The 265,557-nt window shown below is 49.6% G+C and overlaps 8 protein-coding genes and 1 long non-coding RNA gene across 35 annotated transcripts; 6 read left to right on the plus strand and 3 right to left on the minus strand.

The window, feature by feature from the left end:
• Nucleotides 1-1,370: 1,370 nt before the first annotated feature.
• EFCAB14 (EF-hand calcium binding domain 14) lies at nucleotides 1,371-42,697 on the plus strand. 2 transcript variants are annotated; one of them, XM_008534457.2, is made up of 12 exons: nucleotides 1,371-1,559; nucleotides 1,899-1,965; nucleotides 5,720-7,117; nucleotides 8,618-8,766; nucleotides 13,887-14,032; nucleotides 23,448-23,546; nucleotides 27,401-27,511; nucleotides 29,940-30,038; nucleotides 32,768-32,854; nucleotides 35,043-35,154; nucleotides 36,200-36,325; nucleotides 39,217-42,697. In XM_008534457.2, the coding sequence occupies exons 3-12, from the start codon at nucleotides 6,936-6,938 to the stop codon at nucleotides 39,390-39,392; spliced, it is 1,287 nt and encodes a 428-aa protein (XP_008532679.1). In that variant the 5' UTR covers nucleotides 1,371-1,559; nucleotides 1,899-1,965; nucleotides 5,720-6,935; the 3' UTR covers nucleotides 39,393-42,697. The 2 variants fall into 2 exon arrangements, with proteins under 2 accessions (XP_008532679.1, XP_008532680.1); XM_008534458.2 differs by lacking the exons at nucleotides 1,371-1,559; nucleotides 1,899-1,965 and having other exon boundaries at nucleotides 5,868-7,117; nucleotides 29,943-30,038.
• Nucleotides 42,698-44,166: 1,469 nt separating this feature from the next.
• Nucleotides 44,167-48,601, minus strand: TEX38 (testis expressed 38). Of its 2 annotated transcripts, none has more exons than XM_008534460.2 (2): nucleotides 45,552-45,710; nucleotides 44,167-44,910 (listed from the first exon to the last, which is right to left on the minus strand). In XM_008534460.2, the coding sequence occupies exons 1-2, from the start codon at nucleotides 45,586-45,588 to the stop codon at nucleotides 44,303-44,305; spliced, it is 645 nt and encodes a 214-aa protein (XP_008532682.1). In that variant the 5' UTR covers nucleotides 45,589-45,710; the 3' UTR covers nucleotides 44,167-44,302. The 2 variants fall into 2 exon arrangements, with proteins under 2 accessions (XP_008532682.1, XP_070449079.1); XM_070592978.1 differs by lacking the exon at nucleotides 45,552-45,710 and adding an exon at nucleotides 48,484-48,601 and having other exon boundaries at nucleotides 44,173-44,910.
• Nucleotides 48,602-49,402: 801 nt separating this feature from the next.
• Nucleotides 49,403-80,234, plus strand: ATPAF1 (ATP synthase mitochondrial F1 complex assembly factor 1). Its single transcript, XM_070592963.1, has 9 exons — nucleotides 49,403-49,802; nucleotides 53,303-53,411; nucleotides 56,748-56,798; nucleotides 57,387-57,449; nucleotides 60,154-60,204; nucleotides 61,423-61,470; nucleotides 67,561-67,656; nucleotides 70,353-70,460; nucleotides 77,388-80,234. The coding sequence occupies exons 1-9, from the start codon at nucleotides 49,465-49,467 to the stop codon at nucleotides 77,580-77,582; spliced, it is 1,059 nt and encodes a 352-aa protein (XP_070449064.1). The 5' UTR covers nucleotides 49,403-49,464; the 3' UTR covers nucleotides 77,583-80,234.
• Nucleotides 80,235-94,239: 14,005 nt separating this feature from the next.
• On the plus strand, nucleotides 94,240-103,098 carry MOB3C (MOB kinase activator 3C). Of its 4 annotated transcripts, none has more exons than XM_008534453.2 (4): nucleotides 94,240-94,414; nucleotides 97,782-98,250; nucleotides 100,582-100,784; nucleotides 101,096-103,098. In XM_008534453.2, exons 2-4 carry the CDS (start codon nucleotides 97,833-97,835, stop codon nucleotides 101,123-101,125), a joined length of 651 nt encoding a protein of 216 aa, XP_008532675.1. In that variant the 5' UTR covers nucleotides 94,240-94,414; nucleotides 97,782-97,832; the 3' UTR covers nucleotides 101,126-103,098. The 4 variants fall into 4 exon arrangements, with proteins under 4 accessions (XP_008532675.1, XP_008532677.1, XP_008532676.1 ...); XM_008534455.2 differs by having other exon boundaries at nucleotides 94,252-94,414; nucleotides 97,779-98,250; XM_008534454.2 differs by having other exon boundaries at nucleotides 94,255-94,410.
• Nucleotides 103,099-104,034: 936 nt separating this feature from the next.
• On the plus strand, nucleotides 104,035-147,031 carry MKNK1 (MAPK interacting serine/threonine kinase 1). Of its 15 annotated transcripts, XM_070593007.1 has the most exons (15): nucleotides 106,132-106,247; nucleotides 113,911-114,193; nucleotides 115,644-115,825; nucleotides 122,323-122,429; nucleotides 124,581-124,685; nucleotides 126,836-126,933; nucleotides 129,947-130,026; nucleotides 131,589-131,662; nucleotides 133,829-133,933; nucleotides 136,979-137,034; nucleotides 140,346-140,441; nucleotides 142,019-142,213; nucleotides 142,894-143,058; nucleotides 144,277-144,320; nucleotides 145,661-147,031. In XM_070593007.1, exons 4-15 carry the CDS (start codon nucleotides 122,414-122,416, stop codon nucleotides 145,893-145,895), a joined length of 1,269 nt encoding a protein of 422 aa, XP_070449108.1. In that variant the 5' UTR covers nucleotides 106,132-106,247; nucleotides 113,911-114,193; nucleotides 115,644-115,825; nucleotides 122,323-122,413; the 3' UTR covers nucleotides 145,896-147,031. The 15 variants fall into 15 exon arrangements, with proteins under 15 accessions (XP_070449114.1, XP_008532669.1, XP_070449099.1 ...); XM_070592998.1 differs by lacking the exon at nucleotides 113,911-114,193 and having other exon boundaries at nucleotides 106,121-106,247; XM_070593012.1 differs by lacking the exon at nucleotides 122,323-122,429 and having other exon boundaries at nucleotides 106,135-106,247.
• Nucleotide 147,032: 1 nt separating this feature from the next.
• On the plus strand, nucleotides 147,033-157,067 carry KNCN (kinocilin). 4 transcript variants are annotated; one of them, XM_070593087.1, is made up of 6 exons: nucleotides 147,054-147,184; nucleotides 148,702-148,885; nucleotides 152,895-153,145; nucleotides 154,254-154,322; nucleotides 155,021-155,095; nucleotides 155,936-157,067. In XM_070593087.1, the coding sequence occupies exons 3-6, from the start codon at nucleotides 152,995-152,997 to the stop codon at nucleotides 156,013-156,015; spliced, it is 375 nt and encodes a 124-aa protein (XP_070449188.1). In that variant the 5' UTR covers nucleotides 147,054-147,184; nucleotides 148,702-148,885; nucleotides 152,895-152,994; the 3' UTR covers nucleotides 156,016-157,067. The 4 variants fall into 4 exon arrangements, with proteins under 4 accessions (XP_070449198.1, XP_070449188.1, XP_070449171.1 ...); XM_070593070.1 differs by having other exon boundaries at nucleotides 147,079-147,216; XM_070593097.1 differs by lacking the exon at nucleotides 148,702-148,885 and having other exon boundaries at nucleotides 147,033-147,184.
• A 2,267-nt stretch (nucleotides 157,068-159,334) lies between these two features.
• On the plus strand, nucleotides 159,335-170,473 carry TMEM275 (transmembrane protein 275). 3 transcript variants are annotated; one of them, XM_070593110.1, is made up of 2 exons: nucleotides 159,335-159,722; nucleotides 169,124-170,473. In XM_070593110.1, exon 2 carries the CDS (start codon nucleotides 169,212-169,214, stop codon nucleotides 169,752-169,754), a length of 543 nt encoding a protein of 180 aa, XP_070449211.1. In that variant the 5' UTR covers nucleotides 159,335-159,722; nucleotides 169,124-169,211; the 3' UTR covers nucleotides 169,755-170,473. The 3 variants fall into 3 exon arrangements, with proteins under 3 accessions (XP_070449211.1, XP_070449207.1, XP_070449203.1); XM_070593106.1 differs by having other exon boundaries at nucleotides 159,336-159,890; XM_070593102.1 differs by having other exon boundaries at nucleotides 159,340-159,883.
• A 13,782-nt stretch (nucleotides 170,474-184,255) lies between these two features.
• On the minus strand, nucleotides 184,256-206,579 carry DMBX1 (diencephalon/mesencephalon homeobox 1). Of its 2 annotated transcripts, XR_011532745.1 has the most exons (6): nucleotides 206,544-206,579; nucleotides 192,523-192,688; nucleotides 189,392-189,570; nucleotides 188,764-189,112; nucleotides 184,982-187,988; nucleotides 184,256-184,572 (listed from the first exon to the last, which is right to left on the minus strand). XR_011532745.1 is itself a non-coding variant. In XM_070593123.1 (5 exons), exons 2-5 carry the CDS (start codon nucleotides 192,674-192,676, stop codon nucleotides 187,537-187,539), a joined length of 1,134 nt encoding a protein of 377 aa, XP_070449224.1. In that variant the 5' UTR covers nucleotides 192,677-192,688; nucleotides 206,544-206,579; the 3' UTR covers nucleotides 184,256-187,536. The 2 variants fall into 2 exon arrangements, 1 of the variants encoding a protein (XP_070449224.1); XM_070593123.1 differs by having other exon boundaries at nucleotides 184,256-187,988.
• A 34,918-nt stretch (nucleotides 206,580-241,497) lies between these two features.
• Nucleotides 241,498-244,121, minus strand: LOC139079279 (uncharacterized). Of its 2 annotated transcripts, none has more exons than XR_011532748.1 (3): nucleotides 243,903-244,121; nucleotides 242,717-242,839; nucleotides 241,498-241,972 (listed from the first exon to the last, which is right to left on the minus strand). It is a non-coding gene; the product is annotated as an uncharacterized lncRNA (long non-coding RNA). The 2 variants fall into 2 exon arrangements; XR_011532751.1 differs by lacking the exon at nucleotides 243,903-244,121 and adding an exon at nucleotides 243,241-243,366 and having other exon boundaries at nucleotides 241,501-241,972.
• Nucleotides 244,122-265,557: the final 21,436 nt, after the last annotated feature.

A 265,557-nucleotide genomic window follows, 5' to 3' on the forward strand; every position in this document is an offset into this window, starting at 1 on the left:
ACTCCAGGAGTTCTTAAACAGCAGGAATATGATCTTGTCTACCTGTGTATCCCCACCTCCCAACATAGGACTGGACACAGGAGAGTTATCAATTGCATGAATGAGAATTGTCCCACTACAAAGTGCAGTTGTCCAGGAGACCGGCAGAGGGCAGCACAAGGCCGTGCATGTCTTTATTGTCTCCCTAGTCTCAGTCTCAGGTGAGTATGGGCTGCTACCAGATGGAGCCGGAGCTGGAGACTTAGGCTGACTTAGACACACAGAGCTAGTGCTATTCCCTCAGAAAAGGACTCAGGAGAGCCCGGGAAGCCTCCCCTAGGTTTTTCCCCACATGGCCTTGCTGATGTAGCATCTCCTGCAGTGTACTCCTTCACCCACAAACACTCAGCCTTGGTGGAGGGAGCAGAGAGAAAGAGACACACAGCCTTTCTTCAATTAGAAGAGCCCACCCTTCACGATCCTATCACCTTCTCTCCCAGCCTGTGCTGTTTACATTTCCTGGTTCACATGAGATTGCTGAGAGGTCTGTTTCCTGGCCTCCCTATCCACTCGATGAACTTGGCGATTCCTTGAAGCCCTTTAATTCCCACCTTTTAAGTTTAATCCCTACCACAGGCACTACCAAGAAGTGAGCATTCTTAGTTCCAATTTACAGACAAGGAAACAGGCTCAGAGAGGAAAAGGAATTTGTCTAAAGTCACAGAGCTAGTGAGTAGAGAGGCTGAGCTCCAACCCAGATGTGCTGGTCCAGGGCTCCTTCTGTGGCCAGTTGCAGCCCCCTCTCCAGCTCAAGCCCCAGCGGAAGAGAGCAGGAGCAGGACAGGTGGGCTGGAGGCTATAGTGAAGGTTCTTTCCTCCCAGGGTTATTGTTCTCGTCCTAAAATAAACCCAGTCACTCCAGACTCGCCTTCTGTTTGTTTGTGTGTTTTCCAGTATAAACCTATTGTGTGGCATTGACCCAGGGGCCATTACCTGCTTCCTGGGAAATCTCGCAGGGCAGAACCTGGTTATTATTGGTATATTCCAGGGCCTCACACAGGACCTTTCCAAGATAGGGGCTCCCTCAGGGCAGGATTGTTGGATGGATGGATGGGGTCACCAAGATGAAGGACAATACCTGGAAACTCTTTAGAGTCTCCTCTACTCATCTAATAATTTCATTCAGTGAATGGTCCCTGAGGTCCCTCTAGCACTGGACCCTGTTCTGGGTGCTAAAGACACGGTTGATAGATGGAGAAAATGAGACTTCCCCGAGGCACACAAAGCTTGCAGCAACTCAGAGGAGGCTGTGTCTGGACTAGAAGGAGAATCCCAGGGGGGGCAACCGTCTCCCCGGCCCACAATAATGCTGGGAACGAGTTGCTGCTTCCGGCTGCCTGCGACCCATCCAGAGAGAAACCATTGTTTAGCTTGGAGCTTGGCCCCTTTCCTACCACCTAATCCTTCCCCTTCCCATTGTCCTTAGGCCTCTTGTCAGGGTACAGGATGCAGCTGCCGGCACAGCAGCAAAAAGGATGGGGAAGGGGCTGGGGGAAGCAGATGAGGCCATCCCAGGAGAGGTAAGGTGCTTCAGCTGGTGTTCCCTTCCCAGATGAGCTACAGACAAAGGCCCCAGGCAGCAGGCTCCACCAGCAGAGCGCTGGCACCGGGTGCAGAACTCAGGCTTCCGAGGTAGACAGATCCAGATTCAAGCCCCAGCATCTGCCACTGATGTGTTGTGTGTCCCTGGGCAAGCCTCTTTCAATCTCTGAGCATCCATTTCCTTCTCAGTTAGAGTAGGGATAAGATGCTTGCCTAGTGAAGATTACCTTACTGCAGTGAGGGTTAACACAAAAATGCCTGATGCTTAAGTATTCTTAAATGTTCATTTCTGTTCCTTCCCTCAACTTTAACCATAGCAAAACACCAAGAAAGATGATGGCAAAGAAGGTTCTTGGAGCAGATGGAAGCAGCATTTTCTATTAGGTAAGTGAAGATGTATTATCACAACTGGGTCATCAAAATCACATTTAATAATTAATAATCACATTAATGGACCACTGACCTTTATTGAGAACTTACTATGGGTCAGGCACATTACTTCTTCATAGCTACTCTGTGAGCTAGGCATTATCAGGGCAGATCCACGGGCGTGTGCCCAGTACAGCTGCACAGAGCCCCTAATCAGAAGGGTGCCCCACGATGGGGGTTTGATGTTCTGCTATCACTATATTGGAATTCTTAATAATTTTATTTTTGAATTTGTGTTTTGTAATGAAGTCTGAATGAACCATGGAGGCTGCGCTAAGGACTTCGGAGCCTCAGCTCCCACGTAGTCCAGCCTCTGGTCCCCTTCCCACTTCCCTTTCCCCAGGATGGGTTCTCCGCTGCCTGTCTCCCACCCCACCTCGTCCCAGGCAGGGGCCTGGATGCAGGCACAGGAAGGGGCAGGTTCGGAGTGTATGCCAAGTCAAGAGGCAGGGCCCATGCCCCTGTGAGTATCTTCATGCCCAAGGGAGCACAACATAAAATAGTGAACAATAAACATGACAGCTTGAGCAGGAAATCACGGAAGAAAGGAAAAGGTTTTTTCCTGCTTTTTGAACAAGGGGCCCTACATTTTCATTTGTGCTGGGCCCCACAAATTGTGTAGCTATTATTAGCACTGTTTCACAAAAGTAGAAACTGAAGCTCAGAGAGGCTCAGTAATTTGCCCAAGATCATACAGCTGCCAAGTGGCAGAGTTCAGACATGGACTTAGGTCCCAGAGGAAAGAGGACTCTGAGATCTTAAAAAGCTTCAGCCCAGGAATTAGAAGCCCTGGATCTGACTTCCCATCACGATCCTGGGCAAGTTTACCCTCACTCTATAGCTCAGTTTTCCCAAGTGAAAGTGCTGTGTAGAGTCTTCCAAGGTAGCACAGGGTGTCAAGATTTGGCTTTGCCACTTACACAGGCTGGGACTTTGAGCACAGGAAAACCATCTTTGCTCACCTTCCCCACAAGAACTGCTAGGAGGATTCAACAGGCTTCTTCCACCCTGCATGACCCTTCATGGCATATAAAGCACTTTCATGCTGCTTCCTCCCATAAAAAGCACTCGGCAGAAAGCTGGGCAAGGAATATTCTTATTCTTACTTTAAAGACAGGAAAGTTGAAGCATCAGAACTGTAAAGCGATAAGCTTTGATAGGGTAATATGGCTTCACAGACTCAGAGTCATAACATAGACATCCCCAAATGAAAAGATGGGTCACTACCTTGGGCAGTCCTAGTGTGGAAGGGCAACATGGGTTTCTCAGTGTAGGAGCCCTTGCTCTGAGAGGGTTGACTTAATCTCCAGCCTTGAGGGTCCCAGGTCTGAGGGAGGAGGCCAGAGAAGTACCCAAGAGCTCCTGAGAGAAGAGAAACACGAGGCCAGCAGCTTTCAAAGGGTGACTCAGCAGCCAATGGGATGTTTACCCAACACAGGAGGGGTGTTATCTATAGACCAATAGACATACAGGCAGACAGAGGGACTGAATGACAGATCCAACAGAAGCATCCCCTTAGCTCTCACCTCTACTCCTCCAGCCTGCCCACCCATGACCAGCCCACTGGTCAGTCCTAGGGGAGGTCTTGACCTGCAGAGAGGGTAGGGTCTGGCTGACCAGAAGTCACTGCAACTGGGTGATGCATCCTTGGCCCTGCCTCACTCCCCTGGGTTCCTCAGTCCCTGGTTTCCTTGGTGAGGATGTGACACCTACAACACAGGAGGGCCATGAGATGGGCTGTCCTGGGCCAGGGCCCTCTCTTCCCAAGGCTTCTCATGATCACGGGATATGTTTGTGAAATGGTTCCTGAAATCAGGACCCTTTCCTGTCCATGCCAGACCTACAGGGAGGTGCTAGTGCAAAGTTGTCCAATAAAACTTTCTATAATGATGGAAATGTTCTGTTCTGTGCTGCCCAATGGCCACTAGCCACAAATGGCTATGAAGCACAGTGGCCAGTGAAACTGAGGAACTAATTTAAACTTTTATTTAATATTAATTAAGTTAAATGTAAGTTTAAATTGCCATTCGTGGCTAGTGGCTACTGTATTGGGCAGTACAGCCCTAGAAACAAAAGGAGACAATAAAAACAGAATAACTATACCATGCTTTCGGACTTCAAAAGCACTTTCACAAGCATCTTCTCACTTGTCTGCCCTGTGAAATAGATGTTTATCCCCATTTTACAGAAGGGAAAACTGAAACTCAGAGAATTTAAATGGCTACCATGCTGACAAAGATAATAAGTATTAAAAGATGATTTAATCCTGGATCTCTTGATTCCAAAACTCCGCCATACAACTCTGCCCACTTATGCAAACATCGCATAGTTATCAGATCATTATTTTTAAGTGCCTACCTCTGGGACAGACACACAAAGACAAATAAGAGACAGGACCTGGGTGGGTATCCCTAGACAGTGTGATTGCCACAATGAGAATGTAGGTATAAAAACTACTTTGTGACTTTCTTGCAAGTAGCTCAAAACACTTTGCTTATAATACCGTCTACATCTGATGACTCTTAAATTTATATTCCAGACCCCAAACTCTACCCATAACTCCGAATGCATACACCAAACAGTCCATGTGACTATTGAATTGGCTTCTCAACTTTGCTCCAAACCTGCTCTTCCCCATCTCAGTAAACGGCAATTTCCTTCTGCTAGTTGTTCCACCCTAAAAGCCTCACTCCTCTTTTATTCCCACCTTTCATCTAATCCGTCAGCAGGTATTGCTAGCACTATCTTCACAAAGTATCCAGAATGCTCACCGTCTCCACTCTTGCCACCCTGGTCTATCATCATCATCATGTCTACCTGGACTGACACAAACTGCTCTCCTTCGTCCCTCACCCTCTCCTCATTCTCTTTTCACACAGTAGCCAGAGTGATCTTTTTAAAATCCAAGCCATAGAATGTCTCCTCTCAACTTAAAGTACCAATGGTTTCCCCAAGTCCTTACTGTGGTCCACAAGGCCCTTCACTGTCTGGCCCATGATGCTTGGCTGACCTCATTTCCTACAGCTCGCCTCCTTCTTGCTCTTCAGGTCCAGCCACACCAGGTCTTCCAGGTCACTCCTTCCTGAAGACCATTGCACAACTCACTCCCTCACTTCCTCCCAGTCTCTAACCAAAAGTCCCTTTATCTCAGAGGCACTCCCCATCCCCTTATCTGGTTTTAATTTTCCTGATAGCACTTATCACCTCAGAACATTTGAAATGCTTGCCTGTCGTTGCTCTCACTAGAATATAAGCTGTAGGAATAGGGTTGGCAGATAAAATACACCACACCCAGTTAAGTTTGAATTTCAGATAAAAAAAAAAAGAATTGATTTTTTCAGTATGAAGAGGTCCCAGATGCTGCATGGGATATACTTATACTGAAAAAATATTCGTTGTTGATCTGAAATGCAAACTTTACTGGGTAGCCCGTATTTTTATTTGTTAAATCCGGCAAGCCTACGCAAGAACGCAGGGACGGTAGTTATTTTGTTCCTTGCCGTATCCCCAGCGGTGGAACTGCTCCTGACACGGAGTAAGCTCTCAGTAAATATTTATGGAATGAATGAATGTGCTCAACTGAATCATTAATCTGTAACACGCCTAAAGTTTTAATAAACAGCATGTGACTCAGAGGGGCGGAACACCCAGGCTGGCTAAGTCCAGGTCACAACTGGGGACCCGGACGCTTAACAAACTTTCCAAGTAGGTCGAGCAGCTGACCGCTTCGCCCACTCCGCCTCCCCGCTCGTCGGAAACGAAACCCTCGTCCTCCTCAGGCGAGCGGCGCGGCTCAGGTGGCCTTCTGGGGGCGGAGCCTCCCCAACCGCCTCCCCGCCGCCACCCTCTTCCCGGGTGTGACGTCACTCGCCAGGTGACCAATGGGAGCGCGGCTTACTGGCAGGCGGCGCCGGCGGCCGCTGCCAAAGGGGAAGTGAGCTGGGGCTGGAGCAATGGCCCGGGTCCGGAGCCCGCGGCCGCCGCCGCCGCAGCCGCCAGCGCGTCAGGAGCAGCCGCGGCCGCAGCCGGAGCGGGGGCCGGAGTCGCGGCTGGAGTGGAGGCGGCGCATGTGAGTTGCCGAGAGTCGCCGGTGCCGGAACACCTCAGACTCTAGGTGGGAGCGCTTCAGGTGGCTGAGCCGCCGTCGCCCCTCCGCACCTCACCCCCAGGCCCAGACAGCAGGGCTGGGGTCTCCCCGGGCGCAGGACTGGCTCCTCTCAGCCCGTGCCCTCCGAGCCGGGCTCTGGGTCTTCCTCGGTCTCAGGCTCCCTTCAAACTCAGGACGGAGGACGGCGATCACTCCAGACCCGGGCATCTTCTCGGCGTCCAGGCTGTGTCGGGGTTGTAGCGACTGGGAGCCCCCTCCTGCTGCCACCTGTCCAGCTAGGGAGGGACTAGCGCGTTCCTTGTCTCGCTGTGCACCTCCCCCTCTCCTCCCGTTCAAGAACAAGTTTCTTTTCCCTATCGATTGGGAATCCTGCCCCGGAACTCCAAAACACTCATCTGTGTGTCCTTCCCCAATTCCTGGAGCACGCTTAGAAATATTATCTACTTATCAGGGCTGAGAATTTCTCGTTCTTGACTTGGCTTCTTATCCCCTTTGGGAGACAAAGGTTGCCCCCCCCCCCTTAACACCCTCTTAACTAACTGACACTCCATGCTCAGGGCCTTATCCGTTTGGATCACCAGCTTCTTGGCCATCTCTATGTGACTTCCCCCACCCATCTGAGTTCCAGTTTCCTCTGGGCTCCAATCTCCAGCCCTCAGCGGATCTGGTCGGTCCCACCCCTGGGTGGGAGTGACCGGTGGGCTCTGGCCCAGGATCCCTCACCCTGGAAGGCAGCTCCAAGGCAGCGAGAGAATTGGGCTTCGGGTACGAACCTGGCAGCTCCGGAGTGGGTGCTCCACTCACCCCACACAAGAAGATGAAAAAGCGCAAGGAGCTCAATGCATTGATTGGCTTGGCTGGGGACAGCCGAAGAAAGAAGCCCAAGAAGGGCTCAGGCCACCGCCTGCTTCGCACTGAGCCTCCTGACTCAGCCTCTGAGTCCAGCTCAGAGGAGGAAGAAGAATTCGGTGTAGGTGGAAATCGCTCCCGCTTTGTCAAGTAAGTGATGTGAGGAGCGGGATGGGGAAAAGGCATCTCCTTGCACCACCAGGGGCACAAATGGAACGGAAGAAGGGGGTTCTTGGGAAGAAAAAAGGTGTAGACCTTGGAAGGCAAAGAGGGAGAAAAGATGTTAAGGAGAAGATGAGTTCAGATTCTGAATGAAGGATAAGTAGAGTTCTGTCTCCAGCCGTACAAAGAAGAGCTCTGAATCTAGGGTGGTAGTGTGCGCTTGGGGAATGTGCCAAGAGCCCAGAGAGACCAATCTGGGAGGAGCAAAGAAGCTAAGAATAGGGACATAGGAGCAGAAAAGCTTTTAGAACCAGCCTTTTTTTTTTTTTTTAAGTAGAAGAGAAACAGGGACCTTAGGACCTGCACATTATTTACTTTTTGCACTCTTGATGAGTCTGAATCTTGGTGATGGGAGAATGTGGTGAGGGACATATTGTAGAAAGTATGAACCTTGAGAGTCATGAAGGGTGGGGGACAAAAAGAAGAGACAGCTTTTCTCCAAACCACTTGTAGGTGGTGCAGCCACTAGACAAATGCAGTAGTGAGCACTGAGGACATTGGGAATTGGGGCTCAGGGTGGGAAAGGGCTGAAGGGACCTTGAAGGTGCCCTTGGACCCTATCAGGGAGTAGATTAAAAGAAAAGAGTATTCTGCTGAGGATGTGGAAGCAAGGTTGGAAGCAGAAGTTTGGAGTGCTGAAGAGATTGAATGCTTTGTTTGAGGTTTGTTTATTTAGAGTGTCTGTGTCCCTTATTTTGTTAAAGCAAGAGTTTAGCTTCTAATGAGCTTTGCCAGATAGGTAGTTAAGGGCAATCCTAGTTGTGAAGATTTGATGAAGTAGAATAGTTCCACTGGAATAGTTGTCCTGTTGGGTTAGATAAGACCCCGAGTGCTGGTTGAAGTTTGCTGTGAAATCTAACCCCTTTCTGTGTTTCCTTCCTTCTGAGCCGATAAGCTAGAGTGCACAGGTGTCCACTTAAACCTGCAATTCCTGTTTCTTTCATTCCATTTGCAGTAAAACTTGCTCAAGTTTATGAAGTTTCTATAAACTGAAACAAGGTCCCCTGGAGTGAGTATGTATCTGAGAGAGAGAAATAGATAGGTAAATCCCAGTACCCTGATGGAACTGCAGAGAAGCTGTGGTCTTGACACTTTCCTAACCTGAGCTTGTTTCCAAAGACCTGAATTGATGATGGTGGCAGTGAACTGCGGTGCCCACAGGTGCCTCCTGTGGCCTGCAGGAGCTGCCTCTGTTTCACCTAAGGTTTGAAACCTTTGTACCCAATAGATGAACACTTCATAGGTCATATTACTTAGTCATTTTCAACTTGCTGTTCGGATGTAAGCGTGTTACCCTGTCTTTCCTGGAAAATCAGCTGGTTATTCATCAGAGAAGATAATTGCATGGCAACACATGTGTGCTATTTCTGATAAAGCTGTACTCATAATCACGTTTGTATTCCTGGTTGAATTTGTTCTTATGACCAGGGGAGACTATTTACGATGCTGCAAGATCTGTTATCCCCTCTGTGCTTTTGTCATCCTTGCCGCCTGTGTCGTGGCCTGCGTTGGCTTGGTGTGGATGCAGGTTGCTCTGAAGGAGGATCTGGATGCCCTCAAAGAAAAATTTAGAACAAGTAAGTGGTTGCCCATTTCAGAGTATAATCTTGGATTCTTTTCCAGGTTCTAGGACAAAGTAGATTGTGCTGAATGAAGTTGCCTGCTGATGAAGCAATTATACATTTTTCCAGCATTTGTATGCTCTTTCTTAGCCATCAGTTTCAATGGGGTAACAGTTATTTGTTTTTAAACGCGCAAAGAAAAAAACGGTGCTTATGCACCGTCAGGACAAATAGTGTCTGAAATAATGGCACTATTGTCAATGCTTGAGGTCCAGAAGGGAAGCGCTAAGCTCCAGGAGTTTAGAACCTTGGTTAACCTCCACCTGTTGTCACTTCCCCTAGTATAAAGTAGCAATAGGAACACTGGACTCTTTCCTTCCTCCCCACAGGGTCATTTGAGAAAGAATGTGGGAGTGTGTCAAACAGTTTCCTCCTTGAAAACCATATAAGACCATAGGAATGGGCAATAATAATAATGACATTTATGGAAGGTATACCGTGTGCCACATCACAAATAAATATTTGTCTCATGAGTGAGTTTTAAAGTTTGAGACTTTTCTTGAGCTGAAGAATTTTATATGTTCTAAATTAAAAAGTTATATTTTCACATCCAAAGTACTTTTTCTGAAAAATGTGTCTGCATACTAACTTCTGCCAGATTTAACCTAACCATCTTCCTTTAGCAACACTGAGATCTTTGGTTCTAGGTCTCAGTGAGCTAAGGAACCAGTTTCAAGTTAATCACAAATACTCTAACCTTTAGCAGTATTAGCACACCAGGAAACTGACCACTAGGCTTTCTCAAGGTCATAAGGAAGTCTGGCCCCAGAACTGAAATTAGAGTTGTTTACTTCTCATCTTAAGCCTTAGGAGATCACAACATCTTAGCTTCTCTTCACTCCAGCTTCTCTTTGCTGCCTGCAGTTATTCAAGTTCCGAACTGACCTGGAGACAGCTAATCCTCCTTAGTGTCTTAATGACATTCCTAGTGATGTTGCTTGAAAAGAAATGTTGAAACACTAACTTTGGTTTTCTTCTGAGCTTCTGATTCAGGTAATAACATTGGATAAGCCATAATTCTCTGACAGAATCATCCTGACCTATACGTTTTATCAACTGATGAATCAGAGTACAGTATAAGAAAGCATGGGATTTATATTCTAGTTATTTTCCCTCTAATGGTTGTCCTTAGCAGTATTGCCAGGTGTTTTTAAGGTTAATATTTTCTTTGTAAGTAGTGAGCATGACTTGGAAATGAGGTTCTCAGAAACAATGTTTAATTGTAACTAACCTCTGAAGACACCCATCTGTGCCATCATCTCTCTGTAATTAGTTGGGCTTTCTAGGTTTGCGTTACAGCTTGTTTTGATCACATATAGCAATTATTTGTTTATACATTTCAAAACATTTCTTAATTCTACCCTCCAGGGATTCCTGTCTCTGACTGCTCTGTGCCTATGTTTGCAGGACACTCATGTAATTTATACCTCAGCTGAGCTTTTCAGGGAATTTGTTTAGAAATGCATATTTAAAATGTATACATGTAATAGACCTGGTAATTAATCAGTCAACAAATATTTATTGAGCACTTGTTAATACCAGTCCCTGGAAATACTATATTCAAGAGATGCCAGGAATCATACCCAGGACTGTGAGACCTGCTTTCTATCAGTGAGCAGCATTCTCCTGAGACCCTGACTGCATTTGTCAACCAGCTGAATGAAGCGGATTTAGAATTGTTAGTCCAGCTGATTTTTGGCTTTAGTCTGCTACAATAGAAATTCCAGCACCTGTAATGTGTAAAGCGGAACTTCCTGAGGGAGATGGGAGTGGGGCCTGGGGCATAGTCAGTCCATAGGCTGAACCATTTTGGACTACTTGCTCAAGAGATTTTAGTGAAAACCATTATGTTGACTAAATGAGGTCAGTCTTATTAAGCTTAAATAATCTTTCTTTGAATTATGCTTCTGCTTTAAATATATTTCAACAAGTTAATTTTTATTTCTTGTTTTTCAAGAGGACACTGGAAGTCCTCTTATTGGATCACTCCAATAAGACCATCTGCTGATCTGGCTGTAATTCCTTTTTAAGAAATTCAGATCCCCTTGTTCTTATTGCAATAAATTTTCTGAGACACTTGTGAGGAAAAGCAGGCAAGATTGCTGAAATATGTGAAATAGGAAACAAAGCAGATAGGCTTGATATTTTGCCTTGTGGTCAAGAGTAACCTGATTCTTAAGCTAAAAGTACTGGCTGGCCTTGAAACTCTTAGCTCAGTATTCTTTTTCCAGAACCAGGTACTTCAAAACACCTCCACAGTTATTCTGAGGAAGATTCTATTTCCAACCATCTATCTCTGTCACTCAACTATGAAATTCTAGAGTGAAGGAAAAGAATTTGGAAAAGAAGGAAAGTATTACTAAATCAGGCATCTCCTTTTCTGGTCGTACAGGCAGAGTATCAGGTGGGTCATTTAGTACAGAACTTAAAAATGGTCTTCTGCTAATGAGGACATTAGGATGTACATGTCTGTGACAGCTGGAGCATGCTACAAAGAGTGCTGGTCCTAGAAGCAGAAGATTTGACTGTTAAATCCTGGCTTTCTCATTACTAGCTGTAAAACTTGGACAAGTCGCTTCTTCTTTCTGCACCTTCATTTTCCCATCCATGAAACATAAAGATGTATTTGTGCTACCAAAGCACGTAGAACATTCCTCTGTCGTAACATCTGTCACACTGTATAGTAATTGTGTCACAAGGCCTTGCTTCCCTCTAGACTGAGCGCTTCAGGGTCTTCTGTATGCACTAGTGCCAGATACAGGGCCGGGCACATGGTAGAGGCTCCATAACAAGTGGAATAATTACGTAAAAGTTTATTGCAAACTATAAAGACGTATAAATATGAAATCTTGCTGTCAGCATCGTATGTTCTGTCTGAGGGATGTATGCAGAAATCTCCATTTCCTTATCTTGAAGATCAGGAAAAGAGTTAAGTAAGTTCTTTTAAATGAGTTGCTTTCCATGTTGAAAGAACATGAATTAGTAATTGTAAGTTGTTTGTTTGCTGTACTTCCTCCCGTTTATGTAATCAAAGTGTCTTTACTGGGCTTATCTGTCCTAAAAAGCCCCAAATCAGATAATGACTATGATCCCCTCTTGGCTCATACAATCCTCAGGATCCAGAATGTTTTCAGGGCTTATCAGCTTTATATGTTTATTAGTTAATAATTGTAACCTAAGTTGTTTATGTATTTCTTACTTCGTCTTCCAATTCTACCTTCTATTAATTCATATACACTGCAGGAAAGAGAGAGGCTCTCCCTTGGGATGTTTGACCACCTGAGAATGGCAGACATGTGTGGGATAAGTTTTTCTGTACAACCTAACTGAAGATGTATAGGAAATTCAGTGAAATGCTAAGTGTAGCGTTAATTTAGACTGACGTAAAATGTTCTTACTGAATGAGATAGATATACTCCTGCAAACCATGTGTAAATCAAATGTTACATTAGAAGCACTTAGAGAAGTCTACTATTTATAAAGAAATCCTTTAGCATGTATTTTTGAAAAGTGAAAATATCAAATTTCTTTTAACGCTGAGTTTTCAGATAGTGAGTTTGCTTGCAGTAAGGATACCACTACCACCCCCAATTCTCGTGGGGATTTTTTTTGTTGTTGAGTTTATTTATTTATTTGTTGAGTTTTCTTTGTTTGACTTAATAGGTTAACATTAACTCCATTTCATACCCTGCAGTCATTTCACTGGACAAGCATTTGAGTGCTTCTGTGTACCTGGCACTGTGCTGGGCCCTGGGAATGCATAACCAAATAAGACCTGGTCCTAGTCCTCAAGCAGCTGTTAGTCTGGTGACGACTAACACCTAATTACAGCACAGTGTTAAATGATTGGTAGAGTTAGGAGTGATAAAGAGGCGGTAATGGTCCAAGGTAGGCTCAGCTATTTGTGCTGAATCTTGAAAGGAATTAACTAGGCTACGGTGGCAGAAATGAAGAAGGGGCAAACCAAGGGCATCTAGGGAGAAAAAATAGAATGTGCAGGGTCACTGAGGCTTAAAGAGGCTGGTGTGTCAGGAAAATCCACTTGGCTGAAAAGTAGATTGAAGAGGTAGGTAGAGTGATGAGAAACAGGTTTGAGAGGTAAGCAAGGGCCAGGATTATTCAGTCAGTAATACTTACTGAGTGTGTAAAATGTGCCAGGTATATTCTAAGTGCTGACCATACAGAAATGGACAAAAAACTCTTGGAGCTTACATTTTAGTAAATTGTTTTATATCTGTCCTTTATGCTAATTTTTGGTTTTAAAGAAAGCATATATAACTAATCAGGCAGTCTGTGGCTTTCAGAAAAATTATGTAGGTTTTATTCTGGAGGACCAGCCATTATCAATATTTTATTTTCCATGAAAAAGAAAAATAGTCTTTAAAGAAAGAAGAGGAAGCCCTCTTTCAGGCCTCTGCCTTCAAGCTATCAAATCTCCAAACCATTCAGGAGATATTATTTCCCAAAGGAAAGGCCAGATATCACTCTATACCTCACCCAACGTGTTCCTTTATCTTCTATTTCACTTTGAGCTTTTGGGTTGATTTAAGATTTAAGAAAAGATTGTTTGCTGTTTATGAAAAAGATTAAAATCTTAGTTTTCATAACAGTATTTGAAAGGTAGTAAGAACCCACCTTGATTTAACCAATTTGAGATAGAAAAAAATTGATGTCAGCATTTAGAAATAGAACTTATGCTATCACCTTGAGCATCAATAGAGTGAGATTCATAAATCTTCATTGACTAATCAAAAAGCTCCTTAATTGAGTTGGTCAATACTTAAATTTGTTTGTCACTTATTATATGCCTGGCCTGTGTATTTAGAACTTTACAGCCGGTCTTTCACTTAATTCTAAAAGTCCTGTAAAGTATAGTTAACTCTGTATTACAGATGAGGAAACTGAGCTTACACAAATAAAAGAACAGTGTAGTTGATTGATATGTATTCACTTACTGTCCTCCCAGAATTAACTTTTATTAATCTATCTTTTTCCTACTACATGATCATTTTTTCTTCTTGGAGCCATGAGGGAACTTTATGGCTATTTATGATTATTCTTGTTTTTGCCTCTAGTGGAATCTAATCAGAAAAGCTCATTCCAAGAAATTCCCAAACTTAATGAAGAACTACTCGGCAAACAAAAACAGCTTGAGAAGATTGAATCTGGAGAGCTGGGCTTGAACAGAGTCTGGATAAACATCACAGAAATGAATAAGCAGGTAGCAAAAGTGTGATTTTATTGCTATGTAAGCTATGAATAGTTTTGTTTGTTTAGTATGAATTTGTAGGTATAGGGAACTCACTTCAGATTGTTTTACTTTTTGAAATGGTGTTTTGCATATTATGATCCCAACACGTTAAAGTCAGGTAAAATTAAGGTAATAGTTGTGCATTTACCAAATATTTAAAACATTAGCCCTTTCTGCAAAGGAACAATTGTACCACGTAGAGTTGTTTAGAGGGAGCTGGAAATTCTTGAGTAAACTCGTCCTAAGGAGCAGTATTAGTATCAAATAAAAAGAGAGTGTCATCTAACTCCCAAGAAAAGTAAGTAGCCTGTTTTTATTAGGTAATGAGAATTATTTTGTTTAATAGAGTTTATAAACATACAGATTCAGCCTTGCGGTATAGTGCTATACAATATACTAAAACAAATCTGGAAACCATCAACAGCTAATCATAGTTATTCTAGAATAGGATAGGAGGAGGTGACAGAGTTTGTTAAATACCTTGGCCAGGCAAGCAAGCCTAGAGCAAAAACTTTTCCAGTCCCTAAATTGGCCAGATCTCAGTAGGTATTGATTCCTCTGACTCTGCCAGAGGAAAAGGGCTTATTTAAAGGATGTTAACTGAGCATCTTGTATGTATAAGGTACGGTGTTGCTGCTGGGTAACTATAGTCCCTGTCCTCAGTTATTTCAGTTTAGTTAGGAAAGATGTGCATTGCAAAGAAAACTCAAGTACCAAATGGGTGGTATACTTGCAAAGGGCTTAAAAATAGACATGCCATCCTTGTTGGGGCTAGGAGGATATTCTCTTCTTCAGAATGGAGTAACAAAGTTCAGAATCAGTCAGTGGCAGGGAGCACTGTGCTAAAATCAAGTGCTTACAGATATTTCCAAAGCTACCCTCCACCTTCCAGTGGTAGTGCAGGAGTAGAGTAGCTCTTAAGATCAGAGGTCAATGGCTGGGTACAGTGGCTTTCAGATTTTTGCCTGGAACTCACAGTAAGAAATGTTTTACATCATTACCCAATAAACACATCCATATATATGTGTATCTGAAATAAAAGTTTCTGAAAACAATTGCTTACCCTTAGTCTTATGATGCCTTATGATATTTTCTATTCAGTTCTATTCATTGTTTTAAATTATTCATGAAATAATTGATGGGTTATACCACCTAGTATTTACTCATTATCATTTATCTTTGGGCTCTCAGTAATGAGGGAAAATCAGATATTCACTCCTTTTTCAAAAAGAATAGGATAAACTGTGGCCTTTCTTGTATTCACAGAGCAAATGAGCAGTTTGGCCAGAGATTACATCAAGTGAAAATAGACCGCAGTGAAGCAATGAGACATAATTAGCATCTTTGACTGGGGCAAACCATGGATTCCATTTCAATAGTCAGTCATGGAGTTTACTGTTCTGAGGCGAGGATGAGACCTTTCAGGGTGAAGAGGGAAAGTCAGCTATTTCCCATCTGCTTGTAAATCAGCATTATGGGAAGAGTCAAAGGGTAAATTGCTATTTGGTGTGACAGGACACACAGGTTTTCAAATCTTTGCTACATATTTTGGTTCACGTTCGCCTTGACCAGGAATCTGGAAATGAAAGAATCATTTTTTTCTTGGCCTGGCTGTTATTTTTAATGCAAGAAGTACCTGGTAAAATAAGTATACATGAAAGTTTACTTCAATTCTAGGGTTTCATCTATAAACTGGGAGAGATTAAACTGAAACCCTTTCCATTTTAGCTTCAGTAGATCTTTAGAGATGATGGAACTGATTGATGAAACCAACCTGATGCAGAGGAAGTCTCTGCTGGCGTGGGTGCAAAAGGAGAGGTGGTGATGAAGTAGAACTTTGTGTTGGTCCAAAGGGAGCTCATCACTCTCTGTTTGAGTGATTCTCTAAAATTGACATTACACATCTCTGATGGTCTATTCAAGTAAGAGGCATTTGTCCAAACCAAAATAGGTATAAAAATAAAATTAATATTTAACCGTGTTTCTATATCTAAGGGAAACTCTGTCAATTAAGATGCTTTTAGTGGCAAATTTTTTTTTGAAAAAGCAATTCAAAGTGGCTTAAACAAGAAAATGTATTATATCACTTAACAAGAACTATCCTTATCACTTAACGAGAACTGTCCTTATCACAGTGTGAGTTGAAGTTAATGCAGCCTGGAAAAAAAGCCGTTAGTTTGAAATAAGTTAAATCAAATTTTGCATTGAAAATCTTTAAACTAATAGTTAAAATCTCATTTCCTTCTCTGTTTTTTTCATGAAGCCTCTGATTTCATACCCATACCCATTCTCAACCATTGTAGGGAGTCTCATCTCCCTTCTTTGAAGACCGTTAATTCAACAAATTTTTAATGAGCTGCTTTTATGGAGATAGGCCTTGGATTCAAAACCAAAAAAAAAATGTGATTCCTGCCCTCAAAGCTCTTACAGTCAAATGGAGGAGATGGAAAAGTAAACAATTGTAAAACAGACTGATGAGCATTGAGAAGCAGGCCCATGTGAGGACCATGGGGGCATTTATAGGTGTGTATCTGACCCAGACAAGGCTTTTCAGATATCTTGAGCTGAGTCCTGAAGAGCAAACAGGATTGGCCAGGTGAATTCTGCAGAAAGAGAGAAGGGCGTTCTAGGTAAAACAGTACAGTTGATGCTCATCATTTGCAGATGCTGTATTTGTGAATTTACCTACTTGCTAAAATTTGTTTGTAACCCAAAAATCTATACTTGTGGCACTTTCAAAGTCATTCACTGACAGTCATACAGTAGCAAAAAATTTGAGTCACCCAACAGGAACATTTCCAGTTGAGGTCAAACAATGCAACACCCTGCCTTGTTTCAGCTCTCGTACTGTAAACAAGTTTCCTTTTCACCGTATATTTAGTGCCACATTTTTCGCAATTTTGTGCTTTTTGTTGGTGATTCCACTGTGTAAAATGTCCCCTTAGCATAGTGCTGAATGACGTACTATCTGGTATTTGGAAGTGCAAGAAGGCTATGATATGCCTTACAGAAAAAATACATGTGTTAGATAAACTTTATTCAGGCATGAGTTCAGCAATAGATATTAAATAAGATATCTTTAAACAGAGACAGATGTAAAACAAGGTTATATATTAACTGATCAGTTGACGAAAATGTTGTGACCAGAGGGCTCTCAGGAACCTAACCCTGTACTTCCCTTAGGAGCAATGGTTCAGTATTCACTAATGCAATGTTTGCTGCAGCTTTCTAGAACGTAACTACTGTGAATAACAAGAGTTGACAGTATGTGCAAAAGCATAGACAAATGAAAAACACAGCATGTTCAGGGAATTTTAGTAGTTTATTTGTGATAGCTATAGTTTGGTAGAAAGAGGCCAGAAGTAAGGCTGTGTCAGCAAGAGCCATATCAAGAAGGACCTTGAGTGCCCTTCTACAGTCTGCTCTGTATCTCTTTTTTGGCATTTGTCCAGATACCTTATGTGATAGTTATTTGTGTATGCATCCTATTACACTAAAAGCTTGTACACTGTACTCTGAGCTTTGAGCTTGATGATGGCAACAATGATAATGGTAATTAAGATGATAACTACCATTCATTAAATGCAGGCCATTCTTTGCGCAGGCCACTGTTAGATGCACTACATATAAGATCTCCTATTTTGCTTCTATAGTCCTATGAAGTAGGAGATGGTGTCCCATTTTACAGATAGGAAAACTGAGGCTCAAAGAAGTTAAGTAGGGGCTGGCGCAGTGGTGTAAGTGGTTAAGTCCACGCACTCTACTTTGGCAGCCCAGGGTTTGGATCCCGGGTTCGGACCTACACACTACTCATGAAGCCATGCAGTGGCAGTGTCCTACATACAAAATAAGGGAAGACTGGCACAGATGTTAGCTCAGGGACAATCTTCCTCACTAAAAATAAAGACGTTAAGTAGTTTGCCCAAGGTTACACAGCTGTGTAGTCATGCTAGTATTAAAATATTCAAGTCCTGGGAGCCTGTTTTCTTTCCAGTTTTCCATGCTGCCTTCCATCTTTATATCCTCTATAGGATGCAGTATGTGCTTAGTAGATAAGGTTGAAAGGATGTGATGTCAGGTTTCTAGTAGGGCTCATAATCATTCGTCATTGATGAGTGTCTGTTTTAGTAACTTTTTTACTTACTTACTATTTAAAGAACACTTAATTTTAACCCAAAAGCAAAAACGCAGCATCTCAGACTTTATAGTATAAAACAGTCTAATAAGCAAATGGTCTACAGGAGCTATTTTTAATTTTGCTAATGAAAAGTCATGTAATATGCATAAAAGTCATGACTCATCTTTTGGATGGAATGTGGGGTTTTTTCATAATGTCTTCTCCTTAATTCAAATTTTTAGACTCTTTGAGATGCAGTGTGTAACTTTTAAAGATAAGTTCTGTAATGCTTGAATCCAATCTGACATTCTACAATGTGTCTATCGTAGACCAGAGCAGTCCCAGAGATAGTAATGGGGGAGTGCCCCTTGTCTCTCCGTTGTAGTTACACATGTAGCTTTGCTGTACTTTTCCATAGATTTTGGCATTATTCCATTGCTAAGAGAAGCATGCTAAAAGATGGAATCCAGCTTTGTGGTTTATGGGAATGTAACTGAGTCCTAGTGACGAGTGTGTGGTCCATGTCTTATAAGTGACTAAGAAGTGCTGAGCAATGTTTGGTAATTAGGGAGTTAATGGTCAGCTCTTCAGGGTGTACTCTTTCAGTGAGGCAGCTGTTACCCTAGGTGTGGAGTGTTGGGGATGGGGAGAAGTGAAGCAGACCTCACCTTACCCTGTATGCATTGGCTCTCAACTACTCCTCTGATTTGGGGTGAAATGGTATCTGCCAACCAACTACACTGGCCATTTGTGAAACCATTACTAGTCTTGAGATACTTCTGATTAGTATCCGGCTCTGCCGTAGCCTCAGGATATTGCAGTGCCTGGGAGAATAGTTTCTACCCAGATCGTTCCACCTAGAACAGTTTGTTCCTTTAAGGATCTGGCCAGTTATCAGTGAAAGGAATTTATTCCCTCAGATGGCCAAGAGGTAACCACACAATTGATAGGGCATTTGGAATAACCATATTCTTGCCCATCAAGTTGGTCTAGAGCCAACTATGTACATACTTGAGGCCACTGAGTAAAACATACCTGGGGCAGGAACCCCTTCCTAGCACTTTATCATTGAGCATGTTAACGTAGTCTTAGGAAACCCAGTAGAGGGCATGGAAGAAAAGGCCAGACAAGGAAATCTGTCAGCCCTTTTTAAAGTTTTGTGATATGTTTTACTTATGTGTATGTTCCTCTCCCATCTTTTTCTTTAAAATTTCATGAGTGATATGTGAATGTATTCTTATATAAGATTTAAATAATAAAATACACATAGAGCTTTATGAAAATTCCCCCTTTACCCTCTATATCTCTGTATGTGCCACCATCTCTCACACATATACATACACATACATACACATTCCCTGTCCCCGTAGGTATCCTCTGTCAGTAGTCTGGGCTGCATTCTTTTGGTCACCTTTCTCTGCATTTACAAAATCATAGTAGCTTTTAATATGAATTAGCTAATGGGTTAGTGTGTGTAAGTGTAACTAAATGGAGTCGTTCTGTATATATTATTCTACCGCTTGTTTTGTTCACTGAATATTTCTACATCCTTAGTGGTAAACGTTTAGATTGTTGCTAGTGTTTTGTTGTCACAGATAAGGATGCAATGAATAGTCTTGTGCATATGTCTTTGTGTACACGAGCAAGTAATCTTTAGGATAAATTTCTAGAAATGAAATTGCTGAATTAAAATATATAAATATTTCAAATTTTGACAGATACTCCTAGATAACCTTCTAACAAGTCTTCTCCAATTTACATTCCCACGATCTATGTATGAGAATGCCTATTTCCTTATGTCCTTTACAAACCTTGATAGGCATATCTTTTTAAAGTTAAAAAGAGGTTAAAACCTTGATGTAATCGCTACTCTTAAGAGGCTTATAGTTTGCTGAGAGTATCTCTCTGTGGGCAGAGGTTTCTCACCCATTTTGTTTTTAAGTGGGTAGAGTTGGAATGTTGAAGATGAGTCTGAATATTTTGGAGCACTTATGGAGAACTGCATGTTTAAGTGCTTATTAAATTTCACTGTTAAAGAGCTAACACCTATTTGATATTTTGTTTATACCAGGTACTGTGCTAAGAGCTTTAGTTATATATCTCATTTAATCCTCATAGCCTGTTTTAGTCATCTGTTGCTGTGTTACATTTTTCCCAAAACTTAATCACTTAAAACAGCAAACATTTATTATCTGATAGTTTCTGTGCGTTAGAAATTTGGGAGCAGCTTAATTGAGCAGTTCTGGCCAGGATCTCTCTAAAGTTGCCTACGATATAGGCCAAGGCTGCGTAATCTGACGGCTAGACTGAGACTGGAGGATCCTCACTCACATGGCTGTCGGCAGGAGGTCTCAGTTTCTCCCAATGTATGCTTTTCCATGGGGCTGCTTGAATGTTCTCACAACATGGCAGATGGCTTTCCTGGAGCAGTGATCCCAGAGAGAGACAAAGAGGAAGCCATAGTGTTTTTTTATGACCTGGTTTCCAAAGTTGCCCATTGTCACTTCCATTCTGTTCTGTGGACTAAAAAAAAGTCACTAAATGCAGGCCACACTCAAGAGAAAGGGAATGAGGTTCTACCTCTTGAAGGGAGGACTATCAAAGAATCTGTAGGCATATTTTAAAGATTTTATTTTTTTTCCTTTTTCTCCCCAAAGCCCCCCGGTACATAGTTGTATATTCTTCGTTGTGAGTCCTTCTAGTTCTGGCATGTGGGACACTGCCTCAGCGTGGTTTGATGAGCAGTGCCATGTCCGCACCCAGGATTTGAACCAACGAAACACTGGGCCGCCTGCAGCCGAGCACACGAACTTAACCACTCGGCCACGGGGCCAGCCCTTGTAGGCATACTTTAAAATCATCACACATTCCTACGAGATGGCTGTTGTTAAACAGTTGTTATTATTCTATCCATTTTACTGGTGAGAAAAATGAGTTCACTACTTATCTAGCCTTATCACCTACTTCCTGGCCTCTACCCTCTGCTCTGCTTGGATTGGCCTTCGCAATGTCCATCCCAGACACAGAGTGTTCATTCTCGGCCATTCATTCATTCAGTAAATATTTATTGAATGCCTGTCTTTGTGGCAGGCATATTATGGAAAATAAAACAGATATAGTCCTTGATGACATGGAACATACAGTCTAGTGGAAGAGAGAAACCTTATTAATCACACAAATAAACAAATCATTGTCACTTTGAGAAATACCTTGAAGAAAAACTATTCCTGGGCCTGTTCATGCTGTTGCTCCCTACCTGTTCCCCCATGCCACACTCACCCTTCTAACCTAGAAAGAATACCTGCTTTATTTTTATATCTAGAACTCTGTCTTCTCCATCGGAGTCTAATTTGAGTCCTGCTCCGGTGAAGCCTGTCCCTTTCAGCCTGCACTAATATTCTTTTCTGGGAGCTTTATTCAGTATCACATTTAGTACTCAATTGTTTCTCTACAGTTACCCACCTACCTCTACCCTCTCCCTCCCCATCCTCGCCCCTCTGCCTCTCCGTTCTCACTCACATTATATGCTCTTGCCACCAGGCCTTCTTTCTATTCTTCAGATATGCCAAGCTCTTCCCTGCGCTGGGGCCTTTGCCCTAGCAATTCCCTCTGCCCTGAAATGTACTTTCATTCAATCATTGTTTGATTATTTCCTTCCTATTATTAAGATCTCAGTTTAAATTTCATCTCGTTATAGAGGCCTTCTCTGACCATCCAATCTAAAGTAGCTACCCAGTCACTTATCAAATCACCTTATTTTCGTTTTCTTCTAACATAGCACACTGTCTGATATTTTTCTTATATAAAATTGTCGGTCTCCTTGCAATAAAATGTAACCATCACAAGATCACTGACATCTGTGTTGTTCGCCACTGGTATAAAATAGGGCTCAGTAAACATTTGTTGCTGGAATGGAATGAATGAATGAATGAATGAATGAAAAATGGTCTTCATCCCTCCTAAAAGGAAAGAAGGAGAAGAGAACCTGAGTCCCTGAGTTCCTGGCCTCCTCACTGGACTCCCTTTTTCAGAACACACTGCGGCTGCTCTAGGAGCTCAATTTAAATTCTTTGTGTAGTACTGATTACTACCCGATACTTTACTTCCTTTTTTTTCTGTCACCTTCTGCTAGGGTGTAAGCTCCATGAGAGTAAAACCTCATGGTTTTGTTTGCCACTGTCTCCTCAATCCCTGCACAGTGCCTGGCGCAGGGAAGAAGCCAAGCGTTTGCTGAAGGAAAGAGCAGGGATCGAATTGACTTTGTCTTATATCTGTCTGGTGCCTACAGCAGTGTTCAACATGTAACAACTGCCCAGAAACTTCAGTGGTTACTCTGTGAGGTCACCTTGAATACAATTGCTGTTGGCAGATTTGTGTCCTCATCCTAGAATTTGGGACAGGAAAGCAGTTTGGAACTAAGACTCTTTTAGGCATGTTTTGAACCAAACTGCAAGGTTGTTAGAATATGATCTGCAGCCTGAAAGTGCGTATTATAAAGGTTCCCTCAGTCCCCGTTCAGGAGAGAAGTCCAGCTATTTAGAATTCTACCCCTAAATAGCAGAAGAGAAGACACATTTTATTTTGATTCAATTCCTATTTTAATACAGTCAGTGCATCAGTCAGCAAGTCAGTGGGTATTTATTGAGCCCCTTCAGGGTACAAAGTAGTGCTTTGGTTGAGCTATAGAGTTTGAAATATTAATCACATTGTTAAACCAAAACTAAATCTCCAAGTAGTTGAAAGTGCTGCTCAGGTTGTCAGGGTGCAGTTCCTGTAGACTGTATTTTGTGGTGATGGGCTTTTACTTTCTAATATATGTTCCCACTTGGGCAGGAACAAAAGTTCAGTAAATAACTGAGGGGTTATTTTTTACTAAAATGAAATCTTTCAGGGGTCCTTGATCATTAGTTTTCTTCCTGTCAATTGTTGAAGGATTGTGTTGTAATCACTGCATCTTTTGGGTAATTTAAGATTTTTGGATCTTGTAACTGCCAGGAGTAAAATAAAGAATAATCCTTGCCTTTCCCTCTTTGGCACTAGTGTTTAAATCGGGCAGGGAAAGAAAGGGTATTATTGCTGCCTCCCAGATCTCAAGTCTATCCAAGGTACTGTAGTTCCTCTGCTGCTGTGAGCTAACGGGTATAATGTCTGGATCACAGAAACACGTAAAAGCCAAGGGTGCTTTGACATCATCAACTGTAGAGTTTGTGAAGGAAGCATTCACTCTACAAATTCTATTTTCATTCTTTGTTACTCTTTTCCTTTCAGATTTCTCTGTTGACTTCTGCAGTAAATCACCTCAAAGCCAATGTTAAGTCAGCTGCAGACTTAATTAGCCTGCCTGCCACTGTGGAGGGACTTCAGAAGGTAAGTGATATGTGTGGGCGGTGAGATTAACCTACTGTGGTAATTCTAGATTCTTACAAGTTTTCTTTGACAGCCTGGCATTTGAAATCAACTGTTCCACTAGGGTAGTACTAGAGCATATCACTGTGTTCTGGAGAGTTCATCTGTTTTGTTCTGGTTAGTTGGGCCTTTCATTTGTAACAGGTGACTTTAGCTGTGGTTTGAGATGGACTCAGACCTTTTTATTTGGCTCTGCAAGTTCCAGGATTGCTCTGCTGGGACTCTGTCTTAACATATACGGGTTTGCTTTTCATCACTCGCTTTTTCAGTTCATCATCCACAGTATCTTCATGAAAACAGACCAGTTGTACATGAGAGTTGCTCTAAATTGCTTTTCTTTTCCATGATTGAGAAAGAGGTTTTTTAAGAAAAAATTAAAAGGATAATTTGAGGAAATGCAAAAATTAAAAATTCAGGATATAAGTATTGGCAAGGATGTGGAGCAAAGGAAACCTTCAAACACTCCTACTGGAGTATAAATTGGTAAAAAGCATTTTAGAAAACAATATATATTATTTTATGAAGGTAAAAGTGCACATCCTCTAAGCAAGTCACTCCTACGTTACATACCCTACAATCTAGGGCCTAGGCAAACAATAATTTGGAATTTCTGTTTGATCCCTAGAATTCAGGCCTAGAGCAAGAGGCAGTGACCAACCAGATGAATAATACGTAGAGCCGGGTGGGGTGAGTGGATAAGGTAGGAAGGAGAAGGTGCCTAATTGGAGCATAAGCAACACCAGCCCCTACAGCAGGAAATGGAAGAAGGGATTCTGGAGCAAGGGAACCCCAAACAATGGGTATCAAATCTAGGATCTTTGACTTTTAAAAGATAGTGTGTGTTAAGTTTGATTTGACTATATGCCAGGCTCTCTAAACATATAAATTGTTTCCACAAGGGAGTGAGAAATTCCTAAGGCACAATCAGAAACAAAACTTGCTATTTTTATAGCCACACCTAGCTGTGTGTTCTCAGTCTCCATAGTTTGCTATTTGTCCAATATGGTCATCTGCTTACAGCTTAAAAAAAAAAGTAGGGACAACTTTGATGAGGCCAAATTCTCCTTGCCATTGTTCCCAAGGGCCTAGTGGGAAAAGGTAGGCCTGTGTAGCCTTTAATACAGAAACAATCCTGGTGGTCTTGCATTAGAAAAGGAAATGGGTTTATTCTTGCATTCTTTCATTCAGTAAACATTTGTGGAGGTTCCTCCACTATGTGCCAGGCACGTTGCAGTTGGTGAGAGTACTAGTTTCAGGATTTGCTCTAAAGTTCACATGGCTCTGTCAGCTGCTTCCTTAAAAAAATCTTAAACAAGAGCTTACTATCTTCTTGCATCCCAGTTGGCTCATACATCCAGCTAGTGAGGCTTCTCTAACAGTAGGTGTCTTTGAATGCCTGTAGCTTCTGTAACAACAGAGCTGGCATAGATAACATCCCAGCTTAGAGCCTTCTACCCAGTGTGTTGTCTCTTTGCAAATCTGTGCATTTATAGTGTCAGGCACTACTTTTATTACAAGTGGCTCAGTTTTGAAGTGGTAAGTCATCTCAAATACTACCTAACTTCACTGTTGTTTGTTGTTAGTGCCATTGAGTTGATTGTAACTCCTAGCAGCCCTGTGTACAGCAGAGCTGAACCCTGCCTGGTATTTTTGCACCATCCTCTCATCTTCTGGCACTATATCAGACAATGCTCTGCTGCTATTTGTAGGACTTTCTTGGCCAATTTTTTCTTAAATGGGTGGCCAGGTCCTTCTTCCTAATCTGGAAACTCCACTGAAACCTGTCCACCATCAATGACCCTACTAGTATTTGAAATACCAGTGGCACTGCTTTCACTGTCACGGCAACACCCAGCCACTACAGTATGACAACTGACAGATGGGTAGTATGGTTCCCTGACCTGGAAACGAACCCAAGCCACGCAGTGAGAGCACTGAATCTTAACCACTAGATCACCAGGTCTGGCTAACTTCAATGTATCTCATGTAATTTTTTTTAAATGTTGAAAATGTCATCTCTTATTCTCTTGGAATCTTGACTATCAGTAGAATAAAAAGGACATTGGTTAAAAATACTGAGTGACACTATAAAATTGTCAGTATATCTTAATAAAAGGCCAACACCCACCAAATAGTAACACTCTTTAGAATATTCCCTTAGGACAGGTCTTTGTTTTTGAGGAAGATCAGCCCTGGGCTAAGTACTGCCAATCTTCCTCTTTTTGCTGAGGAAGACTGGCCCTGAGCTAACATCCATGTCCATCTTCCTCTACTTTATGCGTGGATTGCCTACCACAGCATGGCTTTTGCTAAGTTATGCCATGTCCACACCTGGGATCCAAACCAGTGAACCCTGGGCCACCAAGAAGCAGAACGTACGAACTTAACTGCTCCGCCACCAGGCCGGCCCCAAAGGACAGGCCTTTTTTAAGAGATGGTCTCTGAATCATATTCCCAAGTCCCCAGTCCGCTTGAGCTCCTTGGGCCTAATAAAAGCAAAGTAAGCTATCACCCATGTTTAACTCTGCTCAGTAGTTACTGATGGAATTCTAAAGTAGAAGAACAAAAAATGCTGCCAGGTGGAATTTTTCCTTTTTCTCTGCAATGCTAGATTTCCCAGAGCCAAAAATGGTTCCACCCATTTTCACTCAAAAGTCATCATTTGCTCCTGGCATAGTGGCAGTCTTCATCGTTAGCTCTGGCCATCTGCCTGCCTACAGCAGGGGTAGTAGAGGCAGTCTGGGAGAACCTTATCTGTGGGTCTCAAATTTATAAATTAGTATCTTTGTTTTTTTTAAGGAAAGATTTGGTTTTCCTCTAGGGAAAGTCTTTTAAATTGGGAAAATGGCTTGTGATTTATTGACTGATTGATAGGTAAACTGTGTGTGTGAGTGTATATATGTATATACACATATATGTAGTTTCCTGTTAATTGTGTCAGTATAAGCTATATGAAATTCATAGTTTGAAGATAGTTGAAATAATTAGGAACACTGACCTCCATTAGATCAATGTTTAATGTAAAGTAAAATCATGGTGCAATACCACTACACTCCTGCTGCAACGGCTAAAACTGAGAAGACTGAGAGTACTAGTATTGATGAGAGTATGGAGTAACTGGACCCTCATATGCTGCTAATGGTAATTTAAAGTAGTATAACCATTTTAGAACATGGTTTGGCAGTTTTTTTCTTAAAGTTAAGCATATATCTACCACATGATGAGTCATTCACCTCATAGGTATTATGATGATGAGAAAGCTTATAATGAAGAGAAATGAAAGCATATGCCCACATAAAGACTTGTACATGAATGTTTATAACAGCTTTATTTGTGATAATCAAATACTGAAAACAACCTGAATGTCCATCAGCAGGTGAATAAACAAACTGTGATTTATCCGTATAAAAGAATGCTACTCAGCTACATGCCAAGTAGGTACGGCATGGATAAATCTCCAAACAATTAGGCTGAGTGAAAGAAGCCATACCAAAAAGAAAAGTACCTGCTCACTCACCAGTTCTATTTATATAAAATTCTAGAAAATGTAAATTGATACATAGTGACAGAAAGCAGATCAGTGCTTGCCTGGGGACAGGGAGGGAAAAATTACAAAGGGGCATGAGGAAACTTAGGGGTGATGGATGTTTATTATCTTGATTGTGGTAATGATTTCACAGGTGTATACATGTCAAAACTTATAAAGTCACGCATTTGAATATGTGCAGCTTGTTGTATATCACTTATATCTTAATAAAGCTATTAAGAATTTTTAAAAAGAAGGAACACTCACCTTACTACATGTTTCCGTTCAGAGTGTAGCTTCCATTGGAAATACTCTAAACAGTGTGCACCTTGCTGTGGAGGCAATACAGAAAACCATGGATGAGCACAAGACAACCATGGAGTTGCTGCAGAGTGATATGGTGAGGAAATGTACAAGTGCTACTAGAGTCCACGTTCTCCTGCCCACCGTTTTCGCTGTAACAGTACTGATGCCAACTTTCCAATTATCCACACAGACCCAACTATGCCCCTTTTTAAAAGACATAATAAGCAAAAGTTTATTGATTTTTCTACAGTCTGTAAATTAAGCAGCTAAGGTGGATAGAATTAAAAGCTGAGTCCTTCGCAAACATGCTGGAAGAGATGCGGCATTGGGACACAGTTCCTGAGGGTGGAATGGGTAGGAAGAAAAATGGAAAAGAAGGAAAGGAAAGTAGAGAAGTGTCTCAGTTATTTATTGCTAAAGAACAAATCATCCCAAAACTTAGTGGCTTAAAACAACACATGATTTCTCACTATAATTTCTTGTCTGTGGGCCAGGAATTTGGGCAGGGCCCTTAGGCTGTAGAATGATGAGAGGCCAGATGAAGAGGAGGTCTAGAGGAGGAAAGGCCATCTTGGATATTCTGGTTCTACCGAGCTCCCAATTGAATGCAGCCAGATGTGTGACCTCAGCCTACACCATGTGGAACACAAGCACGCCCACACCCCCCTGAGCCAGGTCAACCCACAGAATCATGAGAAATAATAAATTGTCGTTTTAAGCCACAAAGTTTGGGGATGATTTGTTATGTAGCAACAGATAACTGAGACAGGAGCCAACCCCTGTAGTGCCCAGGAATTGTTTTCAAGTGTTTCTCAATGCTGTGCAGATGTAAGCTGTCTGCAGTCAATCAGAGGCCTTAATTAATCACCTAATGAGTACTCAGCTCCATGAAGGTTTTATGAAGAGTAAAAATGGATGGCACAGCCCTCGCTGTCTTGCTGGGGAGATGAGTTACATGTACGTGAAATCAGGACTCTTCAAGGCACATGGAAGTTCCCTAGCTTCTCCACTAATTTCTAGATCATGCTCTTTTTAAGCTTTGGAGTTTCAAGTTTAAACTGGGTAAATTGTACCAGAGATACCTGGGCTATGTTAGAGCTCTGGAAGGGAGGGGTTTTTATTTTCTTCAAAACCAGTACTGCTCACTCTTATTTAGTGGGGCTCACCCAGAGGAAAAAGCATTGATCTAGGTGTCCAGACACCCTGGATTGTAGTTCCAACTCTGCTGTTGAGTAACTATGTGATCCATAAGAATAAAGACCTCTCTAACTCAGCAATTCTTTTATTATTATTTTTTTAATATCTGGAGCATTTGCTCAAGTAATTAAATATTTTCTAAAATACATTATTTCCTAAATCAAAAATTAAACTTTATAAATTTAAGCTTAAAAAACCATGGGTTTTTTCCCCTCTACTCCTCCTTTTCTCTTTATTGTTGCCTTTTGTTTCTTATAAAGGCAGGATTGGTGAATGTCTAGGATTTCAGATTTCAAGGAAAACAATTTCTTTTCACCAATTGCGTTCTTTTTTTTTTTTTTTAAGATTTTTTTTTTTTCCTTTTTCTCCCAAAGCCCCCTGGTATATAATTGTCTTTTTTAGTTGTAGGTCCTTCTAGTTGTGACATGTGGGAAGCCACCTCAGCGTGGCCTGATGAGTGGTGCCATGTCCGCGCCCTGAATCTGAACCAGTGAAACCCTGGGCTGCTGCAGCGGAGCACACAAACTTAACCACTCGGCCACAGGGCCAGCCCCAATTGCATTCTAATTAAATCTACCACTTTTAGACTTCCATGGCTACCAGAGTTAATCCTCCTACTGGCACAATTTATACCAAATAAGTTGTAGTTATGGGCTCTGAAAGATTAAGCCATACAAAATTTTTTTCACTAAAGGGAAAAAGTGTATAGAAACATGTTATTCTTCAGTCTCATTAAAGAGAGACTTGAGCAGTGAGGAGGGAATGGGAAGGGAAGGATGACTCTCAAACATAAATCATGGCACGTGCTGTTAAAACTGAAAAGCTAATAATATGCATGAGTGGTGGTTGTGCTCAGTGCCCAAAGCCAGTGATTACATGACTGGCTACTCCTTGAATGTTCAAACCTCTTTAGTCTTGGGGACATGATGACACTAGCCAGGTTTAGACTGAGTTGGTTCCTGGGAAGTTATAGTGACTCTACAGTTTCTGTGGGAGTCCAGGTAATGGGGGAGAGGAGGACTGGTTTCTGGGGAGTTCATTCCATTCGGAGGCTGAGAAACAGACCAGGAAGATCCCAGTTTCCCAAGGTCATCTAGGTATGCTGTCCAGCCCATGCTTCATGCTGGGCATCCCCAGAGGTATCTGGTGCCCTCAGGGCCTAGCACAGAACTGGTCACACTGTAGGTTCCCAGGAAATCATTGTTGATAAATCTGTGGATGCTCCCTGGAAGAGGCTGCAGTGTTCTGAGACCGTCCCAGATGGTTAAGTAGAACTAGTAATTACTTATTGCCTATACTAACTTCCATTCCTGTTAACAAATCAGCAGTTCTTGAAGGAGACCAGTGGAAGCAACCAGATCATTCCATCACCTTCAGCTACATCAGAACTTGACAATAAAACTCACAGCGAAAATTTGAAACAGGTACTTTTTGTCTCTGGCTTAACTCCCTGTGACCACAGTGGACTCTGGAGGCCACTTGAGTAGTTTGGGCTTAGTGTTGTGGTGCCTTGGCAGGCTTCTCTACATATATTTGCCTGCCTAAGAACTGAGCAGAAAGGGATATGTGTTACTATCTTAGGAAACAAGATGCTGTCCTCTCTCTTCTTTGGCACTCTGCTTTTTTTCCCTGCATGTTGATCAGTGGAGTAAATTCCTTCTCACCTCTTGAAAGACATAGAACAACCAGATTATCCTGAAACTCTTTATGAAAAATAGCAATCTGAGCAAGTTAAAGGTGTCTGGATAGCAGATTAATTCAGAGTGATGGCTAGTTTGAGCCATAGTAAATTCTAAGAATATTAGAAAGCATACCCTTGAAAATCAGGATTTTCTAAAGACTAAAGACAAGAGGGAGGAAAAGGATATTGAATTCAAAGTCACATTAAAGAGAATAAAGGAAATCTTCACTAAGAATTCCTGTCCTGAGTTTAATGTCCTTTAAAACCTATAGTCATCATTCCTTTTTAAGTAGCAATCAATACTAGAGGATGTCAATAAAAAGAATTGAATCTTGTACTAAATAATGCACTACTTGTTATGGTTTTGCCACACAAGCCAATTCAGTAATTGGTATTGCTCCTAAGGTAGTTTTGTTCTGACAAATTAGGTTGATGAGCATTTCAGTTAATAACCCAGCCAGCTCTCCCGCCAGCAGGTGAGGTAAGCATTGGGAAATCAATTCCCACGCTCTCAGCTTTCTGGGACCAGAGAGTGAATCATGTAGGTAGTCCTCTTCCCTCTTTCCCCCTCCTGTCTAGCTGAGGTCAAACAATTCCAGAGGGAGTAAACTGGGAGCAATTTAGAGTGGAGGGACAAAGCAGAGACAGACAATCAATGGTCTAAACTAGGAAAAAGACTTCACTTCAGGAACTTGACATAATTATGGTTGTTCAGTGCTGCTGGCCTGCTTGTCTAGTATACATCTTTAGCTGGATTCCACAACTTGATTTATTTCTGCTCCAGGATAGCCTGTACCTTAACAACTCTTTAGAGGAGGGAAACAGTGCCCTAGTAGGATACCAGAGACAGAGTGATCTTAAACTCGAGGGGATGAATGAGACAGTCAGTAATCTTTCCCAGAGAATCAACTTGATAGAAAGAGATCTGGTTGCTATGGGCAAGGTAGAAAAGCAAGTGAACCTGTCCTCTCACTTTCACTAGAAAGCATGGTGAGCCTTTTCCCATCTTCTGTGACATGTTCTGTGTTACAGTGTGTTCTGTGTGTATCTAGGTGACATGCCACAACCTTTTCAGACGCAGTCTTCTGGCATATTTGAGAGGCTGCACATTTGTGTCATACTTAATCCTTGTCTCCTTTAATCCCTACACTAGCTCTGTGATGTGAATGGCACAGGCGGTGTTAGTCCTGATTTGAAAGGGAGATGTAGAGAGATTCATTTGCTTGCCAAGACCTCACCACAAGTTGTTGGCAGAGATGACAAGCCTCATATTATGTTACCAGTGCCCCATCTGGTAGGGAAGCTCTGGCGTGTATTTCCAAGTGAGATCTTGATCTTTTCTTTTTTAAGTTGTTATGGGTGGGAGCAATGATAGTGACAATAACTAAAGAATCTTTTGTTATTTCTTGAAGCCTGAACTTGGCTTTCAGATTTATCCTGATTCATCTGCATATTAGGGGGATCCTATTGCATATAATGTCAGGAAAGCCATTTAAAACTGATCAGATCAGACCAGCTCCTGAACTTGAGACTCTCCATTGAGTCCAGCCTCTCATTTTACATGAGGAAACTGAATGACCCAGTAAGTCACTAACACTGGCAGACCATAAAATATACTGGTTTTCATGTTGTTGTGAAAAAAATGTGGCGTTTTCTTATCAACATTCACATATACGTTGTGCTGAAATCCATATGGATTATTTTTTAATAGTTGCAAGCCTTACGCTTAAAGATTTCATACAACAAAGACACAGGCATATATAGAGAAATACAAATACAGGAAAATTGTACTATAAATTCAAGTAACCACCAAAGCTGGAAGCAAGCCCACAAATAAAGTCAGACTCTGGCACATGGAAAGCAGCGTTTGAACTGGCTGTGCCGCAGTGGAGCCTTGGCAAGTTGCCTCGACTTGGCTTTGAGGATGGAGTAAGAAGACCTGTTCCTCCTCCTGCTATGCAGGGTGTGTAATTTACTACAAAGCTGTGAAGATTAAAGGAGCCTTATTGTAAAAAGCCCTTTTGAACTCAGCTGAACTAAGTAGAGGCTAGGAATTTGGGATGATTTGATGAGTAGGAGGCCTTGAAGGTTTTAAGGCTTATTGTGAAAACTTGCCACCCCCAAACTCCCTGTACTGTCCTGCCCCTCCTCACTTATTCTCCAGAAGAGGAAATTGTTAATAGTACCATCTGTCCTACTCTTTCTTTCCAACAGCATCATACCCAGCATGTTTCTTGGTAAAAGTTCTCTCGCCTTTTATACTTCAAGTTCTAAAGTTTGTGACTGAAACCACTGGAAGCGCTAGTTTCAGCTTTGTGTCTCAGTGGCCTCCCTCCCTCCCGCCTACTGATATTTCTGTTGAAAGTGTTCTGAGACCCTTTAAATAAGTTTGACCAGTTTATTTCAAAAGTGCGAGATGTTCAAGTTTTAATATTTGCCTTTAATCTTCTCTTGTTCTTTTTTCTCTTTAAGATGGGTGATGGAGCTGCCACTCTCAAAAGAGAGTCTTTGCATCAAGTAACCAATGGAACTGAAACAGTAAAAACCCAAAGCATAAAGGTAAATAACAGGAGACTCACTCTGAAGTAAAAATAGATGCGTCAGCATCTTTGTGCTTTTAAGCTATTGCGTCTTTCTCAAAAGGAGCACTTTGGTCTCATTTGCTGAAGCTTCAAAACAAAGTAATTACTAAATTAGTATATTAGTGAAAACTTTATCAGGCACCTCCCCTGTGCCAAGCACTTTGCTGGGAGCTTGGGTGACCACAGTGAGCAGGATAGACATGTGACCCCTGTTCTGGTGGAGCTCAAAGTTCATCAGTCAGAAAACCATTAACACATAATTGAACACATAATGACAAGTATGATAAGTGCTACAGGGAAAAGTGTAGGGCTCAATGAGGGCATTAACAAAGATCAGGAATGCTTCCCTAAGGAAGTGACTTTTAATCTAAGTAAGTTATCTGTACTAATGATGAGGAACGGAAGCATAGATGATCTAAAAATGGTGTCTAACCTAAAAGTGATTTATTTTTAAGATTGCAGTCTCTTGGGTGATGGCGGGGGGATAACAGGATTGTAGTCTCAGTACATACATTGTCCCCTTATGCCTCAGCCAGTTCCCATCACCTTGTACTTTCCTATTTTTTTGTTCTTCCCAGATATATTGTCAAGATAAGACAAGCAATCTGTGATATACTTTGATATCCCAGGAAAGAGAGTTCATTTGCAACTTCTCTGTGATCAGAGTGTTGTTTAATATTATAAGACCTGGGCTAAGATAAAGGAAAAGCCAGGAAGACTGTGACTGAGTGGCTAAAACATCATCTCAGATGCACATTGCATTTGAGAAGTTCAAGGATATGAGGTTCAGAGGAAATGAACTTGGAAATGAACCATAGTAGAGGCAGTTTTCAATGTAATGTTTTCCATCTATATTTGTTCTTCCCTAACAATTTTATATTGTCTAGATAAAAATCATATATATTAAGATTTAATGCTTTATAAGCTAGGCTTTTGTTGAGTTTTCTAACTGCTTCTGCAAAGAAGAGTTTTTTTGAAAAAAAAGCTCACCTAGAGAATGACAAAAAAAATTTAAGATCCAGGTATAAATGTTGAGCCCAAAAAAAGTAACAGGTGGTTACTATTGGGAAGTACTAGTGATTTCAGGAACAAGTCAGATTTTGACAGTAAATATCAAAATAAAATACAGCTAGTACACAGAAAGCCTGAATTTCTTGGCTTTACCTTCAGACTCTGTGTTTTTAACTGTCATCCCAATGTATTAGTCCCTTTATCCTACCTCATTGAAGCATCCTAACCAGATGTAATTTCTCCTTACCATACATTCTTGAAGCATTTAGTACCTAGTTTTAGTTACATATGTTTGTATTTTACCTTCCTAAATAAACCAAAAGCAATCTACTATGCAGTAACTGTTAGGGTAGAAATAAAGATAGGAGAGCAATAAGTAAATATACGTTAAATAAAAGAAATGTGTAATGAGTTATGTTCTACTTAAACATAGGATCAGGTCTTTCACCCTAGCCTAAGTAGTTAGAAACTGGCCTCATAGAAACCAGACTTCTTTCATTTTATAATTAAATGTATTTTTATATGCCACTCTACATCATCCCAGGAGTGAGGCAGGATATAGGGAAAAAACTTTTTAAGAAGACTTATGTAAGTAAGACTTTGAATTAGAACTATTCCAGCTCCTTCATGTTCCTACCACCAGTTGCGTCATCCCCATGGAGGCAGAGAAGGAGGATCAGGGAACACTTCTGGTTTGATTGGGTTTTTTTTAAGATGATAAGAGCGTAAAACTTTACCTAAACTAGTCCCAGGTGAAGTAAGATATTCAGGAACATTAGTTAGTGTGAAATAGTTCCTAGAAAACAACATCCTACTCCTTTAGGAAATGGGCGTCGCATAGGCACTTGAGCATGGGTACATTTTCTTTACTGCTGACACATGCATGCCTTCCCCATCAGCCAAATGTTCACGGTGAATCAGATCATCTGAAGCATAATGTTCCCTTAATGGTCAAGCCTCAAATCCAGCTAGGCCCTCATCAGCACTGATACCAAAGATCTCTCTAGTATTTGTTGGGTCATGCCTTCATTGCATTTATAGGGAACCTACTGGGGGCCAAGCACCACGTGCTAAATAGGCTCTGGAAATATAATGAAGAATCAAATGAGGTCTGACTTCCACCTTAAACCTTCTGTGATCTTTGTTTTGAGCAGAAAGAAGATAGTTCAGATTCTCAGGTATCCAAGCTAAGAGAGAAACTACAGCTGATCAGTGCTTTCACAAACAAACCTGAGAGCAACAGGCCTCCAGAGACCGCCAATGAAGGTGAGATATTCAGGGCTGGCTTCTGAATATTTCACGCAGGCTTGGGCAGCTTGCCTCCCACACTGGGAGTGGGGAAAGGTGTTCCAGCAGGACTGATCGAACTGAGTGATGCCTGAGCGCACTGAGATGAAGCTGATACACTTTGCTTTCATTTAGAAAAAGCCCATTTTGTACATGATTTGTACTCCAGTCTATTAAGGGAAGAATGGGTAATGTTTGGCTGGAAATAGACTTCTCCATGCTGTCTGCATCCAATTATAGGCAAAAATGTTACTCTCATATTGTATATTAAACCAGCCCTAAATGTTGTTTATGGGCATCTTTTCATTTCTGTAAGTGCATAAAATTTACTTAAAAATAAATATTAGTTCTTGTGAAAAACCATTAACAAATAATCATGGTATTATTGGGTTGGAAGGGCCCTTGGCTTTAGATAGGGACACCTAACCAATATTAGCAGATGCATCAACCTCCACTGGTTTAAGCTCTGTGAAGACGTAACCAAGGCATAACCACGGCACTGGACTGCATTGGCTTTGACCCCTGCCCCCTACAAGTATTTTTCATTTGGGGAAAACAATACAACCTTTCTTATTCTTTTTTGGGTGGGAGACAGACTACAACAGGAGGCCTTATAGTACATAATCGTGTGGTAGCACTCTTTCAGCACCAGCTGGTCAAAGAGCACTTACCCCCACATCAGGCTTATAGCATGGCTCCTAGGATGTCAGATATCCAATGCTGTCCTCACTTGCGACTTAAACTCTTACCAGCTAAACAGGTAAAATGCTAACTTATACATAAGATCTTCCAGTGGGACCACAGCTTCAAACCTTAATGTTATCTACTACTGATTGATCTTCCCTTACCCGCAAAACATATCTCAATCCAAGCCTTTAACCTCACATTAGTCACTCTGTTACTTAATTCTCAGCTGTTTCTCTTAAATTAAGTATGTATACAATTGCCCTAAAAGGTGACCTTCAATACTGGTTTAGTTTGGTGTCAGATTTGATAATACTAAAATTGTATGTGTTTGTTACAGAGCAAGTACAGAGTTTCACATCAAAGCCATCAGCATTGCCAAAATTTCCACGATCTTTTGGAGACCAGGTTGAGAAAGCTGTCCAGCTAAGACCTGTCTCCCTGCCAGGAATTTCAAGCATCAAAGGTAAAGTTTTATACCATGAGGTAATTGGGGAAATGTTCAGAGTTACAACTTTTTAATATTTTTTAACTTTTAAGAAAAAGAGTTGTATCTAACATTTATTGAGCTCTTCCTATGGGCCAGATACTTGATATGCATTTTATCATGTAATCCTGAGAACATCAATATTCATGTATTATACCCATTTTACTGAGAGGGAAACTGCCTAAGTCCACACAGCACATAATTGGTTGAGGTAAAATTCATACCAAGGCAGTATGACACCAAAGTTTGCACTCTTAACCAATGTACTGTGTTATCTCTCTATTAATGTTTTTTAGAGTCTTTGTTCATTCACTGTGTGCCTAATTAGACCCAGTGCTAAGCAATGAGAAAACCGTATAAGATCCAATCTCACTTTCCTCGTGGATGTCACAGTCTAGTGGAGAAGGCACACTAGTGGAGATTAGCAACATAAAGTAAAAAGTTGATTGTATTTGTCAGGGGCCTCCAAAAATGAGAGGTCCTTTGGCTGAAAATCAGCAAGATAAACATTGGTAGGAAAGATATGATTCACAGAAAAATGTTTGCCTCGCTTCCAACAATGTGTCTTCTCGCCCTCCTTGTGATGTTTAGAGACTCTTGATATTGCCTGGAAAGTCACCCCATTCCTGGCCACCTACCTCTGCCTGACTCTCTACCTCAGCTTAGGTATCATTCCACCAGGAAACATTTCCTTACCTCCTGGGTCTGGATTAGATTCCTCCTGAGTCTGTACTCTTACAGTATTTCGTGTTTGCCCTTGTTTAGCATGTGTCACTCTCTTCTAATTTCCTGGGGAGATAGAAAATTTAACTTCACTCCCAGCCTCTAGCAAGTGCCCGGTACATGTGAATATTTGTTAAGTGAATGAGTTATCTGCAGGCTGTAGAAGATTTAAATTTATATTGCCATTTAAATGCATTTACTGTTTTTCCCTATCCTCAATTTTTTCTTTCTATTTTCTGGAGGAAGCGACAGAGTATTGGGTTGTGTTTATTGGCAACACAGTTGCCTCCTCTGACTCTCCATTGTCACATCAAGAATTGATGAGAAAGAATGGAAGACAGACTGTGAGAGAAGATTAAGAAATAGCCATGTTAACATTTGTAGTTCAGTCCCCAACATGGGCCTTATACACTTTTGAATGATTACACTTTGAAATTACCTGAAACAGCAATCAGATTTTTATTCAAATACTGCTGCCAAGTGCATTTAGCACATTTTATAAATTCATGCCCCATATACACACAAAAAACATTTTCCAGCTAGCCACTTGGTGGCAGCCTTTGGGAACAAGCCTCCCACCTGCTTTTCTGGCTCTCAGAGAACTCTTGAGACTTATTGGCTGCTTTGGCCAGGGCTGTCTTAGGAGTAAAAGTAGGGCGCTATTCAGAGGCTTGTCTACAAAACTTCTGGCTGGACTGTACCTTGTACTCTATGCCCTCTTACCTTCAGCCATTTCCATTCTTCCTAAGTAGCAAACAGCAGGAGGCCTTTGAATCTAGGTGTGGAGTTGAATAAATGAAGAAAGGAAAGGAATTTAGGAAGATTTTTAAAGAAACATGTCTCATTGACCATATTCTGGTATTAGAGACTAAATCTACTAAGTCGTTCTGTGGGGACACAATTAAGTCCTTTTTAAATGTTATGTAAATAATTAGCTCTCCTAAGTATTTATTATGGGGCCCTTGAGAAAATACCAGGAGAGACTGTTGGTAGAAATTCTCCAATCCTATTGGCTTAAATAATATCTTAGAAATAAAAAAGAAGATACAGAACAGCTGGTGGTATTGCTCTCTCTCTTAGCTGAGGAAAAAGATAGCTAGCTAGCCTGGCTGCCTCCCTCTATATTTATATAGCTTTGAAGAGATACAGTCCTCTGGTTCTTTTTTTTTTTTTAAGTTAAGATATAATTCACCTACGATAATAGTCACGCTTTTAAAATGTATAATTCAGTGGTTTTTAGTATATTCACAAGGTTGTGCAACCATTACCACTATCTAATTCCAGAACATTTTTATCATCCCCAAAAGAAACCCTGTATCCATTAAGCAGTCACTCCCTATTTCCCCTTCCCCTATTCCCCGGCAACCACTAATCTCTCAACCACTGTCTCTTTGGATTTGCCTATTCTGGGTGTTTCATATAAATGGAATCATGCAACACGTGGCCTCATGTGTGCTGCTTTCTTTCAGTATGCTTTCATTTAGCATAATGTTTTCAAGATCCACCCTTGTCGTAGCGTGTAGCAGGATTTCATTCCTTTTATAGCTGAATAATATTCTGTTGTATGGATATACTACATTTTGTTTATTTCTTCATCAGTTGATGGATATTTGGCTTGTTTTGGCTGTTTGGCTATTAGGAATAATACAGCTATGAGTCTTCGTGTATAAGTTTTTGTGTGGATATATGTTTTCATTTTTCTTGAGTATATACTTAGGAATGGAATTGCTGGGTCATATGATAGCTCTGTTTAACTGACAATATGCCGTAGTCAGTTTTATAGGCTCAGCTCCTATCAAGCGGTTCTTTAGGCCTCTACAATCCTTTTCACCCCTTCAACATAAGAATACAGTCTGGAAAATTTAAAAGGTAGGCCCTGGGCAAACAGAAAGCCAGTCCATTAATTTCTCTTGTGATTCTCTGTCACTGCTTCTGTTTTGGAAGGATAGTGCCATACGTTATTCCTCTCATTCTTAAAGGATTAAGAATTAGTCTTTCTTATTTAGTGAGATCCTAAACTTTACCTTTTGGAAACAAAGTTTACAAAAGTAGCTTTTTAAAATTCAGTTGAGACTAGTTTTTTAACTGTTAACTAAATTTAGCTATATGTATAGACATATATATTTTTTGTAATTCCTTCTTAACAGATCTCCAGGATTTATTCCACAAGAATGACCAGGACGTGGATGGGAAGCTGACCTACCAAGAAATCTCTAACTCCTTAAGTTCTGCTGTGCCAGAACCAGAGAGCTTGAGAGCATATGATTCCGATGGAGATGGAAGATACTCATTCCTGGAGCTAAGAGTAGCTTTAGGTGTCTAGCTTCATCAGGCATATTTTAGAAATTGATATATACCCTGGACTACCTAATATCTACTCACCTAACGAAAACAACCCTTTTACTTACCCATCAGTTCTCCAGACTACTATAGCAGACACATTGCCACCTTTTAACTTGTTTGAAAAAGCTATATAAAAGTTATTTTTTTAAAAAAGAAGACCATTTTATGTAGAATATGATATTCAGAAATCTCTAATTTCCTGACACCAAGAAGATCTTAATTTTAAAATTGCCGGAAAAAAAGTCAAGCCCTCTTTTTTTCTCTTTTCCTTTTTTTGAGGGGAGGAGACCTTATCTTTTAAAACTGGAAAATGTGTATATAGAGAGAATAAGCCACCTTTTATATTTCACATAAATTTGCCTTAAATTAGCTGCACTTTATACAGAGTCAGAAAATGTGTTTCCTTTAAAAGTTAGACCTTTTCTGTTTGTAAATATTTAAAATGAAAGAAACAATTGTGCATAATTGTGGGAAATAGAATGGTTTGAAACAGGATGTGAACAAATGACTTGTTATTAAAAATCACTAATCTGAGGTGGTAGCAGCTGAAACTCTGTCCACTCCTCCCTAAGGCATCTCCTTTAGGTGCTGCCAGGGGGTTTGGCCTGGTGGCTGGGGGAATAGATTTAGAGAGTGGACCCAGTGGGGACAGTGTCCTCTCCAGGCTCAGGAAAGTAAAATTCTGGCTCTTTGTCCCTTCTCCTTAGCTAATCCCAACCTGTGAACCAGAGAAGTCTTGTCGGGGATTTTTTTCTCGTTTTTAATCCTATTTTAGGGTTTATGAGCATACAAAGTTACCTAGCAGGGAGCTATATTTCCCCCCTGAGTGAGCTACGTTATCTTCCCCGCCCACCCACTCAAGTCTATCTTAAAGCTGTAGCTGATTTCCACCTCTGATACTGTCTTCATTCTGAATGACAGAGCTGAAGACCCTCGGTCACTGTTAGCCTGGCTACCTAGGAGCTTTAGAGGAGAGCTATGCCTCTAACTTTGACCCAGGAAACTCCTTGAGACTTTACCTGGAGGCTAACCAAGAATCTAATGTATCCCTCTTTTGGCTAAGGCCAGAAAGGTTGGGAAATGAAACACAGGAAACCATATTAGGTTTCCTTACAATTACTAGCCCAGGAGTAGCTAGAGGCTTTCTGTCCAGAGGATGCCAGACGATAGCGGGCAGGCTTGGAGCCGGGGGCTTCATGTGATGGTAGGAAGTTTTTTCAAATCTCATATAAGCAAGTGCAATACTTCTTCCTTTAAACACTTCTGTAGGCCTGGTACTAAAGGTCCCTGGACTGGAAGGAATTATACCTCCATGTCACCTATGTGTGTGCTGTGTTGCTGTTAGAAGCAGTGTTGGGGCATCACAAAAGGAAAAAACTTTGCAAGACTTAACTGTGCTGGAGGCCAAGTCAGGGAGAAACCAGAGAAGCTTTCATGGCACAGACTTCTTTAGTAGAGCTCATTTACATTTTAACTTTTCCCAAGTTGTCCTGTTAGCCACAAATGCAGTTGAGCACCCTTAAATATTTAAGGGCTGGTGTTTTTCTTTATATCATGTTCAGCTTGGTGTTGGCTAAGCTTTTAGAAGCTTTTTTTCCTAGAAGTATTAAAATTTAATTAAAGCAAGATGAAGTCTTTTCCCATGAATGTGTCTGCTTACCTCATTATGGCTTATGCTTCTCTTTCTTTTAAAAAGAAAATTTCCCAGCCCACCTGAGCTTTCTCTTTCTTGGAAAGGTTAACATATAGTGTAAAATTAACCTGGCACTTTAGGTAACTTGAAGATAACTCTTACTCTTCTGGCTGCCTTCCATGCCCCTCCTTTTTTTAATATATATGCCCTTACAGATTTTGTAACAACCAAATAAAATTCTAGCAATAAATTGAATTATACTGCTATATTTGTATATACTGTACCATAAATAGTATGTCTGTACCTGGAAGGTATTTTTTTGAGAACTGATTTATATGAAATATACTTGAGGGTAATGTAGCTTGTCCTTTTTACTTTCAAATTCTTATTCATAGGCAGATACTTTGAGAACACCTTAACTCTTTGTTGTATGTACTTTTCTTTTGCTTCAGACATCTACACATGGAGAAGGCAGTTTTGTTCTTTGTTATCTGTTCTTCCCACCTCGAGCTTGTCTGGCTAGCCTCATCCCTGAGCCAGCTGTATTAGCACCATCCTTTCCCCTTCCCAAATTTGGCAGAGGTGTTCATGCTACACTCTTAGACTGGTGAATACCTTGTCATACTGCCTAAGAAAGTATCCCATGTCCCAGGCAGAGCAAGGGCATCTTGAACTCCTTGGTTCTAAGTTGAGCAGACTCGTTGGCTTAAGAAAAGAACTCCATAAGCCTATTATCCAGTGTTAATTTGGGATCTTTATTTGTATGTGGCTTGACTTACCCAACCTGTGACTTGAGCTGTAGTCAAGCCTCACCTGCCACATCTCAGCTCTAAGAGGGAGGTTGAGTCGTGGCGGTGAGTTTGATTTTGGTTTTCATTTCAGATACTTTTACTTTTTCACTTTGGCAGCTCCTGCTGCTGCTTTCCTAAGTTATCCCAATCACTGCTTCTGGGTCCTTTTTTCTTTTGCCTTGTACTGTTATACTGTTTACTTAAAGAGCCTCTTCATAAATCAGAGAAGCAAAAAGGAGAAGAACCAAAAGAAGAGAGAACCTGGTTTAGGGATGACTAGTGTCATCTTAAGGGCAGAGAAGGGCCTGGCACTTAGGAATATGTCTGATACAGCAACACCGAAGAGTGGACGCCCTTCATCTGCTACCGGTTACCGTCTCTTCCATTGGCGCTTCCTCACTTTACGTGGCTGGACTTAACCCAGTCAGCCCCCCTCATTGGTCTTGCTGGTCACAGTTGAAGATTTTGACTGTGATGGGCTCACACTCCTAATGACCTGCTGTTGAGTTGTTTTTAGTGACAGCTTTTGTTTGCTACACACCTCATTGGCTTGCTTGCCAACACCAGCTAGATGTGGTTTCTCCTCTCATATCCAAACCAGAACACATTTGGGTATTCCTGAGATTTTACAGAGCGTGTATTGTTTGTTATACGAACCTAAGCTACCTTGTTGTTTTCTCATATTAAGAAATGTAAATCTACTTTGCTTTAGTGGAGCTATTTTGGTAATGTATAAGCAATTTTGGTTCTATTTAGGGAGTGAATTCAAGGTTTCCATGACTTGATTTGAGCTTTGCTTAGTTCATATCAGTAATACAGACATTTTAATTTATCTAAATAAAACATTTTCTTTTTCTCCCACTGTGTCTGTGACTAAGAGCTCCCCGCCCCCACCATTACTAAGGAAAAAAAACTTATCTGCTTTGATCCATATTTTTATGGATTCCTTCCTCCTTTTGAAAGCAGGGACTAACAGGTGGTGGGCACAAAGCAATGTTGAAGAATGTGCCTGAAGAACCACGGGCTTTGGCCTGAAGAAGTGAAGGCCGTTTCTCTGGCATCTGCAGGGTGGGAGGGGGCAGGCTGAGGGAAGAGTGAGCCCCTGCCCCTTATCAGTCAAGCTCCACTTAGGCATGCTATGTATTTTGAGATTCAGTATAAGAGCATGTTTACAAGAAATGTTCCACTGCATTTTAAAAAACAAAAAAGCTTGAAGTCCATTGCAAGAGGAGTCCTTTGGGTGCTGGGGCTTAGCTCTACCTGTTTGCTAGATTCTGGGATTACACACACACACAATTTGGGTGGCCTTTCCTTTCAGGGACGACTATACATAAAGCTTACTCATCTACCTATGGTAAGATGATTTCCTCATTCCTCACATTTCCAAAGTAAAAGAGAAAAATTTATATCCTGGGGCAGACCTGGACTTTATCTTTAAACTAGAACCAAATAGCCACTATTATCTTTGTCTTTCCTTTTAGGATTGTTTCCAGAAGGTACAAAAATTAATACTCCCATATAGTGTATCTTAACTTGGAGGGGCCATGAATCCCTTTGGTGAAGATTTTAAAAACTGGATCTATTTCGGAGTAATTAAAGGGTGTTCACTGACCATCCCTTCCCCAAAGCCAATCTGTGGAGCAAGTTAATTACACCCTACACACACACACACACACACACAATCTTGCCAAGCGTTTCCTAGCAAGACTTATCATTAGGGAAGGGACACCATGGTGTATGGTGGGGAGATCAGGAACTTTGAAGCCAGGCAGACATAAATTTGAGAACTAGCTCTGTAAAATAAAAACAATATGGCAAATGCCCTTGGAACCTTGTCTCATCGTCTGTAAGAGGGGGATGGTGATAGCCATTTGGCAACTTTCTTGTTAGTGTTAGGAGTAATGTACAGAGACAACCACGTAAGAACTCAATACGTCAACAAAGATGTTAACAAAGAACGTGATTCAGCCAGCAGTGCAGCGTGGCTCATGGGTCTCATGATGACTTGTTTTGCCTGCAACATGGCCACTATGAATCGCCATAGTTCATGCACCCTCAGCAGCTATCACTCTTGTAGCAGCTGTGCTCAACATCCCACAGAAGGGCAGTGCCTTTGGGTACCTAGCCCAGGGTCTGGCACATGTTTTTGGTCTTAAACTCTAGACAGAGAGATGTTGAGCCCATCACGAGTACTGGTTCAGTGTGTCTCCCCACAGCCAACCCTCCAGTTCTCACTTGTGACTCGGCAACCTTCAGCTTCGTTTGGAAAGTGCCCCCATCAAATGGGAGGAACATTTGCCCTGCTAACAACAAATGAGACACAAGGAAACCTTGAACTTTTTTAATCTTTAATGATGTGACATCCAGATGGGCCCTGGCCTCTGTATCAATACCACCATCCTGAGGTTAACTCCATTTCCTGTTCTGCCCCTGATACCTCCAGCTCCCACCTTCAGTGAGAGGAGGCTACAATTCTGAAGCAAAAGGCTTGGCATTGAAGCAGTGGTCCCCAAGGGCCAGTGTGGGAAGGGAATAGAAGTAGGCGTTGCCTTCAGGACAGGTGGCCAAAGGGTAGGAGGCCGAGTGATTCAGCATTGGGGGTATATGGCACAGAGAAAAGTCAAAGGGAAGCTCCTGAAAGATGAGAATTGGGAATGGAGAGCTGGCCTGGGGCTGCAGCATTGGGGAAGGTAGGAGCTGCTGTGGGCCCACCTGCAATTCAGGTTGCAGGGGAACACGGGCCTCCACCTTGGGGCTGCTGCCTTGAGCTGCATAGCTCCCACTCTCGGAGATGTCCAACTCCCACAGAGGAGCTGAATTCTGGACCTCAGTCTCAGTCTTGATGACAGCAGGGGGAGGGCCTGTGTTAATGGCTGCATTCATGCCATAGTGCCGTCTCTTGTTGATCCAGTACAACAGCGGGCTGTAGGTGAACGCAGTGGTTCTCATCACCTCCACCCACTCCTGGGCACGTTCTTCCCGCCGCAAGTTCTTCCTCCAGTGCAGAAGGAGAATGAAGCCGCCGGTTGCCACAGAACACAGTCCCAGGAATCCAAAGTACAATGAAAGCCACACTAAGGCAATAAGAAAGAAAAAGAGGCAAACTGGCTGATAGCCCTAGCTTGAGGCCTGAGCTGTTTCTCATTCCTCTCCTTAACCCATTCATCAATCATTCCATCCACTTAACCACTCTCTCCATTCCTTCCTTCCCTCCTCGTTGACTTGCCTTGTCATTCTCTTATTCAGTCAAAGCTAGATTTCCAGGGAGCTTAAGAGGCCACCTTTTGCCCTTTGCAGATAAGGAAAGCAAGGTCTAGAGAGGGGATGACCTGCCCCGGCTTAGTCAGGCCTCTGGTTCCCAACCCTGGACACATCCAATCTATCAGATTGAGAAGCCTCACTCAAGGCAAGATCCATCAAGGAAGTAAAAGTTTACCAGTTGACAGGGACACCAATGTCCCATCCCATTCCACTACAACCCCTAACCATCCAGCTGTGATGGTCCTGAGGTATTCATAGTGCCCCTTTGGTTGGGCAGAAAGACATGGTCTCTGCCCGCAAGGAATCCTTAGTTTTCTAGAGGAAACCATATCCTAACTGCTTAGCAACCTCTATGCGAGCAGCCACCACCCCATCCAGGTAAAAGCTCTTCCCTGAGTATCTGCCCCCTACCTAAGGGCGCAAAGCAATGGGCAGGGATTGGTGGGACATTTACCTCCAGGGAGGCTCATGTCCTCCTGTTGGGAATCCATAAGGCTGAGCTTCGGTACCCAACTGATGGCTCTGGGGAGAGGGAGCTCAATTATCTATCTGTCCAGCCAATAGGAGTCCCCAGAATGCCCAGGCCCATTGTTCCCTAAAGGCAAAGTCACTGGGTTCTGAGCCTTGAGTATTCCAGGGGCAGTGATTGTGAAGTCTTAGGTTAATGGAAGGAAGGGACTCCATCCAATGGTGTCTCATGGGCATAGTGTATCTCTACTGCTTCTATCAGGGACTGACCCACCCACTGAATTGTCTGCCCCTACCCCGTCATGGTGAACCCACAGAAAAGCCCCAAGGAAAGGGCTCTAGGTCCCTCAGGGCTTATTTCTGTTGCTGAACTTTAAGGAATGGTTGATGGATACCTGGCCCCAGTGGCGAGTGGGAGCACACACAGCTTTGGGCAGCCCTGCCCTCAAGACATCTATGACCAAGTTGTCAGGAGAAAACCTGCTCAAGAGAACTAAGTGATCAACCCCAACTCCCTCGGCTCTTACAATCTCCCTTTTGTTTCATTACCTTCCTTCAGCAAGTGCTGGCAAGTGTATCCTGGGCATCAAGTCCTGTAGGAGCTCCCTACCATCTGGCCCTACATCTCTTTCCAGCCTCACCTTCCTCCCCATCCTTCACACACTTTCCCTTCTGACCAGGCCAGACTCCTTAACAGACCCTGCTTGTTCACATCTCTGGAGTTTTGCTCACACTACTTTTCCACCTAGGAGTGCCCCTCCCACTTTTCCCCCCAGGGAACACCTGCTTATTCTTCAAGGTTCAGCTCAACCTCCTACTCTGTGACAGTTGTTTCAACCTGTCAACTTGTCAAACAAGCAGTTGTTTCAGTTGGCTTCCCAGAATCACATCATCTCCAGTTTGAAGGGACTTTGAGCGTTGTCCAGTCCAACTCCCATGAGATGCTTGAACCCTGGAGGTAGATCTCCCCTACCTGGCAACCAATCCCTGGGATGCGACTGGGTCAGGGACTGCTCACACCTCCTGAGGCAGCTCCATCCATTTATGGGCAGCTCAGTGAGAAAGCCCATCCTTAATTAAGCCCAAGTCAGCCTCCCTGTAGGTTGCACCCCCGGGGCTAGCCCAGCTTCTTGGCATCATTTAATTACTTCCCTCTTTGTGGTCCCCCAGCATGTGACTTGGGGCCCTATTTAGTACAGATTTTTCTCCTGATTCTACTTACCCTTAGCTCTCCTCCCACCTCTCTGGCTCCTGCTTTCCAGTCTGCTTTGCTGGTTTCTCCTATTTTCCCCCATCTCTAAATGTTTGTTTTGGTTTTGGTTTTTTTTTTAACATTGGCACCTGAGCTAACAACTGTTGCCAATCTTATTTTTTTTTGTTTTGTTTTGTTTTGTTTGTTCTTCTCCCCAAAGCCCCCCAGTACATAGTTGTAGATTCTAGTTGTGAGTGCCTCTGGTTGTGCTATATGGGACGCCGCCTCAGCGTGGCCTGATAAGTGGTGCCATGTCCACACTCAGGATCAGAACTGGTGAAACCCTGGGCCGCAAAAGCGGAGCGCCTGAAGTTAATAACTATTCAGCCATGGGTCCGGCCCCTCTAAATGTTAATAATGTGCCCTAGAGCTCGGACCTCAGCCCTCTATCTACAGTCATCCCCTCAGTGATCTCATCCAGACTCATAGCTTTAAATATCATATATATACTAACAACTCACAACTTTTTATCTCTGTCCCAGACTACTCCTAAGAACTTTAGACTCATTCACCCAACAGCCTGGCTGACATCCCTACTTGCCAGTCTATTAGCTCAAACTAACACATCCAAAACCAAACTCCTGATCATCCATCCTCCGAAAGCTTCTCCAGCCTTCCTCCTCTCAGAAAATGGCAACTCTATCCTTCCAGTTGTTCAGGCCAAAAGCCTGTAAGTCATCCCTGACTCCTTTCATTCCCTCTCACACCCACATTCACTCCATTAGCAGAATCTTTAGGCTTTGCTTTCAAAACATACCCAGAATCTGACCACTTTCCGATCACTCTCACTTTATTCTAAGCACCACCATCCCTCACTTGGATTATTGGTCTCACTGTAGAGTGGCAAACCATCCCAGTTTGCCTGGAACTGAGAAGGTTTCCAGGACATAGGACCTTCAGTGCTAAAACCAAGAAAGTCCCAGGTAAACCAGGACAAATTGGTCACCTTGGGAGAGCTTCCATCCTTGCCCCTCATGCCCTATATTCCACCAGCGGCCAGAATGATCCTTTTTAAAAGTAGATCATGTTACTTCTCTGCTCAAAACTTACAGCGACGTCTCATCTCACTCAGATTTAAAACCCAACTCCTTAACCAAGACCTACAAAACCCTGAGTGATGTAACTGCGCCTCTCCATACCTCCCTCACACCATAACCTCCTTGCCGTTCCACTAGCGGGGCCAGCATGCTCCCGCATCAGGGCTTTAGCACTTGCTGTTCCCTCTATCTGGAAGGCTCTTCCCCCAGATATCCATACAGATCACTCCCTCACTTCCTGCAGGTCTCTGCTCAAGTGCCTCCTTACTTCTGTCTGTCTTAGCCTCCTTTGTTTTTTCTTCATAGCACATACCATCACCTAACATTATATATTTATTTATTGTCTGTCTCACTCCACTAGAATGTAAGCTCCATGAATTAATGTCAACAAGGAAATAAATACCTAAGAATTTCAGACAGTCATAACTGATATGGAGAGAATAAAATAAGGTAATGGGATAAAGGATATAAAGGGATGTGAGGTACATCAAGAAAAGTCCCTTTGAGGTGCCGACTTGTAAAGTGAGCCCTAAATGAGGAGGAGGCAGCCACATGCAGGTCCAAGCGAGAGGATCAGCCAGTGCAAGGATCCTGAGGTAAGTACAGGCCAGCACCCTCAAAGGACTTACTAATTTCAGCGTCCACCACACTACTGCCAGCACAGTCCAGGGCTCCGGGCCCATCTCCATGATGGTAGGTTGGACTGAGCAGAGTTGAAGGCTCTGTCCCTGCCCCTGAGGGGTCCACTATTCAGGAGGGGTTTCTATCAGGTAAGATGCATACAGGAAGGATTTCCACGAAGGCAAACTGATCAGTCCCAGGCAGAGGGCATGCTCCAGGCCTGGCCCTGTCCTAGGAGCAGGTGAGACACAGAGATGTTGATGTCACTGTCCCTGACCCCAGGAGCTCACACCCTTTTCAGGGGATTGAAGAAGATGGCGGCATCGGGTGGAGAGAGAGGAAGGACAGAGCATTGCGGGGATCAAGAATAAAGACTTGTCAAGGACAAATCGAGGTGTCCCTTTGGGGAGGAGAGTAGTTCAGTTCAGCTGGAGCTAAAGGTGGATGTCAGGAAGCAGAGAGAGACAAGGCTTTAGAGGGAGCCGGCATCTTAAAAGAGTTCAGCCCTCGGGCAGAACTAGGACAGGTCTCTTCATGACTCTCAGCCTCAGTTTCCTAATCTGTAAAATGAGGGGAAAAAACCTGCCTCACAGGGTGTGAAGCCGATAGTGTCCCGCACCGAGAAACGCTCAGTAAAGAAAGGCTGCTACTGTGAACATAGCTGATGAAAGGGCCTTCGATGCTGAAAGACGAGCGCAGAGTGTGCAGAGTTTAAAAGGGAGCAAGCCCCGCGAGGACCAGTAGGTCCGAGAGGCTTTCAAGAGGCCACTTGGAGCGCAGAGGCTGCTGGTCCCGAGTAGGAGGGCGTGAACCTGGGCAGGCTCGGGGAGGAGGCGGGCAGCGGCACACCCAGCGGCGGAGCGCGCGGGGGCGGGGCCGGGGCCGGCGCAGCAGCCCCCTCCTCCCCGCCCCACCTTTCCCCGGCGCCCGGAACCTTGGGGGCGCGGAACCTCGGTGCCGGAGCGCGGGCGCGGCGGAGCCGGAGCGTGATGCAGCGGGCGCGCGGGCTGCGGGCCGAGGCCGACGCGCCCGAGGAGGAAGCGGAGGAGGCGGCGGAGGAGGAGGAGGCCATGGCGGCCGTGGCGGCGGCGGCGGGCGGCGCGGGCGCGGCCGTCCTGCAGGTGGCCGGCCTCTACTGGGGGCTGTGCGCCGTGCGCAGCCGCGCCCTGGGCCTGGGGCTCGTGTGCCCCGCGCAGCTGCGCGTGTTCCCGGTGCGCCGCGGCTCGGGCGGGCCCGCGGGGGGCGCCGACGGCAGCCGGGCCGGGGCCGAGCTCGAGGCCAACCCCTTCTACGACCGCTACCGCGACAAGATCCAGCAGCTGCGCAGGTGCGGCCCGGCTGGCGGCGGGCGGGAGCGGGCGGCGCGCCTTGTGGTGTCTCGGGCGCTTTCCGTGCTGCCCACTGTCCGGCGAGGCGGGCGCCGTTTGTGTCCCCGCGCTGCAGGTGATGTCTGTAGGCCCAGAGAGGCAGGCCCCTTGGCTAAGATCACACAGCTAGTGTCCGAGCTGAGAGTCTCTGCAGAGCTCTGGCGCTTTCCCGGCTGTCTGTCTTTGTGCTTTAGTTCTCCAAACGCTGAGGTGGACCCTCAGGACAGCCCTTATGAAGCAGGCAGCTCCAAGAGACCTGGGCTTGTTATACAAATGGGAAAATGGAGCCTTCCAGAGAAGGGACTTCACTTGCTCACGGTCAAATATTGAGTCAGCCGAGGCCTGGCCTGGAACTCGGGTACCCAGGCTCCTAGCTACAGTCGTGACTGCAAGGAAAGGAGATTGGGGTGGGAGCAGGGCATCAAAGACTGACAGTGTCAAAGCTGGATCGTCAGTTGCATCCTTGATTTAAGATGAGGAAACTGAGGGTCAGAGAGAGTAAAAGACCTGCCAAAGGTCACACTGCTGGTTGGGATCCATCCGACTTGGAATCCGAGTTCCTAACACCACCCCTCAGCTTCCAGAGGGAAGGACCTGGAGATTAGAGGGAGTTGAGGTGGATGTAAGGGACCATGGGAATGTCTGAAGAGTTCAAGTGGAAAGAGCTGAAGGAGACCAAAGGTGAAAATTAAAGGGCTTGGGTGAGAATTTGGCAGGGTAGGCAGGCAGTTGTCTTATGAAAGGAAACCAGAAGTGCGTACTGTAACTTCTTTTCGAGTTCTGTCTCTTCGCTACTTCCACACCTTAATTTACTCCTCCATCAGCTTTGCCTGGACTCCTGTGGTCCTCCAGCTAGTCTTCCCACTTCCGGTCTTGGACCCCTCCACCCACAATCATCCCACTGCTACTATAGTGATCTTTCGTCTCTTTCTGAAAGAATAACAGAATAAATGAATGACTATTTTTGCTCTCCTTCCAACTGCATTCAGATATACTTGAGTATTTGTCATCTTAAAAACCTTTCCTTGGCCTTCATCCCTCTTCAGGCTTTTCTCGTTGATCCCTTTCACAGACAAGCATCTCAGAGTTGTCTACTCATCTTCTGAATACTTGACAGCTGCCATTCATCCTTACTCATGAGCAAATGAGTGACTGGTTTTACTCTCCTTCCCTTCTAGATCATTCCTATCAGCATTTACACATGCTGCTACCTCCTGAAGAGTGAGCTTTCCAAGGCACCCCACTGACCTCTGGATAATGTCCATATTCCATAGTGTTCCACACAGGCGTTGAGTCTTGCTTCTCTAGCTTTGCCTATTACCAGAACTTTCTTGGGTTGAGGGAGGATGTTCCAGATAGGGGCAGCAGCAGCAGCAGCAGCCAAGGTACAGAGGCATGAAACCACCTCAACCATTTGGGAATGTTTGAGCAAATTTTCATGATCATCCCTGTAGCCCTTTAATGTACTTATTTACATGTCTGTCCCTCCCACTAGATAGTAAGCTCCTTGAGGTAGGCCCTCTGGCTTGTTTACTTTTGTATCCCCAGAGTCCAGCAAGGTAGCCATCAGGCAGGAGACAGCAAGAAAAGTTTGCTAAATGAATGAAAAGGAGAAGGGAAAGGGTAAGTCCTAGAAGAAGCTGAGTGAGAGAAGAGTTGGGGAGGTGAGAGGGAAAGCTGTGTGGATACAAAAAAAGAAAAGAGCATGAGGTTGAGGTAGATGAAAAGGGAGATTCGAAAGCAGGACCAAAAAAGGGTCAGTTAGGGGAAGATGCAAAACAGGGCCTGGACTTCGGGCCCAGGACCAAACAGGTAGGTTATCATGAGATATTTTTAAAGGCATTACAGTCCTGATTGGTTCCTGCTGGGGCATACGCACTAAAAGCTGAGCTCTTGAGCACCGGCAGCAAGTTCGGTGTGAACCAACAGCAGGACAAGGCTCTGTCCGCTGCTGACCCCATTCCAGTCCAGTGTCTGGGGTTTTGCATCACCTCTCATCACCAAGGAGCTGGAGTCCCTGTATAATGTCTTCACCAAAGTGTACATTGTGTTGGTGGGTTGGGAGGATTTGAGCTAGTTTCAGGCCCACTCTATCTAGAGTGTGGACAAACGAGAGTGTGCAGAGAGCAGGTGCGCAGTGAGGAAAGAGTCACCAATCACATATATGGAAAGGAGCCAAGAAAACTAAGGAAATTTAACCTAGAGAAGAGAAATCTAGGGGGTGACTTAATAATGATTTTCAGGTGCTCGTATAAAAGGAATTAGACATTTTCTCTTGTTCCTGAGGGTGAAAGATACAAAGGGATAAATTTAAGCTCAGAGAATTTTAATAATAAAAGATGTCCAAGGTGAGAATGCACAGACTCCACTGCCCAGGCCGCCCCTCGCTCTCTCTGTCCAGTCTCCATGACAGGCCCAGGTGTGGCTGTAAACATTGGCAGCACTGACCCTGGTCCTGGCGCTAGCAGCCCTGGCTGGGCAGGTGCCACACTCCACCAAGCAGGACTCCTGGAGCAACTCTGTACTGAGGAGCTGGCCTGCTATGGAGGGGAAGAAAAGATCTGTTCACATATGTGGCAGTGAAGGGAGTAGTGTTTGATGTCACCTCCGGAAAGGAGTTTTATGGAAAAGGGGCCCCTACAGAGCCTTGACCAGAAAGGACTCAAGCAGAGAGGTGACCAAGATGTCCTTGGATCCTGCACACCTCACTTGTGACACAACAGGCTTCTTCGCTGAGGAGCTGGAGTCCCTGTATAATGTCTTCACCAAAGTGTACAGAGACAAATATTGCATTGCCAGCTACACAGCCGGAAGAATTCTTAACAAGGGCAGCAGCCCCAACCTGGACTTCAGGCCCGAAGACCAGCCCATTTTGACATAAAGGACAAGTTCTGATGTTCCATCTGCAGGAGCAGATTCTTTGGAGAGAGGGTTAGGGAGCTATTCAGGTGCTAAATCTTCTACAAAATAAGCTGCCTGAAGCCTCTGAATCACCTGCATCTGAATAAACACATGTTCTGCCTGGGTCCGGGGAGAAGAAGATGTCCAAGAATTAGATGTGTTCAAGTAAAAGCTTAATACCTAGTAGGAATGCTGTTGGATTCCTGCCAGAGGAAGTGACTCAGGAAGATGACCTCAAAGTCCCCTTCCCATCTTGAGGATTTGAATTCCAAGTACCCAGAGTGTAAGTGCCTGAGGGACCAAGCTCTTTGTCACCTCTAAGGAATGTCCTGCAGGAGAAAGATACTACACAGGCCCTTGAGGTTTAACAATAGTGGAATAACTGAATTTCTTTTTCCACTTTCTTGATTTCTAGGCCTGTGCTCAGGCCTGATGAACTAAGCGAATCCTTCAGCCTCTAAATGCCTGTGTCCTCTCTCTCGAAGTGAAACATGATGCTTTGTTATTTCCAAATCCAAAAATTCCCAGGTGGTTTAATTTCTGGTTTACCTTTGAGCAGGTCTGACCCAGCTGTTTTTGAGTCCCGACTGGAGAAGCGCATTGAGTTTCGAAAGCAGCCAGTGGGGCACTCCAGGCAAGGTGACTTTATCAAATGTGTGGAACAGAAGGTAAGACCTGCCCCTTGGCTCACCAGTGCTCTAGAGCCCCTCAACTAACCCTTATCCTGGGAGTGGGCTGATTGATGGGTCAGCTGGATGAACTGAGCATAGCCTCTCTCTGTTCAGTTCAGTCTCCACCCATTAATGGTATCCTGCTCCGTCTGGCAAGGTACTGTGGTCATAGTGGAGATAGAGAGGGATGAAAAGAGTAGTACCTGCTCCCAGGAGGTGCAGTCAGGTGGTCAGAGCAAGACACACATGGCGGTGGGCTGTAGAGATCAGGGGGCCAGAAAAGTGCTCAATAGCTATTACTATCCTTAAACAAGAATCAAAGCTGGGGAGAAGCATGTTGAAAGCTGCATATAGGAAAACTTATCTAATGCAGTGCTTTTCAAACTTTGTGACAATGGCCCACATTAAGAAATAGATTTTACATTGCAGTTTAGTTCATACATATGTGTATGATTTAACCGAAACAAAATTTTTGCAAAACAATGCTTATTTTTACTACATGCAGTGCACACTTACTATTTTTCGTCTTTTAAAAAACCTCAGCCACAATCCACTAAATTGATTTCATAACCTATGATTTTAGAAATACTAATCTAGGGTGGTACACAGAACAAATTGGAGTGGGAGAGGCTGAAATCAGGGAGAATATGCAGTAATCCACGTGTGGGCTGCATGGTCCTGAAATAAGGTAGTTACAGTGGAAAATTGGCATTCTACATTGTGTTTTAAAATGAGAGATGTTTATTTTATACTTGGGAAATAATTTTTTTTGCCCTGAGTATCCTAAATTTTAAGAGAATCCACTCAGTCTTTTCATAACTGGTTGAGTTAATTAGAACAAGACCAATAGTCAATGCACTGATCGTCACAAGGTTGGGGAGCAAATTCAACCTCCTGTGACAAACATAGTTTACAACTTTATGTGACCAAACAGCTCTCTACTACAAATATTTTAACAAATGCAATTTCCTATAATAAACATTTATAGTGTCAAGGTTACAAGTCAATAGCTTTTCGAAATATTACTGTATTGTAAACTTTCAGTATTACATGGGAAATCTCTTTGCCCCTTTTTGTAAACAGACTTAGAAATTCAACTTTATGATGACAAGATGCAGAATAAGTGAAGATTTAATTTAAATTATGGCAACACTTGTGTAAATATTCACTTACTGTCTGTCTTGTGTAGCTAGATAGAGGAAGGCTAATGGCTAATGACTCCATTCCCAAAGCCTTCTCTTTTCTTTGAGTCATTGGTTCCCTACCGCATGAGACCCGACGTGCCCTTTTTATAATAAATTTTAATTACACCTTTTCTACCCTGAAATGAAATGTAGACAGTATAACCCACCTACACACATAATTTCAGGAGGAAAAAAGTCAATATAATGCCCTAATGTAATATAGAGGAAAGTATTTTTTTATAAAATACGTATTTTAGTATGTAAATTCTAGGGCACACTATGCTGTGAGACCTTATACAGTCTCAGATGCTTTCCCCTACCTGTGAAATCACCATGAATACAAAAGCAGCAGATGCTGCCTGGTACACAGGTGTCGTGTTGATAGTTGTAAAAACTCCCAAACCATCAGCAGTGTTGTTATCAGTGACCCTCGTGAGACTCCGCAACGTACAGTCTTCTCTCAAGTCATGTTGTAGTTACATTTCTGAAAAATTCAGTGTTTATTAAAACTCTGTTGAAAAAGAAAGAAAGAAAAACAGTTAGTTTCTAGGCCCAAGTAATTATAAAAAGGTTTTTCACCTATAAGGATGTCTGGCTAGACATTGAAAAGTTGTGCAGGATGAAGGAAAATTCTTCATTATATGGAACACATCTGCAAAATTGCAGCTCATTTGGCACCACTGCTACTCCCATAAATGGAGGTGTCACCATCCAATTATTGTGATAACAAAAAAGTCTTCCCCGCAGATTTCCAACGCATCTGTAGGAGAGTAGTGAAGTACCCATTTAAATTTTTTATGAAATGCTCTTGAGACTTGGCACATAGTTTCAACTATAATTTTAATTACTTTATTTCATTGGTTCTAAAGCCCACATTTTTTTTTTTTTACATTTTAACATCTCCAAAATTGTCGTAAAATTGATGTGATAGGAAAGTATTATGTTATTAATTGGCATCATTTTCTGATACATAAAATAATGGTATTTCTTAAGATCAGTAGTGTCTTAAATTAGATTAAATGCAATAAGCTTTTATTTAGAGCTTAAATTTTTTATTTCTCTGAGTGAAAACAGAAACAAAGAATGGATTGGAGGGACATTGTGGGAAAAGAATACACTGGGCTTAGTGATTGAAAGGTGAAGGCAGCTGCATGAATGGAGGATTTTGTTTGTTTTATTTTCACAATACATCTGAAGGTGAGTGGTATGAAAATGAAATCAAGTTTTTCTTTTCTGGACTGTTTATATATGAAGGAAAGACTGCGTTAGGATGCGCCCAATGTGTAGGAGTATGACCAAGAAGACCAGAGTGTATCCAGTAGGTTTTTCTACACCAGGCTTTTGTCTAACTTGTGGGTATGAATTCTAGGGGCATCATTTATGAAAGATTTGGATACATTAAAGCACAGAATAACAAAAGGCAGAGTTTTATACAGAAAGTGTTTTCAGCTTCAGAATCCCAGATGTCGATTGTACTCCTTCTCTCTGAAAGGCTTGGTCTTGAGCTAAGAAATTGAGTGGAAGACTCAGAACAACCCTTCCCTATTATCAGAAACAACTCGAAACAGGATTTCCTGACTGTGGCCTTTATGAGAGATAGTGTGCTAGGAGAGAAAATAATCACTTTCACTTATTCTTGACCTTTTTTGAAGAGGAGTCTAATTTGATGGAGGGAATGTTAAGACCAAGTATTTGAAAAGACTCTGTGGTCTGTTGAGGATGTCTGCCATCACAAGTGCTGTCACAGATAAGAAGCAGCCTGGGGAAATACGTCTTTCCATTTCTCACCTCCCCTGTGGCTTACTGTGGAGCAGCTCAGAGGGAAGAGCACAGGAAGCCCAAGCAGGCCTCATTCTGGGAAGGAGCCCCTCATATCCATAGTGTCAGGTATAGAATGGACTCAGGACTAGTAATTGGTGATTGCTAACAAAGAAGTCCTTTCTTATCTCCGTATCTCAGAATCTTAGTCAAAGAAAGGTCTCACAAACAATAACTCTTAACAGTGTGTATAGTTACTATAAAGAGTAGCGAGAAGTGAATTCTCAGTTACAAAATTACTAAATGAGACATTGGGCATCGCACCTAGCTTGGTGGTCTTTTTCTTATGAGTAAAGTGTAGATTAATATCTTGTCTTATCATGTATTCCAGACAGACACCTTGGGGAAACAGCCTCTGAGAAGAGGATTCACTAAGGACAAGGTAGGTTTCCGTTCAACATACAAGTCTGAAGTCATATGGAACATCTATAACAAGAAGCTGCAAATTTGAACATATTTACTGTGGTTCAGTGATTCTGTGATTTTCCAACTGTGGAGATAAGAAATAGTTCTATGAATTTTTGTGTCCTTGATATGACCCCTAGCATAGAATGGGTCCTGGCAGGGCTAGAGGAAATACGAAGGAAATATAGTGATACCCTTCCTTTCTATAGGAAGAAGTGTTCAAAAAATCAAATAAAAACATGTTTACTTTGCAAATAAGAAGCCACCCCTGGTAGAATAGCAGTTAAATTAAAGGTAACAACCCAACTTTCTCCTCTTACCAGTGCTCATTAATGAGGATGAAGCATTTGGGAAGTCCCTTAGATACTCCCTGGGAATAGGATGGTGAAACCCTGCCTGGGCTTGGCAGCTGCCTTCTCTGAGCATTTGGGTTTTTTTATACTTGTTCTCTGCTTATTAAAGATATGCTTCACTGTCCTGACATATTCCTTCCCACAAGGCTTAGAGATAGAGTTAAGCTGTTTTATTTTTGTGGGTGTTAATTGCCTGTTATTTTCTCTTTCAGACTCTCAGTTCAATCTTTAACATTGAGATGGTGAAAGACAAAACTGCAGAAGAAATAAAACAGGTAATGAATGAAAACAGATTGGCATACTTCATGAAAGCGTGTGCCCTGTGAACCAAATCTGAAAATAGAAAGGAGCATACATTTTCCTGATGCCTCTTTCTAGAAAGAGAAAGCAAAAGTGATGAATTATGTGAAAAACAGTGGCATAAGAAAACTTGTCTTTCTTGGTCTCACTCCTGTATGTCTCATCAACTCAAATGTCCCCTTTTTTTTTCATTCCTATTGCCCATACCTTATTTGAAATTGTCACTACTCTATACCTGGATTACTGCACTACCTTTCTAGATAGGGTTCCCTGCTCTCATTTCTCCCACTCCCCCTATCATAGCCTCACCAGTTGAGTTCTCTTAAAGTTCTCTTTTCATTATGGAGAGGCATAGTGTGTTGGTTAAGAACACAAACTCCAGAACCAAGCTGCCTGCTTTAAGTCCTAGCTCTGCCACTTATGAGCTGTATGACTTTGATAAGTTAGTTAACCTCTCTGGGCCTTAGTTTCCACATCTATAACGTGGAGATAATAGTACTTACCTCATAGAGTTATTTGGGGAATTAAACAATATTTGTAAAGTACTTAGAACAGTGCCTGGCACAGAGTAAGTGCTATATTTGTGTTTTTAAATAAATGAATAAAAATAAATATTATGTAAGTAACCTGCTCACAAATGTTCATTGACTTCCCATATTCCTTTACCGGGCATTCAGAGTCCTCCATTATTATAGGACCTCCTGCAGGAAGCTTCCTGGACACCTTCCTTCAGAGCATTCATGATCTATCCTGCCTGTTTGGTCATTCCATGTGCCTTGCTTTGCATTGCTATTTAAATTTTCATGTCTATGAATCTTTTCTCTAATTATGCTATAGAAAGCTATTTATTGGCATCCCTTATAGATCCATGAATTACATTTTAGGTAGATTGAGAGAATCAGAATATAATAAAAGCAGTGTACTGTGTGTTAGGAACTGACTTAGTTCTTCATATGCACTATTTCATTAAATTCTAATAGTCATCTTGTAAAGTAAGTGCTGTTATTCCCAATTTACAACTGAGGAAACTGTAACTTAAAGAGATTAAGTAACTTAGTCAGTGGTAGAGCTGGGACTCAACCTCTATCTGTTTGACTCTGCGTCATACTCCCTTACGAGAAGTTGTGCCAGTTGCCATGGGTTTCCTTTGGGTGCTTTATCATTCATTTCATTTCAGCAAGCATTTGTTGAATACCTATTAAATGTCAGGCTCTGTGCCAGACATGGAAACAAGTGAGAGAACTCCCTACTCTCAAGGGGTTTTTAGCCCAGTGGAAGGACAGACACAAAGACAAATAAGGACAACACAGGGTTCTAACTTCTGTTAATAGAGGTTCATGCAAAGTCTCGGGGAGACCTCAACTGTGCCTTTGGGAAGAGTTGCCAGTGGAAAGTAGACACCAAGCATGTCCTTTAGGGGAGGGGGAAGCCAGCCCAGGAGGGCTGATCACATGACAGATACCATTCAGACCTATAATTTTAATAAAAATTTGTTCGTTAAAATAATTTTGAGTAACCAAGGTCAACTATGTTAGGAAACATCCATGAGTCTCATATTCATTGTTGATTCATAAACTATCTACTAATATAAATTAAATAAAAATAAGCAGGATATGCTCTCCTTAAAATGAGAGGACAGTGTTTTAACATGCGGGAAAAAAAAAAGCAGCCTCAGGCTGCATTGGTAGAGTGATTTGCCCGGGTCTTAGGAGATAACAGTCCTTCTGTGTTCTGTGTTGGTTAGATCACACTTTGATTAATGTCTCCAGTTAGGGCCCCCCATTTTAATGGGGATGTTGACAAAGCAGAGCAACTCTAAAGGAGGGTGACCCGTTGTTTAACACCAGCTCACTCAGGTGTTGCCTTGGCTATGATGCCTGTCCCAACTTCTGTGTCTCTGCTAATGCTGTTCTCTGCTTAGAATACATCTCTTATCTTCTATCTGTTTATCTCCCCAGCATCCCCATTCACCTGTTTGACTCTTGATCATTCTTTAGGATATAGCTCCAGTGTCCCTTCCTCTGGCACTTGTTCCCTTACTTGGGTTAAGTGCCTCTTTGTTGCCCTCAGAACACCTGGGCTCTGGTTTGCATTGTAATTCTGTTGTGCTAAGCACAAACCTACATTATTTCACCTAGTCTTCACAGCAGTCCTGTGAGGTTGATATTATTGCTATTTTATTGATGATTATATTGATGTTATTTAGTGATTTTCAGTAATTTGCCCAAAGTAGCATAGCCAGCAAATGATTAGACCTGGGATTTGCATCTAGGTCCCCCTGACTCCACACCCTGGGTTCTGAATGACTGATATCCTGGCTCTCTGAGAATGCCCACATGTGCTGGGGAGTATGAGTTTTGGGAGGGAAGAGAGAAGATATGAAAAAAAGAGCTTGTCTGTTACACCCAAGGCACTTCTTAAGAGAAATGATTAATAAGGTCATAGAGTCCATTTCTCTGACAGGAATTTGTTATTAAGAGTTACAGTTTAATCATCTAGAAGAGTAGATGGTATTAAATCTTTTTTGTAATCATGTACCAGTAATAAAAGCATTACATTGGGTTTTCCTCCCTGTTATCAAATAGCATATTACTCTGAGCAATGAAAGCTGTCACCATTTCGTGGCGCAGATTGAAAAGATTACCCACATGTCACAGACACTCTCTCTTTTTTGTACAGATTTGGCAGCAGTATTTTGCAGCAAAAGATACAGTCTACGCAGTTATTCCTGTAAGTAGTTTGGAGGGAAAAATGAAAGTGTTATAGCATGAAGGTCAGGTCTCTAACCTTAGCAGGCAGTTGCCTTTACTTTTCCTACATTTATTGCCTCTTGAGAACTTGCCTTTATAGCTCTGAGGTTTTTTATTATGCCCTAAACACCAAAGATTGGGAGCTCCATATGGTATATTTATAGCTCTTGTTTTTCCTTTCTCTGGTTTAGAAATGTCTCTTTGAGTCAAGTCTCTGACAAGGGAGCCTGGTGTAAGTTCATGTTGAGCAATTTCCAAGCTTCCAATTTCCAAGTCTTTTATTTCTTTTTGCTGTTTTCCAACCGAGCTATTGGAATTTAAGACAGGACCTCTAGCATGGCTTTCTTCCCTTCTTGTCTTAAGTGACCTATACCTGAGCTTACTTGGAACCTCCTCCTAGTCTTTTTCTGGCATTTCCCTTTAGCAAGTGGCATTTTCTTAGTTTTTTTCCCTTTCTCGAAATTGCTGTCTTGGAAATAGTTACTGGCCACTGCTTGACCATTGAGATCTGTGACTAGGAACGGGTGTTGCTGTCTTCTTTTGGTTTAATGTCCTATTGGCTTTTATCATAAGAAAGCATTTGAAGTACTGTACTGGGTTATCAGCTAGTTCTTTAATTGTTCTTCTTCTTCCCTGAAGAGGAAGGAGCTTAGGTTAAGTTTTTATCAAGCAAATAGATAAATATATACATATTATACTGAGCTTACATGTGTAAGTGTAAGATTAAGGGGGAAAACTTACAGACAGAAAAATAAAGCCAGGCCCTTTGGTTGTTGTGAGAGTTGGGTTTTCTGCCTCTTATACGTATATGCCCTTGCCCTGCAGGAGTTCAACAGCCAAAAGGATCTGCACTTTTCTTGATATTTTAGCTCTCTCATACTGATTCATTGTTTAGACAGGCCTTGTTAGCTCTTCCTCAGACAGACTTAGTGACCTGACATCTCTGACATTTGTCAGAATCCCCTGGAGAGTTTGGAATATTTGGACTATCCACTCTTGAGATGTAATTCTGACATTGAACAGCAAAGCATACATCTTGGTTTTTCCTCTCTGTCGTAAGAGCGATTTGTAAATGATGGAACTTAAGAGATTGTTTTAGTGGTATTTTAGTTCTAGAGTGCAGTACTGGTGAATTTAAATGTGACTCTGGCCTTTTATGTTTTCCTGTTTGTGAATTTTATTCTTTTCCAACCTACAGGAAGAGAAGTTTGATTTGATCTGGAACCGGGCTCAGTCCTGTCCAACAGTAAGTTTCTGTTGACCATGAGGATTGCTTATCAATGCTGCCAAACAAGGATGTTTTCTAACCAACCTCTTCATGCTTCATACTGTCTCACATGTTATAGTGCTCTGTTTATTTAACAAAGATGCTCATATGTTGATTGTATTGATACGTGAGACTTTCAGCCTTATGAAATCACATGGGTTTGGCCCAGTATGTCTCTGCCTTTTTGGCTCTCTGACCCATCTCAGCCCTTTCTGATCTGGATCTTAATCTATCAATATAAGTGAACGTTGGATGCAGCACCTGAGACCTTAATATTTTCAACCTTCTTTAAGTTTCTGTCTTATTGTCAGTTTTCTTTACAGTTTTGGCCGTGCTATCCTGATTGTATGTGCTTAAAAGGAATTATGAGATTGTCACTAGAGTAATAAGTTGCCAGAAGACCTGAAGAAAAGGGAATAGGTGAGGTAGACCAGCTGACTTGATGTCAGTAATAATTTCTAGAATTCTCAAAAACAATTTACAAACATTACTGAGAGAAAATAAAAGTAAATGGAGGGATATATCATGTTCATGGATTGGATGACTCAATATTATTGTCATTTCTCCCCGGTTGATCTCCGTATTGAATATAATCCCAATAAATAATTTTTTAAAGAAATGACAAGCTGATTATACAAATTTATTTGGACATCCAAAGGACCTAGAATGACAAAACAATTTTGAAAAAGAACCAAGTTAGAAAACTTACGTGACCTGATTTCAAGACTTATCATAAAGCTACAGTGATGAAGACACTGTGGTATTGGCATAAGGATAAACATATAGATCAATGGAACAGAATAGAGAATCCAGAAATAGACCAACATATGTGTGGTCAGTTGTTTTTCAGCAAAGATGATGAGGTAATTAAATGGGAAAAGGATAATCTTTCTAACAAATAGTGCAAAACAATTGGATATCTATAAGGAAAAAGATGAACCTCTATTCTTACTCACCCTAGATCCAAAAGTTAACTCAAAACAGATCATAGATGTAAATATAACTTCTAGAAAAAACAATCTTAGATTGAATCTTAGTGATCTTGGGCTTGGCAAAGATTTAAGTATGTCACAAACAGCACAAACTATAAAAGAAAAAAATCAATAAATTAGATTTCATTAAAGTTTAATTTTTCTATTTGTATACCCATGTTCATAGTACTATTAGCCACAATAGCCAAAAGTTGGAACCAATCCAAGTGTCCATTGATAGATTAATGGATAAACAAAAGGGGGTATAAATAAATACACAGAATATTACTCAGCCTTAAAAAGGAAGGAAATTCTGACACATGCTACAGCATGGATGAACCTTGTAGACATTAGGCTAAATGGAATATAAATATACACAAAACAAAAATATATCACAAAAAGACAAATACTGTATGATTCCATTTATATGAAGTACTAGAGTAGTCAAATTTATAGACAGAAAGTAGAATGGTGGTTGCTAGGGGCTGGGAGGAAGGGGGGCAGGGAGTTACTGTTTAATGGGTATGGAGTTTCAGTTTGGGAAGATGAAAAAAATTCTGGAGATGGAAGGCATTAATGTACTTAATGCCACTGAATTGTACACTTAATAGTTAAATTGGTAACTTTTATGTTATGTATATTTTACCACGATAAAAAAAATTAAAATGTTCTACTTTTCAAAAGACATTGTTATGAAAATGAAAAAACAAGGCACAGAGTGGGCAAAGATATTTGCAAGACATATATTGACAACTGACTTGTATCTGGAAGACATTAAAAGCTCTTACAACTTAATAGTGAGAGGACAAGCTACCTGGGCAAAACCTCTCTCACCACTCTTATTCAGCATAGTACTGGAAGTTTTGGCCAGAGCAATTAAGCAAGAAAAAGAAGAGGTATCCACATTGGCAAGGAGGAAGTGAAACTCTCACTGTTTGCAGACGATATGATTTTATATATAGAAAACCCTAAAGAATTCATGAGAAAACTATTAGAAATAATCAACAACTACAGCAAAGTTGCAGGGTACAAAATCAACTTAGAAAAATCAGTTGCATATCTATACTTTAATAATGAACTAACAGACAACTCAAGAATACAATCCCATTTACAGTTGTAACAAAAGGAATAAAATATCTTGGGGCCGGCCTGGTGGTGCAGCGGTCAAGTGCACATGTTCCGCTTTGGTGGCCTGGGATTTGCCGGTTCGGATCCCGGGTGCGGACATGGCACCGCTTGGCATGCCATGCTGGGGTAGGCGTGCCACATATAAAGTAGAGGAAGATGGGCATGGATGTTAGCTCAGGGCCAGTCTTCCTCAGCAAAAAGAGGAGGATTGGCAGATGTTAGCTCAGGGCTAATCTTCCTAAAGAAAAAAAAAAAAGGAATAAAATATCTAGGAATAAATTTAACCAAGGAGGTGAAAGACCTATACAATGAAAACTATATTATTGAAAGAAATCGACGATGACCTAAAGAAATGGAAAGATATTCCATGCACATGGATTGGAAGAATAAACATAGTTAAAATGTCCATACTACCTAAAGCAATCTACAGATTCATTGCACTCCCAATCAGAATCTCAATGACATTCTCCACGGAAATAGAACAAAGAATCCTAAGATTCACATGGGGTAACAAAATACCCTAAATAGCTGAAGCAATCCTGAGAAAAAGAAACAAAGCTTGAGGCATCATAATCCCTGACTTCAAAATATACTAAAAAGCTATAGTAATCAAAACAGCATGGTACTGCTACAAAAACAGACACACAGGTCAATGGAACAGAATTGAAAGCCCAGAAATAAAACCACACATATACAGACAGCTAATCTTCGACAGGGAGCTAAGAACATACAACGGAGAAAGGAAAGTCTCTTCAATAAATGGCGTTGGGAAAACTGGACAGCCACATGCAAACGAATGAAAGTAGACCATTGTCTTATGCCATACACAAAAATAAACGCAAAATGGATCAAGGACTTGAAGGTAAGACGTGAAACCATGAAACTTCTAGAAGAAAATATAGGCAATACACTCTGACATCAATCTTAAAAGGGTCTTTTCAAATATCATATCTGCTCAGGCAAGGGAAACAAAAGAAAAAATAAACAAACGAGACTTCATCAGACTAAAGCGCTTCTGCAATGCAAAGGAAACCATGAACAAAATGAAAAGACAGCCCACCAACTGGGAGAAAATATTTGCAAATCATGTATCCGATGAGGGGTTAATCTCCAAAATATATAAAGAACTCATACAACGCAACAACTAAAAACAAACAACCTGATCAAAAAATGGGCAGAGGATATGAACAGACATTTTTCTTTTCTTTTCTTTTTGAGAAAGATTAGCCCTGAGCTAACATCCGCTGCCAATCCTCCTCTTTTTGCTGAGGGAGATTGGCCCTGAGCTAACATCCGTGCCCATCTTCCTCTATTTTATATGTGGGAGGCCTGCCATAGCATGGCTTGATAAGTGGTGCTTATCAAGGTCCACACCCAGGATCTGGACTGGTGAACCCTGAGCCACCAAAGCAGAGCCTAAGAACTTAACCGCTATGCCACGTGGCCAGCCCCCAGACATTTTTTCAAAGAAGATATACAGATGGCCAACAGAGGCATGAAAAGATGTTCAACCTCCCTAATCATCAGGGAAATGCAAATCAAAACTACAACGAGATATCACCTTATACCTGTTAGAATGGCTATAATTATCAAGACAAAAAACAACAAATGTTGGAGGATGTGGAGAAAAGGAAACCCTCATACACTGCTGGTGGGAATGCAAACTGGTACAACCACTATGGAAAACAGTATGGAGACTTCTCAAAAAACTAAAAATTGAAATACCATACAACCCAGCTATCCCACTACTGGGTATTTCTCCAAAGAACTTGAAATCAACAATTCAAAGAGACTTATGCGCCCGTATGTTCATTGCAGCATTACTTGCAATAGCCAAGATGTGGAAGCAACCCAAGTGCCCACTGACTGATGAATGGATAAAGAAGAGTGGTGTGTGTGTATAGATATATGTGTGTGTGTGTGTGTGTGTGTGTGTGTGTGTGTGTATACAATGGAATATTTACTCAGCCATAAAAAAAGAAAAACTGTCCCATTCACAGCAACATGGATAGAAAGTGAGGGTATTATGTTAAGTGAGATAAGCCAGACAGAGAAAGACAAACACCATATGATTTCACTCATATTTGGAAGGTAAGCAAACACATGGACAAAGAGAACAGATGAGTGGTTACCAGAGGGAAAAGGGGTTGGGAGCTGGACATAGTGGCTAAAGGGGCACATATATATGGTGGCTGACAAATAATAATGTACAACTGAAATTTCACAGTATTATAAACTATTATGACATGAATTAAAAAAAACACACCCAAAAAAATGGCAAAAGATTCAGACAATACACCAACAAGGTGGAATGGCAGATAAGTACCTGAAAAGTTGCTCGACATCATTAGTCATAATGGGAATGCAAATTAAAACCACAGTGAGATACCACTAGAACGACTCAAATTTAAAAGACTGACCATACCAAGTATTGGTGAGGATATGGAGCGACTAGAACTCTGATATACTGCTGGTAATAATGGGAAATAGTACAACCACTAGAAAACAGTCTGGCAGTTTCTTTACAAGTTAAGCATATACCTGCCATACTACCCAGCCATTCTACTTCTAGATATTTTCCCAAGAGACCTGAAAGCATGTGTCCATACAATGCCTTGTACACAAACGTTCATAACAGCTTTATTTGTAATATCCAAATACTGAAAAATATCCAGACCTATCACAGGTAAGTGAATAAAGAAACTGTGTATGTGTGTACATATACAGTGGAATAATATTCAGCAATAAGAAGAAATGAACTCTTGATATATGCGGTAAGGTGGATAGATCATAAAACAATTATGCTGACTGAAAGAAGCCAACGCAAAAAGTACGATTTTATGGTTCCATTTATACAAAATCCTAGAAAATGCAGACTGGCTGATAATGACAAAAATCAAATCAGTAGTTGCTTAGGGACAGTTGGGGAGAGAGAGGTGTGAATTACAAACAGACTTTTTGGAGAAATTTTTGGAGATGATCGATATGTTCATTATGTTGATTGTGGTAATAGTTTCACAGTATACAAATGTCAAAACTCATATAATTGTACACTTTAAATATGTGCAACTTACTTTACTTCAAGTATACCTCAATAAAGCTCTAAAGAAAAATTTTTTCCCTAACAATGGATCAGCTATTAGATAGTCACTGAAGTTATCTCATCTAATAATAGTAAAACAGAGCCTGAGTGGTTGGCAAGAAGGATACGACTCCATGACTAATGCATATTGGTCTGATTATACTTCATTTTGTTCTGGCACCATTCTCTTCTCCACACTCATCCCCAATTCTAAACACCTCAAGCATAAAATTCATCATTTCTTGTGTTTGGAGCCATATTCCAGTATCAGCCTCAGATGAGAGAATATGAAGTGATTACAATAATTGGAACAAAAGTTAATTCAGCAGCATTACAAAGTTTAGAAATTGAAAAAGACCCAAATGTTCATCAATAGAGGAATAGATAAATTATGGTAAATTTCTGTAGTAGAATTCCATACAACAGTGAAAATTACTGAATTGGAGTTATATTTATCAACATGGATAAATCTCAGAAGTATACTGTGAAGTGAAAAAAGCAAGTTGTAAAAGTATACATATAGTTTGATAAGATTTAAGTTTTTAAACATGCAAACAGTACTGTTTCTTGTTTATGGATATACACATACCATACATTAAAAGTATATAAAAACCTGAGGGAGAATGACAGACACAAGATGCAGAATAGATGTTACCCTGGAATGGGATTAGAATGGGTTACAGAGAGCTTCAATTGGATCTCTAACGCTTTCTTTCTTAGATGGGTTGCAAAATATATGCATGTTTGTTATATTATCCCTAGGAATTTCATAATTTTAAAAAATGTTTTAAAAACCAAACATTGAAGAAGTGAATGATCCAGGTGGTTGAACACGGAGTAAATGATTTTATTTATTCATCTGTCTCCTTGTGTGTGTGTTTCCCACAGTTTCTCTGTGCACTGCCGAGAAGGGAAGGCTATGAGTTCTTTGTAGGACAGTGGACAGGTGCTGAGCTCCACTTCACTGCACTTATAAATATTCAGGTAGGTGGCTTGTGCTCATCCCCTAGAGGAAAGATGCCACCCCTTTTGGGAACACGAGCACCTGCTGAGGCTTGAGGACACAGAATATCTACCAACTCCCAGGAGTATTTGCTGTGAATGATTGTGTTTTGATGTTGGGCTAGCTTTCTAGGCCTACTCAATAGCTAAAAATTGGAAAAGACACCAAAACATGTTCTCAGGGTACTTCTGGCTCTCTCCTATCTCTTCCCCAGACATTTCCTACATGTGCCTTGCTTAACAAACATAGGTGAGTTATGATGGTTATCTTTTTAACCTTAAGGTAAGTTCTGTGTCTTGTGTCTTTTTAACCAGGTCAGCACTTTCCAAGGTGCTAGATGCATAGTTTCCAATCCATAGATGTTGGGTTTTTTGCTTCTCTCCTTCCTTTCTTTTTCTTTGTTTTATTCCAGAATATTAGATTGAGAAATTCAATCCAAAGCATTTGACACTTTTAAAATAAGTCAGTATTTTAAATTAGATCATGACTAGACTTGCTATTATTTATTTGGAGGCCAAATCTGGCAAAAACAAGCATATATTATAATGGCTTTAAAGCTGGAGTAAAGAGAGTACAAAATAGAATGAGGGTTTGCTCATGACTATACTCCTTGTGATTGTATCCAAAAATTGTAAAATATTTGTTTAAAAAAAAGGAAGGAAAAAAATAGAATGAGGAGGCAGCTTTCACTTTATTTTATAACTCATCCAACAATACTTTTTTTTAAGTATACTTTTTTTTGGTGAGCAAGATTGGCCCTGAGCTAACATCTGTTGCCAACCTTCCTCCTTTTTTTTTTTCTTCTCCCCAAAGCCCAGTGCATAGTTGTGTATCCTAGTTGTAGTTCATTCTAGTTCTTCCATGTGAGATGCCACCACAACATGGCTTGATGAGCGGTGTGTAGGTCCACACCCAGGATCTGAACCAGCAAACCTTGGGCTGCCGAAGCAGAGTGCTTGAACTTAAACACTCGGCCATGGGGCCGGCCCCTAATCCAACAATCATTTATGGGACACATAGTATAATAACCAATATTTGATGTCCTTACCATGTGCCAGATGTTTTATATACATTATATCATTTAATCCTCACAAATATCCCAGGAGATAGATACTATTCTTATTTCTATTTACAGAGAAGAAAGTGGGCTCAGAGAAGTTCGTTCACACTGCTAATAAATGGTAGAGCTGGGATTGATTGATTCTAAGTTACTGATTCCAAAGTCTATGAACTTAACCATTGTGCTGTTGTGTTGGAAACTATGCTAGGACTTGGAGATCTTGTAGACAAGGTCTCTGCTCTCGTGAAGCTCACATACAAGTATAGGAAAAAGATCCAGAAACCTAATTATGATCAAAATGATCAGTATATTTGAAGTATGTTCGGGAGAACTGAGAGGCTGAACTTTTAAGAGTACCATCGCAACAGTTAGGTACTGATAAATTAAAAAGACTATTCCTGAAATTTTAGAGATGAAACCCAGAGATCTTTTTTTTTTAAAGAAATACTCTTAAGGGAGTTTCTCTTTTTTTTTAATTTTTTATTTTATTATTTTTTTTAAAGATTGGCACCTGGGCTAACAACTGTTGCCAATCTTTTTTTTTTTTCTGCTTTATTTCCCCAAACGCCCCCTGTACACAGTTGTACATCTTAGTTGCAGGTCCTTCTAGTTGTGGGATATGGGACACCGCCTCAATGTGGCCTGATGAGCGGTGCCATGTCCGCGCCCAGGATCCGAACCCTGGGCCGCCGCAGCGGAGCGTGCGAACTTAATCACTTGGCCACCGAGCCGGCCTGTTGCCAATTTTTTTTTTCCTTCTTCTTCTTCTCCCCAAAGCCTCCCAGTACATAGTTGTACTTCGTAGTTGTGGTCCTTCTGGTTGTGCTGTGTAGGACGCCACCTCAGCGTGGCCTGATGGGCGGTGCCATGTCTGCGCCCAGGATCTGAACTAGCGAGACCCTGGGTCGCCGGAGCAGAGCGTGCGAATTTAACCACTCGGCCATGGGGCCGGCCCCCCAGAGATCTTTTTTGAATGTATAGTTGTTTTCTCCTGCACTGCATGAGGGCTTTAGCTTTGAACCTAGCCTCTCTTCCTAGTCTGAACTGAAGTCTGGTAACCACTGCCCTGTCCATTTTTCCTGAAATTATGGTGTTCCCATTCTTCTTTCCCCGCTTCCTCTCACCAAGATTATATTTTAAAACTGCACATTACAAATCTGGCCCATGTGCAAACTCTCCAGCTGTTTGCTACAGCTTAAAAGAGCTCAGTCTTCAGAGCCAGCCAAGGGTAGTAGATTTCAACTGTGAAATGCAGTAGTCCATAAAAGTGGCAATTACACAGGCACATTGCTTTCTTTAGAACTTGATTTGGTAGCTGCTTGTGCCGTTTTGTTTTTAAATATATGGCCATGATGAAGTATTCACTGCCTACTGTGAACATTTTCTGGGAAAAAAGCCAAACCTTTTTCAATTGAAGACACAAATAACACTGTGCAAACTGTCAGTTTCACCATGCCTTGGCAGGCCTGACCATCCCCCCACATACCAGTCGTCCCACTCATTAGCCACCCAAGGGGCTGTTAGGGGCCAGAATTTCCTCCAGACTCTATTGCTCCGAAATTGCGGTTTTGTTGTGATGGTACCTTATTGAGCCTTGATAAGTGTTCCTTCTTATAGACCCGAGGGGAAGCTGCAGCCAGCCAGCTGATTTTATATCACTACCCTGAACTTAAGGAAGAGAAGGGCATAGTGCTGATGACAGCAGAAATGGATTCCACATTTCTGGTAAGAATCAACTTTTACCTCCTTGGATTTACTGTGTGGCCCTGAAGCTATTCTTCTGCCAAAGTTCATGAAAGGTGTAATTCTGGAGGCCTACGTGTACTTGTTTCTTAAAGTTGACAATAATTTTGTCTTGCTCAGGCTCTTCCAAGTTGAAATTAGTACAGATCTTCAATCACTTATTCACAATTTTGAAGTCCAAAATCTCTGAAAACAAAGTTTTTTTGTTTTGTTTTGCATTTTGCTGAGGAAGATTCGCCCTCAACTAACATCTGTTGCCAGTCTTCCTCTATTTTCTTTGTGAGCCGCCGCCACAGTATGGCCACTGATAGACGAGTGATGCAGGTCTGCGCCTGGGAACTGAACCCAGCCCACTGAAGTGGAGCACCTCGAACTTAACCACTAGGCCACCGGGGCTGGCCAACAAAGTTTTTTGATAACTGAATTGATCACAAAACCTTATCTGACTTGAACTCATTTGGTAGCTAGATCTTCACTTAAACTGATGTGAGGCCACTTACAGTCCTTATTAATCCGACTTGGTATGGAATATTCATGCATTTTACTAGGGAAATATTATGTGTTTGATTATAGTGAGTATGCATAGTACACAGACAGTATCTGCACTATTACCTTTCTAAAATCCAATAATTCTGACTCTGAGCCACATCTGGCCCTAGAGGTTTCAGGTAAGAGACTGTGGACGAGTAAATGGCTTTTTAAGTATAGAGAAGAGTTCCAAGTCTACAGTAGTTATGCATCTTTTATCTTCCTCCACATTGTTCATATGTTCAGCTTTCATCATCCATGGTGATTTCCCTTCCTCCTTTTCCCATTCCTTGGGCTAGAGCATCGACCATATGTCCATAGGTAATGGTGTCCGTTGTGTTTGTTCTCTCTGCGTATCCAGGGCCAAGAGCAGTTTTATGATTACTATACAACCTGTTTGTCTAGTCCTTGCTCATTTCAGTCTCCTCATCTGGCAGGGTTTAAGTTCAAGATATCCTCAAGATAGTGGGGGCACTTTAGTGCCTCTTCCCCTTGAGATTCTTCATTACAACACCCACTTATTTTCTCTCTCTTTCTTACCAGCTGCATATTGGGAATGAAAAAGTGATGACGTTCAGCTAGTATCTCACAGTAGCAGTAAACCCCAAGTCTAGGACACAGTTGGGACTCTACTTCCCTGTCTGTTATTCCTGAAACTGTTCAGCCCCATTTCTCCCATTCTTCCTTCCACCCATCACACTCAACTGGAAGTCACCCAAAATCCTATCCAGAAGAATGGAGTTGCCATTAACTGAGATAGACAAGATTGTAGGAGGAACAAACAGATTTGGAAGGAAAATTAGGAGCTCAATTTCAGACACATTAAATCTGAGATGTCTGTTAAATATCCAAGTAGTAGGCAGTTAGATATATGAGCCTGGAGTTCAGGGGAGAGGTCCAGGCTGGAGATATAAATATGGGAATTGTCAGCATACAAATTGTTATTTAAAGCCGTGAGACTGAATAAAATCACCAAGGAAATAAGTGAAGATAGAAAAGAGAAGAAGTCTAAGAGCTGAGCCCTGGAGAGATGAGGAAGCATCAGCAAAGAACATTAAAAAGATATAGTCAGTGAGGTAGGAGGACAACTAAGATGGTAGCCTGCCTTGGAAGCTAAGATAAAATGTTTCAAGGAATAGGAAATCTCACTTTCCGGTAGGGCAAAATCTCACTTGCTGGTAGGGCAAATGAGATGAGGACTGAGAATTTACTAGATTTCACAATATTAAAGTCATTGAAAACTTTTATAAGGGCAGTTTCAAAGGAGGGGTAGGATAAAAGCATGATCGGAGTACATTTAAGAGAAGATGGGAAGAGAAATTGCAAAGAGTAAGCATAAATCTTTCAAGGAATGTTTCTGTGAAGGAAAGGAGAGAATGGGGCATTAGCTGGAGGGGGAGAAGTGGGGACAAGAGTGTTTTTTGTTATGAGAGAAATAACGTTCTATTTGTATGCCAACAGAAAAATCCAGTGGAGAGGGAAATAATGATAATGCAGGAGAAAGAGGGGAGAATTGTTGAAGTAGTAGTTTTGAGTGGGTGAGTCTGGGAGTAAGGGGTTGATCTTTGCCAGAAATATAACAAGAGGAGAGAAGCTAGGATATAAGGACACAAATACAGTTAAATGCATAGAGGTTGTGACAGCTTGTAGAAGTTCTCTTCAGATTGCTTAGTGAAAAGAAAGAAAGGCGATCAGCTGAGAGAGTATGGAAGAATAGATGTTGGACAGTTGAGTAGAAAAGAGAAAGTGTGAAATTGTTGTCTAGGACAGGAGTCAGCAAGCTACAGTGGGCCAAATCCAATCCACTGACTGTTTTTAGAAGACCCATGAGTTAAGAATGTGTTCTACATCTTTAAATGGTTGGGGTGGGGGGTGAGGAACTAAAGAGGAAGAATATTTCACGGCCTGTGAAAAGTATATGAAGTTCAAATTTTAGTGTCTGTAAATAGAGTTTTATTAGAACACAGCCATACTTATTTACATATTATCTATGGCTGCTTCCGCTCTACAACAGAGAATTGAGTAGTTGCAACAGAGAGTATAGGGCCCACAGAGCCTAAAATATTAGCTGTGTATCCATTTACAAAAAGTGTTTGTGAACTTGCAATCTAGGAAAATGGCAGAGAGAATGCAGGTGCAGGTACAGGCACAGAGAGAAAGGGCTGAGACTCAGTTGGATTTAACCAGGATTATGGTTTAGCCAAGTGGTATAATGAAGTAAGACAAGGACCAGGAACTTAAAGGTGAATGCAAAGGAATGATTCTAATTAATGACCACGGAATGCAAGCTGGATAAAGAAGGAAGTAAAAAAATAAGGAAGGTTAAAGACAGTAGGAATTGTGACTTCTAGTGGAGTTAAAGGATTTTTGAAGTTGGGAGTGAGCCTAAAAAATAGGAAATAGCAGAGCTAGCCCTGATGGCCTAGTGGTTAAAGTTCTGCACACTCTGCTTCAGTGGCCCAGGTTCAGTTCCTGGGCGTGGAACTACACTACTAGTCTGTCAGTAGCCATGCTGTGGTGGTGGCTCACATAGAAGAAGTAGAAGAACTTACAACTAGAATCTACAACTATGTACGGGAGCTTTGGGCAGGAGGGAAAAAGGAGAGGAAGATTGGCAATAGATGTTAACTCAGGGCAAATCTTTCCCAGCAAAAAAAAAAAAAAAAGATAGGAAATAGTAGACAAAATGTGGATATTTCAAATTGAAATTTGGAGGGGATATAGTTAACCAATAATGACAAGGTTTAAGATTTGACCACAGGAGTGAGTGACGTAGAGGTTGTACTTTATTTTCTGATTTTCAACAAAGCACAGCATCTAATCACATTAAAAGTGGACTCTAGAGATCAGAAGAGACCCTTTCTGCTTTGGCATTTTTACCACCTCACTCTAGAGGTCTCAAACTGCTGCACAGTCCCCATCCTCATTAAAATTTGCTTCCTGGCCTTATAACATTCAACAGTATACCAGACAACATACATTTGCCTTGTGTAAGTCAACTTGACTATAAGTTTCCAGTGTAGGACAGAACTAGACATATTAGAATTTATTGTGGAGGTACAGGAATCAGATGGGAAACCTAGAAATTTAATGTAAATATGTGATCTCCTGCATACTCAGGCATTAGTTTGCGTTTTAGGCATGGTATTTCCAAATACAGTAAAGCAAATGAATAGAAATACGTGGAAACTAAAGGTTTCTTCTGAACTAATTAAGTTTAATGCTGAAGATTTAGTAGACTATTCAGAAAACTTATTTGGTTCTATGTCTGTGTCAACAGATGATTTTATTGGAATGCAGTAAGTGCTAGGATAGACATGCACAGTGTGCTGGGGAAGACACCTGGGTTGAACCTCAAAGATGAGCAGGAGTTGAGCCAGATAAAGAAACTGGGCATGGGGAGGTGAATGTTCCAGACAGAGGGAATGGCATAAGTAAATGCTGGGAGGCATAAAATGACTTGGGGTATTACAGACAGTTTGGTATCACTGGTATATAAAAAAGGAAGTTTAGTGGATTGCGTTTAGAGGTTTGGCTTTATTCTGAGGACACAAAAGAGTCATTAAAAGGTTTTGAAAAGGGAGTGACCCATACATAAAGAGTTGGATTTCAAGACCATTAACCTTAATTATTTGCTTCCTAAACATTTTTTAGTTCTAGCCTGGTCAGGGTGATCATTTAGAAGACAGTTGCAATAATCTGGGCATAGTGAAGACCTGAACTAGAGCAGTGGTAGTAGGGATGGAGGAGAAAGAATGACCCCAGAAATATATAGGGAGTAAAATGGGCAAGACTTGGTGAATTGATTGTAGCTATGAAGATTGAAAGAGAGGGAGGAATTGGGTTTGTTACTATACATCCTTATTGAGCAACGCAGGGAATTAATATGTTTATCTTCTTGGGTCTTGGAAAGGGAGGAGACTACTGCTTCATGTTGAGAGTTAAGAGAACAAAAGGCAGGGGTGAATAAGTGGGAGTGGGGGGGCTTCTATAACCCTCCATAAGAGACAGATGCCCATATCTCCCTGGGTCTTACCTTCCTACCCACTATACTAGTGGTCTTCAAACTAGTGGTCAGAACCCTTTATCCAAACAAAATCTTTTTTTTTTTTTTTGAGGAAGATTAGCCCTGAGCTAACATCTGCCAATCCTCCTCTTTTTGCTGAGGAAGACTGGCCTTGAGCTAACATCCATGCCCATCTTCCTCTACTTTATATGTGGGATGCCTACCACAGCATGGCTTACCAAGTGGTGCCATGTCTGCACCCGGGATCCGAACTGGCAAACCCAAGGCTGCCGAAGCAGAACGTGCACACTTGACCGCAGCGCCACCGGGCCGGCCCCACCAAACAAAATCTTATTATGTAAAACCACAGGGTATAACAGCTGAGACAGAGGTGAAGGACCTGACGCACCTCCACAGAGCGCCTAGGACTCTGCAGTTTGAACAGCACTGTTCTAGAATGAACACAGCCAAAATTACCCCTACCTTTGCCATCCTAAGCCTGAAATAAAAGTTGATTGTCAGAGGCCCTACAGTTTAGGGGCTCAGAGAGTGATGGTGTCTGCCTCAGATTATGGCAGTGCACTTGCTTTAGAAACAGTTTGCTCTTGAAGCATGTTTGAGTATAAGAAAGGTGAAATTGATGAAGTCGTTACCAGCTTTAGTCAATCTAAATTACCTTGCCCCACCAGAAACAGTGTCATTGTTAAATGGAGGGAGTACCAACCTGGAAGTCCAGAGGTCTGGTCCTGGCTCTGCCACTTGCTAGCCACATGACCTTGGGCCCATCCCTGAACCTCATCTGCTTTGGTTTCCTGGCCTATTAAATGAGGACTGGCTTATCTCTGAGACCCCTTCCAGCTCTAAAAGTCTATGAATTTAAAATAGCCAGCATTTTGGAAAAAAGGCTTTTGATTGAAGATCCAGTCTCAGAGATTAGTGCCTGCTTGTGAGAAATGACGTGAAAGCCCCACAGGAGGGAATGGAGGTAAAGCAGCCTATGGTATTTATAAACCGTTTTCATCATTCGTAGCTAGACATAACACACTTTTGACAGTTAGCTTTAGTGGGAATTTTCCATTATCTTTTGGGGTTGAGTTTTGGCCATAGGAACATAGTGATAATGAATAAGTGCCTCTGACCAGCTAGAACTAGAGAATGTGTAGGAAGAAAAGTAAGAGTTGTTTGAGGTAATTCTTTTGTAAGGTTTCGGGAGTGTTGCCTGTGTCCTGACCCCACTCTGTTATAGAGTGGTTTGGTCACCATTTCTCTACTACTGAGCTTTAGAGAAAGGGGCCCCTTCTCTTCCCTGTGGCTTTACTAGTGGATCAGTTATAAAAAGCTCCAAAGCAAATTACTCTAAAACCTAGCGGCTTAAAACAACAAACATTTATTACCTCACAGTTTCTGTGAGTCAGGAATTGAGGAGCAGCATAGCTGGGTGGTTCTGGCTCAGATTCCCTCTGAAGTTGCTGTCAAGATGTTGGCTAGGGCTACAGTCATTTCAAGGTTGATTGGTCTTGAGGATCCACCTTTGACCCCACTTGCATGGCTCTTCGCAGGAGGCTTCATTTCCTTGCCACGTTGGCTTCTCCGTAGGGCTACTCGAATGTCCTCATGGCGTGGCAGCTGACTTTCCCCAGAGCAAGTGATTCAAGAGAGATAGCAAGACAGAAGCTACAGTGTCTTTTGTGGCTTAAGAGCAGAAGTCCTTCTCCACCATTCCACCATAGTCCATTTGTTAGAAGCAAGTCACTAAGTACAGCGTGCACTCAAGGAAAGGGAAACTAGGCTGCATCAAAGGGATGAGCGTCATAGAATTTGTGGACAAATTATAAAACTACACAGCTGGCTTTGGCACTAGTTTTCTGACTGAGGTAGTATCAGGAACAGGTTTTAGTCAAGAGTATGTCTGGTTAGTCAAGAACTTAGTGCTCACAAACTGGTTCTTGGAGCTAGGTAACCATTGCTCTTTTTTCCCCCCTTAAGATATATTTAACAGTTACTAAGGAACTGAGCAAAGAGGGAATTTTGAACGTATGCATTCCTTTATTCAGCAAACATTCACCAGATATCACTATGTGCGGGGATATAAAACAAGCATGTACTTTGAGGAATTCATACCAGGAAAGGCAGAGAGAAGGGAAAAAAAGGACAGATACAAGACAGTATGATAAATACTATGGTAGAGGTAAGCATGGGGTCATTTGGGTACACAGACAAGGGGCAACCAACCAAGACTTGAGATGTCAGGGAGTCAGGGAAGCTTTCTGGAAGCAGTGACTCCTGGGTGAGGGCCCCCACCCGCCACAGGAGTCAGACACAGAGCTTTGTGGCCCTGTGCAGGGGAGAACCTCACTATTCTTTTTCCCTTACAGAACGTTGCTGAGGCACAGTGCATTGCCAACCAAGTTCAGCTCTTCTATGCCACCGATCGGAAAGAGACCTACGCTTTAGTGGAGACCTTTAACTTCAGACCGAATGAGTTCAAATATATGTCTGTCATCGCTGAATTGGAGCAAAGCGGACTTGGAGCAGAACTGAAATGTGCCCAGAACCAGCATAAGACTTAGAGCTGTAGGGGTTGGCTTATAGAGTCTGCTCAGCCCTGGATAGTCTAGAGCCCACACACCGCCTTGAACTCTTGGGAGCTCAGCATCTATACTCAGCAGTCTCTAATGAGTCTCTTATTGCAAGAAGCAACATGGAGATGAGCCCTATTACTTGATATTCAGGAATGAAGTACCCAAACATTCTGATAATTATCTCCCAGCATACTTGAGGTTTCATTTTTAAGTGTTTGAGGTCATAACCAGAGACAGCCAAGGATCTGCAGGATGTTTGACTTGATTTTACACAGTATAACAGTGCATTTGCATTCTGACCATTTTGACTACACAGCTCCCAAATGATTAGGTCCTTATCTTTATAAACTTGTGACAGGATAATAAGCTTGAAGACCTGCTATAGTTAGATGTAGGCTTTACATCCTCTTCCCTTGTACCACTTGGCTGGCCAAAGGCACAACACAAATATCCTATTTAGACTCCAGAACAAGCACATATTGCCATCAGGATTAAGACTTTATCTAGATGCCCCCAGAGTTGCCTTTAATGTAGCTGGTTTAGAGTATCAGTAGATTTCAGGTATAGTTAAACACACAGGTATGGTGCCTGCATATTTTTTAAGCCATAGTTTGTGGCACCTGCTCCTCCAATTCTGCCTATTAGAAGCTATGTATTTGGAGGGGGTGAATCAGTGCAGAGTAAATAAATCAACACTTTTCCAAGCAGAGGATCAATCCAGATTTGCATGTTTGTTTGTTTGTTTTAAACAACTCTAAGCCGTGCCAGTATGATATGAAAATGTGGGTGGATTCAAATGTTCCCAGATTGGATATGGGGAAAATGTAGCAATAAAATAAGCCTGACTTACAATCTTTGCTATGATAAATAGTGAAATCTAAGCTATGTGCTGTCCATAGTGTCAGTGCTGTGGCTGATTTGATCAAAACTCATCTTTGGACTCAGCAGTTACTTGAAACGTCAAAAATAAGAAAGGAGCTCTCCAGTGCTGAAAACTCACGTTTGGTTTGTAGTGTCACTGTTGTGTCTCCAAGCTCAGTGAGAGAAGATGGTGGTGGTTGCATGCCAGGCTTCTGGACCCGAGGCCTCACGGGCCCCCAGTATTGCTGTCAACTGCCTGTACTACACCTTTCCTTTTCTTCATCTGGCGCGCTCCACTTTGCTGCTTCTGCCCAAGATCTGGGTTATGACACTGAATATGGTGAGTGGGAATGTGACCAGTACTTGCAGTTTGTGTGTGTATGTTTGTTTTCTTTGTTACAGAAGAATTTTTATAGGTTGGGCCTGTCCCCAAGCTCTTTAAATGGGATTGCACTTCCCATTATTTTTTGAGCTGTGTCTATTTTGTTGTACTTCTGAGTCTGTGTGTAGAAAGAGATAGTGTTTGTTTAACCTGGAAAAGCTGCTGGCCTTTCACAACTTCTCTGAAGGTTGAGCCATTTCCTAATGCAAATTCTGGACCTAACTCTGGTCCTGACAGTTCATTTTTTGAGAAACTTGAGTCTGAATGTTTTGAGTCCCAGGAATCTTTGACGTCAGGTGGAGTTACTTTCGTGAGTACGTTTGCTTTTCCCTCCAGATGGACCCAGTTCTTAACCATGGTACATTTGCATAACACCTCCACCAGAGGATGAGAAAATGATGGGAAAAGAAAGAAGAACTGGTTGCTCATTTTGTTGTTTCTCCCAGCTTTGCCCTAAATCCCCACTTAGCAAAGAAGGATGTATCCATTGTCAGTTACATTGGACGTGATCAAGGTATCATCTGGCTGTTCTTTACATTTACCTGATGAGATCTGGCAAAGAACTAAAAGAAAATTGTAACATTCATCAGTAAATTTGTGCCCTGGTGCCAGATGGTGTTACAGAAAGTGGACAGTCTTTAGAGTTAAGCGAATCTGGGTTCATTGTTGGGATTCATTAGCTCTATAATGTTGAACAAATTATTTAAACTCTCTAATTCTGTTTCTTCATCTGTAAAATGGGGATAATATCTACCTCACAGGATTATTGTAAGAATTAAATTAACTTAAATATAGATTAAAGTAGAGCTTAGTAAACGCCTGCTCTCTTCCTCTTCTCTACTTCCCCTTCCTTTCATTAAAGACCAACACAAATTAGCATTTCAGATGTGCAGATCATTCTTCATTCAAGTTTAAAAAGCAAACCTTATCTCACAGGTTCTCGCACTTTAAGTTGCAGTAGAATTACACAGAGCACTTGAAATGCAGATTCCCAGGCCCCAAATCCCCAACCTGCTGAATCTTAATCTTTGCTGAAGGTGCTGGGAATCTAAATTTTAATATGTGCTCCAGGTGATTCTGATGTGGATAATTAGCCAGCCATACTTTGAGAACCATTGCCTTATCTATTCTTCACCAAAAAAAATGCCCATTAGCCAATGGGTAATGTGGACATTAACCACAGGATCAGATTCCCCTGCTGCTTGCCTCCCATAGTTGGTCCCCTTTGCATCCTCTCCATTATATTTATTTATGTATGCGTCTTTTTTCCCCACTAGACTGTGAGCTCCTTGAGGGCCAGGGTTTATCTTCATTCACAGTGCCAAGGATATGGCCTAGAACATAGAAGATGCTCAGTTGTTTGTTGAATAAATAAATGACATGGATTTTAGCCAAAACGTTATCTTGTTGTGTGTGCCTGTATTTAAATGCTCTGAATTTAGGAGAATCTCTTAACACACATAGATCAAGAACTTACTGAGTAGGAATATTTGCAAACCAGGATACCAAATTATACCCAGAGTCTCTGTATCTCACCCAATCTCCCGCATTACCTGTGGTAGGCTGTCTGCTCAGTGCAATTCAGCAGTCGCTCACAGAGCACCAACTCTGCAACCGCCCTGTCAGGTCCTGACAGGAAGATGAGTAGGATGATCCCTGCTGTCAAGCTCTGTTCCAGCCGCCATCCTTGTCTCTCTTGCCTCTGGTTCTGTGCCTCACATCTAGCACGTGGTCATCGTTTGCCTTGTCTTGTTCTGAGGATGTTTATGCTGCTACTTCTTTCTTCTCCATCCACTTTGGAAGTAGGAGCTGCATGTTCTGTTTTTTTGCAGCCTCTACATTACTGACCTTTTGCTTAGTCTTGGAGAAGAGGTACAAATGCCCATGCCCTGTCATTTGATTTTGCATTGATTCAGCATGCATTCATATTTATTGAGCACCTATTATTTGCCAAGCACAGTTATAGGAAACTGGGGAATGCAGCAATGAACAGGACAAATAAGGCCCCTGTTCCAATGGAGCTTATATTCTTGTGGGGAAGACAAATAAATAATGAGTATTTCAAATATGGGTAGTGCTATGAAAATTTTTTTTAATGTGATAGAATGTGGAGTGGAAGCAGTAACTTAAATGGTCAGGAGCACCATCTCTGCAGAGGTGACAGCTGATGCTTGAGGTGGGGGAAAAGTACCAGATAAAGAAAAGAACAGGTGCTGAGGCCTTGAAGCAGGGCCAAGCTATGCACGCTGGTCTCTGGGCACAGATTTAAAGGTTCAGTCCCTGCCCTTGAGGAGCTCACAGTTCAGTAAGGCGAGACACTGACGTGAATAATTACAAGGCAGACTGACCAGGGCCATCTCAGAAGAGGGGCAAGGAATGCTAAAGAAAGCTGCTGGATGCTGTGGGGAATGCAAATCTTGCCAGACCATGGTACCCACCGTGAAGCGCTTATAGCTTAAAAGAGAATAAAAAGCAGACAATATAAAGTCTCAACGTATTCTATTCTGTAAAGAATGAGACGGGAGGCCCTGTGAGTTCAGAGTTGGTCTCACAATATATGCGTGTTAACAGTAACCACTGACATTTATTACTGGGGGCTTACATGTGCCAGCCCCTGCGCTAAGCCCTTTACGTGGATTATCTCAGTCTTTCCCATGACCCTCTGAGGTCAGCAGGAACCTGATAGTTGGTGAGATGTGGCACTGCTCTCCTTGCGCCCCACCTCCCGCCCTGCCCTGCCTCCAGCTCAGAAGAGAGGGCAGCCTCCCGATCACCCCTAATCCCAGCTCCAGCAGCCAACTCAAGGCTTAAGAAATCATGAGTGGCTCTTGAACCAGCCCTTGCTTTGAGAAACTAGTGTGCCGGTTTCCTTGCTGGCAACTCAAGAACAAAATGCACACCTTATACATTTCCGATTCCTCCAAACTTTGTTTCAAAAGCCAGCGTGTTCTACCTGAGGAGGATTTTTTTGTGCTGTTTTATGCCACATGGAGCACTTTGGTCTTGGCAATTCTCCTAATGTGACAGGCTGGTGGCAGCATTTTTAGCCCTATTCTGCTAAAGGAGAGACTTGGTACACGAAAAGGAAAGACATGACTTGAAGGTCACTGCCTGCATCAGGAGCCAAGCCAGGAATAGAAGGTGGACTGTCCATGCCCCGGACTTAATGGTATCATTTGTAATGTCCACTGAGCAGGCTCATCCCTCAGTGTTCACAGGGCCACTTCTGAGCTCTTCGGGCCTCAGGAACTGGACGAGCTATAAGAAAAATTGGTTCGAACCACTTAGGAATATTCCCAGGCTCCTCAGAGCTTTCAGAATAAAGTCCCTTTGGATCTGCTCACAAGAGCTTTGGGATCTGGTCCATGGTGACATCTGTAGGCTCATCTCTTGCTAGGCCCCTACCCACTCCCTTAGCTCCATTCATTCTGGACAACTTAACAGTTCCCTGAACACACTGTGTTCTTATCTCTGTCCTGACCTTTTCAGATACTTTTACCTGCCTCAAATACCCATTCTCCCTTCATCAAGTTAATTCTTATTTGTCTTTCAAAGCTCCACTGAACCATCTCTACTAGAGCCGTCCCTGACACCTCCCCCAATCCACGCTGACCCCACCCTGGTCATGTGGTCCTCTGTTCCTCCCCAGTGTTTTGTGTTCTGCCTTTACAAGGCTGTCTCTCCCATAGACTGGACACTCTTCTGAGGCCGGGATCTTACCTTCCTGGACATTATATTCCCAGTGTCCAGCATGAAGCCTGACACAGAGAGACAAGATACCCAGTGAATGTCAAATAAATTCCTCCTGGATGATTGCTCAGCTCAGACCGCCTGTGTCTACAAACATCGCGTGTACAATGAGACCAGCCCTGGAAAACACATTGTGCTTATATCCCAGCCCGAGAGTGGCCATTTTGCTTGCACTTATTGCAGAGGCTGCATGTGGAAAACAAAGGGCCATCAGAGGAGGCAATCAGGTCCAGGGTTTGTAGGCAGAAAGAACCAACAAACAATGAACGAACTTTTAGAGCAAGACGGTTACTTTTTTGGCACATTCAAGCTCCTGTCTTGGCTTACCAAGTCTTACCATTAAAAAGGACCTTAGAGACTGTCCAGTCACTAGTTTTCAAGTGTGAGTCAAGAAATCTAACAGTTCCTTACAGGTAGGGACCCTGTAAGCCTGGTCCTTACCTCTAACTCAACCAGAGAAGCAGTGTGTTATTTACCGAGCATCCCATCAGTTGTCATTTGAAGAAACAGTTTCTAAGAAGGAATGAAAAAAACCGTGGTCTAGTTTAACCTCTCTCCCACCACAGCAGCTCTCTCTACAGCATCTCCAAGCCATTGGGCAACTGTCTGAAAACCCACAGGGACTGGGAGCTCTCTGCTCTGCCAGCTGACCTGTGCCCTGCCTCTCCCTCACAGAGACACCTCTGAGTGACAGCAAGTTCTTCCCTCCCCTGCAGTGAAATTTCGCCGCCTGTCACTCCCTTACAGGCCTTTGTTCTGCCTGACGTAGCTGAAGCCTCCCAGAAAAGTCTGTTCACTTTTCTACCTCACAGCCTCTCCTGATGATGTGTGACGACAGCTCTCAAGTTGCCTTGGAGACTTTACAGCAGATTACACAGCCTTCTGTCTTTCCTCATATGACCGAAAACCCCAACCCCTGCTTCTGGACAGACTAACTCACCAGAGCCTGCCTCACAGTGGGGACTTGAACCCAACATAGCCTTATGGAGTGACCAGAGGAGATTTAGGATGGCAGTCCTTTGGGAATCAGCATGGCCCACCTGGCAGTCATCTCCCCACACTGCCACTACCTAAGGTCACCTTACTGACTCCTCCACCTTGCCCTTGCCTCACTCTGGAACTCTTTGATTTTTGGCCTCTACACATATCCTGATTTCATTTCATCTGGCTGGTTTCAGCCCAGGGTTGTCATCACATCTTGACTTGAATCTTGACTGTCGCCCAGAACCTGTGTCCCTCCCAACAGATGTGAGTTTCCTTAGTCTTCTACATCTGCCACGGCAATAATCAGAGGTAAATGGTGTCCCCTCAAGTGTTCCACTTACCCACTCACCCCCAAAAAAATCCTTCCCTTGGTTTGAAATATCACTACTGAGTCATGTTTCACTTTTGGTCCACTGTGACCCTGAGATCCTTTTTGTTGTTATTGGACCTATATTCATGATTTGGCATGAATCCCCGCCTCGCATTCTTATTTCTTCAACCCTCATTTATTCTCCCCTTTTGGCCTTGCCTCTGGTCAGATGGGAAGTAGCTGACAGATCTTATATTTTGACGCTGATTTTGTAGGGGATGGGAGGCAACACAGAGGTGTTTTGCTGAGCCTCATTTGGTGCATGACTCCCAGCGGACTCTCTGAGATGTTTGCTTCCACTGCCTAAGTTTCTTCCATTTGATCTTCCTCAACAATACTATGAGGATAGCATTACTCTCGTTTTATAAATGATATCCCTGGGGAGACAGCATCATAGATGTTAAGAGTAAGTTCTAAATCCCAGCTCTGCCTTTGGACCAGTTACTCAATCTCTTTGAGCCATTGTGTTCTCATCTGTAAATAAAAAATGATAGTCCTATCTGAAAAGTTAAAAGGATTAAGTGGTATAGTATATGTAGCGTGCTTAACACTGTGCTTCACACAGAATAAAAGTGCAAAATAGTAGGCACTAGATTAAGTACTTGGCCTTTTCGAGGCACACATCTCCCATGTAGAGGAGGTGGGATCTTCTACTTCTGGAACATAGATCTGCTTCTAGAACATAGACATTCTGCTTCGAGAGCACAAGTTTCTGTGATGCTATTTTTCCTGTACTATGTTGACATTTTCAGAAATCCTGGCATGGCACTAGGAATTTGGGAATCTCAAGGCTGGATTCACAAACTGGTGGGTAGGAGCAAGGAGGGGAAGGCTGGGTTAACCCAGACCAGAGCATATAGGTTGGAGTGAGCACTGTTTCTCTCTCCTTAATCACCAGCTGGCTGGACCCAGTGCCCACACCTGGGTAAGGGGAGCAGGGAGTGAGGGCAGGCAGCTAGGCAGACCCAGAGCCTGGGAGTGACAGCTGGGTCAGAAGCCAGGTGACACTTGAAGATCCAGGCCAAGGTGCAGGGCCTGCCTGATTATTTGTGGATGGCTTATCTGTGACCAAGGTACTCCTGATTATAGACCTCTTCTTCTTTAATTCCAACTCATTAGAGGTAACAGTTTATAGCTTAAAGAAACCAACATAATTTTCCCACCTGGCTGGGCCTCAGAAACACCTGAAAACTTGTCAAAGATGTGCATTCTTGGGCCCCACCACTGAAATATGGATTCTTTTGGTCTAGGGTGGGACCTGGGAAACTATTTACTAAAAAAATTTCTCTGGGTAATTCTGAGGCTCAGCCTGGTTGGGAACCCCTGCAATAAGTTAGCAATTTTACAGATGAGGAGAAAAGCCGCAGACCAGGTGAAATGACTTCCCCAACGTCACACAGGGTGTTGGTGGCAACATTCCTCCTCTCTCTTTGTTGCAAACTTTCTCTGTACTTTGGTCCCAGGCAACCCAACTGGAAAATATCTGAAAAACAAGGATTAGATTATTGTCTGATTCTAGGGAAGATTTCTGGGATGAGACTAGCTGTTCCTAGCATGTCTTGGATGACAACCTTGAGGGACAACAGAGGACAGCAGAGGCCTTCCCAGATTCTTAGAGTCCAGATTCTTAGTTTGATTGTGAGAGCTGAGAATTCCCCGGGCTCATGACCCCTGGAGCCAAATGCTGGCTTATCTGTTGCACTGGATTATCTGTGCCTGGCTCCTGCAGCTGCGTGGAGAATTGTGTGTTGCCTGTGTAGGCTGAAGCTCTCCACCCCGTGTGCGTTTGTTCTCGTCTGTGGTGAGGGAGTGGAGGTGGATGATATATGGAGAGCTGGGCTGGCAGCCATATGGGGAATGGATGGGAACTCACTACAGAGCTTGGCTGGGAGACTCACACCCCATTGGAGCTGGGATTGATTGGCTGGAACTTTCTTGCCCTTCTCAGTTTGTCTCAGAGCCAGCAGCCTGCAGTGTGTCCTCCGAACGCCCCTGTGGAGAGGGAATTGCTGTCAAGGTCAGGGAAGCTCTGGGTATTTCAGTGGTGGTCTACCATGTGCCTTCTTCCCAGAGGTGGGCGACCCTCTACTCTAGAAACCAAGTGACCCTCAGATAGCCTCTGTTTCCTGAACCCCTTCTCCTCTCTGTACTTGGTCTCCTTCCTATCTCTTTCTCCTTTTCTACCCTCAGCTCACATTAAATGACTTTCTCTCTGTCTGTAGACTGTACGGGATAGGACCTGCCCCAGCAGATTTTCCAAGGGTATTGAAAGAGTGAGCGAGAAATCTAAGGTGGTGTCAAGGTTACTGAGGATGGTCAGTGAACTGAATGCTGTTAACTGCTTTAACATGGATCAGGCACAACTGTCTGCATTATCATCTACTCTCCCAGGAGAACATTTTTAGAAAAGTGTCTAGGGTTGGTGGCAACATTCCTTCTATCTCTTTGTTGCAAATTTTCTCTGCACTTTGGTCCCAAGCAACTCAACTGGAACATATCTGAAAAACGAGGATTTGATTATTGTCTGTTTCTAGGGAAGAGTCCTGGGATGAGGTCAGCTTTTCAAACTGATCTGTTCTCCTTCCTGGGTGGGTCATGGGAGATAGCTCCTAAGCAGTGTATCTGCTAAACACTCAGGCACTGTGGGGCATGGCAGGGGGCTGGGGGCACGCATGATTGGAGTTAGGAGGCCTGGGTTTGAGTTCCAACTCTGCCATTTTCCGGCCGTGCCTCTTGGCTAAGTCATTTCACCTCTTGGAGCTAATACTTGTCTCCCAGGGTTGTTGCAGGACTCAAAAATGACCAGAGGGGTGAAAGCACTTAGTAAACCAGAAAGTTCCTTACAACTGTCAGTTGTTGCTACAGGGTTCCATGGGAGGAGGTAAAATAAATAAGAACCCACTTTTCAGGGTTTACGGTCCAAAAGGGAAGACAGAGTCTCGTGGGCTTAACCAAGGAGCATATCTGCAAGCACTAGGAACTTTCTGTGCCAAGGGCTCCCCCCTGAGGAAGGTTGGTTCCAGGCAGCTGGTGTATTTTAGGAAGACTTCCCGGGGAAAAGAGGAGCACACCATTCGTTCCCTTAGCCTTGGGCAAAGCTGCTTCTTGAAAAAGCCCCAGATGCAGCCCCATGACAAGCGGGAAGTCACAGGCTGTACTTGCTGTGGAATCCAGATCCACAGGGTGCAATGTGAGTCTCCACCAAGTGAGCAGGCCCCGCCCACTGCCTGCATTGCTGCTTCCTGACTGTGGGGAACAGTTTTCCCACCTCCAGAAAATGAAGCCAAGATGGGACCTACGGGTCCTCCTGGGAGCACTGCAGGGCAGAGTTTGGGGTGTCATCCTAACACGTCCAATCCCTGCTTCCCCTTTAGTGGGACTGTCTTTTTCTTTCCCGCCCCTCCATCCCTCCACCTGGAGAGGACAACTTAACAGCTATGGAAAGACAAACCCTCCTTCCAAGGTTGATGAGACGAAGAAATGAGACAATGCATCTCAAGCACAGGTATATAGAAGGTTCGCAGAATGGTTTTTATTATCATTATTGACCCTTTTTCCTCCCTGTGCCTCAGAGTTGCCCTGTACTCTGAGGAGACTAGACTGATAGCCAAGGACCCTTCCCCTTTAAGAGCCAGTCCCTCCCTGCCCTGTTGCTGGCTCGTGATCTTCCACAGCCTCAGTCTTAGGAGCTATGAAGTGGGACACCTGGTGGAAGTTCCTCAGAAGACCGAGGGCTTTGTCATCACCCGCAAAACAAGAGCAAGGTCGGCACCTGGCCCAGAAACAGTGCCTGACATCTGATGAATGAATGAATGAATGAACAAATGAATGAAACAGGTGTGCTGTTTCCATCCCACCCAACTGTCTCTGTAAGATGGTAAAACTATACTAATTTACTACTACTATTACTAGAAGACATCACCCCTCCCCTCTGGGAGGCCCCCATTTTTATCCCCCCTCGAGTAATAAGGGGAACAGAAAGAGGTCGTTTTAGTCCATTCGGGCTGCTATAACAGAATACCACAAGCTGGGTGGCTTATAAACAACAGAAATTTATTTTTCACAGTCTGGAGCCTGAGAAGTCCAAGATCAAGGCACCCACAGATTCGGTGTCTGGCAAAGACTGCTTCCTGGTTCACGTGGCCATCTTTTCACTGTGTCCTCACGTGGTGGAAAGAGAAGGGAGCCCTCTGGTCTATTTTATAAGGGCATTAACCCCATTCCTGAGGGCTCCACCCTCATGAAGTCATCCTTCCCAAAGGCCCCACCTCCAAACATCATCACACTGGGGCTTAGGTTTCAAAATGTGAATTTGGGGGGAACACATTCAGTCTATAGCAGAGGTTCTCAAACCTTAGTCTTCCATATAAGCATCACCTGGGCAGCTTGCTAAATAGACGCCTGAGCCCACTCCAGAGACACTGAAACAAAATCTCTATGAGAGAGGCCCAGAAATCTGCCTTTTGTGTGTTTTCTTTTCTAAACTTTTTATTGTTGAAATTTTCAAACATGTGCAAAAGTAGAGCCAATAGTATAATGAACCCCAAGTCCCTATGACCCAACATAAAAAATATGCAACACATGACAATCTGGTTTCATTTATACCCCCACCCACTTTCCCTCCAAATGCTGGATATTATATTGTTTCATCCGTACAGACTTGTGTTTATATTTCTAAAAGATGAGAACTTTAAAAAAAATTCCTAAAGGGGGCCAGGCTAGTGGTATCGTGGTTAAGTTCACACGCTCTGCTTTGGCGGCCCAGGGTTCACAGGTTTGGATCCTGGACACGGACCTAGCACCGCTCATCAGGCCCTGCTATGGTGGCATCCCACGTAAAACAGAGGAAGAACTGGCACAGATGTTAGCTCAGTGACAATCTTCCTCAAGTAAAAAGAGGAAGATTGGCAAAGATGTTAGCTCAGAGCCAATCTTCCTCAAGCATACAAAAAAAAATTCCTAAAATAAATAACAATAATTCCTTAATATTATCAAATGTGCAGTCATATTCACATTTCTCCAGTTATCTCATAACTTTTTTTTTAACAGCTCAGTTGTTCAAATCAGAATTCAAACAAGATCCACACCTTGCAACTGGATATGTCTTTTAAATCAGTCTTTTTTAAAAAAAGCTTTTGGGGCCTGCCTGGTGGCACAAAGGTTGGGTGCGCACGTTCTGCTTCGGCGGCCTGGGGTTCGTCAGTTCGGATCCCGGGTGTGGACATGGCACTGCTTGGCAAGCCATGCTGAGGCAGGCATCCACATATAAAGTAGAGGAAGATGGGCACGGATGTTAGCTCAGGGCCAATCTTCCTCAGCAAAAAAAGGAGGATTGGCAGCCGATGTTAGCTCAGGCCTAATCTTCCTCAAAAAAAAAAAAAAAAAAAACGCTTTTATTTTTTTAATAATTTAGACTCACATGGAAGTTGTAAAACTAATACAGAGAATTTCTGTGTACCCTTCACCCAGCTTCCCCCAAAGATAACATCTTACATAACCATAGTATAATTATCAAAACTAGGAAATTGACATTAGTACAATACTATTAAAACCACAGACTTTATTTGGGTTTCACCAGGATTTATATGCACTCATTTTTAAGTTTTTCCTTTTGTACATAGTTCTATGAAATTTTATCACATGTGTAGGTTTGTGGAACCACAATCAGGATACAAAACATCACCCAGAGAAAGCCCCTTGTTCTCTGTCTTTATAGTCACACCCTCCTCCCAACCTTAACTCCTGGCAACCACTGATCTGCTCTCCATCATTATAATCTTGTCATTCTGAGAACTTACATAAATGAAATCATACAGTATGTAACCTTTTAAGACTGAATTTTTTCACTCAGCATGACATCCTTGAAATCCATGCAAGTTGTTACAAGTATCAAATAGTTTGTTTGTTTTTATTGCTGAGCAGTATTCCATCTTAATTCACTTTTAATTTGTAGGTGTCCCCTCATCTCTTTTGTATTCTTGCCACTTATTTGTTGAGAATCTGTCCTACAGAATTTTCCTCTTTCTGGATTTTGCTGATTTCATCCCTCCGATATCATTTCACTTGTTCCTCAATTCCCAGTCCTTCCTGCAACTGAGAGTTAGATCCCCAGGCTTGGCCAGAATCAGATGGTACTCTGTAAGGAACCCCCACTGGTGACTCTAAGGCAGGTGTTACCGAACACACTTGGAGAAGGGATGCTGTGGAGGAAGGAAGAAAGCACCAGGGAGGCTTCCTGTAGGAGACGGGCTCTGAACTAGGGTGGTGCTCCAGGCAGGCAGCCCCAGAAGCTGAATTTGAGGCACCACAGTGGCAGAAGAGGGGTTAGGGTTGGACAGAACTTCCTGTGCAGGCTTTGTGGTGGGTTCCATGGATGGCTGAGCCTGGACACTGGTGAGCACCCCCTGCACACACACAGCTATCACCTCCTCTCCTGGGACACCCTGAGCTGGGAAGTGGTTGGAGAGCGTGCACCAGCGGGAGAGAGCAATGCCTGCCAGGCCATTTTGGAGGTCAGGTCAGGAGGACTGTGAAATCGTCCTAAGGCCCTTATGCACACCAGACTTCCACCAATCTCCTGAGATCTCCTTCCCAAAATGGAAGGCCTGAAACCTGCATAGGTGAGAGCAAAGCCTCCCAGGTGGACCGGGAGCCGGGAGGGAGGAGGAGCTTTGAGCACAGAAACGAGTCTGAGGTTCTCAGGGTCAAGAGGGCTCTCCTGCTCTGCAAAGGGATCGAAACCCTCTGAAGCCCGTGTTGCAGGGGACTTTGCCACTTTTGCTTGCACACTTCCCTCCTGAGAAGTGGGTCCATCCACCCAGGCTGCGTGGTTGGACAGCTCTCATGTGCTGAGTTTCTCCTCATGTACTGTCCTGGGTGTCTGCCCCCTGCCCTCCAAGACCACAGGAATAGTGCAATCCCTCTTCTACAAAAAAGCCTCTGGGTGCTTGAAGCCAGCACCCCCAAAAAGACGGGCCAGAGCCTTCTGCCGTTTACCAGGGCTCTCACATTTGATCCTCACAGCTCTTCTGTGGGGCACATATTAGTGTCGTTGTTTCTGTTTTACAGAAGGGGAAATAGGCTCCGAGAGAATAAAGGCCTTGCCCAAGGTCGTGCAGAAATTTAATGTACATTCTTTTCAACCTTGTCTTCCCCTGCCACATTCCCTTGAATTTGTCTTCTTTAAGCAAAAGGAAGTCTAAGCTCAATTCTTCTTACCGCCACGAGGGTATCCTTCGCTTTTTCCTCCATGTGCCAGGATAAAAGACCCGGGATGGGAGATCCTGCCTTCTGGGCAGGGAGGGGCAGAAGCTGAATGGAAACTTTTTCTTGGGAAAGAGTGAGGAGAAGGTGGGCCTACATGCTACAGGTGCTGCTGGTGCCTGGTAGGGCGAGCTGGGGATATTGTAGCTCATTCTGAGAGCGGTGTGGGGCTGGGGGGCTTTTCCTGGCAAAGGAGGGCCTGGGGAGTCCCCAGGGAGAGGCCGCTCTGTATCAGTGGAGTCGCTGTACAGGCCCACAGGGGCAGAAACACGGAGTTGGACCTGGTAAGGCACTTGGAATGGTATGGCTGAAAGATGCTTTTGTGGTACAGATGGGGAAGTTGAGGCCCAGAGAAGGGCAGAGGCTTTCCCAGAGGCACACAGCAGGGCAGGAGCCCAGGTCTGGATGCCACCCTGCTGCCACTTGGAGCTCCCATGGAAGAGTCATGTGCCAGCGCTGTGCAGTGGAAGAGGGTATGTCCTCAACTAGATTCTCCATGGCTTCCACCAAGCTTGCAAAACAGGGCTTTATTTGAGCCACTTATATTGAGTACACAGTGGCAGAGAACAGTGCCTGTCCTGTGTGGGTGTGCAGTGCTGCAGGGTTACAGCGTGTCATCACAGAGGACAAGAGTAACCCAAGGTCACACGGTTAGTTAATACATGGTAAGGCCAGGACCTTGTTCTCCGAGGCCTGGGTCTCCTCAGCCCCAGCAGAGCCTCCTGAAGGAACAAGGCCTCTCTAGCCCAGAATGAGAGCCGCAGTAAGGGGGTGCAGGTGCTTGCAAGATCTGGGCTGTCTCTGGCTTCTCCCAACCCTTCCACCTGCCTGCCATCCCACCTGCCAGCCTGTCCACTTTTACTGACACCCAGGGGCTCTGTGGCTGATCTGGGAACTCCTGAAGTTCCTTCAAAACAGATCATCTGTATTTCCTACAACATAAGATTCTGTGCTTTTCACTCTTCACCAGGCAAACTCCTGCCCATCCTCTAAAACCCAGCTCAGACATACAGCAAATGACCATGGACAAAGCCACAGAGGGAGTCACATCACATTCCAAAGAATCTTACAGACCATGATCTCCAACCACAACGCAACATAATTAGAAGTGAAAAAGAAAAACATAAGCCTCCCACAGTCCAAGAAACTAAAAAACACAATTCTAAATCATCCATGGGTTAAAGAGGAAATGACAACGAAATTATGAAATATTTAGAACTGAATGATAAGGAAAGCACAAGCAGTTTCTATTTCCTTTGCAAAGTTAAGTCCCTGAGCCCATGCGCCAAGTATCTTCTGTTGCCCCCAGATGTACCCTTCTCCCCCTAGCTCTAGGCCCAGGAGGCCGACCTCTAGGCACTGCGTCAACAGACTCCCTCGTCCTTGGCTTCAAGGGTTGGATTGGGCCAGTGGGGAAACCTGGCCAGAGATGGGAGGGAGGGAGAGAAGTGAGGCCCCTTTTCACCCCCAGTCCTTCGCAGCATGATCGCTGTGGGCTGGGTATGCCCCTCGACCTCGGGCCACAGCTCCCATCAGCAGCCCCCTCCTCCTCACTCCCACTTTACCCCTCCCTCTCAGCACTCCTTCAGCCTGGGGTAGACAGCGAAGGGCTGCTCTTGCTAGCCCTTTGTGCAGTTTCCATACACCCTCGCTGCAGCTCTAAATAGTGCCTGCCTTAAACTCTCCTCAAAGTGCCCGGTTTGGGTGTTCCACATGTTTCCTGTAGATAACCCCACTCTTACAAAGAGCTCATTAGCAGTCTCTAGCCATGTTCTCACTTCTGGAAAACTGAGCTCTGACCTTGTGTTATCTCTGTGTGTTGTCCCCCGCTGCTGACCTGTTGTCGGCTGAGGTAAGGGGCTGGGACAGCTTCATCAGCTGATCCCCTGCTCTCAGTGCACAGAGTCATGCTCAATAAAGGCTATTGATTAGGATATCAAACAAATGAAGGACTAGATTTGAATTCCTTCTGCATGCACTAGAGCACGCATATGTTTGTTTATAGGGGACTTGGGGCAGTGTTAAGACTCAGACAGCCAAAAAAAGAGAGCTTTAGACTGGGGCAAAAATAGATGCTCAACAAAAGAATGAATCCTCAGTTCTCTGAGCTGGGATTCTTAAGGATCCAGTGTGTTCTCACGCCATTGAACAACCAGAAGATCCAGAAACAAGGGGAGCTCAGTGAGGCATCTATGCCACTGTAAATGCCCACCTCCAGGTCTCCGCTACCTCCCACACCCCTCCAGAGTGACTTCTGCAGCCATCTGTCTGCCTTGGTCCTCCCACCCCCAGAAGGCCTCCAACCTTCCCTCCCATCCCAGGACAGAGCCAGCCAACTGGACCCTGGGCCTGGGGCCCACAGTGCGCACTGAGCTGGTGCGGGATATCTGTCTGCCCTCAGGGGAGGAACCCAGGCAGACAAGGAGGGAGAGCGGATCAGGTCTTGAATAGTTTGGATTTGGTTGGTAGGAAGGAGGGGGAGAAGACAGCCCACAGTGGGAGCAGCTGCAACAAAGGTCCGGCAATGGGAAAGGGGGTGACTTCCGCTGAGGGAGGGGAACGTCTGTGATGTGAGCACTCCTCACTGCCACGTGCTGGGGTGAGGGACTCACTCATGAGTCCCAAGGCATTCATTCATTCATTCATTCATTCAGCAAGTGGGCATTAAGTGCCTGCTACTGCCAGGCACTCTGCCAGGAGCTGAGGGCATGAAATTGTATAGGGCAGACCTGATCCCTTATTGAGCTCAGGGACAAGTGAGACACATTTGATTCTAGGAGGGCAAGGAAACCACCATTATCTAGCAGCTCTTTTGTTTCTGCTCCAGACGGAAGCTGAGCTTGGCCCCATTTTACAGTCGGGAAAGCTGAGGCTGCTTCCTGGGTAAGTCTGAGATAACTGAGAGTGCCAGCTAGGGAAGCCGGGAGCACGACTTTGCGGAAAGGCGACAGAGAGTGTGTCTGTGCATTGGGGGGAGGAGGGTCCCCTTTCCCCGCCTCTTCCCCGCCCCTGGGCCGCGGCGTGGCGGGGCCCGGGAGGGACAGGGCGGAGCCGGCGTCGCCTTGGGGGCGGGAGGGCGACAGCGGCCCGGCGGGGCAGGCCGGCGGACAGGCGGACAGGCGAGAGAACCGGCAGGGTGGGAGGACCGGCAGAACAAGGCGACCCAGGGCGCTGGGGATGTGACCCGGCAGCCAGACGAGGACCCCGTGAGTGAGTGCCCGCGCCCCAGCGCCCCCGCCGCGCACGCGGCCCAGCCTTGCTCCCACTTTCATTTCTGCGGCTGTCCCTGGAGTGGCACTGTCCGGAGGCGACCTCCGCCCGAAGGCAGGCTGGCCACAGTCTTCGGTCCGGGGTCCGAAACTAAAAGCTGCGAAAGTCGGGGTTGAGGGGGTGGCGGTGTTTGAAGGGGGCGTGTCTTCAGGAGCGGAAATGTCAGGCCTGCTCCTCTGGGTCCTACGAACTTCTCCCCTGGCAGCTGGGCGAGGGAGAGTGGTGGGAGTCAGGGGGTCCAGCAGGAGGCCGAGGGGTGGGCGTGGGTGAGCGCTGCGAGGAAGAGCATGGAGTTTCTGCCTATACTTTCCTCTTGGATCTCTCCCCTGCAGGGCGCCCCGACATGGCACCGCCCTAGGCTGGATTCTGAGTTCAAACTGGGGCCATCCCCTGGCCAAGATCCTGGGCCAGGCCTGGAGAGTGGCAGGTGTGGCCCTGGCGGGGGGCTAAGTGGCAGAAAGAGGCAGGGCCACTCTGGTCTTCATTTGGGAAGCCAGAAGTCCACCCAGGATATGAGCCATCACTGGCTACTTTAGGAGTAAAAGGACATCCAGAGTTAGAAAACGGAGACTAGGAGGGGGAATGGCCATGGTTCAGGGAGGGGACAGAGGCTTTGTGAGGGACAGAAACTCAGTAGGGGCTTTGGAGTGGGAAGTGAAGAGACAAGGACCATGGATAGAAGGGCACCTATGGATCCTCCCGCCCCCAAGCTTACATTTTCCTGGGGAAAGACCGAGGCCTTGAAATTCTGCCGCAGGAAGGTGGGACTCTGGGTCACTGGTCAGGACATCCAACTTGCTGTGAGGGTGTGGGGGAGGCTCAGCATGCTGGGAGAGCAGGAATCAGGTTGGTCTAGTTGGTCTAGTGAGAAGATGCTTCCCCTCTGCCTCCACTCCCCTCCTGTCCCCTCATCTCTACCAGACCAGCGACCAGCCAGTGCAGGAAAATGGCCCTTTGCTCATGGTCATGGTTATCCCACTTCCCAGTTCTGCCTTTGGAGATCCCCTGCCTGTAACTTGCTGTGTGAACACAGGCGCCTCAAGTCCCCTTTCTGGGCCTCAGTTTCTCCATCTGTACAAGAAGTGGGTTGGACCAGTTGGTCTCAGAACTATTTCAACCCTGAGATTCTTGATTCTAAGCTTTTAAAGCCTGAGCATCAACTATGTGCCAGGCCCTGACCTAGGCTGTGGGGTGAGGTGGGTGAGGACAGCAGTGACCGAAGAGCAGCCTCCATCCAAGGAGAAAGTGCTCTGGGTTCAGAAGAGGGGGCTGTGGGGGTAAGTAACATTCAACCTGACCATGTGTAGTCAGGCAAAGGGACCAGTGTATGAAAACACACAGAGGTAGGAGGATGAGGGTGTGTTCAGGCATCAGGAGGAAGCCCAGGGTGGTGGGTGTAGGGCAGTGGGGCAGAAAGGTGGGGTGCAGTGTTGAATGCCGGGAGGGGGGGGGTGCTTGTTGGTAACTGTCCGTAAAGGGGACTGTGCGGAGGTGGAGAGCCAGGAGCCCCACCTAATGGCAGTGTGAATGATTTTGGAAGCACCTGCCCAAGCAGAGTTTAGAACGCAGGTGGCGAGTGAAGCCTGAAGACACATCTTCTCTTGGGTCAGGAAGCTCGGGTCCCACTCTGGGGACTTCTTTGGGTGAGAAGTCAAGGGGCAGGGGATGGATAAGATGACCTGCCACATCTTTGGGGTTTTTTTCAAGAAGACAAGATTCTGCCGGGAGACCTGCCCCTACCCGCCAAACTCCTCTCATTTTACTTCACTGTCCCCTCCTGGCCTGCCTGTTGTGGGTACGGGGAAGAACCTCCTTCGAAACTTCTCTTCCACTACCTTGACTTGTTGCCTGATGTGACACCTCCCAGCCACCCATGTGTGCTGTGCCTTTGGTTACACCCTGTTGTCACCCTGTCCCATCCTCCCGTCCCCAGTCCTGTCCCAGCATTACTAGCAATGTGAGAAAGGAAGAGGCTCCAGTGTCAGCTCTGAGGTCAAGGCCAGGCTTCGTGGCAGTATTCAAGCCTCAGCCTAGGGCTGGAGTCCAGGACTCACAGTGACCGGGGTCAGGGCCAGGTCAGAGTTCAGCCTAGAGCCAGAGCTCAGTGCACAGTCTGGAGCCAGGGTCAGTGCTCAGTTTGTGGCTAAATTCCAGTCTGAGCAGGCACCTAGGTCTGCATTTCCCAAGCGCTCACACACTCCCCGGGGAGATGAGATGTGAGCTGACTGCCGCAGGAGTCCCAGAAACCTGGCCTGTATCAGAGTGACCCAGGAAGTTACCTGGATCAAATCCATGCCTACTACAGGGGTCACCCAGCCATGGTAGAGCTGGGACTAGGACCCAGGACTCCTGCCTCCAAGCCTGGGGCCCTCATTGCTGTCCCCAAAGTCTGTTCTGAGTCTGAGATCCTTCAATTCTAAGAGGCAAAGCAAATTTGTCTGAATTCTAGATGCACCGAGCTGGGTGGATCTGACTGCATTGTCCTATCTCCCAGTGCCAGGCACATAGTAGGTACTCTAGAATGTCTCCTGAATGGCAGGGGCAGGGGCAGGGGCCAGTGGCTCGTTCGGGTTTGGGTTTGGGTTTCTGGCTGGAGGAGGCTATCTTGGGGTGAAGGATCTCCAGCCACTGTTGGAGGAAGTGGCATCCTTCTAGACCCGCCACCCTTCCCCCCTTCTCCAGTGCCTGGGACCACACTCAGAGGCCACCCAGCTGGCCATATGAGGGGTCCTTCCTCTTTCAGGGTAATAAAAGGAAAGGACATTTTTGGTAGAAAAGTCCCTCCTGCTCCCTGGGAATCCCCGGTGGCCGGTGGCCGGATGGACTACGGGATATCCCAGAGGAAGCCGAAGGCGGGGCCCTCCCCCTATCCCCTGCCCCTAGCACAATGCAGCCAGGCTCTCCCACGCTACACCAGCTGGCCTGTGGGGCCCCCACAGGTCATCATGTCCAGGCAGTTGCCTCCTGGTGGGCCTGCAGGAAGCCTGTGCTGCCTCTCTACTGGTCAACAGCAAGTCTGAGGAGCACCTGTTGGGAGCCCAGGCCCAGCCCTCTGTAAGATGCGATGAAAGTGGAGAGGAAACAAAACAAGATGGGAGGGCTGTGGGCGCTTGGCAAGGGGAGCTGGGGTAGCCTGGAAATAGGGCTGGGGCGCTGGACCGAGGGGATGAGGAGCATTTAGGTCCCGGACAGAGGCTGCAGAGGTTGGCCAAAAGCTCAGAAGTGAGAGGGAAATGATGTGTTGGGAAGTCCAAGGCCTTTTGGTAAGGACCTGACCACTATGCTCCCCTACCCTTGGCTCCAGCAGGGCATCCACAGGTCCTGCCCCTGGACACTTGGCCCTCGACCCAGCCTGGCCATGGCGCTGTGCCTGAAGCAGGTGTTCGCCAAGGACAAGACATTCCGGCCGCGGAAGCGCTTTGAGCCCGGCACACAGCGCTTTGAGCTGTATAAGAAAGCTCAGGCATCGCTCAAGTCGGGCCTGGACCTGCGCAGTGTGGTGAGGCTGCCCCCGGGGGAGAACATTGACGACTGGATCGCCGTGCACGTGGTGGACTTCTTCAACCGCATCAACCTCATCTATGGCACCATGGCGGAGCGCTGCAGCGAGACCAGCTGCCCAGTCATGGCCGGCGGGCCCCGCTACGAGTACCGCTGGCAGGACGAGCGCCAGTATCGGCGGCCGGCCAAGCTCTCGGCGCCGCGCTACATGGCCTTGCTCATGGACTGGATCGAGGGCCTCATTAACGACGAGGATGTCTTTCCCACGCGCATTGGTGAGTGCCACCTGCAGGCGGGGGAGGCCTGGCCAGGGAGTTTAATAGAGCAGTTCTGTAGCAGGGGTTGTGATTTTTATCCCTGTTTTGTAGAGGAGAAAACTGAGGCGCAGAGAGGTGAAGTGTCTGCTCAACATCAGGCATCTCCAGCTAGGACTGCCTGACTCCAAGTTTGGGGCTCTTCTTGTCTGAAACTTGAAGGGACCACCTGGCAAGGCCACTATGGTTCTCAGAAACTTCCAGAACAGGTGCCTTAAAGTGCTCCTAGCAGGTTGCCCTGCTTGGGCTGATCTGACTTGCAGCCTCCTGGGAGTTCCCTCTGATTCCTGGCCCAGGAAAGGGAAGGGGTGGGGATTGCATGGGCTGGGTGGGATCTCCACCTCAGAGGGCTCTGAGGGCAGAATTTTCCCTTGTTAGGCCCAAGCCATGGGGCCTTCTCTTATCTCAGCTGGGCAGCCTGGGCAGGTACTGGTAGGGAGGAGAGATGAGTGATGTCATCCTGGCCCTGCTTCACCACCCAAGGGCAACAAGAGGGGGTGTTGGCCAGGAGCTGAGCAGTCATGACACCATGTTCATCACAGCAGCCGCACCCCCACCTGGCCTCATGTTCATCCTTGTTAAGGCTACTGGAATCAGAGATGGGTGGGGCAGGGTGGTCAAGCCCAGAGGGGAGAAGTCTGAATGCTGAGAGAAGCTGGGCACTGAGTCACAATTGAGTACCCACGGCCCCTCCCCAGCTGGTGTCCTGCCATTTCTTGCACTATCATGCCCAACAATGGGTATTTTCATTTCACGTGGGAGGAAACTGAGGCCAAGAGAGGGACAGCGCAGTGAATCAGAAGGGATTCAGAATTGCAGTTCAGGTCTCTTGAGGCCCGGGCCCCAAGTCCAGATGGGCAGGGCAAGTCTGAAGGACCTGGGCAGGGCCTGGAAGCGTTCACAGGAGGCAGGGCACAACCCCACCTAAGCGCAGTGAGCAAGGAGAAGGGCGCCGTGGAGCCGGGTGGGCCAGGGTGGCGCTATGGCTGGGCTCTTATTCCCTTCTTGCCTTGACTCCCGGACCGGTGAGACTCCAGGTGCCTGTGCCTTAACCTTGGGATGGCTCTGCTACAGCAGAGAAGAGGGCGTAGCCACTAAGAGCTCCACCCTGAGTGTCGGGGCTGTGTAGAAATTTGCCTTTTTCATAGGTCCTGGAGCTTCTCTCAGGCTGGGTCCGTGGCATTTATCTCTGAAGGGCGCTGCAGTGCAGTGCAGGAGGCTTTGAGTCGTGCCTCCGGTCTGTACTAGTGAGTAGTTAGGTGGCCTCGGGCAAGTGGCCCCACCTTCATGCACCTCCATCTTATCATATATAGAATGGCTACCATCCCAGACAAGAGGTGCAGCGGGCCCAGCACAGGGCCCAGCTCCTAGATGGAAGGTTCTTTGTGAGTGTGATTGAATATTTGAAGGAATGAGAGATGCTGAACTAGTTCTTGAAGATTCAGTAATTCTCGGGATTGGGGATCTGGGGCCTGCTGTGTGAATGTTGTGAAGAGGAAAGAGCCAGGTAGGGCCAGAGAGGGAGGTCAGGATCAGATCATGAAAGGCCTTGTGCAGGTGCTGTGCTGCAAAGTTAGGACTTAATCCTGAAGGCCCGTGTTTTTAAAAATGGACCCCAGGGGCCAGCCACATGGCCAAGTAGTTAAGGTTCTGCACACTCTGCTTTGGCAGCCTGGGTTCACTGGTTCGGTTCCCAGGCACAGACTTACTCCACTCATCAGCCGTGTTGTGGAGGCATCCCAGATGCAAAGTAGAGGAAGACTGGCAGAGATGTTAGCTCAGGGCTAATATTCCTCAAGGGAAAAAAAAAATAGAGGAGGATTGGCAGTGGATGTTAGCTCAGAGCAGATCTTCCTCACCAACAAAAAAGAAAAAAAAAGGACCCCAGATGTTGATGAACTCCCCTTGGAATTGTACCCAAGGACATCATTTGAGAGCATCTGCAGATGCACATATCTCTGGGGAGAATTTGGGCATAATTTTCATAATAGTCTAAGAATGGTTGGTCAGTGACCCCAACAAGGTTGCAGAGTCCTGCTCAGGGAAACGGGAAAATGTGGAAGATGATTTGTATTTCAGCAAGAGAGAGGCACAATCAGATGTGTGCTTCCTTAAAAAGGGAAGGATGGGAGAAAGCCACCACCTTCTCTTTCTCTCTCCCTGTCTCCACAGGGAAGTGTGCTAGGGAAGAGGCCATCCTGGGCTAAGGCTGCCTATGTGGGGGAGGGCAGGGCTGGGCTGAGTTTCATCACCAGATGCTGATCCCCAACTTCTGCCCATCTCTGCCCCTAGGAGTTCCCTTCCCCAGGAACTTCCAGCAGGTCTGCACCAAGATCCTCACCCGCCTCTTCCGCGTCTTTGTCCACGTCTACATCCACCACTTCGACAGCATCCTCAGCATGGGGGCCGAGGCGCACGTCAACACCTGCTACAAGCACTTCTACTACTTCATCCGCGAGTTCAGCCTGGTGGACCAGAGGGAGCTGGAGCCACTGGTGAGGCCAAGCCCCCTCTCTCCTCCCCGCCCAGGGCTAGCCTCTGTGAGTTTTCAGATCCAGAGGCTACCTGCTTTAAGAAAATCCAGTACTCAAGTGGATAAATTAGGGGAAGGCAACTCTTTTAACCATGGATTCTGTACTTTAATAGAGAATTCATTCAAGTGTCAGCTTACAACCCCAGATCTGCAGCCTGGAGTTGGGGAGGGGGCCAGGCTCAGGCAGAAGACCAACCAGGCCCTGGGGTTTGGGAAGGGGCTACCTGGCAGGGTGAGCTCTGACTGACTGTTTCCCACCTTGTGTCTCTGCAGAGGGAGATGACAGAGCGGATCTGTCACTGAGCCCAGGCCTGAATGTTGGATCATCTGAACACAGAGTGGCTAGGGGAAGGGACCCTCAGGAGTCTGGTGACAGAGAAATCTGCAGGCCCTGGGACCCCTCCACACACCCAAAGCCCCTGGACTTCTGGTCCTCAGAAGTCCGCCCACATGTCCCCCTGACTGCTTGTGAATGGTGAAGGGGATAGCTTAAAAGTGGGCAAGCAGAAGGGAAGGAGGAGCTAACCCTCTGGCATGAAGTCTAGGGGCAGGGTGGGCTAGAGGGTCTCTGCTCTGACGCTTGACCCTTCCATGGTAGTTCCCAAGCATATTTGGGAAATGTGGATGTGGCTGAGTTGATGGCAAGAAAGGTACAAGAGAGTGATCAGCCTGTGTGTAAGCACAGATGACTGTGTGTCTGTGTGTGTTTGTGTGTGTATGAAAGTGATGTTGACTACGGGGTGTGTTTGTGAGAGCTAGCTGCCTTAGACCTCCCTGGCACATAGTAGGCCCTCCATAAATGTTATGTAAATGGATGGAAGGAAAGAAGGAAGAGAGTGAGTAGGGTTTAGGACCATCAGACCATGACCACTGTAGGATGATGACAGGTCAGTGTTCCCACTCAGTGTGTCTGACCATGTGTGTAAGTGCACAAAATGTCGCTGTAGACGTAGCTCTATGTTTGAACCTTCCAGGCTACCGTCTTCCACAAGCATAAGTTCTGAGGAGCTGGGGGCAAGCAGGAAGGGGAGCCTTGCCTTGGGTACCTAAACCCCTGGCCCACCACAGATACAGGTTCTGATTTGCACACAGGTTCTGATTCGCTCAGCCAGATGTGCCCATCAGCTGTCATTTCACTCATCCCTCTGCCTCTAGGAAGGCCTGATTGGAGGCAGCTTCCTGGAGGAGGGGGGTGATCCCTCATGTTTACGAAGGTCTCCTGGTCCTTAAATTGGGAATCACACGCTCCAGTCTAGCTCCTAGAATCTATCGACTTGGCTCCCAGGATCTGAAGCCCAGTACAAGATAGCTCCAACCCGAGGAGCTAGTGGAACTTGAATTGGGAGACTCTGGAGACTTGTCTCCCATCCTGGGACATTGAGGACCATGTAGCTAGTGAGTAGACTCTGCCGGGCTTGGAGAACCTCCAGCCTGCAAGTACCTGCCTCCTTCCCAACCATTCTTGAGACATTCCAGCTGGTTGGATCTCAGAGCGTAGCTGCCCACAGAGAAATTGGGATGTTCATTCAGCACTCCATTACTCAGCACCCCATGCCCAGCCCTGAGCCCAGACCCAGGGGTGGGGAAACTGAGGCAGGGACAGCCAGAGCCTCCACGCTGGGAGGCCAGGATGGAGAGCCAGAAAGGACCTGAGCATCATCCAGTCTCACAGAATCATCCACGTACAAAGGAGGAAACTGAGGCCAGGAGGAGGGCAGGGAGAAACTGTCCAAGGCCTCACAGCAAGGCTTTTGTGGAGCTGGAGTTACTCCCACCCAGGGCCTGTGGATGGCTGCAAAGGGAGATGAGATGCACATGGAAAGAGGGTTTGACAGGCCCTCTCCAGGACACAGCTGTTCCTGCTTTGAGCAAGGATGTCTAGCCTGATGCCAGAGCGCCCTACCACCCCTCAGGTCTGCTGAGGTTGTCTGCTGAGCCAAGCCTCCAAAATCATGCCCCTCTCCATGGCCCAGCAGCTGCCTGATCTCTAGGGAAGCAGATGGGGCTCCCGGGGCCAGCCAGCTGCACCTGGGACTGCTGCCTCCGGAGAAGTTCCCAAGGGAAACACACTGACCCAGCAGCTTTGCCAGAGACTCTGGAATGAGGGGGTGGGTCAGACATTCCCCCAGGGAGGACTGGATTGGGAGATGGATTCTAGGCTGTGGCCAATGGCTGATTGCAGAGAGGGGTGGGGGGAGGGGGTAAATCTATTTTTGCGAAACAGAGGGAAGACTTTATTGTTGTTATTTTTGGTAAAATAAAGGAGGCAAACTAAAGTGGCACTGGTGGGAAGCTGTGGTCTGAGTGCCACATGGTTCCTGGGCAGGCTGTGGAAGAAACTGGGCCAAATGGAGCAGGGAGGGCTTTTTGTCCTGAGATCCTGGGCCATGTGGAGGGTTGATCGGTGTGGTCATGTCTGGCCGAGCTCTCCAGGGTAGAGACACCCAGGTTTTCCCAGGGCTCTGGGAATTCTGGACCCAGAATTCCTGGGCTGGGCTAGGACTCCCAGAGTAGGGGGTGCTGGCCCTTGCCTTCAGGGAACTCAGTCTCTTGGGAGAGTCTCCTTGTTTCAGCTCAGGTCACCTGGCACTGGCTATTCCTACCCCACCCCCTTAATCTGGGTGGTTTAGTGGAGCTAATGGGTTAAGGGAGAGAGCAGAAACAGTCTTAATCCTGATCACAGCAGAGGAAGCCCTTCTCAAGAGAAGGCTGTTTGTTGGGTGTTGGCTAGAGCTCAAAGTGGGGGTGGCAGGACATGCAGCGGACTCCTGAGCTTATTCCCAGAAGATACCTGAGTCTCCTAGCTCAGGTCTTGCTGTCATTCCACTGCCCCTTGGCGTCAAGTACCCAGACAAGAGCTGAAAAACAGCTTGGTTCTTAAGAGTCACCAAAGGCCCACCTAGAGCTCTCTCCTCTACCTAAGAAGGAGACAGCCTGGCTTTGTGCCCTCCTGGGAGGCAGAGGCCTGAGTTTCAGTCCCAGCCCAGCTCCCCAGGTGCTAGGGCAGGCCCCTTTCCCCTCTAGACCTCAATTTCCCCATCTAGTTCATGACCAGGTGTGGGAGTGAGGAACTGATTGATCTCTGAACTTCTTCATTACTCACGGTCTGTGGATCATTCACAATGGTAACAATAATTGCTAATACTCACTGTGTGTCAGGTACACACATATAATAGTGCTAAATGCTTGACATATAATAACTTATTGAATCAAGTTTGTCTCTGACTCCCTTTCTGGCTCCCAGTATCCCTCCTGTCACTGCTCTAGGATCTACAAGGCCCTCCACTCTGCTACCTCTTCTTCTCGCTCACCAGAGGAGGCCCCAGTCCAGCATTCCAAAAGGTGGCTCTGCTTGCATACCTCCTATGACAGGTCACTCACTACCTCTTCAATTACTGGACAGCTCAGCCTCTTAGAAAGTTCAGGCTCTGGGCGGTAGTTGTGAAATACACTATGGCAGTGAGGATAAGTTTCTCTCCGAACTGTGTGGCCAAGGCCTGTGCCTTACAAAGGAATGTCTGAATACATCAGGAAGTCGTCACAAAACGGCTTGGAGAAATTCCAAGAGGGATGCTTAGAGAAGACTAGACAGAGGTAAAGAGAAAGGAGGAGCTGGGGTCTCAGCGACACAGAGAAAAGAGTCCTTTGTAGGTCAGAACTTGGCAGGAGAGCAGAAGGTCCTGGGAGAAGCAATGTATTGGGGGTAGAAGGACAGAATGGGCAGCCAGGCTGCGGAAGGCTTTGTTTTCTTGTTGGATCAGGATCCATAAAAATATTTGGAGAGGGGGGACCAGCCTGGTGGTGCAGTGGTTAAGTTCGCACATTCTGCTTCAGGCCCAGGTTCTCAGTTTTGGATCCCAGGTGTGGACCTACACACCGCTTGTCAAGCCATGCTGTGGCAGGAGTCCCACATATAAAGTAGAAGAAAACAGGCATGGATGTTAGCTCAGGGCCAGTCTTCCTCAGCAAAAAGAGGAGGATTGGCAGCAGATGTTAGCTCAGGGCTAATCTTCCTCAAAAAAAAAAAAATTTGGAGCAGGTAACAAGGAAGCGAACCACTCTCCCACCTTGGGGCAGAGCATCCACCTGTTGAGTCAAGGTTGCCCTCCCCACTTGGCCCTCATGAACACTGCAGTTTCTTTAAAGTTTCCTGCTCCCACTCCCAACCCTGCTCCCAGGAGCTGTGTGGAGCCCTACCTGGCTTGGGGGAGGCCTGCCTGAGCCCTTCCTCCTCTGAGGCCCCCAGAGCCCTCATCTCTGGTGTTAACTGAACTTGGTTGCCATGTGGGAGACATAAGAATTTTGAGAACCTGCATTGGAACATAGGCCTGAGTGACTCAGGGCCAGCTGGCTACTGAGACATTTAGGGAACAGAAAGGGGAACAGACCAGCATGGCCTCTGAGGACATGAAGCTTGGGTGAGCCTGGAAGGTGATGGTGGGAGAGGTCAGGCTATACAGGGGCCTTCAGGTTGGACTGAGGGATTCTGGAAACTTAGAAGAAGGCCCCCCTCTCCAGGTTTCACCCAGACTGAGAAATCTAGCAAAGCCCTGAATGTTCCCTAATGTTCCAGACTTCCCTCCATCAAACAGATAAGAAGACTGAACCCAGAAGGGGCAGGTCGACAAACACTTCTCAGGTGATGATGGGAAGGAAGTCCAGGAGGCCCTTTAACTAGCATTGTCCACCAAACCCTCACAAAAACCCTGAGACAGGCGGGGAAGGGATATTTACTTCCATTTCACAGCGTAGGAAACACATTCTGAGTGAGGACCTGAATTAAACTCAAGTCAGCGCTCTCATTCCCTCAGCACACTTGCAGCCTAGAGGAGGGATGGGGCAGGGCTGAAATACTAATTATTTGCAGTTAGTTTTCTCCAAGAAATGAACTTTTAAGTTTTTTATTTTGAACTACTGGGGGTAATGTTTTACTCAAGGAGAAACTCTCATGGTGAAATCATAGGCACCCAAACCTTTTAAGAAATTTTACAGAATTAGCTCGTGTTTTAGAAATCTCTGGCAGCATTTCCACATATGTAAAAGGCATTTAAAAATTCCTTTCTGGCATGCAGAAGCTCTCAGTAAATGTTAATTACACCTGCCGCTGCTGGGCCTCCTCCCTCCTAGCGCTTGCAGACCTCTCTGGAAAGACAGCATCGGAAGGAGCTAAGCCCCACCCGCTCCCAGCGATCTCCCCGCCCCTCCCTATCACGCCTGCGTAGTTTACTGAGCTCGCCCCACCCTCTCCCTGGGCGTAGCCGTCAGGGCGCAGGCGCAACTCCGCCCCCTCACGCCCCTCTTCAGTCGGGCCCGCCCCCCGGGTCTAGTACCGCCTCTTCCGCGTTCTCGGCGGAGCGATCTGCGGGTGGGGGTGCGCGCGGCCGGTCCCGCGAAGAGTCAGCTGCGGTCAAGGCGGGACGGCGAGGTATCCCTCCGAGCAAAATGGGGCGGGGGTCTGAATGAGTCGGTGTGCTCGGGACGGGGCGGTCACGGCCTTCAGAACAGCCCGAGGTCACGACTTGATTCTGTCCTGGGGGGACAGCCCAAGGGGATACTCCTTTAAGGCTCTCCTCTGGGCTCTGTCTGTGACGAGCTCAGGGCGCAGCATGTGTGCCCCGTCGAGGCTCAGCCCGTGCCTGGGGTCGGGCGTCTGTCGGGACAGGTGTCAGAGGTCGGAGCTCAGCCTGTGGCCAGTTTGGGACTCAGTCCCTAGCAGTCTGTGTGGCTGGGCTCACGGCTCAGGCAGTCCAACATCGTGAATAGTTTTTCACGTGAGGAATTTATAGTATCTGTGTACTACATTGTTTTAAAGTTTACTGATTTCATTTAAAAGCTCCTGACGTGCGTGTGTGGCTATCCAGTGAGGAGAAGTCTGTGTCAGGCGCAGTCTCTGGCGGGGGGAGTTTCCAGGCCACCTGTCAGATGGCCAGTAGCAGATCCGAGGCTCGGCGGGTGACAGGAATGAGGTGCTGGAAGTGCTTGGCTTCGGGGCAGGCAGGCCTGGGTTCGAGCCTCCCTTCTGCCACTTCCTAACTGTGTGTCCTCCGGCCAAGTCATTTCCCCTCTCAGAGCTTTAGTTTCTCCTATAAGATGGCATAGTAGGGTCCTTGTGAAGGTTGAATAGGATCTACATGTGTCACCTGGTATGGCACCTGTCACAAAATGGGTGCTGAATGCTTGGTAGCTGTGATTCCTAGGAACTAGATCATTTTGGACTGGGGTACCCTAGAGAGGCGCTGGGGGAGGGGAGTTGAGGTGACCCAGGGCCTGACACTTCAGTGGGATTTGTAGGTGGAACTGACCTTGCAGGATGGGAAGGGAACAAATGCTTATTGACCATTGTCCATGTGCCAGGCGCCGTGCTGGGCAGTTGATGTGTATCGTCTCACTGGATCTTCAGCCAACAGCCAGATGCTTTCAGCCCCATCACCCTTTGCTTCAGCCCCTCTAAAGAGGCTAGGCTGGAAGAGATGTAAAGAGGAGACCCAGGGTTGGGTTTTTATATGAGTTGGGCCAGCTGGAGACTTTGATGCCCCCCACCCCCAACTTCTCCCACCTCGGCTCTTCTCTTTCTGTGATCCACAGGGCTAATTGGGTTCTTGACTTTGTCTGGGAGGCCTGTTACTCTAGTTCTCCAGCAGATTTTGATGGTTAGAGGGCCTGGCAAATGAGCGCCTCTTAAACCCCAGTTGCATGAAGCTGAGCCATGGGAGAGAGAAGCTTGTGAATAGGAGCAGCTGGATTCCAGCACATGCTTAGGGGGCACATGTGTCTCCTGTAATGTGTTCCCATAGTAATCTAGTAACTTGGTTCCTTTTGCATCTTCTTTATAGGTACCTATGTGACCTTCCTGAGACAACATTCTTGTCATGTTATATCTCTGCTCAGAAACCTTGGTGGGCTTTGTCGTCCACTATATAGAGTTAGGACTCCTCAGTCTCATAGACAAGTCCCTCCATAATCTGTTCCCAAACCTGTCTTCTGCTCTGTTTCCCTTTGTTCTCACACATCTGCACCCTGTGCCCCAGTCAAAATAATCTAGTTTTCATTCCTCAAACACTCCTTGCATGTTCCTTTGCTTGTGTTCCCTCTTCCTGGAGTTCCATCCTCCTTCTCATCTTTCAAGTCCCATGTCTCACGTGACCTCATCAGTGAAGCTTCTCTGATCACCCTACTGGGTTAGTTGCCCACCGCCCCCATCTTCTCTAGCAGAGGCTACACTTCAAATATAGCACTGATCACAATCTGCCTTGGGGTATGTCACCCCATATATACTCTGAGTACATTGGTGGCAAGGGACCAGATCTGTTTCATCCTTCCTCTGCCTGGCACATAGTAGGCCACTGCAGTGTTTGTGGTTGAATGAGTCAGTGACATTTTTTGTTTATTCGCTTTGGTCTTTGTTTTATGAGCTTTCAGGTTCAGAGTGGGCCTTTGTGTTTTTCCTTCTCCTTGTGTCTAAGGAGAGCCCTAGTTTAGATTAATGATGCCTAATTACAGGCATGCAAGGCACAAAAGTACAGGAATTCTGCGCAAGGCAGGATTCTTCACTGCTGCTATCGTTTTCAGGCTCTTGTCTTGCCTTTGCTGTGAGTTTTGTTGGAAGGAAAGTGGTGCTCTGTTCAGGGACCTGCGCTCAGTGTGATGTAGTTCACGCAGGGGAAAGCACACAGGTGGTTTACTGATCAGTTGTCCTGCCCTTGGCCTTGGCCTTGGCGCCTTCCATCTGGAAAACCAGCAGCTACAAGTGCACATTTTTCCTTGCCAACAGCTTCAGTATATGGAACAGAAGGCTCTTTGTTGATCAGAGAAAAATACACATTGTTAAAGGTAGAAGGAGTTTGGGAACCATCTGGTTCTCTCTCTTTAATTTTACACATGGGGAAAGGCCCAGAGAAGGGAAAGGACTTGATCAAGATTACACAAGCAGTCAGTCAGTGGTGGAGATAGTACTAGAAGTGCAAAGTCCTGACTCTTTATTTTTCTCCAGTGTACTTCATTGTTAATATAATATCTAACATTTATTGACTGCTTACTATTTGGCTCTTTTTTTTTTTTTTGAGGATGATTAGCCCTGAGCTAACATCTGCTGCCAATCCGCCTCTTTTTTTTTTTACTGAGGTGAGGAAGACTGGCCCTGAGCTAACATCCGTGCCCCTGTTCCTCTACTTTATATGTGGGATGCCTACCACAGCATGGCTTGCCAAGAGGTGCCATGTCTGCACCTGGGATCCGAACCAGTGAACCCTGGGCCACCGAAGTGGAATGTGCACAGTTAACTGCTGTGCCACCAGGCCGGCCCCGAGAGTTTTAGAATAAATTGAGTCCACGATCTTTCTGTAAAGATTACCAGTCAAGGGTGGCAAGATCCAGTTCAATAAACACCTGTTGAGCTCTTGCTGTGTACAAAACCTTGGTATTGAGAAGTACACAGAGAGGAAAACACATTTCCTGCCCTCCTGTAAGTAATTGTCTTCTCAGAGCCTTCTCCCTTCAGTGTAGTTCGGAAGACAGATAAGTACATAAATAACTAAAATCAGACTGACTATGGTAAATGTAGTGAGGAATGTAAACAAAGTGGGAGCTTGGGAAAAGGAGAAATCAATCCTAGTATGACCACAGGGGGTCCAGAGAAGAGTTCCTGAAGGTGGAAAATTTATGCCTTGGAGGAAGTTGATTCCTGTGAGAAGGAGCAGCTTGAGCAGTGGTCTAGAGGTGGAAATGAATAGGGGGTGTGTGTGTGTGCATGCACGTGTGTATTGGGGAGAGGAATGGAGTTGGCGAGGAGAGGAAATAAGCTGAAATGATGGATTGTGGCCAAAACGTGGGTGTGGGGAGAAGAACATTAACATTTATTGAGTGTCTGCTCTGCTCTGTGGCTTACAATATGTTAGATGCTTTACACACTATAATTTATTTAATCCTCACAATCCTTTAATATGGGGATATCTATCCCCAATTTAAAGATGAAGAAACGAGACGTCAGAAAGATTAAAGTGACTTGCCCAAGGTCAGGTAAGTGGCAGAGCTCGGTCCAAACCAAGTGTTGGATTCAAAGACCCATGTTCTTTCCATTATGCTGCGAGGCTCTGAATGCCATGACTAGGGCTCTGTGGACTCTGGCTGCAGAATGGAGGCTAGTCTGGAGCAAAGAAAATCCCAGAATGGGGGCATCGATGAGGGGGCTGTTGGAATAGTCCAATTCAGGCTTCAACTGAGAACCACTGACCTAGTGTGGAAGCTGCCTGGTCTAGGTCTGCTTGAGTCGTTTAATATGTGAGTTTTTGACAGTTCTTATATTACCATAAATCAGTGTATTGCCATCCTTAGCTAGGAGAACCTTAGGATCAGATTACAGAGGCTGCTGGCACTCTTGTTTTCAGGCATAGGTTCTAAGGTGAGATGAGCAGTTCAGTACAAAAGTGTCTGGGGAGGGAACCCATTGGCACATTCTGTTGCTTCGTTTTCTCACCCTCAAATTCAACAAGAATCTATAGTGGAGGAAAGAGGACGACGCTTGAAGTCAAGAGGCTGGCATTCAAGTCCTGGTTCTGCTCCTTATCATCTGTGAGTCCTCAGTCTCAGCTTCTTTCTCTATAGTATAGGGGCTGTTTGAGCTCGCTTTGAGATCTCTTTTCTCGCTAGTGTCATGTGTTGCTCTGCTCTTCCTGGCTGGGGGCAGTAGAGGGAAGCAGCTGAGAAAGTGAACCTGGATTCAGGGAGACTAGCCTTTGGAGTCCAGCCTCTCGTCCTTCTTGTAGGGAGACGGTAGTTAGGTGTGTAGACTCTAGAGTTGGGCTGCCTGGGTTTGAGTTCTGCCTCTGTCGCTTGCTAGCTGTGTGACTTGGGCAAGTTATTTAACCTTCTGGGTCTCAGTTTCTTCATCTGTAAAATTGGGATAGAAATATTACCTACCTTGTGGGGTTGTCATCAGGATTGAGATAACTTATGTTAAACACTTAGTGCAGAGCCTGGCACATAGTAGGTGCTCAATGAATGTTAGCTTTAATGGGAATAATAGTAGCAATTATTATTAATGTCCACTTAGGTGTTGATTTTATAGAAAGTATATTTATTAGGGCCATTTTCCCTACTGTCTTACTCTGACATTGTTACCTTCTCTTTCTTCCCATTGCCCCATCAGGAAACTTTGAAATACTAGATTGTTCCATCACAGGGTTGCAAAGCATGACATGACAGAAAGTGCCTGTAGGAAAAGGGTCAAAGTCGGTGGCTTGTTAGAAAATCTTACCTGACTTGTGTTTTCACCCACCTCTCTCCACAGTAAACAGGAACAGAGCAGCGTATTCATTCCCTTTTGCACAGCCTTCAACAAAAGTACTAAGCAAGACGCCTCCAAGTCACTAGCCAAAAAGCACAGTAACGGTATCTCTGGAAAGTGGTGCCTAATTTGGTTCTTCTTTCTCTCCAGCTTAAACCGCTCTGGCCGTAACTTAAGCCATTTCTTCTTGTTCCATTTTCCATGAATATGGAAAAGTTCCTTCTGATTATAAAGGGAGGATGAGATCAAGATTTTCTCGGGAATCCTTTTGTGTACTTAAAGCCAGAATCGAGTTAGGCCTCATCTTCTCTTCTCCAGGCTAAGCAGCCTTGGTTTCTTTTACCTCACTCTTAAAACCTATTTTCCATTGCTTGGATCACATTGGTCATGCTTCTTTTCTTTTTCTTCGGTCTTTCTACTTCTTGGCGGTGACCCAGACTGTGCTTAGTCTGCTAATAAGAGTCCAACTAAAACAGTTTAAGGGAAGAATAACTTCAGGTGTTTCTATTAATTCATGAACATTTCTTGAGTGTTTGCCCCTCGCCAGGCCTGTGTGGGGTGTAGGGGACCCAGAGATGAATCAGACTTAGTCGCCACCCTGTCCCTAGCTCACACTCTAGAGGGAGATGTCCAGTAACGTGTTACTAGTGCTATGATTGAATCATGCACAAGTGTGGGAAACTGGAACTTGTTTAGGGCAGTTAGGTAGAAACAGATTGTCTGTTCCGCCTGGTCAAGGCTTCTATAGAGGAGTGGTAAGACGTAGTGCAGGAGGGGTCATCTGGGGCAAGATTGTGGAGGCCCTGAGTGACAGCACAGGAGCTTGGTTATTCCAGAGGCAGTGAACACCCATTAGAGATGTTGGAGCAAGAAAATGACAGCCTCAAATCTGGCTTTTTGGACCAAGAGCAGAGATATCACAAGCCTTTGTCTTATCTTTCCTCCACTGATGTTTTCTGTCTTGAAAAGTATGATGAATTCTTTATATACTTGGGTTTGTTGCTCTAAAACTTCTGTAGAAAGACTAATTCTTGAGCTCTGTAAAAATTTCATCCCCTACCCAGCAGGCAACTCATGAAGAATTGAGAGAGAATTGGGTGCCTAGCCTGTAGAAGACCCAGCGGCAGGCCCAGTTGTGTAGGTTTGGTCTGGCCACATTCACCCTTCCCCAGCCCTATCCCAGGAAGAGGTGCAGGAATGAGGACAGGGTTCCAGGGCTTATCTGTGTGTATGGTAAGGAATGCTAAGACTATTCAGGCAGAGTGAGAGTCAGAAGTTCTTGCTGAGGAAGAAAAGAGGCCCAAAGGAATTTGGAACGGTGCCACAGGAATCAGGGCTAACTAGGCACTTAGAATCCCAGCTCATGTATCTGAGAACCTCCAAGTTCTTTCTCTCAGCCTTTGTACTTTACTACTAGTTAATTCTCTCCTGCTGCCCAGTTGTAGTTTACAGAGTAGCTGGATTGCTTTCCAGGACCACAGCTGATGTGGGGAAGCCATATCCCAAGCTAGAATAATAGTTACTATTTACTGAGCGCCTAACTATATACCAGGCATTACGCCATGAACTTGACATACATTAGCTCATTTAATTCTCACAGCAACCCTGTGATGTGGTTTTATTGCCCCATTTTATAGATGATGACAGTGAAGCACAGAAAGGCTAAGTATTATGTTCAAGGGTACCTCATTAGTAGAGGGTAGGCAGAATCTGAATCTAGTCCCTAATGGCTTGAAAACCCATGCACTTTCTACCTCCCCAGCCATAGAGTAGTTCCAAACAGCAGAATAACACAGTGCATAAAGGAGTTCTGGGGGTTGTTTTACTGGTGGACATGAAGAGGAATGCGAGTGTGTGTGTGTGTTGGGGAGAGGAGTGGAGTTGGTGAGGAGGGGAAATAAGCTGGGTTGGTAAACAATTGTCTACAGGCTTTATCTGGCTCACCACCAGTTTTTGTATGGACTGCAAGCTAAGAATGCTTTTTACATTTTTAAATGGTTGTGGGGGCGGATCAAAAGGTTAATACTTTGTGGTGTGAAAATTCAAATTTCAGTATCCATAAAGAAAGTTTTATTGAAATATAGCCACATGGGCCAGCCCCGTGGCCAAGTGGTTAAGTTCATGCGCTCCACTTCGGCAGCCCAGGGTTTCCCCTGTTTGGATCCTGGGCATGGACATGGCGCTGCTCATCAGGCCATGTGGAGGTAGCGTCCCACATAGCACAACCAGAGGCACTCACAACTAGGATATACAACTGTGTCCTGGGTGGGGCTTTGGGGAGAAGAAGAAGAAGGAAAAAAAGAAGCTTGGCAACAGATGTTAGCTCAGGTGCCAAAATTTAAAAAAATATATATATATATATAGCCGCAATCATTCATGTATGTATTGTCTATGGCTGTTTTCAGTCTACAAAGCAAAATTGAGTAGTTGCAGCAGAGACCATGTGACGCACAAAGCCTAAAATATTGACTGTCTGTCCCTTTACAGAACAAATTTGCCAACCCCTACTCTAGGCAACATGAAGGGTCCAAGGGATTTAAACCTGTGGCAAGACTAAAGGCAGAGTTGAAGTTCAAGGATGTTCAAGCTTGTCCCTGGAAGTGTTGTGGCCATAAGGAGAGAGAGTGTAACCTGAGCCTCTCTGGGCCCTGGAAAGTTTCCTTGGGCCACAGAAATTTGTTTGGGAGTAAAAAGCACAATAGGAAGGATTATTCTATGTGCTAATACTCCCTATGGGACAATAAAGAAATATTTTGTGGATGAAGTATTTCGTTCAGATACTTACTGGAGCCCTTCTTTGTTCCAGATACTATGTTAGATGCTGGAAATGCAAAGAGAAGAAAGATGTGTCCCTGCCTTTGATGAGCTTATGGCCTCGGGGGAGAGCCACATATGCTTGTGTATAACCAACTCTAAGTATAATAGCATGCTGTGGGTTCCATTAAATGCTGGATGAAGTAGAAAAAAGAGTCTAGGACCGCTTCTGTAGTTTGTGGGACTACTTTCAGTAATTTGCGATGGGCCTTGAAGGGTGAATAGGTGTTCTTTTTCAAGGAGCTACATACCAGCCTGAGGGAAAGCCTGACAGTGTGAGTATATGGAGTTTATGAGGCTGGAGGAGAAAGAGACATTAGAAATGACTTAAAGGTTCTGTGGCTAGGAAACTGGCAGGATGATATCATCTGAGAGAGAAGAAGAGAAAGGAGGAAGGAGGTGGTGGGTGGGGGTTGGGGATGAGTCCAGTTTGGGACATGTGATTTGAGGTAATGGTGAAACACATCCGGCTTCCAGTTAGAAAACTATTTTAGAAATCTTGGCAGAAGGACCCAGAATTGGGTTTTAAACTGCATTTTCAGAACTTTTCCAGTGGGAAAAGAGGAAGTACATTTTCATTTTGTAGAGAAATTGACAAACCAAGTTTGATACGTGATAGCTAGGGCCACAAGATTAAAAATAGCAGTGGACATCCGGAAATGAAGTTGCATCAGATGGAAAACTAGCAATTAGTATGTATTTGGCATAAAACCTTGTTCCCGTTCATGCCACCTCCTGCTCTCAGCATCTACTTTATCTTTCTGGCTCTGTTGCCTCCTGCCTGTGAGAATGGGACCCGGCCACTAGGAGGTAGAGACAGGGTCTATTCATCTCTAAAAAAGTGGATGACAGAGAAGTGTTAGTTTTACATTCCCGGTGAGACTCCTCAGCGAACAGAGGTGTCCGTGTCTGTCATCCAGGTCCAGTTGCGTCTTTCTATGCCTGGAATCCCACACTGGAAACAGAATCTGAAAATCTTTACTCAGACCCTTGTTAAATCTTCAAATGCTTAGTGTCAGCATTTTCAAATGCTCAAATGTCTGAATTTTTTTTTTTTTTTTTTTTGAGGAAGGTTAGCCCTGAGCTAACTACTGCCAGTCCTCCTCTTTTTTTTTTTTTTTAAAGATTGGCACCTGGGCTAACAACTGCTGCCAATCTTTCTTTTTTTTTTTTCTGCTTTATTTCCCCAAACCCCCCCGTACACAGTTGTATATCTTAGTTGCAGGTCCTTCTAGTTGTGGGATGTGGTACGCCGCCTCAACGTGGCCTGATGAGCGGTGCCATGTCCGCGCCTAGGATCCGAACGCTGGGCCACCGCAGCGGAGTGCACGAACTTAACCACTCGGCCACGGGGCCGGTCCCAGTCCTCCTTTTTCCTGAGGAAGTCTGGCCCTGAGCTAACATCTGTGCCCATCTTCCTCTACTTTATACATGGGATGCCTACCACAGCTTGGTGTGCCAAGCACTGCCATGTCCGCACCCAGGATCCGAACCAGCAAACCCCAGGCCGCTGAGAAGCAGAACGTGCAAACTTAACCGCTACGCCACCGGGCCGGCTCTCAAATGTCTGATTTTAAAGACTAGGGAAATCTGTGATTGCCTTGTGCAAATCTACTTACCAGGGTAATGCATAGGTTTGGGGAACGCTTAGGTTGGTTTTTATCTTTCCTGATTCTTTTAAAGAAGTCAGCATTTTGATATCCTTTCTATTTCTACTTTTCGAAGATTTTCATGCCAGATACGATGAAGCAGAGGCCGATGGAGAGTTGAGGAATGTCTGCTACGTACAGAGGCCATTGAAACGCTTCCTGCAGCTGGAAGACAGCAACCTCCTGACAGAAGCATTATTTTATTTGGAATTTCAAGTTTACAGAGGATTCGCTTCTCAAAAGTTGGACAAACTATAGGTAAGATTGGATGTACATTTTACTTAGCCTTTTAGATTGCTTCAGGATGAAACTACCTGATATTTCCAGAAGGGGTGAGTCCAAGATTTCACTATTCAGCTGGGCAGCTAGGATTAGCTGGGCTGCCTGGCATGCCTAAAACAGCTACTTAGTAGGGAGGAGCACATTTCTACCAGAATAAAATGGCAGAGAGAGTCATAGGAAAACCATGCAGTAGATAAAACATACTTGTTTATTTTTAATTGTAAAAGTAAAACAACTGTATCATAACAAAACAAAATCAAATACAACAGAAGTATAAAAAGTAAAATTCTGTAACCACCCATTTTCATTCTCCCAAAGTAGCCATTGTTAATAATAGCTTGAGATGTATCTTTTCAGGGTTTTTTTTTTCATGTTTTTTTAATTTATGTGTGACATACATGATGATGTTTTGAAGTGTTGTGTATGACACTCTAACCTGGGGTTTCATCATGCCTGCTAGGTTATAAATAATGCATCATTTATAAATTGGGTCAGATGAAGGCTGGGTGAGAATGGTTTTAGCCTATCTGTGAGTTTTTGTAGTTTGCTGCTCTGTGGTCACCCTTCATCTGAAGCTTCGCAGCAGCACACTGTCTCCCCGGCTCCCCACCCCCAGCCAGCTTCCCTTCCTGAGTTCCCCCCTCCTTTGATGGTACTACTGCTCTTATGGTTACCTGGCTTTGCTTAATGAACATATATTGAGGTCCCCCTCTGTGCCTGGTTCCATACTGGGCAGTGGGGAGAGAGAGAAATTAGACCCTGTCCCTTCCTTCAAGGAGGGTACGAGTCTTTGATTCCTCCACCGTCTCCAGTCGTCTGGCGGGACCAGCACGAGTTCTGCCTCTGTGACTTCATTCCCTCGCCCCTGTCTCTTCCTTTCTGTCCCTGCCTCAGTTATAGGCCTTCCTCAGGTTGTTGCCACAGCCTCATTCCGCCCTCCAGCCTCCAGTTTTTTCTGCTTTCACAGCTAGTTTGATAGCCCTAAAGCGCAACTCCAGTCGTACCCGGTCCCTCCTCATTGTCTAGAACAGTGGTTTACAAGGGTGCTCTGCAGACCTTGGGGGTCCGTGAAACCCTTTCAGGATATCTGCAAGGTCAAAACGATTTTCATAGCAGTACTAAGATGTTATTTGTTATTTGCAAAGCAACAGTGGGCAAAACTGCTGGTGCCTTAGCACGAATCAAGGCAGTGGCACCGAACTGCGCTAGCAATCATTGTGTTCTTCACTGCCACACAGAGTTTTTAAAAAAGTGCCATTTTCACATAAGAATGTCCTTGATGAAGCAGTAAAAAATATTAGTTTTATTGAATCTCAACCCTTGAGTACACATCTTTTTAATATTCTGTGTGACAAAATGGCAATGCTCATAAAGCACTTCTGCATACCAAAGGACGCTGGTTGTCTCAGGAAAAGCACCTGTGGGGTTGTTTGAATTGCAGGATGAACTAGCCACTGCTTTCATTTTTACTTGAAAGAATCGCTGACTGTTTGTTGGTGAGGCTGGAAAGTAGACGGGGACCAGATGTTGGAGGCCCCTATAGGCTGTACTGATAAGCTTGGTTGATCTCACTTCAGCCCGCCTTTTTCAGCTTTTTATACTATCGTGTTCACACAAATCCAGTCCTTTACTCCTGTTTGCCGTTTCTTAAGCACACACTTCCTTTACCCCCTCTACACTTCCTCTTGTCATTCCTTCCACCAAGAGATGCAGTGACAGCTCTGAAGTCTGCTTGTGATCCCAGAATCAGAACAGAGGAAGAAGATGGGCCTAAATCTAGACCTTTTGCCTCTGGAAATCTGACTGTCCCAGCCCAGTTTGAGGCCTGTTGTGAATCACCACCCAGCCACCTTAGCTGGCCTCAAACTGCTTTCAGTGCAGTTGAATGAGACACTGGAATCTGCATGATACTGCCCGGCCTCACTACACACAGGACTCTTGGGAGAAACCTGTGAAGGACCTTAGCCCCGTGGAATCACACTCACAGACAGACCATCCTTTCATTGAGCTGATTCCACAGGTGGCTCCTTTCATCCACCATGCATTAGATTTGACTAGCTTCTGTTTGAGTGCACCCTTTCCTTGACCTTGTCCCCTGCGTAGCAGTGATACCATCAGAAACCAAATCAACCAACTAGTAGGTCACGTAGAAGAATGTAGCCTTGTACCTGAGACCAGAACTGCCATGAAATAATGTGGTTGGATTGGTTTGTAGCTCGTCGTATGTAATGTGCCAAAACACGAAATACAGAGCTATCTCAGAGTGAGAAGAGGAAACTTCTGATAAATCAGACTTTAATATAATAATGATAATATGGTAATAATGCTCTTGTTTTAATGTAAACTAGAGCAGTGCCACTTATTACCTTTCTGACATGATAGCATGCACAGAAATGATACTGTTCAGCCTGATGAGAGGATCCGTATCTCATTCACAGCACATTGGTAGGGAAGCTCTGTGCTAAGGTTTCTAAATAAAAGTATTCTTGCTGGTGCCTGACTAACTCTGACTGGCTATCCCCTATGCCTTTCAGCATTAATGTGTAAATATAGTATAATAGTTAAAAGCTTGAATTCTGAGCCAGACCATCTAGATTTAATCCCAGCTCTGCCACTTACTAGTTGTGTGACCATGGCAAATTACTTAATCTCTTTGTACCGCAGTTTCTTCATCTGTAAAATATGGATAATAATTATACTTACCTCACAGAGTTGTGAAGATGAAAAAAGTTATATGTTATAATAAATAAGTTAAATAGGTATGTACAAATGTGGTATTTGTAAAGTGCTTGCAACACTGCCTGGCATGTGGTAGGCACCATAACCGTGTGTGTGTGTGTGCTGTCACTAGCAGTAGTGGTGTGTGTTGTAACTACTACTACTACCACTTTAGAGAAGGCAGTGTCCAGCCTCAGTCTCCCCAGACGCCTCCTCATTGCCTCCTCCTCTGCCTCACGTTTCTCAGTCTCGGCTTCTGCCTTAAGAGTGTCCATCCCCCTTCCTTTCGCTTCTTCACTTTGCTTTCATTTTCTCAGTTCTCCATTCGTTTGGGTGCCCTCAGCCAGCTGATGACTGAGAAGGCAGCTGAATTGATCATTGTCCTCTTGAGCTTCCTCTCACCGCTGCTCCTTCTCTAGAAAGCGCTTGTGACTGAGGGAAGTAACTCTTGCAGGTTTGGAAGAGGAGTGAATCATAGACCTTGAGGAGAATGCTAGAGAGGTTAGGAGAGGAGCACGAGCTAGGCCGGCCGAGCTGAGTTAGCCAGCGAAGTCGTGCTCTTAGGGGAAAAATGATCATCTTTGCTATCACATACCAGATGTGGGAGCTGGTTAATTCTCTACAGACTCTACCAAAATATGGAAAGCACATCTAGTCACTTTGGGGGCAATGTGGCTCATAGACTTCATGGAGAAATGACACAGTTCTTTCAGAAGGCAGGCCTTGGGGTTGCCTTGCAGGGGAACCAGAAATGGATCGGTACTCACATGTCAGGAACATCTGTTGCTGTTGAAGTCCCACTGGGTAAGACTCCTCGGCCCTCCTCATCTGTGAGTTCTCTCTAACTCACACTGGCCAACCAGGCTGCCTCTCCTTCAGGCCTAGCAAATACTCTTCCTCTGTCTCCCTCCCCAGCCCTGCCCTGGCCAATTCCCATTCATCCTTCAGGTGTCAGCTTAGCTGTCCCCTCATCTAGTTCCCAAACTGAGTTAAATGCCTGTTGTCTATCCCACAGCACCTGGGACTTCCCTGTCACAGCACTTGTCCTACTGGATTGGAATTGTTTTACATGCCAGTGGATTTAAATTCCATAAGGGTAGAGACTGTGTCTTCTCTTATATTCTCACTGTCTAGCACTGGACAATCAGTAGGTGCCCAATAACTATAGTGTTTGTTGAATGAATAAGTCAGCAGTGCCGTCACATCTAGTTTCTTATTTGACCTTCACAACAGCCTAATGATATAGGCAGCCCAGTCCTTACTCTGCCCTCATTTTCTATATAAGAAACTGGTGCCTGGAGAAGCTAAGCAACTTGCCAAAGCTCACACAGGGGTGGAGAGCCAGGATTCAAACTGGTGTTTCTCAGGCTTGAATGTTCAATACGTTGTTGTGTTTTGTTTTTACAAAGTTTTTCATTTTTAAAAATAGCATTTAAAAAAGGTGAAAATTAGGGCCGGCCCTGTGGCCAAGTGGTTAAGTTCACGTGCTCCACTTTGGCGGCCCAGGGTTTTGCCGGTTTGGATCCTGGGCGCCGACATGGCACCGCTCGTCAGGCCATGCTGAGGTGGCATCCCACATAGGACAGCCGGAGGGACCTACAGTTGGGATATACAACTATGTCCTGAGGGGACTTTGGGGAAAAGAAGGAAAAAAAGAAAAGATTGGCAACAGATGTTGGCTCAAGTGCCAATCTTAAAAAAAAAAAAAAGATAAAAATTAAAATAGTATTTGTTGTTTTTCAAGGTTATAAAAATAATATCTTCAAGGCTTCAATATTCCTGAAACATTTTTGCTCACTGAATGTCGAATTTCAATACAGAGAAATCTAGATATAATTTTAAATACTGTATAATCAGATTCTAAATTCTGATGTGTATTGGAGAAAAATTGTGTATTTTATTGAAAAATAAAACTTGACTAAAACAATAATAGCATAAAAAAGTAATAAATTTCATTGTACGCAATTTGGGGAATACTGAAAAATATAAAGAGGAAAATAAAAATCACCTCCTCACATAGACAGGACTACTACAGGTTAGAAATGGCCTGGACTTGCAAGGGCAGCACTGATTTTGAATCCCAATTAAACCACTAACTAGACGTTTGGAGTTCAGTAGATTATTTAACCTTTGAGCCTCAGTTTCCTCACCTGAAATAGGGTGAAATATTTACCTTTTGGGATTATTGTAAGAATTAGAGATAATATATGTAAAATACCTAGCACGGTGCCTGGCACATAGTAGGCACTCTTTCAAATTGTTGTAGTATTAACGTTTTTGTATATTTCTGTCTAGTGTTCTCTCTGTTGTGTGTGCATACATACCTGTGCATACACATGTTTTTTGATGTGCATTTATATTAAGTATATCACTGGGTCCTCACAGGGTTGCCGGAAAGGGCAGGTATTATTTTTAAACCTTTGCAGTAGATAAGGAAACAGACACTGTAAGAGGCAAAGTAACTTGGCCTTGGTGCTACATCTGGTAATATCTGAAGCAGGACTTTCACCTTGGTCTCCTGATGCCAAGCCCATGTGCCTTCCCTGTCAACAGGGTGCCTCCTCTCCAGCTCCTCCTCCACCATCTCACGAGTGGTAGGCCACCAAACCCTGCCCAAAAGAAAAGCAAGGGCTGGAGGCAGTGGAAGTGCTGGGAGCCTCTACAGCAGCTGGAGTCTGTCTAAAAACTTAAAAGAAGTCCTCACTTCCTCCTCTGAAATAACAGACACATTGCCAAGTCGTATAGCAAGGACCAGGCTTCTGGCTAGAAAGTTAAGATCATAGGACTTTTTTTAGAGGGAGTTTGTCAGGGAAGTCATAGAACTAAATAGCATTACTCTGTGTTGTCTGCAGGGCAAAGATGTACCCACATTTCTTTCAGTGTGTGCACTTGGAACTTAAAGGGCCTGGGTGACATGCACTGCATCAAACGTTAAGCACGGTCATGTGCCGTGTAACGTTTCAGTCAGTGGTGGACCACATGTCTGGTGGCGGTCCCATAAGATTAGTACCCTGTAGCCTAGGTATGCAGTAGGCTGTGCCATCTAGGTTTGTGTAAGTACACTCTATGATGTTCACACGATGACGAAATCACCTAACAACGCATTTCTTAGGACATATCCCCATTGTTAAGTGATGCATGATTATGTGCATCATTTCATATTTTCATTTCAGTGCGTGTTTTCTGATGGCTGGTATGTGTCTGACGCTGTGCCATGACTTATGGGAGATGCAGCGATGAACAGGCGACAGACCTGGCCTTGGGGAACATTGGGGAGAGCTCAAGGCCAAATAAAATCAGAGCTCCAGTAGAGCTCCTACAGGGGGCTTGGGAGCAGAGGAGGGAGCACTAACCATAGTTCTGTGCGGTCGTACCGTCTGTTTGCGTATTGCCTAACTGTCCACAGTGTTTACTCAAATCTTAACTCACTGCAAGGGGAGGAGACTTTCGAGCTGGGTTTCGACGGCGGCGAAGAATTCTTAGGCCAAGGGAAGGAGGTGAGCCGAGGAGCCTGATTGCAGAGGCTTGCACCCTAAGGAAGCTTTTATCAAATGATTGCGTGGATGATAAATTCAGGTCCTCAGACCCTGCTGGTGGACTGTCTGTGATAAAACAGAGTGTATGGACAGGCTTCAGATGGTGAACTATCGAGCGCTTGGTAAGATTATGACACCTCTCCCCCCTCCTCCTGTGAAAACAGGGAAGTTAGGGATATTTTTGCACTTCACTGTCTTCCTGCATTTTTTTCTTCCTAGTTTCAAAAACAGTTCTCCTTCAACAAGCTCTGTTTCCAAGGAAAGTCTTAACCATTTGTCCCTTCCGGCGTACTCTCTTCCATTGAAATCCATGCAGAATAGACCAGGTACTCCATCTTTTTGTGTGTGAAGCCATAAAGTCTAATATTGAGCGTGCGGCAGTGCTCAGAGGTGTGCTTCTTCCACAAGAGGCTCCCTCAGCCCTGCCGTGGTAAAAACCAAGTGTAAATTGCCGCTAACAGGGTTTTCTAGCTAGAGTCGTAAGTATGTCTGAGCATCCCCTGTGAATTATAATGCCACCCGCTCTCTTGCTGCTCCTCTACGTTGCCTGCCTTTTGGCTGTTTTGCTTGTCCTTAGGCCCTCCATCAGAGTGTGGGTAGGGAAAGGAGAAAGAGAAGTGAATCCCAAATCCGTCCACTCTGCACTTGGCTCGCAGTACTGGTGAGAAAACAGACGGAGACGAGAGTTGACACTGGACTGCACACAAGGGCAGAGCAAGAGGGACAGAGGTCCCTCCTTCTCAGCCTGCTTTCCCGATGGCCAGTGCCCCCTCCCTGAGCTCCAGAAGATGAGTGACCCTGTGTTTTATTTCTGTAGAATTTCTCACTATGTTGGGCAGCTTTTTTCCTTTTAGTTTGCCTTAGTGAGGGTGGATATTTGGCTGCTGATATTTAAATTCAATTCTTTGCATTCATAGCATGTTGCAGTCCCCAGATATATCTTGGGTTTGAAGTTGTTGGCTAGAGTAATATTTAGAGATCCTCTGAGGATTCCTTTTATCCGTGTGTTTGTTCTCTAATGTATAATTGAAAATCTGCTGTCATCAGATCCTAAAAACGGAAGGAAGAATGCACCTAAATTGAGCTGTCAGACACTTGGTTGCTTAAGCATGCTTTCTGGATTGTGGTGTTGAAAAGTGCCATTGTTCTGTGTGCTTTCTCCTAATGGCTGTTGTGTACTTGCTTCTGAGAACAGTGTATGGGAGACATGCATCGACTCTAATCAATCTTCCTGAGCAGACTTGCTGTTTCTCTGATCGTGTTCAGCCAGGGTCCTCTGAGAAGAGCGGGCCTTTCCCCTCAGTGGGCAAAGAGCCAGCTTCCATTTCAAAATCTCTCAGAAAAAAAAAAAAATCCAACAACCTAGAGCCTGTGTTTATTGAAGGTTGGTCTAAAAGTCTCTCACGTCATATGCCCCATCAGCACTCGAGTGCCTCTATTTTAGAAGGATGTAAAGGTTTAATCACCCTGGTGGGGATTTAGACCCAGAGACTTCAGAGAAATCTTATTATTTCTAACTGCAGGCAAAGCGTATTAAGGCTCCACTCTGGATCAGGGGCATGACATGTTCTATAAGTAATTTATCTTTAACAGGGGAAGGCCCTATCTAGAGTGTCTTAGAAACAGTACTATGATTGGGCACTGGCTCATTATTCCTCCTCTTCTCTTCCCCGTCTCAGTCTCCTGCTTATTCTTTCTGTCCCTGCCCTTTCCTGCCCAATCTGTCCAGTGTCTGAATGTCTGCCTCACAAATCCTCCCTTTAACAGGGGGAGCCAGGTGCTTGCCAGTGAGAGATAATAATGTTTTTGCAATAAACGACCTCATCCAGCAGCCTGCTGTAGACCTGTCAACTGCAGACTCCTGGGTGGGCCCTACCTGCAGCCTTTCAAATAAGGAGCTGAGGAGGGGAGAGTACACTCTGGGCTCCACAGGCACTCACGTCTGTGCTCTTGGACGTGAAGTAACAGGGCCATCCTCAAATACCTTCACAGAAGCAGCCTCCACTGAAGGCCTTTTGATCCCCATGCGCTTCCACAGGGAGGTCACTGCGCGTATGATTTCATTTGCATGGACCTCTCCCAACCACACCCCCCACCTTGCTTAACTCCCTCAGTCCTGCCTTTCTGGCTGTGAGGCTGGAGGATGTCACAGGTGGGACTCTGCTCATGGGTTGTTCTATTTGGGGCCTATAGTTTGACTGGTGGCAGATCTAAATCCATGTGCTAATAAGCTTGGTTAAAACAGACTTCTGCTGTCCTCTTTTAATCCAGCCTCTCTGCCAGAGTTCCTTTCCACAGTTAATGATCTCCTATAATGGTTTTGCATTTAGTTTTGCCTCCCGGGTCAAAACAAATCAGTAATCCTCACAGATGTTTAGAAACCATCAATGTAAATCTCCTGCCCCACCCCTTCTTCTGGGTGAACTTATAGCTTGATCAGTACAATGATATTCCCTTACATCTCCTCTTTTCTCCAGAGATGGGCAGCAGTGAACCCCTTCCCATTGCAGAAAGTGACAAGGGGAGGAAGAAGAAGAAGCGGAAGGCCCGGGCCACTGACTCCTTGCCAGGAAGGTTTGAAGGTTGGTCACACACCTCTCTCAGATCTGGGCCTGTGGCTGCCCAAGCATGGGAGGAGCATCCTGGAAGCCCGTGGGTCTCGATCACAGGCTGCATCATCTTAGAGCCAGCTCATGATTATCTGGGTGATAGGGATGAAAGATAGGGTTTACACAAAGGAGTGACAGCGAGCAAGAGCAGAGATGGAAAAACTCTCAGATGATGTGCGGCCTCCTTTGAATGGTTCGAGCATCTCATCCGTGTACAGAGAGACCAATCTGTTAGAGTTGTACATGGAGTGAGACTGCCTGGTGTGTTTCAGCCCCTTCTCACACATGACCTTTCCCTCAGCTGTTCCTTCAGGGGATGCTGAGAGGCAGCACAAGAATGTAAGAGGATGAGAGAACACCAAGGGCCATGGCTGCAAAGGAAACTTCAGTCTTCTATAAACAGAGAATTTGGCTCCCAGAGATTGCAGCTGCTTGTGCTGTCTGGGTTTGACTCCACTTTAAGAGTGCGTGTTGTGATCAGGGGACGCAATGTTGGGTCATCAAACATTTTGAACACACTCTATGTGTGAGGCACCAGGCTCAGTGCTGCTCCTGTTATCACTGGGCATGTGATGGGATGAGGGGAACATTGGACACTTGTGCAAAGGACCGAAAGATCAGTAGCCACTCCCAGGAGTGACATGCCCCTTTTGTCTATTTTGTTTCTTTCATACGAGACCTGAAATAGCTTCTCCTCGTGGTCCCTCTTTCCAACACTGCAGATACACTAGTGAATTGATCGTTTTGTAGAGTGGTTCTAAGAACAAGCCCTTTATGAGTCAGGAATACTGGACCTCCAACAACCAACCTATCCTGGCGTGTAAAAGGCTAATACCAGAGCGTCCGTTGTGAGAAAGGAACATCATTTAAAATACTTACAAACAACAGTGTGCATTCTTATAAACAGCTGCAAGACCAAACTGTGATGGAACCAGGAAGATGCTTAGTGCAGGGTTTTGTCTGTTTGTCTTTAACTCAAACAGTAGATGTGTATGTATAGGGGGAGGGAAGGAGGATGGACAAAAGTCCCAAGCTTTTTAGAATAGGTTCCAAATCAACAATCTTGTTCTTTCGATGAACACAAGAGTATTTCCTGTTATTCAAGGATAGCTTGTGCAATTATAGGGCTTCTCATGACTAAGAGTGATAAAATCTAATTTCATGGTTAAAAAGTATTTTGCTCATTCTGTGGGTTTAAATGCTAGGCTGCCTCAAGAGGAAAAAGCTGAAGAATGGAGGCCAAGGTTGGAGGAGGTCAGCTGGCAGAGGCTGTGACAGAGCGGTGGCTTCCTTTGGAAGGGGCTCAAAGAGCTTGTGCTATTTGTGAGCTTGGGCAGGTCACCTAAATGTTCTTTCAACCCAGGCCTATTACTCTGTTAGACTCAGTACCCTAAAAACCTTGAGGCGTCTATTTGCATCCTACTTCTGTCCCTTATTTCTGTGGGTGACTTATGGAAACTTCTCAGAAACCTCCGATGACCTCCTTTGTGTGTGATATAAAATAAAACAGTGCTTTACTTCCCTTTATGTCATCAGTGCCTAGCACAGAGCTGGGCACATAGTAGGTACTTGGCAAATGAGTAAATGAATGAATGATGTCCATTCAAATCACACCCCCGTCTGTGAGGGTCTCCCAGAGTCCCTGGACAGAGTTATCTTTCCCTTCCTCTGCTCTGTTTACTGTGCCTTGTCCCTCTGAGATAGTAGTCACCACTGCCGGGGTTATTCTGTGGTCACTTCTGTACATGTCTGTCCTCCCCACTGGACTGTGACCCTCAAAGGGCAGGGACTGTATTTATTCCTCATTCTGTCCCTATTAGGAGTCTAATGTGCTGTCTGGCACATGGTAGGTGCTCAGGAATTGTGTGCCAAATTGAAACCCTTTCACTGACCTCATCTCTAAACTGAGGAACAGGATGCCTTCGATGTGGTCTGCTTGTTGAAAATCTGAGCCCTGAGATGGCTGGGAAAGCTAATGGTCTTCCTCATCACTGAGTGCTATGGGGTCATCATGTGCCTGTGTTGTCCCACCGGGGAAGCTGAGTCACAGAAGCTCTTCTCTCCACCTTAACTTGCAAAGGGGTGACTCACCTTGTTATTCCTCTCATCCATTTCACCTCTAGATACGTACAAGCTGACCTCTGAATTGCTTGGAGAGGGAGCCTATGCCAAAGTTCAAGGTGCCGTGAGCCTGCAGAATGGCAAAGAGTATGCTGTCAAAGTGAGTTTCTTATCTGGATGCCAGGCTTTACCTTGCAAATAGTCAGGCCCAGCTTGTCCTAAAACAAATAAATTTTATATTCCCCAATACTGTAGCTCAGTAAGAATGGGAGCTCTGAAGCTATAGTCTCTGGGTTCAAATCTTGGTTTCTCTACTTATTTGCTGTGTAACCTTGGTCAAGTTACTTAACCTCTCTGTCCTTCAGTTTCCTCATCTGTAAAATGGGTGTAACCATAGAACCTATATAGTGTTGTTGTGAGGATTAAATAAGTTAACATGTGTAAAGTGCTTAGAACAATGCCTGGCTCATAGTAAGCTGTGTCTTATTATTCTGACAAATGAAATTAGCTTCAGGGAGCAGACAATCAGATTTGGAATTAGAAGGCCTACCTGAATTTCTGTTTTGACAAACTACTGCTATTTGACTTTGGTCAAGTCACTGAACCCCCTTGAGCCTCAGTTCCCACATCTCTCAAATGAAGATAATGATCCCTGCCCTTCCTGTCTCGTGGAGTGGTTATGAAGATGAAAATAAAAAGGAACTGGTAGAAGTAGAAACACTTCACAAATTACGAAATGCTGTACAAGTGATGTACAGTATCGTGATAATGAGGACTGAGCGCTCCGCTTTGGAGCAGGAGAGGTGACTTCTACTTGCATGACCTTGGAGCGGCTCACTTCACCCCTGTGTGCTTCTGTTTGCCGACTCCCCCATGGACAAAGGGGTGGATCGAGAGCAGTGGTTCTCACAGTGTGGTCCCTGCACCAGCAGCATCAGCATTGCCTGGAACTTGTTAGAAATACAAATTATCTGGCCCTACGCCAGACCTACTGAGTCAGAAACTAGGCATCGGCCCAGCAATCTGAGTTTTAACCAGCTCTCCAGGTGGTTCTGACACTTGCTAAAGCTTGAGAAGCCCTGACGTAGGACAGATTTAAACTTTCGTGTGTATCGGAATCACCTGGAGGGCTGAGAAAGCGCACAGAGACCCTGGTCTCCTAATAGAGGAGGGGGGTCTTTGTATGTTTACCAAGCTCCCCAGGTAATTCTGATACCCACCAAAGTTTGAGAACCATTGACCTAGAAATAAGGTCTTATTAAATCCAAGGAGGCAAGTCAAGCTTATTTCAAATCATCCGCCTGAGCCCCCAGGTCCGAGTGCCGCCTCAGATGGGCAAACCAGTCAAACTGGCTCCTGAAGGAAATGTTTCTTCGTTTAGCCAACTGGCCATAGTCCCAGCTGTAGATTTCTAAAGGAGAACACTTCTGCTAAGCTGTGTTCCTTTTTGCTGGAGTGTTGCTTCATGTGGTAACAAAAGCACTACCACGATTCCTTTTTGGAAACAGATCAGTATAGATTGCGAGTAATTTTTTAAAAATATGCCTAAATATGGTAAAAACTACAAATGTAAATTGATTCTCAAAAGTTTGAATACATTTATGGATAACAGACCTATTTCTTCAAGGTTGGATCACAAGAGGAAAACCTGGCCCTTCCTCCATGCCCGCTGGCATTTTGGGCAAGGACTGGCCCCTGGCCTGGAGATGCTTTAGTTTCTGCCCACATCTCATGTCTCTCTGGTTCTTTGAAAGCTCCCTAGAGATGGGCTACTTCTCCCAGCATGACTCCACAATTCTTGGTTGTATTAGGGCTTTCCCTACAGGCATCCAACTGGTGAATCCTAGAGTCTCGGGGTTGGAGTGGAATTTCAAGATAATCTGGTCCTCATTTTCCTCTGTAACTCCTCAAATAGTTGTCCTTGTTCTGTTCCCCTTCTCTTGTAGCAGGGGTCTATTACCTCCTCAGAGAAAATTGTCCATTGCTGGATAGTTGGCCTGCTGGAAAGTTCTTCCTGAGTTTGATCTGAAACTCTTGGTAAAGAAACAAGTTGAGTCACTTCTTTGCCCAGTACTGCCCCTCTCTGACTGCTCAGAAAATGTGTCCACAGCGGTTTACTAACAGACGTGGACTTGTTTGGGAAATTACATTTTGTCATGGATGTTTGTGCTACAACATGTTGAAGAAGTTTGAAGTGTTCTACACAGCAGTCTTGGAACGAAGGAACAGGATGTCATCATCTCTGCTGCCCACTCTACACGTGGGGCTGTAGGGCAGAGCCAGCTCTGCAGGAGACTTGCCCGCAGGCTCTACGTGCAACAGTTTGTGACTCTGGATGGGTCTGTAGAGATGTTCAGAGTCAGCCCAGCCCTGTGTAAACCAGCTGCTTCTCTGTTGGCTCATCCATTCCTTCACTCAGTGTTTGCCAAGCATCTCCAGGAATAGGTGGGGAGGGGGAGCAGCCCACAGTGTCGTAGGGGAGACAAAGCCTATAGGTTCCCTGAAAGAAGCCCTGTAGGACATAGGCAGGTACAGGATAGCAAGGGCTTTGGAGGCAACTCTGGGCTGAAATTCCAGCCCTGTCACTTATCAGAGCTGTGAGCAAATATTTTACCTCTTCCTGTCTTTTGGGATTTGTGTTGTAAGGGTTAGCTCAGACTGTGTACCCAAATGACTCAATACAGTGCCTGCCCAAGGGTAAATTCTCAGAAGTGCAGAGGTGGCATCTGAGCTGGGCCCTGGAGCTTTAGTCTCTCTCCACTGTGTCCTTCATCCCCTGGCTCTTCCTCCAGCACCAGAAGATCCTTCCGTAGAGGTGGTGAATTCTTACCCGTGAGGCAGAAAGAGATGCCCTCTGGGTCGGAATGGGTAGATGTAGCTCTTTGTCTTGCAGGCTCTTCAGTCTCCCCTGGGCAGCTGGGGGGCAGCTGGGGGGCAGCAGCCTCATACGCTTTCTTGGTGTTGTACTTGGCAGAGTGGAACAGGCCCAGACCGGCTGGAAAGCCCTTAGGCCAATCTATTGCTTTGCTGACAGAGCCACAGTGCCTGTCATGAAGGCCTACTCCAGACTTGTGCTTGAAACTGGATTTGGGCTGTATTTGGCCTTGCGTTCTCCCAGGGGGCCCCTGCTGAGGTCAGGGGGGTGTATGTGACACATTTTATTCTTCCCACAGATCATCGAAAAACAAGCAGGGCACAGTCGGAGTAGGGTATTTCGAGAGGTGGAGACGCTCTATCAGTGTCAAGGAAACAAGTGAGTACAGGGCTGCTACTTGCTGCTTCTCTGGGGGGGATTCTTGGCCACAGAAAAGGAGGTTATTTCTTATCATCCCTGACCCAGCATTTAGCTCCCACTCCTTCCCCCGTAACTGCATATAACTCCTTCCATCTTTCAATGTTTGAAAAAGGGGGAGAGGAGAAGCAGCAGCAGCAAAGAAACTATCTTCCATTACTGTAAAAATATCAGCAATTCAGCCAAGTTAGAAGAGTGAGCAATTTGAATCAGTGGCTCATTGGGAAAAAATGGAGTTTTCTTTCTTTCAAGCGCCTGTGGAAACTAGGCTGAGTGAGTGTTGCCTAGTGGAAATCTTTAGGGACCTGCTTTACTTCATAGATGAGGATGACGAGGACCATTCAGAATATTTGCTGCTTTCTGATCCTAGCTTATTTACATATGTGCAGCTACTGCTGAGGGTCCTGAAACCTGCTCTAACACTCTGCTTGATAACTGGGCCAAGGTAGTCTCCAGCCCCATCTTAGTCTGCTCACCTCCAGCTCCAAATGAGTGGCTGTCCCACTGTGGCTTTAAATCAGGGTCACCTCTAAGACTCCGCTTCCCCCTCTCCCTCCATGGCAGGGTCGGCAGGGAGCCAGTGGGCTGGTATTGATGGCTTTGTCATTAAGCCTGGAGGATGGGGGCTGCTGCTGATTTAACTCCAGGCGCTGCCTCTACAATCTTCTTTCAAATTAGGCCATTTTGGCCGTCTTATTTGGATGCCTTCACTCTAGTGAAAGCCTGGTCTCTCCCAAAGTGGCCAGCATTTTTTTATGAGGGACAGATTTTTATTTTCAGCCCTGCAGCTTCTGAGTTCAGCATTAGAGACTCTACTTGGTTTATTTCGTTCTTTAAAAGAAAAAAAGCCGCCAACGCCTCCGATATCCAGGCTGGTGGCTTCCCTACTGAGTTACAAGGCGACCTTGTTGGCAGAGCACAGTAATGCTCAGGCAGACAGAGAGTGCTCACCGGGGAAGGCCACAAGTGCTATGGCGGCGGGAACGTGGCCGTTTCATTAAGCAGCGCTTAGCAGTTAGGGTCTGGCGGTGCCCACGTTAGGCCCCAAGTCTATTTGACAGATGTTTCCATTTTCTCCAGGCAATGTAAATACTGCCCCGTGATTTATGGGCAAGAGGGAGGGCAAGTAATTATTTGCTGCTTGCCTCCAGGACACACACCTACTATTCAGTGTTATTAGCCGCAATTGCTTCCAGTCGGCTGCAGATTTTATTCAGTTTAATGTGACCGGGACTTTTTTATAACTCTACCTAGTGGGTTTTAGGATTGGGGTTTGACAGCGTAGACTTGGTGAAAACACCAGAGACTAAACATTATGGAAAGATAAGGTGACCTGAATCTTGCTAACACCATTGGCTACTTCTCAAACATGAGTCTTTAATAAGCATTCTGATTTCAAGTTGATTTCTGTCTTGCTACAGGGCATTGTATATTTTTTTCATTTAATATTTGTAAGTGGGCTTTAATATATAATACCATTTCCCCTTTTTTTTCCCCTTTCCTCCTATTTTTTCCTATTTAAGGAACATTTTGGAGCTGATTGAGTTCTTTGAAGATGACACAAGGTTTTACTTGGTCTTTGAGAAATTGCAAGGAGGTACTTACTGTTGAGTATGTGTTTGGACTTCTGATTAAGACTCAGAGTGGTGATCATCCATCATGAATCCCAGAGACTTCTAAAATGAGTCAAGCTAATAAAAAGGATGAAGGACTTAAAACTGCCCTTGATTTGGGAGAAGGGAGGCCGGAGGGAAGGATGATAATTAGCATTTTGCAGAGCTTAGAATGTCACCTGTGTGGGCATTCTAGAAATGCCTCCTCATTATAATAGGACTCAAATATAGATACATTTCGTCATCAATTTATCAAACCATTGTTTTGACACATTCATTATTTAACTAAATTAATTATGGGGTGGAAACTCTTGCATACACTGTGAAGCCCAGAAAAGCTCACTGAGGGAGAGGAGGGTTCCATTGTTTAGGACACAGACCCAGATAGAGAGGAGGCCTGAGAATGTGCCATCCTGCTGGTAGAAAGATGCCATTCTTGACCATTTACCACTCCTGCCATCACTCCCACACATAATCACTGGGATGTATATTCAAGTGGCTTTTCGGAGATAGAGAAGGGGATAGAGAAGCCCTTTCCCTAGCCATGACTCACCCAACCCTAGGACACATTTGCAAGGTGAAGGTTAGGGAGGATGTCGGAGCTGAGTGGACGACTACACAGAGGAGCTTGGTGGTTAAGGGAGTGTGTTTTAGAAACCAACAAAGCTAAGTTGAAGTCTAGCTCCATCACTTACTAGCTTTGTGACCTTGGGCAAGTCACTTAACTTTTCCAAACAGTGTTCTTATCTGTAAAACAGGGATAATGACAACACCTACCTCCTTGGGACACTGTGAAGATTAAATGAGATAATTCATATGAGATGCTTAGCATAGTGCCCAGTAGGCACTAAGGGTTCAATAAATGTCAGCTGTTAATATTAATAAAACAGGTATGCTAAGGGCTAGCTTGGAAGTACGTAGAATAATTCTTTCCTCCTTCCCTTTTAATAAATTTGAAAACAAGAGACCCACTGCAGTAGAGCAAGCCTGAGACCTAGCCAGGAGCCAGTTTTCTCAGAATGTTCCCTAGCATGTTGAGATCCTTTGATTGTTTAATCTGGCAAATAAAAGATCTTTCATCCCCTCCCCATGCCCAAAACCAGAGGTAAATAAGTAAACGTGCCATTTTTAGGACACAGAGATGACACCTTCAGCCCAGAAATACTAGCTTCCAGTAGTGAGCATAGACCCAGCTGCACGTTTATGCCCCTGCCTGTCCCCGCTGCACCCAGCAACGCTAGGACTGTGAATTGCATGTCTGAATGCTGGATGCAGCTGGGGTCGTCAGTGACCATATCACTTAGAGTACAGCTCTACCGAGGCCAGACCCAGTAAGTAAAGAGAGTGCATTTGGCTCAGGGCAACCCAGCCCCCTAGCAGTCAGACCACAAGTCCTGCTGAGAGGAAGTCTGCACAGGCTCTGAAGCCAGACTTACTGGGCTTAAGTCCACACACACTTACTGGTGTGTGATCTTGAGCATGTTGCTTAACCATCCTTGGCTTCAGGTTCCCCATCTAAAAAATGGAGATGAGATAACTATATTTTGTACGTTTTGTACAGTTGCAATGAGGATAAGAGAATCTATTTAAAGAGTATTACATAGTGCTTGGCACATAGTAACTACTCAATAAATGTTAGCCATTGCCAATAAAATTATTATAATAATAATAATAAATGAGAAAGTTCAAGGGAAAAAGCAGTTTTTTCCTTTTTCTAGACCTTTACATCTCGATGAGGGTGTGGTATTCCCACATGAAGCCTCGTGCTCTTGTTTGGGTCTGGGATCAGATGTAGAGGAGAGAAAGTTCCTGCAGACAGGCCCCCAGCCCTGTGTGGATTCACTTTTAGTTCTTTTTGATTTCAGAAGCCAAATCTCCCCCATGACATTAGTATTTTTTGCTCGTTTAAATAGTTGTTCTCTCTCCCTTGTGTGCTCATCATGGTTAGGTACAGAAGACGGCAATCCAGTTCTGTTTAGTCCAGTCTTGTGCTGGTACCGCCTCTGCGCTAGGTACCACACTTGCTAGACATTTAGTAATGAAGAAGCTTCTGTCACCACCCCAAACTTGTGAAAACTTGTCCTCTGAGAAGTTATACTTAGCAGAGCAGAGCCTGAAAGGCATTCCTCTGTGTGCCCTCTGCTCCCCAGGCTCCATCCTGGCCCACATCCAGAAGCGGAAGCACTTCAATGAGCGAGATGCCAGCCGAGTGGTGCGGGATGTTGCTGCTGCGCTTGACTTCCTGCACACCAAAGGTGAGCCAAGCCTTTGCCTTGGCAGGTGGGTTGAGCTGGCCAGCCTCTGGGGACCAAGGGAGAGGAGCAGGCCAGGCAGAGGGCTGGGCCAGGAGCAGGTGCAGCTGCTGAGGGTGAGGGGGCAGGCCAGGATGGCTCCTGGGCTTCTGGTGTGGACGGTGGGTACAGGTGGAGCTATTAAGCAGGCTGGGGATACAAGAAAAATAGCAGGGAGGAAAAAGAATGTCATGTTGAACAGATGTGTGTGAGTGTGTGGATGTGGATAGTCTTTCCTAATGAAGAAAGTAAAACTTACGCATAATACGACTTTTCGTATTTCGAATAACACTTTGAGTGTTATTCAACCTGGTCTTTTAAAATATATCACCTGTATCTCTCTTTTCAAAATTTGCATGATGGTACGTATGAAGTTTTATATCTTGCTCATGATAAATGGAAAATGCATTTTTCTACTAACATCGTACATTTGAGGTATCTGTTGAACATCATGACGGTAAATAGCATGTTGCTATTGTTTCAATTACACTTTGCTTTACAGTCTTTGATCTAGGACTGGTTATTTAAGAATGTTTGTAGTATATTAAATCTTTTTGCAAATTAAACATTTTTGCATTTCCATAAATATGTTTGACTATTACATACATTTTTTAAATTTGCCTGACAGCAGTGCCATGGAAAAAAATGAATTCTGGCTTCACCTTTTTACCAGCTATGTGCTCTCTCAGTAATAATGCCTACTTCGCAGAGCTATGGTGAGAATTAAGAGAGATGATAATAATAATCTCATCAACAGTATTAACACTTAACACTTATGTGTTAGACACTGTTCTAAGCCTTTTATATAAACTCACTTACATAATTGTGTGTATCTTATGTATATTGTATATGTAAAACATAGTTGGAGCATAGTGCCTGGCACACAGTGTTTCTTCAAAAATGTTATTTCCTCCACCCTTATCCCTCACTAGGCAGAAAGTATTTTTTATCCTAATATTAATTCCCTTAAAGTAAAGAATTCTGACTGGTGGGGGTGGAGTGAATAATTTGTGACTTAGCTCTGCTCCCTTCATTTTTGTGGACACTGCCACATCGGTTGTGCGTGCTCAGGACCAATTGTAGGCATGCCAATCACGGATCCCACGTTGTGCCGGCAACACAGTGCAGCCTGGTGCGGCGTGTGTGCGGGAAGTTCAGGTGTGTTGATTCCACCTCGTTTCCTCCAGTGGCTGAAGAGACATCTCCTGATGTACCCATGTTGGGGGCCTGACTTACACGTGGGATGAAAATTCCTAGAAGGGGTGTCTCTGCTTTCCATAGCATGATGAATAGCAGTAGTTCTGTTTCTGAAAGCCGGGATGCATGTAGGTAACACCTGTTTGACAAAGATTTACAACCGCTCCCCAAGCTGCCTCTGTAGATTGCAAAACTGGGTCACACTTTTTACAAGATCCATACCTTGGAGGGGGGTAAAGGCGGTTTTATTTTTTATTTATTTATTTATTTTTTACAAGAATGCACTAAAGGGAACAAAGGCTGGTGGTGTCTTAGGAGTTCTGAAGTGCGTGTTAACATCTAGCTGGCCAGCTGCCCATGTGACTAGAAGTTGGAGGGTATGAAAAACGATTTCCAGCCGAACTTGGCTGTTTTCTAAATAACTTCATGCTGGGAAGATGAATTGGGCAAGAATGGGTCAGCCCTGAAACAAGTTCCATACTTTTAAATACTGGACACACTGCCGCTTGGCCTCTGGGAAATGAACGGGAGCGGCTCGATGGCTGGTGCGCTCACAGAGGCAGACCCATTACTACAGCAGGGCTCTCAGTTCTCAGGCTGGGGGACGACCGGGCCACGGGCACCTATTTGGAGAGCAGGGCTCCATGTGTGGCTCATGATCCTTCTGTGGGAACACTTGCTGTAATAGAAAATATCTTTCACTTTTAGTGTGGCGGGCTGTAGCCCGACTCAATTTGTGCAGCCTGGACTGAGTTGCTCTGGGTTCTCATTCAATTAGGCGGCTGATGAAGTTACTGAGCCTGCTGGAGCTCAGGTTTTTCCTCTCTAGTGAAGTGCCACCAGTGGGCTGCCTGAGAAGTTGGGCACAGGGGAGTTTTAGGAAGGCTGGTTCTGCTTTCCCTGTGACCCCACGAACAGGGTACTTCTGCTGCTGCCCAGTACTTCCTAGCAGTAGCTGTGCGGTTTTTACTCGACCTTCCAGCCCTCCTGTCTCTGCGCCGCACATTCTGTGGGAGGAAAGAGGAATGGGAGGTTTCTGTGTCTGCCACTAGGACACCATGGCCCTGTGAGCTGCTGCTTTGTCCCTATCTTTGGCTAGAAGGTCTTCCTCCAGGTCCCTTCTTGGCCAGGTCAGCAGCGTTCAGCCCCTCATGGGGTAAGCTGCTGTCCGCAGTCTCCTTCAGGAGGTCTGGCCAAAATGCAGGGGAGGCTTTTCTTAAGGACAGAACCCTGAGGCCAAAGCGGTCCTTGCTGTGCTTCTGGCGGGACTGTCTCAGACTATGCAGAGCAGGTGAGAAGGGAATCGGACATGCTTTGGGAGATTTGTTAACACTTGATCCTTTGAACATTCAGGGAGTCCCACTGAAGGAATCTTTTTTTTTTTCAATCGGCCACACAAGAAGAAATGAGGTAGAGCAGTCTCGGCCCCCTGAGATGCTCTTAAACAAGGCACTAATTATTTCTGCATTGCTGTTCCAAGCATGGCCCTCTGCAGAGCTCTTTGCTCTGCCTCGTCTTAGGCTTCTTCTTGGTCGTCACTGCAGAGCTGAGAGGTAGGCTGGCTGGGATTCATTTAGCCCTTCATATCCCTGCCGGACTTCTAAAGCTTCTGCTTCAAAAGAACTTGCAGAGTCAACTGGGCTTTTGGTTTGTGTCTCTGGTTACTTCTGCCTCCTGCAGCTCGTTGATTTTTTAATGTACCATAATTGGGAATTAATCTGCGAACAACAGCATTTGGAAAAAATTAATTGTGTGTGGAACGTTTGATAATTATGTGCATACGGCAACCATTTCTTTGCTCTGTCATTTCAGGCATTGCTCACCGTGATCTGAAGCCAGAAAATATATTGTGTGAATCTCCAGAAAAGGTACTTAGGGCCTGACTTGGGATGTCACAGTTGACAGTGATGCCAGGAAGCCACCCTTGCTTGCAATATAGGTCGTTAGCAGTTCTCTCCACCTCAGGTACCAACTTGAACTGATTATTATGGACGCGTGAGAATGTTATACCTGATGTGGAGTGTTTCTATAATCCAAGTAGCTTAATCCTTGTCCCTTCTTTGCTCTTTATCAGCAGTGTGATTGGATTCAGCCTGAGAGTTTGTAAAATATGAGACCTGCACAAAATCAGTGTTTTCTAGTGCAAGTCACCTACCTTTAGAACAGTTGACGTGCGTCATAAACAACAACTCAGTCTTATAGGAAGCAAATCTCTGCCCATAAGTGATGTTTCTGTTATGGCATATATGCCAGCTGGTATCCACCACTAGAGGTAATAATTAGAAAGCAAGTTCTTGAAAAGGGTCTTTGTTTCCATTTTTATTTCCAAAGGTGCTTATTAAAAAGAAAACATTTATGCTTGATGTTGAACAAATGCAACCTATTTTAAACTGTATCTTAACTCAATCTATTAGTAAATGGAAGTGTTTGTATTTCCATAAGCATTATAAATTTCACAAATTCTGTGTTTATTAGAAGGGATTTAGGCCCTGGTGGTTTGATAGCTGTGTGTGTGTATATGTGCACATTTGCATGAACATACATCTTGCTCTGAATTAAGGGATAGCTCTTAAATTAGGAATGGCTGTGAGTGAATTTTATGACTCAGCCTGCTACTTACAACTGTTTTGTGGGGAATAGTAATGTATTAGTTCAAATAAGATCTTGTGATTTCCTATCTGGCATAAAACTTTATAATTTATCATTGTCATAATTATAGGTCACATTTCTTGAGTGCTTGAATTGTGCCAGGAACTTACTTTATCGAGCGTTTATAAAATCTCACGAGGTAGATACTATTATTATCTTCATCTTATGGATGAGGAAACTGAAGCTTAGATTAAGACACTTGCCCAAAGTCACTCAGTTGATATGTGGTATAGATTGAAACCAAGGCGTCTGACCCCAGAACTCCATGGCGCTCTGAACTACTCTGTTATACTGCCTCTGGTTTACAATTTACTTTCATGTCCTTTGTGTCATGTGATCTTCATGGCACAGATTGGTTGCCTCCTTTTTATGGTTGAAAAACTAAAATTAAGAGAAGCTGAATGTGGGGCTGGCCCCGTGGCTGAGTGGTTAAGTTCGTGCACTCCGCTGCAGGCGGCCCAGTGTTTCATTGGTTCGAATCCTGGGCACGGACATGGCACTGCTCATCAAACCACGCTGAGGCAGCATCCCACATGCCACAACTAGAAGGACCCACAACGAAGAATATACAACTATGTACCAGGGGGCTTTGGGGAGAAAAAGGAAAAAAAAAATTTTTTTTAAATCTTAAAAAAAAAAAAGAATCTCTCCATATTCTTTAAAAAAAGAAAAGAGAGAAGCTGAATGTCAAAAGACATTATCAAGAAAGTGAGAAGACAACTCATAGAATGGAAGAAAATATTTGCAAATCATATATCTGATACGGGTTTAATATCCAAAATATATAAAGAACTTCTAAAACTCAACAGCAAAAAGAAACCTAGTTAAAAAATGGGCAAAGGACTTGAATAGACATTTCTCCAAAGAAGGTATAAAAATGGCCAGTAAGCACATGAAAAGATGCTCAACATGCTTAGTCATTAGGGAAATGCAAATCAAAACCACAATGAGATACCACTTCACACCTTCCGGGATGGTTATAAAAAACTAAACAGAAAATAACAAGTGTTGATGAGGATGTGGAGAAATTGGAACCCTTGTACATTGCTGGTCGGAATGTAAAATGGCACAGCCACTGTGGAAAACGGGGTGGCAGTTCCTCAAAAAGCTAAACACAGAATTACCATACCTCTCAGCAGTTCCACACCTATGTATATACCCAACAGAACTGAAGACAGAGACTTGAACTTGAACACCAATATTTATTGCACCATTATTCACAATCAGCAAAAGCTGGAAACAACCCAAGTGTCCATCAGCAGATAAATGGATAAACAAAATGTGGTATATACATACAATGGAATATTGTTCAGCCATAAAACAGAATGGAATTCTGATACATGCTATGTCATGGATGGACCTTAAAAACGGTATGCTAAGTGAAATAAGCCAGACACAAAAGGACAAATATTGTGTGAGGCCACTTAGATGAAATATCTAGAATAGGCAAATTCATAGAGATGGAAAGTAGGTTGATGTTACTGGGGCTGATGAGTTGGGTAATAGGGAGTTATTGCTCATTGAGTTCAGAGTTTCTGTTTGGGATGATGGAACAGTTTTGGAAACATACTGCTAATGGTTGCACAATAGTGTGAATGTAATGCCACTGAATTGTACACTTAAAAATGGTTAAAATAGTATATTTTATGTTATATATATTTTACCACAATGAAAAAAGAGAGGCTAAGTGAAAAAGAAAAGAAGAAAGAATGTAAGAGGGAGGAAAGAGAGAGAGAGAGGGAGGAAGGAAAGAAAGAAAAGAGAAGTTGAGAGACTTGCCCAGGCTTCCCCAGCAGGGAAATGGCTGAGCTGGGACTCGCGGAGCCAGCCTTTTTGACTCGCCCTCTGTGCTGCTCCCACCACACGGGCCGTCCTCATGTATGCACACAAACTGCCCTCATGGTTGCTCCAGAGGTGACGTGTGCTGTCTGTGGTCTCAGGTGCAGCATCCACTTCTGGTGGGCTTGGCTGCTATGTTGATGCTGCCTAGAGTGACCAACCATCCCAGTTTGCTCAGGCCTGAGGGGTTTCCCAGAACACAGGATTTTCGGTGCTTAAATTGACAAAGTCCCAAGCAAACAAAGACAGGTTGGTCACACTCAGCCACCTGAGGTGGTCAAGCGTTTTACTCAAAACTCCTTTGCCCTCCGCTGAATGGGCTGCAAAGAGTCTTTCAGGAATGCATACTAACTTCTCTAACCTCTGTGGTGCAACCTACACCATCGTTTGTCAGCAAGGGTTCCATAGGTTTACTACTTGTTTTATACTAAGTTCACAACAGTCTGACACCAGGTAATGCACACATTTTCTCTTAGTCAGGAAACAAGGAGAGAGCATGGGGAAGGCGACACCTTAGGATAATTCCTCAGGTGATTTCTAGTTAACCCAAGGAGAGTAAACATGAGCTGACAGATAAAGCTGGGCTTCAGTGTGGCAGCCATGCAGCTGTGCACCCATAGAGTCATGTTGGGCTCCTTGTGTCCTTTGGGTTCTTATATTTGTGACCTTTGGTTTCTGCTTTCCTTTTCAGGTGTCTCCAGTGAAAATCTGTGACTTTGACTTGGGCAGTGGGGTGAAATTGAACAACTCCTGCACCCCTATAACCACACCAGAGCTGACCACTCCGGTATGTTTGGCTGGGCACCCTAGGCCACCTCAGTCTGAGCTCCTGTACGTTTGGTGTGCCCCTGACCCAAAGCTCTGGAGTCCAGAACAGAGGGCTGAGGAAGGAAAACCGAGCGTACCGACACCACTTCCTGCCTGAGTTATCATTTGCCTCACTGCTTTGTGTTGATAACCTCCCCCACCCCTCACCCCAGCGCTTAGTTGCTAATGAAACTGACATTAGAGCTTTTAGTTTGGGGTGGGTCCTCTACCATTGATGAGACAAATTGTTTCTATAAGAACAGGCTGAGCCCTGACTCTTGACCCAGGTAAAGACAGACACTACTCCCAGGACAGCCCTTTTGCATATGACCATGTGGAGAGCTCTGAGAGTCCCATTCCCACTGCCTGGGTCATAGCGCATCCACCTTGTGACAGAGGATAGGGAGTGTGGTCTCCCTCGGGCCGGAACTGAGAGGATGCGGGCTCTCTGCACAGAGGATCGCTGGCTAAGTTATCCTGTTGCTTCTCTCACTTCACATTTCATGCCCAGATGGTGCTGCTGGGAGCTGCGTCTTCCTAAGATACCTCTTGTACATACTGAATATACTTATTTTGATTCTTTTGAGATTTGCATGCTTCATAAGTGAATTTTCCTAATAACCTTCTTTTAAGGCATGCATTTGTCTTTTAAACATGCCCTTGTCTTATTCTGAGCAACATTATTAGAAATGTTTCTGTATTAGCTTCTACGACACTGATCTACCTTGTTCTCAAAGTCATTAACTCTAATTGCCAATAACACAGAAAATGTTGTTTCTCCACTTACCATCTTCCCATCAAATTAGTTTGTGTGTCTGTGTTGTAGGGGGAGGTTGTCTCTTGGTGAGCCTGAAATAATGAAGAGAGGAGCGAGAAGAATCTTTGTTTTTATCAGCAGTTTTCTGTGCAAGGATGGGAGGAAGGAGGCCTGGATTGTTGTCCTGTGTTTGCCACTGACGTGCTTGAGCAGATCCCTGCCCCAGTCTAGTCCTTAGTTCTCCCATCTGTAAATGGGAGAAGCTGGCAGATTGGTTTTGCTCTAAGACCTCGCCTGGCTTTGATGGTCTCTTCATTCTAAATTCTTCCACTTCCTTGCTCTAAGCTAGCAGGGAAGCTTGGCAGGACTTCACTTTAAGAAATCCTCGCTTTATGGAGTCAGATCTCCACAGATCTCCCTCCCTGAGCCGTGCTCCTGTTACATTGAAGTACCTGTACATAAACTGGCTGTTTACAGAGCACTGAGGCAGGGCTTTCCCTGGAGCTTCTTGACCAAGGCTCTCTGCCTACTGGAGAAGGACCTGAAAAGATAAGAAGGTGACCTGGATGGTCACATGGGTCCTGGGGAATGACAGGACAAATGTTTAGGTGGCCCAGCTTCTCTCACTGCCTTGGTGGCATCAGGCGAGCTCTCTAGCTGGCTTTCCTGACAGCTTCTTGCTCTGCAACTCCATCCTTTTCCTCAAGTCCCATTACATTCCAGTCTTTGCCATCCCCTCTCCCTGTGACTAAACTTCTCCCTCCTCTGCCCTTTTCCCACCCCAACCCTGGTTTCCACAGTGTGGCTCTGCAGAGTACATGGCCCCCGAGGTGGTAGAGGTCTTCACGGATGAGGCCACATTCTACGACAAGCGCTGTGATCTCTGGAGCCTGGGCGTGGTCCTCTACATCATGCTGAGTGGCTACCCACCCTTTGTAGGTCACTGTGGGGCCGACTGTGGCTGGGACCGGGGAGAGGTCTGCAGTGTGTGCCAGGTGAGCACAGCCCCAGGACCCGCTGCATAGGGCCTACTGGGGGGTCAGCGTGGCTGTGGGATGCCAAGCAGGCTTGGACTTGGGGATTGTTCCTGATCTGGAATGCGGTTTATAGTGCACCTTCCCTCTTCTGTCCAAGGGCAGCCACGAGGTGGGGTTAAGCTAATCAGGCACTCAGCCCAGCGAGGAGTTCAGGGCAGGATGGTTAGAGAAGATTTTCCCTGAGCTGAGTCATAAAGGATGAGTCTTGCCCCAGGGGAAAAGGGGCAAGAAATACAAGAGGAGGAACAGCACAAGCGAAGACGTGGAGGTTTGAAGCAGCTGCGTGTGTCGAGGGAAGAATAGTGGGGTAAAAGGCTGACGGTGGGGAGAGATGACATCTGAGAGGTTGCTGGGAGCCCATTTGTGGAAGGCCCTGAGTGAAGGGCCGAGGAATGTGGGTTTTGTTCTCTAGTTGATGTTCCTCAATAGCCATGCCAGCCACCAGGGCCCTTCTGTGTGGTTGGAGGAGTCAGGGGAGAGTGGGGTGTTTGGGAAGGGGCCCTGCTCTGTGGCATATGCAAGCCATGAGCTGCAGCTTAAGCTGAGGTCGATTGGACACAGGGTGATCAGATCAATGACAGGCACATTCTGCCCATCCCCTGGCCAGTGTGGCCTCAGGAGGAATCTTCTTTACCTAGAACAAGCTGTTTGAGAGCATCCAGGAAGGCAAGTATGAGTTTCCTGACAAGGACTGGGCACACATCTCCAGTGAGGCCAAAGACCTCATCTCCAAGCTCCTGGTTCGAGATGCGAAGCAGAGACTGAGCGCTGCCCAAGTTCTGCAGCACCCATGGGTGCAGGGGGTGAGTGACACGGGAAGGGTGACATTCCTCCTCTTTGGGCCTGCAGCATGGCCATGAGGAGGCTCTCATACCTGGGTGGCTGACCTCAGCTGGAGGGACCTCCTATGGAGCTTCAATCCCTGTGCATGTAGAGTGAACTGACTCCCAGCCTAACCCCAGTCTGAGCCCCTTACTGATCATAGACTTGGCTCTAACCTTGGCCACAGACTAAGCCCCTAGCTGATCCCTGCCTCTCTGGAATGGACAGAGGCCTCTGGGGGATTCGGCACATGCATCCCACAATTGGCAAAGGCACATAGCCCAGAAAGGGGCCTCTAGTACCATCCCCTCGTACAAAAACTTCATTAGCCAAGAGCACCCAGAAGTGGTGCCTTGCTGCCCTGCTTGCTGTGTGGCTGCAATGAGGGACATAGGTTCTCCTTGTGGTCCGGGGGGTCTTGGTGCAGCTTGCCTGAAAGGCAAATGGTGGTGTTTGCCCCAAACTAAGGATCCACTTCTTCACTAGGAAACATTTTTAACCATCCTCCTCAGTTAGTCACCGTACCTGACCTCTGCCCCTCTAAGGGGTCTGCCAGACCTCCTGTGATTCACTGTCTATCCTTGGTCTGCCAGGCCCTAGCCGGCCTCAGTGACCCTGACAATGGAAAGAAACAAGCATTGCCAGCCCCATGGTACAGGGCAGGACCCAATCCAAGAGTCTCTGACTGGCTAATTCACAGCCACACAAGAGTTGCTCTCTTTCCTGAGCACCTGCCACGTGCCAGACCCTGGCATTAGTGGGATAAGTAAGACCCAGTTTCTGTCTTTGTGTTCTAATGGGGAGATGGAGACAAGGGAATAAATGACAGGAGAGTGTAACAAATGCTTATCAAAAGTGCTAGGGGCACCAAAGAACAAGGACCCACCTCTGCTTGGAGGGGATTGGGAGGTGGCAGGGCAGGGGGAAAGTCTCACAGGGGCAGTGACCCTAGAGCTGGCTCCTGGAGGATGATTAGGACCTTTTCAGGCAGAGAAGGCTCTCCACGCAGAGGCAGCGGGTTGGGGGCTGCACCTTGCTTGCTCGCTCCTTGGAAGGTCTAGCCCTGCAGGCAAGCATGGCCAAGTCCCTGTGCTGGGCCAGAGCTTGTGGTAGCCTGCCCACTCAATGCTGGCATGGGTGGGGGCAGCTCTTGAAGGAGGGAGCGGCACTTACCCACACATCTGTCCTTCCCATTCTAGCAAGCTCCAGAAAGGGGACTCCCCACGCCGCAAGTCCTCCAGAGGTAAATGCTCCGATGACACCGAGTGCCCTTCCTTCCTTGGCTTTGACTTTCCCTCAAGCTCTCAGCCCTCTTGGGGTGGAGGTGGGGATGGGAGCCCACCTCTAGGCTCAAGTGTCCTCCTCCTGAGGGGGCTCCCTGGCCCGCCTTCTCCCCACTGCTCTTCCTCTCTTGCCCTCCACAGCATCCATCTCCCTCTGTCCCTTCCTCCGCCTGGAGGGCTTCCCCTGCCCACCAGCACCTTGAAGGCCCCTCCTAGTGCTGTCTGCAGGAGAAAAACCTGTTTTGCATATCCACTTGAATCCTAACTGGAAATCACCACTCACAGCCCAAAGACAGACCTTTCCTGTGGGTTATTCACACCAAGTTTCCTTCTGTTGCTGTGGGTTGGGGAAAGTGGCAGGAATCCGGGGCACTGCAAGGCAGTGGGACCAACTGTCACATGTACGACTAGACAAAGAATAATCGTAAGGGCTACTGCCAGATCTGGTGCTAAAGGCTTTACATATATTGTATCCATAATCTTTATGATAAATTTAAAAGAGAGCGTTCCTGTTACCCCATTTTATAGATGAGAAAACTGAGCAAGAGAGAGATCACTTTAACTTACTCAAGGCCACACAGTAACCTTGGGAATTGGACTTGAACCCAATCTGTTTGACTTTCCTGCCTTTTAATACTATATCCCGTTCCTAATGAGCACTGCCCTGTTCCAAAAGGGCCAGGGCTAAAGCACTGTGGGAACCAACCTCATGGCCAGTTTCTCAGAGTTACACAGGGAAGTATTACTCCTTTATAGCCTCGATTCATCGGAGGCAGAATGCTGCTGCCCAGCTTGGGTTCCTACCTGATTCTCTAGACCTGCATCTTGAGGCTCCAAACCTCAGATCCACCTTAGAAGATTCATTCAGCAAACCCAAAGTACCCGATACATGCTAGCTCTGAGCTGGGTTCGGGGGCACAGACATCAAGGCAGGGCCCCCGCTCTTGGAGCCCCCTGCCCTGACTGGGGAGAGGGATACACTTGGGTGAATTTCCCTGTGCCGTGGCTCCTCTGGAGGGCTGTGTGCAGAGCTCAGAGGAGGATGCTCTGAACAGAAGGGGGCCTTTGTCCCAACTCTCTGCCCAAGGACTGTACTTAAGGTTCAAAGCCATTCCAGCCTCAGTGAAATCACATTCTAAACCCGTGCAAGAACTGCTTTGGAGAGAGCACCTGTGCCGGCTCAGAAAAACTCGGTGGAAGTACAGGACCACAGCAACTGGTGGGGGTGTCGAGGAGCTGGCCTGGCTGACCCCACTGAGTCCTGCCTCCCTCTCTTCCGTTCTTTCCCCTATCCCTGCAGAAATAGCAGCACAATGGACCTGACGCTCTTCGCAGCTGAAGCCATCGCCCTTAACCGCCAGCTGTCTCAGCACGAGGAAAATGAACTGGCAAAGGAGTCAGAGGCGCTGGCCGAGGGCCTCTGCTCTGTGAGGCTCTCTCCTCCCTCCAAGTCACGCCTGGCCCGCCGGAGGGCCCTGGCCCAGGCAGGCCGCAGTGGAGATGCAGGCCCATGCCCAACACCCTCAGCACTCTGACCCACTCCAGTCACACCTTCCAGGCTCCAGACCTGTCCAGGAGTTGCCCCCCTGGAAACCTGTGAGGCCGAAATCTGCAGAGCAGGCAGAGGGACCTGCTCTGTGGCTCCATCCAGGGCATTTCATCCATGAAGGCCCTGGGTTCCCACCCAACCCCCCATTAGCCAGAGTTCTCAAGGAAAAAGCTTTTTCCGAAGGGGTTGTCTTTGAAAAGGAAAGCAATCACTCGTCACTTTGCATAATCGCCTGCGGCAGGGACATCTCTTTGCGGGGCTCCAGCCCACCTGCTCACCCGCCTGCAGATCTAGGATCCAGCCTGCTCTCACGGGCAGGCAGCAGTGGCGCTGGAGCTGCAGCCATCAGGGAGCCAGCCTTGAGAAGTGTCAGTTGACAGAGGCTCTTCCCTCTTCTGCACTGTCACCCCTCTCTGGCAGTCCTTCCACCTTCCTCTGTCCTCCGGACGTCCTCCCCCTCGGCTGAGCAAAGCCATCCCCTCAATTCAGGGAAGGGCAGGGAGCCTTCTGCATTCAGGAAGCCTGATCAGTCTTCCAGTCTATAGCACAGAGAAGCGCATAATCTTTCTTTGCCATGACCGAAGTGTGTCCCTCATTTATCATCTTCTTCCTTGTTTGAGATTGCTGCTAAAGTCAGTATTATTTTGTTTAAAAAGTGTTTGTTTTTTTAACCATGCTCTTCCAGCAAAGATGGGACTTGAAACTCCTGCTGCAAGCCCGTGGACTTTGCAGAGCTGTAATGGCTTGCTCTTTCCTGAATGGCCATGCATTTGAAAGGTTTTAATCAGCTGTTTCCTTTTATTCTAACTGGTTTTAAGCTGTTAGGATGATGAGCTACTTAGAGCCCACATCTGTTGCTGGGTCCCTCCTGCCTGGCGTGAGGGCAGCTCAGGTCTGGGGCAGTTAAAAGGAGCTCTGATGTGGAGCCAGATCGGAGGCGGCCTGGCCACCCTGGTCTGAGCCATGCGGTGCCTGCTGCAGAAAGCACGGAGGAACATCCGGTGTCAGCTATGCTGAGCTGCCCAGTTACCTAAAGAAAATCGATTTGCACATGACAGACGTTTCTACAACACGATGCTATTATACATTGTGCTTGTTTTAATAAAACTGTTTTAAATTCTAGCTATGGTCTTCCTGGTGGTCCTTTCTTCACCTGCAAACCTGAGGAGGAGAAAAGCCTTCTGGAGGGGGCTGAGTCCATCCCCGATTGAGGGGAGAAGGTACCCCTTGTCAGGACCTTCAAATATAGCAAGCTCATTGGATCCATAAAATAAGGTGAAGGAAACATCACTGCTTTTCTTTTTTAGGTGAGGAAATGAAATTCGTCAACCATCTGTCAATCCCCTTTTCTGTGCCAGGACCCAGAGATGAGTAAGAAACAACCTCTGCCTTTTAGGATCTCCCCATCAAGTGGAAGAGGGGGTGTCATTGACCATCACACAAGCCAGCTTCAAACGGTGCTTTCATGGGTGTACCCTGTACCCAGGCCAGCCCACCCACCCGGTGGGAACAAAGCTCCCTGTGTCTCAAGCAGTACTTAGCCTTTCTTGAGGAATCCGTTATGTGCCCAGTACTGGGCTTGTCCTGGCAGAGTTGGCAACAGAGAATAACGGTGCCTCGTCTCGACAGCCCTCATGTGCATCATGCAGGGAACTTCACGTGCCTTGTCCCGTGTAATCCTCAGAACCCAAATGGAGAGGACTGGCAGGCAGGAGGAGGGCATTTATAAGTTCCCAAGAGGTGGCAAGAGGGAGGTCTGAGCATCAGGGCAGTAGACAGTGCTGCTGGTGGCTCTTCTCCCAGGGAGAACGGAGGGGAGATGGGATCAGAGGCTCTTCCATCTGGAGGCCGGTAATGGCCAGGCTACCAGCTGTCCCACACCGTGAGTGCCTCCATGTTGATGATGACATACTTGTTGACAGTCTTCCCTTTGCAGTAACCCTTACCACCCTCACACCCCTTCTTCATCTACCTGGAGAGGGATGGGCTGGGAAAACAGGCCTGCAGAGTCGGAGCCTTTTGGCCCGAAACCTTCCAGGCCCTGGGGACTCAAAACCAGGGTATGAGTTTTGTTTCTGACTCCAGCCTCAGCCTGGTCAGTCCTCCAGCTTGGCCCAGCAGGGATGGGACTTCCAGGGGCTTCCTGGACCAAGTACTCCCCACCCCCACCCCACCCCACCCCGTCCTGCATGTGGCTCCAGCCAGACTCTCATGCCTCTGTGCCTGTGCTTAGGCTATGCCCTCTACCACCCCGCCTCCCCACCCTAGTCCCCCTGCTGGGCCCCTCTCATCCTCCTCGGCTCTGCTCAAATGCTACTGTGCCTACTTTGGTTTTGCTGGCGTTGTTGTGCACTTACTAACACATACTTTCTGAGAAGTTTACAGGCCTTACCTCATTTAATTCTCATAGTTGTCATATGACGTAAGGTACTATTATTTTACCCCACTTAACATGAAAACCCAAGCAGAGAAAGGAAAAAATAGCTTGCCTGGGGCTGTTTAGCTAGGAAGGTGGAACTGGAATTCTTCCCAGAGAGACTTGGGACCCAGAGCTGTGCTGCCCGGGTTCAGATGCCAGCCCTGCCGCTTCCCAGCTTTGGGCCTTTGCAAGTTACTTCACCTCCCAGGGTCTGTTTCTTCAACCAAAACTTAGGGCTGCTATGGCTTACGTCCTGTTGCGTTGTGAAAGTTACAAATTTATAAATGTAGTGTTTAGAGCAGTTCCAGGCACACACAGTGCTCCATAAATGTTAGCTCTGATAATTATAATCATTTTGATTGTTGTCTCCTAGGGCAGAATTACTCATTGGGTCCCAGTGATGGAGATGAGCTTTCCCCCTTTCCTGGGCTGGTGTGGATAGAGACAGATCTGGCCTTTCCGGACGGGCCTGGCCTCTGGCCCTCTGTGAGATCCTCCTGCTGATGGGCTGTTCTGCCCCTCTGGCCTGGGGTCCTTGTCCCTGAGGGGCAGCCGAGGTACCAGGGGAAGAGTCTGAGGTTGGGGGCCAGGGGCCCTGGGTTCTAGTCCTTCTTCTGCCACTGTGCACTAGGTGACCTCCCAAGGGATGTTGGGAAGTCCCTTGCTCTTTCTGAGGACCAGGCTGTGTGCCTGGCTCTGCTGGGCAGAGGCAGATATGGCAGACACACTGAGGGAGGCTCTGGGGCCTGGAACTGTGGCAGCCAGTTCCCCAGCTCTGGGGCTCATGCCTGGCCTGGGCCTTAGGAGAGAACTGGTTCCAGGCGGCCAGAGTGTCCCGGACCTCAGGCCTCTTGCCTCAAATCCACTTCACAGGCCTCAGCACCAGCTCGTCTGGTTCAGGTAGACCCAGAGGACCCCTGTCTGAGCCCCATCTGGGGGCCCGGACACAGGGCTCAAGTCTTTCTCCCTCCGATGTCCACCTGTCTGAGCCCTAGGGGCCCCTGCTCCCTCCTGGCTGACTGCCCTCCCCAGACGCAGCTCTGTGAACAGCAGGGTCCTGGTCTTGTGCCAACTGCTCCAGCTGCTTAGGTCTGGAGGGAAGCGAGGAGCAAGGTCCCCCCGGCTGGCACTCTTGTTGCCATGGTAGCTGTTGCCTTGGAAGCTGCTTCCCCGACTTCAGCTTCCAAACAGTCCGGGAAAGCTGCCCGTCCCTCAGGGGATCAGTGAATTAATCATGCTCTTTTCCAGGGTCCTCACCCCTCAAGGAAAATAAACAGAACTAAACCAAGCTGAGGCCTTTCGCCCACTGTTCCCCCCGCCCCCACGCCACCCTTGCACTTGGTACCTCTGGGAAGGAAAGAGCAGAGATAGGTACCCTCCAGCCCGGACCTCCCAGGGAGACGAAGAGGAGAGATTTTGTGAGGGAGCTCAGCAGTGACCCATGGCCTCACCACACCCTGAGTCCAGGGCCAGAGGACCTATGCCTCCTCGAGGAGGGCTCTGATGCTTGCAGAGTAGGGGCCAGGTGGGCGCTGGGCTCTCGTGCTGGGGCTTCCATCTCATTTACCTATTATAGTACACACATCACCCAAGGACAAGCGCATGTTTTCTTCTTCAGAGATGATAAGCCTGCATGGGGGAAAGAATTGGCAAGTCTCCCTATCCACATTTGTAGTCAGCGGAAGAGCAGGCATCGCACAAGTTTCAAGTGGCCTTTAATGACACTCCTGTCGTGAGGGAAGAGATGCAGGCCTTGGCTGATTCTTTTGAACACAGTGTCTCCCTCTGAGGGTGGGGTGGCCAATTCCTCCCTCCTCAAATAAGACAATTTGGAAATTCAGGGGCAGAGATATGCTAGAGTACTTCCCAGCTACGCAGGGACTCTGGGGCAATCCTGCCACCTCCCTGTGTCTCAGTTTCCCTGTCTCTTCTAGGAAGGAGCTGGGATGGTTCTGTGGTTCTGTGATCTTGTAACTCATAATGACTTAATGTGTCTCCTCCATAATTTTTCTTCTGACTTTATACCCTGAGGGATTTACAATGTCAAAGAAAAACTCCAATTTAGAGTTTGGTCTCCAGAGTTTAGAGATCAGAGTGTTCTTCTGGAATCTGAAACTCACAATGCACAGGCATCCCTGACTCCAGCCCCTGCCATCCCCATCCCCATTCACCAGATGAGCAAAGTGAGGCTCAGGGAGGTGGAGCGGCAGATGCAAGTCGCACAGGGCGAGGTGGGAGTCGTGGCCCGGGAGCCTCTGTCTGGCTGATGGTATGGGAGTGCCACCCTCAGCCTTCCACCGTGAGAGGGCGGCACAGGCCCTGCCCATCCAGAGTTATGCAAACACTTAAGGGGGGAGGCATTGTGGAGGGTGTTCACATTCCCAAAGCTCGACATCTTGGGAACATGTTTCCATGGACAATCATTTTGACGGCTCCTTCTAAAACTAGTCAGTGGGGGATCAATTACGTGTGACAGAGACATAGGCTGTCATTTGATGCCTAATTAGAGGAATAATCAGACCTCATCCAGGCGAGAGGCACAGGGTATGCTGGCAGCAGTGGCTGTGGCTGGGGAACGCTTGCCTCCAGGGGCTTTCTCTTACCGGGGGCCAGGAACATGGCTGGGGGCTCTTCCGTGCTCTGTAGTCACTTGTCTCTCTATACCTTTGAGTTCACACATGTCCCCGCCCAGGCCCATCTCCAGCTTCCTGGCAGTGCCTTCCCTCCGCTTGAAGCTCAGTCAGGTGACCCTGGCCTTCCTAGGCCCCCACCCCCACCCAAGGAAAGCCCGTTAGAGACAGAGGTCCATGGCGCCCGCAGCCTTCCTCTTTGCTGACCCAAGGTGGTTGTGCACGTCCAAGACCTCCCTGAACTCTGTCCTGTGTCAGAAGCCTGGCCCAGGTCCCTCTAGCCATGGCATTCTGTGGAGTTCACTTCAAGAACCTGCCCTAAAGGGGCTCACAGTCTGTAGGGGAGACAGAGAGCAAGGACGTATGGTGGGCACTTTGGCACAGTGACATGGCAGCAGCGGTAGGCAGCCCACCCACTCAGCACCATCAGAAATGGCTTCACAGAATCGGAGCTGGCTGAGCAGGGTCCTGCAGGATGAGGAGGCATTCTCCAGATGGCAGAGGCCACCAGGCAGACACTCAGCAGAAGGGCAGCAGAGGAGACAGAAAGGGGATAGGAGCAGGGGGCAGCTGTGGAGCCAGGTGGAGGCAGAAGGCCTTGGATCTGGCTATGTCAGACTGCTGATGTGGTGGTGAGAGGTGGGGGGATCCAAAGAGAGGCCAGCGGGGCCAGTGATGGGAGCCTGAAAACTGCCCAGGGACCTAGGTGCAGGGCCATATTCTGGGGTCAGAGAGGCCCTGATCCATAAAGGACCAGAGGATGCAATTAGTAATGAGGGCTAGAACTGGGGGCAGGACAGCGCCGGGCCGGGCTGGGTTACCACTGCCAGGTCTTGAGTTGATGGATCCCACAAGTAGGTCAAACAGGTTGGGAAAAGGAGTTCAATCCAGAGGTCGGGAGGTGCCAGCCATGTCCCAGTCTCCTGACCCCCGCTGCCCACCCAGGCCCTGCTGATTTCCTCTTCCCAACCCTAGCCTGTACGTGTTTCTTCCTGCCCCATGCCCCCACCACCCTCTTCCCTGTCAGCCCCCCGCTAAGGATTCCAGGGTGGCTGGAATCTCAGCCCACTGGCAACTAAAAGGGAGGTGGGTACCAAACCTACCTGAGGAGAAGGGGGTCCCCCAATATCAGCCTCAAACTAGGACCCCTCAGCCCTGCCTGGAAGCCCAGAGGTTGATGGGATGGTGAGGGGAAGAGCAGGGGTACAGCATGGACTCTCCCTCTCCTCCTCCTGTCCCAGTCACTTTTCCTGTCTCTTGAGCCTTGTCCAGGTCCTATTCCATGCCCTTGTCTCCGAGTCCCCAAGCAGAGGCCCTAGGTGCACCTCCAAGCCAAAGGGACAGCAGAGTGGGCCTGAGCATGTGGCCAAGTAGTCTCCTCACATCCCTGGCTGCTTAACCCCATGTGAAGCCCCCGGCTCATCCTGCCCCCTCAGGGACCAACAGTGGAACCTAGGCTGAGTGCCCCAGTGGGCCTCTGGGACCCAGGCAGCAGCTCACATTGCAACCTCATGAATAACTCAGCACCTCCCCGCTGCCTACATCTCCAAGGAACCGTGTCGCCTGGACCAATCGCCCCAGTGCTTTAAACTTTAATAGGCTGAGTCTCAGTGGCAGCTGAGCAGGCTCCAGGGAGCGGGGACAGGATGCCCTGGGCAGGGGAGCTCAGGCTGAGTTTGCTGAGACGAGGCTGGCAGGGGAGGACCCCGTGGGGCAGGCCCAGCTCTCCAGAGCTCTGGCAGCCAATGCAGGATGTGGCCAGGCAGGAGTCCTGAGAGTGGTCTCCAGCTTCAGGGGCCTTTCGGGAAGGAGGAGTAAGCTGGGGTGACCTGGCAGAGATCCTAGGTCAAGGTGGGGCAGGGGCCCCTAGGAAGCTGTGGGATAGGGTTGCAGATAAATCTAAGGGTTACCAGCCCAGAATCTTACTTCCCTGAAGGTGGAGCTCCAACAAGGGGACATCCAAGAAGACGGAGACCTCCAGGGCTTTTCTAGGGACAGGCCCCCCTGGCTGGAGACGGTGCCCTGCGTAGGCCTGCATGGACATCCCCATCAGCAGCAGAGACTTCCGCTGCCTGCAGCTGGCCTGTGTGGCCCTCGGCCTGGTGGCCGGCAGCATCATCATCGGCGTCTCCGTGTCCAAAGCTGCAGCGGCTGTGGGTGGTATCTTTATTGGCGCCTCTGGTCTGGGTGAGCAGGTGCTGGGCTTGGAAAGTGGGCAGGGGCATGGCCAGGTGAAGGAGAAATGGAAGGAATGACTGGGTCGACAGGAATTGGTTGGGGAGGAGGGAAGCTAGAGGTGTGAGCAAGGCAGCCCTGGGAATACAGGGAGGGAGAGGAAGGTTGGGGTGTTTCCCCCTGTGGACTGCAGGGGTGAGGAGACACAGAGGAGGGAGCTGGCTGGCACACTCCTCTCTGGCTGCTCCCCCTCTGGCTCTTCAGTCCCAAGCTCCAGCCTCTTGGGTTTGTGGTGGGATTCACAAGCCTGTTGGGGGTGGGTTGATGGAGGGCATGTAAAAGAGAACAGCATGCCCAGTGGGACTCTCCTTGAGCCAAGACAGCTCAGACGAAGGGTTTCCTTTTCTTTTCGTGTATGTCTCAGCAGCAGATCTGTCTGTTCAGGCATCTGCCCATCTGTCTTTCTGGGCCAGTCCCACTGACATCCCAACAGTGATGCTGAGTACCATCCCTCCCCGCACTCCACCACCCTGGGCCAAAGCAGAACCAGAAGCACAAGGCTGGTGGGCTCTGGGCCTCAGTGCCTGTGAGCTCCAGCCAAGGGCCACAGACACTTGGTCTGGGGATGAAGTGGGAGTGGGCAGGGCAGGACCTGCTCTTCTGAAAGTCCCTCCCCAGGTCTGGGTAGAAAGCAGTATGCTGAGGAGCCACCCAGTCCTGCCCTGGAGGCTATAGGGGAGGGTGGGGCAGGGGAGAGGTGGTGGTGGGGTATCAGCTGGGCCCATTTCCAGCCGGTGGAGAGGGAAGGCCAACCTGCTCATCACCTGGGGAGGGTGGACAGGAGCCTGGGCCTTCACAGCGTGGAGCCCCTTCCCCAGATAGGCAGTGCTCCCCGCCCCCTCCTGGGGGTGAGTGTTGGGGAGCCACCCCATGCACATACTCACAGGCTCACATTTACACACCCATAGTCCAAATTCTGCCCACTCATCCTCCTCCCATGCACGCCCATACCACCTTCATAAAGTACCTACCCAGCTTACAGCCCATCCACAGCTCCATGCAGCTCAAACTAACCAGGCCCCCTCCCCATCACAGGACCCCTCTGTGTCTCTCTTCTTAGGGATCCTCATCTTGGCCTATCCCTTCCTGAAGGCTCGGTTCAACCTGGATCACATCCTGCCTACGATAGGTGAGTCCTCGCCCCTGCCCCCAGCAGTCCCCTCTGCCCAGGACCATGTAAGACCCTTCGCGTGTAAGTCTGTGTGTGGCCCACTGTGTGGCGGAGCCGAGCCCACCTGTGTGACTGCTCCTGGTTGTGTGTGTTGGAGTTGCTCTGTGTGTGTGTGTGTGTGTGTGTATGTGTATGTGTGTGTGTGATATGCAGGCATTGCCATGACTACGGCACAGCAGAATCCAGCCTGCGGCAAAAGTGCCTGAACCAGCTCAGAGCACCTAGAACTCCCAACTCGCCTGAGAGATTCTCTGCCTCCCCCAAAGCCTCCAGCATCTCCAGATCACCCCACTTCATCCCCAAGCCCCAGAAAGACCGTAGGACCCTTGTATAGCTCCCCATCTCATCTCAGCTCCCCACATATGTGCTCCCATCTCCATCAATCCTGTGGGGCTTTGAACTCAGGATCCTAGCTCTCCCCAGGATCCCCAACTCCTTAAAAATCTGCCATCTTCTCCTTCAAGGGCCCATTTCTTCCTCCCCCACTACCATCCCCCCAAACCAGCCCAGATCATATGGGCGACCTAAGGGAACGCAGTGGAACAGAGACACAACAGGGGTGGAGACTGGGCAGCAGGAAGGACTTCTCTTCCCAAACTGGACTCGATTTGAGAATGGCGTAGCAACCAGGGGGTTGGGGTGGTCTCATCCTACAGGGAGCCTGAGAATCCACCCCCACCCAGCGCCTGAACACGGGGAGGGAAGATCCAGCACCAATGACAATAAAGAGGGTAAGTTCCAGAAACTCCAGAATCCATCTTCCCTCTCTGGGTGAGCAGCTCTGTGGGACCCAGGAGAAGCCTCGAGAGACATGCAGTCGGGGCCTCCCCAGTCACAGGGAGCCAGCAGAGCTGGGAGTTCTTCCACGAGCTCAGTCAAAACCCTTCTTGCTCCCAGCCAAGCTGAGCTCCTGTCTGTCCTCAAGGCTCCTCTGCAGTGCCCAGCATGGACACGGGGACAGAGGATACCACACTGCCCCTGCCACTCCCCTGGGTCCCATGCCCCAGATTATTTTCTCTCTCTCCTCTCCCATTGTGGAATCCAGCTCTCAGAGCTTGTACCTGAAACTGGGCATCTTCTTCCTCCCCCATCCCCACACACTGGAAAATTCCATGGCAGGCATTCCTCGAAGATGGCCCAGCCCACAGTGTCTGCCACCAGGATGCCTGATACTCAGCAAAAGGTCCCCTTCCAGATGCTGTTCCAAGCACCTGACATATATTAACTTGTTCCATTCTCAGAACCACCATACAAGGGAGGTGCTATAATTAGTCCACTTTATATATGGGGCAACTGAGGCACAGGGAGATTAAGTGACACAGCAAGGAAGTGGTGGGGCCAGAACTGACGTCAGGCAGTCAGCCCCTGAGTCCTGCCTCTCACCCCCACACCATGCTGCTGTCCTCTTGACGGGCCATTCTGATCATCTGTGCCTCTTGAAACTCTGCTGAAACTGCCCCCTGGGCCTCCCCTCTCTCCCCATTCCATCCCGCTCTGCCCCTGGGTCCCTCTGGGTTGCTCTGACCCAGGGTCTGTCTACTCAGGCAGCCCTGTCCTGGTCTCTCCTCCAGGAGCCCGCAGCAGCCTGTCGACCGTGAGCAGGACCCTGGAGAAGCTGAAGCCAGGGGCCCGGGCGGCTGGGGAGGGCTGAGGCAGGGCCTGAGGGGCTACCCTGGCCCTGACCTCCCTTCCTGCCCGCTACCCTGATCGCAGAACCCTCCTGGGTCCAAACCAGAGGTGACCCAGGCCCTGGAGACACCAGACCTGCATTCCTGGGCCAAGGCTATTGGAAGTGGATTCCAAGCAGCAGAGTAGGGGGTCCTGAAGCAAGGAGTCATGGGAGCCGCCCCCCCCACCAACTGGGGGGGCCCTTGTTTCAGGCTCTTGACCTGGACCTTCTCTCTGGAATGCAGCTCACCTTCCTTCCCTTTTTGATCTACTGACTGATTTCTCTGGAGTTTGGGGCCCAAGGATACCCCAGTGCCTTACTCCAGCCTAGCCACACAAGTCAACCACAGGCCCACAGAAACTACAGATGGGGTCCTTGCTGAGCCCATCAGCCCCTAAGGCCTGGCCCTGGGTGTCTAGAGCTCACCGGCTGGACAGAGGGGCTGGACCAGAACTTTTTCAGAATGTTGAAAACTCCAGGCAACTCCTCAGAGACAGGCCCTGAGAAGCAGTGAACCAGACGGAGGCGTATCCTAGACAAACAAAACGGTCGCTGCCATGACAGAAGCCTGTGAGGCACGGGCCTGGAGGCTTCCAGGAGGAGGTGGCTCCTGAGTTGAGACTCTTGGTGCTTGACTCCACCATTCAAGGCTTTTCGTGATCTGGCTCCAGACAAGACCTCCAGCCCCCCCCTTCTCCCTCACCCTCTCAGTGCTCCTGAGCAATCTAAACACATTCCAGCCTCCAAGCTTTGCCTTGTGTACCCCTGGGGGCCCCTCCCCAGCCTCCTCCTCTCTGCCTATCAAAACCCCCACCTTTATTTAAAGGGCCAGTTCCAAGAATCCCCTCAACCATAATGCCCTCCTCGGCCTCTCCCATCAACCTGTGTCTGCCTCTCCCGACGCCCTCCTGGAAGGTTGCAGTCTTCTTTGTCACAAAACAATTATTAATCCTATTAAACCTACTGTATGTTACTTTCCCAGTCACTGTCAGGGCACAGTAGGCGCTCAATAAATCTTAATGTTTTAAATTTAATGGAAAAGCAATTCCCTCAACTTTCTCTGGAGAGCCACTTCAAGCCCCCATGTAGGCACAGGGATTAGGGTAAGGAAGACCTGGCCCAGGTGTGCGCGGCTGTGCCTAGAACATTGCTCCTCCTCACACCACTCCTCATACACCTGCGCCCTCAAGGCGGAGCAGAGCTATTTGACTTCTCTGGAAATGTATGTTCCACGTGGCCTCTGTCCTGGTTTAGTGAGCAGAAGACAAGCGAGGGAGAGCTTTATTCTTCAAGGATCAGTACAGATGACACCTCCTTGCGGAAGCCTCCCTTGACTTCACTGTTCTCGCACAGGGCTTCCCTCCATCATAGCCCACATCGCTCTGAATGGCCCATCTATTTCTTCCTCTCAGGAGCTGGGGGCAGAGGGCCAGGCACATGGGAGGTACCCAGTGGATGTTGGAAAACCCAACCAAAAGTGGGAGAGACCATCTCATCATACAGATGGGGATGCTGAGGCCCTGCAGAAAAGGCCTCATCGAGTCCCACGGAGGGAGGTTGTGGAGCCAGGCCTTGCATCCAGCTCTCCTCTAGCTCCCCATCCAGGCTCTGCCCTCTGCTGTCCTCTGCACAGGCCACAGGGACCAACTCTCTGACCACAGTGGGACAGACTTCCACGAAGGGGCTCAATTTCACAAATGCTGGCCAGTTGTGGTGCCTTTGGGTCCTCCAGCCTGAGGGAAGTCAACTTCCCCTCTCCTGGCGTTGCCCACCTCTCCACCTCCCTCCTGCCTGCTCCCTGCCCCTTCTGCTTTCCCTTACCATCATTATCATCAGCAATAACTTGGGCCTGGTGACCCCTCTTTGATCAATAAGGAAACCCTTCCTCCTGTCCATCTTGAGTCCTCACCTGAAGCGCCCCAAAGAGATGCCCAAGGGCGGAGGGAGTGGGAGTGGCGAAAGTGGAGCCTGAGCTGTGGGGCGAGTGGTCCCCCCTCCATGCCCACCATTAACCCTTCTCAGCCATGATCTCCCCAAGGCAGGGCTACAGTATCCCTGATGCCTGGCAGGGCCAGGCACAGAGTGGTATTGCAGAACAGAGTGGAATAAATTAAGGAATGGACACATAAAAAGGCAAGAGCTATGTACATTGGGGAAGAACTCAGTGGGGGTTCAAAGAACCCTTGAAACTGGGAGCCCTGGAGGCCTGAGCCTCCGATTCCTCTCTTTCCCCCTGCCATGGGCTTCCTGAGACCTCCTTCCCCCAGTCCAGATACTTCCTGCCTAAGTATATCTCCACCCCTGACCCCCCACCCCAACCTGGTCACAGGAGTGGTCCATGTGGAGCCACCTACCTTCTCCCCATCTATGCTTTGGAAGAAGGCAAGGTTGGGCCAAGCCGGCAGGAGTGGAGTGCTAAGCTTCCTCAGCGTCTTGCCTGGGAGTGTTAGGGAGAAGTGACATCTCACCTCCGAGGAGCTCCAGACCCCTCCAATGTTTCAGCATGGGAGGGGGTGTGGACAGGGACAGATCACTGGACTCAGTTCCTCCAGCAGTCTGTTCCACAAATGAAATCAGTTCTGTCCAATAGCCCTGTTCTGACCTTGACTGTGGCTGTGCCCGGCCAGCCCAGGCTGGGTGCTAAGAACACACCCAAGGCAGGGAGTGCTTGGTCCAGGCAGCCCCCTGGAAGTCCCATCCCTGCTGGCCAACCTGGAGGACTGACCAGGCTGGAGCTGACGTCTAGGGATAGGACTCATAGTCTGGTTCTACTCCCCAGGGGCTGGGCAAGAGGCTGTGGGTTTGGAGCCTCAGCTTCCTCACCTGCAGATGGAGAAGGGGGGTCCCTCAGAGGGCACTGTCAGGATGCAGGTTGCCTGACAGGAGGTGCACACGAGGGCGAGTCCATAAATGGATGAGCGAATGAAGGAAGAGGCAGGTTGGAAGAGATGCTCTTCCAGGTGAACTCCTTTAGGTCCTGGAAAGTCAGCCAGTCCTCCCTATAAGACATCCCAGCCTGGAGGGGGGCCTGGAGCCCAGCACTCCCTTCCCATCCCTCACCCTCAGGCCCTTACAAATCTCCCCAGGACCTAGAATCATCTGTAGAAGGGGCTCATGGCCATACCTCTCTCCAGGGCGCAGGGTTGTTAGAGGGTGTCTGGGGAAGAGGTGCTGAAAATGAGCCCCTTCCCTGGAAAAACTCTCCCTGCCCCCACAGCTCGGCCCCCCTTCCAGAGAGGGTGGGGAATCTGCGTGAGACTGGAGACAGAGCCGGTGCGCCCTACGCCCCTGGCGCTAGTCTGAGTGGCCGCGCATCCGCCCCAGAAAAGTCCTCCTGGAGACAGTGTGGGCGGGCGGGGAGTTCACTGTCAGGTGCTTGAAAACCGCGAAACCTGGAGGAGGGAAAGAGAGAAGGGCGGCGCGGAGCGGGAGGAGGGAGGCCACTCCGTGGGAGCGCCGCTCCTCGGGGTCAGAGGGGAGGCCAGCGACCGCAACCCGGCCCGAGACGGGGCCCAGCCGCCGCTCACCGCCCGCTGCCCGCGCTCCGCCCCTCCCCCCCGCCGCCGCCAGGGGCGGGGACCCGCAGGGGGTGCTGCTCCTGGGGCGGCCGAGCCACAGTGCCGCGGGCTCTCCACTTGCGCGCCTCCTGGGCCCGCCCACCGCGCCCCAGGATCGCAAGCCGCCAGGCGGTGAGTGAGGGGGCCCATCCCGTAGGCCCACCCCCTGCGCCGGTGGCCCGGCCGAATCGGCTCCCCGCTCTCTCGGGATCCTTCCCGCCTGCCGGCCCTGGGGGCCCAGGGGGCACCCGCGCAGGACCCGCAGAGAAGTGTCCAGCGAGCGGCTCAGGCAGGTGAGAGGTACGCGGGTAGCGGAGGCTGGAGAGAGGGCAGGGGGATGAGAGGGCGGGCGGGGAGGGGATGCTTTAAAGAATGGAGGTGACAGTCCATGGGCCCTAAACCCCAGGGTGCCGACACAAGAGGTCAGGGACCTGTAGCCTTGAGACAGGGTTCACTGAAAAGAGATGAGAAGGACAGAGAGGGAAACAAGAGAAGGGGAGATACACAGCAGGGAGTGGCTGCCTTGGGTCCCCTCTACCCTGATCCCTTTTCCCTCTTTAACTCAGTAAGAATCTGCCCTGTAATCCACCCCCAGTCCCCACCCAGCTGCCCGCCGTACCCTCCCAAGGCCCAAAGTGAGGCGGGAGTCAGAGAAGTGGGCCCCGAGCGACTTCAAAACCAAGAGACAGATGAAACCAGGAAGGCAAGAGACACATCAGTGGCCCCTGTGACAATTCCTCCCTTCACCATCTGTTTCACCACTATTCCCTGGGCACCTGGGGAGACTCAGGCACTCCAGGAGATGTGGCAGCAAATAAGGTGGATATAATCCTGGTCCTCAAGGAAGACCATTGGGGGATGCAGACCTGGACACAGGAGTCACCAATCATCGTGCTGCTCTGGGGAATTAAGGAAGGCTTCCTGAAGGAAGTGCCTGTCCCAGTGGCAGTCTGATGGATGAGCTGGAGTTAGCCAGGTGAAGGGAAAGTGCTCACCGGACCATGCCTGGTGAGTTCAGCTCCACTCCAGCAAAATCAAGAGGGCCACCTGAGGGCGCCAGGGCTGGGACAGCCCAAGAGGGATTTTAACCTGGGGGGTGGGGGGTGGCGAGTAGCCGTGAGGCTAGAGAGGAAAGGATGGATTCTAGAGACACCTGGAGGGAAGAGTCTGCAGGGATTGGTGACGGATGGGATTGGAAATGTGTGCAGGAAAGCCTGAGGGAGGAGGAGGAGCAAGGATGAAGCCCTGATTTCTGGCTGGGAGTCTGGGCTTTGTGGGAAAAGACGAAGTTTAAAAAGCCTCTTTCCAAGAGAGAAGAGAATGTTTCCAGGAGCGAGGGTTCAGCGGGCCCAAGCTGTGGAGAGGTCAAGCTGGCCAAGGACTGAACAGTGCCCACTGAACTCAGCGACAAGGAGGCGACTGGGGCCTTAGAGAGAGCAGAGTCGGAGTGTGTTAGGGCAGAAACCAGATTGGAGTGGATTGACTCTTGGGAAAGAGCTAAAGTAGGGAGTGTAGACAGCACTTTCAAGAAGGGGCGAGAGTGTTGAATGGAGGTAGATGGGGGGGGTTGAAGGAGGGTTTTGTTTTATTGTAAGAGGGCGAGGCTGGAGTGCATCCAGGGGGAGGTGCCAGCATGGTGAGGGGCGTGGCATGGTGAGGGGGGTGTCGTGGAGCACTGACTAGGAAGGAGGAGCTTTCCTGGGAGCCCTGAGGGCCCAGGGCTGGAGACGTGGAGGCACCGAGGGCTGGTGCTGTCCAGCTGCTGGTTTTCTTTTCACCTAACAAGGCTTAGCAGTTTGGGCCCAAACTTGGAGGAGGCAGAAGCCTGGACTGAGGCAGGCTTGAGACCTTCCTGGGCAGCTTTGGCAGAAGGACAAAGGAACAAGTTGCCAGACAAGGTAAACTGCAAGAGAGTAGCTGGAGTAAGGCAGTGCGGGTTCTCGGATGGAGGCGTAAAGAAGCAGAAGCATGAGGCCCGCAGTTCCAGGATGGCATCAGATCAGAGAACAGTCACAGCCAGAGGCGCTGCGGAGTCGCGGTGGAGAGCACAGATTTAGAAGACACACAGCCTAGGTTTGAATCCCAGCTCTGCTACATATTATCACCATGTCTGTGACCCTGGGCAAGTGATTCAACCTCTCTGAGCCTCTGTGTCCCTGCCTGAAAATAGAGATGGCAATAGCATCTAGCTCTAGGATTGTCACATGGCCTAAATGAGTTAGTAATATAAAGGGCTTACACAGTGTTTGGCACATAGTGGGTGCTGTTCAAGTGTTTCAGTAGTGGTAGCGATGGGGTTATCGTCGAAAGGAGGATGTCTAGGCTTCTCAGAGATGGAACAGTTCAGGGTGATGACAGGAGTGATGAAGTCCCAGGGGTGACCAGGTGGGGAGGAGGGCAGCTGAAGTAGAATGGAGGAATTGGGCGTTAGAGATGAGGAGCCAAGGAGGGCACAGGGTGGGGCAGTTGTGCAAAGGATGTTGAAGTCCCTCAGGGAGAGCAGGACTAGGACTGGAGGGAGAGAGCTCATCCCAAAGCCTCGGAAGGAGGTGGGCAGGAAGGGCAGTTCCCCCCACAGCCTGTCTGCAGTCCCCTCCCCCCAGCCCTCCCTCTGGCTCCAGGCAGCTGAGGTGCGTGGAGTGGAGGCAGAGGCCCAGGCTGAGGTTGGAGATCCAAGTCTGGCCACAGACACGGCCTTGGTGGGGGCTGTGGCCCAAGAAGTCTGGTGGGCAAGTCTGAGAGCACCAGGAGGACCAGAAGAGAGCAGGAGGCCCAAACACAGAGCCGTGATGGCTGCAGAGCAGGCTTCAGAGTCCCATGTCACGGGGTTCCCTCAGCTGCGCCGGAAGCCAGAGCCTGCAGGGCCCACAGAGACCATCTAGACCAAACTCCCACTTTACCCGCAGAAAACTGAGCCCCAGTGAAGGGAACGGCGAGTGCTCGCCTGTTGCGGGGACCCCGTTGTAAATAGGCAGGCATCATCAGAGCAGCTGGAACAGAACTCCTACCCCCATCACCCCTCCCAGGGGCTCCTGCTTTCCGCACCGCCAAATTACCTCCTTCCACCTCCACACTCCCAGGCAAAAGGAAGTCTCCAGAGGTACCTACTGGGCAGCTCATTTCCACCAGATATGCAGGCAACAGAGAGAATGTCTGTCTGCCTGGCTACATATTGGCCTGTGTCTGTAACTCTCAGTGTGTAATGTATCTGCATCTGTATTTCTGGGTATCTCTGGTCACTGAGTGTACATGTGTGATGTGTGTGTGTGTGTGTGTGTGTGTGTGTGTGTGTGTCTGTGTGCATGCACATGCACCCAGGGATGAGGATCATGGGGCCCAGGTGTCAGACACGGGAGCTAGGAAGTCACACCTCCAGACTTCAGTCTCAAACCTTGTTTCCAGCTGGGGGAATCTGTGTGAGTGTGCGTGTGGGATTGGCTGGGGTGGGGGCGGTGGCAGCTCTTTGGGGCTCCAGGGAGGCAAAATTCAGTTGGCAGAAGCTGAGAGCTTCCAGGGTGGTGAATAACCGGCTATGAGTAACGGTGACGGGCAGGTTCCCTGAGGGTGGGGGCGTAGTGGAGAGGGGAGGAGGGTGGGGATAGAGCACTGGGCCTGGGGGGCAGCCAGAGGAGGGGGCTGGCCTAGACTTTCATGGACTGGCAAGACTAAGGGGAACAGAGGGGTTCACAGTGAGGGGTAAAGAGCACAGGCTGAGCAAATAAGGGACTCAGTCTCACATGGAGGACGGGGGGCTGGGACCAGTGGCTGATGTCTGGACCAAAGCCCCAGCCCCCTTGCCCAGAGGCTCTTGGGCCTTGGAGCAGGAGCCTCGGGCCAGGGGGCCTGGCAGCTGCCCCTAGTCAAGCACCTGCGCTTGTACAACACAGACCCCCCAGATCCATGAACTGGGCCAGCGGGGGAGGGGGGTGACCTGAAGGGGCTTCAGATGAAGACTCCCTCCCCGGAGCTCTTGCCTCCACCTACTGAAGACCACCCTCCTTGGGCCCCAAGCTTGTTGACGATTAATCAATTACTGGATTTTTAGGAATTCTGATGTAGCAGAAACATGGGCTTTTCAATCTGACAGAAGTGGGTTCGAATCTCAGCTTTACCTGTGACAACTGAGTAAATGGGGGAATCTTCCTTCATGTCTCTGAGCCTTGGCTTCCTCACTCCGAACTGGGTTCAGGACTGCGACAGCCGGCAGGGTTGTGGCCAAGTTAACTGTGTTAGTATGGGGGAAGGGCTAAGCACACAGCCCCTGTTCAGTGTGAGCGCCCCTCCCCCGTAATCGGAACGCCTGTGCTGCAGGTGCTTCTCAGGGGAGTGACTTAACCCCAGCCCAAAGCAAACAGCCATATTACAGGTAAATGTATCATTTTTTGAGACCTTTTGATGCATTGGCAGTATTTTCTGAATAAGTTTCCATATCTACCTTCACAAACCACAGGGAGTTGCGGGTGGGCAGCAGGTTAACCAGTTCAGAGACAGTAATTTGGTTAAATCTTCCCCTTTGCATTCAGGCAACCGAGGCCCCGAGTGGGGCCCCAACCTTCCCAAGTTGCCCAGCCAGACCAAAATCAAGAACCCCGGTTGTCTGGGGCCCAGCCCCTAGTGTCTGCCTCTGCCGCAACCTGCTTCTAGCCTGAGCTCCCAGATAGAGGCCACAGGGCCTTCCCAGCCAGGGGCAGGGCTGCAGAGAGCGGAACTGCTTGTCCAGGGTCATGCACAGCGGAACGGCAGTGGTCAGAGCCCTGTCTTCACGGGGAAAGGCCTGGTTCTGATCTAGCTTGGCCACAGACTCCCTCCATGACCTTCCCCACTCCAAGCCTCAGTTTCCCCCGTCTGTAGATGAAGGGATGAAACTGGGTGATCTCCATGGGCTCAGCAGAATGCTCACTAGAGAGAAAATCTGTTCCAATCCTTAAAGTCAAGATTCAGAGCAATGACCTTCCCTTCGGCCCAGGCAATGGGGTTGATGGCTGAGTTTAGGATGAAGTAGAAAGGGTTTGAAGGATTGGGGATTATATAGCAATAGCATCCCAAATAGCATGAACTTGGAGGATCCTGCTTCTGAAATTAAATACTCCAGCCTGGAAGTGACACAAGTCACAATTCATTGGCCAGAACTAGTCCCACAGCCCCACCTAATGACAAATTGGCCAGGAAGAGCAATCTTCACATGTGTTGAGAAGGAGGGAGAACTGAAAAGATTTAGTAAACAGCACAGTGACACCCCACAACAGACATAGCCAGAGCATCCACAACAAAACAGTGCCCAATAGTGCAAGAGCCCCAACTGGAAGGCCACAGCCCACCAGATGGAAACGGTGCTGCAAACTGAATTACAAGAGCTGAGTGACCTCAACACCTCACCCCTGCGCACCCCAGATCCCAGGTAACCAGGGTGCAGCACCCATGTGCTCTTAGACTTTCTCTGTCTAGGGTGGAGACTCTGGGAGTGGTTTTGTCTTCTAGACTCAGCTCTGCCTCCCAGGAGTGAGTAAGAATCATCCACTGCAATTAGCACTCGGAAGCTCAGCCCCTGGGCAGGTATTTGCTTTTGTTGAACTGAGTGTGCTGAGCCCAGGAAGGAGCAAAGTGAGTTACCTTCCCTGAGAGAAACAGAAAGCACACCCTGCCCTCCTCTGTGGTTGACATTTGAGCAGTGTATGTGTTAATTACAGGAGCTAAGCTACAGGGCCTTGAGGAGAGCCTATGCCCTGTGCTTCAGTCATTCAACAAGCATTTAGCAAACCTAGCACTATGCTAGGTTGAGAGCTCAGGCTTCAGGGTCAGAACACCAGGTTTCAAATTGTGGCGCCACTGCTGCCACTCAGTGGTCTTGGGTGAGTGTAGTTAATCTTTCTGTGCTTCAATATCCTCATCTATAAAATGGGGTTATAACAGTAATCTTAATCGCATGTTGTAAAAATTAAATGAGATATTATTGCAAAGTGCTCAGCATAGCACAACTAACTTAGCATTCTGAAAGTGCTAATTTCAGATTCTCATCTAGACTTGTTTCTGGCTAAGATAGACCAGCTTGTATCACACCAGCTCCCTCACTGAGGATAACTAAAAAGGCTGGATTAAATATTTAAGGAGTCTGTGTAAAGGCATGGGAGAGCTGCCAAGGCAGTAAGGACTTGAGGGGCCAAGGTCTTGGAGAGAAGAGAAGTAATATTTGGTTTCACTTTTTCCCTTAAGGCATTTTTCAGTTTGTAGGGGGCAGTGGTCATGGAGTTGAGAAGTCAAAATTGGAATTTAGGGCTTAAAAAGGGGAGAGGCCTTGTTAAATACCTCTAGCTTTTATTTGAGAGGCCCAAAGGTCTATCCTCTGGGATACTCAGATAGACACAAACACAGCTCCCAGTCAGTGCAGTCCTAGATTGGGTCAAGTGGCTTGTCCCTTCTTTAGCTGCCTGACTTCTTCTCTGGAGGAAGATAACATTATCTAGTGCCTTATGCTGTCTCTACAGTTTTTCATATACAGTGTTGGGCATTTGATAAAAAATTATCTGGCATCCCAGGAGATAAGAATAAATGACCAAAAACCAAGAGCAATTAAACAGACAATAGAAACAGGAGATCCAGATGTTAGAGTTTTCAGACATGGACTTTAAAGAGTTTAATATGTTCAAGTAAATAGATAAGAAGAGGATTCTTTTAATAGAAACCTGGAATCTACAAAAAAGAATCAAGAGAAAATTCTAGAACTGAAAAGTTATAATAATTGAAATTAAGAGCTGAATGGATGTATTTTACAGCAAAGAAGACACAGATAAAGAGAGGATTAGTGGACTGGATGATAAATCAATAGAAAAATATCCAGACAGAAGCAAGAGAGAGGGAAAATGGCTAGAAAATACAGAATAGAATGTAAGAGACATGTAGGACAATGTCAAATGGTTGAACGTGCACAATTAGGGTCTCAGAAGGAGAGGAGAGAGAGAATGGGGATAACGAAAATGGCTGAAATTTTTCCAAAACTGGGGGGGCGGGGGGGCGGTGGAGAACAAGCCATAGATTGTAGAAGTACCAGGAAGCCCAAGAAAAAGAAGTACAAAGAAAATCGCACTGAGGCACATCATAGTAAAACTGCTGAAACAAAATGAGAGCCTTGGACCCTCCAGCCAGCCAGGGCCTCCCCTATCCTTGTCCAATGTCAGCTTTCAGGAGTCTGTTGTGAGCTTAGGTGAAGGGCCAGACTCCATCCCCTCCATCAGCCTCAGACTGAGCCTTTCCCACAAGAGGGAAGAAGCTGCTTTGTCAGATAATGTCCGGTATTGATGAGGTGGGAAGGGACTTGAAAAAGGGGGAAAATTTGGGACTCATTGCCCCTCCTGAGAGCAACAGGAAGAAGGTGTTGGGGTTTACCTCCACATCAACCCCAAAGGGCTCAAACCCTTCTCTTTAAAATGAAGCAAGATTGCATACGCTGTGAACCAGATCACGTGTTCTCTGACTCTGTTCTCAGGATGTCTTGTCTTCCTTTTAGTCCAGCCTCTAAAGGCCAAATCCACTTCCCTCCATGAACCTCAGTTTCCTCGCTGTAAAATGTGCTGTTAATAAATATGAAGCAGTTGTAGGGATTCAGTGATGTCACGCAGGTGAATGTGCTTTGGCGACTACACATTGCTGCACCCCTTCAGTGGGTGCTGTTTCTAACTGGCAGAACCAACAGCTGCAGGTTGAAGAGAGTGGATGGTTCATGGAGATGTGGAGCTTCCTGAGGAATCTGTGGTCTGTAAATGCCCTCCATGGTCAGCACATGCTTGCTTGGCCAGGATTTGGGGATTTCTGACTTCCTGCCAGCTGGGTCTATCAGCAAGGTGCTTCTGGCTAGAGTCCCAGTGGAATTTCCACCTCTCACCATAGTGCCAGGGGAGGGAGCCCTGAGGTCATCAAATCTGGGCAGAGGGGAGGTGAGCCTCCAGGCCCCCTGACCTGCTTAGGCCAGGCTGATTCTAACCTGTGTCCGGAGTGAGGACCCGAACTGTCCCTCCCTGGCACTAGCCCTCGTTTTCACTCACTCAGTCATCAAATTGTCTCCAACCCCACTGTGTGTGGGCTTTGGACACTCAGGAAGGACAACTCAGGACTGTCCCTGAGGTACTTCCACCTGAGGGACAGACCAGCTGTTCTGTTTCCAAACTCAACATGACCGACCTCCCAGATCTGAGACCTCATGGTCCCCTTCTCTGTCAACCACAGTGACCACATGGCTAAGACTTACTGAATTCTCACTGTTCTAGGCACTGTTCTGAGCACTTGCTTTAGCTTCAAGCATTAAATTCTCACTACAGCCTATGAGGTAGGTTCTGTTATTAGCTCCACATTACAGGTGTTAACACTGAAGCATAGAGAGCTAGGCCACCTATACAGGTCATGCTCTGTTACTCATTCTACATACTTTGCCCAATCCTGTGGTGCCTCTCTTGCCCCCACTCAGGGCCTTTTTCTGACACATTTTCACAATTCTAACACAGCCCCATCACTATGATCTCATCCTTTCAGTGCCTTTATACCTGTGATTGCATGTTATAGAACAGAACTCTCAAATGGAAGTCATAAATCTCTAGACTCTAATTACATTACTCTCGCTTCTGCATGTACTCCCAGAATCCTAGAATCCAGTAATAGATCCCAGAACCAGGTAAACTAGAGAATCCCAGAAAGGAATTCTAGCATCCAGTGATTGGGCTTTTGAGTCCAGGCTCCACACTAGAAACCTTGGGGTGGAATAGGGGCAGGATTGGAATCTAACAGAAAGCCCACTCTAGAAAGGACCAGGGACCTTGGGTCTGCTCCAGCCAGTGTAGGAACTGTCCCTTCTCACTGGCCATCAGAAACATCAGGAGCTCCTCACTCTCACATAGTCACTCAACTGATGTTGGGGGCCTCAGCTGATATTCAGGAAAGTTAATGTCACTTCTAAGCCTACAAGATCCTGGGTGGGGACACCCAGGCCAGGCGACAGGTCATTAGGTCTTGCTCCTGGATCTTGGGTAAACTGCTAGACATCTGTGGGCTTCAGTTTCCTAATATGGACAAGGAGAGGCTAGACGAGATGATTTCTAAGGCCTCTACCACTGAGGGCAGGGAGTTGTCTAAATCCCAAGAGCTGCCACCTGCCCTCTAATTAGGGCCACTGATAATGATGGTGATCATTTAATGGGCACCTATGCACTGTGCTGAGCACTTCACAGCCATTCACTAGTTTAATTTAATTAGCCCAAGAAGGCTTCTGGGAGGAGAGAGGGGAGGGGCTGTGTCTGTCTGGAGGACAAGAGAAAGTGCTGAAGGGGGGAGGATGGCAAGATCAGCCACGAGGGACTCCAGGGCCTGGGTGGGGAAATACCGGGCAGAATCTTCCCACATGGGGTGGGTTTTTGCTTCCCAGAGGCAGAGGCAGGGGCCTGGCCAAGATGACCTCTGCACTGCCAGGCACTGGATGTAGCCACAGAACTGAGATGGGGTTGGAAGCCGAGATGCCCAGCTGACCCCTCCCTCTTGCTCTGTACCCACAGGACGACTGGGAGCTCTTTCCCTGGCATGTGTGCTGGCCCGGGCCGGCGGCAGGAGGGAGCTTGATGAGTGCCCGGCGTTCCCAGGCCGATGCCGCCCGCAGAGAAGAGCCAGGGACCCCCGGCCCGGGCGCCCGCAGGCCTCGCTCAGGGCCGGTTGCCCGGCCTGCCGTCGCCGGCGCTCTTCTGCGCCTGCGGGCTGTGCCTGCTGCTGGCCGGCGTGAACGTGACGCTGGTGGGCGCCTTCGCCTCTTTCCTGCCCGGGCACAACACGCCGCTCATCGTGGGGCCGGCGCTGCTCGTGCTGGCGCTCGGCTTCTTCGCCGCCTGCTGCGTGTGTAGCCGCCGGAGCTCCGCGTCCCACGCGCGCTCGGGGGCGGCCGCGGGCCCGGGCCAGGGCGGCGGCGGCGGCGCCAGGCCGGTGGCGCTGGAGATGGAGAGCAGTGAGCGCATGGCGCAGGACACCACGGCCGTGCAGCTCAGCCCCGCCGCCTCGGCCGCTTCCTCCGGCCGCTCCAGCCTGGGCCCCGGCCCCGGCCCCTTCGCCCTGGATGCCCCCGCACCCGCCGCCGTCTACGCTCCGCGCTCCGAGGGGCTCCAGCTCAATCTGCCCCGGGAGCGCTTCGCCCCCTAGCGGACGGGTCCCCAGTCCTGAGTCCCCTGTCCGCGTTCAGTGCCATTTAAGAAAAAAAAGGGAGAAAAAGAAGACAAGAAAATTTTCATAGGGGTCCGGCCCTGGGCACAGGTGGCCTCATCTGTCCCATCTCTGGAACTTCTGGAGAGGAGAATGTGGTGATCGTGTCGAGGCACAGCCCCCAAAGGACCGAGCAGCGCCTTGGCCCCTTAGCTGGGGTCTGCTGGGGTCCACCAGGCCCTACTTTACCTCACTCCCCAGACTTGATGAAACTGGGCTCCTGGACCTTTGATCTCTAACACCACCACCACCACCCATGGCATTTGGGCACCGTGAACGGAGTCACTCTGAGAGGGGCTAACTACCAGCAAGACCCATGCCCCCAGGGGTGGGAGGAAGGTCAGCCTGGGCTGCTTTCTGTCCCTGTACACTGTGAAAGGGCGCCAGCTCCCCTTCTGTTCCTCCAGCCCTCCTTGTCTCCGCCAACATGACCTTCAGGGATTAATTGGGGATGTCCTGATTTGAGCCTGGGGGTGTCCTGGTAGAGCTGGGTTGAGCACATGCCACCCTTTCTGCCTGACTAGAGCAGGGGAGCTGAGGCTGGGGTCCCTGCAGGGATGAGTGGTGAGGGGGCGCCTCTGACCCTGGAGGTCTCCGTGTGATCCGCAGTGTGCATTCCCGCTGTGCCTCACTCCTCAATAAAGCACCGTTGGAGTCAAGTGCTCTGCGATGGTGCAGCCTGGGAGGGAGGGGCTGCCCGCTCTGACTGAGCGCCCTGGATTCTGGGGTCCTCCCAGCCTGTGGCTGAGTGCTTCATCATCCTAGCACCAGCCCCTCTTGGAGACCTAGAAGGGGGCAGGGGAGAAGAGTGTGTGATTGTGAATAAAAGGCTGTCTGAGACTGTGGGTACTTGTGAACACCTGTGGGACCAGGTGTGTCAGATTAGGGGGCGGGATAAGTATCTCAGTGTGCCTGTGGGTGTGCCATGTATGAGAAGGGGAGTGTGGAAGTATTAGGGTGACCCTGTCTCCCATCACACATGCATGTGCAAGTGTGGGAAGGGGGTTGAGGGTTGGGTCACCCAGCAGGGATGGTGAGAGAAGAAGGGCTTCCCGGGGCTGTGCAAGGCATAGACCTTTCTCCTGGCCTGGCTGGTCTTGCAGAGCCTGGGCTCACTCAGCCTGTGTTCTGTCCTGGTGGGTGAGGGCATCTGGTAGAGGGATGGATGCTGCTTCGCAAGAAGAAACAAGGGGGCTGGGGCTGGGGGGAAGACAATGCAACCCTGGGCCAGCCCCTCCTCTCACTGCAGGGACCCAGGCAAGCAGTGCCCGGTGGTGGTGGCATACACTGGCCCACCACCTCTTACGGGCCATGACTCCCTGCCCCTCCACCCTTGGCTTCATCAGCCTCCCTTGTTCTTTCCAGGGTGGGCTCTGCTGCTCTTCTGCCCTGGCCCAGGCACTTCCCACCAGCCCTGGGGCTCTGTCTCCCTTCCTGTGATCTGCCCCCCTCCCTGCCCTGTCTCTCCCTCCCTGCTGGAGCAGAGTGCATCTATCTCAGTAGCTGCTGAGCAGGTCATCTCTCTTAATTCACATAGGTCAGTGGGCCCTAACCTTTGAAGCATCTAGCCCCTAGAGCTGATGACTTCTTCTCAGAGCACTTCCCCACTCCTACCATGCACGCGCAAGTGTGTGTGTGTGTGTGCGCGCGCGCGTGCACAAGTATTTAAGGAAGGCCACCTCCCCAGGCTTCAGTCCTGTCTCTTCTGGTTCACTGGTCTGCAGCCTCAGACGCCACCTGCTGCCTTGGTAGAGTAGAGGTGAGAGGGGCCACTGCCAGTGCTGCCTCCGGGTGTGGCGCGATCACCCTTCTCCCACCACCTTCTTGGGGGAGGCACCCCAGATTCTAGTCCTGGAATGCTAGGGCCAGCCCAAACCCCTGTCCCACCTGCTGACCCCCACAAGAAGACTTCCAGATCCCACCTGGGAGCCTGGCTGCTGGGCAGGAACAGTGAGCATGTGAGGGCTCAGGGAAGTGGGCCACAGATCCATGGTGGGAGTGAGTAGAATAGGACAGAGTGGGGATACATTGGCTCCCTGGAGTCTCCTCTCCACTGCCAACCCAGCTGAAGGTCATCATTTGTCCCATCTGTGCCCCCTCCAGAGACACACCCAGAGAGACTGTTTATATCCCGGTGCCCCAGGGCCTACTTTACAATCGTTAGCCCTAGCAAAGCCCCGCCTCCCCCCACCCCCCACACACATCTCTCTTCAGGCCTACCACACAGGGGGGACTCCTCCCTTCATACTCCTTCCCCAGGCAAGAGCTGGGGGACAGGCCCCCTTAGGGCAGTACGGCCACCGAAGAGCCAGTGAGGCCCAAGAGCAGCCCCGCTCTCCTACACACGTGGAGGCTGGAGGATTGCTCTGTCCCCACCTCCACAGACCCCTCCAGGGCAGGCTCCAGCCCCTAAGGACAGACCTAGGGCTCCAGGAGGCCAGTGGGGGGTCAGGTTTCTTTTGAAGGTGAGGATACGATTCTGATAGCACCAGGCATCAAGCTCCCTGACCCTGAGGAATTTGAGCTGAGACTGCAGGGACACTGGCCCGAGGGGCCCTGGGATGAGGGCCACACCCTTCCACCCCTGCTCCTGGCCCTGAGACTCTGGGAACTGAAGCACCAGGGCCCACCTCAGCTGTCCAGGGACTGCAGTGGGGAACACATAGCTGGTCTTTCTGAAAGGAGAGATGCTCCCTAGTGTCTGGGGGAACTTGGGGGGGGTGGGGTGTGGCAGAGCAAGCCCACCTCCCAGAGGGAACTACTGATGGCCTGGCCAAGGGAGCCCACTAGGGAGCCAGGAACTCAGATCCTCTCCTGTTCCCACTAGAAGAAATGAGGGCAGCCACTTAGGGCCATTTTTTACTAATTAACTCAACAAATAATTCCTGAGACTTCTGTGCGCCCAGCACTGGGAATACAGTGGTGAACAAGCTCAGGGCTGCAGCCGGGGGTGGGGGAGGGTGCTTACTTTCCATTAGAAGAGACAGACAATAAAGAACTCAATAAATGAGAAAACAAGACAAAAAATGTTAGCTAGTGGACAGTGCGATGCAGAAAATCACAATAGGAAGGCATGATGGAGGGACTTGTTGGATGGTTGGGGCAGTCTTCTCTGAGAGGTGACATTTAAGCTGAGCTCTGACTGACGAGAGAGAGCCATATAAAGGTCTAGAGCAAGAACATTTCAAGCTCAGGAAATGGCCAATGCAAAAGGCCTGAGATGAGAATGAACTTGGCCTTCCTGTCTCAGGCCAAAAAGAAAGGCTGTAGAGATGGGTGGGAGATGAAGTTGGAGACGGTGTGGTGGTGGGGCCCTGGGGGTGGAGTATTGCTCAGCTCACATAAAGCTTAGGAAGCCAGGGTGAGGAGTTAGGGTTTTCTTCTCGGTGAGATGAGAGCCACTGGAGGGTTTTAAGCAGGGAAGTGACACAATCTGATTTATGATTGTAAAGATCGCTCTGCCTGCTGTGTGGAAAATAGAGTGTTGAGGGCCAAGAGGGAAAATGGGGTGGGTTAGGAGGTTACTGCAGCAAGATAGGCTTGGGGCTGGGCCTGGACTGTGGCTGCAAAGTGGGCAGGTTCTACACCCATTTTTGAGGTCCCCCTGTTGGCAGAGTTTAAGGGGAGTGCAAGAGAGGAATCCAGGAAAGAGTTCTAGAATTTTGGTTTGAGCAGCTGGGCATAGGGTAGAGGAAAACCAAGGGCTATGTTAAGATAGAAAGTCTGGTAGCCCAAAGGAGCGGTCTCATAGGAACCGGAACCACAGCCCTGAGTTCTGGAAAGAGAGCACCAGGGGTGCAGATTGAGCAGCTTTTGGCATATGGGTGGTGGGTGGTTAAGCTGTGAGGCCAGGTGAGGCGTATGAGGAGAGAGAAGACAGGACCCAGACCCTAGAAGGGTCTGCCCTCTGAGTCTAGGGGAAAGAAGAGGCCCTAAGCTGCCCCTTCTCTGAATCTTGCCCAAGCGTCTGTGGATGCCAGTGCCTCTCTGATGAGGTCTGCGGACCAGGAGTTGGGAATTTGGGAGAAGTGAGTGGAATGTGAGCTCCAAGAGGTTGGGACTTCTGTCTTGTTCACTGCTGTGCACTCAGTGCCTACCTGGGACAAGGCAGGTGCTCAATAAATCTTTGTGGAACCACTGAATGAGTAAAAGGTGTGAATCTTATCACATGGCTAAGACTCCAGGTCCCTAGGAATAGGGAAATATCAAGATGCCTAGTTCTGGGCAGGAAGGGAGGAAAGTTCCTTATGTGCGTGGGGGTTCTCCTATTTTTTACTTCTTTGTAAGGAAGGGGATGACGCAGGAACGTAGAGCTGGCTAAATAGGCATTAGTGGACGTCTCTGAGAGCCAGGGTCCCTAAAGCAGGAGCTGGCCAGACAGATGAGCCAAGCCTGAGGAAATCGGCACTGCCAGGGAGTGCCACCAGAGGGCACCCTGGGCACATGACAGGGGATAGAGGCGCCTCAGCCCAGGCAGACTGCCCAACTTTGCCTTTTCCTCCTCTGAGGGTCCAGGCCCTGAGGATGGAGGGGAGCAAGGAGTTGGGTGTACATGGGGGCTTGGTGAGTAGGGGGCTTCTGTCACCCAAATTTACTGTGACACCTCCAACCCTGTAACCTGACCTTATCACAGAGGAAGCCCTGACCCTGGACATAGACTTAGGCTTTATCAAGGTCACAGGTAAGACCTGAGTCTGGTCATAGACTAAACCTAAACCTGATCTTAGACTGAGCCCTCATCCTTGATCCCGGTCACACTCTGAGCCTTGATTCTACATGGTCCATATACACTGAACCCTGATCTTGATCTTAGACTGAGATCTATCTTAGTCCAAAGACCAAACCCTGACCTTTATCAAAGATTGAACTCTGACCTGGACACAGACTGAGCCTTGATCATGGACACACATTAAGCTCTTATCTGGTCACAGTCTGAGCCCTGACCCTCATCCATGCACTGAGCCCCAATAACAGACTGAGACTGACCCTACTCACAGAGCCCTGAGTCTGGTCCCAACCTGAACTCCGACCTGATCCATACATTGAACCCTGACCCTGGACAAAGACTGAGCTTTCATTATGGTCACAGACTGACCACCCTTGATCCTTAAGACTTTCTCCCCCAAAACCCCTTTGACTTAAGGACCTTCCAGATGAAGTTCTCAGGCCAGGCTTCAGCCCCAGAAGGAAGTAACTCCTGGAAAGACTTTTGAGGGAGAGAAGGAATTCTGAGTTTCTGAATGGTCCAGAAACTCCTGGACATTTGACCCCTGAGAGGCCAAGCAGAGAAAGGCCAGTTCTAGCCTGTCTAGGACATGAGGGAGGAAGGACAGCTGGGCCTTTGAGAGATACCCCTGGAGCTGGGGGGTGGGCCTTCCCACCTGCCTGTGTGTCTGGGGGGCTCCCAGGCCGGGAGCCTCTTCCATCTGCACTTCTGACTCCGGAGGAACCCTGGGCAAGCCCCTTCTGCTCATTGAGCGGTGCTCCACCCCTTGCTACCTTTCAGGGGAAATGTGAGGAGAAGGTGACCTTCTGTGTGAGAGAGTGGGACCAGAGCATGACTGAGAGGCCCATGTCCCCACCCTGTGCCCTGGCAGGAAGAGAAGCCCCCTCACTCTGGGCACTCTCTCTGGCTGGTCACTTGGAACAGAAAAAGGGAATCATGCTCCAGGTGGCACCCACCGGGCCTCGGCCTCCGGTTGGCAGCGCCCGTGAGACAGGAGCACGGAGGTGGCATGGATCAGGAAGGAGAAGTCCCCAGCGCCCTGCACATTGCTGGGGTCTGGTGTGTGTGAGGGGCCCAAGGGCCGCGGGGAGCACCCAGCCCCTCCCGGGGGCACACTGACCGACGCAGTGTCTGCCTCCCCAGGGAGGCCTGGATGCCCTGTCGCTGCGGCCGGCCTCGGCGCACCTTGGGGGCCCCCGGGGCGGGGGTGGGGCCGAGCCGGGCAGGAGCCGGGGGCGGGGGAGGGGGCGGCTCGAGTCAAAAACGCTGACGCCGAAGACAATGAGCTCTCCGAGGCTGCGGCAACTCATTTGGTCCCGGCCACGCTTTATTAAATTCTCATAAACCTGTCAGGGGGGACAGGGCTCGCTTCAGTTTACCTCATTAGCCCGACACAATGACAGTGGGGGGGGGGTAGCGGAGGGGGCGGCGAGGGGAGGCCCGCGCTCAGCGCTGAGAACCGAGCCAGCCGGGAAGATAATTGAATTAAGTGGCTTTTGTTAATGGTTTTTAAGACTCCGAAGTGTAAATAACATTTAGGGGCTTTCTTTTAATGGGGCTGGGGTTTTAGAGACCCAGGGAGCTTAGAGGAGGCCCGGCCGCCCCTGCCCCTCTCCCCCACCCCGGGGCGAGCCTCTTGAGATGCCCTGCCCGGGATGCAGTGAAGTTAGGCGGGGAGGGGCGAGGGGCGGGGCCAGGGTAGGGAGGCGACTTCCTGGTGGGTCTCCGAACAGAGACAGAGAATGGGGTCAGAGCGAGAGAGGGCATAGAGACAGGGGCTGACGATGACCCGCCCGGGCCTGGAATGCCACCACTGGCCAAAATGGCCAGGGATGTTTCTGGGGTGTTCCTGGAGGCTTGGCTTGTGTTCAGGGGACCTGCCGTCCTGGGGCCACCAGTGTAGATTCCTCATTGAGAGGTCAGTGGGGCTGGGAAGGCTACGGCCTTATTGCTTATTGGCAGTGGGAGGCAGTGAGCACCCCGTCACCAGACGCGTGGGAGGGCTGTGAGCTGGAGTTTCCAGCCCGCAGCAGGGGGTGGATTAGACTAGACCCCAGGCTTCCTTAAGGAGTCTGGACTTGAACTGAGATGTAAGAGAACCTGCAGATAGAACTCACTTCTCTGGGGACACAAGGGCCTGGGGGGCTGCGTGCAAGGAAACGGACATGGACGAGTAGTTTTGGAATCCATCCCCTGGCTTTCCTCGGTTACAGCTTCTCCCTCCCTGCAGACATGACCAGGCCCAGGAGTTGGCTGGGCTGCAAGGGGCTCTGGGCTAGGTCCCAAGGGGCTGGAGGTGAGATGGGGTGGGGCTGGCCCTAGGCCAGCCCACAAAGGGTTAAGGTGTTAATCGCCCTGCATGCGACAAAGGGAAGTGGGTTTTCTGATCCAGAAAGGATCAGTCCCTGGGACGCCCCATCAGGCCCTTCAGCGTGAAATTACACCCCAGCAGGGGTGCTCCCCTCCCCCTGCACACACACACTCCCGCCTAGGCCTGGCACGGATTAGGGCCTGGAGTCATCAGCTTAATAGACCCCGCCTCCCCGAGCTCCCCCCTCCCCCCCAGGGAGCCTTCAGTCCTGCCTCGGAGCCTGCGCCAACCTCTTTCCTCACCCGCTGTCCACCTGGCTGGCTGGTCGTCTCTGGTCTCACTCTTGGTCTGGTGACTCCATCTATCTCCTCAGCTAAACCCTGACCCTAGCCATGCACTGGGCCCTGAGCCCACTCCCTGTTTTAGCTTCTTCGTAACCTCTAATCAGCACCCTAAATGTTTTTGTCTCACTGCTTATCTATTTGTTATCTATCTCCCCACCAGCACTAAGTGCCTTGGGAACAGGAACTGTCTCCTTCAGTACTGTACCCCAGTGACCGGCTGCATCTGGCACATAGATGGTGCTCAATAAACACTCGTTGACTGAGGCCCCTCCCAACCACCTCGTAAAGACTGGGGTGCAGTGTGGACATTAGTGCTTAAGACTGAGGAGTTGAAGCTAAAGCCAGTACCAGGACAGGGCCATGTCCTCAGGAAGAGACAGGGGCTGTGCCCTGGCCTCTGCCTCAGCCCAGCCTAATATCTCAAGGATGCCATGAATGAGACAGACCAGCAAAGGGAGAGGCCCTGCATGGCCAGAGGGGCTCACTCGTCCTGCAGTGCCACCTCTGGAGACCCTTACACCCCACTTCCTTGGGCCACAGCTGGGCCTTTGCCACAGAGGGTGAGACAAGGGGGTGAATATCACACGGGAGAGAAAATCCAGCAGGACATTCAGAAACAAGGCTGTCTGAGGCAGGCAGGCGGCCAAGAGAGACTACCCTCCACCCTCTGCTCAGGAAGCAGAGGCCCAGAAACAGCAAGGGCCACACAGCAAGGCCAGACAAGAACCAGATTCCTGAGGTCTAGGCAGAGTGTGACCCTCACACCACTCCTCTGGTTCCATTCAACATGTACGGTATTGGTTGAACACCAACTGTGAGCCAGGCTCTGGGCCATGCCAAGTCCTGCTCAGGGAACTCCATCTGCCTATGGAGAAGAGCTGTGTATGCTGGCCAAGAGGAGTCAAGAGAAGGGGGGCTTCCCTGGAGTAATCAGGCAAGGCTTCCTGGAGAGGGTGGCATGTGGATGGGTTCTGAAGAGTGAATAGGCTTTCCCCAGAAGGAGGGATCAGCAGGAGCAAAGACAAGTGGGAAAGGGCACAGTGAGCATGTGAGGCACCACACGGTCCAGCGTGGTAGGATGTCCAGAACAGTGTGAATAGACATGTTCTGTGTACTCGTGCCCAGGCCAGGCCTGATGAGGAGGGTCAGGTTTCAGCTCAATATGAGGAAGAACTTTCCAACACTCAGAGCTGGAGCAGGCTACCCTGCAAGGTAATGAGCTCCCCATCCCTGCAGGTTTGTGGGCGGGGGCTGGGTGTTAGTGACAACTGTCCAAATGGGGACTGACCCCTGAGGATGTCTACTCCAAGAACCTGGAGCAGGAATCCCCAGACCATCCACAGGCCTGGCCCTGCAGGGCAAGCCCTTACCCAGCCCTTGTCCATTCGCTTGGGCTTGACAGCGTCCTGGTGGCTGGAATGGGGGAGAGGGAGCGGAGGAGGCAGGCAGAAGGACTCCATTTGTGGTTCCAGCTACTCAAGGTCCTGCCTGTAAACATGTAGCTTCGACCCAGTCCAGTCTGTGGCACTTAAGTCCAAGTCCAACTTAAAAATAGGGACTGAGGCCCAGAGAGGGACTTTTCCCATATCCCACAGTCCGAGAGGCAGGTTGGGGCTTATGGGCTGCACAGTCTTCCTCTAGGTGGCTTGTCAAGAGCAGACTGAAGGTAAGCCTGGTGAAGCAGCCTTTCAGGCCATCATGTTGGCCCTGCCTCCAGAGGGGCTGTGTATGCTGGGGAGAGGCCCCGAGGCTGAGGGTGCCCTGCACCTTCCAGAAGAACAAAAACTCCCTTTCATCTCTCCCGTGTTGACAAGCATCGAGCCCAGCCTAACTGCATGCTTCCTGAGGTATTGGGGCTCCTGTTTCCTGGAGTTCTCTAAAGAAAGTCTCCCTTCCTCCTGGCTGCCCAGCACATCTGTGCTGAGGTGAGGGGATGGATGGGGTGACCTATGAAGGACCTAGGCTTCCACGTCTGCCAGCCCGCTCAGGTGGGGACGGCAACAAAGAGCGACTTTGTGCACACACGCTCATGCTCACACGCACCCGCACACGCCCCACACAAGCTCTTTCCAAGAATGGCTCTTCAAGCCTGGTTGCCAAGATAAAGGAGCCACTGGGCGGTCGGCCCCCAGGAGGAAATATCGCTCTTGTGTCCTTTGTTGTTCAAAGGGCTTTGCGAAATCTCCAGACTCCTCTTGGAAAGGATCCCGGGCTGAGGTGGCAGTTTCTCGCAGCTGGAGACGAGGGTGAGGATGGCACAGCCTCCCCAGCCTGGCAGCAGGGGAGCCACAGGGGGCCGGGCTTGGAGTCAGGAGCAGCAGTGGCAGCGGCTTAATCCTTCACCTTCTTTATTAGCTCACTCAGTTCCCACAAGCCTGGGGGTAGGCAGATCTCCCCACGTTACAGATGATAAAACAGAGGTTCAGAGAAGCCCAGCGGCTTATTAAATGCCCCCACAGTGAATGATTGCTACAAATGAAACTGACTTGGCACCAGTCACAGACTTAGCTCGGCGCTGCGCTGGCCCCATTCAGAGCCCCAACTCTGACCTCTAATTGAGCTGTGACTTGCCCTAGACTGAGTCCTACTCCTGGCCCCAACTGATCCCTGATCCTAGCCACACAAAAAGCTTTGACCCTGGCACCTCTGGCCCCCAACACAGCTGTGACCAGCCCCAGATTGATCCCTGATGCTAACCTCAGACAACTCCTTGCCCCTGTTCCAGGCCGATCACTGCCTGGTGAGGGGACACGCGTGGAAGGGAAGCCTCAGCTGTAAGAGGAAGTGGAGGCATCTGGGAAGGTGGGAGAAGCTGAGGGCTTTCTGGAGCCTCTGAGGTTCTGATGTCACAGAAGGCCTGGGTGAGTCAGACTGAGGGAGACTGTGTGAGGGAGCGAGACCGGATACAAAATTTGTGGAGTCCGGTGCAAATGAAAACACAGGGCCGGCTGATAAAAATTAAGAATTTCAAGATGGCAACATCAGAACATTACGGGGCTTGAGCCCAGAGCCCTGTGCAACTGCACAGGTCACATGCCCATGAAGGGGCCCCAAGAGGGAGGACAGTATGTGAGGACAGATGTGTGGATCGGGGGACATGGGCGTGACAGTGGCAGCGAGGGCCGGGCCTGACTCTCAGGTGGGCATTTGGGCAGCTTCTTCAGCAGGCCCAGGGCAGCAGTCATTGAGTGTCTGTGGGCACCAAGCTGGCAGTGTGGCTACGGAGGCCCGTACGTAGAGGGGAATTGTGCCATGATCTGAGTGCCCGGCCATCTGGAGGGTGAGTAAGATGGGAAGAATGCATGTCTGGGGGGTGGGGCTAGGCATGCTGAGCATCCAGGGGACAGACTGTGTGTCTGAGGGCTTGTGTTGGGGTTGTGTACATGAGTAGGAGAGACAGATAGACAGACACCCTGAGATCGTGTGTTCCAATGCAGAAGTCAGCATGTTCTGTGTGTATAAGAGAAGATATGTGTGTGAGTGTGGGTGTAATTGTCAGCGTGTGGGAGTGTGTGTGTGACTGAGTGTATCTCAGAACATATGCATATCCCCACCCACCCTCCGACGCCCTGGCCTGTGCTGCCTTCCCTGTTGTGAGGGGCTCCTAGGTGGAGATGCCCCCCAGCCTGCCCTGGCCCAGCCTCCAGGCCCTTGTGAGGCCAGGTCCCCTTCAGAGACATTCCTGCCTGCCATAGGGTGAGCAGAGCCACAGAGCCACCTCCTAGGCTGCTGGGGTGATCCTGGGCCAGTAGTGTCAGGTTCCAGGCCGGGCCCTCCCTCTGCAACCCTCTGAGGGCCTTTGTTGGAAGTTCAGACAAACTTGTCAGGGGGGCGGGCAGGAGGCCTCCTCTTAATCAGCTTTCCCAGAAGGAAGAGGAGAGTGAGAGATGGGGGTTGGGGGGTGGGGTCCAGCCCGAGGCAGCTCTGTGAGAAAGAGGCAGGAGGGGCGGACCCAGCCCCACTGGCCCTAGGACCCTCTCAGCAGGTGCCCCTTCCACAAGGGCCCCTAAGGAACTAGACACCTGGACTGAAAGAACACTGGGGCCAAGGCCTAAGAAAGGGAGGATTTGGGGAGAAGCTTCAGGGAGCGCCCCTGCCTTTCTCAGCTCACCCACCATGCGCAGTCTGCGCACCTACTGTGTGCTGGGCACAAGGCCACTCAGCCCCTCAGCCTCCTCCTAGCCCGTCTCCTCTACCTCATCTTAGCTTCCCAGGAAGCAGGCTGGACATGGTTAAAGATTCCCATTCAACAGAAGAGGAAACTGAGGACCAGAGGGGCAGTTATTTGCCCACAGTAAACCACACGCTGGGAGAGTAGCTGGTCCCAACTCCATCATAGAATCTTCTTTGCTTCATAGTCAGTGTTTCCCTGAGGCCCCTTGTCAGTGTCTCCCTGTGTGATCTCATTCGCCACATCTCTGTTGACAACCACCAAGGTTAAGAGTGTGGATTCTGAGGTGAGCCAGCTTCATACCTTGGTTCACCTACTGCTACTGTGTGGTCATGGGCAAGTTATTTAGCCTTTCCGTGCCTCGGTTTCCTCATCTGTAAAATGGGGATAATAGTACCTACTTCATAGGGTTGTGTGAGGATTAAGTGACTTCATGTTTGTCAAGTGCCAGGCACAGAGAAAGTGCTATATAAGTATGTGTTAAATAAAGCCTAAGTTGTCAGTGCAGACAGACCCCTCTCTTGAGCTGTGACCCGGTACATCCCAACATCTTCCCTTGAATAAACTGAAGGCTCCTCCAATGAGCTCAGGCTCACGCCTCCACTCCCACCTCAGCCCCAGGGTCCCCATCTACCTGTTGCTGAGCCAAAGACTCAGGGGCACCCTTGCCCCTCCATGCCTGCAGTCACCAAAGTAATGCTACTTCCCAAATCTCTCATCAATGTGACCCCTCCGCCCTTCCCCTCTCCCCCAGGCCACATCGATGCCACCCTCCTCTCAACAGGACATGACAACGGCTCCCTCTCTGGTCTCCTTGCCTCCTCATGCAGCAAAGGTATGGGGGGCAGGATTTACTAAAACTAGTCTCATCGCCCCACTCCCCCACTGGGAAGAGCTTCCAGTGCCCCCCACAGCCCTTGGGCTTGAGTCCGAGCTCCCAGCTTCCCTCTCCATCCTCAGCCCCTGACACTACCCCGCACCATCCTCAAGCCCCACCCAGACAGGCCCCCTGCTCCTCAGGGTTCAGGGCTCCCCCACCGGCTAGGTCCTGCAGCTCTAGGGGTGCTGTGCCTCTTCAGGACACCCTTCTCTCTTGCCCTCCTGGTGCATACTAGACCTGTGACTCAGCCGAAAAGTCTCCCTCCCAAGGGGCCTTCCTGGCCTCCCCAGGCTGAGCTAGGGACTCCTCCTCTGTACTCCCATAGTTCCTTCTTTCTTTATTTTTTTGAGGAAGATTAGCCCTGAGCTAACATCTGCCACCAATCCTCCTCTTTTTGCTGAGGAAGACTGGCCCTGAGCTGACATCCATGCCCATCTTCCTCTACTTTATATGTGGGACGCCTGCCACAGCATGGCTTGCCAAGCGGTGCCATGTCCGCACCCAGGATCCGAACCGATGAACCCCGGGCCACCAAAGCAGAACATGCGCACTTAACCGCTGTGCCACTGGGCCGGCCCCGATACTTCTCTATTTTTTGAATCCCACATCACCCTGTGTCGTAACTGTCTTGAGAGCAGGGACCAGGTCTTCCTTACTTGCTTCTATGTACCCAGCACCCAGCACAGGGCCAGGCATACAGCAGATGCTCAATAAGTGCTGAGTGGACGAGTGATTCGAACTGCAGGGTTACTAGGGCCAGGGAAGATGTGTTCCATGGGGCTGAGGTATGTAGGAGGCACGTGGTGGCTCAGGTCTGGGAGGGAGCAGTGGGAGATTTGGGAGACATTTGATCTGCCAGCCCCTCCGAGGGAGGCGGGAAGGCAGGGTGAAGGGGGGTGCTCCCCACCCTAATCCTCAGCCCCACTGGGGAGAGAAGAATGTGTCTCCTAGCGACCTGGGAAACGGGGAGGTCAGGGTCCGCCCCTGGGAAGCCCAGCAGGCAGCTCCCTGCACCCTATTCAGTCCTGCTGGGGTTCTCCTACCAGGAAATCCCCAGAGGGGACTCTCACTGCCCCCAAACCCCAGCCCCAAGCTTGTACCACCCCTCTCGCTCAGGAGGCCTGTGCAGACGCTCTGGAAGCCCAGGGAAGGGCGGTGGAGGCTGAGTAGGGGCTGTCCTCTTTTTCTTGAAATGCAGCAGAGTGGACCAAGATTTCACAGCGAGACGAACTTCTTAGTTGTGTACTTTTTCTGCACTTATTGCCTATATACTCAGTCTCAAAGTCTCCCTCTGTCTCTTGCTCATGCACAAGCACACACACACACATACACAAATGCAAACAGACCCTTAGGAATTCGTGGCACAGGTTCTCATATCTACATATAGACTCATAGGCTATAACACACACACACACACACACACATGTGCGCCTCACCCTGAGCTGGAAGGACCCACATAAATCTGTAATCCATCCTGCCACCCATAGCAGAAATCCCTTCTTCATCCTGTGCTTGCTCATCTCTGAGGACAAAGAGCTCACTCCCTCCAGAGGCCACCATCCCATTGGAGAACAGCTCTGACTTTAGATCCAAATGTGCCTTCCTGTCCCTCCCCTTTGGCCCTAGCTCACTTGCTCTTCCCCACAGAATCCCCTGCCCCTCTCCATCCTACAGACCCATCGCCCAGGCTACCCTGAATACCCGAGGTGTCCTGCCACAGGCTGCCCTGCCACATGTGCCTGGGTGAGGTCCAAGCAGCTGAGAGGAGATAGAACCCTTCCCCACCCTGGTCCCCCTGCTCCCCATGACCACTCCAGAGTGGCACACCAGCCATAGATCGGTAAGGGCCATGGAGTGAGCTACGAGGCCGGCGTGGGAGTGGCCAATCATGAGTCAGGCCTGCCTCCTCCCCCACCGGCCACAGTGCTTGACAGGCAGTGAGCAGACCTCGAGACAGCTCCTACTCAGCACACTGCGGGCATCTCTGGGAATGAAGCTGGACCGAGCACTGTGCTGCCAGATTCTCTTTTATTAGCCAAGTAGGACAGAGAACAGGTCACAACGTCACAGGAAGTCAGACAGACAGACGGACAGATACACGGGACAGGGTGTCATGCTGTACTACGCAGGGGTTGGGGCAGGGGAGAAGGAGGTGTGAGTCTTGTTTTTTCAACTAACAGAATAAATAAATACGGTACACAGTGTTTTTGCCACAGCTGGCACGACTTCTAAGCACAAATGGTCACAAAACAGCTGGTTTGGAAAGCAGTCTGTATGGCCGGCTGGCTGCAGAGTCCGAGTGGGAGCCCAGGCTCCTGGGCATGCTCTGGGGAAGTGAGGAAGCAGGGAAATGGAGACCTCAGATAGGAGGGAGAGGGAAGGAGCGAGGCTTTCCTGGAAGGGACAGTCAGAGCCTCAGGGTGACCAGCAGGCCCAGCTAGGCTTCAGGTTCAGCCTCAGGTATGGTGGGCCCACCCCAAGCCCACACCCTCTGCTCCCATAGGAGATGCCAGGCACACCCTCCTCTTGCTCTCTAGCTGCTCTCAGTAACTGAGGCTGGTCCCCTAAGAGAGGCTGAGATCCGCCCAGCGGGTGGGGACCCCATATACTTTCCTTGCCTTCTCTGGGCTGGTGCAATTGGGTCAATTAAATGAGGAAGTGTTGACAGAGCTGAGGGAAGTGGGGCTGAGCCTGAGGTGGGCCTGGCTCCAGCCATGACTCTGGGACAGACTTGCCTTTTAGGAGGACAAAGGAGGCTTCCTGGAGGAGGTGGTGAGGTCTGGAGCTGTTGGATTCCAAGGCCCAGTAACAGTCATTTGCATCCAGGGACATGCAGAAAGCTTCAGTCCCCAGGCCTGGTCTAGATGAGATTGTTTTAGTTTCAGAAGCAGACCTTTCTGGAGCTGATCCCAGAGGACAAACCAAAAATCACTTCTGTCTCTTACAGTCTCCACCACCCTCCCGTCCCCCTGCCTAAGTCTCTCCTTCTCTGATGCTCTTGTGGCTGTTGGACTCACCTTCCAAATCCCAGATACCAGATCCCGGTTCACCTGATCCCCCTGTTCAGAAACCCTCACCTGCTTATCTAGGTAAGGTCTTTAGCCTGAACTCAAGGCCCTCAGCCTCCCTCTCATGAGGCCTGCCACCCCTTCCCCATTGTCCACTTAATCTCACTCCATTGCTATGTTCAAATAGTTTTCCTGGCCCAGGTTACTATCTCCCTCACTTTTTTCCCATCTAAAGCCTTCTCCATCTGCCCCAACCTAGATGGACCTCCAAAGATGATGGGCATCCACGGCTCTGCAAACCAATCCTACCGGAGCGCCAATAGACCCCCCTCTCTTAGCACCGGGAAGGGAGACAAGCCTTAGGAATCTTTACCCAGTTTTCAGATGCAACTTCTCTAAGCAAAGGGTGGAAGGTTCAGTGGTGAGCCACAGAGGGTTGGGGATCATGATCCGGAATCTGTGCAAGCCATCCCCCTCCCCCTGCCCTGAAGGCCTGAGACCATGTGAAGACATGGAGATGGATGACCACAGAGGCTGGCACTGGAACTCAAGAAAAGCAAGATCAAATCCAGATTGTCTCAGCTAGAAAGGACCCATTATACTTATTAGGAAACTGAGGCCCAGAGACTGTGGCCATGCCCTCGGAGAGGCTTGTGTGAGCAACACCCACTGCTCCACAGCAAGGCAAGGGTAATTTTCTAATTCATACATTGTGCTTTTGAGAACCTTTTTGTGGTGGTTGTTAGTTTAACTAAAAACTTCTGCCCTGCAAGGTTGTGAACACAGACATGCAGAATGTTAGAGCTGGACAGGATGTCACAGGCCATCTAATCCAGATGGGGAAACGGGCCCAGAGAGGCTTTGGGCTGACTCAAGGTCACACCGCTTTGAAAGGGATTCTGCTGAGCTGGATCCCTGGCCATAAGCAAGAACACATCCTGCTGTACCCGTGACTAGCTGGACAGAAGCCTCTCCTTCAACAGGTGGCCCTAGGACAGGACACCGACAGAAGCCCGAGACTCCACAGTGCTGCCTGTCGCCCTCACTGGGATCAGGAGCTGGAGTTCAACCTTCCTTCCTGGTTCAAGGCGGGCCTGCAACAGACACTCCCTGTTGGACCGGGAGGCCAGCTGCGGGAGAGGAGCACCTGCTGCTCTGCCCTGAAGAGCACCGCTCCCCTGCTGCCTCCCGCACCAGAGAGAGGGCTGGAGCCCTGTGGTCCATCCTGGATGCACGCTGGCAGCAGGCCCCATCCTGGAGGTCTTACAGGCAGGGTGCTGCCATCCACTGCCTGCCCCATCCGACTCCTGCCTCCCCTCCCCTGGCCTCACAGCTGAGAAGAGAGAAAAGAGAATGTGTCCACCACACCTTCTAGAGGCCAGGCCAGGGCAGGGTGGGTGGGGGACAAGTGCCACCTCCTGCCTGCAGCTCCAGTGGCCACAGGGTCTCCAGCCAGGACCTTATCACTTCTCTTGAGTATGGAAAGGGACAAATTCAGAGAGAGGGTACCGGTGCGGGGAGGAGACAGGCAGGCAGAGAAGAAGCAGGAGAGGGACAGCAAGAAGCAAAATTACTAAAACTAAAAAGCCACAACCCCAAACAAAACATTGCTTGGGAATTGACGACACTAACACAACCAGCACCAAAGAAAGCAAGCTGAGGCAGGGAGAAGAGACATGGGGGAAAGATCCAGAGTGGGGAAGACAGAGGCCAGGGAGAGAGGGGCAGGAAACAGGATAGAGGCAGGGAGAGGGAGGTCAGGGAAGAAGGGAAGGGGAGAGAGAGACAGAGAGAAGGGAGAGCCAGAGTGAGAGGCAGAAGCTGCGGTGGAGGCCAGGGCGGCAGTGGAAAAGGAGCGGGGCAGGGGCCTGGGACAGGCTGGGGCCTGAAAATATAGCTTTATATATGTATAGTTATATCTCACATTCCACACAGCAACTTACTAGGGGCAGACCAGACGGGGAGGGAGGGAAAGGAGGGGAGGAGGTGACACGGAGGTGGGGATCTAGCCGGTGAGAGCCTCTCACTCCCCTGTGGAAAGCCTGGCCCCCTCCAGCCACTCCCCTCCTCCCCATCAGCCTCCTGGGGATCCAAGCAGGGCCATGCAGAGGATGTGCAGGTGTGGGCCTCCCCTAGGGCTAGGGCTCTGGGGAGGGCATGGGGGCAGGACTCCAGGCCCAGGATCCCTGGGCTCATAGGGTTAACTCCTTGAGAGCCGGCTGGGGATAACCATGGGCTGGGAGGGTGGCCCCAAGACCCCTGGCTGGGCTGGAGGCCAGCAGTCAGTTGGGCAGTGTATCGAGTCCCAGAGAGGCCGCGTGCTGCTTGGCCCGAAGCCGCAGGTTCTCGATGCTCGTGGTTTTACTGTTCAGGGCAGCCGAGGCAGGTGCCAGGCCTGCTGGGGGCGCAGGCAGCAGTGGGGCCCCCCACACACCCTGGTGGGCAGCGGCGGCTGCTGACAGGGACTGGTAATAGGACTGGCAGTGCAGTGAGCCCAGCGGGGCCATGTTGACGCCCAGGTAGGGCACGGCGGCGGCGGCAGCGGCAGCAGCGGGGGCCGGGCCCCCCACTTCGAAGGATGAGTAGTGCACCAGGTTGTTGGTGGCCGCCATGTGCTGGCGGAATTGCTCCTGCAGACGGAAGAGGCTCAGCGGGGATGAGGAGTAAGAGTGGGAGGGGCCCAGGAGGCCGCCCCCAGGGGCTGCAGGAGCCAGGGCCAGGCTGCCTGGGGAATCTGCAAGCAGAAAATCAGGTACCAAGGACTCAGGACAAGGGCAGTGGCTCGCCAGCAGGGGCCCCCTCAGCCTTCCCATCCCCTTGGCACTGCAGACAAAACAGGCTTTGGCTGAAACCATATCCACCCATCTCAGCCAGGGCAGCCCCTGAAGCATCCCTCAGAATCCTGGGAGGGAGGGTTCCTGCAGGAGCCCCAGGGACCCTGCCAAAGCCCCCATTTCTGACTTCCTGGGGAGACCCCTTGCCTTTCCAAGGGCTCTCTGCTCCCCATCCCCTCTCTAGTCCATGGCTCCCATCCTCCTCCAGCTCTCAGCCCCATCCCCTCCCTGCCCGGGCTCAGGGTTTATGTCTGAGATATGCCTCATGCCACAGCTCTGTTCCTGCAAAAACACAGCTCCGAGTCTCTGCTGCGTGTGGGAACCTCTGGTATCGGTATTTAGGCACTGATACGTCTGTACCAGTGGTTAAAATACTGGAATATTTCCATAATGGTTGATGAATAGCCTTTGCCCTGAGCTCCCCAAGTACCCCTCCCCTGCCAGCCAGCCCCAGAACCCCCAAAACCTTCCCAGGATTCACCATCTAACAAATGACCACCTGGCCAGGCCTGCTATGGCGAAGTCCTTTGTAATGGGTCATGTCTGACTGCCGTGTGTTAACGGCTGACTCTACCCCCTGCTCTGACCCTCCTCGCATACCCAAGCCCCTGTCCCTCTGGACCTGGCCATCCCCTGGGTTGGGCCACAGGACCCATAGCACCTGCCAAGCCTCACCTGCCTTGGGGCTGCCCCTCTTGCAGCCCAGCCCCTTGCTCTCAGCCCCAGGGCTCTTCTCAGTTTTGGGATCCTCGGCCCCTGCCCGGGGGTCCTCCTCCCGGTCCAGCTGGTCCTCGGGGGCTGACTCACTGGCCGATTGCTCAGACAGGCTCAGGTGAAGCTCAGCTGGGGGGTCGCCACTGTGCAGGCTGGGGGGCTGGTCTGTCTCCAGCTGGGTGTCTGGGGTTGGGGCCTCGGTCTTGCCTTCCCCATGGGAGCCCTCAGCCTCCTTCTGCTTCTGGAGCTGCTCCTTCTGCAGGCTGCGCTGCTTTTTCCGGAACTTAGCCCTGCGGTTCTTGAACCACACCTGCAGGCAGGGAGAGGAGCAGGAGGAGCAGCAAGAAGAGAAGTGGAGTTGTGGAGCTTGGTGCGCCGGGAGGGGATGGACAGGGTAACACTGCCCCCACCACTCCAGGAAACACACACCCCGGTCCCTTCCCAAACTTCCCTCCTCTCACTGATGGCATTCGTGGAGACATCAGTTGCACTTTGGCACTGACGGCTGAAATGCTGGCTCCTGAACAATGGGAAGCCAAGATGGGCTGGTGCTTGTCTGCAAGGCCTAATTAGAGGAGCAGGGCCCTACCTGCACCCGGGCCTCAGGCAGGTTGGTGCACATGGCCAGCCTCTCACGCATCACCACGTCTGGGTAGTGGGTCTTCTGGAAGGTCTTTTCCAGGGCCTCGAGCTGCTGAGCCGTGAACGCGGTGCGGCTGCGACGCTGTTTGCGATGCTGGGAGCCATAGCGGGCCTCCAAGATGATGTCTTGAAATGTACAGCCGTTGGAGGGCAAGGAGAGGGGGCCCATTTAATTAAGCGAAATAGGTTTCGAATTTTACCCTGTTCTGACCCACTGCAGACACCCAGACTCCAGCCAGAGCTGGACCCTGGCCCTTTCCCTTTGGAAATCACCCGTCCCCTCCCCACATGGCTGGATTATCAAGATCTCTTCATCTCTTCATTCGCCATCAGGACCACAGAGATCTAAATCATCTCCATGAACACCTGTTAGGAATGTGATTAAGGGGGGGGTCTTCCTTATTTGGTTTGGGGGTGGGTGGGTAGGTGGGTAGGCATTGCCCTATGATTCTTAAAGTCCTAGGGTACTATGAATATAACATTCTGAGGTTATATGATGCTAATAATCTCTAAATCCATGTCACAAAGGTTCTAATATCCTATGAGCCTTAGACTCTGGATGCCAACAGAATACTGGCCCCTGACCGTGAGAAGCCAGGCTGTGAGCTGGGACTTATCTGCAAGGTCTAGTCAGAAGAGGTCTGACTGGGTAGACAGAAGTCATTGGCACTTGATTCTATGTCCTCTGGGGATGAATCTCCTCATCCGGATTGGCCCGTGAGTCTCTGATGGCAGGACCTGAGGCTCCTGCTCTTCTGTCTCCGCAACAGAAAGCCTGGCTCTGGCAGGGCCCTCAGAGCACAGGAAAGGCTTGTTGCATCCAGTCTTGACCCTTCTGGCTGCTTCCTCAAGGAGGAAAGAACAAAGAGGCCAGGTGCGAACGACCACAAGCTTGGAGGGGAGACAGGGCTGGTGGGTCATTGATTCCACGGTCCTGCCCACATGCCAGTAACATGGAACCACCCTGGACAGACGCCTACCCAGGGCTAGTGTCTAGCCTCCAGCCCTTCTGCTTGACTAGCCCCTAGAGGATGGACAGTAACCTCTCTCTCCCTGCCTCCCCTCACCCATAAGTGGATCCTGGACTGTCTATGCAGAAGGGAAGCCGAGCTGCCTCAGCCTCTGCATAGTCTATGTCAGACTCCAGGGACAGAGAATCATCCACAACACTCTAGACGAGGAAGGAGGCAACTGGGTGTCTAGGAAACCTCAGACTGTGGGCTGCTGCCTCTTCCATTTACAGAGGGAGCCCTGAACCCCTTATGACGGGCGCTGATCCCAGCCCAGACTGAGCCCCGAGCTCACGCTGGTCACCCTGGAGCAGGAGGGAGTGGGGACCCCTGTCAGCCGAAGCCTGGTTGAGGGAGCAGCAGCTTAGTGTCCTGCTGCTGGCTCCAGGGCCCGGAGAGGGGTGGTCCCAGGGGAGGCCGGGCTGCATCATCAGCTGCACCTCCTGCTAGAAGGCAGGGCCTCCGTACAAAGGCCCACCCAGAACTCATGTCCCTCCTTCTTCAGAATTAGAGAACTGGGGTGGAGTGCTGAATATTCCAGTGCCTCTGCCCCAGCCAGCAGAAGTAAGCATTCCATCCCTGACTCCTCTCTGGGTCAAGAATACGGTCAGGAGCTGGTGTCACCACCAGGCTGAGCCCATGGGATGCACTCCAAACCAGAGAAGCAGCCGTAGCCGGGGCAGGACTGTACCTGCATTCCCACACTAGTTCCCCCAAGCTGATCTACAGAAGGTGACCGAGGCCTCAGTTTTACCCACCGAGCCCTGCCCAGAGGCCTGGCAGGGTCTAAAGGAGTGGGAGAAGCTGCTCCACCCTCCCTTCCAGGCCGGCACCTCCACCCAGGCAGGGTCCTCATACCCCAAATCACGTTTGTGCCTTTGCTCACACTAGTCCACTCCTTGTCCTTTTAAGGCCTGGCTCTTCCTCCACAGCCTCCAGGAAGCCCCCTCTGACTACACCAGCAGATGATGCTGCTCTGAGCTGCCCCACCACTATCCTGGCCACATTTCTCCTGCTGTGCCCTCACATGGGTTTATGGGCACCTGGTCTCCCTGGGTGTGCCCTGAAGTCCTCTGAGGACAGCCTGGCACAGGTTCACCAGCTTCTCAAGGTTTGGCCCGGGACAGGATGGGGTGGGTGGCATCACCTCCCAGGAAACCACACTCCCCACTTATGCCATCAAGTCCCTCCCACACCCACGGGGAGGCTGCTGTGGCAGAGCCACAATGAACCAGGAGTGGGGGGACCTGGCTGCAGCCCCCTCATGGACACCTACCTTGGGACTTGGGTGATACGACCTCTGAGCACCTACCAGTCCCTGCTGAATACTTCGCATATGTTATCTCAAGTAACCCCCAAACCATCCTATGGGGTGGGCACTGCCATTGCTCCCTGTTTATAAAGGGGGAAATTGAGGCACAGCGAAGAGAGGTGAGTGGGCAGCCCCTGCAGTGACTGCAAGTCTGTGACTTCGAAGCCCATATTTTTAGCCATAATGTCACATTCCAATCCCCTGCCCCACCCCTGCCTCGATTTAACCTGAGCCTCAGTTTCCTTGTTCACAAGATGGAGATAAGAACCTCTCCTTCTCGAGGTTGAATGGTTTGCTGCACAGAGCCTGCCACGGGGCCTGGCACATAAGTGGTGTTCATAACGTGGGAGCCATTACTATTTATATGACTCCCCATGCCTAAAATAGCCTTTCCTGGGCACTCCCACAACTTCCTAGCTGTAATACCCTGGGCTAGTCCCTTACCCTCCTACTCAGTCTCTTCGTCTGCGAGATAGGCCAATGGACCCCCCACACACACACACAGAGCTGTTAGGGAAATTTGAAGGCACAGGGCAGCTCCAGTGCCCAGCACAGTGCTGGCAAACAAGGGCTGCTCCAGATAGTCACCCAGAGATTTGAACTGACATTTCTCTGTGTTGCTAAGTGACCTGGGTACTTTGCCAAAGCTCCCTCCTATCTTAGTGTTCCAGAGCCACCTCCCCAAGACCTCTCCTGCCCCCCTCCCCCCGAGCCTCCATAATCCTGTCCCCAGGGGCCCATCCCCACGGCCCTTACCAGCCAGGCGCTCAGCCAGCGTAAGCGCATGCACCGACGGCCGGTAGTCGGGGGCGTGCTGGGCCTGCTGGGCCGCCTGCTGGTGCAGGTTGTACATGGCACTGAGCGAATTCATGGCGTGCAGCGAGTAGCCGTTCACCCCGTAGTGCTGCATCGCGGCATGCGCCTGCAGACAGGGCAGAGGGAGAGGGGACAGGAGGCAGGGCGTCACACTCTACCCTGGGGGAGACACTGCCCCCGGCCCAGATCTTGGATGCCCACCTCACCCCCAGAGCTTCTGCCTCCCCATCAGAAAGTGGCCTGTCTTGCCCACAGCTCAGAGTGTGAGGGTTCCTGCATTTACTCATTCATTCACCGACTCATTCACAGGTTCACTCAGCGGGACTTGTGAAGGGTTTAATGCAGCTCCGCTCTGGAGTCACACTGCCTGGGCTGGAATCCCAACTCTGCCACTTAGGAGCTTTGTGGCTTTGGGCAAGTCATATCACTTCTCTGGCCCTCAGTTTCTCCATCTGCAAAATGGGGTTAATAATAGTCTTATCTCTGGGGCTGTTGCAAGGGTTAAGAAAAGCCTTTCAATAGGGCCTGGCACATGGTATGTGCTCAAAAATGTCGGTCATTGGGAATGTCAATCCACTGGCTGCTTTATGCATCATCTCTTCACTTAGTCACCCAGGCACCTGCTCATTTATCCATTCATCAATTCACTCACACGCTTATTACTAATCCAACAAACCCCCACTGAGGCCCACGTGGGGCCAAGTCCAGAGCTAGGTTAGGGACACTGAGGCATTCACGCTGATCAGATAGTGGATTAAAACCCTAATGTTCTGCACAGACATAAGAACACTATTGTCATGACTGTTCTACATTCACTGCCATTACCTCCCTCTATTCTCACCATATTCCCAAGCAGCAAGAAGGCCAAGAACAATGAACCCCATTTACAGATGAGTCTACTGAGGCTTAAAGAGCTGGGACACATTGAGGCCACACAGCCAATCCTGCCCCGCCTGCATTGCTTCAGCCTCATTCTTTGTGGTCAATTCATCAGAGAACACAGCCCTCCCACTGAGATGGCTCAGAGCAGCGCGAGGCTGCCAGGGTCCCGTCAGCCTCAGGTCTCCTCCAGACCCTCACAGTCCTCTGAGCACCCACCACGTATCGACCTGAAATGTCATTTTTAGAATGTTGTCCCATGTTTGCAGGAAACACACATGTGTTTCCCGGGTGTGGGAGTGGGAAGGGGAAGTTCGGGGCAATGGCAGGTCCATTTGATAAGAGAAAGAACGTGCCCAGGTGTTTCAGCTCCCCACCCTCACTGAAATAGACACAGGCTATACGTAACCAAACAGCCACAGAGCGCGCACACACATATGCAGACAAGCACACGTGTTTCATGCACAAACGCACATACGCAGACATTCTCTGCAAGACATTCACAGAAGCAGTCACATTCACACACAAACTCATCCACATTCACAAATTCAATGTCATTATTCCCACAGTTCCACACACAGACACTCTCACAGATGTCTATCCATGCAGCAGATATACCTCCACACAAACATTATACTCACACACGTTCGTATATCACACATATTCATTCGACAAACATGCATTAAGCACCCACCTACTAAGTACCAAACAAAGTCCTTGCCTTCATACAATGTACATTCCAAGGGAGGAGGGCTATAAAACAAGACATAAATATGTATAATGAGTGTTCTGAAGAAAAATAAGGCAGAAGAGGAGAATAACAAGAGGAAAAGAGGTTATTTTAGAACGTGTGGTCCTGAAAGGGCTCTCTGGGATCTGAAGTAAGCCATGCGAGGCTCTGGGGGAAAGGCTTTCCAGGCAGAAGGAACAGCAAGGAGGAGAACAACAATGAACAAGCTTGGTATGTGTGTGGAACAGCAAGAAAACCAGGGTAGCTGGAGCACAGAGAGGGAGGGAGCGAGTGGGGGAGGTGACGTTGGTGGGAGAGGAGGGGCCAGATCCTGGGGGGCTTCATGGCGCACTGTGAGGAGTCTGCGTTTTATCCAGAGTGAAATGGAAGCTCCTGGAGGGTCTTGGACGGGGGGAGTAACATGATAGGATTTGTAGTTAAAAGCTCACTTTGACTGCTGTGTGGAGAACAGACCACAGAGTGTCGAGCAAAGGCCAGGCCACTGCAGAAGGCCTGGCCACCAGGCGCCTTCCAGTAGGGTGGCAGGGGTGGAGGTGGTGGGAAGGGTCAGGTTCAGGACACAGTTTGAAGGTAGGGTCGACATGATTGCTGATGGGTTAGTTATGAGATGTGAGGAAAAGAGGGCAAAAAAGGATGACTCAGGCTTTTGGCCTGAGCAACCGAGTGAAGATGGATCTTTTCCTGAATCAGGAGCCCTGGAGGAGAAGCGGGTGTGCGGATGGGGGACTGGAAATCAAGGTTTTTGGGAGACATGGTAAGTGTGAGATATGGATCCGACTTCCAAGCAAGAATGCTGAACTGGCAGTTGGATGTACGAGTCAACAGCTGAGGGCTGGGTTTACAGATTTCTGAGTCGGCATTCACACATGACACCTACCAACAACAGTCACCCACAGAAGCCCACTCTGCACCATAAACACGGCCCCAAAAGCAGACACCTAAGAGAAGAGAATGATAGACATGCAACACCAAGTGCTTAACCTTTAGCATAACAGAATGTACTGTTAACAAAGCTAAAAGGGAAATAACAAACCTGGAAAAATATCTACCATGTATACGCCATAGCAAAATTGATAGAATAAATAGCACAAATAAAAACAAAAGAGAATATCCATAATATATAAAGAGCTCTTATATAGAAACAAAAAGGATGGTCTCCTTGATAAAAGATGGGCTAAGTAAATGAGGAGACAACGTCTCACGGAAGAAACACAAATAGCCGTCTGACAGAGGACAAAAAGCTCAGCCTTACTTGTAACCAAAAAAATAAAAATAGAAACAGTAAGATACCATTTTTCACCAATCAGGTTAGCAAATAGGAAGAAAGATGATTACCCAGGGTTATCTAGGGGAGTGGAAAATGGTCCTTCTCCTACCTCTCTGACAAAAGAGCTCTTTAGTCCCTGCACCAACAGCCTTTAGAGAGAGCGTCATTTGACTCAACAATTCCATTTCCAGAAATTTATCCTTCAAGGATGCAGAGATATGTGTACAGGAATATTTACCACAGCTCTGCTTACAAGGGCAAACAACTGGAAACCTCACTGTCCATCGCGAGTTCAGTAAACGAGGGGACAGTCGTGCCCGCAACGGAATACAGCGCCACGGTTTAAAACAATGATGCGCATCTGTATGTGCTGATGCTCACAATATATTGTTGAGTGGGAGAAATAGGTACAGTATGCATGATGTGATCCCATCTTTGTAATGGATGTATAAATATGCATAGAAAAAAGTCTGGATGGTCGTACCCTGAAATATTAACAGAGGTTATCTCTAGGAGATAGCACACGGGATTACAGGCGATTTTCACATTCATATTCTTTCTTTCTTTCCTGTTTTGAGGACAGAGATGGGGAGGGTTATCTTTGTGTTCCAATGGATGAGGCCAGGCTCCAAAATGTGTCACAAGCTCCAGGTGGGGAAGAGAGAACAGAGTAGAAGTAATTTTATCCATCCCTTCCCCTCACCTGCTGGGCTGGATCCCCCTCCCCCACCAAACTCAGAGACTTTTTTGCTTAAAAGCTCGCTGCTGTTAATGTGGTAACTGACATTTTAACTGACTTAATAATTGCTGATCTCCCAGTTTTTGATGCATGACAAGTCTTTATTAACGGAAGCCAGGAGAGGCACCCCCCTCAGCCCCACAACTGCCCCAGCCCATGGGCCCTCTAAAGGTCTCCAAGACCTTCCCAGTGTGGCCCCCGGCCCCTCCTCCAGCCCGAGGCCCTCCCCTCCCCAGCATGGCACTATCAGATTACCTGCCACTCCCTCTTGCCTTTGCCCCTGCAGGGCTCTCCTCAAACACCTTTCCCTTTCTCCTCCTTTGCCTGACAAATTCTCCTCTCCATCAAGGCCTAGTTCAACTGACACCCCCTAGGAAATAGGGCCTTCCCCAACTTGTCCCTAAGAAGGCATCTGTCCCCTCTCCCGGCTCCGGATAACGAAGCTCAGGTCATAGAAATGATGATGACAACAACAACAAGAATAATACTAGCTACCATTTACTGAACACACAGAGCCCTAGTTCACCACACAACACACCTCAGGTGGATTTTCTAAATTCCAGCACCTGGATCAAAGTAGGGTGATGACACTTCCATCTCCCCAATTAGACTGAGCTCCATGAGGGCAGAGAGTGTATCTCACGCATTTCTGGACTCCTCAGCCCAGCCCAAATCACTGGCACTGGTAGAGAGGCAGGATCAGGAGATGAGGGTCAGATGAATGAATTAATAACAACAACAATTTATTAAGTGCCTCAGAGACATCAGACGTCTCCATCAATCCTCCCAACAGCCCTAGGAGGTAAGGACTATTATCATGCCCATCTCTCAGATGCGGAAATGGAAGGTGAGAAAGATTGGATAATTTGTTAAAGGCCATGCAGCTAGGAAGTGGTGGAACAGGTTTCCACAGGTGAGGTTCTTCCCACCAGCTAGTGCTCCCTAACGCCAGTCACGCAGGCTCGTACTCCAGTACGTTTGTTCCCTGACTTCTAGCATCTCTGATCTGATCCAAGGCAATAGGAGGAGAGCAGAAAAAAAGCACATTTCCCCTGGTATGTGTGCTCATGTGTGCACATGTGTGTGTGCATGTGTGTTGTGGGATGAGGTTATGTGTGAGCCCAAATCCTCCCAGCTGGGGTCCTCTCTCCCCAGCCTCACACTCCTCTTCCTCACTCCATGTGGACATCAGGGCTCCTCTGAGGCCACAGGGGGGCCCTTGCCTGTGGATGCTACTTACCATCCGAGCTGCACGCATGTGGTACCACACAGTCACATGTCAGCAGCTCACCTCAGTGTCCATGTGTGGCCATGTATGTGTGCAGCCTGATTGCAATCAGCCAATAATTGTGTGTGCATCTGTATTTATGTGGGTATCTGTGGTTATTTACATGTCTCTGTGGGTATGCATGTCTGTGGGCCTGTGTGTGTGTGTGTGTGTGTGTGACCAGAGGAACGTACACTACATAGTACCCTCAGAGGTCATGCGGCCCTGAACAGGGCTCTGAGAGAGAAATACAAAGAGAAAGAAAAAAAAAGCAAAGAGATGGAGTTGATGCAGAGACACAGAAAGACAGATTAATAAAAAAAAAAGTACAAAAAAAGAAAGATCAACATACAGAAAATAGGTTTGTCTTATCTATTTTTTGTTTCTGCAACACCTAGTACAAAACCTTGTACCCAGTCAGCACTTAGTAAATAATAAATGTTGGATGGATGAGAAAGAACACAGGCTAAGAGATGGAGAGGGAGGCAGGGCCACGACAGCCCAGTACGGTCCTCGGGACAGAGTGGACACTCAGAGCCCCAGTCCCACCACCTCCTCTCTCCCCAGGACTACAAGCCTGGATTTTGGGGGAACCCTGCTCAGTGGACCCTTCTCCAGCAACAGGGGCAGCCCAGACCTGCCCCCTGTGGTCCTCAGCCAGGCCCAGCAGCTGGAACCCCATCCACACCCAGTTCTGAGTGCTGTGGGTCCTACAGAGAGGCCAAGAGCCACCCAGGCTGAAGTCCTGCAGGGCCCACAGGAGCCTCTACACAGGGCCCTGCACCCCTGGCCCCAGGCGGGGCCCGCCGTGGGCTCAGCCCACTGCACACTCCAAACAGAATCAATTATATATTTAAAAGGTGCCGCCCCGCAATTCCTGGCAAGTCAGGAGAGCCATCCATCACGGCGAGGCCGCGTTTCACAAGCTGTCGAATTGTGCTTACATTGGTTAAAAGAATCTTTATATTTCATTAAGCAAGCAGATCGGCGGATCTCCCGCCACAGGCGCCATATAGATGGCTTTAATTTTCCAAATCTGCAAATGCATCCGTTATGTCCCCGCGTCGCTGCTGGCTGCGGCCTAATGCCCAGCCAATCGAAGAATCAAGCAGAATTTTATTAGGGGGCATTTTTTATAAATTAACAGCAGCACTGCTGGGGAACCACACACAAGGCATCTTTGATTAAAAGGAAAGTGGGCTCTTCCTTTGGTCACACCTGGCTCGGCCACCCCACAGGCCTGCCCCATCTCTCTTTCTTCGTTTCTAAACTTTTAATCCTCCCTCAGTTTCTTCTCATTCCATCACAGTGGGGAACAAGGCAGAACAACTTTGCTTAAAGGAAAGGAAAGAAAGCAGGAGGGGGAGGAACCAGCACTCTCTGAGCAACTTGCCTCCTCCGTGCCCCGCACGAGACACACATTACACACATTATCTCACGACAGTGATGGCAACCTTTTACTGAACACTTACCACGGACCAAGCCCTCGTCTGCTCACTCTAGCAAGCTTCAACACAAGCCTATTAGGTAGGAATTATTATCCCCATTACATGAACGAGAAAACTGAGACTCAGGGAGGTAAAGGCCCCACAGTTAGTAACTGGTAGAGGCAGGACAGGAACCCCGCGTTGCCGAGGATCTATCCGGTATTTATTTCTAGAGTATGGCCCAGAGACAAGACCTGGTGAGGACTAGCCCTGGGTATCAATGGCAGTGGGAGGGATGGAAGGTAGACTGCTGCCATGGACTTCCTTCTCTGAACAATGCTGCTGCCCCTTCAGCCCTGGGTTCCCTGGTGACCCTCTGGGGGAAGGAGCCCCTGCAGCTGTCCCTCCTACCTAACGGTTTGGAGAGCAAAAGCATTTTCATTCAGCAGGCAGAAGAACATGCGTACACAACCCCAGGAGCACCAGGCCAGGGCTCCTGCCCCAACCACATGCTGCTGTGTGACCTTGGCCAGGGTCCCACCATCTCTGACCTCTTCTGATAAAACACTGACCCAATGGCTGCCCCAGGAAAGAGAAAAATCTTGGTCTTGAGAAGTGTGTAACCCAAGGCTGGCCAGCCACCTGGGGGAGGCTGAGGAGGAGAGATGCCTTCATGTGTGTGCACGCACATGTGTGTGTTGGGGGGCAGCTGAACGAGAAGACCTAGAAGTCTTCCAGCTATGAGCTAGTGGGTCCAAGATTTTCAGAGAAGCTGTGTGCCTGGCTCATGCCAGATATTCAACTATGGAACCTCATTAATTTCTTACCTCAGCTCTATGAGGGAGACCCTATTATCATCTCCACTTTACAGATTAGGAACTGAGGCTCAAGGAAGGTGAGTCACCCTTGGCTGATTTCTTTGGGAACTGGGAAAGCTGAGGCCCCTCCCAATAAGTACCCCTATTCCCACATCTTTCCTTAGTCCTGAGTTGCCAGGAATCAGCAGTGGGAGCAGATGATGTAAGGGGTACCCAGACCTCTGCCCTGCCCTGACCAAGGACCCTGCCAGCACAAAGTCTGGGGGAAGACTTGAGATGAGGAGATCCCCAGCTGCTCTCTCTCAGGTGCTGTTTATTTTACAGAAGCTCCAAGAACCCCAGATCCATTCTCAGGTCACTGTTGACCCCTCCAAGCTCCCCAAAACTCCACTGTCAGTATCAGGCCCTCAAAGGTGCAAAGCCCAGGAACCAGCCTCTTGCCCCTCTTGCCAGGGGCCAGATTCCTCCCAGCCATGCCCCTCAGAGGGGTGGGCCAGGGCACCAACAATTCAGTGATTCAATGTGGCCAGCAAGGCCACAGGGAATGGCCAAGGACACATTCCAAAGACACGTCACGGCTAATGGCCCCAAACACGGCATCACTTGCTTCTGGGTATCTAAGAGCTGGGGCATCTGGGACACATTCTCCTCCCTCAGACTCTCGTGCTCCTGGGTTGCAAACCTCTGCCCCACTGCTCCCATCAGAGCACATTTAAACCTGTTTCCATCTCTCCCATTTAAAACAAATGAACTCATCTCACAGACCGGTTATCTTTGGTCCCTTCAAATCCAAATTTCTTGAAAGGCATTTCCAAATTCATCATCTCCACTTCCTCTCCTCCTGCTCACTCCTCACCCACTGCACCACCACCCTCCCACCCACCACTGAAACACAGCTCTCTGAAGTCACCATGTTGCTGCCTCCTCCTCTGGGAACCCTGTCTCTCCACCAGCATTACCTGGAGAACTCCTGATCCCTCACTCTAGACTTAAGCACCCCCTTCTCCAGGAAGCCTCCCCAGATAGCCCAGGCTGAGTCAAGCGACTTCTCTGAACTCCTATCACAGCATAACCTCACCAAATTATAGTTGCCCATTTGGCTGCCCGTTACCTGAGCTATAATAAATACTATTTTTACCAACCATCCTGATAGAGACCTGACAGGGAGCATCTCTTTTAATCCTCACAGCAATCTCATCATTCCCATTTGACTGATAAGGAAGCTGAGACCTAGAAAGGTAAAGCCACTTGCCTAAAGCCACCCAGCTAAGCAGTTTAGCCAGGATGGAATCAGAAAGTCTAACTCCAAAGTGAGAACTCAGAGCTCACCAAGAGCCCTCAGCCTCACCAGTCCGGAGCTCCGGTAGGGCAGGGTCTGGCTCCAGAGCCAGTACTCAGTGCCCAGCACAGGAGACATTAGACACTCACTCCACAAGTAAAGGTGGAGCCACTATTTGTCAGGCAATGGACTTTGGGGTAGTGTAATAACTTCCAGCTCCAGAGGCTCAGATTCTCGAGAAATGCAGACAGATGCCCTGGATGAGGGGAGACCAGCTCCGGGAGATGTGACAAGGGCAGCAGAGCCCAGAAGCGAGCGAGCCAAGGCCCAGAGTCTCCTCCTCACCCTGCCTGCCCTGTCCTCGCCCAGCAGGGAAGACCCCCCGTCCCCACTAGAAGCCAAGCCACCTCCTAGCCATAGCTGCAGCCCTAACCTTGCCACACACTGAGCCCTGACCCTGTCACACACAAAGCCCTGGCCTCTGCTCTCACCCATGCCCCAGTGGCATTTGATAAAGGCATCACGACCCCTACATTGCTACCATTAACTTCACACTGCCTGCTCCTTGTGGGGAGGGAATGGGCTGTTGGTGAGGTCCAGAATCGCCAGCATTCCCCTTCCAGCTCAGCTGAGGTCCCCCAGAGGGGTCATGGAGTGGGAGCCAAGGACCTCAGACAGGTGGGCTTTAGGTTGTGCGGCTTTACAAGGGTCAGATCAGATGGAGTGCTGGACTCCGGTACCTGGAGCTCTTCAGTTCCTCAAAGGAGATTCTCACCTCCTTTGTTGGGGAGGGGAGAAGGAAAGGGGGAGGGGCAGCGGGGAGCCCTCCAGGGTCAGGCTGGGTCTCAGGACAGACCCGCCTGCGGCCCCCTTGATGAGCCCAGGGCTTAGTTCCCTACACAAACTGTTATCCATTAACATCCAATTATCCCTCGGTCCGAGCCATTAATTATAAATCAGCCGCTAATTGGGGTAATTAGCCCCCCGCAGGCTAATGGGCTGAGACTGAAGGAAGCCCTCCGCCCGCCGACCTCGGGTTTTCCGAGGTGCTTAATGTTGGGGGGTGCAAAGAAAGCAGGCGGCTGGAGTTAATGTTTTTTCTTCCAGGTTGTGAAATGTGGCAGCGGGAGGGAGAGAAGATGAGAGAGGCCAGTTTCTGTTGTTTTCTCTCGAATCCCATCCAGCATCCGCTTTTGAGGGCAGGCAGGCACCGGGGGAGGCCTGACCGCAGGCCCTGAGAGTAGAACTGTTGGGTAATTGCTTGATTCTCCGCCTCCTTTCCAGCGTAGATGTTGCTAGAGCGCTGGAGTCAAAGACTGAGGAGGCTTGGACGGAGGCAGGGTGGAGCAGGGGACAGGGTCGGCCACCAGCACGTTCCTGGCCTCTCACCCAGCGCGAAGGGGGCGGCCAGGAGTCCCGCAGGGGCCAGCTGGGCCGCTCCGGGCTGGTCCTGACCCAGGCAGGGACGGGACCTCGGAAGCAGGGACTTCAGGGTCCCTGCGGAGCCGCTGCTCCAGGCCCAGAGGTGGGCCTCGGACGGCTGGAGGAGCTCTGGGAGCGTCTGGGGTGCCGGCTCGAGAGCCGGTTCCTGCCCTGTGTTGCGTGCGCGCGCGCGGGGCCAGACGTACGGATAGACAGAGGGCCGCAAACAAACCCCTACCGGATAGAGCTGCGGAGGCAGGAAGGGCCTGCGAGACCCATGTGCTCCAGTGACTCTGGGGCACAATGAAGCAGCGCCCGCAGGGCGGCAGACTGGCCGCAAGGAATCACCCGGTCTGGGAAGTGCGCTCCGGCCTGGCGACCGAGGATTCAGGGACTCTTCCCTTTGCCGATACCGGAAACCTGGCTCAAGTCCGAAGGACAGTGGGGGCCAGAGCTGAGATCCCAGGTCTGTGCGAGCTGGGATGTCCGGCCATCTGGCGGCACTGGGCTGAGTCAAATCAGTTGTCCGAAGAATGGACGGGTGACTACACGGAAAGTGAGATCGATGGATGGCGGGAGGGCCCAGCTCAGTGCCCTTCTTACCAAAAGGGAAACTGAGGTGCAGGGAGGAGGAATGACTCGCCCAAGGTCAGAGATGAGGAGTACTCAGTGCAGGACAAATGTCCAGACCGGACCACAAGCTCCGCTCGAAGCTCACCCGCCCCCCAGCACCCCTCCCTACCCCGCCCGCCCGCTTGGTAATGGGCTTTGGCGGGCGGCAGCGGCGTCGCCCGAGGCCTTGATTAGATATTTATTGCTGTCATTTACATGGGCACCGTGGGGCGGCCGAGCGGGACGTGGGGAAGGGGCGGGGGAGAGGGATGGGAACGTGGCGGGAGGTGGGGGCTGGCTCCTCAAGGACCAGAGACCCGGCAGCGGGAGTGAGCAGCGAGGCCCCGGGAGAGCGGCGGGAATAGGGAGCACAGAGGCCGGGTTGAGCTGTAGACGCACGCCGGCCCTCCAGCTCCGGGGCGAGCGCGGGAGGTGCGGCTGTTGCGCCTCCGAGCGCTGCCCTGGGGGTGTCTGCGCGTGTTATGCGTGACTGTCCGAGTGAGTTTAACCTGGGTGTATATAACTGTGTCTATCAGAGGGATTTGTGAATGTCCGTCCAGCAGATCTGCCTGTGTGCCTCTATGTGTGTGTACGTGCCTCTACACGTGTGGCTTCTCCCCGGGTGTGTCTGAGTACCCAAAGCCCAGGTGACTCTAATTCATGCCGTTGGAATCTGTGTGGCTGTCAGCATGTGTGTCTGTGTGTGTCCCTGTGTGTGTGTGAATCTGGACAGCCCCAAAATGTGCGTGTGTCTGTGTGTGCGCGCGTGCGCGCGCGCAGGATTAGCTTCAGAGATGGGAGCTGTGCCGTCGGTCAGGCTCTCCCCCTTTGCCCCAGGGCGGTCTGAGTGAGTGCTCCAATCGCCAAACCCGATCGGGCATCTCCCAGAACCCAGGCTTCGGGGAAGCTGGAGCGGAGGGCTGTGGGCGATCCCGCGTTTTAGGCCCGACCTGGCCAGTACTGTTGACCAAGCGTCATCTGAAAACTTTGTTTCCTGCTTAAGATCCGCTAGGCAGTCTGTGAGTAGGTCCGCGCGGCTCGGGTCCCCAATGCGAGCTTTGTTTGTATCGCAGCAGAGAAACGGCTCCAATTTCGCGACTACACGGGATCGCGCGTGTGAAAGTGGTGGGGCCGGGGTGCAGTGGTCCCCCAGACACTCACCCATCGCCCTTGAAGCTGACCCGCGAGCCCGCCTTGGGGCGGAGCCAATACCGAGTCCCGGAGCGCTGCCTTCGTGGTTGCCTTCGCCCGGGGCGGGTTTCCTCTCCTCTGAACTGTGTTCCGATTTCCACGCGGGGTCTGTGCGGCCCGCCGCAGCCAGGTTCCGTAGCCCTAGCCGGAGTCCCGGCCCATACGGTCTGCGGGGGTGGGGGAAGGCGTTTACCCCCATCCTGAGTAGCGATTCTCCGCTTCTTGTCCAAAAACTGTGTCTACCCCGGCCACAGAGGAGAGAAATTTGAGCCAATTATCCGGATAATTTGCTCTCACTAGGCAGCAAATTCGATTCTTTTTCTGACCGCCTACACACGCATTAGAATTGCTGGTTTGCAGAGAGGGGAGGTAGGGAATTAATTCAGCGATCCTTAGGTCTGAATGCCTTTCCCTTTTGGGGGAGGACTGGGGATGCGGCGAAGGGAAACACGAATCCCCGCAAAATTGAAAACACTCCACCCTACCTAACACTAATAGGCGACAGGACCTCCTAGGAAGATGCTGGGCCCGGCCAACCCGCCTGCATCGCACAGGATCCCGAGCTCCAGGGAGAGGAACAGACACCCGCCACCCTGCCCTCGCGGCAGCGAACTGGGAACTTGAACAATTTCCAAGGCTGTGGCGCAAATAACCTCCGCCGTGAGAACAGCCTCTTTCCCCAAAGGGCCCATAGAGTCAGTAACGCCCTCCCCTCTCCCCGACGTCCTTAAACCTGGGCCGCCTCAGAAAACCAGCAGCGGCCCGGCCGGCCCAGGGCCTCTGCAGACTTTTCTAAAACGAAAATGACCGTCCCGTGCCCCGGGCGGAACCGGCCCTGAGGCTGCGCCCGACGCTCCGCAGGTTCCCTGCTTCGGGGGATTCCAAACATGGAAAGAGGGCGGAAAGGCCGTGGATCCCGGCCTCCCCCGACTCCCCCATCCGGGACCCCCTCATCGGACAAATCACAAGCCTGAGGAGCCCGCCCCCACCACACACGGGAATCCAGGAAAAGTTCGGGTCCCAGACTGGGGCGAATGTGGAGGGGAGGTTCCGCTCAGGCCCCCCGTGCGCACCACGAGGGCTGCAGCGGCCCCTGCGCAGAGTCCGGGAACTTGTGACAAGGGAGAAAGTTCAGCCGGCGGTGTCCGGGAAATCGCCTGTTCCCGTTCAGGACCGGGTCACGGCCGCCCCCCCCCCCGGGTGGAGGCACAGAGAGGGGAGACCCAGCCGTTCCCCCGGCCCCTCGACCGCTCCACCCGACGCACCGCGAGAGGCGCTCCAGGGGCTGGCCCCAGCCTGCGGTTCCCCGCCGGAGCTCACCCAACCCACGCCAGCCGAGGCCTCGGAAGGCACAACGAATTCCTGGGGACTAGGCCCGCTGCGCCCCAAACACCCACCTGGGGGACCCTAGCCCGAGACCGCGTTTACGAGGACAGAGACTGACCGAGCGTCGGAACACCCCCAACTGGAGAATTCGTGCAGAATCGCAATCCCGAGAGAAAAGGCGCACTCTCCCGCTGCGGAGACTGAGCGGGAGCCGCGCGGGCGGGACCAGAGCCGGATCCCGGGCAGTGTCGCGAGCACCACCGGGCTCGCGGCGCAGCGCGGACGCGGACGCGGAAGCTGGGGAGGCGTCGGCGGCCCCTGCGCTCCCCCGGAGCAGACCTGGGCTGCTGGCCGCGCCCCCTCCCCAGCCCCAGCCCCGGGCTCCGCGTCGCCCCGGGCCGCATCTGCTCCGCATTACCCCAGCCACCTCCTCCCCACCCCCTCCAAACTGAGAAGGATTTGTCTCCGCTTAATATCCAAACCTTTTTGTATTTATTTTTTTTCAGGGGCGAAGTAATATCTTCCAAATGAGGCAAAACCGTGACGGATCCCAAGCGTTCTCCGCGGGTGCCTGCGTCTCCGCGGGCCCAGCTTCCGTCTCCGCCTCGGCGCATTTCTGCCCGCGGCTCTCTTCTCTCTTTCTGCCTCGGAATTTCGAGTTTTGCGCTCTTTCTGTCTCCTCGGATTGCTCGCTCGCTCTGACTCCGTTTTCAGCCCTGGGTATCACTCCGTCCGTCTCACCCCGGGTGTCTCCCTCTATCTAAACCTGACTGTCTCTCTGGCCTTCCCCTCCGCGTCCTCTGTCCCTGCGCCGTCTGTCTGTCTATCTCCAAGTCCCTGGCCCAGGCAAACTTTCCGGTCCTCCTAGCGGGTCAGGACTGCAGGACCACAAGAGGGGAGGCAGTCCCCAGAGCTCTCTGCCCGCGTCCTCCCCGCCCCAGCACCCCTCCCTGCTCGGCCCCGCCGGCCCCGGCCGCTCGCACCTGGTCGCCCGGACCCGCACCGCCGCCGCCGCTGCCGTCTACGCGCGCCACCGCCCGGGCTGGAGTTTTAAACAGCATTTCCCGGGCGCCTGGCGCGAGCCCACAAGCTCCCTAATGGCCCCGGTGGCTGCCAATCACGCGTCGCTCCCGCCCCCGCCCCGCCCCGCCAGTGCTGCAGAGCTGCACTCAACCTAGGCTGCCGGGGTCTGACCGTCGGTGGGTCTGCGGGCTCGGCCAGCGTCCGTCACCTGCTCTGAATCTCCGTTTCTCGGTCTCCCGACCCCGGGATCTCTGCTTCTCTCGGGTGTGGGGAAGCTGCCGGTTGAGAAACCTTCCCCTCCTGAGGACTCCTCCGCGGCTAGGGGTTTAGTACTAGGGTCAGCAGCGATGGCGTGGCTGACACTTAGCACTAGTGTCAGCAGCGGCCCTGACTCCCACCCCCACCGTCCGTCCAAGATTGGTCCCGAGCTGCGCACACACCCAACACTCTCTCTCTCTCTCTCTCTCTCTCTCCCTCCCCCTACCACTCCCACACCACCCTCGCACCACCACACCACCCCACAACCCGCAATCAGAACTCACCGCCCACACACTCGGCCCATACACAGGATGGCGCTCCTAGCAGCCGGTCATCTGGCAGCTGGGGCTGCAGAAGTGGGACTCAGCTTCACAGGCAGCACAGGCACCTGTCTCACGGGAGACAGACAGAGGGTGCCTGGCCCACATGGGGAAAAACCTGGGCCCAGGGCCCTCCTGTTCCGGCCAGTACCCCACTCCCTCCAGGCAGGACCAGTTCACAGGAAGAAGAAAGACTTCTAGAGCTGGATCTGAGGCCAGGTGCTGATGGAGGCCAGCCTCCTGAAAGGCGTGTCCGAGGTGTGTGCCAGAGGGACGGATTAGTGCCCATGCTGCTGGCAATGCTAGAGTGGCCAGTGACTGTACTGAGGCTCTCTGTGTGTGGCTGTGTGGAGGTGGCTGGAGAGGCACTTGACCAAGTGTGTTTAGGGTGTGAAGTGTGTGTGGTGTGTGTCCCTGTATGGCTGGGATTCTGTGAAGCCTGCCATTGGCCACAGTGACAGCAACTGTAAGTCTCATGTGGAGTGTGTCCTTGTGACCGGTGCTGCCATGACCACAAGTCCATGTGTAACTGTGGAGCCTCATATGGCTGTAAGTTCTTTTTGTGTGTATAACCAATCCTTGTGCAATTGTGAGTTCAAGCATGGTTGTGAATCCAGGTGGCTGGGTGCAGAATGGACACAGGGTGGGCACATGGTCTGACACTTGGGGCTGGAGCAGCTGGACCCTGGTTCTGGCATTCCCTCTGGTCTGTAAGTGACGCTCCTGGGTCTAGCTCCTAGGAGCTGGGCTGTTTGCTTAGGAGCAAAGGCATGAAGCAAAGGAGGTGTTGGCTGGCCGATGCTGCCAGCAGATTTTAGAGTCCTGGCCTGGGTGGAGGAGGTCAGGAATTTTGGCCTGGGCGGGACAGAAAGGGCCACAGACAGATTTGAGGGTGATCCCCAGGAGAGTGAGGGGCTGAGCGCCTGGTGGGGGGGGAGGCAGGAGCCGTGGGCCTCAGAAAGGAGGGGAGAGGAGGGGCGGTAAGAGGATTAGGCTGCTCAGACCCTTCTCTCCCACCAGGATCCCCCACCCCCACCCCAAAGCTCCAGAAAAGATTTCTTCTGCCAAAGAAAAACCGTTTAGGCTCCATTTAAAGGGACAAGAAAGGGGGAGGCAGGGGCTTTAAATAACCTTTTAATTTCCCTTCAGGGATCTGGCCTTGTGAGGGAGGAGAGGGGAGGGGAAGGAAGGGAAGGGGAGCAAACGCTGACTCTGGCTTAGACAGTCGGACAGCGGCCAGGTGCTCACACTCCGGAGAAATGGTGGGAAGGACACTGTGCCCCACACGGCTGCCCTCCACACACAAACAAAGGCACACAGATCATCCTTGAGAAAACTGTAACCCCCTACGCACACTGACAGTCGTTCAGTCACACACAGACATGGATGCAGGTGCACAAACGGAGGGTCACATGTAGAGACACACAAACTAAGGGGACCACTGAAGTCACTTCCATGGTAGCACAGATGTGGAGTCCCTCCCTGCCCCTAGCCATCCCTACTTGGTGGTGCCGGGAGGGTTTGCTGAGGACACTCCCCTCAAGAGGAATCCCAGCTTCAATTGGGGCTCCCCTTAAAGCAGAAGGGAGCTTCATCTTTGTTTGCCCAGGGCCCCACCTCCAATCCATCCCTCCCTAGTTCCTGCCTCAGACAGGACAGGCTGCCTGGCAGACTGCAGGGTTGAGGATCCCAACCCAGCCTGGGCCTGATTTGGGGGCCAGGCCCGCCAGGCCCAGACATGGGGGGCAGGGCTGTTGAGGATAGCGCAGGTTCTGCTGGTGAGCTGAGGGCTACTGAGGCTCCAGGAAGTGGGGCATAGGGCCCAACTAGGCACTCGCCCTTTGAAGGAACTTGTCTGCCACACAGACTCTGAGCCCAGCTGGGGAAATCCTTGCTTCCCACCTATCCCAGGACCCCTCGAGCGCCAGCTGTCGCAGTTCCAGAGGTGGTGGCTAGGTGGCCAGTATGCCTTGAGCCTCATGGTACACACTAGGCCTCCACAGACTGGAATTCCCAGACAATTCGAGAGGGCCAGACTACCAAGCCAGATCCACCCTCGCCTCCACACAGGCCTCCACAGGGGGGACACCCTGGGCAGAGAGAGCACCGGCTCTCAGTCACATTCCCACCCCGAGCGTTTCCACAGACACTGCAGCACAGTGCTGGGCTCTGGGTTGATTGTGGATCCTTATGGGGAGGGGAGAGCAAATTCCCTGGCACATGCTGAGACAGAAAGTTGAGAAGGAAACTAGCTGGGAAGGTTAAGGATAAGGTGTCCTTTAGGAGGCCTGGGGCAATGGGGAGCTGGGCATGCCACAACGTGGGTGGGTTTTACTAATTTAACAAAATGATTCCAAAGGTGCCCTGGTCTAGACAGGAGCTAAGAAGTGGAAATGATTCAGGGCCTCCCTCCCTAGCCTGCTCCTGGAGCCTCCCCCGCCCGCAGCCCCTGGGCTGTGGCTGACACCTTCAAAGGGCTTAAAAAGAAGGCATCCCCAGACTGGCTGCGGACCCGCTCCCAACAGACTCTCGGGGCTGCTGGGGCTGGGAGTGGAGGCAGCGGATGTGCTGGTATGTTTGTGTGCATTCCATATCCTGTGAGTTATGTGTATATGAGTAGTTACATGTATGTACTCCTCTATTTGTGTGTAACATGTGTGTGTGCACGTTTGAATGCATCATATTTGAATGTAGACTCTGTCTTTGTGGAGTGTGTGTGTGGGTGCTGGGGGAGATGTTTCTAAATCGGACCAAGGTCCTGGGTAGTCCAGGAATGGTTAAGTTGGGACCTTGGGGAAACGAGGTACTCACAGGGCTTCAGGCAGGCCTGGAAACTCGAGACCACCGGGCCCGAGCCGGCAGTGCAGAAAGATCTGGGCAGTGAGGGTCCGAGGGTCCCCTAGAGTCCCAGGGCAGGCCCCAGGTCTGCCATCTCTGGCTCCCGGCTTCATTTAGAGCAGCAATCCCAAACCCAACCCCCTCCCCCGACCCGAGACATTCTGAGAGAACTCGCAGCCTCCTCATCCACTCTCAGCGCGGGAGGGCAGGGGGCACTTGCCCCATGGGACCACTGTCCGGGCGTCCCCAGACGGGCAGAGGATACCGTCAGACGGCAGGAACGCCGGGCTGCGATGGAAGAGGCTCGCCCGCGAGCTTGAGACCGGCCGTCCGCGCGCCTTCGCGGGGGCGCACTCTCCGGCGCGTCCAGGGAGCCGGAGTCAGGAGGCCGAGTCCTGGCTCGGGGTGGGGGGCGCCGGGCCCGCTCCCGCCCCCTCGGCCGGCGCTCCCGGGGCAGCGGCTAGGGGGTAGGCGGCTTAGAGCTAATTCGAGAGTTAATGGCGGCGGCCGGGCCCCCCGCGGCCCCCTCCCCCCAGCCCCGGGCAGGGCCGCCGGCCGCCCGCATCTGCGCGGTCCGCGGCGATTCATCATCTTGATCCATGGCGCGCGCTGACGGCGGCCCCGGCCGCGCTGACAAGACTAACAAAGCAATTTGCCACGAGCCATCTCCTGGACAGGTTATTAGCGCGGCCGCCGCTTAAAGAGCCTCCCCCCGCCCCAGCTCCGCGCTCGGGCCCCGCCCTCGACGGGCTGCTGCCCCTCACCGCGCGAAGATACCCCGCGAACTCCCAGCCCTCTCCGACCACCCCAAGTACCCACACACACCCTATTAGTTGCTTCCTCTGTTAGCTGGGGTCGCTACCTGTTCCGCCTCCTCCCTCCGACCGGCTCCTGCCCCCACAGCTCCCCAAATCCCCCACGTGCTCCTGGTCCCTGCCCACCATCACTCAGCCTTTCCCCTGGTACTACCCGACTTATCCACTCACCTTCTTACTCCCAGAGGGCACCGCCCACTTCTGCTCTCCATCCTTCGCACCTCCTCCACCGACCTCCTTGCCATAAGGGATTAGAAAACCCTATTTCCTCCCAGCTTTGGGGGAAGGGGGTTCTCCTACTGTGTCTTTGACTTTCCCCTGACCACTTCTGCCCCCTGGTAACCTTACTGTGGGGAGTGGGGTGGCCCAAGGCCGGCTGGGTGGCTGTGGAGGTGGGGAACGCTCTGGCTTCTCCAAGGGACTAGAGACAAGATGAGTGGGGTGCACTTTCTCCGAGGGAGGCCATGAAAGCCAAGGGAAATGTTGGGCCTCTTCCAAACAGAGGCTCAGAGAAATGCAGGGACTTGTTCAGGGCCACACAGCAGAACAGGGCAGAAGAGGGACTGGAACCAGGTGTGTGGCCTCCCCAGCCGGGGCTTCATCCCTGGCTGCACCGGCTCTGGGAAGTCTCTGGGAAGTTGAGGAGGCCAAGAGACCAGGCTGCCCTCTCCAGGCAACTCCCCTCCCACCTGCAGTGAGGGTTGGGGGAGAGCTATATATGCGAGTGGAGATGTTTTTGGCCAGATTAATCTAGGTATAATATATATAATGAGGGAGAGGAGCCTACATTCAGATCCCCAAAAGCAAAGTAACTATGTGGTCATTTCAGGTGGAAGTCTCTTTCTCGAAAGAATTCTCTGGGTACAGTGTCCTGGATCTTTAGATATATGGTGGGTCTGTGTGAAGGAACTGGATGTGCACTAGGTGGGCTCCTGGGTGTGTGTCTGGGTGCATGGACAAAGCCAAGTGCTGTATAGGTGTGTGCTTGCACAGGTGGAGCCATGTCAAGTGTGTCCCCCTGAATATATGTGGGGATTGCTCCGTGTGTGTGTGTGTGCACTGGGGACAAGTGTGTCCTGGGAGGGGCCATCGTGTAGCACACGTGTGAACGTGCCTGTGCACCCGTAGAGTTACTGGGCTTCAATCCAGGAAGGAGCCCCCACCCCCATGTTCACTCTTCTCTTAGATCCAGCCTCAACATTCCCACATTGCCAGCTTCCGTAGCTGGGTAGTGAGGAGAGACGTGGCCCTGCTCTGAGAGCCTGGGGGAGCTCCTTCTTAGGGATCCAGATATAGGAGGGGGCACTGTATCTGCAGGGCAGGCGGCCTTGAACCTCAGGTTGCTGTGCAGGCCCAGGTGGGGGCAGGGGAACAGAACATGTGCCATGAATCTGGCTTTTTTCTTTTCCTCTGGCCAACCAGGCTGTGTCTTCACCCGCAGGGAGGCCCAGCTCTGTCGCTGCCTGCGCCACCACTGCGTCCCTGACGTGAAATATGGGGGGCGCAGGCCGCGCTGGGGAGATTTGTCATCTGTGCTCAGCGGGTGACTCTATCTGCAGACTATTAGAGTATAAAATATATTTTACAAGAGTTTTAGCTACAGGTGACTTGCTCTTTATTACTAGATGTGGGCAAAATCAATACTTCTGTAACTAAAAGATCATTTATTTTGCTTTTTGAAACATTTTTCAACAGGGGCACTGGCTAAGCTTGCAAAGCTATGATTAAGAGTTATGGTGGCGCCTGTTTCCTTTAACCCTTTAAGGACCGCAGCCCGGGCACTCCTAGTGCTGATACCTGCCCGTGGAAAGGCAGACACACAGACACACGTCCCAACTGCAGCAAACACAGACACACTGACTGATAGAGGCCCCCACTATGATAAAGCCTTCATGCAGATACGCTGATTCTCACACATGTATGTGAACACTCTCCTGGGTACGCACAGAAATAGAGTGGCACACATGCTCCTTCCCACTCAGAGACCCACAAATCAAGTGCACCTGTGCACAAATGTATGCTACATGAAAGCCACTAGCACGCACTTCTACACACAAGTACTTCCTGCCTTATGCCCTCACACACTCACACATACACACCGTGACACTGAGACGTGCATAGTCACATTGTGCTAACTTCTGACTCTGGGTGAGTAGCCAGCCAAGGGTGGGGATTCTGAAGGGGGTTGGAAGATGATGAGTGGGTCTCACGAATGCAGCTATGGCCACTATGGGGCAAGGAATGGAGAAATCCCAGGAGTGTCAGGGCCCAAAGACAGGATCTGTGGAACCTGGGCCCTACTCCAGTCAGAGCCCAGCTCTCCTCAAGCCCTCATCCTCAAGACAGCCCTGCCCCTTAAGCAGGGGGTGCCTTTTCTAGAAGCTGACTATAGGAAAGCTGTGAAGTCACACAACTCTGTCAAAACTGCTCTTTGTTAACCACCCCTGGCCTGTGGGTGTTCAGAATGATTAAGTGGCCACATACCATTCCCAGAATGACATCACCTAACCAAATCAGAGGTGTCTTCTACCCATGATCTGACTCAGCAAATCAGCATTAGCCAGTTCTTATTTATCTCAGGGCTGGGGAGAGACACGGAGAAGACAGTGACTTAACCTGCCCATAGGTGAAGTTCTGATGCTGAGATTCCAGACAATGAGACTGGCCAAGTGTATCAGTTATCCATTGCTGCATAACAAATTACCTCTAAACTTAAGTGGTCTAAAACAGACATTTATTATATCGCAGTTTCTGAGGGTCAGGAATCCAGGAGCAGCTTAGCTGGGTGGTCCAGGCCTGGGGTCCTTCGTGGGTTGCAGGTATATTGGTCAGGGCTGCATCATCTCAAGGCTTGATTGGGGCTGGAGGGTCCTCTTCCAAACAGGCTCATTCACATGGCTGGCAGTTGGTGCTGGTTGTCAGCAGAGGTGCCTTGGTTCTCCTCTGTGTGGTCTCTGGGCAGGATAGCCTGGACTTCTTTATATGGTGGCTGGGATCCAACCCAGAGAGAGAAATGTCAAAATAGAAGCTGTAGTCTTTTATAGCCTAACCTCAAAAGTGACATCCCATCACTTACACTATGTTCTAGTCATTGTGAGCAAGTCATTGAGTCCAACCCACACTCAAGGAGAGGAGAATTAGTCTTCACCACTCAAAGGAAGAAGTATCAAAGAATTTGTGGACATATTTTTAAAACTACCACAACTTGGCAAGGGGAAACTTCCAGTGTCTACAAAATGACAGGCACTTCTTAATGACTACAAACTCCAGGAAAACCATGGAGCGTCCTGAAGTGGAGGGGTCATCACCAGGAGATGGTGGGGACTCCGGAGTAGCCCTTGCTCAGCACCACAGTATAGCAATATAACATGCACAGTAATTAAATGCATGGACCCTGGAGCCAGACTCCCTGGGTTCAAATCCAGGCTCTGTCACCACCTGTGTGAACTTGGGCAAATCACCTAACCTCCGTGCCTCAGTTTTCTTATTTGTAAAATGGGGTAAACAAGGGTACTTACGCCGTAGGGTTGTTATAAGGATTAAGTGAGTTAACATTTAGCGTCCTGCCTGGGATGTGGTAAATGCCACCTAAGTATCAGCTGATACTATCAGTTCCTCCCTCTCATTGACAGCCCCCTCCCTGTGGACACTGTCTCAAGCTAACCCCATAGCCCCACCACCCGCAGCCCAGTTACCCTGGGCCCCTCCCTACCGCAGCCCCACAGGCTGGCCCCTTGGGGGGGCTAAGCAGACACACTGGGCTCCGTGAGCTCCATTTGACTCTGCCAGCCCAGCACTGCCTTTTGTGGCCTCTCTGGGAATGTTGTGCAATATGTTGGCCACAAACATTTTATGAGCAAGAGGACAGGAAGAAATTTTCCTCTATCGACCGCGGTCGGGCCTGCTCCCTCCCCCTCCGCTTCGTATGTCTCCTTAGCAATGAGGGGGACAAGGCAAAGACTGCCCTCTCAACAGGGCCCCTGAGGAGCAGCCCAGGCTCAGGGCCTCTTCATCCCACCTCCCCAGTGCCAGCCCCGAAACAATGACCACCAACCCACCCCTGGCGTGGAGGGGTAGGCAGGCCTGGATCTAGGACCCAAGAGCCCCAGCCCCTAGGAGCAGGCGACCCCAGACAGGGTCACCTGCTCCCAAGACATTTCACCCAAACACCATGAAAAGAGAAAAAGAAGGTTTTTGTAGGAAATTGTTCCTAAAGCTACACCTGTTCAATAGGAAGCTCCATCCTCTCTATTCTAGGATTATGTCTTTTCAACTTTTTGATGCTGAAATATCCTTTCTTTTATGAAAGCATGCTGACAGCAGTTGGTAGTTTTCCCTCAGTCCCCTTATATGGCAAAACCAATAACTGGCAACTTTATGCTGGAGCCCATATTTTAAAATATCGCTCTCTCCTATGCAGGAAGCATTTCATCAAGAGCACCTGCTGACTGCTAGCCTGGGCTCAGACACCAGGTGACAGGGGCAGCTCAGCTCGCCACGTTCCTGTGCCAGATCTGCCAGCGCAACCACCTGGTGTGACCCAGGATGAGCCCCTTCTTCTCCCCAGCTCTGGGTGGTCTCCCCATCTGCTCAGTGAGTAAGTTGGACAGATATTCTTTCTCAGTCTGTGATCTAGACCAGCTCTGGCCTCTATCCTGGGCCCCCTCTGCCCTCCCTGCCCTATTCCCCCAGCCCCCCCCCAGATGACCACAGGTAGAAGCTGATACACAGGGGAGGCAGGCTGGGCCTGAGAGTCACCTCTAACTGGCCTGAAATGCCCCTTCTCCAGGCTCCATTGGACACAGTCTCTGAGCTGGGGGCAGGGAGACGGGAGAGGTCTTCGGCCTTTGGCCAGGGGGACCTTCCTGATGCACCAGGGAGGGAGAGAAGGATTTGTCTCAGGGGCTAGGTCTGCACGGAGTTCTTGGGACCCCCTCCCCTCCCTGCCCCCAAGGCTTGGCTGGAGCACAAGGGGCCCCTTTGTGGGGCCTAATCTCAAAGCACTGCGGCTTTAGCGACCTTCAGGGATGAAAGCGCCAGGAGCTGGCGGCTGGGAGGTGGTGTGGGGGTAGCCCCACTAATCCCTGTGCTTTCGCCAAACAAAGCTGCCAGGAGGGGCTGGCTCCCAGGAGATGATCCAGAGAACCAATTCCTCGAGCCTAACCCGCTCTGACAGCCCGAAAAGGAGAGGCCGCTACCGACCCCAGCTTGGCCATAGGGGCTAAAGGAGGCTTGGCCTGGGTCCTCCCGTGTCCGCCCGTGGAAACTTCTCCCTGTCCGCAAGGATATGTTTCTTTACTTCCCCTCTCTTCAAGTTTGGCTCTCCTGGCCACCTAGTTCCTCAGCCCCAAACACCTCAACCTCTTTCCAGGCCCTGATACCCTAGTCCTGCAACACCCCAGTTCTTAACCTCCAGCCCCCATATCTCAAATCCTCAGCCCTCCAACATTCCAATCCTCAGTATCCCAGACCCAAATGCTTTAGCTCCCAGTCTTCTGTCTCCTAATTTCTCACCCCCAGTCCCAACCCACAGACTCCCAAACCCTCAGCTTCCCAATCTCTACTCTCCAGATTCTCAGCCCCCAATCCTCAACTCTCCAGTCTCCCATCCCATCCCCCAGGTCCCCACCTCCAGCCTCCATAGAACACCAACCCCTGTTCTCTCAGCCCTTCCCTTCTCTGTCCAACCTGATGCTCCTACAGGATTCATCTGGCTGTCTCTGCCCCATTCTATTCTGTCTGACCAGGCTTCCCGGCACCGTGTGCCCAGACCTGTACTCAGCTGGCCATGGAGAAGACTGAGGAGGGAAATGATTCTGACTACCCTGATTAAACCTGAGCCTCCCACCAGATACTCCCTACAGCTGTGTTCACCCTGGAATCCTGAGGCTTCATTCCAGTCTCACCGGTGAGCACACCATCATGGCCAGAAGAAGGGGTGGGGTCCCTCCGGGGCTCAGCGCTCTGTGAAAAGCAGCCCAGGGGACTAGCTTCCTGGGGGAGGGGGTGTCAGCAGGGCTGGGCTTTCTGCTGCCCTGTTTCTCCCCTAGGCTGAGGAGATCCAGGAAGCAGAAATCTCCACCAGACCCAGAGAGAGCCAGGTGCCAGGTGGGGTTACCCAGGCCGGCAGAGGCCACTGAGGAGTCAGGATGGCTTTGGGGCCCATGGGGGAGGGGGTGGGCAGGGCAAGAGGGATTCCCAGGAGAGCGGTGGGGGCCAGACTGGCCCAGAGCATTTTCCCACCATAGCCTCTGCCGTCTCCACTCCGCTAATCTGATTACGATATTTACCAACCTCCCATGGCCTGCTTGGGGCGGAGGGGGGCGTAGCACTGAGGATCTCAGTTCCAGTTCCCAGCATAACGGGAGGCCCAGAAAGGTGTTTCTGGGCCCTGAAATGACCATCCCTCCTGCCTGCCCCAGGGCACAGGGCTATCTGAAAGAGCCTCCCCATTAGGTTTAGCCTTCCTCAGGCAGTCTTCCCGGCCACCCTCAGTCTCCAGAACCTGCATGCTCTCCAAGCCACTCTGGGCCCTTCATGCTGTCCCATCCCAGAGCCATAGTTAATATGATATTATTCAAGTCTGGCACAGTGCCTCCCTTTCTGAGGGTCAAACTTTAATGGTGAGCTTTTAGGCAGTGAGGACAAAAAGGGTGGTGGTGCAGGCTCCAAGGGGCTGCTCTACCTAGCTGGAGTCAATGTCACACACACTTGCTTTGACCTTACACCCAGGATCAGCCCCTTCCCAAAGTGTGAGAGCGTATGTGTATCTGTGTGTGTGTGTGTGTGTGTGTGTACAGGGGCACTGCAGCACCCGCCTCAGGTTTCACTGAGAAAAGAACAGACAAACCTTGCTCTCTCTCTCTTTCTCACAGATACACACACATTCACACTATTTATTAATGTGTCACAGACACGGTCACACTGTCACACAGGGAAGGTCCACCCTTCCCAGCGCCTTCCCTCTCCCCTGTCCCACCGCACAGGTCTATTGGGGAGCCCCGTGGGCTGGCTTGGGCCTGCTGTCTCCCCCAGCTGGTGTAGATGTGAGAGTCCAGTCGGGGGAGGATGCTGCTTGTAGATGACAGATCTTAGGGGGCTGGAGGGAAGACTTACTCCTTATCGCCCCCAAATGGGACCATTTAAGAGGCAGAATGCCAGTCTCCCTGAGGGTTGAGGACGGTGGAGGTGGCCCTCCCCAGGGGTTCGACAGAACCTCTTCCACCTCCCTCCACCCCAGAGGTCTAAGGCCCCAAGCTCATTCATCCCTTGCAGGATTTCAGATACAGAAGTTATTCTGGGGAGCAGATAAGAGTTTCTTTAAAAAACTTACAATGCAAGGCCAAATTCAGACTAGGACAAAGCTCACCCTCTCCAGAGGGCTCTCTAGAGTTCCCACCCACAGTGTACTCAACACCTACCCCTGTGGGTTATTCAAGCTACAGGTCATTACAGCCATGGGTCCTGAAAATAGAGAAAGGATTGGGCGCCCCCTGCTGTCTGGCCTTCAGAACTGCGCCCCCTCCCCACGGTTCCCCAGCCAGGATCCTTATGTAACCCCAAATCACACAGGGCTCCCTCCTCTCAACGCCCACCTCCAGAAGCCCTTGGTTGGGTGGAAGAAACTTAGGGTTCCACTTCCCCCCGGTAGCTAACTGGAAAAGGGAATGACCTGGCTGAGATAGGGATGGTTGTCAAGGAGATGGACTTTCACAGGCTGAATCTTGACTTTTTAGCCCCTAAGGAGCTGAGGGAGAGGAGAGACTAACACAGGAAACCACCTAAGAGAGGGGAAGGGGAGGACTGTGACCCAGAGACTCAGGAGGGGTCAAGGGAGGGGAATCTGATGAAGGAGGAGAGATGTGCACGGGTGAGGACACAGGTGAGCTGGGATGAGCAAAGGAGCAGGGAAGGTGAAGAGTGAAGGGATGCCACCAAGCGGCTCAGGAGCAGGAGTCCGTGCCCCCTGCCGCCTGCCAGCTGCTCGTCCACATCCAGCCCTGTGTGTCCAGTCAGCCCTGTGACTGATGGCCAGGCCCCTGCTGGGGCACTGAGGGCAGGCACTCAGCAGAGGCAAACAGCTTGCATGTCTGTGGCCTCTGGACTATGTGGCATGGTGGGGGCAGTGGGCAGAACAGATTGAGTTCAGTGCTGTGGTCAGAAGCCTGAACCTGTGGGGGGTCTGGGGTTGTGAGCTGGGCCTTGGGCTCCTCTCCTTTCCACGCCTCAGCATCTGCCTGGGCCAGGGGTCCTTGCTCAGGCAGGCCCAGCCCCTCTCTCCTGTTGTGAAGCCCAGAAGGGAGTGCCCTTCAGGACAGGACAGAACCCTGTATTCCAGCCCCCCAGCTCCCATAGTGTGCCCCAGCACAGACCGCAGTCCCAAGGAAGGGGAGGGGCAAGCTCACTGTCTCCTCTCAGCCTTATCTTCCTCCATCCCCTTGGTGCTGTGTATGTATGGCCGGAGGGGTGTTAATTAGACCTCACTTACAGACTGTGCAGCACCGCATTCATGATTTCTGCCTCCCAAAGCATTTACCTGCCCAGCCTCCTGAGAAAACCTGGCTTCGTTACCTCCTTTCTCAGCAGGGGTCCTTGTGGGGGGTGGCCGGGGAGGAGGCAGGCTGGGGTGGTCAGTGTGTAACTCCCTCATGGTCACCCAGCAGATGAGCTGGGCTAGGGCCTGGGTGTCCTGCACTCACCCAGGGCGCTGCCCACTGTCTCCCCAGCCTCTCCAGCGCCCTGTGGTAGGTCCATCCATCTGCCCCCCAGCCTCTCAGATCTTTCCACACACACATTACACAAAGGCCAGAAGATCTGTGATCAAGAGGAGGGGTGAGGACCCGTGTAAGCAGACTCGAGAGCTACCTTCTACTCCAAAGCCTGTGAGGTTGTCTTGGTTCTGGGGTGAGTCCTGCTTAGGGGTCTCAGGGCCCTGGTATCAAGAAAGGCCAATCAGGACACCAAATGAGGAAACACTAAGCAATGAGACAAGTGGCCAGGGAGGCGCTGAACTTCCGGTGCCTGAGGGAGTACAAGAAGAGACTGGAGAAGGGAGGCTGGATGGGTTGTTCCCAGGTAGGAATGGGACAAGTCACCCACCTTCTGACCAACCCCTTGGTCCCTACTCCTCTTCCTCCCGAGACACAGGGTCAGAAGGAAGAGTTCGAGTGGCCTCATTTCTCAAACGTCCCTCTCTCCACTGCCAGGTTCCCCAAGGGAACCTGGTGTCCAGGCTTAAAGATGACCCAGCCCAACCCCCCCAGGAGTCCTCCTCTCTGCCCCTACCCAGACCTCCTGCTGTGCCTGGCTCAGCGGGGATGGGGACGCCAAGGGGCCAGGGAGGGAGCTCCTCAGCAGTTGCGGCACTGCTAATAGACTGTCCTCAGCCACATCCTATTACCGCACAGCCCCTCCCCAGCCCCCCAGCCTGGCCGGCCTGCGCCTCTCCGCGGCCCCAGGGACCAGGCATCAGATTGGAGTCAAGATTCCGAGAGTGTCATTTGCCGCCGCCGTTGATGGTGCTGATAATAGGGACGAGCTGGCGGGCGGGGAGCGGCGGCGCAGAGGCGGACTCTCTATTAAGGCGTCCCCTCTCAGCACAGCAGAAAGCGGGAGGCAGGTCAGAGTCGGCATTGGGCAGGCAAGGCCGGGAGAGTTCTGTGATGAGCTGGGCGGCTTGCCTCTGCTGCTGTCTGCTCCGTTAGTGCACACCAGGCACTGGCAGGCAGCGCGAGGACTGGGTGGTTAGGGGGTCGGAGGATGCCAAATCCCAGGAAGGGAGTGGAGGATAAATGGGAAGCCCTAGTCCACCCCTTTGCCACACAGTGCCCTGAGAGTCTGTCTGTTTCCATCCCACTTCACTGCCTGGGACCCAAAGCCCCCTGCTGCTCCCTGCTGTCCTGCCTGCTTTCAGAGCAGAATTGCACAGAAGGCCAGGAACCCTCACACCTGCCCAGAGAAACCTGGCAGAGGCTCCCCTCAGCAGCTGCAAGCCCTGCTGGGATCTGGGCCACTGGAAATTCTTAGGGCAGGACTTCACTGCCCCGTACCTCCTCCAGGACCACCATCACTGCCAGCCCCCTGTGTTACCATCCTCCACACACACCCAGCACTGACTCTCGCTGTCCCCAACTCCATCATAGTCGCCACTCAGCGAGTGGTCATGAGCACAGGCTCTGGAGCTCCTCCAATTACTAGCTGGGTTACCTTTAATCACATATTTCAACCCCTCTGTGCAAAGTTTCATCGTCTTTAAAATGGAGATAATATTGGCTACCTTATAGGGTTCAAAGGATTAAACAAGTTGTGACAGATAAAGTGTCTAGAATTGTGCAGGGCACAGAGTTAGTACTCCATAAATGATGTGGTTGTTACTATAATCCCTGTTCTCACCATCATCAACTTCATTACCACCATCTCTACCCTCATCATCACCACCTCCCCTGCCCTCCTTAATAGTAAAAGCAGCCATCACTTACGTAGTGTTCACCATGTGCCAGGCACTGTTCTCAGTATTTTACACATATTAACTCATTTAATCCTCATGACAGCTCTATGAGGTAGGCACTACTATTATCCCTATTTTACAGATGAGGAAACTGAGGCACAGAAAAGTTAAATAACTTGCCTAAGGTTGCACAGCTACCAAATGTCAGAACCAGAAGTCAAATCCAGGGCGTGTTCTCAGCTACTATGCCAAGCTATCTCCCATTAGAGGCCACTTCTTTGCCTACTGTAGCCTATGGTAGGGCTAACTCTTTGCCACCTTTTGACTATTGCCATCACTTCCCCATCACCTCCACCAGTACCGATACCTCGGCTCTCTCCCCACCTTCATCAGCACATTAGCACCACCACCACCCTGTGGCTATCTCCCTCCCCATGATCGTCATCCCCGCCAACCTCGCCCTCCCTCAGATCCTCAGCACTGGAACTCACAGCCCGCCCAGAACAGATTCTTGCTTCTGCCCTCCCTAGGCCCTGTGCTCTGAGAGGTGTGAATGTTCCCTGTGATTCAGACCTGTTCATGTGGCCAGACCTGGAAAGGACAGAGAAATTTAAATTGCTACAAAGCTATTCAGGTGCCAGCTAGAATTTAAGGTCGGCTGGAGCCTGCAAGACGTGCTTTGCAAAGCTGACTTCTCAGTTCTCTCAGGAGGCCCAGTATGGTTTAAACACCCTTTTAGCATTCTGAGAGCCTCTGATGTGGAAAGACACCTTCTACCCAACAAATAGCTGAGCTGAGAACAGATATGTCAACACAGACACAATCCCTCCAATTGGCTACTTAGAAGTCTGTCTTCTCAACCTACTGAAAACCTTGAGCGTAGGGACACAGACTCATTCTTATCCTTGTCCCATTTCTTCTCCAGTACATCCTCCACCCTTCCACCCCCCAACACACACCCAATACCAATGAATAAACAGACAGATGAGCGCTAGTTGGGGCTGGAAGGGGAGGAAGAACTTGCTGTCCACGGTACTGAGACAGAACCTTGCTCCTTAGGGATGCACAGGTCCCCTCTTGTCCTTTACAGGTAAGAACTAGTCTTCAGTTTTTCCGGTGCCCATCACAACTTGCCAATCCCATCACTGTTTGCAAAGCCCATTACTATTTGCAGAGCCTGTCCCTATCTACAAGGCCCATTACTGTTTGCAGAGCCTATCATTGTTTGTAGAGCCTTAAATCATCTGCCAAGCTCATCAGTGTTTGCAGAGCCCATTACCATCTGCAGAGCACATCCCATCACTGATTTCTGAGCGTGTCACTGTTACAGGTCCCATCACAATTTGCAGTGTATGTTACTATTTTCAGAGCCCAAGACTTCACAAAGAGTGTTCCTATTTGCAGAGCCAAACTGCACATTTAGGTCATTGTGGTTTACAGAGCTGTCACCATTTGCAGAGCCAGGATCAAAGCAGAGGACATAGAGGGTGCTCAAGAGGCTCTTATGACCCATCCTCTGCAAGCACAGAGATAGAGAAAGATAGAAGGAAAGAAGGAAATAACAGAGAAATCTGTATTCATTAAACCAGACTCCTATGGGCCTGGGCCTGTGTTGGGCTCTGTAAACAAATACATGGGGAAATGCAGCAAAGACAACTCCCAGTTCTCGAGTCAGACTCTGTGCTAAGTGCTTTACTGTTATGATCTCATTTTATCTTCACCACAATCTGGAGAGATAGGGACTGTTTCTACTCCCATCTTACAGGTGAGGAGGCTGTCTCTGACTGGGAGGGAGCAAATAACTTACCCATTGTCATAGAACTTGGTAATAGCAGGTCTAGTACTTGGACCCAGGATGGTCTGACTCCACAAATCATCTCTACTACTTCTCATGGGGTAAAAATGGAGGAAAAGGGAGGTGGGAGGGTACGAGAGATTGGCTACCTGTCTGAATAGAGACCAAGCTGTGCCCTCAAAACAGTGTAAAGGCGGAGGCCAAGCCTTTGAAAGCTTTCATAGCGTCCCTGGCCTGACTGAGTCCAAGTGCAGACTTTGGAGGATAAAGCCCCCCACTGGGGACACTGAGCATCCAGGATGCCCTGTCTCTGAGCTTCAGGACAGGCCAGCTTCCCCTGTCCATCCGGCTCTTCAGCTACAGTGGCCTTCGAACCTGAGCATAAAGACCTCATGGAGCCACAATGAGTCTTATCCCCGGCAAACGACAAGCCTGGAGACAGAGACACAGACACAGACTGAGAAACACCAGGATTCCGAGACAGAGAATCAGAGACAAAGAGAGACAAGCAAGAGCCAGAGATAGAGTCACAGAGACAGGTAGAGAGAGATACGGAGTCAGACAGAGAGAGAGAGACAGGTTCACAGGCCCATGGAGAGACAGAGCCAGACATGGGGAGACACAGAGAGAGAAAGAGAGGCCCAGAGAAACCAAAAGCAGCAGAGGCAGGGATAGTAGCTGGGAGGGCATGAGGTGGAAGAGGACTCAGAGGCACCAGCTGGGAGGAGCACCTGTTCAGGCCCCACTCGGAGGGTCCACAGCACCCGGCAAAGGCGGGCGAGGCTCTTACTGAAGAGGCAAAAGAAGCCCTTCCCGGCATGTGCTGGATGTCGGCTGTGAAAGAATCTGCAGGACACGACCCCATTCCCGGGTAAGAATGTGCGCACAGCCCAAGCCCAGGGTTAAGCCCAATTATATCCCCCTTTACCCACCTTGGGGGTGACTCAAGAGATAGCCACCTTGCGCTCGAGTGGGTTCTGAGCCTGGAATTTGGTAGATGAATGCTTTCCCTGAGCTTAACAATTTAGCCCTCTCCTCAATCACCAGCAGTCCAGAGTCATGCCACATAGGCAGGCAATCTTCATAAAACAGCATGCTTGCTGTGCAAACCCAGCAGGCAGGGTCTCAAACCCCCCTTCCCTCCAGTCAGCCACCCCTGCACCCCCCTATATGGAAATCCTCTGCTTCCCACAGCCAAGTCTTGCCCCCCAGGCTAGATAATTGGATAACTTTCTTGAAAAGGTCCCTGCTGGTTTCTAGCTGTGTCGAGGGTACCAAGTAACCAGGAGATGCTTGGGGGCCTAGCACACAGTAGGCGCAATCAACATTGGAGGTGCCGTGGGCAGGGCCCCCTTGTCTTTGCTGTCCCTACTCCCACCCCTGAGGCCAGTGTGGAAGGTGCCCAAAACTGGAGAAGAGCAGGTTGGGCTTTGCCCTTCATGTGGTCCAAGAAGGAGAAAGAGGAAGGCAAGGAGGCCCCAGGCAGGCCCGGAGTCAAACTCCAGTCTGGGCCCCACTCGCCCCTGCCCCAGCCTCAGGTGGGCCACGGGCTCCTCTCTCCAGGAAGGTAATGGCTTCTGGCCTGAAACAACTGAGCCACTGGGCCACTTCAGCTCGGCCGCTCCTCTCCCCACCCACTCATACTCGCATCCTTGGGGCTGGGGAGAGGGGGGGCGTTCAGGCCCCCTTCCCTCAGGGCAGGCTGCCCAGACTGGCTCCCCATCCCCTCTGTGCTCTCCTAGGTAATGAGCCTGAATGGGGGAGGGGGAAATTGGAGTGGATCCCAAGGGTCTCCCTGCTCCCCAGCCTTCCTCCTGTGGGGGAGGGGTGTCAAGTATCATTGGCTGTTGGATTCTTACTGCAGTCTGCCTCTTCTGAAGTAATAATATTAACAATAATAGAGTGTCCCACCTCTTGAGCGCCTACTCTCTGCCAGCCACTCTGTTGCAGGCTTTACATTTCCTTCATATAAATCCTATAAAGAAGGTATTATTTTATCACCTTTTTAAAGATGGGGCCTGCGCATACACAGGTTAAGGACCTGGCCCAAGGATACACATCCATTAAGCAGTGCAGCAGGATTTAGACCAGGGCAGGCCTGGGAGGAAGGAGGGCCCACCCACTCAAGGACCACTGAGATGCTGCTGAGCCCCACCTGGAGGCTCCCTGGGTGTGTAGGGGGTGCTTTTCCCATCCTCATTCCATCTAGTCCCGCAGGCCTCCACCTGTGCACCCCTGAGTCGGGCTCCTACCTAGGGCTCCTCCCCAGAGCCGGGCTGCTGATTAATTGTGACTGAACCCTCCCTGCAGCCAACTAATCAGATCTGCCCCACTGGCAGCCAGAGGAATCCTTCCTAAGCATGAAATTGGGCCTGATTGCCCCATGGGGGGGGCCAAGCACCTTGATGGGGCTGAGGGGCCAGGCCAACTGGCAGGTCCTTTCATTGGGCCAGGGATGCCCAGGAGGATTTTTTCTTGAGGGTCTGACTCCTCTAGCTTCTCCTCCAAGGGATTCAGGATGCTGAAGCCTGCCGCAGGGAAAGCCAATGAAGGAACCAGCCCCAGAGAGGGTCAGGGCTTAGCTATGGTTGCACAGGGAGAGGAATATCCCCCTACCATCCCAGCAGCCTGAAATACCAGAGCACATCTTCACCCTACCACAGAAGGCCCTTTCCTCTCACTGACCAGGGTCCTGGGGTCAGCCCAGACCACCACAAGGTGGGTCCCAGAATCTGAGGATAGCACGCGCTCTCTCTCTCTCATGCACGCACACGTGCGCGCGCATACACACACACACACACACACACACACACACCCTCTTCCCAGTGACAACAGTGGTGGGTATGATGGACACACAAGCACACACGTGCACACAGCACAGGGCCAGGGGCAGCAGCCAGTGCCCTGCTTGCTAAAGACTCATTAACCCTAACCTCTGCTCCCCATGGACTGAGTCAGCCACAGGGTCATTGTCTCACCACCTAAGGCTCAGTGTGGGTATCCTCCAGGCCACAGCAATTGCCCTCTGCCACCCCCGCAGCAGCTGTGGGGACTGAGGAGGTGACTCTATTTAGTGTCCACTGTCTGTCCATGCAAAGGATTGGCCTCTCTCAGAGGCTCAGTGTCTATACGTGCGTATGTGTGTGTGTTAAGAGTGTGTGTTCATGGTCATTTCATGTGTTGAGTCTGTGGTCAGTGCATGTGGCTGTGAGGTTTGTGTGAGGAGTGTGAGGCTAAGGATACACATACCAGTGACCACAAACACACACTGTCCGAAAGCATCCATATCACCATGGATACACACAGACTGTGGACACACACGGAGCACGGCAGCATGCATGTTCCCCAGACACACACTGATCACACACCCTCAGCACTTTACAGATGCGAAGAGGCTGCGGCTCTCCTGACATCCTGCCCTGGGTTGGCTTGTAGCTGAGCTCTGTGCCCTCTGTGCCCTTTTCCCAGATGGGTAAAGGGAAGCTGCCGCCCTCTCTCCCCAACATCCGCACCTCAGGGAAGGCCCAGAGGACCTGGTGAGGAAAGTCCTGGACCCCTAACCCTGCAGAGAGGAACCCTCACTCAGCGTCACCAAGGGGACTCAGGCTGCTTTCTGGCCCAGTGCCACATCTCAGTCCCTCCCACCTGCCCTGAGACTGGCCCCTTTCATCAAAGTCAAAGAGCAGGCCCAGATTCCAGAGACAGGGGCCATCCTGGCAGGCTCGCACTAAAAGACACACATGCTCGCTCACAGACACTAACACACACTTGTCTTCTAGGGAAGAGCAGTGGGGAGGTCTGTGAGAAAGCACAGGTGTGGGGCTGTGCACCTGGCCGTGTCTGCACGGGCCATCGTGTGGCTGACCTCAGAGTCCCGTGTGGACCGGAGTTTCTGCTGCGACGGCAGGGAGGCACTGCATCTGAATGTGGGACTGCGTGTATGTGAGTGGTAGAGCGTCCATCTGTGCCTGCGAGTGTGTATGTGCGTGCTCTTATGAGCCAGTGTTGCCGAGTGTGTGAGCAGTCGTGGCCTGGCTTGAGTGTGACGCTGAGCCTGGGCGTGTAGGCGTGCACGCCTCCCTGTGCGTTCTCAAGTGTTTTTGCGGCTTGGGAGGGTGATTGTGAGCCAGTGCGTGTGTGTTTGTGGGCTCGTGTACGTGGGGTGATTGTGGGCCCCCGTGTGTAACTCAGCCTGCGTGGGTGACTGTGTGCCTGGAAAGGTGTGGCCGTGACTGCGTTTCCCCATTCCCCCTGCTGGGCTGGGCAGTGCGGCCGCCCGCCCCGGGGAGGCCCGCCCCCTCCGCCGACGGAGGAAACTTTTCCCAAATCCCCGAGCCGCTTAGGGCGAAGCCGCCCCCGCGGCCTAATCCGCGCCCCCCGCCGATCTGCATAATCGGGTTAGCGCCGCGCTCCCTCCCGCTCCGCCGCCGCCGCAGCCGCGCGCGATTCTCTCGCTGTCACTTAGGGAGGCTCAGCGCGATTTGCGGCCTAATCCCCCGGGATCGCTCGGCCGCCGCTCCCCGAGGGGCCGCCAGATTGTTCCCTTCATAATTGATTGACTCTATTTGCCGGATTGGGACTTCAAAGCGCCGGCGGCGCGGGGCGCCTGGGAAGGAGCGGGGCGGCGGGGCGGCGGGCGCCCTCGCCCCGGGCCGTGTCCCGGGCCCGGAGGGTGGAGCGTGAAATTCGCCCGTGATGATGGTGGTGACGACGACGACGCTGACGGTGTGATCGAGTCACGACCACCGTTACTGAGGCAGGTCTGGGCCAGGCACGGTGCTCCGCTTCCTGAGTCCTCGCTTTACACCCTCCTCCCAACCTTAGAGCCAGCGAGTAAGAACTGCCCCATTTCCCAGGTGAGGAAACAGGTTCAGAGAGATCTCCTCCGAACACCTTCTCCCGGCCCAGCGCTGTTTTAGGTTCTGGGGATGTGGCTGTGGTTCCAGGGAACTTGATTCTAGTGAAAACAGGGCCAAGTGATGGGATAGTGCCTGGGGGGAGAGAGGGGGAGAGAGGGGGAGAGGTGGGGAGGTGGTAAACTAGACTGGCCGTCAACGGAGGCTTCTGAAGAGGGTGACCTGTTAGCTGAAACCAGAAAGCTGTGCAGCAACCTGCTCCCTGAAGCTGCGGCCAGGCCCTGGGCAGCGGGAAAGGCAGGGGGGAAGGTCCCTGTGCAAGGGCAGCCCCTTAGCAAGCAGCAAAGCTGAGAGTGACTCAGGGCCTCCTGACTCCAAAGCCCAGAGGCTGAGGCCCCACAGTTCCTCCCCACCTGCCCACCTAGGTGAGTGCCAACCTCAGCACAGACAGAGCCCTTGGCAGAAATGTCCAGACCCACAGGCCCGGCACCTGTCCAGCTCCAGACAGCCCACCCCACTGCGGGCTCCTGGATTGGCCTGTCAGTGCTGGTGCCTGTGTGGTTCCATATCATCGATCAGAGACTGCCTACTGGGCAGCCGTGCACCCAGCACCTTGCTGGACCAAGGGCCTGCTACTTCCCCCACTCCCAAGGAGGCAGTGGGCAGGGGCAGGGCAGTGGGGAAACTGGAAACCTAGCCATAGCTGCTCCCAGGAATTGCTGGCCCAGTCTCAGGAATCCCCAGAAACGCTTAATTAATTCTTGATTACTCACTGTCTCTGCAGCTGCCATTAACCACCTCCCCAGCCTGGGCCCAGTTAGGCCATGTAATTAAATTAGCACAGGAAGAAGACTTCCAGGCCAGAGCAAGGTACTCCTGCTGGGCCTCTTGGAAGTTCTGGGGATGAACAAGGAAAGGCTCAGGGACACCAAGGGAAGCATCCAGAATCACACAGCGGGTCTAGAACTGGCCCAAGTGTAACTCCCTGAAATTAGTTCTGGCCCCCTCATCCGCCATCTCATGAGAACACCACTCTCAGCACATATTTTAAACCTTAAATGTTTTTTAAATGACAAGAGATTTGCTGCTGTCCTTAATTAAATTTATGCCAATTCACTGAGCTTTTGGAGGGATGGATTTTGGACAGGGGAGGGGAGACCGGGATTTCCACAGGGTAGGAAGCAGAAGACAAGAGGTTTGCAACACAGAGGCATCTCCCACCTTCAGGGTCAAAGGGGAGGGCAGAGGGAGATGGCTGCCGCAGGGTGGTGGCAGGGGAGGGGACAATAGAGGACTGAGGCTCTGTCCACAGGACCTCCTTTGGGGGCAGATGGGGAGTCACTTTCCCTTTCACAAAAGAAATCAGAGAAAATAGCCTAAAAGAACACCCTGAGGGTGCAAGTATATGTACCAGACGCCAAGGCAGAACGGGCTGGAGAATAGGGGCCTACAGAGTGAGGAGGGCCGAGCCGGAGCCCGCTGCCCCATCCCACCAGGAAAGGCCTCCCTCCCTGCAGCCTTCCCTCCCTCAATCCGGGGAGATGCTGGCTGACAGCCCTCCCTCCCCCAAACCAGCTCCTTGTCACTTCAGAAAATCAGAAATAAGCCTTAGTGATTAGAGGGAGACGAGAGTGAGATGGGGCTTAGAGGCCCCGGCTCAGGGAGGTGTTAAGAGGCGAGTGGGACTCAGAGTATTAGGGGGGCAGAGCTAATAGCTTCTCTGGACGCCCCTCCCCGCAGGATGGGAGCACGGGGTGGGGGGGGAGATGTGGGGAAGAGAGCAGAAGGAAGGTGTGAAATGGAGAAGGAACAGAGAAGGAGGCAAGGAGGGAGAGGGAAGGATAGAGAAAAAGGCGACTGAGGGAGTGAGGTGCGGAAGTAAAGGAGAGAAGTACAAATTAAGGAACAAGATGTCACTTTCCCTAATTGGTTGAAGAAATAATTTTTAAAAAGATAATCACCAGCGTTGGTGAGGGAAGCAGAAATGGAGCCTTGGGAGGACAAAATGCACAACGTTGGAGGTTCTGGAGGTAGAGGGCTTTCTGGCAATAGCTATCAAAGGTTGAACTCTGCATCCCCTGGAGCCTAACAGTTCCACTTCTAGGCATCTGTCCCATAGCAACAGTGGCCTCCATGCACAGCAGTGGAAGGACAGAGGTGGTCGCTGCAATGATGCTCATCACTGCCACATACTGGAAACAACTCAATGTCCATCAAGAAAGGCCTGGCTAAATACAGCATGGTACACCCATCCCATGAAATACTATGCACCCAGGAAGAAGGAGGGGATAGATCTGGGTGTGCTGACATGGAAAGATTCAGCCAGTGTATTGTTTGGCGAATACAGTAGGTCATTAAGCAATATAAATGTTAGGGGCCCAATTTGAAATGTTAAAAAAAACCACTTAAAACTATGTTGGGGGGGGGTATAAATGTATGGAATCAAATGTCTGGAAGGAAGGAGAACCCCCAGTTACTGACAGTGGGATTCATGGGGCTGGGGGGGATTTAGTTTGTCACTGAGTATTCTTCTGCATTACGAGGTTTTTCAAACCATGTTTTAGTTATGTACATTTAAGAATAATTTTTTTTTTTTTACAAGGGATAAGGAAGGAGGGGAGGGCAGGAGAGAAAAGTAAGAAGGAAAGAAGGCAGGTTAGGGCGGGAGGGAGAGTGGGGAAGCGGGCTGGCTGGGACAGGAATAGTGGTGCATGGTGGGGAGTGTTTGACCCATAGGAGGGAGGGGGCTACCACCCAGCAGTGCCCCCAAGTGCCCAAACACATTCCTCACCCCATCCCATCACAGAAAATCAGGCTGAGGCCTGGGTAATTGAAGGCTAATTGGGTTTTAGGCTTGTTAATGCTCCTGCGAATGTTTGCACTGAGGAGAGCCAGTCGATCCGGATAAATGACTCCCCATGGGACTCCGAGGGGGAAGAGACACTGCGGAGGAAGGGCCTAATGGATGACAAGCAGGGACGCAGTTTTTTAAGCCCAATCCAGGGGTGGGAGCGGGGTGGGAGTGTGCATGGGAAAGCTGAGGAGCTCTTGGACTTCTATGGGGTGGGGCAAGTGGAAGGAGAGGCTGGTCCAGGGAAATCCTGGGGCCAAACCCTCATGGGGCAGGATTCTGGCAGGCTGCAGGGAGGACACCAGAAGGGAGACCAGAACAAGCGACCCCAGCCCAAACCCTACAGATGCAGGGTGGGGGTCTGGTCTCAAAGCAGGCGAGGAGCTAAATCTGGCTATCAGTGATAGGCAATGGGAGGCCACCAGGCCTCTGCCCACACCAGGAGCAGGTTATTTGACTTACAGAGAGATGGGGTCCCTTTTGGAACTAGTTCTTGGGCTGTGCTGAAGTGGGCCTTATGGCCCAGGCCCTTCATACCCACTGAAGCATCGTGCACTCCAGGCCCAGCTCACAGCCCTGCCTCCCAGATTCCCCATCACTGAGGCCTGTGCAGGAGCCATCCAGCAAGGAGGCAGCTTGCCACCGGGCTGGAGGGTCTCTGAGGCTCCCTGTTCCCTGCCCATGGGCGTTGTTGGCTTCTGACTGTCAAACCTTGTGGAGGCTCCGTGACTATGGCATAAATGTGTTGGCAGCAGGGAAGGGACCAGAGGATCAGTGGCCCCTCTAATTCTCCCTAAAGAGGCCAGATGAGGCCTCCTCTGGCCCCCTGAAGGGGAGTCAGGCCCAGGCAGCTAAGGAGGAGAGAGGGAGTCTTAGAGAACGTGAAGAGGTTTCCTTTTGCAGAGTTGTGGCTTGAGGGAGCTGGAAATCCCGACTCCTGAGGAGCCCACGTTGAGGCCCTTCCACTGGTAATCCCCACCCTCCATAATCCCCTTCTCTTCTCCAGGGGTCAGAAATACAGGATGTGCTTTTAAAGGATCAGCTGCACATTTGTTTCCTTCTCCTCCTCCTCCTCCTCAGGCCTGACTCGGGGACTCGGGCCCCTGTGACAAGGCAGGGAAACGTTTAATGAGTTTGTATTCCCTGAGAGCACGGTGACTGACAGCCGCCCCGGGGGTCACTACTCTTCTTGTCCTGGAAGAGGATGCAGCAGCTGCTGGGCTCTGTGAGTGCGTGTGAGTGCTCCCCTGTGTTTGCGCACCTGGGGCTGGGCTGGAGAGAGACCAGCCGGGAACGCCCTGCCTGTGAACAGAAGCCTCTGCCAGTGTTTGGGAGAAAGGGAAGGACTTGGGGGGACTACTGTCCTTTCTGGGGGCACCTCTAGCCACCAGCCTCGTCCCTCCACCTGGTCTCCTCAGGTCACCCTCCATACACTCGGCTCGGGCCAGGTTGGTGGGAGGGAGGCCCGAGGCTGCCCACAGTGGGGTTTGAAGGAATCGGGGGGCATGGTCGATGTGGAGGCCTGAGTCTGCATGGGTAATGAGGCCAGGGACTGGCCTGTCAATAGCATTTAAGTACTTTTCTCCCATTTTCAGGCCAGACTGAATTATTTATTCGTTTCTGGTCAATCGCTGGTAATGTCATTAGCATTTGTCCATCAAGGGTAGGGAATAGAGTGGGAGTGGTCCCCCTCAACGGACCCCCACATCCCAAACTGACTCTCAAAGGTCAATCCGTTCAGTTCCCTGGCCCTGCTCTCAAGTTACGCCAGGACCAGAATTTCTCAGAGGTCTTGCAGCTAGAATGTTCTCTAGCCCCACATGCCACAGCTTCAAGCCAAGTGGAGCTAAGGAGCCAGGTAGTGAGCGTCCTTCCTATTCTTCTCACACACACCCCGTCATTAATTTAGAAACCCAGTCCTCCCACATTCAGGCATCACACTGCCTGGCTGACTCCTGGAGGGGGAGCCAGGCCTGGCAAGAGAAGACCTGGGTGGACCGTGGGGTGGAGGGCCCACAGAGCAGGCAGGGTGGGTAGGGTTCTGCCTCTTCTCCTGGTCCAAAGCCCTGTCTGCTTCCTCAGACTCAGCTCTTGATGTCGAGTCCTTCCTTCCCCCTCGGACGAGGCTCCCACATCAGAGTTCTGCTTCTCTTCTCAAACCGTGCTCGCAGGGAGTGACCTGCCTCCCCCTCACATTGAGCTCTCCATCAGACCAGGGTTCTTTCTCTTTCCTCAGTCAGCTCCCCAGACAGAATCGGCCTCCCCTTTCAGGCCAGGATGCTGGGCTGGGTCTCCAGGGCAGGACTCCCTCCCCAGCGGTCCACGGGACTGCCTACACCACTGGAAGCAAAGGGGCCTGAGGATCAGTCCCCAGGAAAGGCACCGCCAGTCCTCGCCCAGCTGCATTGTGGACATCGAGGTCAGGAACGCCGAAATCCAAGCTCTTAGCTGACCAACCTACTCATCTACCTTGACCTTGAGACTTAAAGAAAGTTAAGGGTGAGACTTCTTGCAGAGATCGGGGGCGGAGGCGAGCAGGAGGTTTATTGGGAGTGCTCTTGGGAGCGAGACTGACGAAGCAGTGGGGTAGCAGGACAACAGAGGGAGAAGGTGAACTGTGATCCCGCAGGAAGTTTGAGGTGAGGGGGGCAGAGCTTTGCTCTCCTGTGCTGACCGGTCATCCTGTGAACTGTCCCCAGGGAAAGGACATAACCTTGGGGGAGGCAGCTGAGGGCACTTCCCCGGGGAGGAACTTGACCATGAGCCACCAGTGGCCAACACTCCTGTAGCTGCAGGAGTGAGGAGGAGCCGGGCAGCGCGGCAGCCTCCACTAGGGGCTTTCTGGGCAGCGTGGACAGATGGGGCACTGGGAGTCTCACTGGGATGGCTCAGTTCATGGAGATGTGGGCAGTTATAAAAGTTGGGTGGCGTTAGACAGGGTAGTTTGGGTGGGCACGGCAGGATGACAAGGTTTGGGGTCACATGGAGGGCTAGGACAGGCAGAGATGGTTTGGGGGGACACCAGTGGACTGAAAGTTTGGAGGACAGAGCGGGTGGGTGGGTCTTCTTCATGCTGCTTCTGCCTGGGTCCGGGCCGGGGCCTGGTGGGCCGGGCAGGTCTAGGCAGCCCGAGCGGAAGGGAAGAAGGCCCCCCTGAGCACCGCCGGCTCCTCCGTCGCTAAGCAGGATTAGCCTCCTCTTCCTCAGGAGGAGGGGCTCCGCTCCTGCATCAGCCACCAGCTCTGGCCCTAATCCCCCTCGCTTTCTAATCCACCCACGACTTTCTTAGGCATTAACGTTGGGCTCTCAGCTCCCTAAGCACCACCCTGAAGATGGGAGCTGGGCTCTGAAGGGAATTAGGCCAGCCAAAGAGGACGGCTCTGCACACAACTGGAGGGAGGCCGAGAACCCCCACCCTAGCCTCTCCTTCTCTGCTGCCCATCCCCACGCCCAGACAGGGTCCAGGGTCTCATAGGGGTCTCTTCCAGCTCACTGGTGGAGCCAGGCAAGGATGGGGGCAGGGAGGGGCTGAATAGGAAGAGTCTAGAGGTGGCGCCAGACAAGGATATGAGGGTAACTCACAGCCTGGCAAAGGGGGGAGACAGGAGAGCTCAGGCCATTCTGTGCCATGAGAGAGACTGGAAGGGTAAACTGAGGCCAGATTGTTTAGGGCCTTGAATGCCAGCTGGGGAATTAGGACTTTACTTTGGGAGTAGTGAGGGGTCATGGTGGGAAAGTGGTGGGAATCAGAGCAATTGCTTTGCTGCCTGTGAAGGACTGGTGGGGTAGAGACTGGGAGTGAAAAGGCTCTTGCTGTGATGCCGGTGACAAGCGATGAGACTCAAAGAAGACACCCAACCAAGGTCACCCAGCTCCAGCTCCCAGCACGGCTGGGCAATGCAGCACCCCATGCAGTGGCAGGGGCAGGTGCAGCCCCAGCCTGGTTCAGGGGCTCCATGTGCACCTGTGAGGGAGCGAGCTGGGGGTGCCTTGGGGAAGTGAGGTGGGGTGACAGCCCATTGGCTGTCAGTGGCTGCCCTCTTGGGCCTTTTAATCCTCCATTATTCCAACTATTAGAAACAGGTAGCAGCAGCCTGGCTGCAGCAAGGACAGGAGTGACCGGCTGGGCAGGGCCTTCACCTGCCCAGGACACCTCCCTCCTGGGGTTATCTGCAGATATTTCTTGGGTGGCTCTTAGTACTTATTAAACCAAGTACTTACTAAAATTCTCCTTATGCCAGTGGGAACCCGGGGGTGGAGGTGGGGGACACAGTTGCTGTTGTCACTGCCCAAGGCCACTGAGTGGACAGGCAGAGGGTCTGAAGCTGGTCCCCGGCTCTGTCTGCTTCCAAAGGTCTCGGATGCACCTTCCCAGAGATGGTGGCATGCAGCTGGGGTCCTCAGACTCCTTGAGGGGGTGGGCAGTACAGCAGGCGAGAAAGGGTATCGAGCGGGTGGTGGGATGTTAAAAGGCTGGGAGGTTCATCATGGCAGGTTCGTTAGGCCAGCCCGGCAGGCCCCTCTCATTGGGCCCCGCTAATGAGCTTCCACTGGATTATCCGCTCCCACCTCCGCTCCGTTTACTCTGTCAAATCGAGTTTGCATTTTAAATGGGAATTTGACAAGACGGGCAATTTGTCTGCTGACGAGGTTAATGGGTGTTAGCCCTGCGGACTGAGGAGGGAGAACCCATGCCCCAGCACAGCCTGGCCTCTGCCCGGATCAATGACCCCGGCTGCTGCCCTTCCCTCCACTGCAGCCACTCTGGGCCTCCCAGTGTCCAGAGGCTGTCCCTGTGTCTGGCTCACCACCTCCAGGCAGTCTTCCCAAAAGCACCTGTCCTGGGCCACCGTCTACTGCTCAGGCTGGGTGACATCCTCCTCCGCCTGGACTCAGGCAGGGCTCCTGAGGACTGAGCCATGTCACCCATCTCGGACTAGAAGCCTCCTCTCTCAGACCTAGCTTCCCCAGGCAGAGCCAGGTTTTCCCTCACAGTTGAGCTCCCAGGGGCTGAGCAGTGTCTTCTGCCTGCTGCCTCTCCCCCACCTCTCTCTCCCCTGTGGGACTTGAAATGAAGCCAGGAGGGCTGGCACTGCCGCGTCCTGGGTTTCAGTGCCGGGATATGCACTGGTTAGCAAGAAGATTCCAAAGCCATCATCTCTAAGCTTGGGGCCCCATCTAGAGCAAGCTCCAGTGTTGGGGCTCACAGGGGAGCTGGGACCCTTCTGAGACTTCCTGATGGGGCCTGAGTTGACCTCCCCGACCTGGGGTCCTTCCTCGAGCCACTCCCTGTGAAGCTGAGCAAGAGCCCAGGTTTCTGGGACCCCAGCCCGAGCCCAGGAGCAGCACCAGGCCAGGATGGGTCGGGCTGTGGAAGAGGATGCCTTGGCCTCCCCATGTCCCGGCGGCCCAGCGCCCTTCCCCGCCCCGGCTAATGTGCCACAATTACCTCCTAAGTGCCCAAACAAATGTGGCTGCTGGGGAAAGTGACACGGGCTCCAGGTGATGGATTCGTGCCATCGGGGAGCCAGGCGGAGCGGGCCCCGAGCGGGGGGGCAACACTAATATTGTATCAGCGTCGGTGCCGGCGCCACGAGCCGGTGATGAATATGTGTCACTTTACACGGCGCACACTCGGGGGCCTGGCTGCGCAGGCATGGAAAATAGAGTGTCTGGGATTAATGATATTGAAAATGATAGAGAGCAGATTGGAAATGGCTTCGCCCGCCCGACCCGCGGAGATGGAAACGTACCTCACAGCTATCTGCCCGCTCGGCCCCCCACCTGCCCCCCCCCACCCTCCACCAGCCGCAGAGGCCCACGCGCGATGAGGACCCTGCCACTCGTTCCTGCCAGCAGCAACTTGGGATGGCACATATGGAGGATACACCTGTGAGCAAAGACACGGAGCATCAAGGAAATCTCAGCCTCTAACTGACCCTTGACTTTGGTCTCAGATGAGCCTGACCCCAGTCACCCAGTGAACCTTGACCTTGGCCAGAGACCAAGCCCTAACCCCAGTTCCAGCTGAGCCCTGCCTCTGGCCACTGAGTCCGCTGGAGCCTGAGCCTCTCACAAGACCACCAGGGCTGGGGTGTGGGCAGGCGGAGGTGCAGGGATGAGGCAGGAAAGTGTGGACCACTCAGCGTAGTGCATCCCCTGCTGGAGGGCAGCTCAGACAGTCGCTACTCCATGGAGTGGATTCCTGAATCAGTAAGCGAGCGAACAGGTGTCTTCTCCATTGACGTCACTTTCAGTGTTTAATTATGTTGGTGTTTATGACTGTGTCTGCATACATCAGTACATATTTGTAGGTGTGTGTATATGTGTACATCTGTTCACAGATATACCTGTGGGTTGTGTCTGGCATGTGCAGGCATGTGGGTAAGTGGGCTTGTCCCTCTGTGGGCCTTAGTGTACAGGTTTCTATGGAGGATACTGGTTTGTGTGTGAGTGTGGCTTATCTTAGGCCACTCTGTGCAGGGGTATGAGTGTGCCCATGGTGAGTGTGTGTGTGTGTGTCTGTGAGGTGTATGTATGTTTACCCACAGATGGAGGGACTCTAGTATGAAGGCTTTCGTTGAGGAAAACTCTTTGAGAGGCCTGAACCGGGTCACAGGCTAAATTCCCACCATCAGTGCAAGGTGCCTTTCTCAGATGGAATGAGATCTATCACCATGGGATTTCAAATTTACCACATGAATAGCAACCCTGAGACCGTCAACCCAGCCTCAACATCCATCTCAGCAGCAGTCCCAATCCAAACCAAGGTGAGGAGGATGTGCCTATATCAACATCATTTGTTCATTCACTCATTCATTCCACAAATACTTCTTAAGGGCTCATGATGTGGCAGATGCTGTCCTTGATGAACAGGACAAACAGGGTTCTGCCTTCATGAAAGGTTCAATCCATCAGAGGAGACAGATACTAAACAAGTGAACACAGAAGTAAACAAATAACAACAGAGTGTAAAAAGTGCCACAAAATATTCAGGAGGCTGCAATAGAGTTAACGGGGTGACCCATCATTAGATGGGGTGGTCAGGGTTGGCTCCTCTGTGCAGGTCACATTTGAGCCTCCGGATGAGGAGCCAGCCCTGTGGAAAGAGAACAGTGCATGCAGAGGCCCGGGGGCATATCCTAGGTCCTGTCAGGAGAGAAGTCGGGGGAGAGGCGGGAGAGGAGGGTGGGGCCAGCACGCCTGGGTCTCTGAAACCAGAGTGAGGTGTTTAGGTTTTGTTTTCAGTGAGCTGTGGGGCCACTGGAGTGCTGAACCAAGAGACTGATACGATCATGTCCACATTTTTAAAAGAAATTGGAGGTATTGAGAATACAGCAGGAAACCTTTCAGGAGGTTCTGGTGTCAGCTTCAGGCCCAGGGTTCCTGTCCTCCCAGCACCACCAGCAGCCCCCCCACACACATCATTAATACCAGCAGCAGCAGCACCAGCACCAGCTGGTACTCCATCGAGTCACCCCAGGCAGCATCTTGGGGCCTTAGGTTCCCTGTCCACACTCTCCCCCAGTCCTTCTGCTCCCACCCGCACTTCCATCCACCTCCCTCTCCATCCTATGGGGTCTCCTGGAAATGCTCATTTTCCAAGACCACCCGAGTCTTCCCAGCCCCGCTCTCTTCCGAAAAACCAGTCCTGAGCAAGCTAAGAGCTCCTATGAGGATAGGCGTGGAGGAGGGAGCTCACAGTGGTAGTGACATGCCCGGTCTAGGAAAGACCTTCTGTGCCCAGAGCAGCTCCAATTCTGAAGGGTGAGGCACAGCTCCCAGGGCAGCCCACTCGATTGTGGGAAGTCCTAACACCACCCCCTATCTGCAAGTGTCCCCACGGGGTCCTAGCATGTTGTACAGCAGGGGGCTCACCTCCCAGTCCGTCTGCCCCCAGGCTGTGAGCTGCCGGAGAGACAAATGCCAGGTGTCCCATTCACCACTAGCACAGCACTGGCATGGGGAGGCCCCTGGGAAACATGAGTGGAGGGGAAGGATTTGCAACAAGTCCCAGGGTGGGGGCGGCAGGGCTGGGTGACCTGACTCCACCCCCAGACTCAGCACCACCCCCTCCTGCCCTGGTGCCTAGAGCCCCCTCCACAGGCAGGCTCCCTGTTGGTAGCAACTTTTGTATCTGGAGGAGGCAGGAAGAGGAGGCTGAGGCCTCTCTGGGGCCGCTTCTCTCTCCCTCTCTGCTTCAGTCTCTTCTCTTCTGCTCACTCGCCTTCTCTCTCAATCTCTCTTCGTGTCTCTCTGCTCCTTTCTCTCCCTCCTTCCCTGCCTCTCTCTCTCTGAGTCATTTGCGGAGCGGAGATGGCCTAGCCCATCTGGGAGCGAGAGCGCGGCCGGTGACGGAGGCGCAGGTAATAGCTGAGTGAAGGAGAGAGACGAGACGTAGAAATTTATGACATTGAAAATGACTGAGAGAGAGTGTGTGTGTGAGTGTGGGAGAGGAGAGAGCAGGGGGAGGCAGGAAGGGAGAGGGAGGGAGCTCGTGGGCTCTCTCTCAAATACACACACATACACACACACTCCAGCCCCTACCCCTCCCTCCAACCTGGCAGAGAGGAGAGGACATGGGGGAGGGGGCTGCCAACCCAGAGAGAGACAGACAGACAGACAGTCAGTCAGTCGGGAGGACAGAGAGGGCAGACAGAAGGAGAGGAAGGAGCAGAGCAGGTGAGACAGGAGACAGAGCAAGGCTGAGAACACTGGGAGAAATGCCCAGAGTGTCTGGCTGTGCTGCCTGCTGGTCTCTGGCCTGGTCCCCACTTCAGTAGCTCTGGTCTGAGGGGAGGGGTGTCCCCATGGCACATGGTAGCAAGGAGTCTGGAGTCTGGGCTGGAGATTTTCTAAGGGATGAGGCTCAGAAAGGGCCAGAACATGCTCCAGGTTGCACAGCAGGTCTCCTTCCTAGCATGGCTGTGTCCCCACAGGTGCTGAAGTGTGAGGAGCCGGGAAGCAGATGGACTAGATATTGTAACCACCCACAACAGCTCCTCCCTCTGGACCATGGGAGGCAAAAGGATGGCCAGAATAACCTGCCCGTATCCTCTTGAAGTCAGAGGAGAATCTGTTTCCTTGGGGTGTTAAGCCTATAATCCCCTCTGCCCTAGCCACCCCTAGACCACCCAGGATGGCTTTGCTGGAGACAGGAGTAATTAGACATCCTTCAGAGAGCTGGGCCCCCACCCTGACCCCACCGAGGCCACCCCAGATCCAGCAGGCTGCGCTCCACCTCCCTGCTCAGCGCCACTCTGCCACCTCTTGGCTCTAATGCTGCTGAGCGCCCTGCCAGTCACCATTCCTTAACCCAGCGCTCAGTTCTTTGATCAGATTCCTCCCCTCTCTGGGCCTAAGTTTCCTCATCTGTAAAATGGGGAGAGTAACACCCACCTATGCCCATCCTCCTTGGGCCAGAGAAGCAATGCCAGGGCTCAGGGTGGCCTTTGGTCTACCTAAGTCTGGAGATTCTCCTCCACTGGAGAGTGTGGGTCATCTTAACTCCAGGGGAGCTCTCGGCAGTTCTGACTGACTTTGTGGGTGAAGGAGAGGGGACAGGATTCCCAGGCATCCCACATACACAGAGCCACCTCCCAAGGAAGCTGACGTATCAGGTACTCAAAGGCCAGAACCCTCCATTCCCGGGTACAGGCACGAGGCTGAGGCCTAGAGAAGGCTGGGGCCTCACCTCAGTCTCACAGCGGAGAAGGGCTGAGCCAAGCCCTGTCCACTAGCCCAGGCCATGTACCAGGCCCCTTGTCCTGCCAGACGTGGGCAGGACAGGTACCTTAGCGCTCTTAGAGACCTTGCTCCCCATCCCCAGCAGCATGGGGCCTGACTCTGAACAGGTGTGCAAGTTTCCTCAAACGGAAAGAAAAAGAGCTCACCCCCCACTCCACAACCCCGCCCCCTCTCCCTGCCAGCCTTCTGCCACAGAGGCCCCTCCCCCCCATCTCCCCCTGCCCTTTAGCCCTCTCTGCTGGAACTTTCTTGGATTAACCCCTCCTAGTCCAGGGCATCTGGAGAGGTGGTAGGATGCAATGGCTGAAAGCACAAGCTTCTGGGCCAGAAAGGCCCCAAATCACAGCTCTGCCCCTTGGCTAGGTGACTTTGGCCTCTTCATTTAATGTCTCGGAGCCTTATTTCCTCATCTGGCAAATGGAACTATAAATGTCTGGCTCTGGGATTGTGGGGAGGGCCACATGAGATCATGGGTATAAAGTGACTACACAGAAGAGTTGCTGAGCAAATGCCAGTTGGCATCTGGCCCCCTGGCGCCACGTTTAACTGTGTCGTAGCTCTCTGCTGTGCTTAAAGGGACGAAGGTGAGAGCTGAGGGTGGGGAGAGGAGGAAGAGGAGCAGCTTGAGAAGACTCCTGCTTGCTTAGAAGAGATGAAGCCAGAGCTACAGTGGGAGAGACTCAGGTTAGCTCTAAGAGGGACTTCCCTATTCTGAGACGCAGGAGGAAGCCACATTTCAAAGGGCCCACCTGGTCCAGTCTGTTCCGTGGCCCACATCCTCATCCTAGAGGCAGCTGAGGTGGCAGCGGCTGCTCTGTGTGGGGAACAGTAGGGGAGGTGAAGAGTTCACTGGGCCCACAGGCTGCGCAGGCTGCCGGCCTCCCACCCAGCCCCCGTGCCCTGGCCCAGCCCGTTGTGGCCGCATAAAAGGTGACGGATGGTTAATGGGGGAGATAACGGGATTCATAAGGGAAATTTATCGGTCACTCTGGTGGTATAAATATGTTTATAGCGAACCAAGGGGAAATGAAGAAGCCCCAATAAATCACTGTGAAGCCACCAGCCACTAATAGGCGAGCGGCCTCGGGAACCCCAGCATTGGCGCTTGCAGACACCCCCTCTGGCTGCCTGCTAATGGCATGGAGGGGCTGCAGATCTGTCAGGCTGATGCCTGGCTCACGTCGTGGTGGGAACAAGACCCCAGGGGCTGCCTCTGCTGGACCTGAGCTGTCCTGCCCACTGTGCAGCCACCCCCTCGGTAGATCCCGGCTCAGCCAGACTGGAAGGGCTGAGGGAACGGGGTAGAGGGAGACACCAGCCAAGTCTGGGAGGCCCCGCAGTGCAGGTGCAGGCGTTAAGGAGGCTCCGGAGTCAGACCTGGCTTTAAAACGTGATGCTGCACTTCCCAATCCTTGCCCGCTTAGGTTCCCTTGTCTGCAGAGCGACTTCAACCCTCGGAAAGCTGTCGGGGGAAGAGAGAGAGAATCCACTAGTCACAGTGCTTGGCACACTGTAAACCTCAGTGAACAGTAGCTGCTCTTATTCTTGCTTTCTGCAGGGTCTTTCCCTCTTGGGGAAAGTGCTGTGCAGATGTGAGAACAGTCACATAAAAGTGGACAGCATTGTCCCCATTTTATAGATAAGGAACCTGAGGCTGAGAAGTTGAGAGGCTTGCCGGAAGTCACACAGCCAGAAGAGGAAGGCTCTGATTCCCAAGCCCAGCCTCTTCCCTCCATGCCATTTCCACCCTGCTCTTCCCTCAGAGTTCCTGGGGGTTCCCTGTCCCCACCCCCCAGAGAAGAGGCCTAGGATTCCAGGGGCCCTGAAGCACAGGGCAGAGCCCCGGGGGACCTGGCAGCAACTTGCTGGTGCTGGTGAGCTAGGCCTCAGCTCCCTGCACTCCTACCCTCCCTGCCCTGCTGTTCCCCCCTCTCCCCCACCCCCTGCATAGCAAGGGCTGTCCTCAGTCACTGTGACCTGATCCAAGCACTGAGCGTCTTGAAGCCTTCCGTGTGATCTGCACGGAGCGCTTCACACCCGACCTTTCCCTCCAAACTCTGGGCCTTGATCACAGCCTCAGCCCAGGCCGAGGTCGCTTCTAGCCCAGCTCACTCCTTCCTTCCTTCCTTCCTTCAGCAAATACTTATGTAGCTCCCTCTGGAGGGCACAATACTGACCCAGCCAGCTCTGGCCCTGTGGTACTCACTGGCGGAGGAGTCAGGCCTGGATCATGGAATAGAATAGGGTGTCCGCTGAGGCTAAGGTAGGCACAGCAGCTGGAGAGGCCCCAAGTCAAAGAATGAGTAGGAGCCCAGCAGGAAAAGCATTTCTGTTGGAGGAAACAGCTTGGGTGAGAGCCTGGGGGCAGACAGGGCTTCCCCAGCCCACTGGGGTCGGTTTTAGCACTTCTCTCTCAGTGTGAGGGACTGCCCAGACACCCCACATCAGGCTCTATCCTCACTTTATGCGTGTTCCTCACCCCCACCTCCCTCTTCTCAAGGTCATGCTGCCCAGCTCACCTCACACTGGACAATGCTGCAGCCAGCTCCCGGGTTTCCAGCCAGGACAGGCGCCTCCCCCCCTTGTCTCTCCCTGAGCCCCGCATCTATTCCCCAGTGCCCCAGCCAGCAGTCCATCCTCCCCCACGCTGGGGGAGGGGAACAGGGCCTTTGAGGTCCTGGGGGCTCCAAGTCTCCCCCCTGCCCTGGGGAGAAGAGGGACCCGAGCTACCTTTGCCTCGTCTGAGTCGCTGCGTGTCTCTGTCTCTCCTTCCTATCCAGTTTCTGTCTCTCCCAGTCTCTGCGGATCTCTGGCTCTCTTGCTCCCAGTCTCTCTCCCCACGGCTCTCTCCCTCCCGGTCTCGGGCTCCGTCTCTCCCCACCTCTCTCCCTCCCGAGGCCGGGCGGGGGAAACCGCTCCGTAAATAGGCGGATGGCCCCGGGCGCTCCGGGCGCAGACACTCGTTTTTAGAGCCGGTAATTGACTCCTTTCAGTTGATAATTCATGGCTTGCATATGCGCTTTAATGCGGGCGCCCGGGGAGACGCGGCGGGCGGGGTGGCCCGTGCGCGGCGCGAGCTGCTGAGCAGCCGGGGAGGGAGCCGGACTCTGGGCTGGTGGCGTCCGGGGCCGTCTGTCCGTCAGTGCCTGGGAGCGGAGGGGGCGCCACCGCCGGGGTCTGTCTGTCTCGCCCACTGGAGACCTGGCGGGGTGACGACATTCCAGTGCGGCGGGTAGGGTGAGGCCGGGACAGTTCCTGGGCCGTGGGGGGCGACGCGGGGGACTAGCAGAGCCTTCGAAATGAATGGGGGCCGCGCGGGGTGGGGGACACGCGGACACCCCTTCCCCATGCAGTCAATGGGGAAACAGGCCCAGAAAGGGAGTAGGTCTTACCTGCCTCCCACAGCGCAGAAACAAGGCCAGAACTCGAAGCGACCCTTCCCAAAGGCGCCTCAGAACCGCTCCCCTGCTTCTCCTGTTTCTGAGCTAAATTCTTTCCCTGGAGTGACCCACGCTTCTGCTCTCAGACAGGCTCCCCTGAGGAGCTGGCTCTTCCCTGTGAATTCCGGACACAGACTCCCAGACCTGCACCAGCCTCTCACCCACCTGCCCTTCACCTTCTGTGGTTGCCTCATCCCAAGGCTGTGGCGGACGTAGTCATTATTTCCATCTTACAAAAGAAATGGGCTTGGAGACTTGCCCAAGGCCCCGGAGGAGGCAGAGCCAGAAGCTGGATGTGTGTGGTGCCTAGATCAAGCCCTCGCGGGAAGGACTAGGAGTGGGAAGGGGAGGAAGAGGCGTGCCCTGTCCCCGAGGTCCCATATGCACCCTCCACACAACCACAGAGCAGCCCCTGTGGTGAGGGGCTCTGAGGAAGCCAGTGACCTGCCCACAGTCACACAGACCAGGGAGCGATTTCAGCTGAAGATGGTGCTGGCAGGCAGTGAGAGGTTAGAGGTCAGCGCATGAGCTGGAGCTGGCAATGGGGCAGAAGGCAGTTGTTGACCCCAAATGTCAGCTCAAGAGAAAGAGAGAAAGCCCAGCTTGGAGAGAGGTCTGGCCCCAGGATGGCGCTTCCCATTTACTCTGCCCCTTACTTCCCCAGGCTAATTTCAGCCAAAAATAGAATTCCACCCTCATCTCCTAAAATCTGCACATGTTTAACCCAAAGCGAAAGCACTCAGCTTATTCCTGGTCCCCCTGTCTCCGTCTCCCCACCCTCTAGTTTCCCCATCTGCAGTGGAGTTTAGACTGGGAAAGTCCTGGTGACAGCAGGTCTGAGCTGACAGCAGGGTAATGTCTGGGCAGTGTGAAGCTCAATGCTGCCCCCTGGTGCCCAGACTGTTGCAGCCTGTGGGACGCAGAAGAGGAGGCAGGAGGCATAGAAACCTCTCTGTCCCCCACCTTCTCCCAGCCTCTTAGACCCCCTCTTATGGGGAAGGGAGGACAGAGCAGAAGCCCTCCTACTCCTGACTGAGGGGAAACCACGAGGCTCCTTTTCCAGCAGAGGTCTCAGACTCTGTGGTAGATCCTGGAGAGAAGTGGAGGCCCGGGTGAGGTCAACGATAGCCCTGTCCCGCCTACATCCAGACATCCTAAATAGTCCCTTCAATTGTAGGTTGAGTCAGGGCTGCCCTTCTAATGATTCCTGAGGTCTTTATCCTAGTTAAACTCAGGCCTTTTTTGGCCCAAAATTCCATCATTTATGTTCAGAGGAGGTAACAAACGTAGGATGGATGGATGGATGAATTCCACTCCTCTGCATTGAGATATTAGAACCAGAAGATCTGTGCTATCAAGCACAGGGAGGAATGAGTTCATTAGTTTGCCTAGTTGACTGGAAGTAGGGCTATAAAGAGGAATGGAATAAGAGAAGGGTAAGTTTTGATGGGGGAGGACCTCAAGAGAGTTCAGATAAAGGGAAGGTCAAGGGGGAGTTGGAGGGATCAAAGAAGGCTTCCTGGAGGAAGTAGCATTTGACATAGGACCTGAAGGATAGAGAAGACAGTGATGATGTTCAGGTGGAGGGAACAGCATGAACAGAGGCACAGGGGCAGAAGCGCAAGGTGTGGCAGCAAGAAGGCTCCCGTTTGTGGGAGTAAAGGGAGGCTGTGCTGTGGTGGAGTCATGGCAGGAGACTGTGGAGGATCTCAGGAGGTGCTGTCAGGCCAAGAAATTAGCCAGGGTCTGGATCCCAACCCAGGGTCTGCTCTAACTGGGTTTCACTCCCTCGGCCTTGCTCTCTGAAACTTTCTGTGGACAGCAGTGGGAGGCATGGAAAGTTCTTGATCAGGGAACTGCCTAGGGATCACAGCTCATGGAATAGTCAAGCTAGCAGGTACCGTGGACCTCATCAAATCTAACGCCTCAATTTGTAGATGAGAAAACTGAGGTCCAGAGAAGGAAAGTAACTTGCCCAGCATTGCACAGCAAACCAGTGACAGAGCTAGGACTTGGACCCAGGTCTCCAGACTCTCAGTTTGGGGCTTCTTTCCCTGTGCTGCAATCTGGGATAGCATCTGGGGGACTGAGCTGGAGGAGAGCAGCTGCAGGCAGAAGGCCACCAGGAGGCCACAGCCACACCTAGACCAGAGATCATGAGGCCAGCCAGTCAGAAAATGTTTATTGAGCCCTTCACCCTGCTCTCCATCTTGGACTGATCTGGGATGTCCATGTATTGTGCACTCACACAGAGGGACTACAAAGAAAAGGAATCTGGTGGGCTTCCAGGAGGAGGAGACATGAGTCAGATATGGTATTCATGAGAAGGAAGGAAGTAGACTTGGATGAGGATGTAGGAAGGCCGTCAGGAAAAGGAGTGGCCTGTCACTTGGATCCTCTCTGGTTGTTGGCCAAGGTCTCCACCTCTTTCATGAACCAGAGATGCAGCTCTTCTTCTAACGGCGAAGCAATGCACTGCGCAGACACCAGAAGTCCCACAGGTCCTCCCACGGCCTGCACTGAGAGAGGGTCTGTGGCCTCGGCCTGCTTCCTGCCCGCAGGCCCCTTGCCCAGCCTTCCTCACCTCCTGCAGGGATGGATTAACAGACATCTCATCCCCCATCCATACTGAGGTAGAGAGATCCTGGGTCTCCAAATTCCAGGCTTTCTCAGCTCTCAGTGGAACTTGGAAAACTGTTCTGACTTTATTTACCTACAATTCTCCAGGGTTAAGATGTAAAACTTGCTCCCTGTGCAGAGAGCTGACTTTATGGTAAAATATAAAACCAAGTATCCACCCAATGCTCTCAGCAAAGGAAAGAAGAATGTGCAAATCCCTGATCCAGAGCCTGTGACACTTCTGTAGTGAAAGAGGTGTCTTGACCCCAAACACAGGCCCAGGATCATGGGGCCCGAGCCTGAGTCCCTGCCGTGAAATCCAAACATACTTGTAGGAATTCAAACGTGTTTTCATTGCTTTCTGATGACATCATATAAACTCTTATCTGCCTTTGTCTCTGGAGCCAGGGCACAGGTCTTCAAGTCCTGGCTCCTCCAATTCAACTGGCTGTGTGACTTTGGTCAAGCCCCTTAACCTGTCTGTGTCTCCATTTCCTCATTTGCAAAACCTCACGGGACGGTTATGGGATTTAATGATTTAATATATATACAGCACTTTTAAACAGCTCTTGGAACAGAGTAAGAGCTCAAAACACATTAGATGGTATCATGATTGTTATTTTCTCAGAATTCAGGTCAGCAGTTCCACTGGGTAACTCTAGCACTAAAATCAATTTCCAGAAAAAGTAAGTTACTTAATGTCTGACTCAGACACATGCATACTTTTGAGTCAATCTTTCTCTTTCTCCCTCTCTATTTCTCTTTCTCATCCTAGTCATGGTTGTTATTTTAGACCATGCATTAAGTAGAGTAGGCCCATGGAAATATTTGCTTTTGTGAAGCCACCTCTGAATCAGTAATAGTAGCATTTCTTGAAGATTTCCTTCATATAAGGCCTTATGCTAATTGCTTCACTCTGTTTCGATTTAACCTTTGGCACACCCTGCAAAGTAGACGTTTGAATTCCCATTTTCCTGGTGAAGAAACTGAGGCCCAGAGAGGGGCAGTGTCCAGTCTAGTTACAGGGCAAACTGCTAACCAGAGGCCTTTGCCCTGTTCCAACTTCCCTGCCTCTGGGATTGCCTCTCCCTAGCACAAGTGTCAAGGAGAGCACTGGTTTTGCAAAGCATTCTCCCCTGACAAGGACAGAGGCTGATTTGGAGATCAAATGGTGGGTCCTCAGGGATGCGGTGAAACCACAGCAGAAGTGATAACGGGTAAATAGTAGGACTGGCCGGCCCCACCCACCCGCCCCAACTGGGATTGAGGCAAGAATCAGTCCTTGTTTGTGTCCCTGGGGGAGAGGTGCTGAGAGGGAAACTGACCTCCCGGAAATTTTTGTCATTACTATCTCTGTAGCATCTCTTGTAGAAGGCCAGTTCCTCCTCCTCCTGTAGCGTCACGGTGGTGACCAGCACCACGCCAACAGGGAAGTTCAGGATGTTGCACAAGTTCGTGTAGGAGAAGCTCTCTGTAGGAAGATCCAGGTAAGCCCAGGAAATAGGCTGGGAAAAAACTCAGGTGGGGAAGAATGTGGGTGAGCGCCCCCTGGGGGTCCTTCTCAAAACTGCAGCCCTTTGGGTTTGGAATAGCTCATCCAGTGCCAGAGGGCACCTGAATGGCTTCTCGCCCTCCCTACGGTGGAAGGAGGCAGAGTCAGCGTCATCGAAGCCTTACTCCGTGCCAGCCACTGTGCTGGCCTCTCTGCGTTGCTGATTCCTTGAATCCTCTCCACCCCTGTGAGGTTGGGATTACTATTCCCCAGGTACAAATGAGGAACCCGAGGCGGCAGACAGGTTGGGTGGCTTGTCACAGGCCGCACAGCTGGAGGGTGGCAGAGGATTCAGCCCATGCACTCCAGTGCACTGGGCTCCAGGATGGCTGGAGTGTGCAGTGCGACCCTGAGTTGCAAAGGCAGCCACCTGTGCAGGGAGTGAGCATCAAAGAAGGTATAGTGATGTGAACAGAGGACATCAGAGCAGAGCCAGGTGTGGGACATGCCTTTGGGCAGCCACTGTGGGGGTCCCCAGGGGAGAGGAGTCCAGGCTTGAGGCAGGTTTTCATTCTGCTTTGATATCCCCTCTAAGACCCGCACCTGTGCTGGGCGTGGGACCCAGCGATGCCTCCAGCACCGCCCTGTGCTGAGGCCTGCATTTCAGGGGGGCTGGGCCGAAGACACTTTTAAAGGGTGGGGCAGCAGAAAGCCTGTTAAGAGTGAATGGATGTGCTGAGTGAAAGAAGCTCGACACAAAAGCCTCATACCTTATGATTCCATTTACATGAAATCCTAGAAAAGGCAAAACTATATGACAGAAAGCAGATCAGTGGTTGACGCGGGGAGGGAGAGGTGGAGTTGCAAAGGGACATGAGGGAAACTTGGCGGGTGAAGGAAATATTCTATATCTTGATTATGTGATGCTGATATAACTATATACATTTGTAAAAACCTTCAAATTACACTCTGAAAATTGATGAATTTTATTGCATCTAAATTATACTTCAATAAAGTTCATTTTAAAAGTGAATGGGGGGCTGGCCCCGTGGCCGAGTGGTGAAGTTCGCGCGCTCCGCTGCAGGTGGCCCAGTGTTTCACTTGTTCGAATCCTGGGCGCAGACATGGCACTGCTCATCAAACCACGCTGAGGCGGCGTCCCACATGCCACAACTAGAAGGACCCACAACGAAGAACATACAACTATGTACTGGGGGGCTTTGGGGTGAAAAAGGAAAAACATAAAATCTTTTAAAAAAAAGTGAATGAAAATTGGGAATGTCTGCTAACAGTCACGGAATTTCTTTTCCAGGTGATGGAAATGTCCTGGAATTAGGTGGTGGTGGTGGTTGCACAACATTCTGAATATGCTAAACACCACTGAATTGTACCCTTTAAAAGGGTGAATTTATGTTATCTGAATTTTATCTCAATTTAAGAAAGTAAAAAAAAAATAGTGAGGGGCAGACCCTGTGGCTGAGTGGTTAAGTTGGCATGCTCCGCTTTGGCGGACCAGGGTTTCGCTGGTTCAGATCCTGGGTGCAGACATGGCACCGCTCATTAGGCCATGCTGAGGCGGCGTCCCACATGCCACAACTAGAAGGACCCACAACTAAAATATACAACTATGTACTGGGAGTATTGGGGGAGAAAAAGCAGCAGGAAAAAAAAAGATTGGCAACAGTTGTTAGCTCAGGTGCCAATCTTAAAAAAAAAAAGTAGTAAATGGAGAAGAAGTAAGGCCACAGAGGTTGTGGCAGGACTCAGAAGTCCTGGGCCTCCAGTCTCAACCCCACCAGGACCCCGTGCCCTCTCAACTAATGCTTTGTCAGAACAGCCTATGTAGAAGGCAGGGTCCACAGCTGGTGCCAGCAGCACGTCCAGGTCTAGGGACCTCCGCTTGGCTATGAACTTTTGTTGATATTCCTATAGGGCCAGTGGGAGGCAGGAGATGTAAGACCGGCAGAGGTCACTGTTTGCAGGACAAGGTCAGGTGCTGCCAGGCCCAGTCCAGTTAGGCACTAGGAAGAATTCCCAGGCTGTGAGATGCAGACTGAGATATCTGGGAAGGGTCAAGGTCTTCCCAGGGGCCAAGGTGAAGGGATAAGAAGGGGGGTCTCAGGCTGCAGTGATCTGGGGACAACATATCATCTTGGCCCTAGTGAGATGGACTAGATTAACCTCCTAGATCACCAGGCCTCCCCATCCAGGTCCAGCCAGGCCTCCTCTGCAGGTCAGGACAGAACTATACACCCTGTCTGACTACTCATGTCACCACTCAGGTCTCTGCTGCCCCTGCTCTGGCAGTCCCTCGAGATCTCCTGAGGCTCACATCACCTCCACTACTGCGTGCTGCTCCCACAGTTTCTTGGGTGTCCTAGAGAATGAGAAAGACTCTGGGAAGTCCAAAGGTCAGCATGAGAGGACCCCCTTTTGTATAAATGGGGACATCACACCCAAGAGGCAAGGCCTGACCTCGATGCAAGCTGCAAGTCAACTGATGGGCTGGAAATGACCCGGTATCTTGTGCCCTGGTCAAGCCACCTTGCCTGTCCAACGTTCCCAAGAGTATACATTCTCTGGTCAATGCCCCACACCCCCTCGCCTGCCAGCACAAGGACTCACAGGCTCCCCCTAGCATCACAGCTTCCTTCCCCTAACCTGTGAGGCCCCAGGTCAGCCCTCAGGCTGCCCCAGCCCCAGCCCCAACCAGCAGCTCAACTCCAAACCCTACCAGGCCAAGCCCAAGGGCAAACACAAGCCCAAACCAGAACCCTCCCCAACCACATCCCCACCCCAATTCCAACCTTAACCCAACCCCAACTCAAACCAACTCCAACCCCAGCCCCAGTCTTAAACTCAACCCCAGCCCAAATCTAACCTCAGTTCAGGACCAACTTTTACCCCAACCTAACCCAATCCTAGCCTGAACTCAGAGCTTAACTCGAAATCAAACCCCAGCCCCAAATCAGCCCCAATCCCAGCCCCACTCAAAAGTCTACATTTAACCCAGTGTCAGACATGACCCTAAAACCCTGATTAGATCCCAAAGTCTAAATAGCCCTCACCCCCAGTGGATGCCAACTCTAGCCACACGCCCCTCACCCAATTCCCACCACCCCATGGGAAACTCTTGTGAGCCAGACCTAAGGAGACTTGGCCACCCACCCTACTCCACGAATCTCTTCCAAATTCTGGTTGGCTCGGGGCTCCTAGAGATGGGGAGACCAACTTCAGAAACCACAGGGCAATGCCAGCCTGCCCAGGACAGGGGTCCAGGAAGAGCGATACTGCTCGGCACACTGACACGGAGCCCTCTGCTCCTCCCACAAGCCCCCCACCACCGCACCAAGCCCTGAGCCCCCTCTAGGCCTCCACTCCCTCTCTAGATCCCATTCCCCTTCTCTAAGATGCCCTCCCCGCTCAGGGCCTCTCTGAAGCCCCCTCCCCTCTCTGAGAGACTGCTCTCTTTTGGCCCCCCATCCTTCTCTTTCAGTTCCTTTTCCCCTTTCAGTTCTTGAACTCCTATCTGAGCCACCACCATTCTCTGGGCCTCCTTCTCCTCTCTGGCCCTACCCCACCCGCTGTGTGAGCCCCCCTCCCCTTTCTGAGCCCCTTCTTCTCTCTGGGCCCCTCCCCTCTGAATCCCTCCCCACCCTGGGCCCACACTCACTATGTACTTGAGGATCCAGGCCAAGAAACACTTGAGTAGGTCTGGCAGGCGGAGCTGGCTGACCAACCCCTTTATGCGGAGGTCCACAATGTCCCCCTCACTGAGGAACTACAGTCATGTATCTGGCCAGTTACAGCGTTTCAGCCCTTGGCAACACCCACTCAACTCCCCCTCCTTAGATAAGCCACAGAGGCAGGTCAGACCCAAAGAAACACTTCCATTCCCACCACCACCATCCCTGGAACATGTACATCCCGAAGATGGGGCCTGATGGGTGACTTGCTGCTTAAGGTCACACAATTTGCCAGAAGCATCACACCAGCCCAGGCCCACAGGTACCCCACTAGGGCTAAGGTTGCTTCCAGCCCCCTCCCCCATCCCATTTCTACCATGTCGCACGTCTAAGTTCCCATAAACGTACAGCTTCTCCAGAAGGGTGGCCCCTCCATCTGCATACAGACCCCGAGTGAACAGGTGTTGTGTAGCATACTGGATGCGGGGAATGGAAAAGGGGGTGACCTGGGGGACAGAGGCTGAGTCAGGGCCTGGAGCTCCTCCCCTGCTACCCTGTTTTCTCTCAGCATCCCTCTCCCAGGATTTAAAGAGAGGATCCCACATCACACCTCGTCTCTGTCCACCTCAGCTCCTCAGCAGGGCAGGGGAGTCCTGTGTGGCTGGCCGTGTCCTACCATGCCCACTCCCTCACCCCCACAACTGAGATGCAGCAGAATTCCAGCAGTCCTGTTTCCTGCCTGCTTCACTGGGATCCAGCCCCAGGCACGCCAAGAGCTTACATAAGTGAGCTCATTTAATCTTCATAGCTGCCCATATGGTAGAAAACTGAGGCTCAGGGGGGTTAAGAGACTGGCCCAAGATCACATAGTACGTGTGTGGCCAAGCGGCAATTCTCAAAGAGGAGGAAGAGCCAGGACAAGCTACCAGGGCATGGGAGGCAGGGCATGAGGAGGAGGGCGATTTTGAGGACAGAAAGCTCCCGCAGCCATTTGATGGAGGCAACAGAAACCCAGGCTATAGGAACCAGAGGAGTGAGTACCTGAGTCCCCACGACTGAAGCAGGAAGGCACAAAATCTTAATGCCTTCCTCGCAGGCATCCATTCACTTCCACCCCTTCAGTCTTCTCCAGGAGGCTGAGGGGAAACACAATGATCTCAGCAGCCCAAACTCAGACGTAACTTCCTTTCTCTCCAAGAATGGTCCAGCTCAGCATCCTCACCAGTTGGACTCCGTCCCTTCCCAGAGTTAAGTAAACATTACCTGGTGTCCTGCATCCTGGAGCAGCCTGGAGGTGAGCCTCACAGATTGTCCATGCTTGGGGATGGCTGGGTGAAGCCATCTGATTCATAGCAGCCGATTCGAAGGGGCCAGTTACTAGAATATACCTGGGGGCAAGAGTGGCCGAGTGGGGTTCTGAGGGGAGATTAGGCTAGGGACAAGGTAGCCTCACTCTCTTCAGGAGACAGACTTATAGGCTGGGACCTTGGGCCACAGCTGTCCTCACCTGGAAGAATCCCCAGGGGCTCCCCAAGAGCCCCTTGGAGCCTCCCTATATACTTTCCAGGCTCTAGGTCCTCTGGAGAAGCCCCTGGAAGAACAATAAATGGATGAGGACTTGAGAAATTGGGTGGATGGAGTGGATAGGTAGATGGATGATAAATAGATTCATGAATGAGTGGGTGGGTGTATGGATAAGATGGTGATTGGGTGGGTGGGCAGAGGGTTGAATGAACAGATGGGTGAGCGGATGAATGCATGGTTGGAGTTGAGTTGGTGGGCAGGTAAGAAAATAGATGAATAGACATGAATATCTTTAAGCTAAAGAACTGTCAGGAGAGAATGTGGGTGGAGAGATCTATAGAGGCAAACAGTGGATGCCAGAAAATGATCACAGGTTGACTGTACTAGGATGTGTGTCAGGAACCAAATGAATAGACATTGGCTGAATGGTAGACAGACTCTCCCTATGGAGAGGGTTCTGGAGCCAGATAGAGCTGGGTGCAAGGCCCAACCCTGTCAATTGCTAGCTATATGATCATAGGCAAGTCATTTCACTTCCCCTCAGTTCCTCACCAATAAATGGGAAGAGCAATGTTCATCCTATAGAGTGACTGTCAGGATGAACTACACAGAGTGTGCACATAGTAGTTCCAATAAATGTTGGCAAATGAATTAAAGAATAAGTGAAGACCGCCGGAGCTGGAAGGGCCTGGAGTAATTTTCCAGTCCAACTTCTTTATTGTCCCAATGGGGAGAATGAGGCCTAGAGAAGAGCTGTGCCTTGGCCCCTCTAGAGTTACCTGGAGGACTAAAGCCCAGTTTAACTGGACATTAGGCTCTCTAAACCATTTCTGCTGAGTGCTCTGGCTGTGTGTGTTGGGTACGTGATGAGGGAGTCCCTCTTGGTGGGCAACATGGGCTATGGCTCCAGGTAGCTGAGAGGCCAAAGCAGCTGGCATCCAGCAGGGGTGGGAGATGAACATGACTGCGCATGTGAGCTTCTGGCTCACTGCACCTTGGACTGAGAAAGGAGGTCTTCACAAGGGATGGTCAGACTGCAGACAGGTCAACAAGGAATGAGGGGAGGGGAGGGGAAGGAGCCCTCCAGACCTGCTCCCCCACCCAGCTCACCTCCTCCCTGAAGGGCATGGAGGCACCGTGGGGTCCAGTTGGTGCGTGTCTCTACTCAGCAGGGCTTGCAGGCACAGTACCAGGCTCTCCACATCCCAGGCCATGGGGCCAGCCACCGTGGTCACTGCACAAATCAAGGGGAGGAAGGCAGACACCTCTCATCTTTTCTGCTCTGGGGACCCACACTGCCTGGCCTCAGAGGATGGGGCCCAGGGCCAAAGGAAGAGGCCCTGGGGCCATCCTGAGTCAGAGGTTGAGGACAAGTGGAACTGGTAGCCTGGCCAGAGCAGCTCTGGTGCTTGAAGGGAGACTCTCATCTGGGGCAGAACATCAAGAGACCAGTAGGAGAGATTAAAGCTAGATAGCAAGAAGCACTTCTCAGTGTGGCAAGAGTCACTGGACTAGGAGAGGCCAGGTGGGCACCATGCAGGCCCTTCTCCCTTATGCCTTGATCACCAGTGGGGCTCATCTCTCTGAGACAGGGGCTGAGTGAAATGCCCTTGGGAGAAAGGCTGACAGTTTTGTCTTTGAATGGGTGTAGCCACAGGCACAGCCAGGAGCTTACCTGATTTCTTGCCCTTGGCAGCAGAGGCCATGCCAGAGTAGCTGCAAAACCCTACCCACAAAGCCAGTTCAGCACCTGAAAGAAAGGCCTGGGGTGCAAAGGAGGCTTGAGCACCCAGCCAATGCACTCCCCCCAGGGCCCAGCACACAGGAATAGGAGCTGCTTCAACCCTCCCATGACTCTGTACTGCCCATGGCATAAAGGCTGATCTCTTTGACTGCCCCTCAAGGCTCTAAAGTACCAACGCCTTCCATAGCTTCTCCTTCTAGCCCTTCTGCAAACACATATTGCTCCAGGCAAAGTAAACTGCTTAGTTACAGCCTTCTAGACTCCACATCATCTCTGCATGTTCATCCTTCAAAACTAAGCTCCAATGCTACCTCCTCTAGGAAGCCTTCCCTTCCCTGCCGCCGAAAGTTTAAAGTCTAGGCTTTTAATAAATCTCTAGTGAAGACAACGTTAGCTTCATCCTGTGAGTTCCCAGAAGCTTTGACCCTCTCTTAGAGACCCAATCACTTTCTGACTAAGTCATTTGGATGTCTAAGAGCACAACAGGGGCAGGGGCTGGGTCCGAGATTGCTCTGTGTCCCCACCACAGGGGCCATCACAGTGTAGGTACTCAGAGTGGGGTTGAAAGATGGGTGGATGAGGGGCTGGCCCCGTGGCCGAGTGGTTAAGTTCGCGCGCTCTGCTGCCGGCAGCCCAGTGTTTCGTTGGTTCGAATCCTGGGCGCGGACATGGCACTGCTCATCAGACCACGCTGAGGCAGCGCCCCACATGCCACAACTAGAAGGACCCACAACGAAGAATATACAACTATGTACCGGGGGTCTTTGGGGAGAAAAAGGAAAAAAAATAAAATCTTTAAAAAAAAAAAAAAAGAAAGAAAGATGGGTGGATGAATGGATAGATGCATGGATGAATGCAAGATCAATGGGAAGATTAGTGGAAATAGGGATGGGTGAATGGGTGGATGGATGAATGGAGGCAAATATGGATTGATAGATGGATGGCTAGATGAGTGAATGGATAGAGAGATGAATGAATGAATAAATGAATGGAAGGAAGGATGTGTCTAAATTTTTCAAGAGCTGGAATATTTGTCCATTTTGTTCACTGATGTATCCCAAGTACCTAGTACAGTGTCTGGCACAGAGTGAACACTCAATAAATACTTGTTAAATAAATTAAGTGGTGGATGAATGATGAAATTGTTTGACGGATAGAGACTGGGATGATGACTGCATGGGTAGATGAACAGATGAAGATGGATAGATGGATAGGTGGATGGATTGGTGAATGAATAAGGGAGAGGGTAGGTAGATGGATAGATGTACGGATGAACGAATTAATGAACTAATGAATTAATAAATGAGCAGAAGGTCTGTTCCACTGCCACCTGTACCAGGCATGGTATGTTTAGCTGTGGCTGAGGCAGGAGTTATTTGAAGCCCTCCTACCTTCACCCACTTCCCTTAGGACTGAGCTGAGTGGATGAAAGTTGATGTGTGGAGCAGGCCCCTCTATTCCCAGACCCCTGGTTTCTCTAGGCTGGGCTGCGTCTACCCCATTACCACCAATGAGTACCTGAGGAGATATCCGGTGGCCCGGAGGCCACAGACACCACAAAAGCTGGCTGGTACGCGGATCCTGCCAGCTGTGTCAGTACCCTTGCCCAGGATGAAACCCCTGTCTGCCAGCAGAGCTCCCTCACCCCCTGAGGAACCCCCAGGGGTCTTCTTTAAGTTCAAATGGTTCGGAGTCTGTCCATAGATGGGGTTGCTGCATTCAAAGCTGAGGGAAGCAGAAGATAAGGGGCCGAGAGGTGGAAGTTTAACTGAGGTAGACCCCCGTCTCCCCACATAGAGACCGACACCCTCAGGAGTCAATCCCAGGGCCCCTTCACTCATAAGCTCCTCACGCTCATAAGATCCTCCCTGGGGCTAAGACCTCCTGGTCTCCCTTTCAGCTGAGGCGAGGGGCTGCTGCTGCAAGGCAAGACCAAGAGCAGACACCAACCACAACTCCTAAAATAAGGACTAAGGAGCCACAGCTCTGCTGTTAGAAGGGAACAGATTCCTCACCAAAACAGACACACTAAAGGCTGAGTGTGGAGGAGAGCGAATAGGCGGGGAGAAGAAAACTTAGAGAAGCAGGGACAGAAGCAGAGAGGTAACTTTTCAGAACCTCAGAGCCTGGGGTCCCTCAGAGACATGGGATCCACCCACACATTATCAGATGAGGAAACCGAGGCTCAGAATGCAGAAAAGACTTGCCCAAGATCCTTGGTCCTTGATGTCTGCGTGACCAGCCCCCACCTCACTCTCTGCCCTAAATTGGGACTCTCAGGTGCTGTTTCAGCCCCAGGCGCAGCTCCAGCCCTAGCCCCAGCCTGCCCGCTTCAGAACCCTGAACAGCGTCTGGGGGACGTTGGTCTTAACAAAGGGAATAGCTCCATGGGCCTTGAGCACTTTCGCAATGACCCCATCCTTGGCCGCCAGCTTCTCCAGGAACTGTGCGAGGCCACACGTAGAGTCATGGCCCTTTAGGGAAGTGACATTAACTCCAGCCCATGGGGGTCAGGGTGGATTCACCCAGTGGGCAGACTCTCACCCCTACTCCACTCCCATTCACATGCATTCTCACGCCCTCTGAGATTCAAGCACTGCACCCATAGGAGGATGCACGGTGGCAGAAGAACATGGTGGTTAAGAGTTTCGGTTTGGGAACCAGATTGCTGGGTTCAGATCCCCAGTGGCCACTTTCTAGTCATGCATCATTGATTGAGTAATTTGCCCAATGTCACACCCTCGGATGCTCACAGGATCAGTGGCATGTGTGTACACACACATACATGTGTACATGTGCCCACACTGCAGGGCTCACCATGCAGTCATAGGGGTCCTTCAGGCTGATAGGGACCCCATAAAGAAGGCCTCTCTCATTCTTCTTGAGCTTCTTCAGTGCTTGCAGTTGCTCCTCACATTCCCCCAGGAAATCCGTCAAGCAGTTCACATCCTGGTGCACCTTCAGTGCCTGAGCAACATTGAGGGAGACCAGAAAAGGAGCCCAGGGTGAGGCCAGGGACAAGGCACTCGGTCACCCCAGCCCCTCGCATCACCCCAACCGAGAGCAGAATAGAAGTGATGGATGACCATGGCATGCGTCCCCTCCCAAGCTAGCTGCAGCACCACAGGTTTACGCCTGCCCCCCAGCTCCTCTACGTGGAACAACAACAGGTGACATCCCCCACTCCAGCCCAGAGCCCCAGGTTTGGGTCTTGCCCCCACCTCCTCTAAGTAGCTACAGAGGATGTGCTCCAGCCTTGGCTCTTCAGCCTGCAGCTTCTGGGCCAACTTCACCAGGGGCAGCTCCAGGATGGGTTTGGGGTCCAGGTGTGGCTCCTGCAGAGATGGGGTGGGACAGGCAGATATCAGAGGCTGATCCTCTGAGGCCCACTCCCACACACACACACACTCCATTGGACACACAGTTGCATACATGTCCATGTGCTCAGTGCAGGTCCCTGTGCTCATCCTTAGCATTAAAAACATTTCCTGGGGGCTGGCCCCGTGGCCGAGTGGTTAAGTTCACACACTCTGCTTCAGCGGTCCAGGGTTTCGCCGACTCGGATCCTGGGCACGGACATGGCACCACTCATCAAGCCACGCTGAGGCGGCATCCCACATGCCATAACTAGAAGGACCCACAACTAAAAATACACAACTATGTACCGGGGGGCTTTGGGGAGAGAAAGGAAAAATAAAATCTTTAAAAACGTTTCCTCGTCTGTCTCCAGGTTGGTGTTAAAGCCCTACAGGGCACAGATGTTCCCTTCTGTCTCTGCCTCCCCAATGCCCAGCCCAGGGCCTGGCACAGAGGAGGACCTGCCTCTCGTGTTGCTACCCAGATGGGGCACAGTTGGAGTGGGAGTGACTCTATATGCACATCTTAGGACTCAGGGGTCACGGAAGTGAGATTCAGCTCCGTGTGGTTTGCCTTCAAGGGGGGCACCCTGGCATCCCAGCTTTCCTTCCTATCCAGTCCCCCCATGCCTGCTGATCCGCCCTTGGGGAAAGACAAGAGTCTAACCTGGGCGGCAGGAGAGCTGGGACCCAGCCTTGACCACACCATTAGTTAGCTGGGAACCTGGAGGGGATCCCTTCCTCTCCCATGGCCCAGGTCTCCTCAGAGAGGAAAGGACTGGAAGTCAATCATGAGTCAGCCATTCGAGGTAACCACAGACAAGGCCCTCAGCTGCTCTGAGCCCAGCCCCTCAGGACTCCTGTCAGGGACAAGCATGACGTGACAAGGACCTAGCAACAGCAGGCCTTCAGGAAGGTGAAATGGTCTTCCCTTCGTCCGCCTCAGCCCCAGTTGAGACCCTGATGCCTGCAAGCTAGAGTGAAGATTGGGTAAGAAGAAAGCATGGTGGGCTTTTCTTGGTCTTGGACCGGAGGCGTGGGAGACAAAGAGTTTCCCCTGGGAGGTTGGGGGCTCCAAGGCTTCTTTGTTGTTAAATCCCTTGGATTCTTCTTTGTCCTCATCTTACTCTCCTTCTCAGCAGCCTCTGACTCTTAGACACTTTCCTTCTGGAAACTCTCTGTGCCCTCAACTCTCCTGGTTTCCTCCTGTCCCTCGGTGGCTCCTTCTTAATCTCCCCTGCCCCTCTTCCCTCCTGTAAATGTTGGTCTTGCCCTCCTCTCTCCCCATCTGCCCACTTCCTGGGGTGACCTCAGTGGCCAGATGTGCCCTGAGGATGCCCAGATCACCCTGTTTCTCCAGCCCAGGCCTCAGACCCATTTGCCCACCCACATATGCACAAACACCCCAGAATTATCATTTTTCTGTCAAATCTGTTTTTCTTCATGAAATTCCCAATTGGTGATATTCGTGTCACCAAAGCAATAAATCTCAGAATCATCCTGGATCCCTCCCTCACATCCAAGTTCCGATAATGCTCATGATAGCTAATACTTAATCACATGGAAGATGTGTAACACTGAATATGTTTCAGGCCCCGTTCCAAGCATTTTACATGTAACAGCGCATATTACTCCTCACATTAACGCTAGGAGGTAGATCATATTGTTTTCTCATTTCACAGAAGGACACAGTGAGGCACAGAGAGCTATCTGCCCAAGGACACACAGCCCGTCAGTGGCAGAGCCTGGATCCACACCAGGCAGTCCGGCCCAGTGACCATGCTGTTACCCACACACACTGCCGATAAGTGGTCCTGCCTCCTTCATAATTTCCACTTCTCTCTCTCCAGCCTCCTTCCTGCCTAGAACCTTCTTTATCTCTCAGTTTTCTCAACAGCATCCTCACCAGCCTCCCTGCCTCTAGTCTCTACCCCTCCAGCTCAATCTCTTCCCTACCGCCTGGGTGATCCTTTTAAGATCTTATAAAACCCAAACCTGGCCACAGGTCCCAATTGCCCCAAAAATAAAGTGACAACTCCACTCTCCTCAAGATGGTTTACAAGGCTTTCACCATAAACGTGTAACATGTGTTCATGTGTAGATACACCAATAGTCACATTTCTTGAGTACTTACTGTGAGGCTGGGAACTACGTCAAGTACTTTGCCTGCACCATTTCATCAAATCCTCACCAAAACCCTTGGATAAATGTTCTTATGATCATATCCATTTCACCAGTGAGGCCCGCTGAGTCACAGAGAGGTTAATTCTCCTGCCCAAGGTCATAAATGTAAGAAGATCTAAACCCAGGTCATCCATACCTTCACTGCCATCTTCTAATGACTCTCGGGGAGGGACACTTCTTTGACGAAGCACTTCCTGGGTGCCAGGCCCTCACTAGGCCCTTCCCTTGCCTGGGTCACAGTGGGCTCATCTCACCAGCTTCCTCTTCCTCTGCCTCCCTCCCACATCCTGCTGCTCTAGTCACACAGCCCGATCTCTCTATTCACTGTGCCATTTTGCCATCTTGGTGCCTCGGCTCAGAACTCCCAGCCTGTGTGCCACAAGGACTTTCAGGAGGGCCCAAACATAGAGCCCCTAGGACAGGGCAGGCCTTCAGCTAGAATGCGTCTCAGCAGCTCCACCATGGCTAAAATAGTGAAATCCTTCTGAATCACTTAGCGAAAAGCCACTCCCCTGAGCGCCGCACCACCCCAGCTGCCCTAGCCCCTCCTCTGGGACGCCACCTGCTCCTCACAGTCCAGCAAGTAAAGGGTTAATGCTCAGCCCAGCAGGGACCCTTCACACACAGCCTTTGATTCCCTCAGGGACTGTGAAAGGCCAGCCTGTGCTGTCCCTGCCCTACTCCCCCCAGCCCTAAGGATCCCCAGTAGGCCTTGCCAGGGACCATCCCAGCACTCATCGGGCCACAGGCACACCACCAAGACTGCACCCCAGTCCCAATTCCTCCACATCTACCTGGAGAGATGACACCCTGGTGGCATTCCTGTGGGCAAGTGCCCAGTGTCCCTCTGAACCCCTGAGGCTGGCGCTCCCCCATAGTTGTCTTTGCATGGCCCCTTGTGAAAATGGCAGCCTCTCTGGGAGCTGAGGAGAGGAGGCCAGGGGAAGCTCTTGGGACAGCTTTGAAACATAGAGACATCTTCAAAAGATGATAGCCACATCGAAAGCTCCCCACAGGCTTTTTAAAAATCAGCAAATTGTTTGAAAATTATTAGAATAATTTGATGAAAGAATTGAGCCTCAACTTATATTGCTTCTAAGCCATTTTAATATACAGTATAATTTAAAACAAATAACCCCCTCCTGCCGAGTCCACAGTTCCAGGGACATCTGGTCTTCTCCACACTCAGTAGGGCTGCCTCTTATCGTGGTTTGAAAATCAAAGAAGACGTCTTTTAAAGTTTTTAGTAAATTGATGTATTATTATTATTTCCAAGGTGGTTGTTAAATATGCTTTATATCATAAAAACCCTCACCTCTCATCATGGCCAATATCCATCTGAGGTGACCAGAGCCTTGTGGCCAGCAGCCTTCAGCCCCGAGCGGCTTGTCTGCTCTCCCCAGTGGACCCTATGAATATTGTTTTCTATGTGTTCTATGGAAATACTGCCTTTCCTCAGGCTTTTCTCTGTCTGGTACTGCCTTTCCTCTTCCTTCCTCATTTTGGAAAACTCCCACAAATCCTGCTCAGCTCCCACATCAGCTCTCCGTGAAGCCTTCCCCACATACCCCTCTCCAGACAGAACAAATCAGCCCTCCTGCCCAAGTCCCCCAGCTCCATGGGCATCTGGCCTTCGTGACAGTCCACTGAGCTGCCCCTCGCCATGGTCTGCACAGCTCTGTTTCCACTGCACCCCACTCAGATTGGGAGCATCTTTAAGGCAAGTTTGGGTCAGATGTCAGATTCATCCTTACAATGAATTTGTTCTCGGGGTCTGGCAGAAGGCAAGACCCAGAGGAGCTCTCTGTGAGATTTTGCTAAACTGAACTGAATTGGATTTGTTTGAACCCTGCAAGGGTTTGACCTATGTCTCAGCCTCCCACATTCCTGGGACATAAAGCTGGACACGTGAGGCCTTGCAGGTATTCCTGGTGGAGAAATGACCTGACTGGGAAGGTGCCCAGGACAGACCTGGATAATTTTGTTGTGGAGAAAATAAGGTGCTGAGAGCCAAGAGGCCTATAGCCTTGAGAGGAGGGTGGAGACACCATGGGTGACCTTACTCCAAACGCTTTCCAGTCCTCCAGCCAACCAGACACACACATTCCCCACCCACCCCACCCCCCACCCAGGAACCCAGCCCAATAGCTACATATCCCAGACACCTCCACTTGTACTAAGCAGATGCCCAGACACACACAGGACCAGATGTCCTCACACATCAGACACACGACCATACACATACACACTCAACCAAACATTCAGACCCAAACCAGCCACACATGTCTGGCTGTGTACGCTTCAACCAGTAATACAACACATACACACCCAGCCAGGTGTACACACCACAGGCACATAACCAAATGCACACACAACCAGCACGCAGTGAAACGCCAGCGGGAGGCACACACAAGCAGCCCTGGTGTCTGCAGGAAAGGAAACTCAACCCACCACAGCACACAGATGGGGCCTACACACGCACGCAGGAGTCCTCTCCATCACAGTGATTCTCCACGGCAACCCCATTAGCCCAGATTTCCTCCTCACCAGCCAGGGAGGGCCAGCTGCTCTCTGGGGGCAGATTGATTTATCCAACTAATTAGCCCCAATTAATATTAATACACATTCTCAGGAACCGCAGCAGTATGGGCAGAGAAGCTGCCCACTGGGGCCATCAATCACCATCCAGGGGACGGCAGAGGACACTCAGGAACTCCAGAGCATGGGCACAGCACCTCAGGCACTATCCCCTCCCCCACCCCAAGGGCTGCCAGAGGGAGCCTGCCACCATCAACCAAAGTTGGGGACCCTAAGATACTGTGAGGCCATCCCTCCTTGGGCAGTCCAGGTCACACAGCAACCCCCAGGGACAGTGTCAGTTAGCCTCCATGCCCCTCCTTCCCACCCTTCTCTCTGCCACCCTAAGTAGGCTTTGCCGACATACCATGGCTCAGTCACTTCACCTGCGAATCCCAGCCAAGCCACAATGACTGTCTCAATGCCTTGAAATATCCCCATCCAAGCTGTCAAAGTCCCCTTTGACACATAGCCCCTGGGAAGACCTCCACCTCCAGTGATCCCCTGTGCTTTGCATCTGTCAGGTGCTTAGCAAATGTCTGCGGAACCGAATGGGGTGGGGGATGGGAGAGAGAATAGACCAGGGTTCCTGTCTCAGTGGGGTTTGGGGGTTCTCAGGCGCTGAAAGAGGCCTGGCCTCCTGCCTCCAATTGCCTCCATCAGTTTATTTTATTTCAATGAATAGCCCAAATGAACACCCATCACATTACTGAGCCATGTGCCAGGAACTGGGTGAACAGAGAAAACACACTGCCCCAGACCTCAAGGGGCTCAAAGGACATAGATGGAGGAGGAATTGACAGCGACACAAAGAGTCAGCATAGGCAGAGCTGGGGTTCAGGGACTGCCCACCTGGGCTCCCTGTCTTCTGAAGTGGATGGGGCAACAGGAGGGGCACTGTCCTGCAGTGGGATCCACCTTTTGTGATTGAGATTGGGGGCCTCAGTGGTCGATGTCCACTCACCTGCTGCCAGAGACACTGTGCCAGGGCCTTCATCTGCTGCAGGGCCCCCTCCCTACACTTCTGTGCCCTGGGGATCTTGTTCCATGCTGGAGCATGCTGCCAGAAGGGCAGGGCAGCCCCCAGCAGGGCCAGCAGGAGTAGCACCACCAGAGAGTAAGACAGCCAAGCCACCCCAGGCATTGATTGTGGGGCTTGCGTGGAGGCATCAACTGACTCCTCAAGAATACTTACTCAAGAATGGCTGCTTATTTGTCACCTGCACTAGTGACAAGTAAGTCCCTCTCACATCTGGAAACTTATAACTGAAAAACAAAGTTTAACTGAGTTAATTTGAAGATCTAACTGCTTTATTTAATGATTCACGAATTGGGCAGCATCCCATCTTAACAGATAGAAAGGATCTCCAAGGAGCTATACAAAATAGAAGGTTTTTATAGGCAGAAGGGGGCAGAAAAAGGAAGTTTCTAGAAAAGAGTGGATTGCTTCTTGCAAGGTCACCTTCTTTTGGGAGGAGGTGAAGATCTATCAGGCAGGTTACCTCACTTGACTGGTTAGAGGTCACATTCCTGGGAGAGGCTGAGACTGCAATTAGGTTAGGTGTTAAGTCTTGGTTTGCTGACATGGGGCTTAGCACAAATGACTCCATTTTGGATCTCTTGTTTCCTTTTTTAACGATCCCTTCCCCCCCCCCCCCCACCTTTTGATCAGAATCCCAGCTTAACCGAGAGAGGTGATCAAAATTTAAGGCATTAGCACCCCTTCCAGCTACTGCTCTGTAGCTCTCACAGGCTTGCTGATCCTCTGTGCGGGATTCACAGGTCATGATGGGTTTTTTCACTGCTGAATCTCTATGGTATTCACAGGTTACAACTTAGGGTTCACGTTTTTTAAGGTGGTCATCCTCTTCATTTCTTGTCTGATGTTCCAGTCTTAGGGAGATCATTTGCTTGGTTGTTAGGGGCTACGAACATGCATGTAAAACTTTTGAGAGAATACAGCATGCCGAGGAGACTACTATGATTATTATAAGCAGGATAATTCTCAATGTCTGGAGTGCGCTCTAGAGCCGTGGTCCCCAAGACCTAAACCAACCTAAATCAAATAAGTCAAAGAAAGACCCTGTCAAAAGAGTCACTTTCTTAAGCCAAGTGGCTTGTTCAGTAGTCCTACGTAGTTGAGTTTCAACATCCCCAGAAGTGTTAATGCAGGTGCAGCAGGTGGTGTTGGTCACAGCACAGACATCTCTTTGTTCAGCAAAAAGATAATCAAGGGCTATCCTATCATCAAGAACAACTTTGACCAGAGAGTCCAAGGATTTTTGATGGGCAGCAATCACTTTGGCAGTGGAAGCTGCAATATCTTCAAGAGTTAAGGAGAGATTTCTGATCACAGCCTCATTTGTACTCACTCCTAACCAGGGAAATAGGGACCTGCCAAAGGAAGTGAATTCTGAATCATGAG

This window comes from Equus przewalskii, chromosome 2 (assembly GCF_037783145.1).
Source record: "Equus przewalskii isolate Varuska chromosome 2, EquPr2, whole genome shotgun sequence".
NCBI lineage: Eukaryota > Metazoa > Chordata > Mammalia > Perissodactyla > Equidae > Equus > Equus przewalskii.

Excerpts from the sequence above, each read along its gene's own strand:
- EFCAB14 (XM_008534457.2), top strand. The coding sequence starts at position 6,936 with ATGAAAAAGCGCAAGGAGCTCAATGCATTGATTGGCTTGGCTGGGGAC. Across the intron at positions 8,767-13,886 it reads CAAAGAAAAATTTAGAACAA|TGGAATCTAATCAGAAAAGC; the intron begins GTAAGTGGTTGC and ends TTTTGCCTCTAG. Across the intron at positions 36,326-39,216 it reads AGGAATTTCAAGCATCAAAG|ATCTCCAGGATTTATTCCAC; the intron begins GTAAAGTTTTAT and ends CCTTCTTAACAG.
- TEX38 (XM_008534460.2), bottom strand. The coding sequence starts at position 45,588 with ATGGATTCCCAACAGGAGGACATGAGCCTCCCTGGAG. Across the intron at positions 44,911-45,551 it reads GGACATGAGCCTCCCTGGAG|TGTGGCTTTCATTGTACTTT; the intron begins GTAAATGTCCCA and ends TTATTGCCTTAG.
- ATPAF1 (XM_070592963.1), top strand. The coding sequence starts at position 49,465 with ATGCAGCGGGCGCGCGGGCTGCGGGCCGAGGCCGACGCGCCCGAGGAG. Across the intron at positions 49,803-53,302 it reads AAGATCCAGCAGCTGCGCAG|GTCTGACCCAGCTGTTTTTG; the intron begins GTGCGGCCCGGC and ends ACCTTTGAGCAG. Across the intron at positions 56,799-57,386 it reads GAGGATTCACTAAGGACAAG|ACTCTCAGTTCAATCTTTAA; the intron begins GTAGGTTTCCGT and ends TTTCTCTTTCAG.
- MOB3C (XM_008534453.2), top strand. The coding sequence starts at position 97,833 with ATGGCGCTGTGCCTGAAGCAGGTGTTCGCCAAGGACAAGACATTCCGG. Across the intron at positions 98,251-100,581 it reads TGTCTTTCCCACGCGCATTG|GAGTTCCCTTCCCCAGGAAC; the intron begins GTGAGTGCCACC and ends CTCTGCCCCTAG. Across the intron at positions 100,785-101,095 it reads AGAGGGAGCTGGAGCCACTG|AGGGAGATGACAGAGCGGAT; the intron begins GTGAGGCCAAGC and ends GTGTCTCTGCAG.
- MKNK1 (XM_008534446.2), top strand. The coding sequence starts at position 122,189 with ATGGACAGGCTTCAGATGGTGAACTATCGAGCGCTTG. Across the intron at positions 137,035-140,345 it reads TGTGTGAATCTCCAGAAAAG|GTGTCTCCAGTGAAAATCTG; the intron begins GTACTTAGGGCC and ends TTTCCTTTTCAG. Across the intron at positions 142,214-142,893 it reads AGGTCTGCAGTGTGTGCCAG|AACAAGCTGTTTGAGAGCAT; the intron begins GTGAGCACAGCC and ends TTCTTTACCTAG.
- KNCN (XM_070593097.1), top strand. The coding sequence starts at position 152,995 with ATGGACATCCCCATCAGCAGCAGAGACTTCCGCTGCCTGCAGCTGGCC. Across the intron at positions 154,323-155,020 it reads TCACATCCTGCCTACGATAG|GGAGCCTGAGAATCCACCCC; the intron begins GTGAGTCCTCGC and ends CTCATCCTACAG. Across the intron at positions 155,096-155,935 it reads CACCAATGACAATAAAGAGG|GAGCCCGCAGCAGCCTGTCG; the intron begins GTAAGTTCCAGA and ends TCTCTCCTCCAG.
- TMEM275 (XM_070593110.1), top strand. The coding sequence starts at position 169,212 with ATGCCGCCCGCAGAGAAGAGCCAGGGACCCCCGGCCCGGGCGCCCGCA.
- DMBX1 (XM_070593123.1), bottom strand. The coding sequence starts at position 192,676 with ATGCAGCACTACGGGGTGAACGGCTACTCGCTGCACGCCATGAATTCG. Across the intron at positions 189,113-189,391 it reads TGCCTGAGGCCCGGGTGCAG|GTGTGGTTCAAGAACCGCAG; the intron begins GTAGGGCCCTGC and ends CCCTGCCTGCAG. Across the intron at positions 187,989-188,763 it reads GAGGGGCAGCCCCAAGGCAG|ATTCCCCAGGCAGCCTGGCC; the intron begins GTGAGGCTTGGC and ends TTCTGCTTGCAG.